This window comes from Netta rufina (genome assembly GCF_964035555.1).
Source record: "Netta rufina genome assembly, chromosome: 1".
Classification (NCBI taxonomy): Eukaryota; Metazoa; Chordata; class Aves; order Anseriformes; family Anatidae; genus Netta; species Netta rufina.
This window is the reverse complement of record NC_140123.1, coordinates 126893161-127102464: the sequence shown is the minus strand read 5'-3', so window position 1 is coordinate 127102464 and position 209304 is coordinate 126893161. Positions and strand designations below refer to the sequence as shown.

General features: G+C 45.2%; 8 protein-coding genes across 21 annotated transcripts; 2 read left to right on the top strand and 6 right to left on the bottom strand.

Annotated features, from left to right (window-relative positions):
- Window positions 1–2905: 2905 nt before the first annotated feature.
- Window positions 2906–30939, bottom strand: A2M (alpha-2-macroglobulin). The gene is made up of 36 exons (XM_084292337.1): window positions 30790–30939; window positions 28981–29164; window positions 28201–28360; window positions 27254–27306; window positions 26710–26730; window positions 26224–26392; window positions 24888–24972; window positions 23933–24053; window positions 22550–22664; window positions 22204–22313; window positions 21553–21711; window positions 19912–20139; window positions 19508–19571; window positions 18871–19013; window positions 16881–17030; window positions 16063–16233; window positions 15322–15454; window positions 14604–14718; window positions 14043–14271; window positions 13712–13838; window positions 12941–13062; window positions 11708–11759; window positions 11339–11422; window positions 10761–10937; window positions 10168–10252; window positions 8876–9032; window positions 8464–8538; window positions 8025–8190; window positions 6843–7066; window positions 6033–6251; window positions 5613–5740; window positions 5168–5258; window positions 4522–4590; window positions 3981–4083; window positions 3787–3828; window positions 2906–3079 (listed from the first exon to the last, which is right to left on the bottom strand). The coding sequence occupies exons 1-36, from the start codon at window positions 30885–30887 to the stop codon at window positions 3054–3056; spliced, it is 4455 nt and encodes a 1484-aa protein (XP_084148463.1). The 5' UTR covers window positions 30888–30939; the 3' UTR covers window positions 2906–3053.
- Window positions 30940–35659: 4720 nt separating this feature from the next.
- KLRG1 (killer cell lectin like receptor G1) lies at window positions 35660–45889 on the bottom strand (the record flags this gene model as incomplete). The annotated part of the gene is made up of 5 exons (XM_084303253.1): window positions 35660–35771; window positions 36763–36866; window positions 38773–38924; window positions 39677–39769; window positions 45775–45889. 5 exons carry the CDS (start codon window positions 45887–45889, stop codon window positions 35660–35662), a joined length of 576 nt encoding a protein of 191 aa, XP_084159379.1.
- Window positions 45890–49927: 4038 nt separating this feature from the next.
- M6PR (mannose-6-phosphate receptor, cation dependent) lies at window positions 49928–54750 on the top strand. Its single transcript, XM_084305526.1, has 7 exons — window positions 49928–50065; window positions 50680–50853; window positions 51071–51243; window positions 51328–51437; window positions 51640–51770; window positions 52313–52439; window positions 53009–54750. Exons 2-7 carry the CDS (start codon window positions 50681–50683, stop codon window positions 53129–53131), a joined length of 837 nt encoding a protein of 278 aa, XP_084161652.1. The 5' UTR covers window positions 49928–50065; window position 50680; the 3' UTR covers window positions 53132–54750.
- A 977-nt stretch (window positions 54751–55727) lies between these two features.
- PHC1 (polyhomeotic homolog 1) lies at window positions 55728–69801 on the bottom strand (the record flags this gene model as incomplete). Of its 14 annotated transcripts, none has more annotated exons than XM_084296052.1 (15): window positions 55728–57075; window positions 57360–57591; window positions 58203–58353; window positions 59025–59133; window positions 59699–59810; window positions 60418–60626; window positions 60740–60887; window positions 61879–62070; window positions 62365–62636; window positions 62962–63460; window positions 64593–64748; window positions 65690–65839; window positions 66619–66696; window positions 67867–67977; window positions 69688–69801. In XM_084296052.1, 15 exons carry the CDS (start codon window positions 69799–69801, stop codon window positions 56921–56923), a joined length of 2688 nt encoding a protein of 895 aa, XP_084152178.1. In that variant the 3' UTR covers window positions 55728–56920. The 14 variants fall into 14 exon arrangements, with proteins under 14 accessions (XP_084152178.1, XP_084152179.1, XP_084152167.1 ...); XM_084296053.1 differs by having other exon boundaries at window positions 61879–62013; XM_084296041.1 differs by having other exon boundaries at window positions 61879–62636.
- A 12664-nt stretch (window positions 69802–82465) lies between these two features.
- Window positions 82466–111415, bottom strand: LOC311217314 (alpha-2-macroglobulin-like protein 1; the record flags this gene model as incomplete). Its single annotated transcript, XM_084299286.1, has 37 exons — window positions 82466–82473; window positions 82886–82927; window positions 84084–84186; window positions 84497–84565; window positions 85263–85353; window positions 86455–86576; window positions 87008–87223; window positions 87625–87809; window positions 90494–90647; window positions 91026–91100; window positions 92765–92921; window positions 93019–93100; window positions 93970–94146; window positions 94599–94682; window positions 95914–95965; window positions 96123–96244; window positions 96382–96508; window positions 96716–96941; window positions 97036–97144; window positions 97707–97812; window positions 98197–98370; window positions 99188–99330; window positions 99939–100088; window positions 100634–100697; window positions 101503–101724; window positions 102618–102782; window positions 103700–103809; window positions 104662–104770; window positions 106057–106171; window positions 106573–106657; window positions 107272–107431; window positions 107924–107944; window positions 108246–108298; window positions 108999–109143; window positions 109472–109516; window positions 110530–110713; window positions 111348–111415. The coding sequence occupies 37 exons, from the start codon at window positions 111413–111415 to the stop codon at window positions 82466–82468; spliced, it is 4320 nt and encodes a 1439-aa protein (XP_084155412.1).
- Window positions 111416–113935: 2520 nt separating this feature from the next.
- Window positions 113936–139452, top strand: LOC311217254 (alpha-2-macroglobulin-like protein 1; the record flags this gene model as incomplete). The annotated part of the gene is made up of 35 exons (XM_084299163.1): window positions 113936–114003; window positions 115849–116035; window positions 116354–116516; window positions 117313–117365; window positions 117649–117669; window positions 118807–118960; window positions 119403–119487; window positions 120032–120152; window positions 120992–121109; window positions 122109–122218; window positions 122557–122724; window positions 123726–123950; window positions 124061–124124; window positions 124652–124797; window positions 124941–125090; window positions 125895–126089; window positions 126560–126644; window positions 127248–127401; window positions 129246–129474; window positions 129775–129898; window positions 130062–130183; window positions 130612–130663; window positions 131068–131151; window positions 131585–131761; window positions 132087–132168; window positions 132817–132973; window positions 133830–133904; window positions 134112–134283; window positions 134712–134926; window positions 135199–135414; window positions 136140–136255; window positions 136919–137009; window positions 137311–137379; window positions 138593–138695; window positions 139412–139452. 35 exons carry the CDS (start codon window positions 113936–113938, stop codon window positions 139450–139452), a joined length of 4392 nt encoding a protein of 1463 aa, XP_084155289.1.
- Window positions 139453–142163: 2711 nt separating this feature from the next.
- On the bottom strand, window positions 142164–165800 carry LOC311210576 (alpha-2-macroglobulin-like protein 1; the record flags this gene model as incomplete). Its single annotated transcript, XM_084288573.1, has 35 exons — window positions 142164–142204; window positions 142344–142446; window positions 142759–142827; window positions 143448–143538; window positions 143845–143969; window positions 144081–144296; window positions 144435–144649; window positions 145109–145271; window positions 145643–145717; window positions 146117–146273; window positions 147077–147158; window positions 147299–147475; window positions 148344–148427; window positions 149462–149516; window positions 150034–150155; window positions 150741–150867; window positions 150995–151220; window positions 151904–152018; window positions 152836–152920; window positions 153144–153296; window positions 153593–153742; window positions 154084–154229; window positions 154618–154681; window positions 154920–155150; window positions 155399–155566; window positions 156042–156151; window positions 156578–156692; window positions 157662–157773; window positions 159914–159998; window positions 160459–160618; window positions 161126–161146; window positions 163112–163164; window positions 163725–163887; window positions 164621–164804; window positions 165742–165800. The coding sequence occupies 35 exons, from the start codon at window positions 165798–165800 to the stop codon at window positions 142164–142166; spliced, it is 4302 nt and encodes a 1433-aa protein (XP_084144699.1).
- Window positions 165801–170457: 4657 nt separating this feature from the next.
- LOC311217199 (alpha-2-macroglobulin-like protein 1) lies at window positions 170458–198231 on the bottom strand (the record flags this gene model as incomplete). The annotated part of the gene is made up of 36 exons (XM_084299016.1): window positions 170458–170553; window positions 171213–171254; window positions 171347–171449; window positions 171661–171729; window positions 172158–172248; window positions 172640–172764; window positions 173261–173476; window positions 173670–173878; window positions 174328–174490; window positions 177823–177897; window positions 178095–178251; window positions 179238–179319; window positions 179509–179685; window positions 180085–180168; window positions 180849–180903; window positions 181415–181536; window positions 181832–181958; window positions 182093–182318; window positions 184275–184392; window positions 184800–184947; window positions 185540–185656; window positions 186096–186245; window positions 188358–188503; window positions 189285–189348; window positions 189754–189984; window positions 190375–190542; window positions 191033–191142; window positions 191548–191662; window positions 192332–192446; window positions 193287–193371; window positions 194015–194174; window positions 194703–194720; window positions 195830–195882; window positions 196233–196395; window positions 197425–197608; window positions 198173–198231. The coding sequence occupies 35 exons, from the start codon at window positions 198229–198231 to the stop codon at window positions 171214–171216; spliced, it is 4326 nt and encodes a 1441-aa protein (XP_084155142.1). The 3' UTR covers window positions 170458–170553; window position 171213.
- Between the last annotated feature and the right edge of the window lie 11073 nt (window positions 198232–209304).

Sequence of the window (209304 nt, the reverse complement as noted above, 5' to 3'; positions counted from 1 at the left end):
CAGTGGAGGGCCAGAGGGATATATGCATGTATTATGCTTTAAGCTGATAATTTATAATAATAGTGTGTTCTCCAGATGAAGCTTGGGCCTTCTTGTGGAAACTTCCATATGTTGCACTTGCTTCTTCTTGGAGGTTCCCAGGGAGTATGAGTAAAAACCCTCTTGGCAAGCAGCATGGCCTAGAAGCTTCCTAAAAGCATTTGCCAGTACCCTAACTATCTGAGTCTAGTATAAATAGCATGTTTATTTAAATCATGGAGTTGCTTTGGTGAAACTGTCCCTAAACCTCTTATATTAAGGTGTCTCCAGGTTGTGACTGTTTATTCTCATTAAATGCTTATTGCTAGATATCATGGCTTGTTGTATATCCAAAGTATGCACAGCTAGCTGTTGCATCCAATTTTCTCTTAGTGCGCCTATCCAAACATTGGTACTGAAAACAAATAAAGTTCTTCAGCTATTTTGTTAAATATTAATATTATTTCACATTATCTCTTGGTGATTGGTGTTCACTCACCCAAGACCTTTTTGACACCTCATATTCAGAGAAGCCTATGAAATCAACAGGCTTCAGAGAATACTGAGAAAAATTTCTAATTGAGCACGAATACTAATTCCATTTTTATTTGATTTAGAAATAGTAAAACCATTTCATTTCCTAGCATAACATAATTTATTTTCCAGGTGCTAAAAGTGACATAGTTTTTGGGTTCTGAATGAAACTGTTTTGATTTTAGACCATTGCAGTTTGCCTTTGAAGCATGTAAAGCGTGCTCTATGGGGGTAGAAATGGAATATTTGGATATTCTTGTGCTTTCCTACAGTAGCCTTGATAAAGTTTCCTGTGTCATATGCCATGGAGGGCCTGCAAGCATGTGACAGACAATTCACATCCTAGTCAAGCAGAGGGATGTTAAACTACTTTACAGATGTGGGCTAGGTAGGGAACTCCAGCCAGATGATAAGTGATGTGGCTACTCATGGGCAGCAATTAGGTGTTGTTTAATTTAACCTGGCAGCCACAAAATATTGTGTTAACTCTTTGGTAGAAAACCATTATCCAAATTCTGTGAATGGAACATATTCCAGACATTTTACACATTTTTAAACTAAATTGTCATGATGATCACTTTGTTTCATTTGAGGCAGAAAAGATGCAGCAACATAACCATGGTAAACTACTTGCCAAAAAGCAAATGAAACTAAAGGAGCTGTTGACATCCATCTACAGGTTGCTGTAGATGGGTCTGTATTTGCAAACCTATGTCTGCATGCACAAGTTTGCACACCTGGCACTTTTGAACCTGCTTGGCCTTAACTAACAGTCTCAGCGGGGACTTTGTATCTCCAATACTGTATCTCCAATACTCTAATAATCCCAAAGCAGGGGGACAACTATAAAAAAAGAAAAATGCCAGAGCAAATTGCTTTCCTCACAAAATGATGAGTTTTAGCTCATAAAAGGGAAAGAGGGTCTTCAGACACCCACATGGATAATGACAACTCAAAGAGCTTAAGCAACATTAAAATAAATATGTTATTTGCTTAATCTGTGACATATTATTGACAACCTGGGTCTGTGCATATGAAACAAGCTGCATGAGGGATTCCTACAGATATGTTTGCTTAAGCTATCATTGGAAAGTTCAAAGGCACTTCTGCACACAGAGCAATTCAAATAAAATACACCACATGCCATATGACCTAGTGAGCTAGGGCTGACCTCTACTGCATCTTTGGAAGAGATCTTTGGGAGACTAGAATGTATGTGATAATTTGTGTAACTAACATGCAAAAAGTTTAACCCAAACTACCAGATAGGGATCCAGGGCCTCTCATCTGAATTTTGCTGAAATACTCTAAGCCTAATTGTGAGCCTAGCTGTAAGCCTAGTTAGAAAAAACTTAGAAACACACTAGCACTCTGGTTGATTTGTTTTGTTTCTAAAGGACATACCAAGATGATGGGAACTCAGGAATCAGACAAGCAATTTGGTAATTGTCCCATATAATTTGGCCAATTACAAGAAAAAGTTCCACTCAGACTTTTGTTGCTATACCCATTCAGAGTTTATAGGCACAGTAAGGTTGACACATAAGCATTAGACAAAACAGCATGGTTATTTGGTCAAATAAAAGCTTCTACAAAAACACTCTGTCATGCTTCCTTTGGCCATCACACCTTCTAACCTACTGTTCACTCCATGTAACACATCAGACTAGGTCAGCTAGGGTCAAGCAAGATCAGCAACTTGTCAAAGGGGAGAAAATGAAAACTGTACGAAAATTACTCAAAAGAATAAAATAGTCCTACAGGCCTCCTCTGAGGGGAATAAGATAAAGTTTTCATAAAAAATGCAACAATTTTAGCTCAGAAGGTAGATCTTGTTTGAAATTCTGGATGATGTTAAGTTGCCAGTCCCCCTCTGATTTCACTTCAGCTGTTTGGAAACAGACAATGTCTTCTGTGCCAGAATGGGAAATGTTTCCTTTCACAGGTCCTCCCTTCACTTCTATCTGTTCTGAAAAATCAGTTTGGACAGGTTATACAGCCCATCTACTGCACAGCAGTGGTTTCACCATGGAATCGCAGGAGTTACATGAAGAGAGATTTATGTCCAAGAACTGTCTTGCAGAAAACACCCACATTTACAAGCAGGGATCCAAGTTTCCAGGGCATAGTGGACCAGGCAGAATTCCCTTTCCTCCTAGAAAACTGGCAAGTATGATGACAAACCTCCCCACTGCCAAAAAATGTCTGTCTCCTGGTATTCCAGAGGAATTGCCAAACACTTTCTTGCAATGGATGGCTCTTTATCTAAATCTCAAACCATAGTCTGAGCTGCAGATGGGAAGAGAAAAAAGGCACACTAACAAAAAATAAGGCCAGAGGCATCTTTGGAGAATCAAGACTTAATTTATTTACACTGTCACTTCTTTTCTTGGTGTTGAGGTGTCCTTATGTAATGTTTCAGTAGGCCACCTTAACAAGAAGATCCTCTAGAGGCACAGACATGTGAGCTGATCCAGCAGGGCTCACATAAGATGTGTTCTTCAAGCATTTCCCTCTTCGGCTTCGTCTGGAGGTGAGGAAAGGACAGAATGAGAGATGGTTCCTGAGGAAGCAGTATCCAGAGTCCCAGATATCTTCCCTGCATTCTGGTGGCCCCTTCTTTCATGCCATGTGAGTTCAAGCCCAGTTAAAACCTAGGAACCTACATCACCTAAAATTCTGAGTCACAGATGGATTGGGAATGGTTGGACAGGTTCAAGAAATCCTTGCTACAGAGAGGGAAGGGGAGGCAGAGATATCCACCTTAGAAAGCATGTGCTACCTCTGTACATGTTCTCTCTCAGCACCTGGACTTCCCAAAGGATGGGGAAAAAAAAAAAAAAAAAAAAAAAAAAGAAGAAAAAAAAGGGCAATTTGACAGGTCCCCACTGAAGGCATGTCAATAGCATCATAATTTCCCCAAGACTGCTGGGAGGCAATTCCTCAACGTGACATACAGAGAGGAAAATACAAGTGTCTCTGTGTAAATTAAGGCCATAACATTGGGATTGAGCCTCAGTGAACAAAAATGAAGGGCTTACACAGGACATGGTGTAGCCAGTATTGCATTCCTTCTCTGTACTAAGGTATGTCACAAGACTGCTAGAGCCATAGTGAAGACATGCCCAGAGACTATATCTAGGCTGAGGATACCCCAGGTTTGCAAAGATGTTCATTCAAAAGAACCTGCAATTGGCCATACTAGAACATGTCATCTGTTCCTCTGTACTCTACCTGTGGTGCAGGGAGCGCTGTACTCCTGTGTGGCAAACTCATCTGGAAAACAGAAGGGGAAGGAGAGAGCAGGGCTGTTGGCTGGCATAGGGATGGGTGCCAGGGGCAGCTGTGGGTCCCCAGAGCTCCCATGCACCTCCACGTATCCAACTCCCCATGCTCGTTCTCAAGGGCACCCCCAGACCCTCACTTACCTGTCTCGTAGTAGTCATAGACCTTCACCTGGGCTGGCTTCAGGCCCTGCACAGGGATGTCCCGCTCCACCGTGAAGGAAAAGCTCAAGGTCTCATAGTTCAGCTGGGGAAGGGAAGCAGTGGAGGCTTAGGGGTGCCTCTGCATCTGCCTTGGTCCCTCCTGGTGTCTTCTCACTGGCCTCATTCCACTAGTGCTCTCCTTGCCACCAGTGGGCCCTGGTGGTAGGCACCACCACCCTGGGCCCTGGGGGTGTGTGTGGCCTGGCTGAGGGGCAAGGGGAAACCATGGGGCCTTTCCCCACACTGGGGAGCCGGTGGCTGGTGGGCAGGTGTGGGCTGATCTGTGTGCAGGCATGGAGAGAAAACCTGCTGAGGGCTGGGAGGAAGGTACCAGTAAATCTTGAAAGCTCGGCAAAAGTCAGTATGAAGTTCATTCCTACTTTTGTCAGACCCATGGTAGTTTTGAGGTCCATGTCTTTTGCCCTGCGTGTCCCCATGCTTGTGTTTCTCTGACCCATCCCAGCCCCAGATGGACACTCACCTTTTCCAGATACACTAAAACATGGTTGGTACTCAAATCCGTACGCTCAATACCTGAGCGTTGTTGCAGCTAAAGAAAGAAAAGCAAAATTTTACTGAGCTGAGAGTAATCTCCCTGTGCCACTTCCGCAGGCCTATGGATGGGACACTAAGGGAATAAATACTAGGGGGAATGAGGGAAACAACTAAGTCTGCAGCATGGAACTTAGTGCCTCCTTGGTAGGCCCAAGGTCTTCCCTTCACCAGTCTGGCAAAATGACGTACTGCCTAGCTTCAGCAGAGACATATAACTGGCCCAAACACAGCAATGGAAAAACGCAATAATAACACATTATATGAGGCTTGCTAATTCCGCAGTGTCATCTCATAATCTCTATTATTTTATAGGCCATGCACTTGATGAACCTCTCAAAAGGTAATCTAGAAACAAACTGTTACAGGACAAACTATAAGACAAAAGGTAAGATTGTGTGCACAAGGTAAGCACCACGGGAGACCTGTGGAGAGGAGACGGGTACAAGAACTAGGGGAAAAAGTGAGGCAGGGCTAACAGTGGAAAAGATAACAGAACAACTAGGGCCACCTTCAAAAAAGGGCGTGGATTAGGGGCAGATATCCTTGGAGAAATAATTCACGTGGGCGCCTACCTTTCTTACTGAAGACTTGACAGGGATGAATCCCGACAGCATTTTCACATCAACAATCACCATGTTGGAGACGTTGCGCTCACCTGTGTAACTGAGGAACCAAGCAGCAAAGATTCAGAGCACCTCGAGTCAAAGCTGGGGGCACTTCCACTTCTTCCCTAACGCCTGACATCCCACCGCTTTCTGGCAGCCCAACACCTTCTTCTCCAGCCCACTGCACTTCCCTAGTCACCTGTGCCACCCCTCACTACTGCAGCCCTGGGCTCCTCACACAGCTTCACCCCGCAGGACGCCCCCTTCCTCCACAGCCTCCTCCCAGCACGGCTGCTTCTGGCGCACCTTGTGGGGGCTGCCCTGCCCCTCCCAGACTGCCTCACCCTGGACCACCAGAGCTCCTCCAGCTCCCATGGCTTCCCAGGAAGGCTCAGACCAGGCACGGACTTACCTGACATTTATGCCTATGTTAAAGACCTTGGGGACCTGGGAGTCCTCGCAGGTCTCTGGGGTGGTGTACACATGGAGAGTGAAGGGCGCGTCCTCCTGCGTGGGCTGCACGTTGTACCTCAGGCTCGTCTGGGGGAGAGCCAGCAGCTCTGTGTGAGCGTGGGTGTGCGTGCACAGCCCAGGAGAGAGACCGTCGCCTACCTGCCCAGCCCTCCCTCTTCTCCCTTCTCACAGCTCCCTCACACTTCCAGCACTGTCCCTCCTGCTCTTTTTCCCCTGCACAACAACACTTCTCTCCTCCGCCACAGCCTTCCCTCACATGCCTCCCCTCTCCCTTGTCCTTGCTGTCCTCTCCCTGGCTCCTGCTGTCCCGGGGAAGGGGCTCCCCTCCCGGGACAGCACCAGCCTCCACCACCCTCACCTGCAGGTAGACGCATCCTTCACCAGACACCTCTGCGCTGTACTCCCCAGGCACCTGGGGCAGGGGGACGCGCTGCAGCAGCAGCCGGTTTGAGGGGTCCACTTGGAAGTCTTGCTGGAAGTCCCCTCCAGATCTCAGGGTCACTTGGGAAGCTGTTCCGCTCTTGGCGTAGGTGACAGCTCCGTACAGAGACAGGGCCTGAAGAGCCACCACTGTGTCCTGCAAGAGACGGGTCCCGGCACCCAGGGATGGCCGCGTTAGCCCAGTCAGCCCTTCCACAACCCGTCCTCCCAGAGCCTGCCCTTTGCTGGCGGTGGGCACCCTCTCCTCCACTCTCCATTTTCCCCGCTCTTAAGGAAGGAGAGATGGAAAAGGTGAGTTTTTATACGATTCCATGCTCTCGCTGTGTCCTATGCACAGCACTCGCTTGACCCTCAACTCCCTGTTGTGGAGCTCTGTGGAGCCTTCAAAAGCATTCTCCACAGGGGGAAGCAGCACCTGCATGTGCATACACAAACTGTGGTGAGGACCCCAAATTGCACTGTCACTCATGCCACTGCCATTCTGTCCCTCTGCGTCAAGAAAGCCAGGACATGAATCCGAATATCAGTCACTCCCATTGGTTCTACTTGGCATATATATTGGCCTGCAGCCTTTTGGGAACTCAGTAGCTGCGGCAGACGCTACAGGGCTAACTGCAGGGGTACAGTTCCTGCCGGGGCAAACCTTACCGTGCTCCTACCTTGCTCTCTGACACACTGACACTCTCCTGACATTGACGTGTGAGCTCACGGGAGGGGAGTTGCTCACCTGGGTGGAGGAGAAGCCTCCATTGGGATTCTGCTGACTGATGATCCACTTTGCAATAAGAGATGCGAACGACAGCTCATCCTGGGAAGGTGCCGGCTGTGTGGTGAGGTGAGCGAGGAGCACATAGGCCGTCATCTCCACTTCAGCAGAGGGAGCTCGGTAGCGATAGTAGGGGAGATCAGCCGCCATCTCTTTCCCAGGCCGCTGCCAGTGAACAGATCCATCTTCACAGGGTCAGGGAGCGGGCAAAGAAGACAACAGGGAACACTTACTTGCAAAGGAGTTACTGGCCCTGTTGGTGCTGCGGTGAGGACAGAGTCCCCAGCATGCAACCACGGGGTGAAACAGGAGCGGAGAAATAACGCCTCACTCGTTGCACGGTTACAACTAGTCTAGGAGTGCTGAGGTCCTGTCTTTGCACCAGGATACCGCTTCCACTTAAACTCCATGCTCATGGAGGCATTTAAAGGCTTGAACACCTCATGGAGCCAGAGATCTACACGGAGCACTGGGCTGGGACACTGTCCCAGTTTGAGCAGAGATGCCCGGGTGGGGCAAGTAACAAGCTCCGTGAGGAGCAGGGCTTGAGAGCCACCCGCAGGTGCAGAAGGCAGAAGGTGCTGGTGGCGCTTCCTTCAGCACCGTGACAGACAACGCTTGGGCAAACTGACTGCCCAGGCTGACTTTACCAGAACACTTCTGAGTCTTTATGCGGTTTCCTGCAAGACACGGAGCTTACGCTAGGGCCTCTGAAATGACCCATATGTTCGTCTTCTGTCTCAGCATATCTCTCTCTTCCCTAGTTTATCATCCTCTGTACTTTTTTCTGTGTCAAGCACATCCGCTGGGAGGAAGGTGCACCCATAAACATTGCTAAGCCTTTACTAAGTTGTTTTTGGCATTACAAAAGGAACAGAGTAAGGTGAGATGCTAGCAGAGCCATGCTTTTGCTCAGCACTGATGGTGTGCTGTGCAGTGCCTCCTGAGGAATCCCCTCATAGCAGAGAAGTGGGACTGGACACTGAGAGGGAGCTGTCACAGGTGTTTCCTCTCTCTACACTTTTCCCCACCCACACAAGCCATTTCCTGCACCCACTGCCCCACCAACAAGAGCCATGTTATTAAGAGAAGAGGTAAGGTCTGTGGGCTGGAAGAAAGCAATGTCCCACCAGGAACACTCACCTTTTTTCACTGCTTCCTTTTCAAGCAAGCCAAGCATTGCCTTCCGCTTCTCCTCCTTTCCTGCCAGAGCAAAGGCGTACGCCAGCAGTGCCTTGGTGTACACGTGGTTTTCTTCTGCATTTGCTGCCGTTTCCAGGCAGAAGAGAGCATTACGCACCACTGAGTGCTGTGGAGAGAGAACCAATTTTTGGAAGGCTGGGAATAGATGAGGTTTGTGCCTTACTAACTATACATCATTCCCCTGGATGCTGAAGTGGGGTCTGCCAGAATAAGGTGTAGGGACATAAAGAGTAGAGTATTTTTCAGAAATGTCTAACATGACAGCACATAACTCCTATATCACAGGAACCAACAGCTGTGTACTTTTTCCAGTCTGGGTCAAATTCTGGACAGTACTGTGTCATCCTAGACTGACTCAAGTTAGGGTGCAGTCACATACAGTTACAGGCAGAGGAATCTCCAGCAGTGCAATAGTGATGTAGGCCGTCAGTGAAACCTCGTTGTCCACTCCACCCTGCCAGGAAAGACAAAGGTAGATGTTTAGTGACATATTTTTTCATCTTCATTTTTTTCTACTGTTGCTGTGGTAATACTTTATTCTGTACTGTAGACCCTTTAGCTTTCCTCCCCCCACTGCTGCTCATATGGTGCTATCACTGTTACTTTTATACAGCAGGTTTGCCTTGACTCTTCTTCCTGTCATGGCAATCATACAGAATGGCCTCTGCCTCATTACTTCTTGCCATTGACATGGGATTTCTCTGTCTGGGTGCTCAAGAAGCTCAACTGCACCCATTTGACTTATGGTCAAGCACAAGCCTAACTAAAAGCCAACCAGGCAGGCATGCTACCTTCATGGCATTGTTCAGGAGTGTCCCAGAACTGTGGAAGCAACCATTCTCCTTCTGCTTTTGAGTGAGCCAGATCAAAGCATCCTGGATGTGCTCCTCATATATGAAGATGTATGGCCGGGCCTGGGCAAAGGACTTGAGGACAAAGGCCGTGAGCCTATAATGAAGAAAGAGTAGTGAGAGGGGTTGTGCAGGCCCACTGTCCATCTCATGTGCACTTCACCTGTCTGGAGGAAGGCAGGAAGGCCTGGGGAATGAAAGGCCAATTAGTTGGACCACAAGTACATCTTAACCTCAAAGTATCTGTCAAAAAATTGTTTCTCACCTTGAGTTCTCCTCTGCCTCTGGGCCTATAAAACCCAATGATTCTTTTGCATTGAAGCTATAGTTTGGAGGACAAAGACAATCTGCATCTAAACAAATCTCTTTGGAAAAAGCAGATAATTGTATGCCAATTAGCTTAACATCTGTGTGACAGCAATAATCAAAATGACAGGGAAGAATGAATCCCTCGTAGCTCATGGTCTGCTGGCAAGACTCTCACTAGAAATTCATGTCTCATGGATTTCCCAGAATTCCCCAGATGTGTCAGTAAAACTATGAATATAGTAGCACATATTAAAAGAGTGAGCTGAGAGGCTAGAGCTGTTACAAAGCAGTTATGGGAAGAAACAAGCATGTAGTGAGAGGCCAATGTTCTGTTGAGACACGAGGACTAAAAGCAAACAGAAGGTGATGAAATCATCCACTTTTACCGTTACCTAAAGTTGAAAGTGAACGGCAATGATATTCTGAATCAACTCAAATTTTCACAGTAAGTCACTCTGGCAACACACACTTTTGTCTAAGATGTCTTTGCTTAGTAACAGACAAACACTTTTGAAAAATAACCATACAGCACTGCTCTCAGATTATCATCCTTTCCACTTATATGCAAATACCTTTCCCAGCAGCCTTCTCAGCAGATGCTGCTCTAGAAGAGCTGTCACTGCAACTCTTCAGCTTTGTCCAGTTGGAATGTAAAATCCCTGCTCCCTTCTTTCCCAACTTATTTCCTTCCTTCTTATCCGTCATGGTCCTCAGAGCTGCAGGTGGGAGGAGGTGCTTCAGCTACGTAACTGGCTGATGCATCCTCTTTCATGAAGTGAGAGGCAGCACAGGGACCAGAATATCTCTGAAAAGTCTGCTTATCTACAACAGCGTTTCCTATTTACCATCATACAGCATGTATTATAGCTGTGTAGCTGAGAAAGAGAGGATACAGGGGAGGCACGGGTGACACTCAATCTCACCAGGTGTTCCCTGGTTGGCCATAGCGTTGTCCAAAGGTACTGTAAGAGCCATCTGCATGCTTGTAGTTCAGCTGCCTCTGATAACCTGCAACAAAGAGTTAAAGCAAGATTCAGAGATGCTGGAGAACATCTGCTGAGGGATGAGGGAACATAAAAACAGCTATTACAGCAAAAGCAAAAGAGAGAGGAGCAGGTCAGTCCTATACTAGCAAATAAGAAGTACTGATACATCCCTACCTCCATACACTTTTTATACTGCATGAGGAGAAGTAGCACCTGTCTTTCTTCAGAAGGCAGGCAGGACACATTAATGACAACAAGCTACTATAGTGGGTCACATCGCAACTGTGCACTGGATTGTGACACTGTTAGGGAGCAGAGAAAAGTGGGTACAATGACTGGGTATCCTAATGCTTTAAGAAACAGATAATAATAAAGGAACAAACATGGAAGGGGCTTCACTGGCATGCAGAAGAGATGATCTGAACAAGAAAGAAGCTCTCTTTGCACATCTGGCCAGCATTTGACAGAAGAAAGCCACAGTGGATCTGGAAAAAATCCAAAGCAGAAGCAAAAGTTGTGTCCCAGCTCACCGCTCACTAAGTATCCAATGGCCTTGGATTTGATCTCCTCACTCAACTGCCCTGTCTTGTTCAGATAGTCCAGGACATAGATGTTGGGTGCAAACAGGACCATGTTCTGTTCTCCACAGCCAAATGGCATCTGGAGGAGCTGGTGCAGGTTCTGCATGGAAGTGCCCATGATGTCACCTAGGGAACAGGAGATATGAGAGGGATATTAACAAAATTCGGGGCTGGCAACCAGAATGAGAGGAAGCTACAGAACAAGAGAAGCAGGAGATGATAGAGAAGAACAAAAGAAAATCTGTATTGATAATGGTCCTGGAATGAAACACAGAAAAAGACGGTAGTGAGTCAATGTTTAGGGCACTGCAGAGAACCCTGAGTGGAATGAGATTCAGAAAAGGGAACAAGAAGATCAGAACTAGAAGGGAAAGTACTTGAGACAGAAGGGATGAAATTCAGGAGTGAGGTGTACTAGGAACCAGGAGAAAAAGCTGTGAGGTTGGAGGCCAACACAGGTAGGCAGGCAGGCAGAAACAGTACATGGTTCTTTCTCCCATCAGATCCTTCCTGGGCAGCTCACTCACCCAGCACTGAGAAATACGCTCTGCCTGAGTCTTGCACCACATTTGAGGGGAGAGACAGGGAAAACTTCTCCTGCAAACTCTTTCCTGAGAGAGAAACAAGACCAAACAGTTTCAGTGCAGTCCCAAAAACTGTCTAATATAAGAGCAAGGGGCTTCAGTAGAACATCAGGAAAGCCTCCTCTTCCCTTCATCCCTTGCTATAAAGAAACAGGTCTCAGGGTCCCATGTGATGGGGTATGTTCTGATTCTATATCTAGAAATATCAGCCTATCCAGAAAATGGTAGAGGCAGCACTATTTTCCTCCTCCAGGCATGTCCCCCATCACCCACACAAGAACAAATGGAGAAAATGGGGAGGGAAGGCCTTACCTTTTGCACAGAGCACAAAGTTCTGGGCTGTTTCCTTCTCAACTCCTTCAGGCTTGAGTGGGATGAAGAAAAACAAGAGAAACGAGAAGTTATTGAGACAGGGAATACAGCCAGAGGGATCCTTAACAACATCCCTAAGAACAGAGTGAAAATAAAAGTGAGTGAACTGGAGAAGGGAAGGCAGTCACAAACACTTCCTGGAATTTTAAAAAAAAAGAGCTCTGAAATAATAATCTAAGTAAAAATAAAATATAAAATAAATTAAAAAAATCCAGAATCCAAAATGACAGACCCAACACAGTTGTACATGGATGAAGGACAGCAGAAGGAGAGGGAAAATGCTGCAGGGCAATCACATGGGTGACTATTTTAACTGCTGTATGAAGTGAAACTCCTGTATCATTTTAACAAGTACTACAGCTTACAGTAAGCGCTTTTGCTAGCAAAAGCTCAAAGTAGCTCTGGAGGGCTGCCTGGAAGGTGTCTGCAGTTCTGTTTATCATAAACCTGCAGATGCCTTGTGAAAAAAAAATAAAAATGTTGACAATAGGAAGTAAAGATGTGCACTGTAATATGCAATGACACTACTGGTAAAATACAACATAGTATGCAAACATTAAGTTGTTTTATGATACAGAGAAAGGCTAAGAACACAGAATATTTCTGTCAGATTTACAACACCCAGCATAATAAACTAGCATTTTCTTATAAAAGCAGCAGTACTGCCACATAACATTTCCTTCTATACCATGCAGTATCTGCAACTCTTCTTGCCATAGGAAATGGATAAGCTGTACAATTTTAACACGTTTTCTGGACTTTTATAATATCTGGAGTTTGTGGGGACTTTTCTGCAGGCATCTAACTCCCTTAGGTGCTTGTGATTCCCCTGCCTTCACCCTGGAGCCAGGCTATGGTAGCAAACAGAACTGTGTAACACTCAGCTTAAGAAGCAGTTTGCTTGGCTACTCGGCTAACAGAGAGACAGCTTGTGCTGACTGGCAAACTGTTTACATTAGGAGATGGGGAAAGTTTAAAATACTGGCAGGAGACACGTTGCACAGTTATTAACCTGCAACCTTTATGTAGCCCTGCCAAAGTACAGAGATAATGTAAGACCATCATATCACCACACTGTGTGGTGACTGCCTAGAGCTCTGTTTCATGTGTCTATGCAGTGAACACTCTAGCCTGTTAGACAGCTCAGTTCTCCCCTGCCCACAGCCCCCATACCTCCACCAGCAGCTGTCTGATGACTGTGTCCTTCCGTCCTTTCTCAGGGGTCTCCACTATGGCGTTCCCGCAGGGCTGCTGGTTTTGCAGGGCCTCAGCGCTCACCGAGAACTCCACCTGCCCTGGAGGAAACAGGGGTCAGCCAGTCCTGCTGGGCAGCACCAGGGAATAGGATTCATTGACATTTCTGGGAGTTTCAGCCTGCAGGCCCAAAAGTAGGGATTTCCCATCACAGCTGAGCCCAGCTTCTTTCCCACAGGAATTTAGCTATCTACATCGGAATGCATGCTGGAGCAGATGGGCTGCAATGCCATTGAAAGGTGACTGTTTTGGTGGCTCTTTTCCAGAACTTAGGACACCACTGTGGTGGGACTCATCAGTATCATGGCTGTTCAGCACTCCGCTACTTGGCATGCAAACCATGGCTGCTACCACAACATGTAACAGCAACAGCAAAAGCAGAGTGTGAAGGCCTCATGGAGCAATCATCAAATCTCTGACATGGATGGAACTGACAGAATGTCCCTGCCAGCCAGCAAAGTTTCAGAAGTTGATGTCCAAGGCCTGTAAGACTTGATGAAATTGCACATAGTGCCAGACATGGCCTTGGACACTATGAGTCCACCAGCCTTTACATCCTGCATAACTGGAGATGAGACACTCAGCCACGGTATTTCCCAGGAAACTATGTAGCTCTAACACCAGATATTGAACTGGGAGAATAGCATAGAGAAACCCTCCCTACAGTTTTCAGTATTCTGAGACTTTTACCTAGAGATCTGGGAGTCACCAGCCAAGCCACCGTTTTCCTCCCGTTCTCACAGAGACAATAAGATTCTTCCTCCTTTCCCACTGGAGTTGCCAGAAATTGAGTAGACTGAGCCAGAGCCACACTGACCTGCCATTTGTAGAGAGAGATGTAATTGAGGAGGGGTGATTTTGAGAGACAGGGAGAAAATATCAGAGACACAGGAAAAAATAGCAATAGTTATTTCTTCTCTAGCAAAGAAGGGTCTAAGGCTACTCAGAGATAAGGTTAGGTGAAGGCAAGAAGTGTACAAGAAGGTACGTGGGTACAGAGAAGGATTTCAATCTTCCATACCCTTATGCAGGCTGTCAGATAGCTGAAAACGGTGGCTTTCAGTGTGAAGGCCTCACCACGCACTACAGAGTAAGGCAGGGTGAGCTCTACAAAGAAGGGCTGGAAGGCTCTGAGAGACACTGTTGGGGATAGGCCAAAGCCTGTGTCTGATGAAGTGCAGAACGCATTGGCTTTCCACTCGGTGATGGTGTCAGGGATGGTCACATCTAGTTCAGCATTTCCTTCAGAGCTGGCAAGAGACAGCAAGAAAGGACAGGGTGATTTTTACGGGATTTTGGTGACTATCAGTATCCCTTTCAGCCTGATGAATCATATTTGCTGTATGAATGATTGGGCACACTATATTGGGCACTGAACATCTTCTAAAATCACTACTACTATGTGGACAAACCTAACCACAGACAAAGGCAATTCCATCACAGGGAAATGCCAACTGATCTCTGCAAACAGTGAAGGACTTCTTGGCATTGAAAAGGCTTGGTAGACATGAGATTCATGTTTTCATCTTGTAAAACCAACTATATTATAAAAGGAAGGGAGGAAATATTCCAAGGCATTCACCTTACAGATACTAAACTCCAGATCCATGTTTCTGGGAAATACTTTCGGACTGTCTCTGTCAGCTCTTCAGGAGTGCTGACACGGTGCATTGGTGAGGCATACATTCTAGCAGAGTCTAAGGATGATAATTCCAAACAAACAAGATCTACATCAGCATCATGCTTTGGTCTGAGAAAGTGCCAATATACACTACAATTAGAAGCTGTGCTGGCAGCAGATGCTTGCTGTTGCTGTAGTGAGCACTGGTACTATAAGCAGTGAAGTTTCTGGGTCAGTGTTTATTAGCAAGGGCTAGCTCTTCCATATTACCCACCGGTCCCCAGCAAAACTCATACTATGAGAGGCAAGTAAAAATGAAGTAAAAATGAGCAGCTTAGAGGAAAGAGCTGTTTATGACCTTGTATGCTTGGCTTTGACAAAAGGAAAGAGAAATCTACCGAAACAAAGACAAAAAGTCCTTATCTACCTCCTAGTTTTGTTCAACTATACTTTGGCTAATCTAATTTCTATATTTATTTCTATATTGATTTAAGCCTATCCATAGGCCTTTACAACCCAGCAAAAGAGACATGCCCCACACTCATGATGAAGATGACATATGTGAACACCCCACTTCATTACTGCTTCCATAACCCCAGCTCTTGTTTATTTACCCCCCCAAAAAACAGATGGGATCTCTGTTCAGAATAGAGATGACAGCAAGACTCAATTCCTTTACCGCTTGTCCTCACGTCATAGTTAGGTAACATGAGTGCACTTGGAACCGGAATTCCTGCAGGTATGTAATTGCCAAAGTTGCAATACCTAGGTTTCTTCACCTTGGAATTTGTGAAAACCTTTAAACCCATTTCCTATGGAAGAGAAACACAAGATTTATTTTTTTGTTGTTGCTGTTACTGATTCCAGCTGAGGTTTACACAGCAGATTTGATGTTAGTATTTTATTGCTTCTAAAGCAGAAGCTGTTATGGTCTGTGGTTTGGACCTTGAGATGATCCCCCCCAGCCCTGGGTCTGGGTGCCCAGGTGGCTCAGAGAAGTCAAGGGATAGATCCCCTTTGCCTGTAGGGCACGGATTCCAGTCTGATTCCAGATTAGGGGTCAGGATGAGCCAGAGATTAGATAGGGAGTCTCCCCTTTGGAAGGAAATATCCATGGCTACAGTGTAGCTCAGGGACGTACTGATTTATATGCGGTAAGGGTAATGGCACAGAACTTGAGTTAGAACCTCAATTCAAGCCAATCCCAAAGCTTTTCGTGTAAAAAGATAACTTTAAGACTGATCAATTCAAGTCAGGAGTACAGCTGTCATGACAGGTGAAGCTTATGACTCTCACTGAACTTGGTGTCAGACTACTGAGATTCACAAGTCATTTCCTTATATTGCATCATGCCACAAAAGGTTTAAGCACTCTCATTCCTTCTCCCATTTCACTCCTCAAACATGCAAGAAGGTTTTACTTTTAGGATGCTGTAAGTGTCATCTTCGTTACTATCCATTAGTGGAGAATAGGTGATCCCATTCACAACTATATTCTTCAAGGTGATACAGTCTTCCAGGGGGTCATCCACATGCACGTTTGGACCATAGAGATAGCTCCGCAATTCCTTCACGGGCAGCAAGCTATACACCTGGGCAGAAGAAGCCAGGACATTTAGCATTTTTCAGTGTCCACCATCACAAGTAAAGGATTTGGACACAAGCATCATAACAGTCAAATCCACACAGCCATGGTCCTCCCTGAAGTGGTTGCAATAGGAAACTGGAAGTCCAAGCAGACATCCAAATTTGGAGATAGTGCCTCTTTTGCTATGGACAGTATGTTACTCTGGTTACTATGGCTCAAATATATGAAAAATTACAGTGGCCAGCCTGGCTGCAGCCCTTTGTCCCTGTTCTGGCAATGTCATTTGCTGCTTAGCATGAGGAGAATGAACTTTCTGACACTTCTAGATGCTACTTTAGTAAAATAAATCCATGTCTAGAGAGAAAAACTGAAAAATCATCATTAAACACAGGACAGCTTTTGGCTCTGGACATGAGAAGCAGTTTCCTTAACAGGGTTTCCCAATTACCATTCCTACAGTCGTGCAAAATCCCAAACAAACAAACAGCTGCTGCCTAGTTCTCAGATTTCGCCCACTGAAGATTAGCAAGAGCACAGGAGAGCATTCCTGTGTCAGCACTTTCAGGAAGGATTCTTCATTGCTTCTACCCCATTACTGGGTTGCTCTTGCTCTGACCAGACTTTGAGGTACTACGCAAATTAAGTACTTACAGAGCCAGGTGACAGGTCAGCTTCTGGCTTCATGAGGAGAACACTCTTGTCCACAGCACGGACAGCACAGAGGGAGTTTGGGGAGGCTCTGAATAGCAAGTGCGTTTCAGAAGAAGGTAGGCCTTCAGAAGGAGAGAAGCTCAAGTCCACCTGTATCCACAGGAATAGCTATGTCACAGATGCCCTAGCCTTGCAAGACTCCAGCTGAGCATCAGTCCCAACCCTATGAATCCCACACAGACATGTATACTCACACCCTTCCCTCTGTGAAACATTGTTGAGTTTCCTTCCTGCAATGCCAGAGGAATCAGCACTAACAGTTCTTGTCAACTTAAGCATCGCGACTTTTCACAACTTTTAAGGCATTTGGGGGTTTTAAGGCCACTGTGAATGTGATGAGATAATCCCACACAGTGACTAGATCTGTTCAGACAGCTGAGTATGGTTTTGAACAAGCTTCAATCTCTGTGCTGCAACCAGAGGTGTTGTGGAGATACAACAAACCTGCAGCGATCTCACTTGGCAGATTCACTGGTAACATGAGAAGCAGTGATACCTTGGAGCAATACTGTAATATGTACTGCCTGGTGATGGCTCTGAAGAACTGGCTTGTTGGCTGAGACCTGCCAGACTAATGTGCCTTCCTCAAAAGCTAATTCACAACTCTAATGACCTCCTACTAACCTCTGCCCTGCAAGTTCTTTCTAGCAAAGCTGATTTCAACACTATCTCACATGGTTTTATAATAGCATGGCTGACCTGCATAGATCTTCCCTCTCATCAGCAATACAAATGCGCCCCTAACATACAGCAATCACAGCATCCTTACACTAAACATGTTCCCTGACAAAGCTGCACTAGCTGCCAGTGTCCTTCATGTCCCAGTGAGACCACACAATGCCTTTTGCTGACAACCCTCATCTCTCCCAGGGTGGTCTCCCAACCTTGTGAATGCAAAAAAATATTCTTGAGGAAACAGCAGAACAATGAATGTAGCAAGCTTGCTACTAAAAACAATGTCTAGCATACTGATGGCCCAAAGTCTGTCCCAGCCAGGCTGCTTTGAATCCAGGATGCTTTTGGAGAGGAAAGCAGTACCTAATCACATAAATTAATTGGCACTTGGCATGTGCCTAGACTTTAATACTTTGCATAGAATGACCTTTAAGATAAAAAGAAAATTCAGGTGTCCAATGTCTTACAGTGACACCAATATCAAGAATTCATTTAGTTTGGCTTTTAGTGGGACAAGGGACTGCCTTTAACAGTGTACTATTATTTTGAAGCTCTAATGGCAGCTTGAGGATCCTCTCTTCTTAGGGCTGCTCATACATTATTCTGATCTTCTGCATAACGAATAGATGGGTCCACAAGAGAATCATGGTCTGTATGTTCACAGAACTTTCTTTGACCTCTTTCAGCTGAAAAGCAGTCTCATCTGTGCTATCGGAGCACCACCATTCATTGCTCGGTACAGATGGCAGGTTTAAACAAAGTTTAGCTTCATTTATGTATAACAGAAATTACAATGACAGGATGAGATGTATGAGAGTTGAAAGATCTGACAAAGATTAGATGTGCCTACTGGACTGGGGCTGTGTGTGTGTTTTATTTTTGCTCTGCGACCACGCAAGATGCCACATCATTCTTACAAAGAATTTGTGTGAAAAGGAGTGAAATACATGTGTTGCAGTATGACATAAGATACATGGCCTCCCCTTTTCTTACCCCAAATTGTCTGTGAGATCAGTGACTATGACTTGTTGATGAGAGATTTTAGCAGTGTAATCCCTGCTAGCATCCTTTTTCCAAGAGTTGATCTCCTCCAAGCTAGCACAAACCAAAAAGCAGTGAAGCTCCGTAGAACAATTTATTAGTGGCTTGTCCAGTGTTAGCAAATCTAAGTAAATGAGCTTGGACAGGCTAAATCTAACAAAAGTTTTACCAGGTTTCAGTCTAATGGCTGTTCCCTCAAGAAGTGATCACTTACCTTATTGCTGAAACATTTTTCTATGTTGAACTTGGCTGAATCAGCAATCACCTCCCTGGTAGGAGTAGTGGTGTAGACAAGCACTTGGGCCACTGGAGCAATATCAGCTTCCACAGGCAACTGTAGCAAGAAGACCCCGTTGGCTAACAAAACAAGAGCAAAAAGCTGAAGTACAGGAAACCTGCTCATGGAGCAGCCAAATTTCCAGCTTTTCCTTGATGATGAACTTCATTCTAGCTATAATGAAACTCTAGGCCTCCAATTGGGATGAATTTGTTTTCAAAGAGATGCATACGACTCACTGTCTGACTGGAAAGGCCTGTTTCAAGTCCTGTTCTACACTGCATAAGCAAGCTGAATTTTGGTTGAGTTTCTAAAAACAAACCACCAGACAGTGTCTCTGAGGAGCACTGAAGCCCCAGAAACACAGTGTTAGAATAAAGACAGCTGGTACAGGGGTTAGTGCAAATCTGTGCTAAAAACGAGTAAAGACAGAAAAGAAAGCTCAAACTCTTCCCACATCCTAGGGAACATGGATATGGGGATCCCTGCACTGCACATGGAAGCAGCCTGTGTGTCTGCCACAGTTGCATAGCCTCACAGGACAGAGACAATATGGCAGGGGAGGGAAACTTACCACTTTCCTGGTCCAAATCCAGAATGCTGGTGCCAGATTGCTTGATGATTCCTTTGGCCATCACCTGAATGGAAGGAGAAACCCTGCTGTGACTGAGGTTATGCATGAGCTAAACCTTAAAGAGGGAGAACCTGAGAGGAGAGTAACTGAGTGTTTATAAGTGAGCAACAGGGAGATGGTTGCATCCTGCTCAGCTGTTCTCTGCCTCCCTGTAGCAGAATCCCAGTGCTCACCCAAGGGACACTGGGACATCCTCACTCCTTGACCCTCCTTTTCATGGGAAAAGAACATGTGGAGGATGATGGGGAAGTGTTTAAAGCCTGCTGCCTCAAACCACAATTTCCATCTCCACCTCCTCTACAATTACCAGTGACAAGCTGACTGTATGGGAAGTGCAAACTTACCAGGTAGTAAAAGACAATTTTCCTCTCCTCTCCTACGGCCTCTGGTGTAAGGATATAGTGCACCCGCACCTCTGTGGGGGAGCCGCAGCTTAGCATCTCAGACTTGGGCTCAATTTTGAGGAAGCTCTTACTAGGGGAGTAAAAGCGCTTTATGTAGAGATGGCCTTCTTCATAATGTGGAAAAACCAAGGAATGGTCGAAGCAGTGGGAGTATGATTTATGAGTTGCCTGGAAATGGAGAAAATACACACATAGAGATCCTCAAACACAGGCAGAAGAACTGGGACCAACATTCATGGTCTAGTGTTACAAGTTTGGTATTTTTTGTACTTAAAACAAAAAGGCATTCTACCCAAAACAGAAACATGAGCCTCGAAGATGAAAGACAGACAGGGTGGCAGTATCCTGAGCAAATAACTGGAAATGACTCAATCCCAGAGAAGCTGGGCTTTGTCTCAAATAGACTGAATTTTATCGGTTGTTTACTTACTGTCAGTATCATCATATGGACTCTTTACCCTAATATCTTGCCCTCTCTAATTCTCAGTTAGTTTAAAGAGAAAATAAACCAATTTTAATTTTTATTATCATCACTGGCACTGGAGAACAGATGTTGCTGTCCAGTTCAGGAATTACTAGCACCAGGATCAAGCTGAGGATGCTACGGAAAAGGAGAAAAATTCTCCAATTGAGAATTCAAAACCTAAATCAAACAGAAGTTTAGCAGGTGAGAGGCCATGTCTTCCTAAAAATAAGAGTGAAGGAAAAATATTTCACATTTCTAAGGGTGCTGTTTCAATATTTCATGTGCTTTCCATGCCCTTATTTCTTTATCTTTCTCACTACACTTAGAAATTCTTGCCTTTTCTTTATCTTGCAAAATTCTGCAACTTTCAAGCACATTGTGGTAACTTCTAGATATTTTTTAATGGTTTTAATCTGTGACAAAAGAATTGTATGGAGAAAAAACAAATATAAGTCTGGACAAAGTGCCTTATTCCAAGGTGAAATATTAGGAAATGTGTATGTTACATATATATTGCATTTTCCACTAACAAAAGGATGCTCAGCAGCACTTAACTTCTTCCAGATAAATGAACTCTACACCACAGAGAGAATTTCTGTTAATGGTTCATACTGTTTTTCTATTTGTGGCAGGGGAAGAAAGGTAGGAGGGAGGGAAGGAGGGAAGGAGAGAGGAGTTTAGAATCTCAGAATGCTAAATTAAACCTGGAGAGATGCTTAGATGAGACACCTGAGAAATCATTTAGTTGAAAAGACAGTGAAGCACTAGCAGCACTCCACCATGAGAGATTTTTAAGAATAAGTTAGATGCATCCTTGATACAGATTTGTCTAGGTAGGGTTGGTGATCCCTTGGAGCAGAACAGACTATATGACCTCTTGATGTTTCTTCTAACCCTCTATTACTATTGCCAAGCCGAAATCAAATACAAGCTAAGTGCAATTGTCACATGGCAACCTGGTCTGTTGCATGGCTATTTCCACCATAGTGATGCTGAGGTTGGCAACGACAACCAGGATCAAGAAGCTAAGTGCTTCTGTATATGTAGTAGAAACTTCAGAAGTACTCCCCCTCCATCCCTGCTGGTCACTTTATCACTTTGCCCCCATGACTCACTCTAATTCCAACAGATTCCAATTCCAGCATGGAAGTGTTCAGGGCAAACTGTGCCCTGCCCTCTTCATTTGTTGTGTAGTTGGTTTCCTGGCCTCCTTGTAAAGAAATCCTCACAGTTTCATTGGCAATTGGAGCACCAGACCCATCCACAAGTTTCACCTGCAGGAACAAAACCAGGATGATACAGGAGAACACCTGTACAGTCACTAAGCTGGGGATGTTGGGTCCATCTGAGACAGGGAAATTTCCATGGCACTTTGCATCACTTCACATCACTTCGCTCTTCCAGAGAGGGCTGTGAACTTTCTGAATCTTACTTCTTTGTCTCTTTCTCATCTCCATCTCTGCACCAGAAGACTGGAGACAAAGACTGACATGCACTCACACCAGTTAAGGCCTCCTATTAAGCAGGAGACCAGAGAAGCAAAATGTGACTTGACTGAAGAAGAGGGGTCACAAGGACAGAGGGGGAAAGCAGAATGAAAGCTATGCTCTCAGCTGCTGTTCCCAGGTTAGAGAGCCTGAAGAACTGAGGAGGTCATCAGGGATTAGCAGCAACACTGAGGTTCAGCATATTTGCAGATGTGGGCATGTGCCCATCCAGGAGGTTCAGTAGCACTCATGACACTCCACTTCTCAAGGTTTCCCTACCTGTCCAAAGAAGGGGATTCCAGGTTTGTAGTGGGAGTCTGAATCCTCAAAGGTGATTTTGCTGATGGTGTTTGTGATCTTGGAGAAGCTTGTTCCAGTCAACACCACTCCTGCAGGAAGAAGATTGAAAAATTAATTTGCCTTTCCCTGACATTAATTATTTTTGCTCCAGGTCAATCCTCCTTTGTTGGACAATAAATTTAGTTGATACTCCTGATATCCAGGCAGGAAACTTTAGGATTCCAGAACTGGGAGTCTGCTTTTCTCCCCCACTCTTACTCGGCAGGCCTCTTTGCTAGTCTCTCCAGGGCTTATTATGTGTCTCTTTGATCTAGATCATTCATACCTGTTTCCTCCTCTTTAATCTTAGCCTCTACATGGAGCTTATCCTCATATCCAGTTCTCTTGAGCTGGAATAACTTGGTTTTTACCACTTCAGAAATGCAACCATGGTTGTCTGTCTGTTGGAGGAAAACAAAAAGGCTGTTATAGTCTCATGTGCATGACATTTTTCCAACTTAATGATCCCATCATTGTGTGATGTGGTTAGGTGGAAGAAAAGCTCACAGCCTCACAGGCCATGCTCTTCACAGTTTTTATCAAAACTGGAAAAACACCTAAATAACTTGGCAAGGAGCATTCTGAAGTATCTGCAGGAACATCAGAGCAAAGAATGTGCAACCTAGAAGATTTTTGTTTATGTGTGTGTTTATGATGTTTATTATTCTAAACACTTGATACAGAAGCATAGAGAATTATTCTTGTGTATGCCACACAGGAAGCATTTGCCAGGTGTCAGGCACATTGGAATATAGCTGCTGACTTAAAATGCACAGGCAGTACTAGTGATACATAAACCATAGATAAAGTTTGTGTATGTGTAGAAAGAATAAAACAGCTGGAAAAGTATTTCAAAAGCTTGCCACCTCTCATTATCTTCATGTACAAGACAGGTCTCCACAGTCAAGGGAAGAGCTACCTAGAACAGAGTTTAGCACTGCAGTGTTCATGTTTCCATTTAGCATGGATTACAGCACAGTGGCAGAGGCAATTGTGGGGATGATGCTGTTGCACATTCCAAGAATCATGCTCTCTTCTGCTTGCTCTCTTGTCCTAGCCTATGTCCACAACTGCCTCAGCTGGATACCTTCAGTTTCTGTCAATTAAGTTAGCACGAGTCAACTTGTCCATGCTCCAAATGCCATTCAGTTTTGCTCTGTAGACTTGCCAGTGTGATAGTAGTGTGTGTGTCAGGGGAGTATCTATCTGTCTTAATCACTGATGCTAAATTCATATTCTTTTCCTCCTTGCTCAAACTCGTCCCCTTCTTTCTGTTCCTTTCCTGTATCAAGCAACAACTTCTGATCCCACACACTGACTCTAGTGCAAGCCAACCCCAACTCTGCATTCACCGTGCATACCTACCCTATCTCATTATTCCCTTATACTTGCTAGTCTCCTGATTTTTTATTTTTTTCTTGTCACCTCTTCCTTCTCTATCAAGCTTCTTGCCTTTACACACATCTTTCTTACAGCACAGGCCTTTCAGATTTCACCTTGCATCCAATCTTCATTTCTTCTTAAGGCTTTCTTAAAATACATGAAATCTCTCCCCTCTTCACACTCATGATTGTACCTACTCCATCAGAGCAAACTTGTACCTAAAAGGCATGCTCAATAAACCACATTTTCTCCTACCACTTTGCCCCCAGGAATTATCATGACTCACCTGTCCAGAGAACTCCTCACACACTGCCTTAGACTCTTCACCATAGCAACTGGATGAGTATTGAAACTTCCTGCACACACGGAAACTCACGAGGCCAGGAACAGGCTTCCCAAATGTGTATCTACAAGCAAGGAGGATAGGAAGAAAAACAGAGCCATGAGGAATGTAAAAGGAATGGAGAAACTGATTAGCTCACCCCCAGTGGAGCCAAAACTCTTTCCTAGAACCACCTCCATGATACAGCAGGGTCATCATAGGAAGTAAAAGGCAGCAAGAAATTTGGTAATGTTTTAGGATCAAGGTTGGCAATAAGGGCAGAAGCACTGAGTCTTATAATCCTGATTCCTAGGAATAAGACATAAGTGTGCAGAAATAATTTATTATAATGCTTATTCAGTTGAGAGTACACCTAGTCTTGGAGAACATGTTGCAAGTATCTACATCACCACCCAAATCAGACGCAACTGGTTTATCTATGTATGTGCATTGGGTCTCTCAGCTCATTTTTCATCCCATACTGTGTCTCTTCCTGCAGGACGTGTGGAACATGCCACACAGAACTGAATGACATAACTCAAAGGAAACATCACTTATGGTTTTCTCACAGCATTGAGAGTAGAAGCCAAATTTAAAATGCAATTCCAAGTTGAGATAAACAAAGACCTCTTCTCTAGAACAGCAGCTAATCTTATGTCCTCTATGACCCTCATATGTTAAAAATATGCAAAAATACTCTCAAAAACAAAACAAACAAACAAAAAAGAAAAACAATGTTTCTATGTTACAAAGTGTCCTAAGCAATAATTGTAAAGCCTTTTGTCTAATGGTATATGTAGTCTATTTGGTCCTAGAACCCAGAAATGGTTGAGAAATATAATGAAGTCTCCCAACAGGACCTTCATCAGTAGCTGAGGTGAAACCAGAAACCAAGGACTGAAAGAAGAATGACACTCACAAGCCACAAACTGTCACCTTCAGCTTCTCATCAAGAATGGTGATCACCTCGGGCATTTTCACCGTTACTTCAAATTTGGGCAGCACTGCAGCAAAAACAAAGGAAAATAGTCTATATGGTGGAGAATAACATAAGAATGAGACCCGAAGGCTGCTCAAAGGTTATTCTTACAAATGTTCTGAAAGCTTTTAGCATCTAACTGGTCAGATTTTAGTGGCCAGTGTCATCTGCACATCCCACCAAAGTCAATGAAAGCCACCGGCATTCAGCCAGCCACTGTGTTGGGTAAGAAGACAGGATAATTACACCAACTCTTAAAACACAGCAGCTCTTTAGGTAACACAAGGGCTATCAGTCCCACACCAGTATGATACATTAAAACAGATCGTTAGGTCAACAGAGATCTCTCAGAAACATACAGAGTTGGGACTACAGCTTGGTCTTTGCATTTCCAAAGCATGTAGACTTTAGCAGTTTGGAAAACAGGAAAGGCCCTGGAGCTTCCCTGCTGACTCACCACAGAGTAACATCACATCCAAACCCAGCTGCAAGAGGGTTAGTGGACAGTGACTATCTTGGGAGAAGGAGGAGGAATTCAGGGCAGCCATGCAAATTAAAGAGGACAGTGGGCTTCCAGAAGACTCATCCTGGCTACATGATTGTAGCAGACTATTAAACAAAGGCTGCTGCTGGCTTGCTGGGGTGTTGAGGGAGGCAGTGACTACTGGAAGGGAAGGCAGGAGAAGGAGGAGGCATGTGCAGATTTGTATTAGGATCACATTTCCTACTCAAGAATCTGGGACTGGCACAGGGATGAAATCACCAGAGATATGTTAAGGCATTAAGGCATCACAACACCTACAGGCTTAGCCTGTGGGGGAGGACAAGCAAGATCTGAATCTACAGCCTCAGCATACACCAAAAAGTCAGGACTTTCCAACTCAGGCAGGTGAGACCTAGACTCATAGCATCACACTTGATGTGTGTAGCCAGCTGAAGATGAGGCTGTGGCTTTAAATCACCTCTGAGAGGAGGTATAGCCACTGGTCAATAACATAGACTGCTACAAGCACACTTGCTCATGTTGGGAACTTTGCTGATATAGGCAGTTGGGAGCACTGCACTGCATGGCCTGGGCCTTAGGGAGGAGTGAAGACAGATTGCCCAGGTCCTTCAGTCTTCTCTTCTCCAAAAGGAATGATGCTTGGGAGGGAGAGAACTGAGAGACATTTTCTAGCCATACAGGATGTCCTGATCATATCTACCGCTCTGTTCAATTATCTTTCATGCCCTGTTGGGCTAGCTGCAAGGAATCTGAAACTGCAGCAACAGTTACCATACTCCTCCACGGAAAAGGAATGTTGGATTCTCTTCCCAGAGGCTTTCTGTACCACCACGGAGTAGGTTCCTTCGATGGGTTCAGAGGTAAGGTTGAAGAACAGCTGGATTAGCCCCCCCTTTAACTCTGCCTCTGTCCACTGGTACAGACGGTTTTTCTTTGGGTCCTATAGATAATGAGACCACAAGGAAATTGTGAGAACAGTGTGAGGCTGCAATAACTAAAAAGCACTAACAAAAACAGTGAGGAGAGGCCCACCCCCGGGAGGCTGCAGGGCAGGAATAGCAGGATTGTTTGGGGAGCCCAGGGCTGGACAACAAAACGAGCTCTGGGCCCAGAGTACATGGTTGCCACCATACAAGTTAAAGCTTTATGTGTTTGAATATATATTACAGACCTGCTATATAAATAAAATAAACAAGAAACATCTTGAGGAACTGGCAAGTTTACAGATCTGAACGTGAATTTCATGTCTGTACATACCTCAATGTAGACCAGCGGAAACTAGAAAGGGAAGAAATGAAATAGCATATTTAGAATGTGCATTTAGACAGCGCAAACAGTACAGTCAAATGACCATGGCTACGACCATGTTTCAGGGAACTTGCTGATAATGCAGTAGGGTAAGGAAGAAAGTCCCTGATATGGAGCAATCATGCGTTTTGAAATACATCAAGAGAGTGGCATCATTGGTATCAGGCATTCACCCAGGACAGAAAAGTCACCTGAAATTACTAACATTGGATTATCTGGAATACCAGCTAGAGCAGATGTCCACTGTGATAGTGGCAGATTTGCTCACTGCTGAGGTGTTTACACCATTATTCATTTGCAGTTACATTCTCAAACCTTTCCAAGAATGCAGAGGCAGTCTCATGCAGAAATCTGAAGAACAGATCCTGTTAACAAAACCTGAGATAACCTGGGAACTGCACAACTATCTCTCCAAAAGACATTTCTTTCCTTACTTTTCACACATGGAAGATATAAGGCCAAACGACTATTGAAAAGGAAGTGTTATACTTGCCACTTCATTCACAGGGAGAAAGCTTTCATCCAGAGAAACAATTCTGAACAGAACTGATGGAGAAAAACATATAGTGAGGTTTGACAGTGCAGTCACCAAGCAGAAAACATTGTTTGCAAACACAGTACAACAGAGAACAGTTGTTCTCTTATATGGAAATCTCATTCACTACAAAGCTATGTCATGCTATGCTGCCCAAATAAGAAATTATATTAATTACAGGATATTAAGAGCAAATCCATAGCAGTGGGAACATCTTACTGACTATGGGCATCAGAAACTGATTAATTGGAACCAAAAATTTGTCTTTGCCTACTTTGCAAAGATACATCTTTACACTGGAATTAGCATGGGTCTTCTAATTTTTTCCTCTAACTAGATTGACTTCTTAGGAAGAGTGAATGCAAGAAAATCATTTTGGCACCTGGCTGCAAATTTGTGTTGGCTCTGCATGAACAGAGAATTCAGTGTCTCTTTTAGGACATTCATCCCTGTCCAGGCCAAGTTTAGAAGACAAATGGCCTGGAAGTAATAGCTTATGTAGTTCTCTCTATCTTCACATCTTCGTTGAGCAAAATCAGCTGCCACTTTGAAAACTATTTCACAACCTAGCCTGAATTTTGGCCCTGTTTTCTATAGGACAAATAGCCAGTCATTGCTCCAGTTTTTGTGGTTTTAACAAAGGGGATCAAAACTCTATGGAAGGGAATCCAAACTACATGGACCACAACAACAGAACTCCCAGTGGCACAGGGAGTGTGTGCACAGGTGCCCCACTTACATGCATGTACTTTAAAGTTCCCCAAATTGTTCCCACATGGAGGATTAAAAACATACAATTCAGCTACGAGAGACTGCTCTTCTAACCCCCACTGAAAGCACTAAGAATGGACAGTTTTTGTAGTAATTTCTGCTTCAAATGCAAATCTCCACCCCTTCCCTGGTACCTGTCTGTCCAGGTTTGTAGATAGGTTTGTCTGTCTGGACGAAGACCAAGCTCTCAGAATTCTTGACCGACACCGCCTTGCGGCTGATGAACTGCAGGGTCTCCCCCTTCACTCTCACAGTGAGAAATATGACTGGTGACAGGATACTTAATTTTGGAATCTGGGGAATGACAAGAAGGCAACTATGTTATGGACAACCCGCAAAAGCCTATTGAACTGAACTGGCCTTCCTAAAATAACAAATCTAATATAATCCTGACAGACCCAACAAAGAGGTGAAGAAGACTAAAATCAGGAACAAGAGACTGATCTTTACTTGTCCCGTATTCCTATACTTTCCTACTTTTGTGTAGTGATTGTGCAAGTATTGTGCAGTAAAGGAACTCACAACTCTGCCAGTATGTTCCAAGAAATTCTTAATGTCCTGATCAAAATCTTTCTGTCTTTCTGACATTCAGAGGGGTATGGAGTAATCCCTTTCCTCCTTCAGATAATGTCTCTAGTCTTTGCATAACATTTATTTTTCCAAACCAGACATGTCAGATCCTTATACATCTCCTCCTGTCTTAGAGAGAAGCTGGCTTTCCAGGACTGAGCATTTCCCATTCAGATATGCTAAGGAGAGCTCAGCTCTGACAGAGTTTTGAGGATGGTCATGAACATACATGTGGTCAAGAGGAAAGTGAATATCTATACAGTGTTACTCTGTTCATTACTATTCAGTGCCCTTACGGTTCATCCTTGGTGCAATGAATCAGCCTAAAGGGATTAGATACTCACAGAGAAAGGGATGCAGGTGAATATATCCTTCTCCGACACCACATCATCAATCAGGCTCCTGTTTTCCCCTTGATATTCAAGCGTGGCACTCAGTGTCACAGACTCATTCAGGTGGGTCAGCTGAACGCAGACTTTCTCAGGAGCATCAGTGTTTATCAGAAAGGGCAGCAGCACCATGTATTGCCTAGAAAGAGGGGGAAGGCTAAGTCAGAGGAGCAGGAACAGGTGGAAGGAGCTGTACAGAAAGGGCAAATAAACCAATCTGATAACTACAGCCCTCACTGTTCAGGGAGAGAGCTACATTTTCTAGGAGTGCAGTAAGATTTCTGGCATGTCTGTAATAGCACAGGAAAGCAGATAGCCGGTTCTCAAAAGTAAAATACCACAGGAAATTCTCAATGTAAATGTCTGGAAAGGATATGTTTTTCCAGGTTCCAGCACAATAGCAGTGTTCTTTCCTGGGACCCTGAATACTGCCTGTGGCATGAAGAGCAAAAAGTCTACTAATAGACTATGTTAGTAGCATTCAGGAGTCATTCAAGTGCCAATACCTACTGAATAAATGGCATTGACTCCACTCTGCCAACCATCTGTAGCGTTACTCTCAATCCTCACAGGGATCCAAAACTGCCACAGTGTGGTGCCAGATCTTAAGCAAAACCCTGTAGCAAATTCAGTTCTTTGCAGGGAAGTGATGCACTTCTGGGACATGGTGAGCAGTGGGTCCCTGCTCTGTCCTAGGCAGCCTACCACTTTGCAGAGCATGAGCAGTTTGGCGTTGCCATGCTGCCCAGAACTGCATCTGGGAATCAAACCTGATCCACCTAACAACAACCAGTGCATCCTTTTGGGTGGGCAAGCTCTGGCCTCCTCAGCCCCAGAACAGCAAGTGACTGGTAGAAGGGACCTCAACACCTGCCTAGTAAGGTAGGGCACTCCTCTTGGTGCATGGGAGGCTCTGACACCTTTATGTCCATCAGCCAGTTTGCAGGGAGAAAGCTCTGGCCCCTTGGATCCTGACCCTGCTGTCCACTTACCCTGTATTTCTCAGAGCACTGTAAGCACAGCCTTCCATGCATGCACACAATACATACTCTATCACATACAAATGGGTCAAAAGGAGGTGAAGGAATGAAGTATAAGGTACCCCTGCAGTCTGCTAGCACCTCACAGACCTTAACTGTCACAGCCTTACAGTTCTACATAATTCTGTACGAGGCTGAAATTTTCATTCCATTGGCTGGGCTGAAAAATGTGAATTAAAAAATAAAACAATTTCTGGTCATGCCAAATCCGTTATTTGTTCTTGTTTTGAGTGTGTTATCAATCAGAAAAGCACTCACATCTCCTAGGTGTTTTGACCTGGGAGTAACATAATGAATGAAACGTTTTATTGTCTTTTCAAAAAATAAAAAATAAAAAAGTGTTTCACTTTAGAAAACTGAATGTATAAATGACTATAAAACAGCAATAAAAAGTTATCTTTTGAGCAAAGAAGCAAATTGTTGCAGAGTTTCGCTGAAATCATGTCAATTCTCTTTAAAAGCAAAAGCTCTTTCCCTCTTTTCTCTCTCTCTCTCTTTTTTTTTTTTTTTTTTTTTTCTCTTTTTCTCTTTTCTTTTACTTTTCTCTTTTCCTCTATTTCTTTCTTTTTCTCTTCTGCTGCTGCTGGCAGAAGATGTTTTACCCAGTTCTGATGTCTTTATCCTCGGGTAAAACAAAATAGGCAGAAGATGAGACACAAAGCAACAGATAGAGGAATAAAGCCCAGTTCTCCTGCCTGCCCTGGGACCCCCCTGTGTAGCTTACGGCTCTGTGACGGGCGAGACGGGCGAGGCGTCTCCAGGAAGGAAGAAGAAGAGAAGGAGAAAGATGTTAAAGCTGCTGGGCAGTCCATCTTTCCCCATGGTGCAGAGCGGGATGTGGCGAGTAGAGCAGAAAAACAGATAACCCAGCCTGGTTCGGTGCTGCTTGTACTGCACCTCTGCTCTCTAACTTAACCCCTTTATACTTTCCTCCGCAAACAGCCTGGGGGCTGGAAGAGATAAGGGCAGTGGGCCAGGGCCTGTCCGGAAATGGGAGAGGCTTGCAAGGAGGAGCTGAAACTGGCTGCTCCGAGCCCAGGCAGAAGGCCAGGTGCTGGGGGAAGAGGGAGGGGAGAGTGCCCAGCAGGCTGGAGCTGTATCTTCAGGGCAGAGCAGCAGGCGATGGAGGAGGAAAGGTGATAGCTAACGAAAAGAAGGGTTAACACCAGAGGGTAAGAGGAAGGCCTCCACTTCTGGCAGGGCTCCCAGCTGGCCATGGCTCTGATGCTGGAGGCTCCTGGAGGAGAGATGATTTGCTTGGAACTGGGAGCAGGAGGTTGAGCAAGTGCTGAGGAAGCAAGAGTGGGTGTGCCAAACCCCCATCTACAAGCAGGACAAGCAGGCCAGTCCCACAGGATCTGAAAGCTGGGAGTGCAAACTGTGAAAACATTTCCCTTCCACCCACCCTGGTATCTTGTGCTCTCCATTCCTGGTCCCACCACAGCTAATGCCAGGAAAAGGGGCCAGAGATCAACTGGACAATCAAATCTTCAGAGATAGTCTGACCTTCACCGTACCATTGTCAGTAACATGATAGAAAGCTGCCAAAAGTTCAACCCAGTAACAGCATGTAACACATTAACCAGGCCCCCAGAGCAGCAGCTGCCCTCACACAGCAGAACATAACATGGCCTGGGTCTTGCTTTGTCTATGCTGGTTCTTGTTCCAGGTCAACTTATTGGGACAAATAAATCAAGTTATTGCTGTTTGGTGGAGTCCTTCCTGGTTTCATTATGTAACGCAGCGTGATGGGTAGTGTTGTATCCTAAGAGGAAATTTCTTCTTAACCATTATTTCTACCATGGTTACTTTGGTCTGCAGCAGGAGGATCAATAGCTCTGGTAATTATTACCTTTGCAAGCAGCAGTGGGATATCTGTCTTATTCATAGTCCTCAGCCAAGCTCCAAAGAGTAGACATCTATGTTAGAGGATGAGAACATAATTTGGAGAATAAAAAGGGTAAAAGGATAGATCAGTTATCTGTCCGTCCTTTCCCTCTCCTACTATCATTGTAAATTTGCTATGCTGAGGAAGTTTGGAGTTAAGAAATCCAAGTTTAGCAAGAGAACAAACATTTATTAGGAATCTCATTCTGCCCTGTGGCAACCCGTATGGGAAGAAAAGAGGGCAGTAGTTCATGTCTAAGTTCCCTGGGGACTTCAGAAAAGAACCACAGCCCAAGCTTGTGCTCTGCCTTCTCTATCTGGTGCCTTAGGGTTGCTCTGCCTGCCCAAAAGAAACGTAACCCAGGAATACTTGCCTCACCTGCAGAGAGTAGGTACTTGGGTAGTAAAAGAAGATGATACTTTGCAATGATTTAAACTGATTAAATACAAAATAAAAGAAAACTCATGAAAAGTGTTAGCCTATTTATTAGGGGAATGTGTTTTAATGATATCTTCCCTGCATTTCTTGCAGTGAATCTGAGGTTCTATTGTTTGGTGTAGCTGAAAGTGACAGGGAAGCTTCAATTATGCAAAACCAGCAGTTAGTATCCTGTATCTGAAGCAGGAATCAAGCTGCATTCACTGATAACATCACTGAAGTGCTGATTGGAAGGGAGCTCTGGAAGTTGTCTAGACCGTCCTTGCACTTAAAGCTGGGTTTTTGCCAATGCTAGATCGGGTCTCCCATGACTTTGTTAAGCAAAATCTTATAAACCTCTAAGGATGGAGAATTTACCATTTATCAGTCATTCATTACTGCTTACAGTGTTCATACAAGAAGAACGTGCTTCCAACAAAATTAGTATGTATTGGTCAGTTATATAAACATGCTCTAGGCAGAAGATAAAAAGCTGTTGCAAAGACATTTGTTCAACTGGTTTTCACAGAAATAAATATACTTGCTTCAAATCCTTTCAGTACTGGGAAAATTTGAACCCAGAGAGGAGACAATTGCATCATTAAAACAGTAAAATCCCTAACTGAAAATTCCTTCCTTCCAAAGTATGGTCCACTTCTAAGGCAACCTGATCCATTAATTTATTTTACATTTCTTGAGCATCTCTTTGGGATGAGAATGAGAGGCCATGTTTGAAGAGCTGATTAGTAAAATAGTCTAGCATGCACTGCAATGTAAAATCCTAGGAGAAGCAAAGCTGTTGCAGTATCCGTCTGATAAACTAGGCAAGCTCAGAGTCATGCTCACCTCACGAATAGGCACTGTGATAATGCGAGTAGCTGTTTCTTCACTGGGTAAAGTAACTCTTAGGGTTCTTCCTGTAAATGCTACCAGCATTTTGACAATGCAGGCAAAGTCTCTAGCATTATTTCACAGGTCCTGACAACTTTCTGGGAGCCAGGGAGGACAGTATCTTCTTTTGATAGCTGAATGGACATTGGCACTGACAAAATCACTCACCCACAATAACCCAGAGAATCTGAGGTGAAAACTTAAGATTTTTAGCTCCCACTCTGCTGCTTAAAACACTGATGTTTTCCTCCAGCTTCCCCAGGTCTGACCATTACATATATGGTTACTGAAAAGCAGGCCTACCCTTGCTGGGAACATTCCCAACTTAATCCCCCCAGCTCTGTGAACTCTACATGAGTCTCAGCAGACATCCCCTTATCTGTCTATACTAAGGTCTGCATTTTCATTTTAATTTGCCTTGAATTCTCCATGTGTTACACCCTCTATAAATGTCAAACTTCACATACCCAGGGATACACAATTGAAAGCATTCTGTATATGGCATTGTCAGGAATTTCCTGCTGTGTTGCAACTGGATTGCTCAAAACTGTATTAAACTGCTCCTTTCAACCAGGTGATGCAAGGACAATTCAAAATATATTAAAAAAAAAAATACAATTGCTGAAGGGAAACAGCAATTTTCTTTTTGGAAACTACATCTTGTTTCTGTTTTCTCTGTGATTACACTGCTGTTTGTAATGCTTATTTACATGTGGCGTAGCAGTAACAATCCCATTAACAATCACTGCCAAATTATTTGCAATCCCCCTACTGAACATTTAATCTCACAGTTTCAGATGAAATCTCCAGTGCTTGAGTCAATTACTTTCTCTCTAGTCCTTCCCTGCCCTACACCATGCTGCCTGGTTCTTTGCTTTCATTATCTCTTTATTTCTACCACTCCTCCATACTTGTCTCCTCAGCCTCATCTCCCCATACATGTCCTTTTCACCCCTCCGCCTCCTGCTACCCAGAGTGCCCTCCTTGTCCTTACATTTAGCATGCAGTATGTAGCACGTTTAGATCTCTCCCTGACCAACTGTGCACCTCAAGACATCTACCACTAACCTGCTGCTTGCCGAGGTTTGCTACTTGGTATTTGGGAAATCCCCATGGAGATGCTCACATGCACACTGTGTCACATATGCATAGTGAGGCAGATGTTCAGAACAGGCCACAGCTGCTAGATGTGCTCCAGAGACCACTCACAGAGGCCGAGCAGTGTGTGCCTACCCATATGCACCAGACCTGTTGGACATGTACAGTCAAACTCACAGGCTGTCAACAGCAGACATTTTGCTCACAACCCTGCCATCAGGCAGTCCAATCTGAGTAACTGCTCTGACTGCAGTTAGACTATAAACTGCAATCCCAGGCCAAGGGATAAACTGGTAATAGTAAACTGAAATATGATATAAATATTTGAGGAGAAATAGGATGAAGTGGAAATTAATAACATTTATCTTCCTTTGTTGAAACAAAATCTCTGGGTGAAAAAAAGAATTTTTCAGGTGTGTGGTAATACAACCTACTGTCCCAGTGTTAATGTTTGGCGTGGTTTTATGCTGTCCCATTCTTAGCCTGTCTGTTCTATGTCACCTGAACACTTGTAGTAGGGATTTGTCCACTGCTTCCTCTCTCTGCAGTATGAATCTCCAGAGGTGGAAAAAGAAATATGTTCTTGGTTGATTCAATAACAACACACTATTAACTGCATTCCTTTGACTCCAAAAGTCTAGGCTCTTGACTAATTTGGTTGAAGTTGGCCTATAAAACATGGTGTGTAGGTGCTTTCTTCCAACTGAGAGAAGCAAAGACATGAATATACATCTGTATATTTGGTCCAGTATGGTACTGGATGTTTATTTTCACTGCTGGATTCACAGAAGTTGTAGTTTCCTTTCACCCTCTTCTCTCCTGTTCGTAACACTGGGATGCAAAATGAGAGGCTGCCACTGGAAGGAGTCTGTTTTATGCTACTGACCATGAATAGCAGGTTCTGTTTTCCTCATCCTGCTGGCACCATACAATCTCCATTGCAGGGAATGGAAATGAAATCTGATGCTCGAGAGTGAAGAAAAATGGCCAGCTTGCCTCCAGAGATCTGAAGACCCAGCCTCTACTGTTACAAAAAATGGTATTGAAAATAATAAGAGAAAACAGGGGATAAGTGCCAGGTCTCATCTGGTCCCAAACAGCACTAAACCAACAGATGTGGACTAGAAATGGATCTAGCACTGAGGATAACTCACCCTTAAGGGCAACAAACCTGTCCTTGCAAAGCACATTTGTTAGAGCAAGGAACAGACCTCAGTCTTGTATGGAGCTTTGGCTCGCAGGACAGTGATCCACTTGTACCAGTGATGAGGCAGTTGTGAGATAAAAATGTACAAGGGATTTATCTAAGAGATTTCTCACAAATCCATGCAGCAGAAAATTCACAGCTGGAGGCCTGAAAGAGATCCCGTATGAGGACAGCACACTGTTGCACGGGGCTGTTAGACAGGACTCTGCAAAGAGACATGGAACAAAAATGAGTCTGAGAGAAAATGCTGAGATTATCCCCAAGAGACATGGAAGAAAAAGCTCTGATTTTGAAGGGTGGAGCACAGAGAAGGAAGTGACAAAACCCAACCTCCAGTGGACAGCTGTTACAGAACAAAGTGTACACCAAAAAAAGAAAACATTCTTCCTTGGAGTTTACACATCTAAGTAATTTTACCATTGTGGAACCTAACTCAGAACTGAACATAAACATGATGGTCTGCAATGACAGTGATGTCCATCAGCATAAGAACAGCAGTGCTGAGAGTTTCATGGAAATTTGTTTACCTTCAAGAAGTTTGCAAGAACAGTAAATTAGATTTAAGGAAAGAACTAATCCAAGTGCTTAGTGTACTGACAGCATGATCTTGGACAAACTTCCTTGCAGGAGAAGTGTTAGAGAATAACTCATTGTGTTGTTTGCTATAAAAAGGAAAGGGCAAGGCAAAGGCACTGGACCAAATCACAGTGTTTTGCCACATGCACAATGCTGAGTTTTGTATAAGTGAAGAGTGTGCCAAAAATAAGTTTCTGAATTGAGTTGGCGCAGCAAAGCAGTGAAGGACTGGATCCTTGCACCCATTTAATGACACCAGCAATTGGCAAAATGGGTGTAAATTAGCTCAAAGCAGTAAGACAAGATGGACTGTATGCTTTTTTTGACTGAGCAACTGTGTAGGCAGTGCAAGTAGGGTGAATCGCCCTTGGTCTGAGCAGCTTGCAGGAAGCAGAAAAGGAGATACTAATATTAGCCTTCCTTTTCACAAGTACATTACTTTACAAGGTGCAGGGCAGTAAAAGGTAGGCTTTTTTTTTTTTTGAGTTCAGTGACATGCAGGTAATGGTAAAAAGAAAATGTGCTCAGGAAGACAGTATCTGGCACAGGAACTGTAGATATTCTGAAACACTGGGGAATCTGATTTAGCACTGTTCTTTTGAAAACAGAATTAAACTCACTGGGTGCCATTGAGTATAGAGCCATCTTCCCAAATCCAGTCAGGGCCTGTGGTCTTGCTCAGTCCAATCCAGAAACATGCTGTTTGAATACTCTTGAACAGGTTCTAGAAACGGTGATGAATTATAAAGAGACTAATAAGAGTCAGCCTGAAAATGGAGGTAAGGGTAAGTCAAGAGAACAGACAGCAAAATACATCCTCTCACTCGACTGTTCCTTATGTGGTCCACAATACTGCTTCTTCACATCTGCTAAGATAGTCAGGCTGATCAGGGAGATCAGCCCCAAAAATCATGCCTGGAATACCAACTAAGTGTATACTCACAAGGAAGTAAGTGTGCTTTCACATTTCAGGGCAATATATGTGAATGAAATGCACCACAGTCTTCTGGCGTATCCTACAGAGAGCTTTAGGTAGGAATGTATGCTACTAGTATTAACACTAACGCTCTCCCATATAGCTAGCTAGATAATGCAACGTATTAACAATTAAAGGTAAAATCTGGTCAGGGCAGGAAGTGCAGGCACCAACAGATCTGTGAGAAGAGCTCAGAACTAAAGCTCATTACAATTTGATATGAACCTTCCTCCTACATGTTTTCAATGTTCATTTCCTTCTGCCTAACCTTTAACTCCTGTCTACTGTTAAAAGTTGAAGCCTGCAAGAGAAACTCACCCCGAAGTAAACACCATCCTCCAAAAAAAAGGGGGGGGGGAGGGGGAGGGAGAGAGAGAGAGAAAGAGAGGGAGGGGGGATTTTGTCTTCTCCACATTTGCAATAAAACCCAGCAAAAGCAACCTTTCAGTAGCATGGCTGGGCCCCATCCTTATCTCCTGCTGCCATAAAAAAGCTTCAGAGCAGACATTTTCATAGCCATTTTCAGACATTTCAGTAACAAAGGTGGCTTGCTAAAGTGCTAAAAAAGTGTTTCCCTGGTAAAGGGCGGGGCGGGAACAGTGCAAAATAGGGTATTTATAACCAGACAGCTAGGAAAGTCTTACTTATGTGGGGAAGTCTTCAGAGGGATAATGGTGGTAGGGACAGTACTGAGAAAGCAACAGAGAGATTTTCTTCATGCACAGAAATAGGTAATTTGGGAAAGATGAGTGTTTCCCAAGGAGCCAAGATTTGCCTGAGAGCCTGATACATATTCCCAGACCTGAAGACACCTAGCCTCATAAGCCACTACAGAACACATCACACAATGCAACTTTCATCCATGGACTGGAGGCTGTCCACGTTCATTGGACATGAGCTAATAAGTCCTGGTTTGCACAGAACAAAATCAAGTACTTCTGCTCTACTTGTACAGGTATGCCTCACTTCCCTAGTGGTCAGCTCTGCCCATTTCTTTAGTAGATGCACCTGTCACCAGTGAGCACTTGATGGAAAATCACACCAGCACAACTGAGGTGTGTTTTTTTTGTTGTTATTGTTTTTTGTGAGAGAGAGGAAGTCAGCATTGAAAACAGACCGAGAAGGAAGTATCTGTGCATGAACACAGGGAGTGGCAGGGGTGACTGAGCAGAAGGAGCTGGAGTGGTTGCAGGAATGAAAGGTACAGGTTTTGCAAAAGACACTTGGAAAAAGAAGTGCTTCTGAAGTGTAGTGATGTACTGGTTTGTAAGTAATGAGTGGAGATTGCACAGTGCCACAGTCTTTTCCTGTAATTATTCATATTGGCCTTTTGGGGCTAGGAAGAAGGTGGTGTGGGGCAGTGGAAAAGGCAGTCTCCCACCTTCCCTCCTAGGATGATTCTGAGTAGCTTACAGTGACCCTCACTTCTCCTTTCCCTCCCTCCCCCCCCTCTGCTTCTTGGCTTGCTGGGAGCTTATTAGGTATATACTGAAACCACAAGTGCACTGCAGCATTATAGTGCAAATATTATAGTTTAAAGGCTTGCTGGCCTTTAAACCAAAATATTGCCAGAGTGACAGCACTGCCTGGATGTTAATCACTGAGATACCTGCAAGGAAATGGAAGGTCCTCAAAGAATACAAAAAACCATTACCATTTCACTGGTATCGCTGATCACCAGGAGATGAGCTCCTTGTGCCCGGCAGGATTCCTGGCTGGAATGCCAATCCTTCTTCTCCTTGGAGAAGGAGTAGCAGCTCCCTCTGTAGGCTATCCACTGCTCAGGGCAGTGTGGGTAGGAATCATCTGCAAAAGAAATAAAATACCAGTCTTTCTCTACCATTAATCAACAAACAGAAAGGCACTTGCTTGCAAAGTACTGCAAGTGCCTACTGAAAAACAACTCTCCTGGATAAAAGCAATGCAGAAATCACAAATCAGAATAAATGTCTAAAAACGTGAACACAGAAGTTCAGACCCTCTGTGCATTTTCCATGTGCATGTGTCCTGTGCACTCTAATGCTGGTGTAACTCTTCCACCCCTTGGTTTTCCCCTGAGCTACTCAGGTACCTCAGAACCAAAACTGGTTATCTGAAAGGAAAATACACTCTGGGTGTGCAAAACATAAGGGAAGAAAATGACGTCATTCTGTGGGCACAATGTTGTTGTGTCACACATCGGGTAAATGGATTTTATGAGGCAGTCAACTCTCCTACATGGTTTAGCACCTTTTGTGTACATGCAAATGTGTTACACATCTTATGTTTTACAGTTCACCATCCTAAGTATAGCAGACAGGTCTACAAAAAACATTCAGTATGTTTCCTTGTTCTTTGCCACAGTGTCTGAGATGGATAGCCTAGGGTCTGCGTAAGACATGTACTCTTCAGAATATTCTCAATAAGCAGTAGGTACATCAAGGTGGTAGAAACACAGAACAGCTTCTGGTTTAACCCTGTATAATATAATGGGTTCAGGATCTGATCTCCTGTGCTTAGACGAGTCTCCAGTCCTTTGCTCTTGGTTGCTCACCACCAGCATGCCTTTGTGCACTTACTCATCTTCCAAATCAAAGCAATCGCTAGGGAGATGCTCAGTATCCCAAAGCTTATAGCCAAGCCTGGCACAACCACTGACCTCAGACAGGGAGCTGTAAAAGAGAAAAGAAGAACCACGATGAACAGGACCAACACAAAAATTGATGGTGTTTTGGGATAGTTTGCTTGTGTCCTGGGCATTTCCGTAAGAAACTGCGCTATTTACATGTAAAGCATCCCTGTCTCAACACATAGGTACAACAGAGGGGTTTAATATGTTTGATATGTTTTGATGTGTTGCATATCGTCACCACAAAAGAAAGAGAAGGGATGTACTGCAAGACTTTTCCACCCGTCATTTAGTAATACACCAATGCTCTGGGTCTTCAGGAGTGAGTGCCTACACTCTGTACATTGCTGCTAGGGCCATAAGAGCACTAAAAGGCCTTTGGGACCTCCTCCCACCAATGCCCATCAGCCCAGGAGTCCCATAAAGCCCAGAAGCTCAGGAGGTCTCCAGAGGCTCTGTTCCCTGTCCACAGGAACTGTGGTGTGGTGGGTGATGCCAGGAGTGGAAGCTCCTGGCCCAAGCCAGCAGGTGAGTGGCGTGTCATGCTGGCAGAAGACTTTGAGTCACCAAGGGTCACCTCCAGCAAACATGCTCCTGCCTCAGTGTTGAAGTTCGAGGCGGAAACACAGAGCTGTAAGCCACGTCTGCCATGTTCCCGCTTATGTGCAAACAACAAGGCCTTTCCCACAGCTGTCTCAGCAAAAGTGACAGGTTTAACCTCAGCATCCTGTTCACAAGCTTAGACACACAGTTGTGTTACGCCATCCCAGGACACTCCCAAGTCAATCCTACACGCTCGTCCACATCTCTCTCTGTGGGGCAGCAGGATGGGAGGACCAGCCCCGAAGACCTCTGTACCTCTCCACATTTTCATTGCCACCATGCATTGCTCACCCGCCATCACTGGCAGAGGGAGACTACTTAGTGAAGCCTCCACCCTAGTCTACAACAACTTCCCTTCAAAGGGTGGGGAGGGATTTCAATCTAGAGGACTGAGAGAGATTTGTCTGTGTATAGAAAGAACAGGCAACTTCCAGTCTACACCTTGATTTCCTACTGTCGTGTTCTAGAGTTGTGCTTGCCCCAAGAGATATTCTCTTTCTATAAGGCATTTGACTAAATGCCTTATAGAAAGACAACACTAAAAAAGAAATATAGAAAATATATAAGAAATATATAATAAAAAAATATATATATAAGAAATATAGAAAGACAACACTAAAATCTAATCTCCCAGGTTGAGGATAGGCCTGTATCTAATACCATGGCAGAGCTGCAGGTGGGAATTGATTTGCTTTTCTATATTAAATTCAATTTGATAGCTGTATAAACAACAAGACGTTCTAAGAAGCACTCAATAGGCAAATAACAGTTACTGATATTGAGGAATACAAGATTTTCCTGTGCTTCTCTCTTAAGATTATATACCACAACCTTTTCTAGTAGAATTAGAGTCTTCTATGCAAATCCGGTTGCAAACTCCCCAGCGAGCTCATGAAATCTCAGGTGTTTGGTTGTGTCACACAATCCAAAGAAACATATTTTTGCTCCTAGAAGATACCAGTAGTCTAAGGAATAAGAGGCTGTTCTCCATTCAAGTAAAATTAAAGTGAAAGCAGGTTAATAAAACAACTGCATTAATGGGGTAACAGTAACAGGAACCCCACAGATCAGGCAAATACTACTAAATAAATAGGGTGAAAATTGTACTACACATTGCCAGACAAGGATGGTGATAGCAGTCATGAATTAGGAGGGAAAAAAAATCAGAGCAACAGTGAAGGAAGCACAGTGACAATGACAGGCATCAATTTCATATTGAATCAAATTAAATTAAACAAATGTCAGAGCCTGGCACAGAGACTAAATGTTTTGTCACCATCAATAACTGCCTAACAGAGTGGCAAGCTGGGAGACGCTCAAAAATAGAAGCAGCTTGTGTCTGCCCTGAGCAGTGTACAGGCCCTGGCTTACCATGGATCCATCCAGCAGCTTCTCTGTCACAGTGACCATAAATGTACCAAGACTCAACAGGAGAGGAGGGAGAACGCTCTGGTATAACAATTTCAAAATAGGATACTACAGGCAAATGAGGTATTTTGTCAAAGAGAAATTAAAAGGCACAGCTAAAAGAACAAAATACTGGTTCTTTAGGGGAGACTTCAGTAGGAGAGACTTCTTATAGGATCCCTTGGTGGAGGCTGAAAACAAACACGTATCATATCACATATCCAAAATACTACAGAAAACACAAAGAACTCCAGTGCTAAAACAGAAGCTGAAAAACAAGAATACCTGGTTTCAGCATTGAAAGTCCAAATAAAGAAAACAGACAAGATCATAAACTCTGGCAGATTAACGCGAAACTTCAGGAAGGCAAACAAGTTGTTGTAGGGACCTCTCACTACATATTTAGCTTGCTGCTAAACCCGTGTTGTCTATTAGCCATTCTCAGGAAAATATTACCTATCATGATAGATCATTACTGTGTTCTGTCCTCAAATCTGTTGGTGTCCTGCTTCTATTAATTTATTTTAGTCTTAGAGCGGTTTTCAGACTCGCTGTTTTTAAAACCTGTTTCTGTTTTATCGCAGTATGTTTAGACCTGTGGTTTTAGCTAAAAGAAGTTTCCAGGGTAACCAAGGAGGATATGAGGGAGTTTGTTCTAAGCATCATCCTTCTGGTAAAGAGATCTTTCCTGCGACAAAAATTCTGTAGCATTTCTTGAAGCTAGTCAGTCTGGAACAGTTGGACTAGATGATCTTTGAAGGTCCCTTCCAATTGAACTATTCTATTCTATTCTATTTTTGATTACATGGATTTGCAGGATATTCTAGCTGCTTCACTTGTAGTTAAAAAATATGTATTTATTTTAAAATAATCTAAATTAAAGAAAATATGTCTTTTTCACTTACAAAATACAGAATGTCTATTAACTTTGCATATGGGAGGACAATGAGAGAACTGAAAAACTTGAATTCAGTCCTGTTCTCTGCCTGCTCTCTATTCCTCTTCTAAGGTCACCTCTGTACTTCTGGTGACATAGTTTTTATCGGTCAATCAAATAATCAAATTAATTCTCAAGAGAATGGATTCAGTCTAAGGTTAAGGTGTAAGGTGGGGCTTCTCTGCAGATCGCAGAAGCATAGAACAGTTGAGGTTGGAAGAGATCTCTGGAGTTCATAGGGTCCAACCTTCCCACTCAAGCAGGGACACCTACAGCAGGTTGCCCAGGACCATGTCCAAACAGCTTTTGTAGATCTCCAACCTCTCTGGGCAAGTTTACAGCTAAAAACTAAGCAAAATAGAATAAATATCTGTCGAAACATAATTCAGAGACCACATGCTTGGAGAAACTGAGCATTTGCACTTCTGTTTTCCTTCCTCTGTTGCCTCTCAAGGAAGACATCTCCTGCATCCTCCAAATCACTGTTTCTGATTTTAGGGAAAACTGCTCTCAGGACAAAGCTATTGGGATGACAGTCAGTGAAACAGTTAATTCTTAAATGTCAGCAGTGGGCATATGAGCTGGTGCCTACTGGCAATGAATAGAGCAGTTCATCCTCTATTGTTTCAAACCAACTGCAGCAAAAACAAACCAACTTGATTCAGCAAATCAGCATAAAAACAAAATCCCAGAGCACTTCCATGACCAGAACCAGATAGTTCACTTGAGATTGTAAAAACAAAAAGTTATGCCATTAAATAATTTTCAAAGAAAAAAAAAAAAATAAAGTGAAGGGGGCAAGTCATACTGGAGCATTCAAGCTGAATTTGAGCCTCCCTTGAATTGTAATGATCAACCCAGGGAAATGGAATAACATTTTTCATAAATCAGGACATTTACTGCTTGCAGAAAGGTGTTCCTGCAGTCCCGCCTTTTTAAAACAGGTTCAAGAGTTTGTGCTTGATCCTCAACCACTGGAAATACCACATGAAGCTTTTGTAGAAGAGGAAGAGAGAAGTAGCTGAGATGAGTTTGAAAAGTGGAACATCAGACATATTTACACGTAGCTGTCTGGTGAACTGTGGAAGAGATTCCCTGAGGGAAGGGAGAGGTTACCTGGTGGAAATTTAGTGTAAATATACAATGCTATAGCTTTCTAGAATAAAAAACACCCAGCTAGGTCTATGAGAGCTCTGAAGAGACGAGTGTGATAAACTGCATTCATCTGCGCGCAATGCGACCTACTATTTTTAGGTTTGGGAGTCCAGATTCAGTTCAAAAACTGATAGTTGTTAGCATTTTATAATTCATGTCTTCTAGGCCAATCTGAGGAATGTCATTGTGTTGTCCCAGATAGATCCCCTCAGCTCCTGCCTATGTCAGTATGGGAGTAATGTGACTATGTGGTGCTGGAGAGGAGGATGTAAGAAACCAGGGTACAGAGCTGGTTACTTGCTGTTACTACAAGCAAGTCACATAGGGTAACCACGGTTTTAAGTGAGTGCTGGACTGGTATTTTGCTAGTGTGAAATATTTCAGACCCTCTGGCAGACAGAGAGGACAAATCTAGAGTAACTGTCATTTTGGGGGAGTCTATGTGAGCCAATACCCTTTGGTTGGCCAGAAGACTGATCTGTGCACATGTGATACACCTCAGACACTGGGTGACAGAGGTTACAGATATGCATTTAAAAATAGAGATAAAAACCTGAGAGCACATCTCTCAAAAGTGATGGGGGCAGGCAGAGAGAGATGTAGAGAGAGCTGAAAATAAAGGTCTTCTAGAGAAAAGTTACTTAAACTTCTCTCATTAGGAACTCCTTGCATACAGAAGACAGATGGAAAATAATGAAATATTACACATAGAATTTCTGTTCAAAGATCAGCTTTTTCAGGCCTTCTGGTTTTAGCTTAAAAAGATAAGGATACATAAAGCAATTTGGACAGGAGGAATATTAAAAGGAAAACTGCAAACATCTCACCACACCACCCTAGAATCCCCACCTCCAACAGGTTAGGAGTGAACACAAAAGGTGGGGAATGAAAGGATGTCCCTGTATTTTCCAGTGCATCAGACAATGTGTTTTCTAACAAAAGAACATGCAAAATCGAGATTGCCTTCCAAGCAGATGGAGTGAGGCTACCAGATGTGAACCTGGGAGGCGGTTCTGTGCTGACTTTGTTTCTAGAAGGAAGCAAATGATGAGGCAGTAGTAACAACTGCAGATATACATGGTTATTCTGAGCATGGCACAGAAATCCTATCCCAAAGAGCCTCCTTTGCTGTTTTTAACGGCTCTGAAAAAATCTAAGGTCAACCAGTAGTGTTGCAGCCAATACAACACAACTCACCCATACACATAGGCATTTAGTTTAAAAGCAATCAGCTTATGGGAAGGAGGCATTTATAATAAAATTACTACCAATGCAAAATTTCACTTTTATAAGGTGAGATATCTCAACTAAATGGCCAGAGAAATTGCTCAGTATGACATTTGCCAGGGCTAAACGGAGAGAATAGAGCAGAAGTGAGGAAAGAGAAACTTAAGGAAAGTACTAAGAAAATCTTCCTGATAGTAAACTGCCCTGCAGGACTGTCTCTGGGGGAAAGCTGGAAATTTTCTCAGTGGGCAGTATGTAAAACTAGAACAGAGAAAACATAGGAAAAAATTATGACAAGAATCCTGCAGAGACCCATTGGAGAGAGTCTGGATGATCTCATCTGCCTCTTCTGTCTCTGATCTCTGATTAGCATACACCCATAATTTATCTGTACTCACATCTCGTTTGCTATTCAAAGAACTGTTGCTGACAACCTCTTATTGCTGACAAGCAGACAACTTGAAAAGTAGAAACTTCTTTCAGAGAAAGGGATGCCTGGGTTGAACATCCAGTAATAGACACACTAAGGCGTCTGATGGAGGGAGGACGGGGAACAACACATTGGCTTTTATCACTGTAAAATATTCAGGTAATTTTAAAATCAAAACAACAGTACCATGAGCTGGTACTCAAAACCAGTGAGTAGCTCACTGATTTATTAGATCCTGCTTCTGCTAGAAGTAAATCCTTTGCTGACCTACCTCATCGAGCTTCCTTACCTCTCCTTTCCTGTCCAGCTTCGTCTCTTGGAGGAGTTGCAGAGAATTTGACGGAAGTATAGATTATTTCCTCGCTTGTTTCTGTTGTAGAAGTATCTGATCTGCTTCCCTCCATGCCAAAGCAAAGAGTGCGTAGGACAAGATGTGTTTCGAACAGGCTGCTGACTGCTAGGGTTCAACGCCCGTGAAACAGGAAACTTGAGGCTACATTCAGAAGACAAAAAATGTGAAGTTGCAAAGCTGTGCAAAATAACCAAATTTACACCAGAATGGTGAGCGATGTAAATGCAACACGTTTCATTTCCTACCCTCTTGAGAGTTGCCTTAAGAGCCGCATTGAGTGGAAGAGGTGATTAATCACAAAGTTCATGACTTTTGAAGTGTTACCAATGAAAGAGGCTTTGATTGCACTGTGGTAGTAATTGTGAGAAAGTGTGCAGGTCTGAAGAGTTCCCTCTCAGGACAGAAGCAGGTGGATAGGGACAATTCAAGGTTAAAAATACCAGTGGGCAGATAAGCAATGGCTACCATGAACTGGCAGCCCAACAGCTGTCAAAAGGGAAGTAGAAGTGCACAGCACATGATTTTTTGAGAATGAAGCCTTATGAGTTTTGGACATTTTGACAAGGAACTCGTTTCTATAGCCAACACCCAGGGCAAATGCGCTTGAGAAACAGGCTGGCATTGAGAGCTGACATCCTTCAAGACCCTCAACAGTTAACATCTCAACAGTATTAGTACAAGAGAGAAATGAAGCTAGTGAAGACTTGATGACTAACAAGCATCTCACACTTGAGGAAAGGCTGAGAGAGCTGGGACTGAGCACCCTGTTAAAGAGAAGGCTCAGAGGGATCTCATCAACCTATAAAATGTAAAATACCTGAAGGGAGGGTGCAGAGAGGACAGAGCCAGGCTCTTTTCTGTGGTGCCCTGTGACAGGACAAGGGGCAATGGACACAAACAGAAACATGGGAGGTTCCTCTGAACATCAGGAAACACGTCCTTACTGTGAGGGTGATGGAGCACTGGCACAGCTTGCCCAGAGAGGTTATGGAGTCTTCCCCTTTGGAGATGGTCAAACACTGCTCAGACATGGTCCTGAGCAACCTGCTGTGGGTGGTCCTGCTTGAGCAAAATGGGGTCAGACCAAACGATCTCCAGAGGTCACTTTCAACCTGATCCATTCCGTGACTCTGTGATCAGAGATAAAAGGAAAGGAAGGTTCTCTTATGAAATACTGAAGACTGACCATTGGTGAGAATGGTGGGGAGTACTGATGCTTCTAGCAAGCTGAGAAACCTCTTAGTTGCATGGCTGTCTGACTTTTGTCTTGATCCAGATGAACCCCTCCACTTCACACTGAGACTGGGGATGTTTGCCAGGCTTGGGATGTACACCTTGTACCATGTCACTGGTACAGTTCATTTACAAGAACGGCCCAGGCAGTGGCAACAAAGGGCTTTCCCTTGCTTTTCAGTTCTAGGGCAGGAATGTTTGTTCCCTGTCCTAGTGACGTGCTGTAAATTTGAGAAGCAGTTGTCTGGGAAGATGCTTAATTTGGTACAAAGTGCTGTGAACTATTTGTGAGAAAGCACATGCTTGGGAAGGTATGAACTGGCTATTTCTGCAAATCTCTCCATCACACACTTCCCTCTAAGGATGGCAGATTGCACCCATGAGATTCCTTCCAATAATGGGTTTCTGCATTGAGCCTTTAGATTGCAAGACAGGCAGTCTGTACTTGAGAGGAGGGGGAAGGCAGAACACAGCAGAGGAGCACAAGAGGGAAGCTCTCCTGGGTGTTTTCAATGGATATTAGAGAAGTGTAAAGAGAACTGACGAGCCCAGAGAGGGAGGATTTGCTACAGTCATTCTGAGAGTTTAGCTGGGAATATAAAGTGTGAGTGGAAAGAAACCACCAAGATTCAGACACTGCTGAAATGCCCAGACCAAGAAGAGGAAGTTGTGGTCAAAGGCACTGGCTTGCTGCTCGTTGGGCCAGTATGAGATGGAAGATGGAGTTATTTGTTGTTACATGAAGGCTAGTGGGGAAGAATTAGGAGCTCTGTTTTGATGTGTTTTAGCATTTTCCTTCAGATATCAGTAAACTGAGTTCTTAGCTTGGAGAAGAAATAGAGGGAAACTGACCAAACTGCAGCATATGCAGATAACACTGTTAATATCCAATTGTGCATATAAATCAATAGGACTGATGCAGCTGAGATGTCTGCCGTGCTCCCAGCACAATCAGCCGTAGGGTACAAATCACAGCCAGACTACATCGATCAGTTTTCCAGGAGCCCACAATGCTTCTACCTAATTCTGCGCTGCTGAAGCATCATGCCATAGGGGAATCCTCACAATCCTCTCAAACAAGTGACTTCTCTAGCATGTTTACAAATTCACCAAATCCAGCATTTCTTACTAAAAGACAAAAGCCTCAGTTGTTCCTTCTAAAAACAGCCGTGGAACCTGGACTCTTACCATCGCAGTGGGGGCAAGTGCCCCTTAAATAGTCCAATATCAGACCATTTATAGCTTTATTAATCCTACTCAAGATGTTCAAGCCCACCAACCTAATGCTGGGCCTGGAATTCTGCTGCAGCGCCAAAATTTGCAACAGCTGAGCCGGCAGTGTGCCCAGGTGGCCAAGAAGGCCAACAGCACCCTGGCCTGTATGAGAAATAGTGCAGCCAGCAGGAGCAGGAGGTGATCGTCCCCCTGTGCTCTGCTCTGGTGAGGCCGCACCTCGAGTGCTGTGTGCAGTTTTGGGCCCCTCGCTACAAGAAGGATATCGAGGTGCTTCTGCGTGTCCAGAAAAGGGCGACGAAGCTGGTGAGGGGCCTGGAGAACAAGTCCTGTGAGGAGCGGTTGAGGGAGCTGGGCTTGTTCAGCCTGGAGAAAAGGAGGCTCAGGGGAGACCTCATTGCTCTCTACAGGTACCTGAAAGGAAGGTGTGGGGAGCTGGGGGTCGGCCTCTTCTCACAGGTAACCAGTGATAGGACTAGAGGGAATGGCCTCAAGTTGTGCCAGGGGAGGTTCAGGTTGGAAACGAGGAGACATTTCTTCTCAGAAGGAGCAGTCAGACACTGGGACGGGTTGCCCGGTGTGAAGTTTGTTCATTTGATTCGTGTCAATATGGAACATCGCTAGGGCCTCGTAACAAAATGTGACTTTCTGTCTTACATACCCTTGTATAACCACAAGTCCCAAGAGAAATAGAGTGGTTAGTGTATATAGCTCTTGCATCTTGCAAAAGAATGGTCGAGCAGTTCGTGTCGATAGAGGGTTCGAAGGGTAAACCTTGAGACTCGGGTTTGGGAGATAAGAGCATAGGGGGGAGTGTTTTGAGATAACTGCTGCCTATTGCACGAGACACAACTTTCTGACATCCGGCCCAGAGACTACTACACAAGGGGAAGCTGAGGAACGACCAGAGGATGAAGCCTGGGAGGAAGACTGCGAGCCTTCAGTGCGAGCGACCCCCTGAGGGACCTCCGGAGACCAACACACATGCACCAGTGGGACGGCTCGGGTCCAGGGGAGCTGGTTATAACGACCCTGCCTTTTCCAGCAGTGGTGGTGGGTCTGTGTTAGCCTAGGGGCATAAACACCGGCCGCCTGCGGTAACCGGGGGCTCCCGGCGCACCCAGCGCTGTCTGCTCGCCTCTACTCCTTTAATCAACGGTAAGCTTTAACCGCAGTCCTCCTTGGGACCCGGCCATTTACTACACCCGCTGGAGGCGGTGGAGGCACCGTCCCCGGGGGCGCTCAGGGGCTGGGGACGGGGTTTGGCCTTGGCGACGCCGCTGCCAGGGGGCGCGCGCAGCAGGGGCCGCCCTCACCCCGCCCCCCCCCATCCCCGTGCGCGGCCCCGCACAGCCCGGGGGCGGCTCCCGGGCCGCGCTCCGCCGCCATTGGCCGAGCCGCGCCCGCCTCCCGCCGCGCTCCCCCGCGGCCATTGGCGGGACGGGAGCAGCGGGCGGGCGCTCCGGAGGCGGTGCTCACCGCCCATTGGCAGGGCCGGAGCCGCTCCGCTGGTGGGCGGGGCTTCCGTCCGCGCTCCCCATTCGCTGAGAAATCGTCCTCGGGCTCCCATTGGTCGGCGGAGCGCCGGGCGCTCGGGGCGCTTCCTGCTTCCGGCCGCCGGGGCGGCAGAGAGGAGCCGGGCGGCGGAGGGGGAAGGCGCTCCGCGGGCGGGGCCGGGGCCGCGGCCGGGGCCTGCTCCGCGCCCGTCCCGCGCCGTCGCCCCGCGGCTGCTGGGGGCTCGCCGGGCTCGGGGCAGCGGCAGGTGGGTGCGGCGGGGCGGGGCGGCTCGGGGCGGCGCGGCGCGGGCCCGAGGGAGGCAGCGGCAGCGGCGAGGCGCTGCTGGGCCCTGGGGCGCGGGTCACGAGTTGTCATCTCGAGGAGAGTAACGTGATTGCTGGGGTTAAGGGGCGTGAGCAGGCAGCCTGGCAGGCCGCGGCGGCTCTTAACCCGCAAGCTGTTTGCACAGGGGATGCAGAGGGGGTTGATTAGAGGGCTGGTAAATCGTTGTTTGCTGACTTATCTTAGGGGGGTGAGATAAAGAGCAGCGGCTCGTGGCTGAAACCCGCGCCAGCGTTCAGCCTGCTGGGCTCTGCTGCGGCTGAATCGATGCTAATCAACACACTCAGCAGCAAACGTTCACGCGGTCCCGAGGCAAAATTCAGAAAAGGATCTCAGAGAGTCCTCGTGACTTTTGCTTGGGTAAAAAAGGTTAGGATTTGGTGTCTCTTGGGAGCTGTGAAGTGTTTCTAGACTTCTACTTCTCCTTTTTGCAGTCAGGATTGAGGAAGTGGCCAGTGATTGACTCTGTGACTCTGCAGTTAGTTTGCAGGGGGGTGAAATGGTTAATCCCCTGTGTTCTTTGCGGTGTGTACCCAGGATGTCCTCGCCCTGCCATACCTCTGCTGTGCTGGTGGTCTTCATGGCACTTGCTGTTGGTGTGGGGACTGAGCCATCGAAAGAGCAGAGCTGCGATGTGGTCGGTGATGAGAGCAGCGAGTCACAAATGGAAAAAGCCCTGCTGAAGAAACTGGAACCCCTGAGCCAAATGAGGTACAGTACGGGCACGTGTCAGCTTGCTGTGGGCCTTGGGGTTGCACCGTGCCCAAGTTAAGGTCAGGCGGAGAGAAGCATTTGGGGCCAGACTTCAGGACGGGCTCTGCCAGTAGTATGGACTGTGACTGGCTTCCCAGGTCTTGAGTGTTACCTGCTTTGAGCCCTACTCGTTGTCATTCAGCGGGCTGTCTGTTCTGTCTTCTCTCTGCTGCAGGTTTAATGCGACCGTGGAGATAAGCGAAACAGAAAACTACACCTACCAGTTCAGGGTGTGCAGGCAGGTCAACGACAGCTCACATGATTTTGCTGGCCTAATACAAAGGGATAGAAAGACTGGAAAGACTACGGTGGTAGGAAGAATCAATGAAACCCAGGTCTTCAATGGAAGTAAGGCCACATGCAGTATCTCTTACTTGGTATCTTTTGCCTATGGGTCTGGATTTGCAGCCTGTATTCTTTCTCTCTTGGCAGGTGACTGGATCATGCTGATTTATAAGGGGGGTGATTCATATGGTACGCACTGCAGTGGTGAGAAGAGAAGAGCTGTGATAATGATTTCTTGCAAGCGGGGAGTTATGGCGGTGAGTGACAGTGCGAGGTGGGAGAGGAGCAGGAGGCTCTCAGACATTGCTTATAACAGAAGGGCCTTGAGGAGGCAGTGAGGTTTTCTTCTGTTCTCCAAGGCTGTTGCGTAGTTGTACGAACAGTGATAAAACTGCTTTCTGGTAAAGTTCAGCTTGCCTGGGTGTATTTTCAAGTGACTTGACTCTTCCTAAATTGCAGAGCTCATTCAGCATTGTGTCGGAGGAGCGTGAGAAGGAGCAGGACTGTTTCTACCTCTTTGAGATGGACAGCAGTGTGGCTTGTCCAGCTGAGGATTCCCACCTCAGCGTTGGCTCCATTCTACTAATCACGTAAGTCACTGGAAGAGCCGTTCGTGTTTGGGCCGTAATCTCCAAGGCCATTTAGAAAAGCAGCAAGTGTTACACTAGTCCAGGCCGTTGTAATATACCTGCCCACAGCTACTGTTGAATGTGAGCGTGCCTCTGAGCTTTGTAGACGAGCTGTAGCATAAGGCATGATGCTGCGGAGCTGCTCTGTTCCCTGCAGACGTCCCCCTTCATAGTTTACAGATCTGTTCACTGCAACATGGAAGGTGTGATGTCCTGGAACTGTACAGCAGCTCTTTGCCAGAACTGGAAATTCAGACTAGGAGTCCTGACTCTTCATTTTCTGTGTTTGTGCTTTGGGGCGCTACTTTATGTAATGCTCCTGGAAGATATTTACTACCAGATCAATACTTTGGAGACCTTTTCTAGTGTGGTCTTGCTAAATAGAGCACTTCTTTAAGTGGTGCTCAGCTACTTCCCCCAGTGCCAACCTGAGACAGGTAACTGGCTTGGAAGAAATTGTTTCTAGGATTTTCTGAGCTCTGACTTTTAATTCTGCCCTCCAGATTTGCCTCGGTAATTGCAGTCTACATTGTCGGTGGGTTCCTCTTCCAGCGCCTTGTAGTGGGAGCCAAGGGCATGGAGCAGTTTCCTCACTTTGCCTTCTGGCAAGATCTGGGCAATTTGGTGGCGGTGAGTGAAAATCTGTCTGTGTATTTGCAGTCTAGGCCCGTGTGTTAGGATAAGAGAGAGCAGTAAAATGGTAGCTTCCTTGTCTTCGTGGACTGTATTACTTGGGTGGTAGACCTGCCACAGTGCACCCTGTGGCAGAAGGAGAGGTTATTTTTTTTGGAGTGTGGAGAGGAGGGGGCAGAGGGAGGGCATTACTGACTGACTCCTTGCCGAGGCTGGATCCCTGCTGCTCATTGTGGTTAGCGGTTTTCAGGTAGGAATGTTAAGCTGGGAGCTGTGAAATGTTTGTGTCGGATTATGTGAAACCATTCCTTGGTCACCTTAGGCAGTGCTGCTTACCCTCCACGTGTGTCTCAGTGTTGCTGCATCCTGTTAATTGGTTCCATGTCCTACTCCAGAGCTAACGAACTGTCAGGATTGACTAGGGTGTCTGCATGTGTGTGCCTCTTGCCCAGGCAGTGTTCTGTGGGCCTGCCCCAGGTAGCAGTGGGGTGGGAGTAGTCCCATAGCAAACCAGGAGCTGCTGAGCCTGCGCAGTCTGATTCCAGTGCAATAACCTGTGCTTGCAGGACGGCTGCGACTTCGTCTGTCGATCTAAGCCCCGAAACGCGCCAGCTGCGTACCGTGGTGTGGGCGATGACCAGCTGGGTGAGGAGTCCGAGGAACGGGATGACCACTTGCTGCCCATGTGATGGGCTCTCAACACCGAACTCTCCTCCCCAGCGCTTGGTTAATCGGATGCTTCCCAGCCAGTTCTTCTCTCACTTCTGGTTTTCTTTCTACGATTTGCTTTTGCTGCCTCTGGTATGTCAAATCTCATGGATGCCTCTGGGTGTGAACAGCACCGGTCCCTGATCATGTGGCTTATGAATGTAATGCTGCTTTTCTTCAAAAATGCAGCAGAGCTGGGGGGGGCGCAAGTGCTGAGAGCTGAGAAGACTCAGGAATAAAAGATTAGTCAGAGGAATAAAAAAGAGCCATGGATAGGTGTAGAAAGGGAAAGGAGGCAGTGGGTTAAAACAGCTGAGGCTGTAGGGGAGGGGGTCTCTTTCTTTTTTCCTCCTAGGGTTTACAGGATCTGTAAGACACTGGATTATTATTTTTTTTCTTTGAATGCGTTTTCAGCTTTTGTAGCTTCTGCACTGTTACACACAGTTTCTGCCAGCATAACCTGCACAGAGTGCTCTATGCCGGACTTGTTGAGGATGGAAGAGGCATTGGCACCCCTGCAGTCCTTTTTCCTAATGGAAATGCATGGAAAAGTACATGCCCATTTCTTACAACAGATATCAAGGGATGCATATGCCATCCTCTCAAACCTGAGAGGGACAATGCTAAAAAAAAAAAAAAATTATATAGGAATCCAATACAGTCTCATGACTTTCCAGTTCAGCTGAAATATGGTCAGTCTTCTCTATCAGTGAGAATCGAAAGGCAGTGATGCCCTGCTAAGTAAAAAGGGCATTTGCTGAAAGTGAAATGGTCATCAAGGGAAAATGGGAAGGTCAGAGGTAGCTGCCGCTTGAGTTCTGTTACAAGTCTGTCTGAGGCTAACTGCCCCCGTAGCTCAGTTACTGTCCGAATTCCCTTACACACTACAGTTCCTTGTTTGGCAAAGGGCTTTCCTGTGAAGCTACCAAAACTGATAAAGGAACCATGGAAGCCAAGGGTAAAAATGCCAACACATTCAAAACTGTGTTCAGGGACGCCTGTGCTTACAGCATCAGCTTTGATAAACCATTGTCCCTGTAAGCATGGTCCAAACCAGGCTAAAGATACTTGCCCTGTGCAAATGGTACTTGCATGCTGCTGCTGGCTGGGAGTGAGAGAGAACCTTCCCCTTGGGCACTAGTGAAAAGTAGGTACAGCTAATTTTTAAGGCTTAATTGGAGCCTTTAGGAACTTGGCACCTGGTTCCTAATTGCCTTCGATGTGAGGAGCTAGACTCTACACAAACCTATTCTGCCATATTGTGGGTTGGCAGAGAACCATCTTCAGTCTTGAGGGTGGAGACTGTGAATGAGCAAGCCACTTCTGCTTTTAGCACAGGCAAGGTTTGTATATTTGTGTACTGCCAAAGCAGACTGAACAGTGGCAGGAGGGACAAAAGAGGCGCCCTGCTCTCTTGCTGGGTTGAGTGGACAAACAATTCCTGCTGTCTTTGATTCTTGTTATGGTCTCAGTCTTTCTCATAACATTGAAAAAATAGGAAGTCACTAAGCCTGTTGTTACTGTTTTTCATGGTGGTGTGTAAGGTATTTTTTTTGTACAAAACACAACTTTCAAAAATAAAATGACCAAAAAAACCTGCTGGAGTGTTACGCTGCTAATAGGTTTCTTTAGTACCAGGCCACCTTTGTTAGCTAAGGGCGAAGGGTCTTCAGTATGTGCTGTCTCGTGCCCTGACTGTCTCCTCGTTATACACACCTTTTGGACTGAAACTCTAGAAGCTCATGGAGTTACAGAGGAGAAAAAATCCCTGTATTTTTCTGAAACAATAAGAATCAAAGTTTTTTGTTGTTTTTCTTCTCAGTTATCTGATATAAAAGTTATAAAGCAGCCAGACTTGTAAAGCCTGAACAAGCATTTTTTTTTTATTAAGAACACTGAACATGAAATAATGTGAAATGTTTCCATTTCACTGAAATAAATCCAGTCCTCAAAGGCAGCTAGTAATATACATGACTGCCTACCCTGCTGAGGGTTAAACTAAACATGAGTTTTGTCACAGTCAGCCTGCTAAATAAGATGGTTTGTGGCAGCTTTCCTTTACTGTTAGAAGTTCTAAACTCCCCCCCATCTGTGCGTGCGCACCATCCCCCCCTCTATTTAGGCTGAAAAGCATTATCAGGCAGCTTCCTTTGGGCCTGTGTTAATTAAAGATCAGAAGTTGCCTCCACATTGTAGCATCTTCTGAGCACTTCCCCCTCTTTTTCTGATGAGTCAATAAAGAGCCCATTCCAAAGATCTCTCACGTTTTCTTACTTACGCCCTTAGGCCTTCCCCCATGCAATTACAGCTCTCCTATAATAGTAGGTGTTTTTCAGACAGAACATTCTTGCATTTCACTCAAGTAGGCATATGAAACTTCTGAAAATAGAAAAGCTTTTTTTTTTTTTTAAATCTTGCTTTCAGGTATGTGGCTGTAGGGGACACTTACATCTTCATGCTTTGTAGAGTGTTTTTTTTTTTTCCTTTTTTAAAGCAGATGTGCTGGAAGAAAACAACTGCCCACAGTTTTGCCTTTGCTGAAGTGTCACAAAACTTCTGGATTTGGTCCTTAAAAACTGTGGGAGCTGAGTAGCAGGGGCTTAGCCTAGAACGTAGTTGTACCCCTTAGAAAGAAGTACTAAAGGATCATAATTCAGTTATTGGAGTGTTTTTGTTTTTTTTTTTATACTGAGGAAGAGAAGTATTTGTCTTACATCATCACCAAAAAAAGTCGGAGGCAGGTGATACAATCCTGCCAGCTTAAACTTTGTCCCATAAGCTCTCCTGAGGATAATAAAGACAGACACAAAAAATAATACAAACAGGTAAGAGAACAATCCCCACCCCCACCCCACAAAACAAATCAAAAAAGCAAAAAAAAAAAAAACCAACAAAACAGCTGATTTATGAAGAGCCTTGGTGCTTCTTGAGACTGCTTTGGATCTGTAAGTTATACCCTCGCACTCGCATACTGGGGAGACAGACCAAGTGGTATAGGGTTTCCTAATGTAAGACAACCCCCCACTCTGATTTCCCCATCACCTTGTCATAAGTACTCAGGATAAATGCTCCTCTGACTGTTTCAATGAGGAGCATCTGGAGTGAATAGCTGCCGAAACACTCAGTCTTTGATCTGAATCTCTACAGGAGACAGTAAAGCTAAGGCAGCTCCTATTGCCATGTGCCTTCAAGTTTGGTATGCATGCTGGAATGGCTATTAAACCCAGTTCGTAAACAGCCTAGGTTAGCTTTTTAGAAGTGTAACAGAAGCAGCCTCTTGCTCTAGTTCTTTTTTGTCCACATCTGTCACTTGAAATTTACTAATTTGCTTCCTAAATGCCTCAAGCACAGCTGCCCCCAATATCCATACAGGACAGGGTCTTCCTATGCTTCAAGTTCTGACACAAGACTCAAATAAGATCCAACAAACCTGCTGTAGCAAAAAGGGACAAGGGCCCCTTTCAGAAGTCTGCTAAAACAGAAAGAAGTCTCCTTTCCCTTCTTGATGTGGTAAACGGGAGAGGCATATTCAAAACCAGGAAGAAGGCAAGTTTCAAAGGCCCCAGGTAGGAGTTTTCTTCCCCCTTGTAGCACCATTAAAAGACCAAAACGTGGGCTTGTACATGGCAGTTTCAGTCAAATTCCTTCTCATTCTTCTTGAATACAAGACCACAAGGGATCATCCCATTCTTCCCTGCCCCAGCAGGATCCTGCAAAGCTGGCAGCTGCTCTGGGTGGCAGAGCTGAAGTGAATCTACTGCCACGAGCTGTTAGGTCTCCTTGAGGACATTGATCTTGGCACAAATCTTGAGAGCTGGTCCCAGCTTGATGTTCATGGCACTCATGAGGTGTTCCTCCTTCAAAAGCAACAGGGCCTGGCCATCTATTTCCTGTGATCGAAACTCCTCTGCAATCTCCTGGCACCCTGTGAAAGCAAGGACACGGCACTGAGAAACAGATGGGCACTCCTGCCATTCCCACTCTTTACAGACCCCTGGCAGGCACAGAAAGTACGCTAGGAATCTAACCGATCCCCCCTCCCCACGCAGGCTGCCTGAGGAGTACAACTCATCCATTCGCATGACCCGCTCCAGTTCAGAACCACGCACAGAGCACAGTAAAAGCACCAGGTACCACTCCCAAAGATTTCCAAAAAGATTTCCCCATGCTACTGGATCAGAGGGCTGCAGGAACGCAGCGTAACCTCACCTTGCAATGATGCAATGAACTCGTACACCTCCTCCACACTCCAGCGACTGGGATTGCTGGACAGGAAGACTGGGTTGATGCCGTGTAGATCTGGGGTAGGTGGGGCCATGCTAGAGTTTGCCAGGTCCCTCTCTCCGTGGCTGGCCCGTACTGACAGGGGTCCTGGAGACGTAGGGGACAGAGCCTCATCATAGCTGGAGTTATCAGAACCTCGACTCGAGTCCTCTTGACCCTGTAAGCCCACAGAAAAGAAAGAAAAAGTGTGATATTTTTTTTTAAACCACAGTTACTAGGTGCGAAACCAGACAATGGCAACAGTACAAGTCCTAACAGTCTGGGGCAATTTTCTCAGGCTGTTAGTCCAGGGGCAGCTGTCACAAGAGCTCACTGAAGGGACACGAAAGTAAAATCTCGTCTCCCTTCCTCTTCCTTTCCCCCATCCTCCCCTAGTCCATTCCTCTTCCTCATGTCAGCTCTGGAGCTCTTTCAATCCTTCTATAATCTGATTCAAGTAATTAATCTGAAAAAAAGTGAACCGTACAGGAAAAGTGGATTGTTTTCTACCAAGCCTGGCAGCTGATCACACTCACTGGGATGTCTGTGACATGCTGGAGTGAATACCGAGTAAACAAATACAAATGTTAATCCACTTTTTGCAGTTGATGAGCAATTAGAGCAGCTTACTGTGCCTTGCGTAACGACCGTGTCAGTGCGCACTGGTCATGTACTGTACAGCTACATACACTAAGAACCTGGTACCTCCAACAGTGACGATTTTTATGCTGAAATCTGCCTTGAAATCTGAATTTCTGCTGAAATCTGCAGGCAGGACTATGGCCTTACCCTGTGACGCTTGCCCTGGATCTTTGTTCGAGCAATTTCAGAGCTGCTGCGCCGCGATCCCCGTCGGCGCACACGAGCATAGTTGGCTTCCTGGAATTCTTTCATCTTCTTTCTCTGCAACCGAAACTGATGGCTGCAGCTGACATTGTACCTCAAATAAGTAGAAGCAGAGCAGCAATTAGGAAACAGCAATTAACTGAACGTACCGTTTCTCCTTTCTCTAGATGTGGATGAAACTTCTCTTTACCATCAAATTCTCTTCTTCCTCCTTCTAAGAATTCCCCCTGGAAGGAACCAGTCCAGACTTCTCACAAGCAATATTTGGACACCAGGGTCTTGATCTAACATCTGAAGGGTCAATTAAGTCATTCCCCTAAGGGAAAAAAGACCCATAACAAGCACTCTGCTATCAGTAGGAGGCAGCGATGACTAGTGTAATTTCTCCACGGGATTTCCCCCCCCCAGCTTTCCCTTCTGTCTTTACTACCAACGGAGCAGACAGCTACCAGTAAGCATTCATTTAGTCAGTCAAGTGTACTTGAGAGGTTCTTTGGAGCCCAAGAACTTCCCTCTTCCCATCTCATTTCCTGAACAAGTAGGAAATCCTGCTTACACTCAACACCACATCCACCTCCTCCAGACCTAGAAGAAGCATTCACAAATCATAAAGAGCTCCAGTACTAAAGGGCCTCTGTGGTCCATGCATCCCACGCAGGGAGAATCAGATGTACTGAAGTACTGTACACTACCTGGAGAAGGGACACATGCCTAGTTCCCGAGAATGTAGAGTCAGAGAAGAGGATGATGATGTCTTGCTATTACCTTTTAGCACAGGTCATGGAACAAAACCTCTTGGAGCCACGGAACTGGGTGGCTGGGGCATACTTCCCACAGTATTCACACTTCAGCAAGTTTGCCTTCTTATCAAGCTCTGGTGAGATACAGAGATATACACCATTTGATGATTTGAGCTGAAACAAATCACACGTAATGATTCCTCATTGCACTACTCTTCCTTTGAGCAGACAGATTCCAAACACTATTGTCTTTTGAAACTACTAAATTAGCGTGGGCAAGAAGCTGGTAGAGGAGAGGCAGAAGCTCCACTAATTAGGACCCCAGGATATTCAACAGAGTAGTGTATTTCTCCTTGTCCTTTTTGCTGAACAAGCAAGAAATACCATATCCCTCATATCCTACAAGGCTGTGGGGGAGTCTCTATCTGCACTCTCTGCTGCGTTCATACATCCTTCACAGTCATTACAGGTACAGTTCAGATTCTGCTTACTAACATAGGGTGTGTTAGATTGTATTAACAACAGCAAAAAAAGCAGTATCTTCTGGCGCTTAAGAAGATCCTAGGTCTGTAGCTTGAGACACTCCAAGGTGTTAGCAGGACAGAAAGGGATATGAGTCCATAACGTATAAAGTAGATAATGAAGTAACAGCAGAAACTTTCAGTACCACTATTGAGGTATCCCAGTGCTGAAACTCACCCATAGAAGCACTGTCCCCTCCTGGAGAATTGCTGGACAGGTTTTCACTCTGGCCAGAAGGTGCCCCTCCCTGCAGTGGTTTCTCAGATTCTTTCAGCAGCTGAGAACCCACCTAGCCAGGAAGAGAAAGAATTTGGCCCATCAGTAAAGGAGCTCTGTGCCCACCACTCTCTTCTGAAGCATATGCCACTCACTCCTTATTGTAACTCAAAATAATCCCTCTGCATACTAAGGAAGGACAGATGCTGAACCAAGTTACTCTTCCCTTATTCACAGATGTGGCAGATTCTTTCCAAGATCACCAAGTATTGTCTGCTTTGAATATCCTGCAATTCCATGCGACTTTATTTCCCCTTATTTGCTTTAACTTCACCTGCTGCTTATTTAAAATGCAGCACATCTTTCCCTCAGTAGAAGTCAGACAGAAGAACCTTCTTATAATTCCTGCATAAATCATTGCTTTGGGGACTATTGGAGAAAATGGTTCCCACCACATTTGCCAGTTCACATTTCCCATCTCACTCCAACCTGTCGTCTTTAATACCAACTCGATGCTTTGCTTCATGCATGAAACCAGTTTCCTTTGCCTTCCTCTCACTTTTGTGAGCTAAAAAAGCTTACATGGAACACAGGGAAATAAAGTCCCGTCCAAAGATGGATGCCCACCACCCTTCCAAGAGACAGCTACACCTCCTTTCCCCACAGCAGTGAATCCTTACTGGAAAGGGTTCCGCTCCTTCCTGGATGACAAAGCCCTCAATGATGTGTGTGAGGATCTGGGGCTTAACAATGGCTTGTGGCGGTTTGGAGTCTCCCATCTGACGTGACACCATTGCTAGGTTTGGGGTGGGTGCAGAGGTGGGGGTGACTGATGCTCCTTCACTGGAGGTGGTATTTGGGGTCGCAGCGGCAGCAGGATCGGATTTATCTGGAATGTTAACAGCACCAAAGTCAGTGTTACTATTGCTCCACTTACTTCAAGTGGAACTTGAGATCAGATCGTTAGTACAAAAAAAACAGAGCTCTCCTTTTGTACCTCACCTCCAAAGCCATTCTTCTCCTCCATGTTTTTGGGGCTGTCTGTCACAGGAGAAGACCTGGCAGGCAGCAGTGCAGTGACACTGGCTGATTCCTCCTTCTCCTCCTCTGACTCTGCCTTGCGTTTTACTGCTAAGGTCTGAGACTTGCCCTGCATGAATGAAGAGGCACGTGTAAGCAGAGAGAAGAGCCCCAAAGCAGAGAGCAACACAGATGGAAGGCAACAAGATACATCCTGCTCCATCAGACTTCATCTCCAGCCTGGTTCCCATTCCTGGAAATGCATCCAGCTCCCATCTTTGTTTAGGAGCATTTACCTAGCAGGGAGCTAAAACTTCAGAAGACATACATACTACAGAACTACTGACTAGGATGTAGCATCCTGGTTGATATATCGATACACTGATATAACACCAGGACACCCTGCAAACCTCGAGGGATTATTCCCAGAAGAAATGGAATGGCATTCACCCAGCAGTTTCCAAACAGGCTTTGGGCTAAATCAGATCAGTTCCAATGAAGAAACAGAGTCAAAACAATAGGGGAAGTATGCTGGATGAGAGCAGAATTGTCCCTCAGCTGTAAAAATCAGACAAATCCTGTTGACAGCTCCCTGAAGAAGCAGCCAGTTTAGAAACAAACTGGCACATTTTGCCCTTGACTACACAAGCAAAAACCCAGTCAAATTAACAGTCTCAGCAACTGACTATGGCTATCTGAGCTGAAAGTGTCAGTGTCCCATGGAGTCAGGCAGGCCATGGTTGGCCAATTTAGAGCAGCACACGAGGCCTACGGAACATGAGCTCTTTGTCTCTCATCTGAGAGACAAAGAGGCCAACTGCTGTTAAATGGGATATTTAGGACGTGATGTGGACACCTACTCCATTTGAATCGGGGTCCAAGTCTCACCAGTTTGTGTCATGCAAGCCTCTAAATGATCACATGAAAGAAAACTGTTTGTAGTCAGTAACCCCAAGGGCTGGACTGGAATCAGCATTTTTGAGAGCAAAAGCCTCTATATCCCTTAATCCAAACCTCTTATTCCTCCCATCCCACTGACCCAGGGCTGGAATGCAGTTAGTGTCCTAGGACTGAACAAAGAGAATCCATGTGGTATTCCCCTTCTTGATGGTCTCACTTACTGGCAGCTGGACAGACTGCATGTAGAATGCTGCTGGCATCTGAGCCACAACTGGAGAGGAGGCTGGGCTCTTCACCATGTGGGTTGTGCCTTGAACTTGTGCCAAATTCACCCCTGTGGTGAGAGGGGGAGCTTCCTGTGAGGATGGTGGAGCTGAAGAGGATGGGGAAGCAGCATGGCCTTGGGAAACGGGCTGGACCACAGCTGGCATTCCCCGGGAAGTCGTCACTGCTGCAGCAATCTGAGCTAAACCCAGCGCCTGGGCTTGGCCTGAGCCCTGCTGCCGAGTACCCACCACCTGCACAGGAATGTGTGGCGGAGGCTGCTGCGCTGCTGACATTTTGGCAGGCCCAAGCTGAGGTGGTTTGATGGGAGTGACCATAGATTTTGACTGGATTGGAACAGGTGATTTGGTGGCTGGCTGGCAAGAACTGTCCTGCTGGAGCTGAACAGGCTGTGCCTGGGACTGCAACATCGGTTGCACCACAAGGGTCTGAGCCTGCTGCTGGTTTTGAGGTGGCGCCTGCTGCTGTGGAGGTTGAGCTTGTTGCTGCTGTTGGGTCAGAGATGGTGACTGCTGCTGTTGCTGCTGCTGGGACAGCTGGAGATGGGTGGCTGTGTGGAGGAGCTGGGACTGGCGGTGCTGGAACTGCTGCTGGTGATGAATGGCAATCTGCTGCTGAATCACCACCTGCTTCTGCAGGTGAATCTGCTGCTGCTGCTGGATCAATGAGTGTGGCTGAATCTGTGTATACGTGGCTATACAAACACAGAACCAGAGAAAAGGAGAGCACAAAGGTTAGCAACAGCACAACTGGGAACAAAAAAAAAAGGCAAGCAGCCACCACACTGGTTTGAATTGTTATGTTCCAAAATGACTGACAGCCAACTGGCAGAGGATGGTGGGAACTGAACGAGCTGGGATCAACTTCTGTCATTAGTAGAGCAGGATAATCCCTAGAGAACAGCCTCCAGGAGCACGGCAACTGGGAGGCTTGTTGGGAAACCTCTCACCACTAAGCTTTAAATGGCACTCTTCTGAAAGCTCAACTGGTTCAAAGAGAAGGAAGAGAGCACCACTCACCTGAGCTGATCAGCGTTTGGCTGGGTGCTGGTGTAGCTGTCCGCGTCAGGTTCATGCCCACTGTCTGCTGTCCGCCACTGTCCGTTTCACCCTTCTTTGTGGCTGCATTCTCTGTCTCCGTTTGGCTTCCCTGGCTGATAGTCACTGCCTGGGCAGCTGCTACTGGTAATGGTTGCACCACCCCTGTGCCTTTCCTTTGGCAACTGCCAGCGGCACCTGCCGAGGCTGTCTGGCTCAGTCCCGTTGAGGTCTGGCTCCCACTGCTTGCCACCACACCCCCAGAGACACCATTGCTGCCTGCTGCCCCCTGACTCAAGTTGAGGGACTGGCCTGTGCTGCTAGAAGACACCTGAGCGGCTGCCAAGGTCTGGCCTGTACTTGTGGCCTGTGGCAGGCACGAAGCCTGGGAGTTTCCTGGTAGAGCTGCCTTCTGAGCAGAGCTTTGGAGCTGGGCATTAGTGGATGAGGTCTGCTGGCTCCTCACAGCCAAGTTCTGCACCTAGAGACACACATACAGAACACAGTCCATTTGCATCATGCATGTTTCCTCCTGGAAGTTGGAGAGAGGTACAGAACAAGAGAATGCATCAGCAATATTCTCTGCTGGGATGCAGGCCAAGCCAATGCTGTAAGTCTAACGTGGGGAGCTGGCTCATACCATAGGGCGAGGCTCAGGTGCAACCCTCAGCAGAAAACATATTAACCTGAACTGCCTTCTGCCCCATCTCTGATGGAAGTTAAAGATCTCGTGGCACTTTCTGAACAGCACTTGAGGAAAACACCATTCTTTCTGAGGCACGGGACAGCCTCCAGACCTGTCTGCCTTGTCCTCGCATTGCTAGGATCCACGTTAGCATGGCTGTAAAAGTACTGAGATACCCCTTTAAAGACCAGTAATTCCTTCACAGTTTTTGTGCCACTTGCCTCCTCTATCCGTACAGTGCTTTCCATTCAGGAGGCCTGCAGCCTTGCTGATTTCACCAGTTCCTCTGCATTTCAGTGCTACCATCCTCAGTATTTAATCCCCCTCCAAATGCAGCATTATCTTCAAGTTCAATTGTGGCTAACTTTGCCACAAAGAAAGGGCTCCAGAAAAGACAAATATGAAGTAACTGGAAATCCCAAGAATGACTAGGTTAGGACCACGAAAATGGGAAGCCACTGCAGCTCTCTGACCCAGAGAAAGATTTACAGCTGAGTGCAGGAGCTAAGACCTTGCGGCATGTTCAGTCACTGGCATTTTTACAACAAACTGCCCGGGTTAAGGAACACTATTGCTGACAAAGACTCTTCATTGTAGAGTGAATGTCTCACTGAAAAATGGACACAGAACTCAACAGTTCCCTTCACACAAGGACAACTAAAAAGCTGTGAAAACATGATTGATCCAGCCCATGTCTCATCCCAGAAATTTTAATCAGAAATGAATCCAGTCTCTGGAGGCAGAAAGCAAACACCGGGAAATGATGGCAAGAGAGAGCAGTATCTCTTGCCTGCAATAGTTACAGGGACACGGAATGGAGACAAAACAGAGCAAATCTTCTGTGCAGGCAGAGGAGGCTGGAGACAAGGACCAGGGTGCAGGTTGTGTACAGGGGACGGGAAGGGCTCTGGGAGGGGGTGTCACTGACCTGGTCTGTGTCTGCATGGACCCCAGGAGACTGGGTGGGTGGTACCTCCTGCTGGACAGCAGCCACGGCCCCATTAGGCATCAGGATGAGTTGGGAGGCAAGAGGCACATTGCGGCCCAAGGTCCGGTTTACCTGCAACAGGTTCCCCAGCTGTGGCTGTTGGGGATGGGTCAGGTGATGTGGAATGAAAGGAACAGAGGGGAAGAGAGAAAGACAGACAGCGAACCACAAGCAGATTACAAAGCAACACGAGGCTGCAGTGTTGTACACGGCATCCCCCCCAGCCACCCTTCCCCACGCTGCACTGTAACATAACCCTCAAGAGCAGGAAACAGTTTCCTTCTGGAAACAAGCAGTCTTCTGTTAAATATGGGCCTGGGGCAACTCCCACAAGCTGCCCAGGACCAGCTAAAATACTTGTGTATAATTTAATTTTGAAATGTATATTCAGGACCGGTTGAGAAACAGTGATAAAAGACATACACCCAAGACCAGGGCTGTTTGAACAGAGGATTACAAACTGTAAAGCCAACTGAGACACAGAACATATTTTTCAAGTAGGTAACCAAACTCCAGATAGATTATAGTCGTCTGTTTTCCATACAGCAGCACTTCATACTAATCAAAAGGATGAGAAATTTGTTCCAGTTGATTTACGTTCCTAGACCTACTTGAATCCTGACTTACATCCCTGTGTGCAGTGACTGAAGGGAGTAATTTACCATATATCTGTTCCAGCAATCAACAAGAAGAGCAGCTTTATTTCTGCCAGTTCTACTCCAGTCTAGGATATATGTTTCACATTTATGCTCTACTGAGAAGTGCCATGGGATCTTTAACATCTATGCAGAGCAGAGACAAACATAGTTCTTAAGAATTTCAATACACAGTACAAAGCTAATTTACCCTCAAAAGCTGAGCCCAAAGTCAAATGTGGTTTCAGGGATAAGAGTTCCTCATCTGAATTTAAAACATATCATATCACTCTTAGAGTTGGAGTTAGCCCTGAGTAGTCGGTAGTCCCAAACAGTGAAACACTGGAGTGTCTAGAAAGTGGGGTTTATGGTCAGGACACATTTTGTGTACTTATCCCTTACCCGGAGGTACATCTGGGCCTGTGACTGGTTGAGAGGTGGTGAGGTGGTATTCCCAAGGAGCACAGACTGCGTCAGAGTTGTGGCACTGGGGGAACTCACACTCTGTGAGCGACTAATCAGCTGAGCAGCTGATGTGGTGGCTAGGTTGATCTTAAAACAGAAAAAAAAAAAAAAAAAAAAAGACAAAAATCATGTAAGAGATGGGGGCAAAGAAAGAAGTAAAGTTTCACTTACTGGGGTACAGCCAGAACAAATATTTCACAGTTTTTCCCTGTATCCCGCAGGGGTCCAAGAATAAAGAAGGAAATTCTAGCCTTAAGAGGCTATGTGATCTGAACTAGCCAAAATCTTGGATGCTAACCTCATTTGTATGATGAGCCTGAGTATCACTGCTACTTTGCAACTTCAATAAGAGATCCAAAAGAGAACTAAAAATAGATTTTCTCCAGCTTCTCAAGTAAAGGGGGAAAAAAAATCATAATGTAATCTGCCTTAACAACTCACCTATACTCTTTGAACAAATCCCAGTTCCCCAATACCCGCTATAAAATCGTACTTCCTCTCATTCAACGAGCTACCTCGAAACAAAAGAGCATCCCCTTCCAAGCTGCTCACAACTCCTCCTTCTTATAAATCCTGATCTTCTCCTAAACCAAGAAAACATATCCCCAAAGCCTCAGGAAAAAGATATTTTCTATCTTTCCAGCTAAGAAGCCTATCCCACTCAGAAACCTTTTTGGGGCTCCTCAACCCCAACCAATAATGACAGCACCCCAAATCCTCAAGTTGTCTGTATCTTGTGGATTCCCAGCATTCCTAGAAGCTGTGTTTCCCTGGCTGCCTGCCTTCCTAAAAGACAAAGAAGAGTAAGAACAAGGGCAGAGGGGAGCAGGGTGTGGGCAAAGGCTTTGATCTGTGTAATCACTTACAGAGGCCTGGGTGGTGGTAGTCTGTTGTGGGGTGCTGGTGTTGGGGGAGCTGGCTTGTCTGCTGGCTGCAATTGTAGCCTGCAAGAGAGATTGACAGAGGAATGAGTACCTGAAAAAAACTTTTTTTTTATCCAGCCCAAATATTTGGTTTTGTAAGAACACTAAATACCATCATCATCATCTTCTCCCATTCCCAAGAATGTTGCCCCAGTTTGTCATGCTACACACTGCAACTCCTCATCCTGATGCTCCAGTCCACTCTGTTAATGCCCAGACATCCCCTGAAATATCACCAATTTGCTGAGCTAGTCATACAGATTAGTAACAATGCAATGATAGTACTGCAAGTTACAAATTTCAGATTACAGCACATTCAGCTGGCAGAGAAAGGTAAACAGATTTTTTTTTTTTCCTTTTCTACAATGATCCCATGGCAAGCACACTGTACACGTTTAGTTGGTTTTACAACTAAGATTCACATAATACTGGTGAGAGGATTCTATGTGCTCTGTGCTATAAAACTGCAAGTAGGGATTTGAAAACAACTAAAACCTGGACTAAAAGCCAAGAAGCACAGCTACTGATGGAGATATTGTTACATAGACAAAAGTGTACTGTCACATCACCTATAATTCATCTCATCAGAATTTGTCATCAGTTCAAGTGAGCAAAGTCGTTAAATTAAAAAAAAAAGTTCATTTATGCAGGATATATCATCTCAACAAGCTCAATTAAAGAAACCCTTCTTCATGGAGGAGATTTACCCCAGATCCTTCTTGCTAGTAACTGGAAAAGAAACCACGTGATAGTAAGTTTCAAGAGAGAAAAACTCAGAGGATACCACATGAAATTTCACACACACAGAACTACATTTATTCTCAGAGAAATAACAATCTATCGCTTTATTTAAGACTGTTTTAAAACACTACTGCATTCACTGGTGATGTAAACACCCACCTTTCATTTAATGGAGGTACAGTAGCTAGTCACATGCCTCCAATGTGCAAATTCCCTTATGGGATGCTATATTTTATCTTTCCCTTTTTGTACCTGAAAACTAAACAAATCTCTCCATCAAGCTTCCAGTTTACTAGCTGTTTATATTACATTCAAACAATGTGTTTAACACGTTGCAAGTAGTACAATTAGGTACCACTTGTCTAATCGCAGATCAGGACCTTGGTATGTAAGTCAGAGTGCAAGTAAAGAATCATCCAGTTCCTCACCTTCTGCCCCCTTTTAACTCACCTGCTGGACAGCAGCCAAGCTGTGAAGCTGGGCACTGTTAAGCTGCTGCTGGAGCATAAACTGATGAAAGTACTGAGCGGCATTGGGCTGTCTCTGGAGTGCTTGAAGAGCCTAGAGAAAGAGGAAAACCCAATTGTTAAAAAACAGTATGCCCTTGAAATGTGATCAGAGAGAAATGAAGAAATAAGAGCCTTGGGACCATATCTCATCCCCACAAAAAAAAAAAAAAAAAGCAAAAAAAAAAAAAAAAAGCAAAGCCATCAGATTAGTATAACAGAACAGGTAAAGAAGCTACAAACTGGTAACAGACTGAATCACAGACATATTCCAGGACAGCAGGAAACATACTTTAAAAAACTTTTAAAAACTCCAGGAATTTGGCAATTTGTGCTTTAGTAGACAGACAAGTGTTCCAGCATAGTATGTATATACACCATACAGACTATATAGAGGAAATGGCACGATAAACAGAATGACTTGCATTAGGACAGCAGAGCTAAAATCCGAGTACTGACTAAATCTAAAAGGCTGGACACTGGAGGAGCAGCTTACCAAAGACAATGCAGAGCACCAGACTACGGGAAGTAAAGATCAGGCCTAATACAATAATTCCTAAATCCCAAAACAGGACAGCTCTTCAAGCGTATCACAGAATCATAGAACAGCTCAGGTTGGAAGGGACCTTAAAGATCATCTAACTCCACCCACCCCGCCATAGGCAGGGACACCTTCCACTAGATCAGGCTGCACAAGGCCTCATCCAGCCTGGCCTTGAACACCTCCAGGGATGGGGCATCCACAGCCTCTCTGCGCAACCTGTTCCAGTGCCTCACCACCCCCTGAAAGAAGAATTTCCTCCTAACCTCTACTGTCACTCTCCCCTCTTTTAGTTTAAAACCATTCCCCCTTGTCCTGTCATTATCTGCCCATGCAGAAAGTTGCTCTCCATCTTCTTTATAAGCCCCCTTTGAGTACTGGAAAGCTGAAATGAGGTCACCCCAGAGCCTTCTCTTCTCCAGGCTGAACAGCCCCAGTTCTCTCAGCCTTTCTTCATAGGAGAGGTGCTCCATTCCTCAGATCATCTTTGTGACCCTCTTCCAGACTCATTCTAACAGCTCCACACCCTTCTTGTGCTGGGGGCCCCAGACCTGGACACAGCACTCTAGGCAGGGCCTCACAAAGGCAGAGCAGAGGATGACGATCACCTCCCTCCACCCGCTGGCCACTCCTCTGTTGATGCAGCTCAGGATGCAGTTGGCCTTCTGGGCTGCAAGCGCACACTGCTGGATCACGTTGAGCTTTTCATCTACCAGAATCCCCAAGTCCTTCTCTGCAGGGCTGCTCTCGTTGTATTTTTCTCCCAGTCCGTGCTCACAACCAGGACTGCCCTGGCCCAGGTGCTCTTCGCTTGTGGGAGGGAATTTTCTCCCCAGCCCTTATCTACAGGTTCAGGGAAATGGGAGACATGTGAAGCCTGACTGGCAGTGAAGACTGAGACAAAGAAGTTGCTGAGTACCTCAGCCTTCTCCATGTCTGTTATTACCAGTTCACCCTTCTCATTTATCAGAGGGGAACACTCTCCTTGGTCTTTCTTTTCTGAGCAAAGTACCTACAGAATCCCTTCCTGTTATTCCCTGCATCCCTTGCCAAGCTCAGTTCCATCTGTGCCTTGGCTTTCCTACTCCCATCCCTGCACATCTGGATCCCTGTACTCCTCCCAGCATGCTCCCACCTTGACACATGACAACCCAGACAGACATGAAAGGGCTCAACACCCTTCGGCTATTGCACACTCAATCCCAGAACGCAGCAGTGTCCTACCTGCACAGCCTGTCGCTCATACAGAGACATCTGTGATATCTGAGGACGGGTGCTTCCTCCAGAACTGGAGCTGCCGCTGCTGGAGCCGGAGTTCTGCTCACTTTCAGTCTCCATGGTGACAGGATCCTGGGAGCTCAGGCTGGGATCAACTCCAGATCTAAATCGAAAGATTTGGAAACTAAGTCAGGCTAGAGAAAGAGCCAAACTGTATTTCACTGCATTACACAGCTTTTTTTTTACTCGAATATCCCAGTACCAGGCTTCTTCCACAGCTTTGCTACATCAAAGGGGGCTGGGGGTGCTCAGAGCCAAAATAACCCAAAAATACTCACAGTTTAAGTCTTCTGTTACCACAGTCTGAAATGTGACACACACATCCTCGTATTTTTATTGCCATGCTACAATCGGACACTACAGCATCCTGAGCTCTTAAACAGGCAGCAGAGCGAAGCAGCAGCTGCAGCTCGTTCAGACAACCACTTGGTTACAGACCTGATCACCTCTGCTTCGAGGCTAGTGAACTCAGGTGAATTAACTGTACTTCCAGTCTCCCACTGTACTTCCACAGCTTCTCAGCACCTCTTCCTGCAGCCTCCTGAGAGGTGTAATTATTCCACAACTCCGCTGCCCTGCAGATACACCAACTCAGTCCTTTCTCCCAGTTTGGCCCCCGATCCGTAATTGTCTCTTTCTTTCTCTGATCACATGCACTTCCCGCTACTCCTTGTTCCTGACAGACCGTAACTCAAATATCAGACTGGAAGCTGGTATCTGGGGTGGCAAGTTGGTTTAAGGAAGAGTGGAGCCAGAAGCAGGGTGGACGAAGGCATCACAAGCAATACTTATGAGGGGAAGCACACCACAGAGGTCATACAGAGCCAGAGAGATATTCCAGGGACAGAAAGATGAGTTGCGGTGAACTGCAGAACTAAAGAAGGCCTGGAGAAGGCATCCATCAGCCAAGAGGAGGAGAAGAAAGACTGAAAAAAGTGCTTAGCAGAAAAGTAATGTATTGGGATGATCAGGGAGCCTTCGTGTAGCAAGAAAGATGGGCTATACCGGGAGTAATGGTAGGAGGTAGAGTGAGAACAGGAAATGTACAAAAGTGGTTAGACACAAACAGAATTCTACTGAAAAAAGTGTCTTTTCAGAAGGATATAATTTGCATAAGGCTTAAAAAAAAAAAAAAAAAAAAAAAGCTTCTGATAGTCTGTGTATCACTGATGGAAGATCCCATAGCATCAGCACAGCCCCTGTATTTAGACCTTTTCAAACCCAGAGTTTTCAAGCTTCACAGCCCACACCAAAGGCAACTTCTTCCAGGTCAGTAAACAAACAGAGCAGCACAGCATACAAGGAAGTGCACCAATAGTCTCTACCAGACAAGTTTCTAAACTCCTGAATGGCGCTAAGAGCAGACAACTTTGAAGCGGGACAAGAGCATCAACATTAATAGCTGTGGACGGCTGATTGTATCAGGCATCCACTGTTCCAAACCTTCTCCTCGAAATCTGAAAAATTCTGTCACCGACCAGCACGCAGATGTTGCTCCAGTCCTGGCTTCCCCACGAATCTTTACACCTCTGCCCTTGAGTCCTGCCTAGGCATCTCCTGCCTAGGCATCTATTGCTAATGCAATACTACAGTCCTGTATCTGCTCCAGCACTGACCATGGGCAGGTAACACCCAGTCATCTTTTCCTCAGCTAAAACACACTCTCTCAACTGGCCACTACTGTCTTCACCCACAACTCTGTTATAGTTAGAGGCAGTCGATCAATACCCAGAACACAAGATGCTCCCCAGGGGGCAGCACCAAAAAAAGTAGATGAAGCCTAAAGCATCTGAAAAGGGAGAGAACACAGAGATTTTCAGAGAAAGGAACTGATGTAAATATATGAAATACTTCAAATGGGATTAAAATGCAACTTGGAGCAAAGCTGTACACATTACATCAAGTTATCCAGTAGTTCAGCTACAAGCAGGAGAAAATTACCTTACTTCCAGCACTCACTAGACCCTTCCACCAGTTGATTTAACTTGTTAACTTTACAGAAAAACTACCCTAATCATCATTTTCAGTCAGATCAGTGAGCTGTGGGCTCACAGGTGAGCTAATTCAGCTGCCAGTCAGGTGGAAGAGAAGGCAACTCAGCACGCTGTTTGTCCAGCTTCACGTATGACCTTACTCTCAGCGTACCAGGAGGAGAAACCTGGCTTCCAAGTTGGTGCTCTGCTCCACCAGCCTGTATTTCCTCCATATACAACAGCATCTGTCCTAAGATTACCAATGTTTTGGAGTTTGACATTGGTCTAGAGCTTCCTAAAAACAGGAGCTGGCACAAACCTGGAACCCTACTGGAACAACGGTGCCTCTGGGATGAAAAGCATCAACAAGCATTTAGGTGCCTCTTCTGGGGACATGGATGGAGAGGCACGCTCTCCCTTTGCAGAAGGCCAGTAAGGATTTACACCACTTGTAACAAGCAGGATTATCCACAAAACCCTTCCCAAACTCAAAAATGGGGAGCCAGGCTCCGCTGCCACCAGGAAAGTACACCCAGGGATGCAATTCCACATTGGTGTCAGCCTGCATCTGGGTCGGGTTATTTCCACGCCAAGTATCCCAGGCTTGGCCCCCTCCACGCACACCTTCCAGCACCTTTCCGGGTGCCAGCCCGGTGACCGCTGTGCTGTCAGATCCCTGGACGCTGCCCCGTGCCATGAGCGACCCACCAAAGGCACTTAAGCGATGCATTTTCCAGCAGCCTGAGCTCAGCAGCTCACCTTCCCAACACCACTGCCGGACCCCCTGCAAAAGAGGGCAGACCCGGGGCAGCACAAAGCGCCCCGCACAGCAGCGGAGCCGGCTCGGGGCTCGTTTCCCCGGCCCTACCAGCGGCGGCACCAAACTTTTCCTCGCTCCCCCCCCGCCCTCCTGCAGAGCGCCCGCTCCCCTCCCACCCGGCTCCGCAGCCAGCCCCACGCCTACACCCCCACCAGCGGGGCCCCCTCCTCCACGGCCCCCTCAGGGCGCTGCGGCACGGCGGGGGCACGGCCACCTGCTGCTGCTGCTGCTGCTGCCGCTGCTGCTGCACGGCCCTGCACAAAGCGCCGGGCAGCGGCGGGGCGAGGCGAGGCGAGGCGAGGCGAGGCTGCCCCTCGCCCGGCGGAGCGGGGCAGGGCGCACAATGGCCGCCCCGCGGGCGCTGTCAGCTCGGGGCCCGGCCTCCCCCACACCTCCCTTCCCTGCCTTCCCTCCTCTCCCTGCCGCCGCCGCCGCCGCCGCCTCCTTACCGCAGCGCCCGGCCGGGCTCGGCTGCTCTGGGCACGCCCCCCCCGAGCGCGGGCAGCCGGGCCGAGCCCCGCCGGGCCGGGCAGGGCGGGGCGGGGCGGGGCGGGGCGGGGCGGGGCGCGGGGCCCCCGTGTGCCGGGGGAGGGAGGGCTCCGGGGGGGGGCGGGGCGTTACCTCGCCGCCGCGGCCCCGGCCCCGGCCCCGGGGGCCCCGCTTGGCCGCTGGGGGCTGGAGGGGGCGTGGCTCCGTTAGGCTCCGCCCCCTCTCCTTTTTTTCTTCTTTTTTTTTTTTTTTTTCCTTTTTTTTAAAAAATTTTTCTCTTCGGGGTTCCCCCCCGCTCCGTCACTTCCGCCCTTCGGGGCGCTTCCGGGCACGTGATGGCGCCCTCTCCCCCCCCCCCCCCCCCCCCCCGCCGCTTTGCGGTTGCCATGGCGACCTGGCGGGGCCTGGGGTCCAGGCCTGAGGCCTCGGCGCCGCTGGAGGCCGGGGGCGGAATGGCTGCGTTGCCCCCTGGGGAACGTGCCGGTGGGCACAGGGCACGGCCACGATCCCTGTGCCCGCCATGGTTACAAGCACGCTGCCATCAAGGCTGGAAAAGCCCTCCCAGATCACCCACTCCAACCATTCCCCTGCCACCAATGTCCCCCACCAAACCCTGTCCCCAAGCACCACGTCCAGCCTCTCCTTGAACACCCCCAGGGACAGTGGTGCCGCCGCTTTGCTGCCTGGATAACGTGCACACAGTGGAAACACACGTGAAAAGAGTGTAAAAAAAAACAAGTGCCAGGGTTTAATGACCACACTTAGCCATGAAGAGCGAAGCTAGGCGGTACAGGCACTTTGTAGCCTTGCTTCACTTCAGTACTGATGAAGAACATCAGTTCTGCTGTCGATTACCTGTCTTAGGGAGGTGGTCGATTAGGGTAAACTCCTACTCATTTGTAGCAATAGCACTGTTTTTCAAGAGGGATTCTTTCTAACATCAGGAGAAACTCCCTATTATGTCAGGCTAGTGTCTCATCTCTACCAGAGCTGCTGAGTCTCCTCTAAGGACGACTGGCTGTGGACCAGCGCAGAGGGGGAAGAAACAAAAGAAAAGCAGAAAGGAACCTCACTTCACCTGCATGTACAAGGAGCATAATAAATCCCATAAGCAACAAGTTTGATCCTCGTGTTGCAAGAACACTGCATCTGATTCAGTAGTCCAAGTCCTGGACTATCATTTCACAGGAGATCAGTGATTTAGGACCAAAGTCGATCCCATTGATTTAGAATCAAAATGGCATTTACTGCTGCCTGAAAAACTGAAAAACACACCATACAGGAAGGTGCTTAGGCTTCTTCCTCCAAATGCTTGGGGTTCTTTTTTCTTTCAGATGGAAAAGTATCTGACTGATTTATTTATTTTTTTTATTTATTTAAATAAAGGTCAGATAGTGATCAAAGGAACAATGACAAGGCGGGGAACTCAGCCAACTTAATCCCTGTGAATCAACCACTCCTAAAAGCCTCAAGGGCTAAGCCATTTGTCCCTGTTGCAAAACCCACTAAAGGTGATTCAAGGGAAGAAACTCTTTCTGGAATCTGTGCAAACAAAGGGGAACTCCTGCAATAAAGAGGCATTACGACTTACCATGGGATGCTCTGAGGAGAGGGATTTTGCAACTGAACAAGAGAATTTGATGATTTGCAGGACTATAGCCGTATGTTTGGGATAATTACAGGCAGGGAAATGGGGGGAACAGGATGGGTCAGAGATGAACACACATGAGAAAATGCATAGAGCAGTAAACTAAGCTGCTAATTATGTAAGAAGCTTCTGGTCAGTGCACTGGTCTGAACAAGTTTTGCACCTGATCATCAGCCTGTACTATATTTTTAATAAACCATTTCAGTTATTTCCTGTGTGACTGTGCTCTTTTGTGTGCATGTGTGTAACACACTAATAAACTTACAAGTCTTTTAGCCCGCAAGTAGGGTGAATGGTTTGAGAGACAAAAACCCAAGAGAGGTCTATGAAGGAAAGCTTCTCTGACCACTGATCCTTAGAAACAAGACCAGGCTATTCATGCTGTGTTTATGTAGAGTGTCTTTAAAGTACTGTCTCCTGTCTGTATTAAACTTGTGTCATGCTTGTTGTGAATTTGCACACCACTCTGCTACTGGTGGGAATTCAAACACGCATGATGTTCCCATTCATTGGTCCAGGAAGGAAGGAAGCCTCCGGATCTTTCAATCCACCAGATTCAGCTGCACTTAATACTTTTTAGGGATAGCAGGTGTACCTGGCCAGTATCTACAGTCCATTCTCCTTGTTCTATTCTCACAACTAAGCAGGATAGTAGGGATCTTCGAGAATATATCACTACCTGTTCCCTTTGGTGTCTTTATAGATTGGTTTTCCATTAGTTTGTCTACATGCCCTGTGAACCTGCCAATATTGCCTGCTCCTACAACTCCCATAGCTGCATGTTCTTATATTGTAAAGTACTTTGTTTTAAACTGAGCACCTAAAAACTAAAAACTGAGCAGTTTTAGCGTATGCCCCCAGTTCTATCATGGACAGAACTGAAGAAAGCAGATCTTTTTTTTTTTTTTTTTTTTTTTTTTTTTGCTTAAGAACAGTTTTCTATTCTTTTTATACACTGCCTTCTTTATTTTTGTAGATCTCGATCCCCCATCTGCTCACCAAATTCTGCTCATCAGATGATAGAATCACAGCCTTTCTAGTATCTCCTCATAAAGCACTTGTTCCATCTTTAAATTATTCTCATTGAGGCTCACACTACACTTCATGAAACTGGCTGGTAAGAACTGGCTGGAAACCTGTCTAGCACTATGCCTAAATATAATCCAGGATTCATGTCATCGGCAGCATCGCTTTCTCACATTTTAGGTGCCGACCTTCCCCACCCCGAGCTTCTCAGCAAGTTACAACATCCCAACCTATTTCAGCAAAGGAATTTTGCTGGAGAAACGTCATCTTGCAGAGCAAGCTATGGAGTGATGGTGACACTTAGTGGTCCTACAGGAGAAGTGCACCTTCTGGTTCACTTTAAAAAAAAAAAAAATATCAGGGAGACAGTGGTTGCAAAGGAACTTTATATAAAGGCAAGTAAACAGCATTTACGCGTTGCATAAAGATACGTCTGCATACTGTACTGTACAGAATCATACAGTACAAACATACAAATGGGCATCTAGCCTATGTATCCGTATTTGCCTTCTTTCCCTTACCCATACTTATTTACTCACTTCAGTCTGCCAGTATTCACTGCAGTCTGCAATCAACTTCAGACACCTCAAATCGAAAACCCTTTCTCTTGTGATGGGGAAGTCTGGAGTTTTCATATGCACTTTCAGGGAACGTGACAGCTTGTAATGGTGTTCAGCTTCAGTTGTCAAGAGTCGGATCAATAGCATGGAGAATGCAAGGGGAGAGAGAAGTCTGATTCAGACTGACCTCCAAGGCTGGGATGCCTTCCTGTTCAGAAAACAGGTTGACGTGACACATCCCAGTAAACCTGGAATAAGTGGGCTAAGTCTACACTGCATTTACTGCTATGATTGTAGTTCACATGCACCAAAGCTAGTCCGGTAATAGCTAGATCCTGTTATATACATGTACTACAGTAATGGCAGTGAGCTTGATGCAGACTATGTGTGATTTATCCACCTCCTCAAAGAACTGTTGTACTCCACACTCTGCTGTAGTGGCAAAAATAACAGCATTATTCCACCTACCTAGTTTGGCTCTGGTTCCAATTTGTGGGAGCTTGCAGTGTCTCCAAGACTACTCTCAAGAGGATATTTGAGTAGATTGGTGAGTGCTCTAGCCAGATGGCAGTACTTCCACATCATACAGGATATGAGAGGAAAGCTAGGTTTACTAGGCATTCCAGTGCTGTAATTATCATGAAAACTTGCTGACCATCATTACTGGATATGAGAATCAAAGTGTACACAACTGTACCTAATAATGGCTTCTTATAAAACATGGCTTACATGTGGGAGTCACAGTGTGTCTGGACAGTCAGTTTACTGCAAGCACTTTTCACCTACCTCACCTCTTTTAGGATGGGTTTCTAAGATGATAAAGGACTCATTGATCCTTTCTCCTATATAGGGCTGTTGGTGTGAGTCAGGAAGAGTTTGAGAGTTCCAGATATAACTGCCTTCCTGCAAGATGCGGCCTGAATGTCGGTTTCCACAACATTCACATTTGGAAAAATGCAAGTAGGTTTCTGAGAAGGAAGAGGTAGTTATTTTGTCTACTCATTACAAACAGGCTTCCTGCAGCTTGTGTGAGAGACCCAACTAGGTGAGGTAGCACTGCTTCTTTTCTCTACTTAGCCAAACTCACAACCCTTTCATCCCCATTTCTTCCAGCTGGCAGTCTTGTCTGATAAGCCTCAAAGACAAATATATTCCCACCTTGTACCTCTTGCAAGCTGCCCAGATCTCTGTTGGTATCCATGCCTTCCCGCACATAGACCAGCCCATCCACACCCTCATAATGTCACTGGAACTCTTCATCAGCTTCCTGCTAGCCCTGGCAAATCTGTCCCAACACCATCTCCAGAAGGAAGAAGGTGGTCAGATGATCCTACCCATGCCAGGGTGTAGCTGCCATTTTGTCCTCTCTCTGAGCAGAGACTCAGTGGGCTGTTCTGGCTTCTGTCCTCCTACTTCTCCAGCTTTGCATTTCTTATAAGTCTTTATATAGTATCATCTCTCCCTTCCTTACCCTATATACCCTATAGTTTGTTTCCTGTTTAACCAATCCTAGTGTGAATCTGCACTTCCTACCATGACAAGGGTTCTCCATGTTTGTGAGCTGAGATAGTACAGAGGCCAAAACCTCAAATCCCCTCATCTTTGTTTCCCATCCCTCAAGACAAAAACATCAACAACAAAACAGGCCAATGCATGCCAAATCACCTTTCTGCTCCCTGCAGTGATTGGGATGTTGGAAAACATAAGGGGAAGATCGGAATGCTTTGTCTGTGTCTAAGGAGCCAACACCAAGGGGCAGTTACCTGCCGTACCCTGAAGGCAGGCTTCACCTCTCCCCTGCCTTTAAATTGTGAACTACAGATGAAAGGAAAAGCAGATCAACAAGCAAAAGCTGATACATACCAGTATACTTCCAGATGTTACTGGGCCTGGCCATCAAGACTGTATGAATTTAATTGTTTGTCAGCATATCATACCACTTAAATTGCATGACCCTCTAGTTAGAGTGGGAATAGGCCCACTATGAGACATCATCTGTGAAAAGGTACAACACATGAAGTCACAAATTGTGACTTTTCTCAGGAAAGAAGCCTCCGAATGTCAAAGGTAAGCCACATTCCAAGGCCTTTACCCTTAAAGTAAATCAAAACAGGTTAACAAAGGAAATCCAGGCATACTTAAAAAAAAAAATTATATCTATTGATGAAAGCTTAAGAAATATTAATCTATTGGATATCTTGGTTTTATCTGTGGGCTGATATCTTGACAGATGTTTTGGCCTTACCTGTGGGTTGATACACCTTGATGCCATTATTTGAGTTTAGTAAGAAGTAACTAATGGAATAAGATTAAATAACAGCAAGTCATTGCATGCAAGTCTAAAAGTATGCTTCCCTTGCACAGAGACACTACAAATCATGAGATGGATCCATGTAGTCTCACACAGTTCTCAGTGGTAGCTACTTAAAAAGCTTGTCATTGCCCTGCAGTTGCAAGAGAAAAATCTAAGCCATTGTGCACCTCACAAGGAAGCAGGAAATCTTGGAATAAACTTTAGAATCTGTATACTGTACAACATTTCCTAATAACAAGCCTTACGACTCCAAACTACAGCTCTGCAGTTTTGTATTTCTTTGCTGTTGTGCTAAACTTTGCTAAAATCAGAAAAACAAGGCAGGCAGATTCAAAGCACATTGCTCTGTCTCCAAACTGGCACGTGTCTGTTGAGTATATGGTAACATGCATGTATCCAGGGAATAAGGCATGTGTCCAAGCTTCCAAGAAGATTTTGCCAAGAGAGTGATCAACAGGGAGACGTAGTGACCAGAAAGTCCCAAATGCTAAATAGACATTGAATATTCTCCTTTATGAAGAGTGAAGGGTTGTTTTCTGACACAGCTCAGTGTTTTTGGTTTTATGGGTGTGCAAGAAGCCCAACTTCTAGTAGGTATCCAGATACCTACTGAATATTGTATCAAGATTAGAGACAAAGTGTTTTCTAAGCATAAGTAGGTGTTCAAAGTATCAGGATACAGAAAACCATAGAACCCTCCTGTCCTATGTCCTAACTCCTCTTTATTAGGGTGTATTTCAGAGAAAATAAACTCTGTGAAAACATTCTGTGAAAGCCTAGTGATTTATTCTGACTCACTAGAAGCAGTACAGTCTTTCAACCCTATTTGAATGAAACTGGCAGATAACCACAAAGGTCCAAGTAAGCCACACTCACCAAACCTTTATGAATGCTTCAGCAAATCCCTATCTCTTCAGCATGCCAACTGTCTTCTACATGTATAGATTTTAAATAGATTTTATTTTTGATACGAGCTTCCTAACAAGGTCAGAATCTATTCAGGGCCCTCTCACATGCTTACAGTTCTCCTTTTTAAGGGGGCTGTTTCTCACTCCTTTTAAGAGCTTTGCTTTTCAGAAAAACCCCTTGGTAGCTGAGATGCTACTTACCAGATTTCCTGTTAGCTGTATTGTGTTTTTCAGGCTTTTTTTTTTTTTTTTTTTTTCTCGGTCTGAAGCAGCAGAACTTTATAGGAGGTATAGGAAGTTTCTCAACTGCCTCCAGGCCATCTGGGCAACCAAACTGTGAAAGCTGCTGTGGTGAGGTGATGAGAGGAAGTCTCCTGGCCATCTGCCAGTTATTCATACCCCACCTTCATTTATACATACTGAAAGTTTCTTTCTGGCACAGGAAGGTGTTTCTAATGGATATCACCTAGAATAGGGAGCACCTATTCTACACTCAGCAGAACTGAGCAAGCTTCAGGTCACTCAACTACTGCACAGACTAGCCACTTATCACAGTCCCCAGTGTTTGCTCCAAGAGGCAAAGACTTCACTGACATCTACTGTAGACTCCTATCTTAAGGAAGCTTGCAGCAGGCCTTTTCAAACCCTCTGTTTTACCAACTTCCTCAGCCTCTCATGTGCAGCTGAACAACACCAATCTGATATGAAACCACAGCCCGGAAACATCTTTTTGTACTCACATTTCATGTACTTCATTTCCTTACTTAACTACCCCACCCAGATGCAAGGTAGCAAGACTTTTTATTAGGAGAGGAGTCTTGGTAGGCTTGTTTCTACTCAGATGTAACTTCATGGCTGTTACTTGACAGAAGGTGAAAAATAGACCCTTGACATGTGTCTATTAAGGGGCAGGAGATCCTGGCACATGTGCACACCAAGTGCATTGTGTTACAATCTTCTATTTTTATTTACAAACTTCCTATCTGAAGTTCAACCAGGTAAAAGCACCATGCTACCTAATCTTCCTCTGTCCAGCCCAAATATCCAGAGTAGGAAACCTGCCAGGAAGGCAACTGGGAGTCTGTGCTGCCCACGTTGCTCCCTTGTCCTTTCCCATCCAGTGGCAAAGGAGCACCATCGGACCGTACCTATTGACTCCCAGGATGGGCCAATATTAGAGGAATGCTGCTTGGAGGTCCCATGCAGTTTGTTCATTTTTTTGACCTTTTGAGCTCAGCCGTGTCCTCTTTTTGTATCAGTTGCCAAAAAAATTACTTTCTCAAGTTTTCTGCCTCACACCAAATGTTTGTGGAATTTATATTTTTATTTTTTTCTTCTCCCTACTGGACAATAAAACTCAGAACAATAACAAGTAGGGGAAGAATGACTGGCTCTGCCTGCTTTATGGGCAGATACTCTGAGTGGTTGGAGAAAAAACAGATTTACTATCCAAGTAGTGATGTGGTAAATTTACCTCACAGGGCAGCTAAACCACCATAACTGCTCTCTCACTCCTTTTCCTCAGAAGAAGAGGAGGAGAAGAAAATACTATGGAAAGAAGCCAGACCCAGCCAGACCCAGCACAGTAGTTCACGGAAAGAGTGAACTTCCCCAAACAACCCTGGTCACATGACTTGCTTCACTTTATATTTCCCTGAAATGTGAAAACTGAAACTAATTCTGTGGGAAGTGGGAGTAAGTCATGTAAATTAGAGTTCCAACATGGGGAGTGACTGGCCCTGCATTAAAAAAAAAAAAAAAAAAAAAAAAAAAAAAAAAAAAAAAGAGAGAGAGAGAGAGAGAGAGAAAGAGAGAGGGAAAAGGAAAACAGTTCCATAAATCACTCCTAGATAGACAGTCAATTCAGATTGTTTATCAAAAAAGATCGACATTGAGTAGTGGTGCACAATACAAGAGATGATAGTAAAGAAGGTGTAGTTAACACTGAATATATTGTTCAATGCATGGGTATGCAAAAAGGCAAGCAAAAAAAGGGAACCACTACAATTCAGAGGGAGATATGACAATGAAAAGGACACCAACTACACTATGCATGGAATTGTTCTGTGCTCATCCCTCTTCACCTTCCTTATTCAGGACCTATTCAGGAGTCTGAGGACAGGTGCAGTTCTGCTTATTCACCAGTATTTGCCACGGGGTCTTAATTGTGATCTTGATCCCATCCTGCAGTACTACCGTTGTCCTGGTACTACAAGCTGGTTGTAGCATTGAAAGTGGTTGGCATTGAGAGAAAATCCTGGAGCCCAAGAAATGGAATTTGGATCTGAAAGAGAGATCTGCAGGATCACACCCTTATGGAATTTCTAAAATACTCCAGCTTGACATAAGAACTAGAGACAAACAAGTGTCTGCACAACACATAGAGAATTTGGAGAGAATTATTTTGGCCTAATGGCCTCCCTTTATAGGACACTGTCTGGAGATCTGGCAAAGTAGTTCTCCTTTGGCTTTCCTTTGCCTGTTCTTACTCTTCAGCTGTGAAAGAAAGATGCCATGTAGCAACCCCAGAACATGGTTAAAAATTACATTTTTTGCTTGGAGTTTGACTGCAAACACAATGTTGTGTTAAAACATTTGAAAAGGTATCCCAGAGATGGGACTCAGGGAGGAAAGGAATTCTTAAGCCAATATGACAACAAAAAGAAAATTTTGTAATCATGACCTAAGAAATGTTTCTCTCTCTTCTTTTTCAGACATTGAACTCTGTGCAGATTTCATCAACTATCAAGTCACTGCATTCTTTTCAAGTTCTGTGTACTTTATTTCACTTGAACCTAAAGTACTGCACGTCAAGTCATGTTTCACATAAAAACTAGGGCATCAGAAGAAACAGGGTGCATCCAACAGAACACAAGTGTGTACAGCAGAGTACACAGAGTAGAGCCAAAGCAATGAAGTTTTCCTTTTGGAAGTGGGAAACTCAGATTGCTGGTTCCAGAGCCATGGAGTTCTGGTAGGAATCCATCTAGACATCTGCAGAAAGAAAGAACAAGAAAAGACACAGTGCGTAATGAATTTTTAGGAACAAGTCAAAGGGCCAAGAGGTCATAGGGAATGAATTGCAACATATTTTTGTCATTGACATAGGCATTTCCAGTTGCATTCAGATTTGGGATACTGTGAGGACTGCACACGTGAGGGATATATGGAAATGGAATAAAAATGGATCCTTTAAACTCTCTATGGTATGTTCAGACCCTGGTCTACACTGAGATCAGTGTCCACAACTAATACAGTAGATTTCAATTCAACGTGCAGTCCATCTAGCACTTGATGGAATTAAATATAGAACAGAGGTGGTTTCAGGCTGCTTTGCTTGCTTACAGCCAGTTTTCTGATCCTACTATTTCATCTGTTCCCATCTTGAAAGCCTACTAACACTAACCTGAACTGCAAGGGGAATTGTATTCTCTTGCTGTGCGGTCATCTGTAGGAACAAAAAAAAAAAAGAATGTATGGTGAGCTGCAGAACTACATGGTAAGATAATGCCAAGCTTTTTTCTTTAACACAACCATCCCACTACCTTAATTTTTCAGGTTGTGAATACAGGAACAAAAAATTTCTAGAATTTTCCTTCACACATGTCCACTCCAGCTATAAAAGGTACTATTACACAGTGTGATGCCTTCTAATAGAAGAACGTTTTTTTAAACAGAGAACCTTTCAGTAGGCTTTCCTGGAAGCCTCATTTTTTACTGATAGTTGGTAATCTCTTGTCATATAACAGTTTTTAAAGTGTACATATTAAGCACAAAACTTCTGGTAGAGGATGGGATAGCAAAGAGAGCATATCAGGTGACAGTATTTAGGTCTGTAAAGGCAGGATTAAGAATTCTCCTCCTCTTGACATAGCGTGGGAGGGGGAAAAATAAATAAATAAATAAATAAATAAATCAGTATACAACATGTAGACCTACAGTGCAGCTTTCTAAATCTCCAGTGTTACCTTTCACATTTTGCTCTCATATTCTTTTTTAATAATTCTTATTGTTATGTCTGCTGTTTCGCCTCATACTGGTCATGGAATAATCAGAGAGTGGCTCACAATAACACCAAGATTTGTGTGTGCTAATAGTTCATTTAGAGCTTTAAAGGATAAGAAATTATTTTCCTAATATCTTCTCAGATGTGACAGCACCCAGTGGGTAGCAGGATTATTACACTGTATCTGAAAAGCATAGAACTAAATTCTGCCTTACGATGGGTCAGGGTGGCAGCACGTTACACTGATTTTAAACAAATTCCTAAATATTTTCAAGAGAGCTATGAAGAAGGAGAAGACCTGTTAAATTGACAAAGAAGTTTTCTTTCTTCAGAGACCTAGCCTGAAGTTAGAGCAAGTCAAAAAACACTGTAATTTTGAATACATGTACACCAAAAGATAACGGCAGTGTCCATCAGTCTCATCCCAAGAAATGTACAGGGAGAGAAAAGCAAATGATTCTGCAACATGAATGTAGAAATTCTGTACAGAGGAAACCCAAGCTCAGAGTTGCTGGAAGAAGTGCACTGAGTAAGGGTTATAAAGGATATGAGCGGGGGGTAAGATAGTGACCCTCTGCCTATGCCACTGAAATCTCACCTGGCTTATAGTAGTCATAGACATGCACTGTTGCTGGTTTCAGGTTCTGTACTTCAATATCTTGTTCCACTGAGATGTTAAGCTTCAGAGAAGTCTTATCCAGCTGGAGGGAAGAACAGAAAGGATCAGAAATGCACTGACCGTCTCAAAGTCATCTGCATCCCAACTTTATTCCCCCTGCATCAGAGATTTCTTTATTCACCTTTAAATGTTCTCCCCCCCCGGCCCCTTCCTCTTTTGTCAAAATTTTGACTTACTTGACCAGCCTAGAGATTTGTATTTCTGATCTCTAAAAGTCCCAACACAAAACACTGCTGCTGCTACTATGAGACACCCAAGACAAAGTTCTGCTGTTGCAGTAGTAGCGCTTGAATACTACTTGAATGAGCAGATCCCTGTGGTCTTCCCCTTACCTCTTCCAAGTAGATTGTGACTCTGTCTGTTTTTATCTCTGTCTTTTTCACAAAGAGTACCTTCTCCAGCTATGTTGGAAGACAAGAGATGTTTGGTTAGCATCAGCTCGTTGGACTTGCCTGTTATTTCACACATACTTTGATATTTGTCAGTGTACCACTGCTAATTATGGCACTTAGCCTAGATAAGGGAAGGTCTGCATTTCCTAACTATAAGGGCATTGATATTTGCTGGGAGCACACAGAGCCTTAGAAAAGACTTTCTCAGGTTTGGAACTAACGTCCTTGAGCTGTGATCCTACTTTCAGCACTTGTAGAAAAGGTAAAGCCCTTTAATAGGAAAATATGATGGATCTTTTAACTATTTCCTGGAACACTGAAGCAAGTCATTAAGCAACTCAATGAGATTTAACAATTATTTATGGAGTATCCCTCCAAATAAAATAGCACTGGTAACCGAGAGGAGTTTCAGTGCATCCCAAATGGTTCTAAGTAGGTGTTTTTTGGCTCGTTTCTAACTTCTTTCCTCATACGTGACCTTCACTACTGGACATGACAAAACTGCACAATCAGTTCAGTAAGCAGAAAGTTACCTTGTGAAATAGTACACTATATCTGCACTTGGTTCATCTAGTTATCTTATATTAAGATAACCTCACAGTAGCTACCGTATTTCAGCAGTTCTTAGAGGTTTGGATATTTCTGGCTGAGTTACATCTGGAAAGTAGATCTTATCTTCAGAGGAGGACAGAGGAAAAAGTCTTACCGCATTCACAGACCTCTTCATAGCAATGAACCCTGACAGCATCTCCACCTCCACCAGGGCCATGTTACTGGTCCCACGGTCCCCGATGTAACTGAAGAAAGGCAGGAGAGAAGCACATTAGATGCAGAGGGCATCACAGCATTTCCAGTGATGGACTATGGTCCAAATTCTGGTATGCTCTACAGTGATGTGAAAGCACAGCAGCTTGCCTAGCTAATAGGAGAAATGAAAAAGTCCTATGCCCCATCTGCTTGCTCAATATGGAAACAGATTGTGCAGCAAATGTATGATGCTTAATATTCACACTGCCCTCTACAAAAATTGAAGTTATCTGTGATATTACAGATAGGGAGCAGACTGGTCTCATTTTCTTGCTTTCCCAGTGCTCTGGGAGCTGCTGAGCTGACTGAGATGGTTGCTGTGATTATGCAAGCCACTGCCAATGTGTTTCCCTTGCTTCCCCCGGCCTTAGCTCTCACTTCATGATCTTCTTGTGATACCAGTGTATAGTTAACTTTTGTTTTGTGTGAAAGAGATAAAATATGTACTTTGAGGAAAGGGCGAGATTACCTAGGCCTTGGAGATGTCTAAAGGATGTTTAACTGAGGAAATGCTAATCAGCAAGAATGTTATGTTGACATTCTTGAGGGAAGCATCCTGATGTATTCCCTTGAATATGTCACGAATCAACGTAATGTGAATAGTTGGCTGAAAAACAAAAATTAGGAGTATTCTAATGTGAACTATCCATGAACTATCCTCATTGTAATAGTAAAAACCATGTCCCTAGGCTGGGAGACCTCACCTCAACAAGGGACCCTTCCTTTCTGAGGATATATAGAATGAATCTGTCATATTGGCAGTTTGCTAATTATCTAACCAATCAGAGGCTGGGGGATTGTAGATGTATTGATAAGAGATTGTATAAAGAGTGGCTTGAAAAATCCTTAGGGGTGCCAGCTTTGTGGGAAACCACCTGGTATCCAGTCTTGCCCAATTCCGAAATAAACAGTATCTTGAGGTAGTGTGTGGATTGGCTCATTGCACACCAGGTAACGAATACAAACATTTTATCAGACAACACTTGGAATCTATAGAGGAGAAGGGTCTGCCCTGGTGTTTGTTGCCACAGACAGGAGGTATTTAGGTGTTTTTTTTTCTGCTGAAGGAAGAGCTTTAAGGAACCCCATACCTGACAGAAATGTGGATGTCAAGCTGTTTTCTAACACCATCACATTCTCTTGGTATTGTTTGCACATCCAGGACAAAGGCCTCTTCTGTTTTTGGTGGTGGGGTGTTATAGTAGAGAGTACTCTGGTGGAGGAGAAAACATGCCTGTGAAGTGCCCCAGAGCTTCCCTGCAGGAGACAAAGGCCTATCTGCGCTTCCAGCTTTTAACAAATCAATAACCAGCAATGAACACAGCTGGCTACAGCTGTGCTTTCTGTTTAGATATGCTGTGTTCAGCACATAGGGTCTGATACATCTGTCAAGTGTAACCCCCAGCTTGGAGGCTCAGCTATCTGCAACCCAAGGCCTCACTCAATACAACACTGTCTCATTTTTACTGAAAAAAAAATTAAGTTGTGAGAAAGCACATTAGCTAAAATCCTGCCCATAAAGAGAAAGAAGCCAAGCTTCCTCAAGTTCTCAGAACTTGAGGCAATAGTACCTACTTAGAATCAAACCTCACTTAAAGGGTCAGTGGAAAAAAATTAACAGCTCTGTTCATTCTGTATGCTCACCTGTACATACACACAGCCACTGCCAGTCGCCTGTACTGTGTACGTCCCTGGGACTGCAAGAAGAGATGCCTGTTGCAGGACCAACTTGTTGTTCCTGTGCACGTGGAACTCTAACGGAGAAGCTTCCTTTCCTTTCACTGTCACATTTACATTTCTCATTTCTTGAGGAAACAGGGCTGCATACTGAGACAGTGCCTGCAGGCTCACAACTGTGTCCTGAAGATAGAAAGATAGTCACTTTGGTATGTAGCAATGCAGTACAAGATCCATCACACTAATCCAAGCACTACATGGAGAACCACACACCTCATGGCCCTGCATCATGCTGTGATGCAACTGTGCCACTAAGGGCATAGGTAGCAGGATGACTTCTGTTAGTTGGCAAGGGTGGCTTCAGAGCCCTAGGACTGGCAGTCACAGAGTTGGGTGATCCCAATTACACCACAGAAAAGAAGGGCTTCCCCACAGCACTCCCCTTCCCAAACAGGGCTCATGTATGCCTCTCTTCAAAGGGTGGATCTGGAGTGACATGCAAGACATATGCACATGCAAGACACATGCATATCTCTCCAGGTACAGTCTCTCTCCTTCCCCCGTAACTTTCTCCAGCTTGTTACCTGTGTGGAAGCAAATCCCCCACGGGCATTTCTTTGTTCACTGAGCCAGTGCACAAGCTTGCTCGCTGTATTTTCATTGACTGCCAAGTCTGGGTTGGAGATGTGAGCCAGAAGGATGTAGGCTACCGTCTCAATCATAGAAGAAGAAGATTCTTTACTACTGGAATCTGATGTCAGATGTTCTGCTGTTGCAGGGAGAAGCATGTGGAAGAGGAAAACATTAGATACCTATGAGCATTAGCTCATCCTGTGCCAGTAGCCCCGGAGGACTGGTAGCTTTCTTTACAACATCAGAAATGCCTGAAGCTTTCTGGACCACCTCAGAGTGCAGAAGCCAATCCTTCCTTCCTGTTTTTGTTGTTGTTGTTGTTGTTGTTGTTGTTTTTTGTTTGTTTGTTTTTGTGTGTGTGTGTGTGTGTGGTTTTGTTGTTGTTGTTGTTTGTTTGTTTGTTTGTTTGTTTTTGTGCTCTGAAAGGCCATCTAGCTACGTTAGACTGCATTTCTTCCTTTGAAAGCACTGGAGATCCAGGCTGCATATATGGCCCCAAATCCTCATCAGTTCTTCTAAGAAACTGTTCCTCTGGAACTGATTGATTCTCAACACAGGCTTTTTGCTTAAAGTGCCGTCCTGGTCTTATTGAGCTCTGTGTATATTGAAAGCTATGTCCAGTTAGTGGTGACAGTGACGAACCAGGTCCAATTCCCCTCATCCCAACCTAGGATGAGGGAGCCATATTGGTTTTTGCTCTGCACCCATGAACTTCTTTCTCAGTGATGTGCTGTGAGGAGGGTGGATTCTGGACAGTGACTAGTTCATTAAGATCATTAAGTGGTGTAGAATGCATGACTTGACTCTGAGAGCCTGAGGGCATTTTCGGTCTGGCGTGAAGACACAACTATTTCTTGCCTTAGAACCTAGTTTTACACTCTTGTAGAAGTCCCCAATGCAAATTATTCCCATCCTACAGTATTTTTGCTGTTTCTGCACTTACCTGGGATAATCTAACAGGGTTCTTCAAGCTGAGAAGCTCTAGGACTTATCTGCAGTCAGTTGCATCTATTTTGCAATAATCGGTCACTCCTTGAGGGTGAATTGCTGGCAGGCAACTGGAGGAGCAAGACTACCCAGCTGATTTTGTTGCAGCCTACCTATACAGTGGATATGCTGGGACAATTTGAGATACTAGTGGGTTTCCACCTGTGGTCCAAGCCTACAGGTGCTGAATGCGTTTGAGTCAGGTTGAAAGCTTTGCTGTGGTATTGGTACAGGGTAGCTAAAATTCAGCTAAGAGTTTAGATTAATTGTGCTGCTGTAGAAATCTTCTGCAGATATGTGGAAACCTGAAGTACTAAGTCTATTTTCAAAACAAATCTTCACTTTTGAAAAAAAGAATCACAAAAACAGTTGTTTGCATAAAACCAGCATAAAGACTTTATAATTTAGCTTAGGGACTTTAAAGATTTGTATTACTTCATCATGCTTATCACAGTGGAAAGTTTTCACATGAGGCATTTTTGATTTGTTACTTCCAAGGTGACATAAGCAGAACAATTTTTCGTTAAATGGTAGAAAGCCTCTGTGAGATACAGCCATAGACAACCTATAGATTAACCTTGATTCTTTAAAAAGCACCAAATTTCTCATCAAGATCCAACTGTAATCCTGCTAGTGAAGATAACAGAATCCCAGTCACCTAGCCACGGAAGTTATGTCTCCAGCCAACAGAAGGTAGCCCTCTCAGGCAGGGATTCTCCATTAGACAAACTGGCTGCTGCTGGTAGCTGCTCTCACATCCTCAGACTCAGCAGGCAGGACACAGACATATTTAGACAAGTTTAACAAACACTTTCCCTCACTTACAACTCCAATGTTCTTGGCATGTCATTGCCAGCTATTATCAGTGGAAGCAAGAACCAAAGAAAACTATTGTTTGACCCGTAGGCAATTTGTAGTGTTCCATGCCCTAAGTTCTCAAGGGGATATTTTCCAAAGTGCTCAGTAAGTTAGAAATATCAGGCTGACTGAATATCAGTGAGGGTGTGCTCCAGTCACTCATTCCATATGTACCTTTTCAGTAGTAGCTCCAGTGTGTGCAATTCTACTCCTTTCAGTTCTCACACCTGCCACCCTGTTAAACCACCTCAGCAGCTTGAATGGATATGCAGTGAACTACACTGATAGCTGGTGTGGCTGAAAAATACTCTCTTCCTTTTTCTTCTGTTATTTTTCAGTTCTTGGGGTAGTTCACCATACTGCCATATGAAGAGATATGGGGAAGAACTTAAGCCAAGTCAGGTACTGCTGTTACCAACTATATCAGCATATGCTTAAGTGATTTCAAACCCTACCTGGAATCTTTATTTGGGATCTAAGTCCAGTTCTTTGCAAGTTAAAGAGACAAAAGGAAGAACTGAACTAAAGATTCATAAAACCAAGATCCCTGAGCTGAGTAGAGCAGCAATGTGGAAACTGTCAAAAGGCTTGAATGTCTTAACCAGCAGCTGAATAGACATAGTAAGGCAAGTTGCCTCTGCGAGGTTTCTTGTACTGTGTATGAATTGCTGAGCAATGATAGGGGCAAGATTTGAAGCCAACTCTTCCTAAAGTGAAGTGAGACTTTGACCCCACAAATTAAATGTAGATTGCATCTGTTCCTTTTGAACAGAAATTTTCTCTTTGGTCCAATTGTCTCCAGAATTCTCTCCTGAATACTAGAAACCTTTCACAGCTTCAATAAATTATCATTTTCTGACACAAAAAACGATGTAAGAAAAGTTAAATTTCCCAATCCACTATAATTAAATCCTACCAATATCAGGTCTTAAACGCACTCTCTTGAACCCATTCTTCTAAAAGGCAACAGCTTACCAGTTTCCTTCTCTAGCTTATCCAGGAGCTGTTGTCTCATCTCCATGTCCTTAGTCAATGTGAAGACATAAGCCATCAAGGCCTTGACATAAAGATTGGTCTCATCAATTGTTACATTCTTGAGGCAATGCAAAGCATTATCCAGCATTGTATCCTGATAAAAGAATCAGAAGAAACAGAAGGAATCAGAAAGAAACACTGTAAATTTCATTTGGGACATTTTTGTTTTGAAATAGTATCAATAACACTACAGTATCCCGGATACATCTTTTCTGCAAGCCCTGCATCATTTTCAAAGACTATTGTTCCCCCTAAGATTATCTGGGAATGGCAAATGCTCTGCTTGTTGCAAGTCAGACCACACACCTTAACCATGGCAAAAATTTCTTTTTGAGATTATTCATGTGCAAAGGTGTGTCATGACAGAGCCTTTCACCAACTCAATCTGAGTATTCCCTGAACCCACAGACCTTGTGAGGAACGATGGGTGGATCATGCTCCCAAACCCTACAAGAGTTCAAATGTGACTTACGTTCTTCTCCAGGTGGAGCTCCACGAGTGCAGCAGTGATATAGGCTGTTAATGAGAGTGTATCATCCACACCACCCTGCAAGTCACAGACAGACATCAGAAAGGGGAAAAAACAAAAACAAAAAAAAAAAAAACAAAAAAAAAAAAAAAAAAAAAAAAAAAAAACATTGCTTGCCTGCAAGCATTGCGTGGACTGTTATTGTTTAACGACTGAAACTGCCTATGGATAGCATATTTACCAGAGGGTAGTAGCATGCTTCTGGACATTCTTGACATAGGAACTGAAAAAAATCACTCCTAGCTCATTTCCTGAACATTGCAAAAGTCTCGTGCTGAGACAGCCTCAGAGCCATGCAGCATAGGCAAGCAGCCTAGGCATAACTTTTCATAGAAGGGAATGAACCAAACTGTTCATAGCATCATAGAATGGTTTGGGTTAGAAGAGATCTTAAAGATCTCCTAATTCCAATACCCTTGCCACAAGCAGGGACACCTTCCACTAGATCAGGTTGCCCATCCAACCTGGTCTTGAACACTTCCAGGAGTGGGGCATCCACAGCTTCTCCGGGCAACCTGTGCCAGTGCCTCACCACCCTTGAAGTGGTGAGCTATTTATTTTATAAAATATGTTACAAATGGACACTAGAACAAAGTTTTTATGGTGTAGGATTTGTATACAAGAAGCAATGCAAGGTTACATACAAATCGGTTGACAGCGAGAAGCTACAGATTAACATAGGTAAACAGGCATTCAAGTATTTCTTTCCCCATCAGAGGATATGCATTCTCAGGGAAGTTTTGCCTACATCCTTACACATGAGACAAGACTGCATCATAAATGAGGGGAGAAATTTGGGCTGAGATGCCATGAAGCATTGTTCACATTGATAGCCAAATCTTCAAAGTGCAATAGGAGGGCACTTTGTTGTGCCCCAAAAGATGTGTACAGACAGAAAGCCCATGTTAAGAAATGAATGAAAGTCAGAGAAGGATGAACAGTCTACATGTACATTCTGGTTTTATTTTGTACTGCATAAAAGTTTTAAGAAAAAAAAGTGTAACCCCTTGCTTTGCTAAAATATCAGCTTGCTTTCTTCCATAAATTTGCCTTATATTTAGTAAGGGTGACTTTGCAGTATTATCAGTCTGACTTATTCTTACTGTTACAAACAACAAGAACCCAGGTACTGCCAGAATGCATGCAGATGCTTGGTACCTGAGCACCAGGGCATGTTCATCGTGCATTTCCAGCTACAGGGCAGGGATCAATTTTTGGGGTGCCAGGCTCCAGGAGAATTTATAGTCGGTGTACAGTGCAGGGACAACTGTGTCTTCAGATAATCTCATATTAGAGCACAAAATCAGGCCTATCTGGACAATTTCTACTGTGGGCCATAAAGAATGAAAAGAGGGATAACCTGGCCAAAGTATTATAGACAAGCACTAGAGGATACAAATATTTCTCTCTGTGCCCCTAATGGGCCTTGGTACAATCAGACATGGTGCCATTTGGCTAGAGTAAAAATGAAGAAAACCCAGCAGAGATTAAAACCTCATGTTGAAGAAATGCATGGTGTTTTAGGCCAAGCTTCTTCATTCTGCTCTGGGAAGCTGTCTTGGCTGTGCTAAGCCATGAGGAGATTGCTTTGTGCTACTGTGCACAGCAGAAGAGCCTAGGGAAGTGGCCCTGTCCCTGCGTTATGTTCCCCCCAATCCTACTTCCATGGCTATTGGTCATACCTTCAAGTCATTATTGAAGAGCTTCCCCACACTCTGGAAGCATCCACTGGGCAGCTGGTGCTTCCGCAGCCAAAGCACAGCATCCTGCACATGATCCTTATCGATGTAAATGTGAGAGCTGGCCTGTCCAAAGGACCTGGCCACAAAGGCTGTCAGCCTGTGGACAGAGCACAGAGTAATACTGTGTCACAGCCAGGAGCAGGAAGAGTAAGGACAATAGGTTTGGGATGACAGCACCAACTCTGGTCACTCACCACGTGTTGCCCTGGGTGTCTGCCTTCCCAAAGGCACTGTAGGAACCATCATCATGTTTGTAGAGCAGCTGACGCTGGTAACCTGTGAAGACAGGTGCAAGGGCACAACTCTCAGTGTGAAAGCATGTAGCATCTCACACTTTACCCTTGCTGAAGGAAGCATGTTTTACAGCAAGAGACTTCACCAGTTCCTACAGAGACAGTTGAACCAAACCTACTATACCACAATGCCCTGTGCATCCCATGGCACCAGTTACCAGTTACCATTGCCACCCTGCTCATACAATTCTCTTGTGTAAGTTCCCATCTCCCAAACATCTGTCCCAACTTATGGTACAGGAAAGAAAGGGAGATGAAGGGAGTAAACTTCCTATCCGTGGGAGGCTGCTGAGCATTCTGTGTAGCAGGTTAAGAGGACTGCCAAGCTGGAATGTGATGTGCATTGCAAAATGAGACACAGATAGTAGCACTGCATTAAATTTGGATTGTACTGGACAGAGCTGACACACCAGCATAATAAATGTCCTAAACCAAAAGGAAACACTAAGTTATCAAACTCCTATCTGTCCCCTATGGCCACTCTCTATTCCAATTAAGCAGCTGATGTCCTCTTTCTACAAGGAAAAGGCCTCTGTCTGCCTCAGACTGATAAAAGAACAAAACATGGGCATCACTTTATAATGCAAATCATGTTATAATGCAAATCATTAATTACCCACACCATTCTCAGAAAAGCAGGCTTAATACCTCAATAATAGCCAGAGATAGAAGTCTTGTTTCTTCAGAAAGATGCTTTACCTTTCTTGAAACAATTTCTTGTACTCTGTAGTATCTTTCTTTAGTGTAGCTCTGGCAGTGCTTCCTCTCCTGCCGTGCACCCAATAAACCAATGCCCTACACTCCTGATTTATGGTACCTTCTTTTTGCAGGAGAAGGAAGGACAATGCTTACCAGTTATCAGGAAATACAATGCTATATTTTCAATTTCTGGGTCCAATTGTTTAGTCTTCTGCAAGTACTCGAGTATGAAGATGTTTGGTGCAAACTGAACCATGTTTTGTTCACCACAGCCAAAGGGCATCTCAAGCAGCTGACCTAAATTCTGAAGTGCTGGGCCCATGATATCCCCTAAAATTTGAGTTGGAGGAGATAGAGAAAGAAAAGCACAGGCATTCAGCAATATGAATTGAGGGGACTCCTGCTTTCTTCAAACTCTGCTGGAATCCTGGAAAAGAGCCAGCTCCTCATTAAACTGAAGCAATTCATATCACATTCAAATTTCTTCAAATCCTTCCTGGATTACTCCAGCACAGCAAGGGAAGACTGGATCATTCTGGAAGAAGGCTGCAAGAGACATCAGAGGAGATACCCTGTGTCTTCCTCTCCAGCCACCTAGGGATCACCCATTCCATATTGAGAGGAATTACTGCTGAAAAAGGTTACTTGATACACATTTCTGAGGATAACATTACACCTCCTTCAGTTTATTTTAGGAGGAACTGGGTTGATGCAACATTAAGACCAAAGTATTATGCAAGCTTTTCCCACTGGAACCCAAGAGCAGGTAAAGCCTTTCTCACCAATGACAGAGAAAGTGGCTCGGCCAGATCCCTCCAGTGTTTCTGCAGGCAGGGTCAGGGAGAATTCTTCAGAGACTGTGTTATCTGAGGAAGGCAAAACCCAGGAATGTATTCAAGGGAAGACTTATCACACACAGTGACGGCAGCCTCCTCCATACGCAGCCCGTAGTGAGCACGAGCGATGAGGGCACAGTGTGCCAGCTGGGTGCAGCACCCCCTCCACTGGCTGAACAGGAGGCCCAAGTATACTTTAACCCACTACATGGCACCATTCTGTGACTATCTGTGCAGGTCAAGGCATAATGGAACCAGATAGCTGGTTCCAAGGGCAGTTTGCAGGGAAACCATGGCCAAACAACCAAAAACTCTCCCCAAAACCAGCACATGTGAAAGGGAGAGAGGCCAATAGCACAGAAGAATGGGAGCTTGCAATGGCAAGGGCCAGCAGGAGGAAGTGTTCACACAAAGCCTGAGGTGCCCTTGCAGAACTGCTTCACCCCTCTGCTGATTGACAAGGAAAGACCCCTTGCAGGGGGGATTGAGCTGAGTAAGGCAGCCTGATCTGCTCCCCACATAATAACTAGTGAAACTAAAAAAAGGTGACGGGTGATCGTAGTAGGAGACTCTCTTCTTAGAGGTATAGAATAACCCATCTGCTGACCTGATCTGCTGACCTAATCTGCTCCTGATAGAAGTCTGCTGCTTACCTGGGGCTCATATCAGAGATGTCACCAAAAGATTGACCAGACAAGTGGCATTCCACAGGGGTCAGTACTGGAACTGGTGCTGTTTAACATCTTTGTTGGTGACACAGACAGTGGGATTGAACATACCCTCATCAACTTTGCCGACAACACCAAGCTGTGTGGTGTAGTCGACACACTGGAAGCAAGAGATGCCATCCAGAGGGACATGGACAAGCTTGAAAGGTGGGCCTGTGCAAACCTCATGAAGTTCAACAAGGTCAAGTGCAAGATGATAGGACAAGGAGTTATGGCTTTAAATCAAAAGAGAGTAGGTGTAGAACAGATATAAGGAAGAATTTCTTTACTGTGAGGGTATTGAGGCACTGGAACAGGTTGCCCAGGAAAGTTCACTTCAACTTCACGATCACAGAACTTCACAACAGTCCCTGGAAGTGTTCAAGGCCAGGCTGAATGGGGCTTTGAGCAACCTGGTCTAGTGGGAGGTGTCCCTGCCCATGGCAGGAGGGTTCGAACTAGATGATCATTAAGGATCCCTTCCAAACCAAAATCATTCTATGATTCCATCCTGCTCTCATGATGGACAGCAGCCAGGGACTTATGTTCCATACCTGTAGCACAGAGATAGGCATTTTGCGTCTTCTTTTGCAGTACACCTTCTGGCTGCAGGTGAAGAAAGAGTAATTCAGAATGGGAAGGCAGGAAAGGAAGTCTCCGTGCCTCAGTAGGCCTGTTTCCAAGAAAGGTCTAAGCTTCTTGTTAATCGCCTCATGGGGTAACTCACTGTCCCCAGGTGTTCTCCAGACTGGGTCTGACTAACCTTCACAAGCAGAGGTTTTATCACTGTGTCTGTCTTTCCTCGCAATGGTGTCACAGCAACCTGGTTATCACACAGATCATGTGAATCTTCTGCCACACTGCTTACAGTGATATTCACTTTGCCTGCAGGAAGCAAAAGGGTATGTCATTGAGCACTTGCAGCAGAGATATCTACGTACAGATGACAGGACCAGACACAGAGGCAGGCAAATTTCACACCTCCTCCCACTGTTGCCACACATCCCTCTGCTCAACCTCACCCAGTCTGGTGGCTGTCACATTCCACACAAAGGTTTGTGTTTCATCGGCACAGAGGCAGCTGGTGAACTGGCAGCCTGGACAGGCATCCACCTTTAGTTCTGGGGTGTCTTTGAGGGTGGTGTGCACCTTGAGTGTGGTGGGGTATACAAACACGCATTAGCATAGAGTTAGTGCCAGGCCCTGCTCAAATGAGGAAATACCATGGGTCACAAAATATAAGACAGTGCTTTGTGGCCCAAATGCCTATATCTACATCTCCTGAGAAGCTCAGAGCTTGCCTTTGGGCTCAAGCTTTTGCTCCAACAGAGGCTATGGGACTGGGGGAATACTCACTTGGATACAGTCCTTGAGGTAGTTGAAGACAGTGGCTTTTAGGCTGAAAGTCTCTCCTCGGGTCACAGAGTAGGGCAGTGACAGATCTACAAAGAAAGGCTGGAAGACCCTAAGCGTGGCCAAAGGAGAGAGCCCAAAGCCAGTATCAGCAACACAGAAGGTATTGGTATGCCATTCTGTAATAGTGTCGGGTACAGTAAGTTGGAGAGATGCTTGCCCCTCATCACTACAGCAAGAAGAAAGAGAGGAGAACTTGCTCAGGAGCAGTCAGAAGTTTCCAGGGGTCTCCCTGGGGAAGGCAGGCAGAGGCTGTTACCAACCCAACAGGGACCAAATCCCAAATCCAGGTTTCTGGGAAATGTGTCCGTGGTTTGGGCTTCTCTGTGTCATCTGACTGCGGTACAGAATCAGCATGGCCAACATAATTGTCTGCAGAAAAGCAAGTGGTACATCAGAAAACAGCATGTGTCAGTACGGGTGAAATTGCTTCTTCATTTGCAGGCAATCTAACACAAACCATAAATGACCTGAGACACAGAACAGCGTACACAGGATTGGCTTTTCAGTGACAATATGACACAGTGTCAGTGTCATTGGGGAACACAACTTTAGGGAGAGAGGGTTGGATGGACTTTAGCCTGAGGCTCGGTCTGACAAATCCAGAAAGTTTGGTCTGGATCCAGAAAGGGACAGAACACTTAAATGGAGTCACACTGTTTTAATAAGTCTGTGAAAATACTGGTGGAGAGCACAGTACATTTTCTGTGAAGAGTGCAGAACCCAGGGACAGCCAATAAGGCAAAGAGATTTGAGCTTTTATCTGTGATTTATAAATCAGGTCCTTTAAACTGAACACAGACATCATTCCTTTCATACACACACAAAAGAGAAACACAGCAGGGTGGAAATCAGCCATCTCAGCTGCAGCCTGGTCAGGACTGGGAGAGGAGAGCCCCTTCAGTCAAGGAGATGGGCAATTTCAATTACTTACCAACTATACTGTCTTTGCTGGACAACATCTTTTTCTTAAAGTCTCGTTTTATACAGGAAACTGGTTTCTTGATTTTAGTATTGGTTAATATTTTCATGCGCAACTTCTGGAAAAACAGCAAAGAGAATAAATCAGTGATAAATAAAAGGGAAGAGGAACACTGAAAATACTTGAGATAGCAAGAGTAAGTGAGTTGTTCATAGATGAAACCATAAAAAATGCTACTTGTTTGTATGCATATGCATAGACTTACAGATTCACACTCGGGGCAGTGCATGAGGAATGCACTATGCCTACTGATAAGTTTCATCTTTCCCCATAGTCCCCAGGTGAGTGTGGACATGATGGAGAAGAGCAGGGTACAGATGACTTTTATCAATGAAAGTCAGGGCAGCTGAAGTTTGCTAAGAGCAAATTCTTGTAGGCATTCAGGATGGCATACTGGCAATCACTGTCTCAGGAAAAGTTTGGTACAAATGCAGAGAATCACCTTAAACAGATTAAAGACATCAGCTTCACTTTGGTACCACGGCGCTTCCTTATGAGTCTTTTTATGGAGACCAGATTTCTGAGGCAGACAAGGGTATGCATCAAAGTCTTCCAGGTGATAAGGGAACCCTCGTCCTCCAATTATAAAGCTGTCTTCAAAGACTGTCTTATACAGCTGCAATGGAAAAATAGAGGTCTTTATAAGGAACTGGGCAACATGCATGTATTTGTATGGGTCTAATATTTGTACCGTAGCCCTCTAATATACTTCATAAAGTTTCATACTTGAAGATGTTGGCACTGGCCCAGCTTGCACTACAGGACACGAAACCTAAGTTAATAGTGGATATAGGGTTGAAACCCTTAGTTTGCAGACTGTCACCTCTGACAGTTCAAGCTTTTTAACTCTAAAACGAAAGATTTGGATAGGACACATGACTCAGTTTGAGCACAGGGCATTGGCATATCTGAATTACAAATTCAGCCTTATAGGGTTCTGTCCCCTGGCTTCTGTTTTCTAAAGAACTGCTCAGGTGCTCAGTATGAGCTGTCATATGGTTATAATTCAGCAAGGCTGGAGGAAGAAGAACAGGAGGACCCTAGCAGGGGAAAAAATCACTTTTAAATGCTTAGCCTCACTGCCTGATAGCAGACAGAAGGGCGGAGAGGAAGGTAGATGTGAGGAAAGCACTTTCCCTCTAAGCAGTGAGCACTAGCATCTCTTTGAAGCTGCTCTCTCCACCTACTTCTGCAGTGGTGTGCAGCTCCACCACTCTCCAGACAGGCCCACAGTGCAGGGAAGATGCACTAGGAACACAAACAACACATAACTGCTCAGAAGACGCCCAGGAGGAGGAATACCAAAGCAGCCACCCAAGGACACTATGTCCTATTAGGACTATGGGCTTCCTCCTTTCAGGATCCTCCTGCCAATGCATGGAGATAGAAGGCAGGCAGACATTATGGGGATGGCCATGGGAGGCTACACTCACTGTGTATGCTGTTAGGGTATTGTTCCACGTCAGGAGGACACTCTTGTCAACAGACTGGACAGAGCATAGGGATCCAGGAGCAGCCTTGAGATCCAGACTGACTTTTGACCCTGGGACTTCCTCCTTGCTTGAGAAGTCCAGTGCTACCTGCAAAAGGAGATGGGGTCAGGGGTTTACTGTTGGAGGGTGGGACTCTGCAAGTCTTAGGTGTCCGGACAGCAGGGTGAAAAACAGAGAATAAGGTAGGGAAGGGAGCTGATATGCTGACAGAAACCATCCTGGTTCATCAAGGTTCATCCTGGTTCATCCTGGTTCATTCTGATTCATCCTTCATCATGGTTACTGGGGCTGCAGTGCATACAGCCCAGTAAAAATTCCCCTACTACCACACCGCTACCTCCTGCTGATCCAGAGCTCACACACGTAGCTAGGCAGGCAGGCTTTCTTTTGCATTAGGGAGAGGACAGGGGATAGTGTACTCCCAAGTCACTCATGGGGAATGTGGGGAGTTCAAGGTGGGCTGTTTTACTCCTTCAGAACAGCTTGCCACTCAGCGTAGGGGAGGGCAGAACTAGGAATTTAGGTAAGAAGGAGGTTATCTGTTTGTTTCCCAGGCAAAAATACTGGACATCTGGTTTAGCATGTGTCCAGCTTACACATTTTGGCTGAGGATAAAACAAAACCAAGAACCACAGCAGGCCAGAGCATATCAATGCTACAATTGTTCTCTCATTCCATTTTGTGCTTCTACCTACCTTGTTTTTAAAGCATGTTGCTACTTGAAACTGTTCCACATCAGCTACCACCTCTCCATCCAAGAAAAGAGCATACACTAGAAGTCTGATGTCAGGAAGGAAGTCATTGCCAACAGTCAGGGTGAATGAGAAGGAACCCTGTAGATCTGCACAAGACAACAGCAAAGAAGAGGGAGAAAGCTCTCACTTGAGTTCACACCATGCAGAATCAGCTGATTGGGGTAGGATACACAATAAGAATCAGAAGAGGGAATTCAATGCTTTCTACCTGTAGACATGAACACCCCACACATACACTGCCACAGATTACAGATTAACAATAATCCCATTATACTAGTCACTACTTTGGCTCAAGGTTGGCAAAAATATCTTTTTCTTCCTGTACCTTAGATAAGCAGGCAAGCTACACAATTTTTTATCTTCTCCAAAGATACAAGGTAGCAGCAAAATCAAAAGGTTGGGTATTAGGTTAATTAGACAAGACAGGAGAACAACACTTGTCTAGAATGCCACTGAACTGTTGAGAGTGGAGGTTGTGTTGGTCTAATGAGGTGGACCACACAATAAGAACTCATTTCAACAGCTTCTTCCTGTGGATAATAGTAACACCTGCAGAGATTGTCATTGGTTGGCAGTCACAAATTTCTGGTCTTTGTTATGGTGCACTTAATTTTCATGAGGTTCTACTCACTCTCATGCTGGAGAATTGATACCTGCTTCTCTCCACTGAAAAGGATCCTGCCTTTGGAAATCACCTGAAGAGCAAAGAGAAGAGTCATTGAAGGGCCGGAATTCTGCAGGTATGAGGAGAGTGAGAAAAGAACAAAAGAAGAGAGAAGGAAACATCTGACATACTGCCACAGAAGCTCCTCTGGTAGGCTATGCCCTAAAGAGGTGGTGATAGCTGGGAAGGGACTTCAGAGGTATTGGTTAGGACATGAGAAGTTGCCACTTATGAAGCCAGAGGTACATCTGAGGCTAGCACTAGCAGCTGTTTTTAAGCACCACTGAAGTCTGATTTCACAATGTTAGGATACAACATTTTTCAAACTTATGAATGAGCTCAGTTCAGTAACCCATATACTAATAACCTCTCAGCTAGACTGAAAGTAGTCGGACCCTTGCTTTGGACTCACTTTCCTGTAACTGAACTTCATCAAGACATGGTAACATACCTCTGGAGTGCATCAAGGCCCTGGCAATTTCAAGTTTTTGTTTTGTTTTGTTTGTTTGCTTTTCTGTATGGAACCAGGCCAGGGGAAGTCAGCTGCACCAGAGATTGCCTCTGAGTTCACATAACAGAAATTAAGGTGAATGGCAGGTATCTATCACCCAAGGTTAGGCCAGGACAAACAAAGCAAAGCAGCTGGAGGATAGGAGAAGGCCCAGGATCTTGAGGATAGGAGGACAGGAGGTTGGGGCAGAACAGAACACACAAACTGACCTTTACTGTCCTGGGAACAATATACTCTTTACCAAGAGTATCTGTGTGCTATTGTGAAAAAGATAAATACCAGTAAGTGTGACCTTGCCCGAGATTCAGATGTCTTCTCTGCTCACCAAGTAGTAGAAATCAATGTGGTCTGCTTTAGAGCTGAGTTTATTCTGGTCAAGGATGTAATCTACTTGCACTTCCTGCTCTTGATCACAGGGCATCACATCATTCCTGGCCTTGATCTCAAGGAAGCTGTTGCTCTCAGAGTAGAAAGGTTTCAGCCAGTGTAAGCTATCCTCAATACCTTCAGATTTCTTCTCAGTGTCATTTCCAAGGTAGTAGGTGCCCTTCAGAGCACAAAAACACAAGTAAGCAGTCAGTATGACCTGACAAAGGAGCTTGTATACTTTGAGTCTGCAGAAAATACTAAGTTATTACCTGGCAGATGACACATCTGTATGTCATCTTGTTTAAGGTCATCATTTTGTTTAAGGTCAATTTTGAAGCCAATAACACTTTATCTTACAAAGTTTTAGCAAAAATCTAAGTTTAGTAGCTTTGCTCACAATCTTACTCTTCCTCTTTTATCTTTCCATGGGAACACACTTACCATCAGTCTGTAACTGTCCAGCATGAATGCAACACCCATGTTTTGTGTTTGTACTTTTGCTTAGATGCCCTTAAGTACAACAGGTGCCAAAACAGCTCTTGCATGATGAAGGTCTACTTCCCTGTGGAGAATTTAAGGCTCTGCAGACAATATCTGTGGGCCTATGAACAGGAATTAAAGCCTGCCCCTGGGCTCCCTGAGGACAGAAATCTACCTCCCAGATTACAGAGCCTCTAATCACCAAACCACATCAACCAAAATTAGGGGACCTCACCCTGGATAGGCTAGGGTCTCAGGGGAAAACATCCAGAGCAATAGCTCCTTCCAGTCTGAGAAACAAGTAGCAATGGGAGGTCATACTGCTTGGGCATGAATCCCTCATCAGCTGCAAGGAATGCAGAGAGTTGGAAAGATGCATGTACTGCCAGGCTGGCAGCAGTGAGCTTCAGGTGTAGGATCAGAAGGTGTGAAGAGAAGACAAGTGCTTCAAAGTCTGGTATTGAAAGGGAGGTCAAATGAGATTAGAAGCCAGAAGATTGTGCCCCAAAAACCTCAGGTGTCTTCCACTTTCTGCCCCATTCCTCCATCTGCCCTTACTTTATTTATCTTTTCACTGTGGGTGATGCTCACCTTCAAAGAAACCAGTGTGCTGTTCCAGCTGGTGGTATCCAGTGAGAAGTGGACTTCCCCTTTCTCATCTGTGAGGAATGACAGGTGTGTCTCCTCATCGTCTATGTCAATTGTTAGGTAGACTGTTTCATTTTGGAGGGGAGAGTCATCACTGTGGCATAACATCTACAGACAAGGGAAGGAAGATAATAACCCTCATGCCACACTCCCAGGCCCCGACAGTGCTTAATACTAATTATTGCTATCATTAGGCTTTCTACATGTAAGTCTTTTGAGTTTTCAGACAGGTTGGAAGGGTCCAAATAAAAACTGAATAAATACACAAAAACACCAGTGTGCAGCAGTTCAGGACCAGAAACAAAGTATAGTGCAGCTATACTACACTACACTACACTACACTACACTACACTACACTACACTACACTACACTACACTACACTACACTACACTACACTACACTATACCTATAGTTGGCCATAGGTAAAATTTACCTATATTGGGTAAAAAAGAGGTAATTTCCTTGGATCTTGAACTTTTTCTTGGACAATGCTCCGAGATCCTAGAAGATCAGAAACTGTCCTGTCTCCAGCAACTTAACTCTTACTGTTTTTTGCCCTCCTTCATGATGTGATTAGTACTGGCCCAGATGAAAGTGTTTCTAGCTCCAATGGGACAGCAGTCCTAGCATCACGCTGTGGACTTGGGTCAGAAATGACTGCCAGTGAATGGATACACAAGGCTCTAGTGGTTTCTCCCAAGCTGTCATAACCATTTGAACAGCTGTCCACAGGTAATAATATTTCCCTGCTGCCGACACCCCCATCCCATATGCCTTATATCACTCAGACTAGTTTCAGGAGCTGCTCCTGAGGAGGCTCTCAGAGACTGCAGCCGGCTCCAAAATTCCTTTTCAGGGAAATTACTGAGTTAGGGTGTAGAGAAGAAATTGCTTCCATAGAAGGCTTCACTCATAGTTGCTGGATATTGACAGAGCAGCACTTTCCCAGAGACTGCTTCTTTCTATATACAGAAAATTAGACCTATGATGTATTCTCAGCAGAGAAGGGACCTATGGGTGTTACCTTCCCTGTGTATGGTAATCCACGTTTGTAGAATGGATGGACATTGACAAATTCTATAGACTTAATTCTTGTCACAATAGAAATTATAGATATATTTTCAGTCTTTGCTCCTGTGTGGAGAGAGAAGAAATCTGTTAAATCCCAGCAGTGCTTTTAGGAAGCAGAAGATGAGAATATCCTTTTACACTACCTACATCTAAATTTAAAAAAGAGAATACATTCTTCTAGTGTACGATTCCCTCAATCTCTCTGGGATATTTGCTTAATGACAGGATACATCAAACCTTATAAGCACATATTTCTAATGTTTTTGCAGATTAAGAGAAATCAGATGACTGTTCTGGTATAGACAACTATATTGAAGATGCCTAAAAGTGGCCTGAGAAACCCCACCCACAGTGTGGCAGTTCAAAAAATTGACACCTCCAGTTGCCAGAACAATGGGATATTAACACCGATGCTGACAACCTACCTCTTCATAGTCAATAATGTAGCAGAATAAAAGGGAGCAGAATGGGATTCCTGACAGCAGAAGAGTCCATAAGCAACCCTGCCTCAGGCTTAGGAAGTGAGAGGACAAGAGACTCTGTGAGTAGGGACTACCTGCTGGGATGGTGCGCTACAATTAGCAAGAACTGTGAGGATTTGTTGCAGACTTTTCCATGACTAGCCAGGGCTTTGCAAATGGTTGAGGAACTCCTCAGTGTCGAGGCAGTCACTGAAATGACATCTACATGCTTGTGGAGATGAAGGGTAGAGAGGATTAGGAAATCTGGTCCTAACAGGTGGAAGAGGTGCTAGAATAGAGAACATCATGCATGATAGAAGACTAGGGAACTCTCTTCATGAATTCCTTTCAAAAGGAATTCAACTGCTGCACAAAAGCCAAAACCAAAAAAAATCAAACAAGGAAATGAAAAGCTGTCTGCAAGGATTGGAACTTTTCACATGTCCTCCAGTACCTGTTCCAGTTTCCTCTATTTCCCCTCTCACATATAGGTAGCTGTCAGATTCATTTAATTCCAGAGTCTTTGTCTTCACCGTAAAAGTAGTACAGCCATTCTTGTCTGTCTGGAGAAACATGAACAGAAAGAAAGAGCATAATGTGGAGGTAGAGGAGCTGTTTCAAAGATGCTGGGTAATCCTAAAGAAGTATTTCCAAATACTTGTGGAGCAGTGGAAAGTTCAAAAACCTGTAATTGCAGAAATCTGCCACGGATACCTTAGCTAGAGAACAAACCCATCACACTTGGATCAAAGTCATCAAAAATTGGCATCAAAATGTGCTTCAGACAAATGATACAATGGTTAGCTATGTCACAGGCTAATATGGAGACTGGATTAAGCCTGCTCCCTGCCTTTAAAAGAGCATTGGTGTCTACCTGAGTTGGAGGTAGCCTTCTCCCTAAAACTGTGGTCCTGATGAATTAATGCTGATCTGATGGCATTCTAGTCACAGCTGTCTCTGTGATGTGGCTATGCTAAACAAGGACACCCAGCCAGTTACAGATTTCAAGAGCTGTGCCAGTCATTAGGTAGAGACTGGGTACAGACATCCTGCCATGAGAGTGAGGGTGGACAAAGTGTTTCTAGCTGTGTCTGTTAAGTTCTCTGGAGAACCTTGCATGGCTTTTTGCATGCTATGTGAGAGGAAGCTGGCATGCATCGTTCCAGATGGAGATATTTTACTACTGGATGGATTTTAAAAAATGCAGAGATCCAGTTGGATTTTCATATTCTGGCTTGTTGCTGGCTCACCTGACATTTAAAAATATTTTCTTGTGACTTGAAAGAGCTGCATCTGAAAGCTGAGGAAAAAAAAAAAAAAAAAAAAAAAAAAAAAAAAAACAAAAAACCTTGGGGCTTAACCAAAAACATATAATGAGCACAAATGTGCAGAAAGTGTAACCAGCACCAGACCTAATATTTTACAAGACACTGGTAAATTTAAGATTATCTTTTAACTGTGTGAACAGAGCAAGAAATGGTACATTAAGCCACTGACTATCTGATTGTCTGATTTACTGTTTACTGGTGGGAATGGTCACAAGGCTGAATATACCAGTTGTCTGATTCTGCACAGTATGATACAGATTCTTGGGAAAGGCCACAGGTACCATCACTTACACAGAACTCACACCTTCTCCTGAATTACTGAGTCAGATATGGGCAGCCAGAACAGTAATTCAAGTAATACAGGAGTTACAGGAAGAGAAATCAATCAGGTCTAAGAAGTGGAAAGACACCAGATTAAACCGATTTGTGTACATCAGAGGTGCAGTCAGGCAGATTAAGAGGACAGATGGACAGACATTTCCATCAGGTGATACTTTCCACTCTCTCATATTTCCACCTACCCAGCTCTGTTTTTTCCTCATCTCAGTAGAATTTGAGAAATCTCTCTTGAAAAGTTGTAACGATGTCAAAAAAGTAATGTCTATTTTGCCTTGAACGGGCTTCCCATAGGTATACCTGTGTCACAGGGTGGAAACACACACCTGAAGATGAGCTGCTTCAGCAGAAAAATTGAACCAGGCCCCCCCCCCCCCCTATCAGGGATGAAGTGGAGCCTGGGAGAGTGTTGTATCTTGTTTGTTCGGGAACTTCAGCTCACCCCTGCAAAACAGTTTACATTTCTCTCCACCCACTATACATCAGGAATGCGTTTCAAGCCACTGTCTCAAGTGTGCCCCTGATCAGCATCCTTAGTGTCCTTCAGTCTCACAGTAAATGAGAAAGAGTCGGTTCCACAGAGCGATCTGGCTCCCTCAACAAGGTAATGCAAGAACGTCGTACTGGAAGGCCACTTCTCTACTACCAGCAGTTTAAAGGTGATTGTGGAGCCAAAGGACAGATACCACAATGGTACTCACTTGCCACATAACTTCAGCTGAAATTCCTCATCTGCTGTACTGATAAAGGGAGGGTGCTCAATCTCTAATTCAATTTTTGTCAGCTCTGCAGACAGAGGCATGGAAGAGGGGAAGAGGCATGGAAAAGAGGCATGAAGAAAAAAGAAAAAAAAAAAAAAAAGCAGTACTGAGTATGGTGGGCACTGACTGGAAATTCTGCTGTAGCTGCAGTCAAGATAGTAATGACCCCAGTTATTCATCCCCATGTTGTGATAGTGCTTACTCCCTTTGCCTCCCTCTGATGCTACAATTCCGAAAAGGATTGCTTTCTACTCTAGCTCCATCAGGCATAAACATTGTAAACAGGTTAGGATCGCTGCAACTGATCTGGGTTAGGGCATGATGCAGCTCCCTGTTATGGCAGCTGATGGGAGCGAACAGTACATTTAGCTTAGAGGAGGGTGACAATGAGCAGCAGAAAGTGCTCACCACAGGGTCCAGCTGCAGCTAGAACAAGATCTGAAGTCTTGTCAGACTACAACATCTGCCTTGTACCCTACTCAGCTGCAGAACATTCAGACCAGCATGAGATGAGTGCCCAGACCTATCTATGTCCCTGATCTGTTCTTCTCCCAGGGCAAAAGGTCTGATGAACACAGCCACGTCTCTTCTCTACCTACCCACACTGCTCTTCCCTCACCTCTGTTGTCCAAGTCTCACCATATTCTTTAACGACGAAGGTATTTTTAGCCATGTCTTGTTGCACTGAGATGGTATACTTCCCAAGAGCTGCTTCAGAGGCCAAGGGGAAGGACAGATCCACAATGCCATGTCTTGATTTTACATTCTGCCACTCAGCAATACGGTTACGTCTAGGATCCTATTTGGGAAGGAACATTCAGAGACACAAAGTCACACTGGGAGCATAGGTACCTGGAAGGTCCAACCATACTCAGGCACAAGAAGGCACTATCAGGGCTTAACCTTGCCCCAGCAGAGAGGATCCCTGGTCACAGCAGAAACCACCAGGTGAGATTCCTTCTCCTCCCTCCAGTACCCTTTTACTGAACTGTTGACTTGCAAAGGCTGTCAGTAAAGCTACTGGGAAGTGGTAATACCACAGAACCATAGGAAGGAAAAGCAGCTGTACTGTATCTATTGAGCATTTTGCCTTGTGCTTCTGCTCTGATTCATTATTGCCATGCCTCTAGCTCAGCTATGTGCTGGTTTGAAAGAAGAGCCCAGGCTGACCAGGTAGAAAAGAGTTCAGATGACTTATTTATAGGGTTACATTTTTGGCACAGCTCAGTCAAGGAGAGAAAGGGCACAGTGGAAGAGACAGACTCCCTCTGGTCAGTTCTTTGTCACTTACCAGCAGCCATATCTGGGGATACTGTAAAAAAAAAAAAAAAAAAAGACACAAGCTCAGTTTTGTATAGAGCAAAACAGCATCCATGTGAACCAGAAAAGTTCTGCTCCATCCAGACCCTACGTTATGTCTCCTTCTTCTTGTGTGCTAGCACACACTGCAGTCTTTCTCCAGGGGACCAACGGATGCGTGGTTTCCCTTCAAAGATCGCTTGCCTTTAGGACTTAACAGGCATGCAGGGAGAGGGAAATGTCTCTTTCAAAAGCCTCTCAATGTGTATCATGCTGAGGCTCCTCCATCTATAAATGCATGGAGTGAAACTCACCTCATTTTTAATGACTTTAAGGTCATTGTCAAGGTTCACAATTCGAAATTTCACTGGAAATACAAAGGAAAGGATAGTAAAGCATTCTGCATTCAACATGTCCTTGCACAAATCTTGTTCTCCCTTTCTGTTCTCCTATATCTATGTATCTCTCTGTTTACCTTAGAGGTATTCAGGTCTTCCCCCAAACAGCCCCTCCCAGCACCTGCCTTCCAGTCCCAACCCCAGCCCCCACCCCACCCAGGACTCTGTCTGGGAGGTTTATATGCAGCTGCAGGCTGTAGAAACTCACTGCTTTTACCTGGAAGGATTATAATGATGTGTAAAACAGTGGGGTTGGTCTTTCTGCAGTCTGTTCATATTGTGAAAACTGTGGAACAATCCTACAGCCTGGAGGTGCTCTAAGCACAAAGCATCTATGCTGTGACTTTAAGCTTTACTCAAGTGTAAACAAGTATTCAAAAAATAACAAGGGATTGCCTAGTGTCCTAGAGAGTTCTGGCTTTCCTTTTGGCTTTATGAGAGATACTTCAAAAGAACAACACCTAGGAGCAGCAGGCTGAGCATTTGGTACAGCACGGCTTATGGGGGAACATCCTGACTCACATCATTCCTGGAAACACTGAAAAAAGAGACCTGCTTTCTTCTAGCTCCAAAAGGCCTAGCTTGGTGCACTTGATGAAGTCTTCCCTCAAAATGTGGCTGCTACCTTAATCCGTCCCTCCCCATTTCCACGTCACCTTCTTGCCTTACCTGTTTCTCCAGGTTTGTATAAGGCCTTGTCTGTCTCTACCAGAATTATGTTCTTCTGGGGCTTGACCAGCACCTTCTTGCGACCCTCAAAGAGCACACTGTCATCGCTGTGTATCAGGACATGCAGAAAAACCACCTCCTCTGACTGTCAGAGTAAAATAAAAACTGCCTAAGACTAGAAGTAATTTGAAGGGGAAACCGAGGCTACCAAAATCTCCAATTCAGTCTTCTCTGTCCCCTTTCTTTGATTTAGCTCTTTCCTTTCTTTAGTCATAGACTTCCACACACCCCCCAGTTTCCTTATTCTCTTTTCTCTGCCTTTCCCCTTGTCACACTTGTGCATTTCTACATTTCTTTCTCCCCATTGCTATCTTTCCCACCATGCAACTCCTCCCTTTAATATGGCTCAGACACAGGAGAGGCTGAAGCTCTCTAGTTTGTAAGAGGAGAGGCAGCCAAGAAAGGTGTCTTACTTGTGAAGCTGAAGCATCTGTTTCCCAGGGGGTTAACTCTGGTACCTAGGTTGATTGATGTAAGGAAAGAAATAGAAAAAAAACCATCAGAGATCTTGCATCTTATCCCAGATGTGAGACATCACCTCAGTGTTAATCAATCCTCAAACTTCAGAGTCCAAACTCCACTGCACGAATCAGCCTCTAGACCACTTAATATTGCTTGAAGAAGAAGCAGTCACCATCTGTCTTTTATTCATGAATGTAAGAGCGAACCATATGACATATCATTCTCCCTGTCACAGAAATTGAAGATTGTTTTACAAATAAACAAAACAAAACAAACGAACAAAAAAACACATAGGGAAGATAGATATGGAGCTGACTAAGGCAGTAATGGGAAAAAGATACTGGTCAGGCAAAAACTTTGGACATCTCACTATCAGAAAGACTAAGCTCACGAGGAGAAAGTGTTTTTGTTTGTTTGTTTTTGTTTTTATTTTGTTTTGCTTTGCTTTGTTTTGTTTTGTTTTAACTACAGATGTCCCTGGCTTTCCAGAACCAGGATTCACTCTCTCCTAAGTCCTGGAACCAAACACTTTGTTAAATACTGTCTTGCTGATAAAAGAACCAGAACTGACTACAGACCCTTCTTGAGTTCTGCTGAATCTGTAGGGCAATAAGAGCATAGGCACAGCAACTTAGTATGGTGCTGAAGGAGACAGGGAGAGTTTGTAGAGTCTCAGCACCAGACACATCTCCACGTCTCTCCAGAAATGTAACTGGAATTCCTGTAGTCATGTCAGAGCCTCAGTGTAGCTAGTTCAGCTAACTACAACAATAGGATGAAATCAGCTGATAGATTTTTTAAAAAAATATTTTCTACGCTGTGAAAGATTGCCTAGTTTGTTAGGTTCTAGGACACTCTTGTATTTTGCCTGGAACTGTTAGGAAAAGATACTTCACCTGCTTGGAACCTCATGGCAAGACAGAGAAGGACAGTGTGTCAAGAGAGCACTTCTGTCTGAAGTGGGAGTAAGATCATCTACTGACAAGTCAGCAACCACAGCTACACTCACCTGGAAGGTGATGCACTCAAAAGTACCTGGCTTCTCCACGTCCTGTTCCACCAGTGTGTGATTCTTGGTTTCCATCTCCAGGGTGACAGCCAGGTGAACAGCCTCAGTCAGGGAGCTGAGGTGAATGCAGAGCTTCTCCTCTTGGGAATGGTGAATGACAGCAGGGAACACCACCATGTAGTGACTAGAAGAGAGCAGATGTTCAGAAACAATTCAGAGTATGAGGTGGACAGGCCAGAATAAATTTCTGCTGCACTCATGGAGAGGCACATCAAAGGTCTGAAATGCCTAAGAGGCCTACAGTGAAGGAATTATGGTGCAGCTCCTTTTCCATGCCAGAAAGAAGCAACACGCCCAGCATGGAACCAGACGGCTCCTGGTATGTGTCTGTCACCACCTTGCCACCAGCCAGGACACAGCTGCCCCAGCAGCAAGTACACAAGAACAGAAAGTTTAGGTGAGGAATGAAGCTGAAAACTCAGTGACCAAGGCATAAGGCTTCAGGCCTCACACCAAATTTCATCCTCACAAGCACAGGATGAATGAAGGCAAACTTGTGGCTTCTGTAGCTTTTCAGTGTGTACAGTGCACTGCTAGTGCGGTGCCTGCACTAGCATATACCAGGGGCTTCACCTGCAGTGGTGCTTGACACCCAGAGCTCCAAAGTAACTCAGAAGGAACTGCTTCTGCTCAGCCTCCCTAATAACAAGATTCCCTACATGCAGCTCTGTGATGCTAAACCATGCAGCACCTCAGCACTAAACCCTTCAACGACAGTCCTTTCCACCAAGCCCCCCAAAATCAAAAGATAATCTCACGGTTCCAGGCTTGCTTCAGCTGCAACTGGGAATAGGGTCAGGGCTAAAAGGAGCACTGGTGCTCCCATTGCTTGGGCTGGGAAAGACAGCTGTCAAGATCCGCACAGGAGGAGAGAGTAGCCTGTACTGATGGGCTGTAACAATCCTAAATACACCCCTCAGATGTTCCTAAGGCCAAAGTGTGGGGGAAGTTTATATACGGAGATTATATCTCTTCCAGGCTAATGACACTAGCTAATATTTACTTATTTCCACCAATGGCAGAGTAAAGGCCACACAGCACTGTTCTCCACCCACATCTAAGCTCAGATGGCATTCCAGGTGGTGGGATGTCAGAGCGCTGTGGGGAACATGTGGAGTGGGTGACCTCTAACCCAAACTGAAGGGGACTTAGGAGAAAAGCTCACCTCAGTTTTGGCTGGTCTGGATTCTGGCTGTAGCATCCCAAGGGAGACAAAGCAGCTATTATCCTTAGCTTGTGAAAAAGGATCCTCAGCACTCTGACTGTGCTTTATCAGTGATCTTCCCCTCATCCAGTTTTCATCAGTGCTTGAATTCAAAATCTTTCAATTAATTTCAATTTCAATTTCCTTCCCTCCCCCTCCCCCAAGAAACAAACAAACAAACAAACAAACAAACAAAAAAGCAGAGAGCACATGGAAGCAAAGTGAGAAAGAAAACAATTATTTTCTGCTTCCCATCAACAAGCAATGTTTGGCCACGTCCTGGGAAGCAGGGCCTTGATATGTGTAGCAGTTGTTCAAGAGGACAGATGTCTTCATAACGAGAGCCCCCCATCCTCCTTCCCCTTTCCCACCATTTACTGCTGAGTGCTGAGTATGACACCCCATGGTATGGAATATCCCTTTGGTTGGTTTAGGTCAGCTGCCCTGGTAATGTCGCCTCCCCACCTCTTGCCAACCCACACCCTACTGGCTCTGGGGAGCTTTGAAGACAGTTTTGATGCTGTGCCAGCACTGCTCAACAATAGACACAACGCTGGTGTGCTATCAATGCTGTTCTAGCTACAAGCTGTGATTCCGTGAAGTGCAGAGTGCAGCACTGTATGGGCTGCCACAGGGAAAGTTAAGTCCATCCCAGCCAGGTCCAGTTCACAGCTTCATCCAACCATAAGGTATTTCTACACTGACACCACCACCAATCTGCTTCAGACTCCTACCAGGTACTGCAAACTTCTATTTAATTTTTCTGAATGGCAGCAGTGGCAGATGAAGTGAGCAGGGCTTGGACCTATTTGCCTTCTAGGTACAACCTTATTTGAAGGTTGTTGTCCTCATCTTGCTTTGGCCACAGCTGTGTTTTTGCAGATCATAACCAAAGGTACACAATATAGAATGAATCTGCCGTCTGCCCACTCTTTGATCCCAGCTGAAGCAATCCCATGGATTTACTTTGGCATGGAGTCTGTGTATGTGTATCCACTCTCTGAGCTCACAGAGCAATGTAACTGCAACGTGCACCTTTAACCTAGCACAGATATTCAGATAATCTGCAGGTTTGAAGCACTGTATGTCACTGATCTGGGAATACATTTGATTCTCTGAAATAAACAGGGTTTTGACTTCAAGCCTAAATTAGCCAGACAAAAAACAGAATTCGATCTGATTTCAGAAACATTCCCCACAGCTCTGCAACTCTGAATGGTCATCAAGTTAGCCGCTTCAGAATTTAAATGGGAACAGAAAGACAACTAAAACATAATAAAGTGTTAAAGTTCTTCCCTTCTTCCAGGGAGAAGCTAGGGGCATTATGAGAGCTGTATGTGGAGCCCTGGATTGGCCTGGCCAGAGGCTGCAGGTCAGGAATGAAGTTTCAACACAAAATGAATAGTACGTAAAGAAGTTCTACAGAAGAAATTCAAACCTAAAGCAAAATTAAACTTACATCACAAACAACAAATTTGCCCAAACATGTTTCTAGTGTTTCCAGGTCACTTCTTTACTTTGAGGGTGACAGAGCATTGAAACAGGCTGACCAGAGAGGCTGTGGAGCCTCCTTCTCTGGAGATATTCAAACCCCACCTGGATGCCACCCTGAGCAACATGCTCTAGGTGATCCTGCTCGGCAGGGGATGGACTAGATGATCTTCAGAGGTCCCTTCCATCCTCTGCCACTCTGTGATTATGTGATTCTGTAACAAAATCCCACTAAAGACACCTTTGTAAAAATTAAGCCCCCATACCAAATCAAGTATCTGAGCATTCCTGCTGTCATCAGCTATGCTGCATAAGATAAGGCAGAGAAACACATCTCCCAGAGCAATATCAACAAGGCTTACAAAGCCTTGGGGAAAGTGCCTTCAGTGCCTTGGCAATAAACATTGTCTCCACCCCTTCCACCCGCCCACATCCCAGCCCCAGCCATGCACAGCATGATTTCCACCTTCTTGGTTTTGAAGCCAAGACAGGCTTTCGAAAGAGACAGGCACCCTGTCAGAGCAAGAGCTGCATAGTCCTTCATCTCTGGATGAGGGGGAGAGGGAAGAAAGCAAGCAGCAAAAACAGGGGCAAAGGGGGGACAGAGGAGAGGCTCACCTTCCTGTGGAGGGATTCAACCTGCATTCAGCTATGTGGAGCATCACTCTCCTGTGGGGCAGCATCCTTCTGCCGTGTGCGGCTGGAACATCTGCAGTGATGTAAGAACCTCAGCTGCTTCGCATACGCGCACTGGTCTGGGGGGTGTTCTTGGGGGTTGGCAGTGTTTCCAAAGAAGACGGAAGGAGTTTCTTCATTTCTCATCTGCCCAAGTTTTCACTTGGTCTTCATGCACCCTCCCCACCATGCTACCCCCATTACTTGGCTCTCCCTCTAGTGCCTTTGGTATAGACCAGGTACTTCTGCAAGGACTCAGGTCATACCAAACTTGACAGCTTTCTGCATGTGTTTAATTCTGACCTGCCAACATCTCGTATGTGCTCCTGTGTTCCAGAATATATTTCCTTTCGGGCTTTGCTTTTCTCCCCGGAGCCAGAAGTTGCCATTTAAACCTTTAGCAGATAAATCTGTGTGCCTTTACAAACTGGGCAAATGTGAGTCCAAGGTATCTAATACAGATGATCTTTGTAAAGCACTGTGCTGATTCTGCCTTAGCTGGCCGTGTGCTCCCTACGGTAGATGTAACAGTATGAAGTATGTCACTGGGTCTTAGCTGTGTTTCCTCAAGCCATGTGTGGTGTCAAATGCACAAGCGTAGTTTTAAAAGCCTGTTCTAGTGGGAGAACAGCCTTGGACATACTCTATAGGCTGATACAGCTTCCAATCAAATAAGGCTTTGCTGCTGCTTGTTTCCTACTGTTGCCTTCAGCATGAAGGCAAGTATAACCTTGATGGTTATACTGCTGGTTATAACCATCAAGTATAACCTTGATGGTTATACTGCTGGCTTCAGCAGGAAGTCTGCTGTCACACCTGCATGTCAATGCTTTTTGTAGCTTTATCAGAAGGTAATCCAGCCTGGCTCTAGGGATCCTTGAAAAACAGCCTCAGAGAGGCTGTGTGATACTTTCATAGCTCAGCAGGCAAGGACATGGGAAGAATCAGCAGAGGGGTGTGAGACAATGTTCTGAAGTAGAGAGTGCACCAAGGGACCATCAGGAGCAAGTGAGGTTTAGGAAGTTCAAGGAGTAAGCCTTTAGTACACATCACATCCTTTGACATTGTGGTAAGCAGGAGGTGCTGTGAGTCGTCCTAAGAAGGAAAATCAAAATGTTGGCACCTGTTACCATCTCCCCTAATATTAGCAGCAGACAGGCTGCTCAAGGCAGCTTGACAGCACTCAATTGTGAAAGCATTCAAGGCTCCTGGCCAACAGGACTTTGACTCTCTCTTGCTGTGGTTATGAGCTCCAGCTGAGAACTGCCAGCAGTTCACATATGTGAACTTCACCATATCTGTGCTGTTCTGATCTTTCAAGGCCTTGCACTCCTGTTGCTGCAAAAGGTGCTGATGCTTGACACAGCCTAGGGACAGTAAGCAGGAGTAAGTTTTCAGACCTCCTTGAATGTTGGCATTTCTTTGGTTCTAACTGCTGCAATACCATTTAAGGTGAAACAAAACAAAAAGAACAGCTTGTTGGTATTACCCATGGGCACAGCTATGACAGCAGCCACAGATGTGTGAGATTTGGAATGAGAGCGAGGGCGGGTATGTGAGGGGCTGAAGAAAACGTGTTTATGAGATGCTGTGTCTGGGACATGAGGTCAGTACACTGGGTCTCGTACAACAAATGGCATTGGTTTTGGAAGCAGAGACTGTCTCTTTCTGTAAGTGTATGCAGCATGTACTGTAGCCTCAGTGGTAATGCCTACATTACCAGTAGATGAGAACAGTGTGATCTGCTCTCACCAGGATCTTGACAGTGGAATACAGCAACCAGAAGTCTTACTAAGAAGTACCCAAATCCCAAAGTCAAAACTCATCCCATCAGAAAATCAATTTCATCTGGGTTATCTATCTATCTATCTATCTATTTATTTTTAAAGAAATTATGCCGTGGCAATACCATCTCAGCTCTACCACCCCTTCTCAGAGACAGTGTGCCTCCAGCTCAGCAGAAAACAAGCAGTCCCAATCCATGTGACAGTAACACTGCAAAGCAAAGCTGGGAATGCAAGTCTAATCACGCAGACCATCTCTCAGCTCATCTTCTTCCATTGCACAAGCTTCCAGGTGAGGAGGATATTTTCAAGGATTGTGAGTAGGGTGGCTATTTCATTTTCTGCTTTTGCTGGACTGGAAAGACAGTTAACTGTGTCATCCCATGGGACTCTCTTAATCAGGCTCCGGATCTTCTGCTTCAGCCTATACAGGTTCTTCCTGCTGTGTACCTTTTTACTCTTCTAGAAAACATTCTGAAAAGTACTGTGATATCTTTCAGGGCAAGAAGGACTGGAGCAATAAGAAATCAGTATAAAAATCATTATAACAAAAGACTGGGGATCCACAAACGAGATTCAGCTTCAGTTATGGTTACAATTATGCCTGCAGGTCCCTCCCCCTGTTGGACAGCCAGAGGAAGTAGCTTTTATTGAGATCACAGCCTTGGGAGCCGATTCAGAGGTTCAGAAGAAACAGAAAGTCCTAATCAAGCATGCAGAGAAGAAGACTTTAATCCAGACAGACAAACCTGTGTACAAACCTGGACAGATTGGTATGGTTATAATGCCTTGTGTTGTGAGAGGAGGGACAGTCCTCAGGCCACAAATACAGGGTAGCCTCCAGCTCCTGCAGTGGGGCCTGCACCACCTCCAGCTCTGTTGGAGGCTGTTCCTGCTTTGAGGGATTTGGGGATACCTCTGCCACGTGTTGGCATGGCATGTTTTCTGCACTATTACCCATACTCGGACAGTGTGCCAATGTGAACAGGGCTTGTGTGTTTTGGCAGAGGCATGAGAAAAGGCCCACATGGCACGGTGTTGTAGTCATGATTGCTCCGGTCAGACATGGTCTGTGACTGCCCTGAAGCCTTATCTCCCTCACAGACTTCCTCAGAGGAGGATCATGGTGCTGCAAGCCCCACCACTAACACAATTCAGATCACCTCAGTGCAAAGCTGTTTTCCCCATTATCTCTCCACCTGCTGCTGGCACTGACCTTCACTGAAGGCAATACTGAGGGCTTCAGTGTAGGTCCAATGTCCATAAAAAATGCTGTTTCTCACCAGTGCAATCAGCCTTCCCAGAAACCCCATACTGTCCCTCCTACCATTTTTTTTTTCTTATTTTTTTTTTTTTAGCAGGCTACCAGCTCAGAGCAGGTCTTTGAACTTAGGCACTAAGCTTCTGCCCATACCCTTTCAATGAAGCACACTGGCACATCCATACATACTAACAGACTTTCATTTAGAATCACAGAATCATTAAGGTTGGAAAAGACCTTCAAAATATCTGGTCCAACCATCTCCTTACCACCGATGTCACCAGTCCTGTTTTTCTTTTGCTCTATAGTCAAGTTGCGAATCGTAACCTTGGATCAGAACTTCATTGCCAGCAATGAAACAGTAAGTCAAGAGGGGAGAAAACTTAGTGTGTCTGAAAGTGCTATGGGTTGCCTCCACGTTTTTTGGATCAGCGTTTAGCACTGCTAGGTGGACAGCTAGTCTCAGTCTTGGTTTCGGTGCTTAAAAACACCATTGGGTAATGCAGATACTGTTCATGAGATCCTGGGGCGTTGCTTAGGGAAGGCTCATGGATGACTGAGAGACAAAAATGCTGGGGAGGGGAGAGGGGCATGAGAGGTGGCTTTCCTGAAAGTGTCCTACCACTGTTATTTTCTTCCCACAGCACCGCCTAGTGGAACTGAAGGTAAAAAAACTTTGTTGAAAGTGGCGATCTCCACCCCTTGGGGAAGACAAAGGTTTGGAGATGACTGGGGGGAGGATATGGATGCAGAAAACCAAATACCTCAGAATGAAGGAGAACAGCACTTGAATTATTGCCCTTCCTTTAGTGTCCACACAAGTGTGGCAGTGCAATGTTATGACACCAGTCTCATAAGGGTTCCTGCACTGCCAGTGAGAATCAGTTAGCTGTCCAGCCAACTTTTCTAGAGTGATCAGAATACTTTTAGTCCCTCTATCATGTGAATTGAAAGTTTGTGAAAATATAACATCTTTTTCAGGAGATTTTTATATTTAACATACAAAAAATAGAAGTTAGATCAGTTAGTGTTGTGGCTACACAGCTTCCTAAAAGATCCAAGCTTCCTAAAGCAGCTCTCAGGATATTGACCTTACAATCTGCTAGTCTTAATACAAAATGTAAAATATGAACTACAATCACCCAAGCTGAGGAAAGATGCCCAAAAGCAGTGTGTTTGTAATAACCCATACAGAGAGGTCCCAGTTCCAAACAGCAACAGACAGTTGTGGGCCAACCATGACTATCAATAAAGCCTCAAAAGGAGCTTACAGCTCCACAGCCTCTGCTCAGCATCACAGGTCTTTAAATCCCGCTTTCTGTTAGGGACCTCATGTTGCCTTGCATGTTGTCCGGAACTTATTTCCCCAGACTTTCCCAGGGATTCAAGCTATCACACTCCCCAGTGGTCACTCTAGTAGATCATGCCTTAGGCAGCATGTGCTGTCAGAATTGACCACTCTCGCAGTGATCTTGGGGATATGCCAGCTCAGATCACCAAAGGGGCATTTGAGAGGAACCACCTCTATCTCTTAGTGAGACCTGCTGGCAGCAAACTACAGTTTTGCAGCAGTCAGTGAGATGGTAGAGAGCAATAACACAATAGAATGGCTTTCTCAATGAGACAGGGAGAAAGGCCCTATAGTCTTTAAGCTGGGACTCACCTGAGCACCATAGCTGTGTCATAGGTCTGGGCTCTCAGGATGACTATGTGCACTCAAGCCATGCTGTGGTAGCACAGGTATTCTGGAAGTGTCTCTTTTTGCACTTGTAAATAACCATTCTCTATGACTGCCTACACAGGACCCTAAAAGGAACCGAATTGCACAGTGGCTGAATGTTACCCCTGTGGGAGGCATTGTGGATCTGTCCTTCCCTCTGGCTGCAGAAGCACCAGTTGGAGAGTATACCATCAAAACGCCTGACCGCACACATACCTTCAGTGTAGAGGAGTATGGTAAGGGTCTAGGGAGCTCACAGCAACAGAGGAAAATTCATTCCCTCCAGATTCCCAACTTCTTGCAGGGCTGAATTGGCCTTGCAGCTGTGAACAGCTGTGCTAGTTGCGCAATTTGTGCTAGCACCTCAAATGTCCCACCATATGCTAATAGGTGTTATCACTGACTTTCACTCAGACCCACTGGCTTTCTCCTTCCACATGTCTTGAGGAGGGACTGAGGCACTGTCCTGCAACTGTGCTCTGTGAAGTGGACTAAAGCTGTCTACTCACACCACACTCTCTTAGCCATGCTGCTGTTGCATTCCTACAAGGCCTTGTGCCAGTCCTGTCAGGGACAGGGACTGCCTTTCTGTGAACAACCGTCTGGGGAGGTTCTGGACATCTGGGACAAACAAGCTCTCTCTCCTTACTGCATTATATTTCTCTTGCTTTCTCACAGTTCTGCCCAAGTTCAGTGTCTCCATCCAGATGCCTCAGGTGGTCACCATCTTGGAGGAGACCTTCCATCTCCATATCTGTGGCATGTGAGCTGACTTACCTTGGCAGAAGCTGCATTCTTACTCTTTTAGAAACTGAGCAGCTATCAGTAACCAAGCGCAAAAGATCTCTGCCAACTGTCCCCCTTGCTGATGTCTGGTACCCTGACATCCTCTGCTAAGGAATTCTGCTGGACTCACCTTTCTCTGTATTCTCTCTCCCTACTTATTTATCTATGAGACTGAAAGTAAGACAGTGGATCTCCTTGGTGAGGCATGTGCCATACATTACAGTACCTCTGCTGCATTGATTACTGCCACTGGGGAGGGAATAATGACTCAGACTTGTGGCCAGCACAATGTCTGCTAGCACTGTCTAGTGGGATTAACGTAAATTTAGAGAGGAGAATTCACCCACCACTGCCTTCTGCCTTAATCTGATTAAGTCTTTGTAAATTCTTGGCTCATGATCCATGAAGATATTTCCAGCTGCTGGGCTGTATAGCTGCAAACCACAGGCTAAAGCAAATATCATTTGTCTTGAGTCATTGTTTCTATGCATGTATGTAAGCCCTCTCTGCTATTTCACCAGGTACACATACGGAAAACCAGTTCAAGGTAGTGTGAAGGCTGTGGTGTGCCGTAAACATATCCAGTATAAAAGGAAGTCTCCCAAAGCCAAGCGTAGTATTTGTAAGGACTACATTGGCAAGGTGAGCACATGGGCTACCCAATACTCCTGAAAAAGAGAAGAACAGGGGCAAAGAGAAGGAATAATGCTAACGTAAGATGTGGGGTGGGGATCAGCTGTTGAAGCAGCATGTTCTTCAGTCCAGTCAAGGATGATGGACTAATACGTTCTTAATTTCACTGTGAAATAATTGTAACCCATCTCAGTAATTTATCTAAATGCACCTTGGTGCACTCAAAGGAAGGAGCATTTGTAGATAAGCTATCTGCTGCAGATTTACCTACAAGCCAGGTATTGTGACAGGACAATAAAAATAGAGATACTGTCCACATCAGTTGATTTCTGATGGATGCCTCTTAGCAACAGATTTTCAACTGATGTAAAGAAAGATGTATATACTGTTTCCCAGAAAGAGCTGTTTTGGAAAGACAGATTACCTCTTATGTCTAAGCAAACAATTGCAGTTCAGCATAAGCTTTACTCATTTATCTTTGGGGTTGAATAAATGTATCTACATTTGTTTACGTGTTTTTAAATAACCCAGCATATATATATCAAAGATAAATCCTGCCAGAGCAGAAAACATCATGTTTCAAGGAGAAATGGCAATTAATGTTTCCTAGTGGTGGGTGAATGTGTAAAGGATGTAAAGCATGTTTCATACACACATGCTTGTGAACCAGGATCTCCTATTCCTCAGTGCTCCAGAAAGAAGATGGTTCATGCCAGTATGGGCAGTGCTCCTTTATCTCAAGTGTCTTAGTCATGTAATTTAGACTTCTAGGCCTTGGGTTTAATCTGCACAACAGAAATGATTAGTGCATTCATAATCAGTTAACAGATTCAATTTCACTCCCTCAGACAAATGAGGACGGCTGTTTTACCACTGAGGTGCACATTAAGACCTACCACCAGAAGCGTACTGACAATTACGATTTCAACCTAGAAGTTGTGGCTGCTTTGAAAGAAAGTGGAACAGGTAGCAAAAAAAAAAAATCTACATTTTGTGGAAGGTCTTTTTATTTACACTCTTACAATATGTTTTCATTTGGGTTTTCACCTGCAAGACTCCCTGTGTCTTGCACACAGGGAAAACGTGGAACTTTATACACTGGCTTCCAGGGGGCAGGTGTTCAGAGGGTTGTGTCTTTCCTGGAAGCACTACAGCAGCATGGGGCGTACCACTGAGATCTAACTCAAACAGGCAATGTAAGTTCTTCCAGTTGTAAGATAGGCTTTACCAGTATGCTTGCTACTCTAGAAGTTGGTCTGGCCATTCCAGCTCTGACAGTCACCTTGGTTTATCAGAGGTGGACTAGAGCTGCTGTTTCTCCTCATCTGGTTACAGGAGAAATGTGGAGCAGGCCACATTCTTTTTTTTTTTTTTTTTTAAAAATCACATTTTAGGAAAGTCCTTTGGAATGAGGAGGGGCTTAGAGTAACCAGTGATAACCTGAGCCCTGACTGAGCCCAGAGCTAAATCTCCCATCCTGGAAGGTGTCCTCTCTTCCAAAATGTTACAAACCATTCCTTACAAGAAAATGTTTCCCAGCCCCTTGCTGAAAGCAGTAATATGTATTCACTTACCAAGCAATGACAGTGATTTCAGTTGGGCACCACATGACAAGACAGCAGACCGTAAAATAAGTTGTGTAGTCAACGGGAAATGCTGCCTTATAGCGACTCTGCTGTGAGAATGGAAGGAGAATGAAAGGGGATAATTGGGAGTGGAACAATTTTAAACAAAGTCAGAAAGAGCATTTGTGTCTGGCAGAAACTCCCTGGTAGACCTCTGTCCTTCCAGCAGCTCACAATGTAGGAGACACTATTAACAATTACTGTGTGTTAAATGACTTCTGAAGCTAAATGGAGAAACTACAGTTCCCTGTGAGTGATACATTTACCTCCATCCGTTCAATCCTTCTGCCTTTGCTCATACACGTGATACTCACTTGCATGCATCTCCTGTCTTTCTTAGGAGTGGAGTTCAACACCACTGAAAACTGCAAAGTCACTTTTGGTATCACAACTCTTCAGTTCTGGGGGACAAGCTACTACTATCAGCAAGGAGCTCCCTACTATGGAAATGTAAGCAAACAGAGCAAAAATGTGGAATGTTCAGCCTGAGGGGATGGCAGACACAGAAATAATGAGTCCCCTTGCTCTGAGCTGTCCAAAGCTGCCACAACTCTTCTATCCCAGTCTTTTCTTTGATGTCTCCACCAAGAGATAATCCAAAGGTGTGGCCACAGAATAGGTACATAGCTTTGCCAGGTGGGATGGCTTCTGCATAAATGGCGAGGCATTGGAGGAATTTGGGAGGCCACACTGAGAATCCCTTTGCAGAGAGGGGAACTGAGTCTTCTGCTGTGAAGCAGATTTTCACTCCCAAGGCCTCCAATTTTCTGTTTTCTGCATTGTTGCAGCTGGAACTCAAAAGTGGCAATGGGACCCACCTGAAGAACAAAAAGGTGATCCTTACAGTGTCCTATGGTAGCAGGAAGCAGACCAAGACCTACTTCACAGATGACACTGGGATGGCCTCTTTCATCTTAGAGACTTCAGCATGGAACAACAGTGAAGTTCGACTGCAGGTTAAGGCCAATGATTACACTGGATTTGGCTAGCACTAAGCGATGCATCCCTCAGATCTATAGTCGATGTCATTGTCTCTGTATAGCCAGGGAGGTGGAAGTGCGGAGCAGTGAAATGACAGACCTAGGGCAAGAGAAATGAGCCAGCATTCTGATGCCACACACAGTCCTTGAACAGTCAGGAGACATGATGACAGACAGGTGTAAAAGGAAGGAAACTTAGGAGAGAAAGAAGGAAAACTAGTAAGGAACCAGTTGCTGCAAGACAATCTGGATCAAAACACGTAACCAGGATAGAAGGAGCAGAGTGGGAGCTAAAGATGGCTGCCAGGTATAGGGAAATGACAGAGAAAAGTTCTGTCTGCTTTCCCAGGAACAAGGAAGGCTTGTCTGCTCCTCGGGGTAGGTTTCTAATACCTGCCATATCTACACTTCCTAGTCAAGTCACTTCAAGGCAAGTCTTTCCTTTTCATCATATTGTATTTAGTATCTTACATGAAGGATCTTGACATGGCTGGAAATCTGTAAAATGTTAATTAACATCACAGTCTCAGTACAGATAGATCATAGCTTAGAGATGAGCAAGGCTATTGATCGTCAATTGTCCCCTGCCATCCCTACTGAATGGATCAGGGAAATTGCTAGAAGAAATATGGTGCGTGACTGGAATAACACTGAACAGTGAAATACATTATCAGGGCAGATCCATGTTGATACTTGCCCCACATGTACCATACAAATGTGAAGGGTTCAGTGGTTTGATCCAGGGACTATTACGCCACTCTGCACAACTGAATGATTTGGCCTGCTCTAAGGATAGCAGAAGCCTCCTCCTTGCCTCCTTCTGTACTTTTATTTCTCCTTCCTTCAGGTCAGTATAGTGGTGCTTTCAACACCTTACTGTGGGAGGGTTCAGAGGCTGCTGTCCCATCAGTCACAGTTTTGGCCTAGGGAGATTGTAAGAAATCTTTGACGACTGAGTCACCTTCTCTATGCCACAGGCAAAGACCCAGCCAGAGGAATTCAGCAGTCAGAACGCGAGGGTGTCTTATGGTACTGCATCCCTCACAGTGAGGGCCTTCTACTCCTCCAGCCATAGCTCTGTGAGGATCCAACCAGTGCAGGCAGCGCTGCCCTGTGGGGATGTGCAGCAGGTCACCGTGAATTATCATCTCCTGGCCACTGAGCTGGGGGACGGGGCTGCCGGAGCAGAGTTCTACCACCTGGTGAGTGCAGGGCAGCACAGACAACGAGGTCAGCTTTGCAATGGGTTTGTGTTGGCACAGGGCCCTCTGCTGGCCCAGATCAGCCCACTGCTCTGTTCATTCCCTTTTAGGTTTTGGCCAGAGGATCCCTTGTGCATCATGGCCAAACAAGAGTACTTCTTGATCCACCAGTAGGTAAGAGTGTCTAAATACCAAGAACAGATTAAGGACCCAACAGAAAAACCTACATGGGGAAGGACAGAGAGATCTGAGACCAACAGGAAACAACAAAGCTAGAAAAAATAATTCAAGTGGAATGGCAAATATGCTATCTCTCTTCTGCCTTCTAGTTTCCTTTTTTTTTTTTTTTTTTTTTTTTTTTTTTTCGGATCAAATGAAGAAACTGTGAGAAGTTAGCTGCCAACCAGGAATTATCAGAGGCCTCCAAGAGAAAACTCGGAGAAATATATTTGCCACACTCCAGTGGAAAGTAATTTCTCTTGCAAGCATGCAGTGTTGCAAGATCCCTCATGATACAAGATCAGTGCTAAAAAATGGCACTAACCTACAGCCTGGTCTAGCCTCCCCAGAAGCAAGACAGAATAGCTTTTTATCCAAGTAACTGTACAGAAGTATTGCAGAGGAACCATTTTGCTGCCATAATCCTTACAGTCAGACCTCCTTGCCTCTTCCTTTACTGCTGTTTCTCCTTCTTTGCTTAGGTCAGTATAGTGGTACTTTCAAGATCAGTCTTCCCATTGACATCATGTCACCCATGGCTATGCTCTTTGTTTACACTACCTTCCCTGAGGGTCAGGTGGCAGCTGACAGCTTCAGCCTGAAAGTCTCCAAGTGCTTCAGGAACCATGTAAGTAACACGCAAAACATAAGGGGGTCATAGGCTGGAGTGTAGCCAATTAACTAAAAACTGACAACAAATGTCCAGCAGAACCCAGTAGTCACAGATTCCTCGTTCAATGTCTTCTGCCCCTTTTTCTTCTTCCATTTCAGGTGAAGCTTGGCTTTTCAGACGCAGTGGCTCTTCCAGGATCAGCTGTCCATCTCCATTTGCAGGCTGCACCACGCTCCCTATGTAGCATTCGTGCTGTAGACCAGAGTGTACTTTTGCTAAGGCCAGAGGCTGAGCTATCCAGGGCTAATGTGAGTTTAAGGCTGAGCCCTGCTGATATTGGAAAGATGCCTTTTGAATATCTAATTACAGTCACTGGGTAATCAGGCACAGTGGATATATCAACAGGTATTTAAATGGGGACAGGACATGGCTTCATGAGGAAAAAAAATGAAGGCAAACATCAATCATCAGCCAAAATTACTGGTTTCTGTGGATGGATCTAATAGAATAACCCACTGACATGCCCAAGTACAAACTAATGACACATTCTTGCCAAACTTAGTGTACTTTGCAGCAATGGCATCCAGATGTCTAGGGACTTCCATCTCCTGAACCACCTTATGACAGCGCTCCAAAAGAAGAGTTACATTAGAAGATATGCCCAGTGTATGATAGGCTCCATAACTTCGTCCCAGCTCACATGAACTGGACAATCCTTCCATTCACAGACTAGACTGGAAATGGTGCTTTGGCAGTGGAAATGTCTAATTTCTCACCTAGGCCTGGGATGCATTATGTCTGAGGACACTTGAGCTGCATCTTGACACTGTCTTGGCAAATCCAGGATGTGCCCTCAAAGAATCCTTCTAAGGATTCTTACTGGCCTCCTTACTGTTTGCATTAAGCTCTCAGGTGAAAACTATGAGCCACAGCTAGGCACATATTGTTACTGTTCATTCTACATATCTGAAACTTGTGAAGGTTTTCTGTGAAGATAGAAAACCTTTGGAGATGGATTTTTGTGGCAGGCAGGATCCAAGCTCTGCGTCCATCACAGAGAATCTTGCCAACCTCTCAAACTAACCCGTACTGTTTTCATTCTCTGCCTGCAGGTGTACAATATGTTCAGTTATCCTCAAGAGCACCCCAGTATCCTCACAGACTCTTACAGTGACTACTGTACTGTCCACAAGAGTTCAGGAACCACCAGTTCTCAGACCACACTTCCACCAACAACTACATCACCCTTTCTGTACAACAGCTATTCTTATGCAGTGTCCCAGCCAGATGTCTATGGACTTCTGAGGGTAAATTTAATTTCCATAAACCCTGAAATACTAGAGCTGTGCCCTTTTGTATGCTGGGTCAGCCCAGAGCAGCTTCACAGACTGTTCTTCCTGTAAACACAGCAACTTCACGTTCTGAATTTGCCAACCTTTTGAAGTAATAGATTTCTGACATCCCATGCTCCAAGCTTTATAAATTCCCATTGATAAGGCACATCCCTAGAAGCTGGCTTACCACTTATCCAAGACTCTAGGCCCTCAGACTTTGTAGTGGTTGGAAGGAAAGGGAAGAGTCAGAGGAAATAGGAGGTTGGACCTAGGCTTTGTGAGTAGGATGGCTCCACATTCTCCCTGTTTAAATTTTCAAGTCAGTCAGAGGTGTTACAACACAGGGTGGTTGATATGTTGGGAGGTGGGGACAGAGACAAACCCCAGACATACCACTCCCTCCACTGAAATCTGCCTTCCTTTCTTCCCCTTCTCTCCCCCAGAATTCAGGTCTAACGTTTTTAACCAGCCTTAAAATCAAGTCTCCAATCGAGTGCCGCACCCAGACCACTTTCTACGACTACATGTGTACATTTTAATTTATCCTGTTTCTTTGGAAATCACGGGTAACATACAGGTTGCACAAGGGCAGCTAAACGTGCAGTGTGTTGAGGAACTGGGAATGGCTTCCAGAAATAAGTGGGACGTTGCACATGAGATGAAAACCACAGGAAGGGGAAGGGTCCTGACATGTCTAGTGCACTGGAGTGGCAGAGGGTTGACTGCAGTGGTTCATCTGCTTCTGGCAGACAGGAGGATAATATGGCCAAGGGGAAAAAGCTAACTCTCCCATAAAGGAAGATATGTTTTTAAGACTGAGAAAGGTCTCACTGTAAACCAGATAATGAGCCAAGATTGGCTCTGGGCAGTATAGTATCCAAGTCTTTCAGCAGAGGCTGAGAGATCAGAAGTGTGAGCAGGTGGAGTTCTTCATGGGGGAGCACACATATGCTGAAATCCACGTGCTGAGTAGTCCACTGGAAGTAGTGAAGTAGGTCAAGGGCATCTTGGAGAGGACAAGGGGGATCAGAGTGGGAGAGGGAGGGATGGAGAACTGGGTTTTTCCCAGCTGAACTGTATCCTGATCTCAGCAAAGTACTGTCTTTGAACGAATGCTTATATTCCCAATAGCTTATGACCATCTGGAAGACTTGGAAGACTTGGATCTAGAACTAGATGATGCTGTTGAATATGCTGAATCAGAGCACATTGAGCTGGGCAGCAAGGCAGGGCCAGTACGTGCCTGGTTTCCTGAGACGTTCATCTGGAGTCTGGTCCCCATCAAGTGAGTAACTGTGGGCTGTGGCCCCACACGGACTTCCTGTCAGCCACAGCAGACAGAGAATGGGCAGGAGCAGAGCGAAGGCATTACCATCTTCCATGCCCATAAAGAAAAGGGGAGTGTGAGGAACTGGATAAGGAGTTCAGCACAGTTCCTGGATCTTGAGGTTTTCCACATGACCCTGGGGAACTTAAAATCACAGGCTCCTGTAGGATGGAAGGGGCCTCCTGAGGTCTGGAGCTCATCATCCTGTGCAAGGCAGATGAAGTTTTAGATCAGGTTGCCGTAGTCAAGTTTTGAGTGTCTCCAGGGATGGAGACACAAACTCCTTGGGTTCTGGTGTTTGACTGTTCTCATGGCATATTTTTTCTTGTCTCAAGTCAGAATTTTCCATGTTCCTGTTTGTGTTTGTTACCTCTCATTGTATCAATATGCACCTCAGAAGAGATTGGCTCCATTGTCTCTACACCTTTGCATTAGGTAGCTGTAGAAAGCAGTGTGATTTTACCATAGCCTTTACCTTTAAATACTGAACCCCCTGGTTCTTTCAACCTCCTATTTTACATCAAATGTCCCAGCTCCCTCATCATTTTGATAGCCCTTCACTGTACTCATGCAAGTATATCAGTCTTTATTATACCATAGGACAAAAACGGGACACAGTACTCCAGATGTGGCCCCACAAGTGAGAAATATAGGGTAAAAATAACTTCCCCCCAATAACTGCAGTCTTCTTAATATAGTCCAGAGGTAGATGACCTTCATTGCTGTAAGGGCAAATGAGATGACTCACACTCAATTTTTCATGCACCAGGATGCCCAGCTGAGGATGTCCTTTATCCTATTATCCAGATCATTAATAAAGCCATTAAGCAGTGTTGGTCCCAGTATAAATCCTTGAGGGATGCCACAGGCAAACAGTCACCGGTTGAATTTTGTGTCACTGTTCACCATCCTTTGACCATGATGGTCAAGTGAGTTTTCTGCCCAGCTTATGAGCCACTTATGCACATATCACTACTGTTGCTACAAGGGTACTATGGGAGACTGTGTCAAAGGCCTTTCTGGAGTCAAGTTCACTATTTTGCCCTTATTCACACTGTCTGTCATCTCAGCTTTCTTGATTTTGCCATGTGTCAACGTTCTCCATCTGTAAAATAGGATCTTTACCACTCCATCTCATCTGGCTGGACTAATCACAGTTCAGAGCAGGGACCATCTTCTGTTTTGTGTATGTGGGTCTGTAAGTGGCTCTTTTAATGATGACTGCTGACCTGTGGTTGGGAGTTTGGGAGTTAGTCTAGTCACAGCTCATTCTTGGCAGTACAAGGGAAATAGGTAAGGGAGTCTGCAACCCCATTCTTCCTCTGTCACTTCTCTATATCCCTGCTCAGATGAGTCCCTAATTCAAGAATATATCTGAAAAATATTTGTAGTATTGCCTTTTCCCCCAGCTGCCTTCCTCATGAACAACTTGGTTGTATTTCATAGGTGTTACATTTCTGTGATTTCCTCTATAACCTTCTCCATTGACCACAACAGCCCAAACAATACTAAAATGTACCACCTCTTCATATGGCAACCAAATGTGACAGTTGTAGGCATGGTTATTTTTTAATAGAGTGAACACTATTACTACTATTACTATTGCTATTACTATTCCTATTATTCAGGTTAAAGCTGTGATTTAAATTCAACAACAGGAATCTTTTTTCTGTGAGTACTGTCACATCAAAATGTGTTCTTCCAATCCTTCTCCTCCCACAGATGCCTAGAAATCTTCCCAAACACCATAAGAAGTTTTTACAGGGATAGGGCTCACCTCTTCTGCTCTGTTTCCTCCTCAGTGATTCAGGATCTGCTGAGTTATCTGTCACAGTACCTGATAGTATCACAGACTGGAGTGCCATGACTTTCTGCACATCAGAGACCCATGGGTTGGGAATCTCAGAGACCACCAGCCTGCGGAGCTTCAAGCCCTTCTTTGTGGAACCCATCTTGCCCTACTCCATCTTCCGGGGAGAGTCATTTCCCCTGACTGTCAAAGTTTTCAATTACCTGAAGCAGTGCATGGTGGTGAGTGGCTCCCTCCAGAATTGGTGTTGGGCAAGGGAATGTGTGGTAACCATACTTTACTGACTGAGGCCCTCTTCAGAAATCAGCTCTTCAGAAATCTCCACACACCTCCATCTCTGTCCAGGTTTTCCTTCCTGATAATCTCAACACTGTAGGGTTGTGATGCCCATGGGCTGTTGGTGGCCCACAGGTATTGCAACAGGGCCATTATCAAACTCACCCTGGGTCTAAATGACATTTGGATCAAAGAGCTTAAAATAGCAGCTCTGTAACCTGAACTCCCTTTTGTTTCACCTCTAGCTCCAGCTTAGCCTAATGAACTCCAGCGATTTTGAATTTGTGCATGCAAATGTCAGGTTCACCGTTTGTCTGTGTCCCGATTCAGCAAAGACATTTTTCTGGGATGTGAAAGCTACTAAGCTAGGTAAGAGGTGGAAAAGGGAGGGGCAGGATCTCAAGCAGGAATGGGACTGGTCTGGAAGGGAGAGTGACCTGTTATGGGAACCATAAATGAGTGGCCTTAGGCTGAACAAACTGAAATGTAGACACTGATGTGCCACCTGGCACCTTAAACTTTTGTTCTCTAGGGAAGGTGAATTTCACTGTCACTGCAGAGGTGATTGATCAGAAAGATGTGTGCACTGAGAGTACAGCTGTTGTGCCAGAGTCTGGAGGGAAGGACACAGTGGTTAAACACCTGCTGGTGAAGGTCAGTGTGCTTCAGGTTCCTGGTGGGATCAGAACTGGGTCAGACTCAATACAGCCTGGTGGGGTGGGTCTAGGAAGGGAAATCCCGCTTGTCTGTTGGTACATTTCCCAATGAGGCTAGTCAAGGAGAGGTTCTTACAGTAAGTTGTGTAGGGTTGAGAGCTGAATACCACCAGTCTGGATATGCTTGGTAAGACAGAGACATCAGAACTGATTGCTAGCAAGGCAATGTAGTCAGAGGCCATGCAGCAGCTAAGAATCTTGCTTCCCAGCAAAACTTCACCAGCAACATGCATATCCCTGCTGTCTTTTTAAAGCCCTTTGCAAAGCCCATGAGGATGGAAATCTTGCAGGAAGGTGGGGTGCTGTGCAGCTGATATCTCAGATTATTGCTCCCTCTTCTGCACTGACAAGCCTTTTCCCCACCAGGCAGAGGGGCTGCTGGAGGAAAAGACCCACACCTCGCTCCTGTGCCCTAAAGGTAGGTGCAGATACCAGAGAGATAGGGACCATCTCTCCCTAGAAATGGGGCAGTACATGTGTGAGAACCATGGAGACCAAACAGAAGCAGGGTGGTCTGTGAACAAATCCAGGAGTGTCTAGAAGGGCATGGAGAGGGGCAGGTCAGGGATTTTGGAACTTTTATGGAGAGGCAAAGCCATCCAGCATTACTCAGTAGCACAAGCTCTTGGCAGCACAAAGCTGCCACATGACAGAGTCACACATCAGTGGGTGGCCTGATCTTTGTGTCACCCTCTCTTTTCAAGGCTGACTTCAGTACAGATGAGGTGATTCCAGCCTTTTTTACACCATCTCCTGTGGATGCCTGTGGCTCTGCACTCTCCCTCCTGCCTGTTGCTATGCTGATGCTTTTGCCGTTTGCAGGAACTTCAGCTTCAGAGACAATCACTTTCACTTTGCCAGAGAACATGGTCCTCGGGACAGAGAGAGCCCACATCTCTTTCTTAGGTGAGATCCAGAGGGGACTTAGAAAGTAAGATTTTTTTCCTGCAGGATTCTTTTCTTCTAGTGCCACTTCTGTAACTTCTGTAGCGGCATAACAGGAGGAAATGTGTACAGGGAGGTGTAATATTGGGTCCCCATTCTTCCAGAGAGTTATCCAGTCCTGGTCTCTCTTATACAAGTGACACTGGGCTAGATGGGCTTGTAATTTCGCCAAGCCAAGAGACATAGATGAGTACCATATTGCTATTATTACAGGGCTGCACCTTTGATCATATAGCTCTGCATGGCCAGAGCCCTGTAGACATTAAAGTCACCTTAGTGTGAACAGAGGTGAACTGAGCCCACTTTTAGCAGGTTATCTGGAGAATCAGTGAGCACAGATTTTTTTATATGCAAGAATATGTAAAGCTGCCAAAGCTGTGATTCTGTTGTACAGGTGACATTTTGGGGACAGCACTGGACAACATAGATGAGCTCCTCCAGATGTCCAGTGGTTGTGGTGAGCAGAACATGGTTCATTTTGCCCCCAATGTCTTTATCACACGATACCTTAAGGAGACAGGACAACTGACTCCGGAAATCAAAGAGAAGGCAATTGGCTATCTGGAAAGTGGTGAGTGTATTTCTGCTCATGCTGGGTTATCAAGCTGGTGATATTCACTACGCTAGGTTGTACAGCGGGGACCTCAGGAGAGGTGATGCTGAAAAGGATTGGTACAGCGTCATTTGTGCGATGCCATGGGAATTACAGTGTTGTGAATCAGGCTGCCGTGTCTCAGCTAAACAAAGGGTTCAAGACACCTTTAAAAGCCCTTTGCTGAGTTCCTCCGAGACAATGCTTTCTATAGTGATGTGCAGACTTATTGTCAGGGCAGGTTGTCACCTTGAGAACATGCCAGACACAGAAAATTTTCACTACCTCCACTCTCTTCCTGCAGGATACCAACGGCAGCTTCTATATAAACACGCAGATGGCTCATATAGTGCCTTTGGGGAAGGAAGCGAGCCAGGGAACACATGGTAAGCAGGGATGTCCAGACAGAGTTGAGGAACAACAGCCTGACCTGGTCAGGCTCAAGCTGTCCTGGATTTTGGCCTGGGGAACGTAAGGGTGTCTGGAGATTTGCAGGTATTTCGTACAGACACCACTTCTGAGGCTTTTTGGAAGAGCACCACGAGACAGTGAACTGACCTGAGGTACTGCTGTTTGACTGTTTGTGTTTGGACACCCTAACCAAGCCTGCTTTTGAAAACTTGGCTGCAAAGCCTTCTTCTTTCCAGCTTTTCCAGTGTGCTTTGTTCCCAGAGGGGATTTGGGAAAGGGGCTGAGTGAGCAGCCTTTATACTTACCAAATATCAGCCCTCGTGGGTTTAAATCACAGATGTGGACTGTGTTGGAATTGGAAGAGGTCCAGGGGAGCACTGAACTGTCAGTGAATTTTCTATCTCAGACATCCTCTTTCTGCAAATGGGTGAATCTGAGCTTGAGTTTCAATAGCATCTATCTCATGTGCATTGCTTCCAGTTCCCAGTCTGCTCAGAGGCTCTGACATGCTGGCATTTCTCCAGGGATGAGATAACAGAAAACACAGAGACTTTTGTCTCCTTCTGGAGATGGATGTCAGTAACTAATTCAGTCTGATTTTCTTCACCCTTCCTTGGCTCTAGGCTGACTGCCCTTGTCCTCAAGACATTCAGCCAAGCCCAGGACTTCATCCATATAGATGAGCAGAACATAAAGGATGCTGCCAGTGCCCTGATTAAAAGTCAGACTCCATCTGGCTGTTTCAAGAGTGTGGGGAAACTCTTCAACAATGGCCTGATGGTATGACATACTCTGGTTGTTTATTGGATACCTCAGGGCTGCTTCACTTTCTGGCCCAATGTGGGTGCCAAAAACAAATGAACCCTGCTGCAGGAGGGAGGCTCTGATGTGCTCAAGGTCACCCTTGAGTGACAGTCAGGGCTGTGCTTAGTCATGGTTGCATTTTTGTTATTCCCTTGGTAAACAGCTTCCTTTCCCATTGCTGAACTGCTGTTTCATCCTTCAGTCTGAGTTTCTCCCTGTACAGAGAGAGTCTGAAACGGAGTAAATGGCGATTAATCGCAGCCACCCATGTGAGACTCACCTTACCAGGGATGTGCCTTACTCAGTCAGAAACACAGCACTTGTACATGCACAGACACACACACACAGCACCATCAAAGCAGAGCCTGCAGCAGTTCAATGCACCAGACCTCAGATAATTACTCCTCCAAGTGAAGAGAATGGTACCTTTCATTTCCCCTTGCAAAAGCTATGTTTTATTTTGGTCCTTCACACCCTGGACCCTCGTCCAGGCCCTCAGCTGAGGCGCCACTGTGCAGCTGGGTTGTGGGAATATCACTTTCCCCTGGCGCTGAAATCTGCTGCTGCAAATCCTTTGCAGGGAAGGGAAAAGGGAAAAGGGAATGTGTTCTGTGTTCAGCAGAGGGTGATAAGCTACACAGAGGAGCTTGAGGTGCTTTTTTTGGGAAATGGGACCTGCTAGAATAGGTACCACCCGTGGCACTTCTTTAGCAGAGGAATGGGACCAGCATTGCTGTCTCTGCTGGCTTGGAGTTCACTTGAGGCAGAATGCAGTGGAAGACTTCTCCTGCTCTTTTCTCATGGCATCTCTCCTGTTTTGTGGTGGCTGCAGGGTGCAGTGGAGGAAGGACTGGGGCTGAGCTCTGCCATCATCACAGCTCTCATACATGCTGGGACACCACGTTCTGTGAGTAACAACAGCAGGGACACTCTGTATGTGCAGCCGTGCTGCAGACAGTACAATGGCACCCTGCTTTTGTTCACACAGGAGTGCATGATGTGTTTTCTCCCTGTGTGTCCCGTCCCTATTTCCACCCTCCCCTGCACACATCAAGGCTGCATTCCCTCCCCATACACCCTGCTATCAATTGGTGTGCTTTTATTTGCATCCTAGGACCCAGCTGTGCAGAAAGCTCTGAAATGCATAACGGACCTGGTCAATGCTGACAGCGGCAGTTCCAACCTCTACAGCCTGGCACTAGCTGCAAATGCCTTTGCAGTAGCAGGTGATAAGGCACTGAAGCAGAAAATCCTCAAAAGACTGGATAAGGCAGCCATAAGATCAGGTACCAGAGACTGCAGGACAGGAGAGAGGGGTGTTGGCAGGACTGCATGGAGAACCCAGGGCTGAATCACCAAGAGAATGTGGGGCAGGAGGGGGGGAACACTGGCAGAGTTCTGGGGAGAGCCCAAAGCTTGGATAGGCTCTGTTTGCCACAGGCTATATCCACGCTGTGAGACAAACTTGCTCTGTGGATGATATCACAGTCCTGATCTTCCAGGCATCCAAACAAGGGGAGTGTCATGGATATTGTAGAGCTCCTCCACAGCCTGCAGGTCTGTTTTTTATTGGCAAAAGCAGGATGTGGAGGACAAATAGGAAAAGATGTACCCATATCTTGTCCCAGTTCATGTCTTTACTCAGTGCCTAGGAACTCCAAGGTCATTAGATACAGCTACAGGCTCAATAAGTCTTCCTACACTCCACCTCTAGATGCCCAAATATTCTGGAGTCAACAGTCCAAACAGGAAGAAGATTCCCTACATTGGTATCGGGCTCCATCTGTTGATGTGGAATTGACATCTAGTATCCTCATGGCTCACATTTCAAAGTCAAGCTTGTCTTCAGATGACATCAGAAAGGCATCCCAGATCGTGTCATGGCTCATCAAGCAGCAAAACCCTTATGGAGGCTTTGCTTCAACCCAGGTAATCCCCTGGGGCCATTGGCAGTAAAGAACCTGCTGTCAGCTGTGGTTTTGTATTTAAAAAAAAAAAAAAGAAAAAGTTAAAAAAAAAAAAATTAAAGTATGGATTTACAAGCCCCTGGGTGTTGATGAGCGGTAAATATTTGTATTGCTCTGAGTTAATCCTGTGCTAAAAGTCCAAGGGGAAATCTCAACCAGGGAGGGAAAAGCTAAGGACTGGGATGCACAGGAAACAAGGATTCTCTTTTGCCAACTATGCATCTCTTCCATCAGGACACAGTGGTTGCCTTGGAAGCCCTAGCTTTGTATGCAACCAAGACCTTCAGCAAGGATGGCCCTGATCTTCAGGTTTCTCTCTCCTCTGAGGGCTTCAGTAAAAACGTCCGAGTAGACAATACCAATCGCCTCCTGCTGCAGACAGTGGAGCTGCCTGCCATTCCCAGAGATTATACAGTGCATGTACAGGGCCATGGGTGCCTTTTCCTGCAGGTAATACCAGTCCAGGGACAAAAGGTCTGTCTGGGGAAAAAACATGGAAGCTGGGGGCCTCTACCTTGCTGTTAAGTCAAGACTGAAAACAGCCTGCTGCAGTGATTTGCAAGAGTGTGGGGCTTCAGAAAAAGATGGAGCATGACTCTTTGCTCAGTCAGATAATGATAGGACAAGGGGTAATGGTTTTAAGCTAAAAGAGGGGAGATTTAAATTAGAGGTTAGGAGGAAATTCTTCTCTCAGAGGGTGGTGAGGCACTGGAACAGGTTTCCCAGAGAGGTTGTGGATGTCCCATCTCTGGAGTTGTTCAACACAAGGTTAGATAGGTCCCAGAGCAACCTGATCTAGTGAGTGGTGTCTCTGCCTATGGCAGTAGGGGTGGAACTAGATGATTTCTGAGGTCCCTTCCAACCCGAGCCATTCTATGATTCTGTGATGATTCTATGATTTGGGGCTGGTAGGAGTAGCTGGGATCCAGCAGGGAGGAAACTGCAGTTCCCAAAATGAAGTCAAGATCATTGCCACCCAGTCAGAGCTGTATTTCTGCTCCAAGGAGTGCAGTGACCACCACCAGGAGCAGCACAGTAGCATCACCTCTGCTTCTGCCACATTATTTTCTCTTACACCAGTGCAAGACAGAAAATGGCAGCAAAAGACTAGACAAGGCTACTCACCATCAAAAAATTGCTGTTTTATGCCAACTAGCCTCTTTATGTCCTGACAGGCAATTCTGCAGTACCACATCCCTCCACCAAGGAAGGACCTCACCTTTGCTGTGTCTGTGCAGACAGAGTGCACAGCACCCGACGCCACCCAGTTTCCTGTCACCGTTCACGCTCGGTAGGAGACACTCAGTTTCCCCTCTCCTCCCCTGTGCTAAGAGGCTCCTGGCACTACACCAGTCTCTTGATAGCCAGGATTCCCCTTTATTCATGAGGTCCAAAAGCTAAGATGTCCCTATTCTTTTAACTATGCCACTCCTCAGCTGTGTGGAAGGTACAGGGCCATGGAGGGATGAGTTGGGCTGTAGTCCTATCTCATCATCATGCCAGTCATCACAAATTCTCCCAAGCTCTGTGAGTCTCACCTCCTTCTAAGACTAGGTTCCAAAACACTAGTGTTGTGAAGGTCCTGTGGGACTTCCTAAGTCTCCCTCCCTCCTGGTTAGCTGTCACATCACTCTCCTCTGCTTTACCATTGCCTGATTTGGGACAGAAACTACCAACAGGACAAGAGGAGGATGTGATATTCCCTGCCCTGACTAAAGAAGGAAACTCCAGAAGCCCCCAAAGGAATAAAATTCTCCTAGGCTGAGCATAATTCAAAGATAAATCAGGGGAAACACAAAAATTTATCATAGTGCAGAAGCAGGTATGTTTACAGGAGGAACACTGGAAGGAAAGGCAGATTCCTCCACCTGTGTCCCAAAGCTGGGCTGGAGTATCTGTGGAGATCATGGCTCAGAAAGTAACATTAGTGCTGTCCCCTGGGTTCCTGCTGCAGCTACACAGGGAACCGTGTGTCCACCAACATGGTCCTGATCCAAGTGGAGCTGCTGTCTGGATACAGCCCCGTGGCAGATTCACTGGATGAGGTGAGACCACAAGTTTGCGTCCAGCTGGGATGGGAGTGGTGGCAGATGTGTGTTGTGCAGGTTTCTATGCAGAACCATCATAATTTCTGTGGACAGAGAAACGTTGTTCTTTTCCTTCTAGTAGATCCTTACACACAGAGTCTCTTCCAAGCCACACAGTGATCTTCACCTTTTCTTCCTACTGCCTTTTCCTACCCCAAGCACTTTCTTGGCCATATGAACATTTTAGCCATGCAAAGGTCAAATACCCCTGAATATTTCTGCTTCCTGCTAGAGTTTTTCTGACTTTTTTTTTTTTCAGCTAAAGAAAATGCCCTTAGTGAAGAAAGTTGAAAGTGAAGCTGACCGAGTCGTTCTTTATCTGGAGGAAGTGAGTGAATTTAGATTAATGTCATCACTAAGAGGACTGTGGGCTGGCAGATAGCTTTTAGCTTACTCATGCATTTTGGCTCTATTAGTATATTAAGTATTGAGAACTGCTGTTCTGCGTACCAGCCACATTTGCTAACCTGGAGAAGTATGTGTGTCAGCCTGCAGTATTTCAGCTTTAGAGACTGTATACGGGGCCACTTAAGTGAAATGCAGCTAACTGATGATAAGACTACATCTGCTGGCACTGTTCAGAGACTGCTGAAAGTCCATATACAGTGTCTGATCAGGTCTGGAGAGGTAGGAGTATCCACCCAGTAAATTCAAGCCAGTCTGAATTCTTAGAAAGCCCTTAAGTGGCTTGAATTTAGTAGGGCACATCCTGTATTGCACATGGAATTTGCCAAGATCACTCAAAATTAAACCAAGTGGTTGTGTGAGCTGCAGTGCTCACTCCACAGCCTCGTTAATCAACAGATTATCGACCACTCCAGGTTTTCTCTGGCTGTATGTAGACATATACAGCAAAAGAAACACGAGCTGTCGTGAATTTAAAATTCTGAATTTCCAAGGAGCACTTCTACTGTTCTGTGATTCTTTATCTCCAGCTGTCATTCAGCCGAACCAAGTTATCCTCATAGAAAGCTGGTTATTGTAATGCATCAGACTTGCAGGAGGACTGCTTTTGTTACATGTACAGCACAGGGCAGAGAAAGATTTCAGCTCCAGCTGCCTGGTAGCACAAGATGGGACTGACCATCAGCATCTTGTGTAACTACCATCATCCAACAGATGTTAATCCACAGCTTGGATGTGGCTGCTTCATGGTGAGAGTTATGTGAGGCTACAGAATAAGAGCTGATGCAATAGGACTTCATATAAGCAAGTAGCCACTGTGGCAAAACACATGAAGGAGAAGAGCTGGATGGGAATGTGGGATTCGTTGGGAAAGCCAGCTCTGTATTTATATACCGAATGCACATTGACTCTGTGGACTTGATGCCTTTCATGAATTGAGTAAATTTTGGAGACACAAAATGGGAGATGGCCACAGAATGTGAAGTAAATTTTTTTTTTTTTTGAGATGGACTAGAAGGCAGAGCAGATCTGCTGCAGTGGTGATGTCTCCACAGCAGCCTGGGTGAGAGCAGGTGGAAGGGATTGTCTTACACGACTTTGGTTCTGGCTCTAATCTGTGCATCTCTTGGTCTTAGCTGACTCGACAGCCTCATGCCTACACTTTGCTGATGCAGCAGGACATGCCAGTGAAAGATCATAAGCCGGCTAATATCAAGGTTTATGATTACTACATGCCAGGTGAGCTTAGATGCTGTACTGCAGAAATCACAGAAATGTCCCACTGGGAGGAACTTCCTGAAGCTGTCTTTCTGAAATTAGGCTTTCTGGTCTATGACAATACCATCCCTAGCATGTTTATTTAACTGCCCCTTAGAAACTCTCTAGTGGTGGACTTACCCTCTTGGGCTTCAAAACAGTGGATTTTTCTTTCTCTGGACTCAGAGCTTGCAAGCCTGAAGTTGGCATGTGGCTCCACTTAACATCTAACTCTTCCAACAAGGGATAGGCAAGAAGCTCGGAGCCATGCTTTTGTACACTCATTTTGTGGGAGGCAACAAAGGAAAGGGACTGTAGTCACTGTGGTGAGGGGATGGCTTGGAAGAATGACAGTAATAATTTGTTCCCCGTTCCCTGAGGTCTTTAGCAGGAGGAAAAGCTGGAAATGTGTCTAGGATTGTTATTACTTCAGAAAGTGGGGAGTCCATAACCATAACTGACCTGTTTGGAACTTAAGGCTTCAACAGCTCACCAGCCCCATAACCTGAGTGAATCCAAGCTAGCTGCAGCACCGAATCTTTGCTACATGCAAGTGGTTCCATGTGTCAAAGTAGAGGGGAGACATGGGCTGTAAGCTAAGGGGACACCTCTTCTAGAAACAGAGGCATAATGCTGGGTTGCTTTAGGGAGTTTTTGGAAAATGTATCTCACTGGTATATTTTCCTCTCCTCTTTCAGAAGAAACAACGGTGATCAGCTACAATGCTCCCTGCACATGAGGTGAGGGCTGGACACCTGTTTTGTCATCACAGGCATGGTCCTGAAGAGTTTAGAGAGGGAGGGGGATGCAGGCAAGGGCTCTTGGTCAAGAAACTTTCGACACCACACACTGAGAGTAGGGAACAATTAGCAAGGTTAAGGGTGAATTCCTGTGTCCCAGTGATTAAACTGAGGAAAGGGAGAATTGAATTTGAAGTGGAAAGTTTGAGGTGACCAGCTCTTAATAGAGCTGAAGGCACGTTTCATAAAACAAGGGCTGACTGTCCTGAGTCTTACCACCAGTCCTGGCATTTTGTATTGAGTATACTTAACACAGTTCCTATTTATGTTATTTGTCTTGCAATTCTGCAACCCTCCAGCCCTGTCCATGCAACATGCTGTGTCAGCTTTACTGCAAGGCCTGACTTCTTTTCAATGCCAAGCCTTCTGCAGCCTTCTGAGCCATGCCAGGGAATGGATACCTGTCCCATCCCGCTTCCAGGCTGGGTGAAGGCAATGCTTGAACTCTGAGTGTCTGGTCATGTTCTAAACTTTGCTGCATCCCCGTGCTTCCTTGTCTTCAGTCCACAACATGGAGAAAAACACCTGCTTCATGGGTCACCTGTGGGAGACACACAGCCCTGCCCTGGGATGCCTGCCACAAGCCCCACATTCTTGGTGAAGATGCTGCTGCAGGCTTCGTACAGGCAGCTAAGATGTACTTGTAGGACAGCCAGAGAGAGCTCTGTCCTTGACAGCTTGGCAGTCTTGTTTGGTCATGAGGCACAAAATAAAACCCTTGAGTTCCCAATGTTTAGTTTTAATACTTCCGGAACACAGACTTTTTTGTCCTTTTTTTTGTCTCCACAGGAACAGGAACAGACATTCTCTGCAGTCTCTGTCCATCAGTCCTTTGTCATCCCTGCTAACAGCCACCACATGGAGATGAGAAGCAAAGAGAAAATACTTGAAATTACCTTCTGAGCAATTAGTTTCCTAAAGGCTAGGACTATCCCAGCTTTCTTATTAAAAGTCAGTAGACTAGAAGTGTCTGGTTGAGTGATCATTCAGGTTTACCGTTTTTCTTCCAAACTAGGAAAATCATCTTTAGGAGAACATGGGCAAAACAACTCTGTTCTGTGTTTGCATATACAAGTTCTAAATTCTGCCCTGACAGTAGCAGACTTGCTCGGGAGAAGGTAGAGCACATGCCAAGGCAGAGTTTGTACTTGGTGGCTGTGACCAACAGATAAGCTTTAGTCAAAGGCAAGGGAGGACTGGGATATGTTCAACAGTTCTCTGGCCAACAGCTACACTTAAAGAACTTTACCAAGAGCAATTGGCAAGGATTTACTGCTGAGAGGGGTTGAGAGGCTACAGTGTCAATCACACTGCATTCCTCTCTGGAGCCTGCTTCAAGAGCAGGAATACAGGAGCTTGCAGGAAGGACATATGAGATATGGCTGTCACAGCATGTACAGTTGCACCTTATACCCCAAAGCTGCCTGGGTCTTACTCAGCAGAAAGTGCTGGAGACCATGAGGAGAGAGCAGGGGAGGAGATAGAAAGATTGTACACCGTTGATGGCAGAATTAGTATCCTTATGGGCTAAGCCTGCAGTTCATCAACAACTAGCACAATGACAGCAAGGTCAGGGGTGATGCTTACTTTAATTCTTCTTCCCAGGAATATACCAGATATATAACAGCCCCCCCTCACAGCCCAGCCCCCTCCCAGTGCAGGCACAACTGCTGGACCGTTGTGATCCCTAAGTCCATCCACTCAGGCACAAGACCACACGGGTTCAACTTTAATGGGGGCAGTGTCCTTCTACTGGGGGTATCTGGGGCATCTCCTTCCATTCGGTCCCCAACCTGAAACATTGGGCAAAGGCAGAAGTCATGGTGTGGCAGTTTCTCACTTCTCCTTTACCACAAAACTGTGACTGCCTCCTCTCCTTTCTGAGGAACCATGTGCATGTGGGAAACAGAAGGTAAGGCAAACAAGGAGGGAGTGATCCAGCACCTCCATGGCTATCACCAGACTTGTGTTGGATAGGAGTGCCGGTGGCTCTCTAGGAAGATCCCTAGGATCTGTATAGGCAGGTCCCACAGTGGTCTGTGTGTGGGATTATGTCAGGATGAAGCATATGCCATACCAAAATTTTGCTTTATTCTTCCAGAAACAACAGATCCAAACCTGTCCTCACCTCAGGCTGCTACTAACAAGCCATCCTCTCTCTAACAGCTGTTTTTGTCACCCCACAAGACAAAGTGTTACATCTTCCCAGCTTCATCTTGCTCCTTTGGCTCCCGGAATTCCCCCTTTCTACCCAGTAATGAAGGTAGCAGGGGCTGGGGACAGACTGGAGCAGTTGTCTGGGTCTGAAGACCCTCATTAGTGCAAGCCACTATAGCTCTGCATTCTCACTCCACATGATGCAGTCACCATGCTCTCAGTCTTTCCTTCCTCACTCCCATTTTAAGACTATATCTGCTGTCAGTCAGAGCCTTTCAGCTGCTTTCCTGTCTGAAAAAAGCCTAGGTCTACACACCCAGCCACAGGCACCTGGCTGTTCCTCATTCTTGCTGGACATATACTCCCCAATGACTACCGTTCTCCTTCCCACCTCAGATTGCTCACAAGCTCCCCAGATATTCCCTCTCTCCCACCCAAGACCCATCATTTCCTGATGCCACCATTTGTATCACACAGGGACTTGTTGCCTACCTCAGCTACAGACAGCACTGTAGTCAGCCAAGGCTCGCTCCTCTGCAAAAGGAAATGAGAAAGACAATTACACATACATGAATGTGCACAAGAAATAGCGCACAATGACTTTACAAGTTACATCCAGAGAACTAGTAATCCAGCTCTCCATCTCAGAGTAGGAGGGGAATCACCAACCAACCTGGCTGGTAGTAATCATAGACTTTGACGGTGGCCGGTTTCAGGTTCTTCATCTCAAATATTTGTTCCAGTTGCAGACTGAAAGTCTGAGATTCATCATTGAGCTTATGAAGATTGAAAGAAATTAGCAAGGAAGGGAAGTAAGAAGACATTTCAGTTTTGTCTTCTCTACCTTGAATGCTTTCCTGTAAAAAATCTCTTTAATCCATCAGAGATCCTGGATTTTAGAAATGGAGTATGTAAGAAATAGCAAATGCTAACTGTACAACAATTAAATTAGGTAAGCTTCTTCTGCCCACAGTTCTACTAGTGTTATTTCCCCATGGCTAGCCCAGCCCTGGCCTTCTCACACAGTTCCTTGTCCTCTAGTCTCTTGCTCTCGTTATGCCTAACCTAATGCTGTCATTCCCATTTACCTTGTCCAGATAAATGTAGACCACATCAGCTTTCACTTCTATTTTCTTAACGATGGTTTTGCGCTCCAGCTGGGACAGGAAAGAACAGCACAGGTAAATTTGTGTTGATGTTGTATTGATGGCACAAAGTAGAACTGGACCCTTTGTGGATCTTTGTCTTTCACATGTGTAAGGGCTTTATTGTCTCTATCTTGAGTAGTCCCTCCTGGAGCACTCCTTGTGAGCCTCATCTTAAGGACAGACTAAGCTGTCCCTGCTCAGTTAGAGGAATCTCCCACTCTGGGGACAAAAGGCAGTAGATAGTATATAGGACTTAATGTGCTGGTCAGCAAAGAGGCACAAGTAAAGACTGTTGTTATCTTATCTCACTAACTGCTAGAATGCTCTTAAATACACCTCTGGGTGTTGTGCAAATAATTAATCTTTCATCTTCATGTGACAAACAAATACTGTTATTTAGCACACCCAACAGAATAGTGTCAATGGGAGAAGCTGAACCATCCTTGAAATTCCATGGGTGGTCCTTGCAGGACCTTGTATGGAAATGGAGAGATTTTGGTTCAATTTCAACAGTGAAGGGTCATTCCTAATGTAGTTGCCTCATGGCCTGAATGAATAGCTCCCAATAGCAGCAAGCAGGTGGGACCCATTTACCAGAGCCACCCTTTTTCTGATTCCAGACTCCTTACCGACAGCCTGGAGCCTGGAGCCAGGACAAATCCGGACAACAAGGAGACCTCCATGATCACCATGTTGGATGTGACTCTGCTGCCAATGTAGCTGAAGAAGATCACACAGTCAGATGGTCTGTCTAAGAGAATAGAGTCCCCCCCTTCCCTTTACCACCATATCTTGTGTGTAGGACCCTGAGCCATCTGGGCCTGGGGTCAAGGTAGACAGTTTATCATCTCACAGGAGGTGAGATGCAGGTAGCCAGCACCTTCCCCTTCCACCCATTAACTACTGCCAAATTTACCCTCTGTCCTGCCTGTGTTCAGTCCCTCCAGTGCAGCCCTGAGGCTTTTCCAGCTGTGCTCCCCAAGCACAGCATGTCTTGCTGGAGGAGGAAACAACCCTCAGGATTACCTGACGAGGATGCGGACAACGAGGGCACGTGTGTTGGCCTGGCTACAGTTGGCCAGCTCTGTGCTGACACGCAGAGTGAAGGTTACAGTGGTCCGCGGGGGAGACTTGTGGTACCTCAGCACTGTCTGCAGTTTGAGGGTCAGGATGGAAAAGACAGCCCAGGCATGAGTTCATCCAGGGCGAAGAGGCAGAATCCTCCATCTATCATCTCTCCCACACTCACCCCACCACCTTACCTGAGCAAAAACACAGCTGCTGCCCTGGGCCTGCACCATGAACTGCCCTGGGATATCTGTCAGCTCTGCCTGCTGCACCAGGAGCCGTTTCTGGCGGGTGACTTGGAATGTCTTCCCAAAGCCCCTGTGGGACTTCACCCTCACAAGCGCTTGGCCTGATGTGCTGAAGGTCCTTGCTGCATATTTTGCTAAAGCTTGCAGGGCAACAACTGTGTCCTAGGGAGAAAGAGACAGTCACCTCCCTGAAAACAACACCTCTAGCGAGGCCAGCTTGAGACAGGAAGACCTCGAGAAGACTTGCCCTGCCAACCTCAGGACGAAAAGTATATGGACCCACATGTAGCTACTTGTTACCTGGGTGGAGGCAAAGCCCCCATAGGCATTCTGCTGCTGGGTCAGCCATGCCACAATACCAGCTGCAGTTGTCATGTCACCTGCGTGAACCCGTGGCTTGGAAAGGTACGCCAGGAGCACGTAGGCTGTCAGTTCTACATCCACTGACTGAGTGCCAGGCCAGAAGGCTGTGGAAGCTGGGGAACTTGGTTTGGGGCTCCAGTGTATTTGTCCTCCTGCAGAAAGAAAAGGAGTATGCAGGCTATCTGGAGAGAAGGGAACGAAGGGTTCTGGACACAGAAAGCAAGCAGTAGAGGGCTTTCAGAGCTCCTTCTGCTCCTTCACTGTCAGGCCAGTATCGCTTTGTTAAGTTGGTTCTCCAGGACTTCATCCAGTCCTAGCACACAGGTTTCTACCCCCTCCCTCAATAAGATCTTTAAATCCTCCAGGCTGGGGAAAATATTTCTTATAAGTCACCCTCACAGCTTGCTAAATAACGTATTGCAGTTAACATGGTGCAGTTCCTGGACAAATACAAAAATAGCAGGTGCATTTATTTTTTCCTCAGCACGCCTCTTGCATAGGTTAGCATATTCCACGTTTATCAGCTCTGGCTAGGCAACATGCATGGGTACATTGCTCCAATCCCAGCAGGTGAACAAGAGCTATTACTGCAACAAGCAGCCAGCACCTACCTGATTTGATGGCCTGTTCCTCCAACTTGTATAGCAGCTCCTGGGTTGTCTCATAGTCTCCAGCCAAGGCAAAAGCATAGGCCAGAACAGCTTCTGTGTAGATACTGGTGACATTGTGAACTGCCTGCTGCAGGCAGTGGAGGGTACTCTGCATCATCTTGCCCTGCATTGGTAGAAGACATGTGCCAAACACTGACAGGGGCAAAGCAGAGGTCAGGCTCTCTCTGGGACTATGTCTTGCTGGTGTAGCTCCAGAGAAACCCGCAAAATTATCACCCTCTCTTGCATAAAAAAGGCAGTGCAGCCCCATTGTGCACTGGAAACTATGGCCACCAAACACTATTGCTCCATGCTAGTGCTACAACACCGTCTCTTATGAGGAATTACTTCAGTTTCACTAAACGTTGTCTCCCTCTCAGCAGCCCTTGATGTGTTCCTGGCCTGGAGAACGTCAACATTATGAGCTTTTTCCCCATAGCAGGGTGCAGGCATGGGAGAATAAGGGAGAGCAGGGGACAGCTGGTGTGTGCTCACCTTCAGTGGCTGACCCAGCTCCAGCAGTGCTGCAGCGACATATGCTCCCAAGGAGATTTCATCATCCACACTGCCCTGTGAAGGGAATCCATTGCCAGAGACAAACTGTGAGGAATCACCAGTCACCAGAGACCCTCTGCTGGTGAGGGATTCCATCTCTGCAGAGGCACAGCCCTGCACCTGGAGCCTCTCGTAAGCATGGTCTCCACGGCTCTCAGGTGTGTCATTCTGACACCCCAGGACCTGAAGCACTTTTCACTCTCTAAGGGGTGTTTCAAAGGCTCAGGGCATGACTTCCCAGAAGGATAGGCATTCTTTATGCTGTCTCTACCCCATTCCTTGCTCTCTTTAAGTCTAGTTGCATGACTTGCACGAGTGACTTTCCAGGATCGGTTGTGATCCTATGACCCTTTGCTGCCACAATGCCTGCCCAGCCATTCCCCAGCTGTGCTGCCTGAATTGTCTCTCATTTACCTTTATAGAGGAATGAAAGAAACTCCCTTTGGTGGCAAAGCAGCCGCTGGGGAGTTGATTTTGCTCTAGCCAGCGTAAGGCATCCTGGATGTTCTTATCATCTACATAGATGTATTTCTTGGCTTGGCCAAAACTCTTGACTACAAAAGCTGTCAGCCTAGGAAGAGAATGAGTTGCGAGAGAAATAGAAACACAAAAAGACAAAAAGAAAGCCAAATGCCTCCTGGTGCTTGTCTCTGAAGTTAACACTGACATATCAGGGTGTTTAAAAAGACTCTCTTATACGCAGAAAAAAAAAAAAAAAAGATCTCTCATACGCAAAAGCAAACTAAAAGTGGAAATGGTCTCTGGGACCAAAGCTTCTCTTCTTCAGCCTGGGTCCACACAGTCATGTACTGCTTTACCCAGTCATTTCACAAGTGAAAAACCTCTACCCCTTCTACTTTGCCTCTTGCATCTCATCTTCCTTGAATACCTAGACACAATCTTGAATACCCCATTTCCTTCATTCCTTCATTTCTCCCAGCCCAGCCATCATAGTGCCAATACAGTTCATGCAAACTCTCCCAAGCAAAACCCTCCATGGGAAAAATGACTTTTCATTGCCCTTCCCTGATCTTCCTCCAGTCAGTATGTGCCCCTATTGGCTTGCTGGGGCTCCACAAGTAGAACCCCTTGCTCTGTTTGGGGCAGCAGCAGGACCACAGAAAGAAAAAAAAAAAAAAGGATCTCCTTGACCCTGAGACCATATCTTTGTGTTCCACTTTCCCAGAAACTCTGCTGCCCTGCCTCATACCTTTTTCAAGTGTCTCAATCCCTCAATCTGTATCCATGTCAAACAGCTCCTCGGGGGCTCCATCCAAAAGAAGGAACATGCATCCTATCAGCTCTTCTCAGACACATTAGCTGCTCTGGCCCAGACAGTACAAATTAGGAGCAAGGGATGTTCCCAGTGCTTACCAAGTGTTCCCTTCCCCATCCTGCTGCCCAAAGACACTGTAGGAGCCATCTCTATGCTTATAAAGGAGTTGTGCCTGGTACCCTGGGGAAATACAAACAGTGATTAATATAGCACAGTAATAGAGAAAGGCCAGTACTGTCAGAATAACTGCAAGGAAGAGAGCTATTGGTAGATTAGACACGGGGGAAAGCAGAGGAGCAAGGTGGATCTCTTGAACTTACCATTGTGCAGGAGTCCCGTTGCCCTCTCCTTGATTTCAGGGGTCATCTGCCTCGTCTTCTCCAGGTACTGCAGCACATAGACAATGGGGGCAAACAGCACCATGTTCTGCTCCCCACAGCCATGGGGCAACTGCACCAGGCGGTCCAGGTTCTGTAACACAAGCCCCATGAGGTCACCTATGCAACAATATAAGAAACAAAGAAAGTCTGAGTATGATTTCAGATGCTTCTCAGCCAGGCCCTGGATAATAGTGTGTTATCTCAGCAAAGGAGAAAGAAGAAAATGGAAAGAAACAACTGAGTATAGGATGAAGGTGACTATTCTTCATCTTCCCAGTCTGGGGGGCATGCAATACAGGATAACCACACTGTGGAGTCTCTGAGGAACTTTTTCAGTGTGAAGGGCTCCAACCTTGTAAAGGGCTTTGAGCAGGGCTATAGTTGCTCAGGTTGTGTCATACAGACAGATAAATATAGAAGTACTTAGGAGAAGATTGAGATGTCTCAGGTCTTCTTTGAGGAATTATGGCAGGCCTGGTTTCATACCAGTACGAACATGGGGACAAAGGAGCACAGTGCAAAGAAACATATTGAAAACATTTGTCTGGTCCCAGTGGCCTCTCCAAATAATCCTTTTGTAACTTTGTAATGCTGAGAAGGATTTCTTCTCTCCAGCAGCTTTTATTGTAGCATTGAAACTTAGCAGGGGATGAGATGGTTATGAATTTTGCTGATTGTATCTACATTGAACTAGACAAGATCCCAAAGTCCCAGATAAAATTTGGCCCCAAGGCTCTGCTACCAAGTCCTAGCCAGAAAAATGAAGATTATTCTCCTCTGCAACCTACTTTTCTCATGAAAATCTAAGTGCAAATCCAAAAAAAAATTTTGAAACCATGTTATTGGCAAACCTTGCAGGGCATTGAAACTTATTGTTTTCTCTTTCGAGCAGTGTCATTTCAAATGGATCCCCTGACATCATTACCAAGTTAAGCCCTGCTCATCTGTAACATCGGTCAGTGAGTTCACAATAGAAATGGCTTACCTGAGATGGAAATTGAAGCTCTGGCAGATCCTTTTACTACATTATCCGGGAGGTGAAGGGGCACAGGATCTTCAACCATGTTTCCTGATAACAACAGGGTTAAGGTGCAGCATGAAAAATCAAACCAAAAGTATCTAACCAGAGTGACAAAATCAGAACAAGTAAGTGGGACACTGCCTACATCCTGCTCATGCAGAGTGTTCTCTATAATCTGTCTCAGTCGTCACACCAAGCTCCACTGCGTGGAAACTTTTCAGATTAGAAGTGACTTGAGAGCTTATGGCAAGGGCAAGGGCATACTAAGCTTCACAACTCAATTCACCGTGCTTCACAAGTTCCATGAGGATCCTAGTTGATCATCACTTGGCAGGAGGACATCCTGCAGAGGCTTGTAGTGCTGCAGGGTTAGGGTGGTATGGCAGGAGCTTCTCTCTCTTGAGTGACTATCATGCTCCAGGAACACCCAGAGGCTACATTGTGGGAAGGAGGCTACAGAGCACGATTTTGCCACCTAACTCAGTGACAAATTCAACAGGGAAGGACGTGTGGAAATAATATTCCCTGTCCTTTTCTGTCCTAATAAGAAATTAAATTTCCTCTGTGAAAAAAAAATAAATTTTGAAAAAAAAATCTTTCATAAGCCCTCCCGCAGTTCAGTCCTACTTTCAGGTCTAGTTTTATCTTGTTCAGCCTGGAGAAGGCTCCTGGAAGACCTTACAACAGCCTTTCAGTAACTAGAGGGTGCCAACAAGAAAGCTCAATAGAGACTCTTTATCAGGGAGTTTGGTGATAGGACTAGAGTAATGTTTTTTAACTAAAAATGGGTAGATTTAGATTAGATACTTGGAAGAGATTCTTTAAGATAAGAGTCATGAGGTACTGGAATAGGTTGCCTAGAGAAACTGTGGATGCCCTATCCCTGGAAGTGTTCAAGGCAAGATTGGATGGGGCTTTGAGCAACCTGTTCTAGTGGAAGGTGTCCCAGCCCATGGCAGGGAAGTTAGAATTAAGTGATCTTTAAGGTCCCTTCCAACCCAAAACATTCTATGATTTTAGTTATTTCAGGCTGCAGGACCTGAATAATAACCAGGTCTAGTTATTTCAAACTGTCCACGTACCTCCTCTTGGGCACAGAATGGAGCTGTAAGACTTCTCCACTAGCACACCTTCTGGCTGCCATGGCAGGAACATAAATATGAGACAGAAGACACAAGATTACACACAAAATTCCCAAACAGCAGTAAAATTGCAGAGCAGGTCTGAATTCAGCTTTTAGTTCCCACGTTCTCAGGGACTCCTCCTCACCTTTGGCAGGGCTGCACTGAGACTGTCTGCTTCACTGATCACGAAAGCAAAAGCAAGTCTGAGGGACAGGACTCTAGTCAGTGAGCAGATACAAAAGCTCATGTATGGTTGGTCATTGAGCAGGAGAATGTATAGGGAGAACCATAGGTATGGCATACAAATACAGCTCAAAAAAGAGTAGTGCAAGAAAGGAATAGACCTGGCTAGGTCCTGGGAGGAACAGAGTAAACCAAGCCCAGGCCTTGGTATGCTAATACTGGACAGAAGAAAAAAAAAAGAAAAAAAAAAAAAAAAAGAGGAGAGAAAACTGTTTAGCCCAGCTCGGTCTCCTTTCACCCGGGGCAAGGACACTCAGGGAGAGAAGTGAGCCTGCTCTTATACTGACCCGAACCAGCAAGTGTTTGACCAGAACATGCCTCCGCCTCGTGGTAGCTGGCAGGGGCTTCCTGTCCCCACAGCGTGGTGTGGTGTCCAGTACCTCAGTCCTGATTGTGATATTCAGAGTCCCTAGCAAATAAATTGAACAGTCTGTTTCTTACGTCCGTAGCCAGAGTCAACTTGCTTTAACTGACAGTGGTCTGAGGTGCTTCAGGAGGCTGAGCCTCCCAGCTTCAGTGGCTTGACAGGTAAAGATGGGCCAGTCAGTGCCAATGGTTTGTCCAGACACCCTAAGTATGAGGGGGCTAAGTAATGCCTCACCAACAATGACCTTAGTACTCTATATGTGACTATAGTGTGAGAAGGTTCAGCAGCCCCTTGGACCCCAGTGACCCCTTCCCATTGCACGTGAAGCACAGCACCAGCCATACTAGGTTCTCCCAGTCACATACATGCAGCCCGTTCCTCCCAAGCTGGTTCTACACCTCTATCCCCAAGAGTTCTCCACGTCACCCATTCAGTTCCCACCCTCCCTGATGAGCCTATCTAAGAAGGGAGAAAGAAAGCAACCATGATGGTTTGCATTCTTGTACCACTAAAAATAAGCTTTGGGATCCAGGGAAGGCAAGGCTCTGCCAGCTTTTCTGGACCTCCCACTCCCTTGCAGTTCTTTCTGAGGGCTCCCCACCACTGCTCCCGTTCTGATTGCCACACCCAGCTGGATTGCTGTCATGTTCCACGCGAAGGTCTTGGACTCTTCTGCGCAGAGGCACTCTCTGTCCCTGCAGGTCCGGCACTGCTCCACCTGGAAGTCTGGAGATTTAGCCAGGGATACCTGTATCTAAAAGAGTGCCAACAAAGGAGAATGACTGGGCAACTGGGGAGAGATGGTGTGGTACATTTGCTGTAAAACTGGAAGGCATGATAGGTCTGTCCCACACAGTGTTTGCTGTGGCACAAGCACATACCTGTATGCACTGCTGCAGGTAGTTGAAAACAGTAGCCTTCAGCGTGAAGGTCTCTCCTTGTATCACAGAATATGGCAAAGTCACATCCACAAACACAGGTTGTACTGTTCTGAGACTTGTGGTCGGGGCAAGTCCAAACCCCCTCCCAGCCAAGCAGAATGTCTTGACTTTCCACTCAGCGACAGCGGCAGGCGCTGTGACTGGGATGCTCCTGCTCCCGTTGGAGCTGAGAGGAAAAGAGCACTTGCATAAGGAAGTCTGTCCCACCCCACTGCAATGGGAAGAGCTCAGGACACCAGGTGAGGGATGCTGTGCAGATCCTCAGACTGAGATCAACGTCTGCCCTCTCATCAATTACTCCCACTCGAGTGGCTCAGAGTAAGACAGATATAAGAAATCTGTTCCTTAAAGCCATAATTGCTGCTTAAATGCTTCCAGTGATTAAGTTATACCCTCTTCCTGAGCAAGACACTCTCCTGGCATTCCAGCTGTATACACTCAGTCAACAGCATAATGTCCAGGAAAGCAGCAGCACCACATTCGCCTGAGTGCTGATTCATCAGTCCCAATCCAAGCATTGTGGCAACAAAGGTTATACATTTAGACAGTGCACCCACTAAACTGGGAAATCAGTAGAGTGTACACCACTGTGTGAGAAGAGGATACTTGGTGGTTTGATCATGAACATTGCTGTTTTCTAAACATGACTAAGCAGACTGAAGTTTTGCTCCTTGAAGTCTGCTAGTCATTCATTCGGATGCACTTTAAGTGCAGGGAAGAGCCATAAGATTTACATGCAGACCTCTCTTTACACCTATGGATGGCTTTTTTGAACAGATACAAGTCAGCCAAAACTTAATAACAAAGGGTTCATCCCTCTGTCCACTTGTAAAGTCTAGCATCACTTACCCAACAGAGAACAGATTCCAGATCCAAGTTTCAGGCAAATAGTGATGAAATCTTCTTTGGGTTGTTAATTGGGTTTGTTCCTTGGTCATTCTCCTGTATTCCATAGAGGGACCCCCTGAAAGAAAGAATAAAATTCCCACAAGAGTGGAAGAAGTGAGCCCTGACAATGATCAACAGCCAAGAACTGGGACAAGAGGCAAAGCAAGCAGTAACAGATGTGAGTCAGGCAGAGCAATACACAAGGGAGTGAGCTGAGTTGGTAGGAGGGGGAAAATAGGAAGGAGAAGAAAATGGTAACGGGAAAATCAGTTTGCAGTGAGCGGGCTGTGGCTATAAATTTTGAGTCTTGGCTAGGCAAAGACTCAATCTGACCCAAAATTGGTGTTGAAGAGACTATGGACCTCTAGAGGGCCCTTTTAAACCAACATTTCTGTAATTCTGGGAATAACAATATTCCCGTTTGCTTGTCTGCAGAAAACGCAGAGACCTCTGCAAACAATAGTAGTTTCAATATCAACAGGCAGATAAGGCAGTTTGGTATAATCACCTAGTGCAAAGCGAGACATTAAGGAAGCAGGTGACAGTTCCTGCAGCCAGAGGTGGGAACACAAGCCAAAACACAGCACGGTTTGTGGTGTAATGAATGGGAGATGCTCCCCTTCAGAAACCACTAGGTTTGTCTGTGCCCAGAAAGGGAATGACATTCTCTAATGTCAGGGAACATGCAGGTAGGGGAATTTTTCAAAACTTTTAAAAAAGTGACCTATTTGTTCCTGCTGAGGTCTGACAGACCTGGCAGTGGCTGTGGCAGCAGCATCTGTTACACCTCAGCATGTTAACATCCACCACCAGCAAACCCCAGCGATCAGAAGGCTCTTCCATCTATGTGATATCAGGTCCCAGCACAAGGATAGTCTGAAAGTTCAGCTCACCCATCGTTGGCTTCCTACCTGCCCGATTAGAGCATTGAGTTGGCTTCCTGATTGCAAGGTTTGAGAAGATTTTTAGACCCATGTTCTGTTGGAGAAAGAAGGAGGGGAGGGGAAAAAGAAAAGCAGCTGTGAGTGGGGAAGGGCAGCCACTCTTCCTCAAAATGACTCTGAAAACCATCACTTTTAGGACAGCCAGCTGCCCAGACAGTCCAGGTCAACACTGGCCCGAATGGACAACATGCCTGGTTCTTTCTTTCTCAGAAGGACTCTAAACAAGTGTCTCACTGGGGAAAGACAGAGATGATTACCCAGAAGAGGTTGAAGATGTCAGGCTGAAAGGAATGCTGCAGTTTCCCTTGCAGCAGAGGTGACGTGGAGTGGGGCTGAACACAGTGATCTGGATACTCTTCAATTTGGGCAGGGTACCCATGTCGGTAGATAGCAGGGAACAAGCCATAGACCTAGGAAAACTCACAGGCAGAGGAGAATCAGGCCAGGAGCAGATACCTCCAAATGCTTCACTAAAGCCTCCCCAACATAGAGCCTGCCATCTTTCTAGGCAGACCCCACGTACTACTTTCACTCCTCCTCCACACAAAGACCCCCTCACCCATTAGCCTCCAGCTCCCTTTGCCACAGCCCTGCCTGTATTTGCCCAGCTCATATATCATGTCCGTTTTTTGTTGGTGGTTGTTTTTATGTTTTTGTGGTTTTTGTTTGTTTGTTTCTTTGTTTATCTGGCTGCACAGACACTCACCATTTGGCTTGTCAGCTCACTCTCTGGTCTCACAAGGAACATGTTTTCATCCACGGCCTGTACTGCACACACGGAGCCGGGGGCTGCCTGCAGCCGGAGCTGTGCTGTTGACTCTGGGTGGGCTTCTTTAGCCAGAAAACCTACTTTGACCTTGAACAGCACACCATATAATATAAATATATAAATATAAAATATAAATATAAATATAAATATAAATATAAGAAATATAAAAAAGAGAAAAAGAGGGGTAAGGAGGCTGACAGACACAAGGCGCAGACAGAAAGAGGGAGCTCAATTAACATCCTCCCGGCTCAACCTCTGCTACGAATAGAAGTCACTGCTAAATGGAAGATCCCAGTCCCTGGGCATTGTGCTCCAGACATCCCCTTCCTCTCTTCCCCCCAGTTCTCTGAAGGATTTGAGTGTTTTCTTTCCATAGCCTGCTGACTCCAGCTTGTCAGCTGTCCCTCAGCTCTCGGTGTGAGTCTCACCTCATTTTCAAAGCACAAGGCAACATCAAAGCGGATGCTATCTGCTGTTATCCCTCCACTGGGGAAGATAGCGTACACCACTAAAGAAGGTGACGGGGTGAAGTCAGCAGTGAAGGTCAGAGGGATGGAGAAGGAGCCCTTCAACACTGAGGAAGGAAAAGAAAAGTGTTTCCATCACAGCCCCACTGAGACCTTCTTTTGGTCTCCTTTTTTCTGCTTTATAATCCCACAGTATCAAACTAATTCCTTCTGTTTTTCTCTCTGTTCTCTCCTTCTGTTCCTTAACCCTGTGTATTCCATCTCCACACAGTTCCTCCCAGTCTCTCCTCCCTTCATTGTTTCACTCACTCTGTCTCTTTGTCCTCTCCCAGCTGATATAATTGCTTCCTTGTCTCCATCCACCCTGTTTGTTGACTGCCCAGGAGGTGTAGCTTCAGGGAGTTCAGGAGAAACTCCAGTAACTTTCACCATCCAACCTAGGAACCCACCAAGCCCAACTGTTCCCCATGTTCAGGCAGGCCACTTCAGACTTACTGTTCAGCTTCCCAACCTGGACGCTCCTCTGTCCCCTGACAACAATGCCAGCCTTCCCAGTGACCTGAGGGAAGAGGACACTGGGTGAGCAGACTGCTGTCTGTCACCAGGGCACACTCATGCTTGCCCTGTGTGCATCTTGCACTCTTAAGCAACCACAGAAATAAACTGTGGGTCCAATCCAAGGTGACCCAGGTGAGAAGGGTGAGCTCTATGCAGGGGTAGAGTTCCCTGAGTTCTCCAAGAACAAGTCCATATCGTCATCCCTCCCCCCACCTCAGTTCTCTACTACCCTCACTCACATAATATGCAAAACCTATCCGGCTGGTGTCTTCTCCCAGGTCATCCCGACTGAGTGTGAAGGTCACCTGGACACTCTGCTTTAGTCCACAGGGCAGTGTTCCTGTGAGTGGGTGTATGTCCAGGAAGCTCTTCGTTGTGACATGGAAAGGTTGCAGGTGATGGTAAGCATTTGTGTAACTGACACCAGTTTGCCAGGGTGCGTGTGTGAGATCTTCCAGCGTAAACCTTCCCTGAGATGAGATCAGAAACATACGGAAATCAGGACATGGGAGTTGCACGCTTCAGTGCTTTGTTAGGTTAGGATGTCATTAGCTTGGTTTGGGAAAAGCCATTGCTTGACACCTTCCCCATGGCTCTACACCAACAGAACTGTGTGGGGAACCCAGGAACAAGCTGTCAGGGGGCTGCAGGGCAGGAGCGGGGAGCACTGGCAGAGTTTGAGGCTTTTCACTCTCCTGTGTGCAGAGGTGAGATTTACCTCCAAAAAGACTGAGGAGCTGTTCCAGGCAGTTGTGTCCAGGTTGAAGGATGCTCTTCCATTGCCATCCGTGATATACATTTTGATAAGCCGACGTCTCATGAACTTTATTACGAGATAAACTTTTCTGTTTTTCATACCATTTCCATGGTGATCCTGAAGCTTAATCTGGGGACAGTAGGGAAGGACAGAAAGGTCAAAGTCAGATGTCAGTCACAGTGTCATACCCAAACCTTCCTTCCTCTGACAAGCATACTCCTTCTTGTTTAGGTGGCCTTGGCTTCAATCTGGCCCCAGGAAGATAGCAGACCTGTAAAACTCCCTCATCTGTAAAGTTAAGCTGAGGGTGGTTTTATCCTCCCCAAAAGCAGCAAGTAACTAGACCATAAGGAGCTCAGCTCCTAGCCAACAGCTGAGAAATTCCAGCAAAAATCACTCAGTGCTCTCAACAGAAGCCAGAAGTGTAATCACACCAGGGAATCTGAAATGCAGAAACTGGAGCCATGCTGCACCTATCAAGTAATGTCACACAATGAAAGGAAAACTGCTCTGAGGAACAGAAAATGGTTTGGGTCAGAAAAATTTGCTAGATACTAAATTCATTGGCAAATGATGGGGAGGGAAGAAGTATGGGAAAAGTCACCTTCCCCCTGTAGGGTACTCCGGGAATGTAGTAAGCATTTGGTGTTTCAAACACTGCCCGTGCAGCTGTCCTGGAAATGAGGATTTGGCTGGAGGAGTTGATTTGGACCCCTGTTGAAATGCAGAGTACAAGGGATGCAAGATCATTATCAGAGGTGACTACTGTACCCTAGTTTAATCTCACTTTGTTACGCCCAGGCCTTCTGACTGAAGCATCTCAAAATTCCCAGTACAAGTATATTTAATGTACAGAGGCTGTTCCTGTGGCAGCTCATTCCTTAGCTAAGGTGTTTCTAAGCCCCTTTTTGGCCTCATGGACCAAGCTCCCAGACACTACTCACTTGCCTGCTGCTGGCAGAGCAGCTCTCTGCAGATGCAGTGAGCTCCTCAAGCAGGAGCACCAAGTCCTGTGATGGCCCCAGCAGTGTGGAGGAGAGGAGGAGGTGTGCCTGCTCTGACCTTCACACACCAGGTACGGACACTCTCATCCTTGTACCTTCTCTACACCAAATAACTGTAAGCAGACCTTACGGGTACCTGTGCCTGCCTCCAGAAGAGAAGCTTCTGCATAGATTTTGCTGTCCTCCTCACTAGGAGCCAGATTAAACACCGATGTGCTTACAGAAGGTGTGAAGCACCCCTTGCTCACTGTCTGCAATGGGAAATGGTAGATAATTGAGGCTGGGGAGAAGTGAAGGAGTTAGAAGTACACAATATTAATCATTCTGTCATAACTTGATCACAACAAGTAATAATGCAGACTCAGTCAGATAGAAAGTGTTCACATTTTAAAATTGGTATTTCCTATTTTATACGTATGCATGCATGTAATTCATATTGTAGAAATATAAAACAAATCACCATAGTTGCATGAAGTTTGCGATGTTGGTAACTTTCCAGCTTTAGCAGAAAACTGAAGGTTGCACTAACTGGATCACAAAGGAGTTATATTAGTATTTCAAGAGATCTGACTAGGAAAACTGCAGAATCAAATGAATCTAAAGAATCAAAGTAACTTATCGTTTTCAGAGCTGGAAGATTACAACTACCATATGTCCTGATGACAAATTATAAAACATGAAAAGTTTTAATCATACATGCAGATACGAAGAGTCCAGTTATGACATGTTTTGTTAAGGATGAAAAGAGTGAAATAAGGTGGAAAAAAAAAAAGTCAGTACATGATTTGGCTGTGGAAATAACTGTCTACACTGTACGTTGGTAACCTTATGCATCTCCAGGGTAGGTTCACCTTAACATGGTATTTTTGCACCTGAGAATTTTTGCACCTGTTGCTTCTTCCACTATATCACTTCCTGGGTATTTATACTTCTTTACAGAAAAGAACAGGACTTTAAGGTCTGCATATGATTTCCTCTTTTCTATTCCCTATCCTTAATAAACAAATTTACAAATAAGAACTTCTAGGGGTAAAGGTATCTCAGTTGGTCAGAGTAACCATAACTGCATTAACTGAATAAAAATGTTTACAGATTAGACTACAGGTAGAGGTTGGCAAACCTTCCTAAGTAGCAGTTCATTCCATTCTCTCAGGCATTGTCACACGTTGTCATATGTGGTGCTCTTCCACCAACCACGTATCCCCCAGGATTTTACTCACCTGACCACTGTATTCTCTACAGATATCCTTGCTGACATTTTGAAGACGCCTCCTTGCCTTCTGGCACAAAGTCACCCTCATGGTCCCTTGCACTGCTTTCCCATAGTGGTACCTGCAGGGAAAGCACCAGATGAGCTGCCAAGCAGAGACACTGAGAAGAATTTTGTGGTTTGCTGAGCACATTGCTACACACAGGTGGGCTTCCTGATGCCGGTCTTCATTCAGTTTGTAAGCAAGCAGGCACAAACAAAAACACAGTACAGAGTATATTTAGGGAGTGCACAGTCTTGCATCCAACACAGTCAGACACAGAGCCTAGGCAAAAAAAAATGGGACCACGCTTTCCAAAGCTCTCTCATTTCTGGGTGCTTTCTGTTCTGGAACTGCAGGCAGAAGAAAAGAGCTGGCCTGAGTTGTGTGCACACAGCATGGAGCAGCACCAACTGGAGATACTGGCTCAGGTGTGAAAGGAGCAAAAGCCTATGTCCTTGTACACATGAACAAAATGTGCACGATATGACATTAATAGAGCTACGGTATTTCAGCTTCTGGTGATGGCCTTAGCAGCCCCAGCTCATTTGTCTCAGCCCCCACAGCAGACACACCCAAATCAAAAACATTTTCCATTGTCACACTGACTCCTTGGTCACTGTAATTCAGGAGGTGGTGGGATGGTTGGTAGAGCAAGGGCAAAACTCATTTTCTGTGGTTTGAAAAATCTATTGTTTATCCAGCAGGCTTTCTGTGTGGCTTTTAACAGGTCTATTTAGTTGCAGAGGTGGAAGAACCTCTGCAGCAGTACCTGCCAGAGCCTTGGATGAACCAGCAGGCTTTGCAACCTCTTTCCCCTATTCACACGGTGTTGTTAGAAGCTTCACTGAGGACTCCCCACTTAATTTGGGAGCTATAGTTAAGCTCTAGACCTTAAGCTACATTATAGCTATACCTATGCCAGTGCACTACTTCTCAGCCTGACGCACTGGCTTGACTTCCAGGATTCACCTCAGTCCTTCCTCCTCACCATGGGTTTATCTTATGATCTGGCCTCTTCTTTCCATCATCAGACTCAGACTGACTCTGATTCTTTCTTTTTTCTCTTTCTTTCTTTCTTTCTTTCTTTCTTTCTTTCTTTCTTTCTTTCTTTCTTTCTTTCTTTCTTTCTTTCTTTCTTTCTTTCTTTCTTTCTTTTTCTTTTTCTTTCTTTTTTCTCTTTTTCTTTCTTTCTTTCTTTCTTTCTTTCTTTCTTTCTTTCTTTCTTTCTTTCTTTTTCTTTCTTTTCTTTCTTTCTTTCTTTCTTTCTTTCTTTCTTTCTTTCTTTCTTTCTTTCTTTCTTTCTTTCTCTCTCTCTCTCTCTCTCTCTCTCTTTCTCTCTCTCTTCCTTCCTTCCTTCCTTCCTTCCTTCCTTCCTTCCTTCCTTCCTTCCTTCCTTCCTTCCTTCCTTCCTTCCTTCCTTCCTTCCTTCCTTCCTTTCTTTTCCTCAACTATAGCAGAGTCATGCCCTTGTCAATGTGGACTTTTCCACTGACTGCCTTGCTGACTTTCTGTGCTTCAGCTCCTCTGTTGTCTTCTCTTGGGGAGCAATGTTCCCTAACAGCACCAGTAACAGGAAGACATCCATGAATTACCCTGTTGATGAAGAGTGCTGTGCTGTTTTCTATTAGCAACTTAAATGCTCTGATTTGAAATGTTTTTTAATAAGAAATGATGCCTGTTCAACAGCAAAGAGGCAGCAAAAGTTTTCAGAAAAAACAGCTCCAAATGTGGCTCTGTTCACCTCCTTTATCTGTCCACAAAGTGCTTTCCAGAGCATTCTCCTTCCTCCTTTGTGCTTACACCTTCTGAGGTCATGCCTGCCTTCACACCCTCATCTGCTCAGTGTTTGCTAATGATTACAAAACTAGAGAAACACTGCTACTAAGAAGGAAATAAGTTCAGCAGCATAAAATAAAATGAGAACCTTGTACTGATCCTTGTACTTCAACAGATCAGTCCCATATCAGATATGCATATTTCCCCATACAAGGTCCACCAAGGCCAGATGGACACAGCTTCCAGAGAAGGGTGTAGCTCAGGTACCTCCATCCCAAGCAAGAACCAAACAGTTAGACTCTTGTACTATCTATTATTCTTTGAAAGCAATGCTTGTGTTTCACGCCTCTTTAGCCAATTCTCATTGATGGACTCAAGAGAGTACATGTGTGGAAGAACAGACAAGATTTTGATGAGCCGTTTCTCCAGAATTTTCTCCTCACCTGCCACATACACGCAGTGGGAAGGTTTTATCTGAAGCATAAATCTGAACTGGTCCTTCGAAGAAAACATCAAACTTCTGCAACACTGGAACAAAAAACACAAAGTTACTCTGTCAAAGGCAGCAGGCTACCTAGACATGGATCATGAAAGGGAAGAGTTTGTTACCATAAAGCTGGAGTCCTGTAAAGGAGCATGTTCATGAAATAAAAGCTAATTCAAATTTTTAAATTAAAATTACTTTAAAACAGGGAAACTAAAGGAAGAATCTTCTTTTTTTCCCCAACCTATGAAATGCTACAGAGGTCTTAGGATTATTCTCTCTCTGTGACACTCTAGTAACTCTTGTTACTAGATGCCCTCTCCAGGAATCTCCAGTACAATCTCCCTTGTTGATATTTGTGATATTGCCCACTCTATACATTTTTGTTGAAATCTAGCTCTCAGACAGTAAAACTTAGTTTACAGTGTTTGGCTGCATATTGTTATAAGGACAGAAACAAGCAATTCTTCCATCCCATTCTTTGTTCTCCATACTCCATCTTACCATGTTCCTCCACCTTAAATGTACTGGACACTTTTGGGTTCACCACATTGATGGTGTAAGTCCCCAGAGAGAGTTCAGTAGCTAACTGGAAAGAGAGATCTGCAATGCCCTGTTTTGGTCTCACATCCAGCCATTGGCCAATGCGGTTTTGGTTTGGGTCCTGCAGTTGGAGGAAAGGAGACAAGAGACAGTCATCAAAAACATCTGCTGTTCTGTTCCCAAAGCCCACTGGATTCAAAGTTTGAGAGATTTCAGAGGCTTTCACAGGCTCCTGTTTTTTGTTTTGTTTGTTTGTTTGTTTGCTTTCTTAATGGGAGGTGCTGCAGCAACCTGAACACTGAAACAACGACAGAGACGAGCCCAACACACTAAAGGTTGCTCTACATTGTACTGCCCTTGAAAAAGAAAGTGTGAAAGATCCCAACATTTAAACTCTCCAGTCTTAATGTAAGTATAAACTTTAAGAGTTAGCTAAAGTCTGGATGGAGCTCCTGAACATTGAAAGGAATGAACAATTTGTCTCATCAATGCTTTTTACAAGCATGTGGATGCATATACATGTATACAGTGATGCTGAGAAAAGTAAGTTGACTCAGTAAGACAACGGCCTAAATATCCCTCCTGAAGTACCTTTCCTCATAACACTTGGGGAGTCTGACACACCCACCTGGATTTCCACCATGGAGTACTGCAAAGCAAACAGATAGCAATATCAGAAGCTGGCATGATATACCAACCTACATATAGACTTATCTTACCCACCTAGCCCACATGACAGTCCCAAACATTACAATACAAGAAGCTTGATCCTACAGAAACCAGGAAAATGGTTTTGAAATAATATGGATATATTTTTAAGATGCATTTAGACATATTCAAGCTTTATTCTGTGACCATGAAAGCTATAGTTTGCTATTTTAAAAAAAAAAAAAGAAAAAATAGAAAAAAAATATAGAGAGAAAATTAGAGATACTCACAAATACAATCATTCCAAACTCATAAATATCAAAAGACATCAGTTTTGTAATACAAATCCCAGCAAGTAGCAAAACCGCATCATCTATAGGATGAATAAATCCCATATTTTCCTGTAAAGTCCCTGGCCTTGGAGGTAAGGCTTGGGGATAGGTAATGCTGCTGACTGCAGCGGCACATCCAGGCAGGCACAAAGAAGGGCCTCCTATGTCTATTAACTCTGTTCTTATAACACAGGAACTGTCAGCCAGGAGGCAGTAGTGGTGTAAGGACAATGAGGCATAAGGAGGCAGGAGCAGGGGACTGGAGAAAGTAACTGGTCTGTAAACAAAAGGCCACATTTGATTCGCATTATTCATCATTCTGAACTTTCATGCAGGTTATCATAGACATGTTTGTTTTCATTTAAATAAACAAAGTGCATTTATATATTTATATAACCAAATCCACTGTCAATGCTAAACAAAACATGCCAGTGAACGGCACTTGTGTTATCACCAACCCACCTAATTCATAAACAAGATATTACAGCTTTAATGCTGCAGTGCACTCAAGCCTCATAATAGCTTTGGTTAAATAATTTTGAATTTTCATCACAGCATTATCAACAGTTATAGTGCTAATTTACTCATACTTACAGATAGCCACCAAACATTTATGGCCAATTATCTTCATGAACCAAATGCAGGCATGGAAGCAAAGGTATTGCTTACTCTATTACCTAACTAATATAAGACAGATGCCTTCTATTTCTGGGGCAGGAAGTGAGTGCGTGATCCTAGGCCCTCATCAATAACCAAAAAAAAAGGGGAAATTAAGTCCACACTAAAGAAGCCAGAAGGATCTCTCCCTTCATCTCAGTCTGGAGGGATTTGATTTAACGCTCTGCACACTTATGCCCCTCAGCATTTATCTATCGTGGCATGAATTCCAGTTGGCTCTCCTTAAATTGCTTCAGGACAGAGGAATGTGAGATATTTACAGCCGCTGGCAGCAGGTAAAATTGCTCACTGTAGAGAGATGCTAGTCTTGCAGTTTCCTGGCTAGCACCTATGCAAGTCTCTGGCAACTTCTCACTTCCTTGACTCAGGCAGAACAAGCTGCTGCCAGCAGCAAGTCAGTATAATTTGCTTATACTGCCTTCTCTCTCGTCTCTTTTTATAATCAGTTTGTGTGCATCCTTTCCCATATCAATTAATTTTTCTTAAAATTTTGCAGACATGCTGTGGCTTGCTGCAGACCCTTCCCACCACCTATAAGAACAACACACTGCAAAAAGCTGCAGAACTCAGTTCTGGCTGAGCCTGGGCACAGCCCGTCTGGTAACCGTGCCCACAGCCAGCAGCCTGCAGATTCCCTCAGAAGCCAGCTTTTTTCTGGCAAGGGGAAAGTGCAAGCAGCTTCTGAGCTCCTAACTCAGCTAGCAGGCAGCGCTGGCATGCTCCCCAAACCTCAGCAGCCATACCAGAGATACCACCAGCCAACAACCGTCCTGTCAGAGCGACAATGCAGCTGGGAGACTGAACTCAGCAAGGTTTGGTAACAGGTCAGCGTCTGCTGCCTTGGGTACTGCAGACACACAGACCATGTCTGCAGGCACAGTGTGGGGCTGGCAGAGGAGGCAGACTTGGCAGAGGAAGTCTGGAGACTTCCTTGCATCCACTTAGACAGGCTTTACCTTGCTGTTAACAGGGACAAAGTCTTCAGTCAATGTCACTATCCAAAATTTCACTGAAGGGAGAAAAGGAAAAGATCATGTTGTAGAGACAGTACATTCAAGACGGGGCTAAACCTGTGCTTACCTCAACCCCCAATCAAGGCTCTTACTGCCCCCACGCCTGCCTGCAGCCCCCTCTTGGTGCTTGTTCAGCCCTGCTCACCACTTCTCCCCTCCCCACACACAGCAGGCTGTGGCATTCCTGCTTTGCTTTTTGACAGATTGTCCCACCCGCTGGCACCACTCACCCGTGGGACAGGCTTGTAGGCACAGGCTGAGGAAGGGGGACACAAAAATCTCGCTTTGTCCCCAGCCTGTGGCTAGAAAGCCTGCTCCTACAGCCTGTGAGACCACAGCTTCCAGCCCCCTCCCTTCCCTGAAACACAAGCATAAATGGCCTCTGGTGCTCCAGATGGTGGCAGAAGCCTCTTTGGTCACACACAGCTTCTCCCTTTGTCCCAGCTAGGACTACAAGGCCCAAAGCACCAAGCACAGCCCTCGAGGGAAAAGGGGAACAAAATACAGACAGGTCAAGGCAGGGGAGCTTCCAGGGTGCTCCATGCAGAGCGCTCACCTGTCTGTCCTGGCCTATAGACAGGTTTATCCATTTGGATGAAGGTGCCAGTGCCAGTCCTACGAATCAGGACTTGCTTCTCCTCCTTTGCACTGAAATAGTGGCCATTGGAGATCTGCAGCTGGACAGTGCCCACCTCTTGGCTGCCTGCAGGTTTGGGGACCTGGGACAAGGAAGAGAAGTCACCAGGTTAGCAGGGAGCAGGTGAAGACATGATGGCATTAGAACATACACTCTTCTCGTCGCATATCCTGAACTGTGAAGCCTTCTTCTTCCCCACCTTATTCTGAAGGCCAGTACAGTGTGTCCCTTCAGGGGCTTATTAACTCTTACTTGCCAGCACAAACAAAGAAAATAAGGTTGAAAGAAAATATGGCAGATCAGAAAGCTTCGTATGGAGCCTGTGTAAACACCCTGCTGTGCCCTTCCTAGTCCCAAAGCACACTTTACAAGAAAAGCTTAGGGAGATGCAGGTGTGAGGGGAGACTGCCTGAGCTAAAAGGTCTGGTTCTGTATGCATCACTGCACAGATGACATCCTGTCACACTGCATCCTTCTTAGTGGAGAGAATGAGGTAACAGCTGCCATTTGGGCGCTTCTGAGCTCCTCTACCTTCCTCGCTCCTTTGGTGACTAGCCAGGCACCCGTGGTGAACTGGGCCACCAGGGTGGATAGTAAGCTACCCAACAGGAACAATATCATGCAGACAGACAGAGGCAGGGAGGAAAGACACTAAGCTCCCACTAAACACTCTGCCTGACTTTACATTAACTCCTTTCCATGCCCTCTCTCCTCCCATCCTCCTCCTAATCCATTTCTCTGGCAAGAAGAGTCATGAGCCAAAGGAGCACTTTGGGAGCTGTTAGCTACAGGCTGCTCCCAGGAATGGTCCTTACCTGAAACCTGGAGCACTCAAAGATCCAGTTGTTCCGGACAACCTTGCGGTAGATGCTGATGTTGCCAGAGGCATGCACAAGAGTTAAGGCCACGCGAATAGGCTTCTCCACACCACGCAGGTCCAAGCACACCCTCTGGGAGGAGGGGAAGGGCAGTTCAGCTGGAAGGATAATCAAATACTTCCTGCAGTGGGGAAACAAGACGATCAGCTAGTCTCTTTGCCTTGAGACTAATACTCCATGGTCTGAGGAAGCAGCAGGGTTTACCTCTTTTCCAGGAGCAACTGCTCTGCTTGGGGAGAGAGAAAGGTGATTAACAGTGAGAATGTGCACCTCCCAGTGTTGATGGAAAAGTTATAATAAATTTCAGGAGACTACATGAAAAATGCTTTGAGGTGACCTCACATTATGCTGGTGTGTATGGAATTCTGGAGCATGCTACAGTAGCACAAGGAAGCATTTACAACAGAGACCATCTCTGCCTCTGCAAAGAAAATTCTTTTTTAAGGGCTTCCCAGTACACAGGGAAAAGGGAACAGTACTATCGGACTGGGATATAGAAAAAGTTTCAAAGTTAAGACTTGGATCCAAAACCAAACTGCTGTATTCACTCAGGAAGTCGCAGCTGTGTAATTCTGATTCCAAAGCTCTCTATGATTATGGATCTGTTTGACTATGACATCAGAAGTGCAGGATTCTCTACAGCTTTTACTGCAGCCTCAAGAGAAAAGGATCCACCTTTCTTGCTTCGAGAAGGTTCATCAATTACTTTGGCAGCAGTCTGGTTCCTGCTTAATTATTCTCAGCCCTGCAACCCTAAACCTCTTGCCCTTCGCTTTATCTTACACCTTTCCCTTAAGACTGCCTCAGGTTGCAGACCCATGTTCCTCTTACTCCCACTGACAGTCCTCACTTGGATCTTGCACTGCAGCAACATTCAAAGAAAAAATTCCCACATTTAGAAGGATCCTGTGCTCATATCAGGACTTGTGGCATGCATACCACCCCATATCTATCCCTTATAGGAGATGACTCGCAGGGTCCCATACTCTCTCCCTACCATCCTGGCCCCTCCCTCAGCATTGGACCTGTCAATCACCAGACCTCAAAATGGCACTTACGGTTGTGCCACTATCGCCAGGGTGTAGAGCAGGCAGCTCAGGAGGAAAGGAGTCCACATTTTCTTGGGAGAGCCCCAGAGAGATGGAGAGCAGGTCAGGAGAGAAGATGGAGTGCAGCTTCTCTCCTTCCAAGGTCTCCAAGCCACCTGCTGTTTTTGTCGTTTCTCCCAGGAAGCAGACAAGAAGCCCCAAAGTTTCCTTTCTTCTGCCTCATTCCTATGTTTATAGTGCTCCAGGTACAGGGTTGTACCGTTCAGGATGTTCTCCAGCCAATCCAAGTCCTTTTGGCCTCCAGCCTCTGCTTTCCTACTCCCCTGTGGATGCACTAGCATCATTCAGACAAGTTTACTTTTTATTTTGCTAAGCAACAGCTTGTTTCCTTTTCACTGCACTGCCCCTGGTCCTTGTTCCAGCTGCAGCCTCTATTCCATTGTTTTGCCCTGAGATGGATTGTTGCTCGACCCCTTGGTGTGTGCATTCGGCTGGAGCTCAACTCAAACTCTTGTGGTCATACTGTCCCCAAACCTTTTTCGTCTGCATCTCCCCAGGCAGGTCTCAGTCTTGAAAGGGAGACTGGATTCTGAACACAAAAATTGCATATACATAGCACTAGGCTCCTTGACACGGTGCTCCCACACCCAGCAGGAGAGCAGAGAGAGAAGGAAAAACTAGAATTCTTATCTCTGCCCTGCAGGCGTTTGAGTTTCAACAGGAAATCTTAACTGCAGTGCACTCCAGCAGTATCACACACCTCTGCTTAGTTCAGTCCAGGGCCAACTTCAGCATGCATTCACCAGTAGCAATAGGGTTTGGGCAATAGGCAGGCAGGTCAAAAACCGCATGTCTTGAGTCCTGTGGCTTTCCCCACACCCCAACAGGCTGTGGGTTTCTCTCTACAAAATGGCAACGCATGCTATCTGGTTTGGGAGCTCCTTTCTACAGGCCAATTTTAAACCTGTTATCTGCTGTTTATACTGAACTTTTACCCGAGCATGTTACCACAATTCAAAGGAAAATCTGGTTCTTGAACTACTTCCTAAATTAAGGAAGCTCTTCTATTTTAGTGTAATAGCCATTTCACATCTATATTATTTATATAATTTTTATATCAAAAAACGGTTTATCTTCAGGTGCTAAACTGAGATCTTAAACATTTAGGAATATTTTCTTTTCATTTTGGAAAGACTGACGCATTAGAAAGAAAAAAAAAATGATTTTTCTGTTCTTGGCAGAGTGGGCAGATGCAAATTCTTTTTTTTTTTTTTTTTTTTAATTTTCTTTCGTTCCAGGGCTTTGTTCAGCTGAGTGATTCTGGTGTCAATGGCCGAGAAGAAGGTGAAAGTGCACCTGGATAAACAAATGAACAGGAACCAGAGAAAGAAAGGGAATCACTCTGACACCAGGCTGCCCTTCGTTTCTTTCAATGGGTCTCAAAAAGTACGGGCAGTGCCTGCTGAACAATCCCAGCTGACATTTGTTTGTTCACAGTAGACCCACAGCAGTTCCAGGGGACAGCCAAATTCCTCATAAAAGCATATGGGCTCACAATGGTATTTAGAGTCCTGGCTCCTGCTGATTTCTGTAGCTGTTTTGTGAGAGCAGAGTCCAAACATCTTTGAGTTCTCTACTTACTACTGATTGGAAACTCATATCCTGAGGGGAAAACAAACAAACAAACAAACAAAAACCCACAACCCAACTCACAGACAATGAAGCAGAATGAAAAAAAATGTTGGAACAGCAAAAACAGTGTCCCAGGCTTGGTGTGCACAATTCATCCAACTCAGTCCCATTTCCAGCCCCTGTGACCAGCATGGTGACCAGCTACTCATGGCCAGGGGGTGCCTTGGCAGTGAGTACCTCTCAGCAGGGTTCTGCTCCTGCTGCAACTTGTGGCAGGGCACAAGTTATGTGGCTGCTGTCTTTTGCTGTGGTCCTTTCTCTCATGGAGCCATTGACTGTGAGGACAACAGACAGGCAAGAGGCCTGCAAGCAGTTAGAATATAACAGAAGAGTTCAGTAGGAAGGGACCTGCAAAGATCAAGTCCAGCTGCCTGACCTCTTCAGGGCTAACCAAAAGCTTAAGCATGTCACTGAGGGCATTATCCAAATGCCTCTTGAACACTGACTGGCATGGGCCATCGAACACCCATCTGAAAGCCTGTTCCAGTGTTTGGCCATCCTCACTGTAAGGAATTTTTCCCCGATGTTCAGCCTGAATCTCCACTGGCACAGCTTTGTGCTCTTCCTGTGCGCCCTGTCACTGGGCACCAGGGAGAAGGGACTTGCATCTCCCTCTCCACTTCGCTTGCACAGTGAGCTGCAGAGAGCAATGAGGTTGCCTCCTTTTCTCCAAACTAGACAACCTAAGTGTTCTCAGCCTCTCCTCATCGGACATGCCCTCCAGGCTTTTTACCACCTTTGTTGCAGTCCTCTAGATGGGGCTGGGTTTGTGTCTCTGAAGGCAGTCAGTACTCAAACAGTGGAGTTGATCAAAGAGTTGATCAAAAACCGGGTAGAAGAATGCGCACCACTAAGTCCCCAGGATAAATCACCTCACTCTCTCAATTTTCTAAAGGATAAACAAATGGATACTGTTAGCTCTAAGCAGAGAAGGCAAAAATTAAGCTGCAGAGAAGTTGATGCATTTTGTACAAAAGTTTTTGGTTTTGTTTTTGTTTTCCTCTGTCTTTACTTTTTCCGTACGGGAACACCGCCACCTCCCTCCAAATGCTCTCTAGAAGCCAGACCCAACAGATACTGCAGTTTAAGCCTGAGAAAGAATATTTTGAAGGAACTGGAATAGTTCTTAATAATGTGGGCAGAGAAACTGCAGTGGATAGCAAGTAAAAAATGTTGCTACGTGCAATTTTTACATTGCGTGTGTACACATATGCATGTGAGCGTTTCTGTTTTTCGGGGGTGTGAGCTCCTCTGGCAATTATGTGTTCAGGTATGAACTACCCCTTCTGGACTCAATAAGGATGCAGAATATATGTGTGCGTGTGACCAATATAGCAGTTGCTTTGCCAATACATCCCTATTCCAGAATACAGGGACTTTTATCACATCTGTTGCCTGTGCTTTGCTAAGCAGTGCAAAACAGATAATTAGAACATTGTGCCAATGGCAGTGCTAAGGTGGGTCTTGCCTTCTCTGCAAAAGCCAAAGCTGTAACCAGTGGTTGCTCTCTAGGTACTGATACCAATACAAAGTACAAACCTCATGGGCTACAGTTCTGGGTTTGGATTAAGAGCAAGGATACAAGCATTGCCAGAGATAAAGGAAATGGGGAGATGAGATACCTGCAAAGGAAACTGCAGTACCTCTAAAGTTATTTTTAAAATGTTTTAGAGAAAGTAGTATTCTGGTGAAAATCCTGCTCTGCTGAGTTGGGTTCTGTGTTGCTCATGACCTGCTGAGGAAATTGAATAATGAGGTGGAAAAAAGCACCTGTTTAAACAAAGGTGCACAAACAGGGAGCAAGTGACTCCTGGAGTAGAAGCCAATTTCAGTGCAGACACTTCTGGCACTGCACAGAGCACTGGTAACACCTAACCACTATGCTGAATTTAGGCATTCATTCTGGTCTTATTATCCTGTACATGAAACATGGAGCAGGCTTTCAGTAGCCTGCTTTACAGGCAGGATTCTTCAGTGCTTTAAGGAGAGCATTCACTCTGAAACAGAACTTCCAGTGCTTCTGTCTTTGCCTCAAAGTGGGGACTTGCTGAGACTTTATGATTGCTCCAGAACTTTGAAGTTGGAATTTAAGTGCACTCTCCAAATCCCCCCCTCCAAACCACCACAAATCCCAGCCTTGCTGCAGAGTCTGGTCTGAAGAAGTTCCAGGGCTGTTGCCAAATCCAGACCCTCAGCTCCCTGCCTCTCTTCCAGATCTTCCACTCCTAAGCCTGACTTTGCAATTAGCCATTACACTGTCACAGCCAACTCTAGCAAGGTTCTAGGGAAACCTGTCTATACAGGGACACAGCACTGACAAGCTTAAAAATCCTAGATCACAAGATGTAGTTCCTTAAACTGGGAGGTTTGGTTTTAAAAAGCAGTAATAGATGTTGAATTTTCACCTGCCCTTTGGCTGCTGAATTGCCCTGCCTCTCATCGTCTCATGCTGAGGAGACCTGTTCACTCTGTCCACTCTCCAGAAGCTCATTAGGAGGGATGGAGTCAAGCCTCATGCACCGACCCTGCCCAACAGCACGTGTTTCAATTGTCATGTGGAAGATACAGCTTCAGAGAATGAGAAAATAGAATCACTCCTCTCCATCTTTCTGGGCAAGGAGGACAGAAGTTTAGTGAGATCAGTCTCCAAAGAGGGCTGGAGTCCTCACCCTGTGCTGATGGCTGCACGATGTTGCTGGAGTGAAAACCAGTGCTGGAAGAAATGAATGCCAGGTGTATGGTTCAGGTACCTGTCTCTCTAAGAGTTTGCTTCTGCACTCTCCTCCAAGGTATAGAGTAAATATGATCTGTTATAGAGTACAAACACACCACAGGACCCAGATCTGTGATTTATATTTTATTTTCCTTCTTTTTACAAGCAAGAAAATCCCTGGATTAAAACAATCAGAATTAATCAGACACCCAAAAGAATTCACCAGGAAATGGCTGTCAGGATGAGCAGCATGGCATGGGCGGGGTTTGGTGCTGAAATCCAACTTGAGATCTGCCCCAGCACCAGTATCCCAAGCCCACTGAGATGTGACTTTGCAGGTGGTGTATGCCCCATCGTACCAAAAGCAATAATGCAGCAGCCATGCTCTTCTAGGGCATCTCCCACTAATGGGACCCCTGGGGGTTGAAACAGTGGATAGTAAGAGAGCATACTGGGTCCTTGGAGAAAAAAAGACAGTACGAAGAGGGAGGAAGCCAGAGAGAAGATAAGATGACTGAAATGATTAATTCTGGGATGCTAACAGCTAGGGAGACCAGACCCTCAATAAGAACTCTCAGGGAAAGTGTTTCTCTGGTTTGATCAGGTATTCTTGTCCTAATTCAGCCTCTCCCCAGGAAGAGGTGGGATATCCACCCATATCCAAATAGTGTAAGCTGGAACTAGTACTATGAATTCTGCTTGGAATTTCTGCTGGAACAGTGAAAACTGTCTGCAAGCACTGTCACTCAGCTGGCAGGCAGACCCATCAACTATACCAAGCCCAGATATCCCCCAGACTTTACAGCAAGATCATGTGTTAACCATTTCATGTGCCACCTACAGAGCAATTTAGCAAAGACAACACAAAAAAATCCAGAAAACAGAGGACAGATGGAGGACCAGGGAAGTCCAGATGTAGTTCTAGATGATGCGAACATGCTGAATCAGAAGTACACAGGGCTCCTCCTCTCAGGCAAAGATAGTGGGGCTGCAGAGAAAAATTCATGAGGCTGCTAGGTCTGTACAGGGGCTAAGGAAGGGAACAGCAAAACATCTTTGTGGGGCTCACACCTACCTCAGACACAGAAAACATTATAATCAGCCATGGCCTGCTCCTCTGCAACAGGACAGGAGAGACCAAAGTTATCCTTGCACAGAGTCAAGCACAAATACCCAGATAGCCCTGGTACCCCATGGTACCATACTCACCTGGATGGTAGTAGTCATAGACCCTGACATGGCCTGGCTTCAGGTTGGTCACCCCAATCTCCCGCTCCAGGTGCAGGACATATGTCTCAGACTTATGGCTCAGCTGAGGGAGAAAGGCAAATGGCAGTTCACTTATGAGCTGTTGTTTTTATTCCTCACCTAAATTTGATCCTAAAGACAGGCAATAACAACTCTGTGGGAGCCAAAGACAGGACTTCAAGATGAATCCTGCTCTGCTACCCCAGTCCTGGATTCTCCACACAGCTTTTCCAGTGTCCTCCACTCCTACAGCTTCTCTAGTAGCACACACTTACCTTGTCCAAGTAGATGGCAACACCTGCTTGGGTTTTTTCAGTTCTTTTCACAGGGTGCCAATGCTCCATCTAAGACAGGAGAGTAGAGGAGGCAATTTAGTTGAGTAATGTGGAAAAGAAGGTGTGAGACATCCTCAAAGGGTTTATCTAAGCTTGACTGAGCACATTCTTGTTCACTCACTTCCAAAATTATTTGGGGCTCTTAGACCTTCAGTCTGATCTCCTTACTGGGTCACCCACCTCCTGCAGAACCCAAGGACAGGAACCTAGGCTATGTGGCTGCTGTATACTGAGTCAATTGGGCTGGAGGAATCACCACGCTCAAGGTACAAGGTAAGAGACTACAGCAAACGTTCATGTTTCTTTACATGGCAGAGTGGTAGGGATGATGAGATTGCTCGAGAGAGAAGCAACAAATTCCTATGCAATCTCCCCTCCCCTTGGGCATGGATGGTCCAGCTGACACTACACCATCATCCTGATTCCAGGCTTCTTACAGGCATCCCAGATCCTGGAGCCAGGACAAATCCAGACAGTAGGGACACCTCCACAATCACCATGCTGGAAATGGCTCTCTTCCCGATGTACCTGAGGGAGAAGATCAAACAGAGCTCACCCAGCTCCTCTTTTCCTCCATCACCATACCCTGTGTGCAGATCCTAAGCCAGGAAGCCCAGCCAGGACTGTGGCCAAGGAAGTTGCTGCTCCCTGTCATGAGGCAGACGACTGCTGCACTGCTGTGAGCACCCCAAATCTGAGGTGACTACTTCCACTCTTACTAGCAAGAACCAAAGACCTTGGAAACATTTCCCCTTCCCCAGACACCTATATCTTTCCTTCCCACCCATTCCATCTGGCATCTGGCCCTTCTGCTGAAACTGCTGGATGCCTCTATTGCAGCCAAGCACCCCTAACCTTTCCAGCAATTTGTGGCTTTTCTTCCTAAGTGTGGCTGTGTCTTCTGTGTCTTTACAATCACCTGACATTGACGTAGAGAGTTACAGAGTGGGTATCATTCCTGGTGCAATTGACTGGCTTGGTTTTCACTTGCAAGAAAAAGGATTTGGAGACTTGTGGGAAGGGTGTGTTGTACCTCAGCACCATCTGCATAAAGAGACAAAAAGACAGAATAAGACATGGATAATAAATTCAGTATCATCTCCATACCTTTTCAGTAACTATTCCAATCCTCAAGGTACGGACCACAGACAGTGACTGGATAAACTATATGCAGTGAGCACATTCATCCCTGTACCAGAAATAAAGGTGACTCGGAATGGAAAACTTCCATGATCGTTCCAACTGGGGCTATTTCTGCTCTCCTGTCTGCTTGAGACCATGCAAAGTCAGGCACACAACAGAGGGACCACTATGCAAGGTTTACATCCTCCAATACCCCAAGAACCACAGAAGCAAAAAAAATTTGGACACGCTGTATCTGTCTCTTATGACACACAGGTTTGTTGCATTGGCAACAAGGTGGAAGTAAGACCCAGCTAATGCACATTTCCTTGCACAGAGCTGCAGCAGACTGTTGTTTTTGACAAGATGGTGAGCAGAAGGTTGACACAGAAGGGGCTGTGGGAAGCGAGCAACCTACCCGGGTAAAGACACAACAGCTGCCATGGGCCTGCACTGAGAACTTTCCTGGGATTTCTGTCAGTGCCACCTCCTGCACCAAAAGTCGGTTCTGGTAGGAGACTTGGAACTTCCTCCCAAAGCCTTTCTGAGACCTCACCCTCACTTCTGCAACCCCCTTTGTGCTGTAGGTCAGTGCTGCATACTTAGCCAAGGCCTGCAGGGCAACCACTGTGTCCTGAAAAAGAAGAAACAATTACATTTACATGCTTGCTCCACAGCTCTGAGGCCCAAAGTCACTAGAACTTGCTGACCTGAGGACCTCTGTATACAAGGACTCCTCTCATCAGTGTTCACAGTGCTTGCAAGTTTGCATAGATTCTGCAAAGCATCTTTCGCAGGCAATATCACCTTCCCCAGCCCCGAGTTACCTGTGTTGAGGCAAATCCTCCATAGGCATTCTGCTGTCTGGTGAGCCAGGCCACAATGCCAGAGGCTGTGGTGAGATCAGCCCTTGTGACGTTTGGCTTGGAGAGCAGGGCCAGGAGGACATAGGCTGTCAGCTCCACATCCACAGACAGTGGTGGTGACCAAGCACTGGGTGTCTCGGATGGGCTTTGACTCCAGTGGATCTGCCCACCTGGGAAAGAAAGGAAGTAGATAATACTGAGAGATGTCAGGGAAGAAATCTTGAGGTCTAGGAGGCACAGTGGCTTGTGTGTGCAAAGACCACTGAGTAAATACCACTTGGTTTGGTCATCACATCACTGGGTGAGCTGCAATATCACGTATGCAAACTTGTGTTTTGCAATACCTGATACTCCGTATTACACAGTGAAGACCCATTTATCAATGTGATAGAAAAAAAAAAATAATAATGAAACAAAACACAAACTAATATGCCAAAAACCTGCATACTGAGTAGCTTCCAAACATCTGATTTCTCCATTGTCCTGTTTGCCAGGTCCACTAGATACCTGATATTAGCTAGCTACTCATGAGCTGGTCCTGAGGGTCAGGGACTAAGAAGAAGTAAGGCAGCTTGTCAGGTTACATGTCCCTTCTCTGGTGATCACCAGGCTCCCATACCTGCTCTGATTGCCTTTTGATCAAGCATGTCGAGAAGCTCTTGTGTGCGTTGCTGGTCCTTAGCCAGGGCAAAGGTGTAGGCTAGCAGGGCCTGTGTGTAAGTGCTGGCAGCTTTGGGGAGGGAAGGAGCGATGCAGCCCAGAGCCTTGCGCACCACCGTACTCTACAGAGAAAAGTTACATTGATATTAGTCTCACACAAACACGAGGTAGGCAAACACAGAGGTACACAAGCAGAAGGATGCACTAGCATACGCTGACATAGAGAGCACCTCGTACACACAACCATGTATCACTGTGCTTGAGCCTGCACTCTTCCCTGTGTATCCCTGCAGTGTCTCTGCCATGTCTTAGTGTCCTGAGACACTAACTTGTGTCTCCAGCCCTTGGTGCAAGGTGCTTGACAGAGACTGCCCCCAAAACTGGTCCTGCAGTTCAGCAGGGCTCTCTCAGGGAAATAAATTCCCTTACTGTTGCAATAACACCAGCACATCTTACTTAGAACACAACAAGAGTAACAACACAATTGCAAATGCTTGTACCCAGCATAGTGACCAATATTACTGTGTTAAATTCAGCTCTTCAGTGCCTTAAGGTCACTCAGACTTCCAGTTTCCCTCACAATATCAGTACTGTCGGCAGGACACAGCAAACCAACCAGTTTCAGCAGCACTGTATTCCAACATTCAGTTACAGTGTTCCAAGCATGAGCCAAAGGCTTGCAGTGGTTGCCTGTTGGCTATTTGTGTATCTACAGCAGTTTGTGGTTTTCCCTCTCCAAGTGGCTTCTTGATGAAGTATGGTAAGGACCACACAAGGGCTACATTTAAGATTAATTCTGACACATGACATGTTCCTCACCTCTTTCCCTTCTATTGTCTGTGTCATTTTGGAGCTCTCTAGGTGGTAGTATTGCTGGATGCAGCCAGTGATTTTCAGAAATTCTCATTGCATCTACTCATAGAGTTATCAAATGTTTCCGGGATACAACTGTTTCTTTTTGGTTGTTCTGGTAAAGCCCAACAGAAGAGCTAAGCTAAGCTCTCACCATATTTCTCATCAATAACTGCAAGTGGCACAGTAATCTTTGTATTCTGTAACTGAATAAAGCTACGTAAGAATTAGAGCAAATCCCTGAATTGTTCAGAGTTCAGAGGTTCCTTTATTATTAACTTTCCTTCTTGTATCTCTCACTTACCCAGATGGTTAAAATGGAGTTAACAGAGCTAGTGTCTGTCCAACTACCAGAATTCAAGTGTCACCTGTGAAGTGGTGATCATTGTCATGCATCTTAATACCTTCTCTATGAACAGTCTAACATATTTTAACCCATCTGTCTCTCATGTCTTCTGGTGAAACTAACACAAGAACTGAGTGTCACTCTACTGCAATCTGTGCTCATCCTGGTGTTGGCAATAGCTGTCCTAAGTGCATACTGTACAGAAGCATTGAACTTCCCCGAGAGCAGTCACATGCCAGCTAAGGAATTTCTTCTCTACAATATGCCATTTGTTTCTCCAGTCAACATAAACAATCTGTTTTGTTCAAAGGGATCTACTTCCAGAACACAGTGGAAGTAGAGGGCTGTTTGACTGGATTTTTTTTGTCATACAGACCATGCTTTAATGTTAATTCATTCATGACAGCATAAACTATCTTCAACATATTCTTCACATTTTAACCCCTAACAATTTGCATGAGCCTTGTAGGTATGCTGGTAAGGGAAAGTAGGATCTGTTCTGAACATCTCAAGTGCATCAGCCCTTGCAGTACGCCCTCAATCTCTTTCTCAGGATTTTCATCTCTAGTGACTGCATTCTTTGTAAAACCATTTATAACCCACTCAAGAACGCTCTTTTCCTGGGCACTATGACAAACTTTCTGTTTCCCACTTCGTCTACTCACAGACCTCCTCAGAATTGCCTTCACTAGGGCTAGGATAACTATTGTGAGACTTGTGTTTTTATCTGTTTGTCATTACTTTTGACTTCTTTCACTATCATGGACATTTTATCTTAAAACAATGGTTTATGCATGGCTGTCCAATAGCTCTCTGTTTACATTCAGATCAGCAAATCTGCTCCAGTGAAGCATTCCTCACTCCACAGACAATCCTTTCTTAGCTAACAGTGCTGTTGTCATCTTCTCTAGAGCCAGAAGAATCACATCACCAGTATCAAAGTGCTAGTCACTCTCTGTGGATTCACTCCAGACAGAGTGGCTTCCACTGTTGATCACACAAATTGATTTGAGGTCCTGTTTGTCTCCATTTATGGATTTTATTCATGGATTTAGAGCACAGTCTGGTTGCTTCTCAGTAACTTTGCTTTCCTTTACAAATAACAGAACTTGCTCTTAAGATATACAATAAACTCTTTTTTTTTTTTTTTTCCTACCAATATGAAAGTGCTTGTCCTTGTGTTTCATTCTGCTACATTTGGCAGAACATGTCAAATAGTTTCATAAAAAGACTTCTCCACAAAAGTCAGCCAAACTCAGACACTCAATGGAATTACCAAAAAACAGAATAATTCAGATTAGGAGGGACTTCAGAAGGTCTCTAACCCACCCTCTTCAAAGCAGAGTTAGCTATGAGATCAGACCAGGTTGCTTAGGGTTTTATCCAGTCAGGACTTCAAAATCTCCAATGATGGAGATGACTAAACCTCTCTAATCAACTTGTTCTAACACTTGAGTGTTCTTACAGTGAAAAAGGTGATCTGAGTACACCTGTTGTCAGAATGAAGCTTAATTTCCATCAGTCTTTTTTTTTTTCTTTTTTCTTTTTTTTTTTTTCCCTAAACCCACAGCTTTCAGATGCAATGAAAAACACCACTCGTTCACTTAATTTACTTATTTCTGGGGAACTCTGTTTTTCCAAGTCTGTAGCAATAGCATTTCTTCATCAAGTTGACAATATTTTTTAACTGCCAGTACCACAAAGTCCAGTATTTAGTTATGAGCCTTAGCACTCGTAAGAGTTCCCCCTTATTATTATTACTTAGCTGCACAATTCCAACTGCCCAACATGTATCTCCCTACAGTACTCCTTTCCAAGACTTCCAATTTCTGGGAAGATAAAGCACATTAAAAATGTCACTATGTGTATTAACGTGGCTGCAGGAGTAGCCATGCCCACATCTCCTCCCTAACAATTCACTGCTAACTATCACACAGTGCAAGGTGCAAGGAGCAACAGTACAGTGTGAGGCTGGTGGAGGGAGCAGGAATCAGCAACCCAAGACTGGAAAATGAGCATAGTATCTAGCCATGAACTCCAATGGTTCCCCTTAGTTTAACCTCACATTTTCCCCTGCCAACAGTGTCCTCCACAAGGGACAGTATAAGCTTTTTCCTGAGAAGTGACGATTTTTTACTTTCTGACCCATTACTTTGTCCACAAGCCTTTCCAAGATGTTCTGTTGCCTGCTTAAAATCACCCCACTAAGTTCTTCAGGATTCAGACATGAGCATAGTAAAGAATCCAGGTATTTACCTCTGGTGTCTCCCCTGCCTCCAAGTATGCAGCTGTGATGTAGGCAGCCAAGGGGACTTCCCCATCCACACCTCCCTGCAAAAAGCATAAATATCCAAAAGCTGGGAAAGGTAATACAAAAAGACCTGAAACTTTACAGAAAATGTCCCACCTATCCCTGTTTTTCTTCCATGCAAGAAAGCAGAACAACACAGAAAAGTGAGCTCAAACAGTTATCAGTACACTTGGCAAGAACTGCTCTGAGTTACCCTTCAAGGTACTCTGGCTCCTACCTTCATGGCTGTGTGAAAAAGCTGGCCCACGTTTCTGAAGCACCCATTAGGAAGCTGGTGGAACTCCAGCCAGTTGAGAGCAGCTTGGATGCTCCTATTGTCCAGGAAAATGTATGGCTTGGCTTGGACAAAGCATTTGACCACAAATGAAGTCAGCCTGGTTGGAGAGAGAACAGAAAAGATGCATGAGAGAAGGAAAAGAGAAACAATAAGAGACTGAGCAAATGAGAACGAAGGAAGAATAAGTCAAAAGAAAGAATCTAACCAGAAACCAACAAAAAGGAATAAAAGTGGGAATTTAAACCTCTGGGTCCCTCCTCACCTATTGTTGTGCTATCCTAATTTGTCAGTCCAGTGTCATCCTGCGTGACCAGCAGGGCGAGGGAGGTGATCATCCCCCTGTACTCAGCTCTGGTGAGGCCGCACCTCGAGTACTGTGTTCAGTTTTGGGCCCCTCGCTACAAGAAGGACATCGAGGTGCTTGAGCGGGTGCAGAGAAGGGCGACGAAGCTGGTGAGGGGCCTGGAGAACAAGTCCTACGAGGAGCGGCTGAGGGAGCTGGGCTTGTTCAGCCTGGAGAAGAGGAGGCTCAGGGGTGACCTTATCGCTCTTTTTAGGTACCTCAAGGGAGGCTGTAGCGAGGTGGGGGTTGGCCTGTTCTCCCATGTGCCTGGTGACAGGACGAGGGGGAATGGGCTTAAGTTGAGCCAGGGGAGTTTTAGGTTAGATGTTAGGAAGAACTTCTTCACTGAAAGGGTTGTGAGGCACTGGAACAGGCTGCCCAGGGAAGTGGTGGAGTCACCATCCCTGGAAGTCTTCAAAAGACGTTTAGATGTAGAGCTTAGGGATATGGTTTAGTGGAGGGCTGTTAGCGTTAGGTTGGAGGTTGGACTCGATGACCTTGAGGTCTCTTCCAACCTAGAAATTCTGTGATTCTGTGATTCATCTCAAGGATAGTTGCATACCAGTGGGATGCCGTAACCCAAAAAAACATTTATTTGGAAAGCTTTGTATCCTTTTTAACACTTTTTAACACTTTGCATCCAACAGGACAAAAAAGGATTCAGTGCTAGAAGCAGAAAGCTGCCCACCTCCAGGCTGTCTGACAGCAGGAGGACACCAGGGAGAGAGCCGAGGGCTTACCAAGTATTACCGTACTCATCCTTGGTACCAAATTCACTGAAAGAACCATCAGGGTGTTGATACTGCAGCTGTATCTGGTACCCTGAGAAGTAGGATAGGATGTTAGGGTTCAAACTAGTATTTTCAATGAGATCACTGAGCAGGTAATGGGAGTGGTATTAATGTTCTGAGTGGTGGAGTACCCTGCAGGTAAGGGGAGTAGGCACCAGGGACTATGACTAGGTTGGACAAAGGAGAAGGCATAGGAGCAAGGTGGGTCTGTTGTACTTGCCCTTGCGCAGGAATCCCGTTGCCCTCTCCTTGATTTCAGGGGTCAGCTGTCCTGTCTTCTCCAGGTACTGCAGCACATAGACAATGGGGGCAAACAGCACCATGTTCTGCTCCCCACAGCCATGGGGCATATGCACCAGGTGGTCCAAGTTCTGCAGTACAGTCCCCATGAGGTCACCTGGAACAGAGTATAAGCACCCTGACCCCCTCCTGGACAGGGGTTTTGGGTATTCGCCTCCTCAAACAGGTGACCAGTTCCTGGTAGTGTACTAGGTAAGATACCCCCAGCACAGCAGTGTGCAGGTAGCTCTGTCCAGTCAGCTTATCAGTTCCACTGTGCTCTGCATACACATTCCCATCCTGCCAGGGGAAACCCATAAAGAGAACAACCTCTCCCTTGCTGAGTGTTTTAGGGCATCTGGAACCAGGAAACTCAGCCATAAACATGGAAGGACCAAGGGAGTTGGAGCCTCAGAAACCTCAGAAAGAGTATAGGGAATTCTCGGTTTGGGCTTTCCTAGGACTGTTCTCAGAGATAAGGAAGTTGGAAAGGTATTATCACAGCTGAATTCCTTACCAGTGACCGAGACTGTAGCTCTGGCTGAACCTTCAACCACATTTAGAGGCAACATCAAGGACACAGACTCCTGTGCTGGACTCCCTGACACCAGAGAGTGTAAGGTACAGGGGGAAGGAGAAAAAAGAAAGAGATTCTGACAAAAATAGCCTTAAAAATCCCCAGAAACTGTTCAAGACAATGCTAACATCCCATTTTATTGTCACAAAAGTTGCGGATCACCTCACAAAACCACGTTCCATTCCACCCTCAACTCTTATCCACAGCGCTTTGTGATTGTGCTATCCCAATAGCCTTCCTTCTCAAGAGAGTGAGAGGATCTTCTTCTACAAACCGTCTGTGGCCAAAGCCACCTACCTGCTTTTCTCTATGTAAGTTACCCCAACTTGTTTCAGATTTCAGTAGCAGGCATGTCTTCTCAATGCACTTAGCACTCTCAAAAGCTGCAAATAGCCCCATAATACACCATAATAGTCAAGACAGGAGCAGAAATCCAAAGTCAAGCCTCATCATGTTCAATAGTGTGGCTATTACTGTAGGTGAAAAAGTCCTCCATATCAATTTCAGGGATGTGGATGCTACTAGCATGAATCCCCCCCTCCCCACCTTTACCCAGGGGAAGCTCCTGAAGGCATCACAATTATAGTGTGCTTCCGTAGCTTGGTCATGTTGACATAGGAAAACATTTCAATAATTGGAAAGACCCAGGAGGTAGCCAGGAAGCAGAGGATGAGCAGGGTGAAAGAAGAAAACAATCTCTCTACCTTTTTTGGGACACAGGATGGAGCTGTGAGCCTTTTCCACTAGCACTCCCTCTGGCTGTTGGAGCATTTGAAAGTAGCAGTAATGAGTACATAGGAGAGAAACAGGATTACAAGTTGATTAGAAATAGATATGAACAGAATTCTGGTTCAGGCTGGAGATCCAGATGTAGTAACATCATTATGACATAAAAATTTTAATTATTGCCAATCATTTTAATTTCAGATAAGAAATCAATAAAGATTTTCAGAATATTTTAACTTCTGAATGTCTGTGAAATGTATACAGTAAGATTCAGCAGACATGTCAGGAGAGAGAACTTGAAAAGGTATAAATATTTAAAGTTTTTTCATGTAGAGGCCTGACCACAAACAGAAAAATGGGGGCTGAGAGGAGACCCACATACCTCCCACATTCATCAGCCCTCAAAACTGGCCCCAGCTCACGCCTTGAGATTCTAATTACAGACCTTGAATAACAAAGGGCAACTCTCAGAATTAATCTGCACCAAATTGGGAATTGCACAAAACCCATTGTAAGATCTAGGTAACAGAAGAGGTTGTCTAACCCGGACAAGAAGGAGTTTGGTGATTGTGTCTTTCTGTCCTTGATTTGGGACAAATGGTATCTCTTTGCCACAGAGCTCTTTGGTGGCCACGGCCTCTGTGTTGATGGTGATGTTCATGGGCCCTGAAAACAAGGTACATTTAGTACAGAAAACATCTTTGAGGAAGCACTTCCTGTTAATATAATAGAATTCACCTGTCGGCAACAACAAAACTGGATTAGAGCCCTATGTGCAAGAGGTTCTGTACCTCCTAGCACAAAACTGTGAGCAATCATGACCTTAGGATGAATGCAAATGAGTACCCTCAGATTTAACAGGGCATATAACCCAACTCCCTCATTTAGCCCTTATAAATCATCCTTAACTTGGTCCCACTCCCTCCCACCTCCACCACCCCAGCTCCCCTGTTCTTCTTACCCAGTTGCTCGGCTGTGACACTCCACTGAAATGTTTTAGCTTCTCCAGCACATAAGCAGCTGCTGTAGACACAGCCTTCACATGGCTTCAGCTGGAAGTGTGTGAACTCCTCCACAGTCACTTGGATCTGAAGGGACAGCAGGGATGATAGATGGTACCAAGACAAATGTCACCTAATTCTTAAAATAAGCTATGGACTTTAGCCATCTCCTACCTACCCATTCCTCACTTTTCTTTCAAAGCTTCTCAGGGCTCACCTACCTTCATGCATTGCTGCAGGTAGTTGAAGACTGTGGCCTTCAAGGTGAAGGTCTCACCTTGGATCACAGAAGATGGCAGTGTGAGCTCCACAAAAAAGGGCTTGAAAACAAGCAGACTGGAGGTTGGAGCAAGTCCAAAGCCATTACGTCCTGTGCAGAACATCCCTGCTTTCCATTCTGTGATGGTGCCAGGCGCAGTGACAGTGACACTCTTGTTCCCACTGGGACTGAAGAGAAGTAGACAGCAATGAGAGCACTTAACCGAATCTTGTTGTATGCAGCACCAGATGTCCTCATCTGTGCCCTTCTCCCCACTGCACCCCATCTTCTAACCCCCTCCACCTAACTCCTAACCTCTACTGAATTTACGTCTGTTGGAGCATAGGCAAAGCACCCAAGGACATATCATTAAGCTGAGCTACACATGCCAATACACACCATCTATGAGCAGCTGAGGGAAGAGGTATTCACAGAATCTATTTCAGGTGTCTGATTTTGGCAGCTTAGTCCCCCATACAGGTCCCTGTGAGAGGTAAGCTCCCCTCAGCATTACACCCTTTGACCCTCATTGATCTAGCTTCACAATGTCTTCTCCTCTGGCCTCTGTGTGTTTCACTGCCTTGCTATTCCTTTCCGTCCATCAGCACACTCTCCCTGCAGGCCAATATAAAGTCTGCAAATTTTCAGACTAGCCTGGAAGAGCTTACTTACTACAGGCACTTGCTATTTCTGACTGGAATAGTGCCTTTCTTTCACTCTTTCTGTATTTCACATTGACAGTCAGATGGTCTTACCTAGATAAATTAGGGACCCCTGCCTCAGATATTTGTATCAACAGAAAACTTTTGAAAATAATTTATATAGCTGAAGGATGCTATCATCATATTTGTCACTTTTCTCACATAGCACTTGCCCTTTGCACATGTGAAAATGCTTTACAGCTGTCAGCAGTTTTATTCCTCTAGGCCTAGGAACAGAGAACCAGGCACCAAAAGAGCAGCAGGACTGGCCAAGACCATCGGAATTTAGCCAAAGAGACAGGTCCAGCCATTCACCTTTCTGTGAAACACATTGACAGCTTGAACTCTAACATGAAGACAGGGCAGAGACTTGGCCTATGCCCATGCCACAATTTCTGAGAACATCAGACTATTCTACAGCTGCTACCACAGCAGACAAAAACAACCCTCATTAAAACTAATCAACATTATTTGACTCCAACAATTGGAAACATTTGCTTTCCCCTAAAGAATACACTTTTGCCAGGCACATACAATATGAAACACCTTTGGTTGTTCACATCAGGCTGGCAGGCAAATCACATAGGAGATACCCACTGATAGCGGGTGAAGAGATGGATGTAACTGGAAACAGAGGGCAGGTGGGAGAGGGCAGATCTGGGAGGATCTGGCCTAAGCAGGTGCCAGTCTCCAGACACCAGACAAGAAATTCTTAAAGCCAGGGATGGAAAATCTCCAAAAGCTCATCCTGCCCCTCTCCTGAAGCTCAGTGTAAAATGGCTTCCCACACCACCAGCACTCTGCTCCCTCTCCTGGGGCATACACTGCACACCCTTCCTGGTTGGAAAATACCAATTTGCTTCATGGTCCATGGGGAGTCCTGGAGGAATAGGGAGCGTCAGGGAGGGAGAGCAACATTGATGCTGAGTAGGAACTCCTTCTCCAGAGTACCTGGAGAAGTACCTGGGAGTTCATGCAGTGTTTGCCCTTTCATCCCCCCATCTTACACTCACTCCAGACCCAAGTAACTTGTCTTCCTCACTTGTGCTGACGAGGCTCCCTGAACACTCACTGAACCGTCAGCCTTTCTCACAGGACATAATTCCCAGCCTTGTGAAGGTCTTCTGTGAAGCTCAGCTTCTCCTGCACCCCAAGATACAACCCGTGAGCCCACTTTGGGAACTGCTGACTCACAAGACTACCACAAGAGTGCAGGCTGCTTAGCCAAACCACACCTGCTTTCTTATATACTCATGCCAGCCATCTCCTATGGATGGATGGTCATCTACGACAGGAAAACACACTTGATGCAGACATCAGCTTCAATGTGACACAGCCTAGTGTCTTCCTTGGTAGCTCATGATCTAAAGTGGGTTGCATCTGCTGCCATTCCAGGTCAGACTAGACCACCCAGACTAGGCCCCCACTGCTCAGTTTACTCACCCCACAGAATACAAATCCCATATCCAGGTTTTTGTGAAATGTTTGTGCACTTTCTCTTCAGCTGGAGAAACAGGTGAAAACATGGTGGGCTGATGGGTAGATGTCAACAGATGCCCTGCTGGAAATAACAAATGCAGTGTTACTACAGGTCCTCAGCACCTTAGAACAAAGGGGCTCCATCCCAGCTCGGGCTGCAGGTCAGACAGTCAGCTCATGGGAAGCACTGCATTAATCTTGCATATTTGAAATGATTGAGCTGCTTTGGGCCTTACTGGTGTTAGAAGGAAGGGCGACTACTCCCTCATGTCAGAGGTAAGACCTGGGATCCAGACAGCTCACTAACATTTCCGAGCCAGAAGTTCTGAGTCCCACACAGTATCACGCTAGCACAACAGGTTTAGAGCCAGGGAATGGTCTTTTCTCCATTTGCAACTACAGCAAGTACTGCCTCTTAGCTCAAACCCGGGAATGCTTTCACCAGAAAGACTGAGCATCTCATGTAAGAAGAAGCTGGCAAGTGCTTACTGTTAGGTGCTTTATGAGGCTGAGCAAACATCAACATGGGCCTGGAAGTGATCACGTCTGTTTCCTGCAGCATAGTTGTTGACTGAGTAGTTAGACACAGTCTTGGTTTCCTGATATTGGTGTTGGACATAATTTTCAACCCCACTTCCTGTAGGAAAAAAGGAAAAAAGAATGAGGCACCATATACTTTTCTTACCCTCTCTGTCCTTCATCCTGTGCTTTATTGTCCCTTTATGTAGTGGGGACTCAGCTGTCCTTTGGCTTGGTAAACTGTTCTCTTGCTTCAGTTTAGGAGAGAATTATTCAGATCCTCAGCAAGGGGCAAACCTATGTTAATCCATCTGGTCTGAGTCAAACAAGTTTCTTCCTTTTCAAACATGTGGTCATATAAGCATTATGTCTTCTCAGCCTGCAGAGGGCAATTCCTACTAGATTAATTTTGGGCAGCCCAAATTGCTTGTGATATAGAGATTAAATATAACATGCAGAATCCAATTAAAGTAATCAATGATACTTGGCATCCTGAAAAACACAACTGAAATGCAGTAACCACACAATAATTTCTCCTTGGTCAACAATTTCAAGTCACTTATTCAAAGAACAAGTGAATTATCAGGACCTATACCAAATCTGTTCCCTATACTATCTTTGATGACATTCCTAGGGTCTTGGTAAAGTCAGGGGGCCACAATTCCCTCAATTCATGAATTATACCAAGCCACAAAATCAACCATTTTTACCTTGAATGCTGTAAACACATCAGGCTCATCAGAATTCAGGAACCCGCATGAATGATCATCTTCAGACACTTGGCGAGGATACCCGGAGTTATAAACAGATGGGAAGAGCCCATAGATCTGGGGGAAAAAAAATTAAAAAAATCAGTGCAAATAATACCTGGCATTCACTTTGTGTAGCATATCCAAGGCCTGTTTGAATTGCTCCTGGCTATCACGCACGAATGCATGCCAGAAAGCACAGGCTCACTGTTACTCTTCACTGGCTTTTTTTTGACAGAGCCAGCACAACCTGCTGAACTGAACATGAGACAGAACAACAGAACCTGGGTCTGGATTTACTACAGGTGCACTGAGTGGCATTCAACCTCTTTAAGAGATGCCTCCTAATGCTTGCCTGTGCCACACTGAGAGTGCTCTTGATCCTTCTAGTCAGTGCTTTTAGTTCCTTGAGAGAGAAGCTCTTAACAGATGCAACAGCTTGTATTCCTCTCTCTCTCTCCCTCCCTCTTCATATCAGTACAAAGGAAGGGGAAGAAGTCAGAGCAGACTTACTCACCATGGAGCTGCTGAGTTCTTTTTCTGGCTTCAGCAAAAAGGCACTCTGATCCACAGCCCAGACAGCACATGTGGACCCAGGAGCTGCCAGCAGGTTCAAACCAACCTCTGAATCAGGAAGAGTCTGGGACGTTGAGAAGCCCAGCTCCACCTGGATGAGAAGAACAAATAAATGCAGGCAAAATATATATGGCATTGCTGGTGTTGGCCACCCTACCACTTCCTGTGCAGGAAAGGGCCCTACATGAAGAGAATTTCCAAGGACACAACTTGAACTGGAAACCAAGGGATCTCATAGGGACTCTCAGAACTCCTGGTGTTTAAGAAAACACCACATTGTGATTCTAAGAGGAAAGATGACAGGTCACATGAACGACAGAGGGGAAACCATCTTATCCACCATCACTGTGTGCAGGTAACAGTATTGGAGATATTACAGTGTTAGAACACAGCACACTCTTTATCCAGCAAGCCAGCCAGTCATGATCACACACCTCACACAGCTTGCTTTCTGCTCCTTTTGAAGCTCTCTATAAAGAACAAGCCTGGTCTTTATCTCCAGGCTCTTTGTGAGGTTGGTCTCAGTTTCCTGAAGCATTTCCCTTTCTTGCTTGAATCTGACTGTTCATGGCAGATGTGCAGCTGTGGAGCAGGAGCAATACTAGGTCTCAGACATTAGTCTTTGGAGTGCTCAGAAAGCAGATGTCCATGAATGTCACAATGATTACAGAAGTTCAGCCCTTTCTAAATGGCTAGTAAAATCCACTTCTTCCATCATCTGTCTTACTAATATAATGTACCAACAAGATTAAGTGCCTGCTGCAATAGCAGACCAGCCCTGAGCCCTTCTGGGAGTCACACAAATAACCATGCTGGACTTTGATCCTACCGGATGCACTTGCTATACAAGCTTATGGAGATAAACACAGATATTCTCTGCCTTTCCCAAATACAGCAGCACAGAATCACAAAATGGTTAAGGTTGAAAGGAATCTGTGGTTGTCATTGGGTCCAACCTCCCTGCTCAAACAGGGGCACTTAGAGCAGGTTGCCCAGGACCATGTCCAGGTCACTTCTAAAGATCTCCAAGGAGGGAGACTCCACCACCTCTTTGGGAAACCTGTGCCAGTGCCTTATCACCCACACAGTATGGAAGTGCTTCCTGATGTTTAGATGGAAGTTGTCTTCCAGTTTGTGCCCACTGCCTCTTTTCCTAGCACTAGGCACCACTGTGAAAGCATGGCTGCATCTTCTTTTCACCCTCCCTTCAGTTATTTATACACATGGATAAGATCCCCCTCTCAGCTCCTCTTCTCTAGACTGAACAGTCCCAGCTCCTTCTGCCTCTCCTTGTCAGTGTTTCCACTGACAAGAGATTCTTGTCGGCCCACATCTCCAACCAGTCCAGGTCCTACTGGATGGCTGTGCTATTGAATCAGCCACTCCCTCCAGTTTCTTTTTTTCATGAATTTACTCTATCCCATTGTCCAGATCACTAATGTAGATGTTAAACAATGCTGGACCCAGTACTGATCTCTGGGGTACTCCGCTTGTTACTGGCCTCCAGCTAGACTTTGCACCACTGACCACTACCCTCTGTTTTTGTCCATTCAGCCTTTTTTCAATCCATCTCACTGTCTACTCATCTAGCCCATACTTGGCACAGCTTCCCTATGAGGATCTTACATTGGACAACATCAAAGGCCTTAACGAAGTCCAGGAAGACAACAAGCACTGCTCCCCTCTCATCCATCAGACTAGTGATTTCATTACAGAAGCTGATCAGGTTGGTCAGACATGATTTCCTTGTGAATCCACACCACCTATTCCTGATGATTTTCTTCTCTTTCATGTGCCTAGAAATGGTTTCCAGGATTAGCTGTTCTATCCCCTTCCAAAGGATCAAGATTTGGTCCTTTGGTTGACGAGTGTGTAGTTCCTCCTTCTTGACCTTCCTGAAGATGGGAGTGACATTTGCTTTCCTTCAGTCTTTGGGCATTTCTCCCAGTTGCCACAATTGAGCAAAGATTATATACAGAGGCATCACAATTACCCTCAGCTCCCTCAGCACTCATGGGTGCACCCCACAGCAGCACATACCTGATGAATTCATTACAACACCCTTCACTATTCACATGACATGGCACCCCACACAGTGCCAGCCACACACAGCACACGTATTATGTACTACACAGTCTCTTCTTTGGTTGCAGCAGACACACACTCTCGCACACTTAGTCATGGCCTCTGACATGAATCCTACCTTATTTCTGAAACACATGGAGACACTGAAGGTGGCAGAATCAGCAATGATTTTTCCATTAGGGAAGATAACATAAACAATAAGTGTTGGAGCTGGAGCATAGACTGAGCTGAAGGTAACAGGGATGGAGAAGAAGCCTTTCAGCACTAGATGGGGGAGAGAGGAAACGAGAAAAAAGTAAATTTGGTAATGGAAATGGACTCAACTTTTGCCCTTCTGCATGTGTCTAATTCCTTTCCTCAGCTCTTTCAGGACTGTGGAGATTTTGAAGACCACTGAAACAATCAGCACATCTCTGGACCTGGTATTCAAGACCTGAAGAAGACTCTTCCTGGTTCTGTTCATTGCCTCAAGGAGATGAAACATTTCCTTTAAGTTCAAATTTATCTCCACAAGGACTAAGTCTCAGACATATTTCAAAGCCTCCCATCACCAAGCATCTCCCATCCTATCACCAAAAAAAGAGGTCACATTTGTCTCAAAGCACCTATAATTTAAGTTATATTAGGTTAAAGAAAAAAAAAGACAACAGTGAGTCAACAGTCAACACCCATCAAAATTATAAGTTCTGTCATTCTAACTACTCAAAGGTTATTTGTAGACACAATTACAAATCAAAGCAGAATAGTTTTGATAGAGGGCAAAGTTATACTTTCATGTCCTTGGCATGGGCAGCAAAAGGAGAATTTTTTAGAAAATGAAGGCAACAAATGAGCCCGTGGGCTAGGAAATACTGACCACTGTTCTCTTGGTACCAAGCAAGAGGGAAAAAAGACGTGAAAGATAGAAATGCAAGTTGTTCTGACATGACAGAAGAAGGGTGAGCCAGCTCTAAACTGCAAAGAGGTTTATACCACACATCCAATAAAGGGATGCCACACAGAACACTGAATGCTTGCTTAACATGAAACCAGGCAGTGTACTTACTTCTTGGCAGCCCAACCCAAACAGTCTTCTGGCCTGCATGGACTATCCCTCTTTTCCCCGTGAACTAGGAAAGAATTCAGAAAGGGAAGGGAATGCCAGTCACATAGTCTTTGAGACCACTATGCAAACCAGTGTATGCCTGAAACTGGAGATTAAATGGGGAGTGTGAGGAGGATAGGAGCTTTACACATGCTCAGGTAACAGGGAAAGTTCAGAGAACTTGGTGGGGGGACAGATAAGGTCAATACTTGACCTCAACCTGTGCAGAGCCCAAAAGAAAGGTGCTGCTTTTCATGCCACTACTGCAGTCCTGGAATCAAAACCAGGATGCTAGCCCCATGATGGCTAGATGAGCTACCTGTCCTGGGCCGAGTCCAAGCTATCAAGTATCAGGCTTGGGTGCTTCCTGTGGAGGATGCTGATTTTGTGTTTTGAGCCACCACCTATTAGCACTTCCCCAGAAACTCACGAAGTAGGAGAAAATGACACGCTTGGGCCCATGTTCCAGGTCTTCCTGATAGATTCTGAAGTCCACCTGGATAGCCTGCTTTTTACCACAGGGCATCGTTTCTGGCACACGGACAATAGTGAGAAAACTCTTGCTGGTGCTGTAGAATGGACGTATGAAATGAAAGGCTTTCTGGTAACTCAAATCAACTGTCCCAGGCTCTCTATCCAAATCTTGATGCAGTACACTTGCCTGGTAAGAAAAAACAAACAAACAAACAACAGGTTATTTCTTTAGTTAAGCAAGCCAACTGCAATTTACTCCAGCTGTGGCTTAATAGGAACCTCAGGACAGGTCTGAACAACACCATCACACAAGTCTCTGTGTGAACAGCCCATGAGGAAAGCAGCTGGTATCCAGAGAATAAGCTCTAAAGGGACACCAAGAGCCAGAACATGCGGAGGTGTTTCAGGTTGGAATTCCAGTCCCTCAAGAGGGAACAAGGAAGATGTCTGTGGGGCAGTAAATAGCACTGAGAAGCATGCTTACCCCTCACCTTCACAACCGATATGAACACAGAGAGATGTGAACACAGACAGTTGTAAGAACAAAGGTCTGTGAGACAGACGTTTGTTTACTTACCTCCAGGGAGGCTGAGGTGCTGTTCCAAGCAGTTGTATTCAGGCTAAATGAAACTTCCCCAGCATCCCCAGTGAGGTACTTATGCTGAAACTTCTGCTCACCACTGCTTACTACGAGGAGAACTTTTTTGTGCTTCAGTGTCTTGCCTTTGTAGTTGATGACTCTAATCTGAGAATACCATGGCAAGTGACAGAAACGTAGAAGACTGTCAGTGGACAGAGTCTCCTCTTCTCCAAGTCACTAGCAGCATTTCCAAAGCCAGCAAGGTCACCCTTCCAGTCCCTAACAATTTTACCAACACTGCTACTGATAGCCTCCTATTATCCCATGCACTAACCTGTTGATTCATATTTAAGCATGATGAAATCCCCATACTCTCCAACCCTTCACAGCAGAAGGCCTTCTGGCTGCTGAAGTTCCAAATGCTTGGGTGCCCCCACCCCCATTCCCACTCCTAGATCCCCATAGCTGCTACTACTCAGGGTTTATTGACAATGACCATTGTCATTATCAATGACAAATGATAGTCTTGGGTGTTTTTTTCACTTTTGACAATTCAGAAGTTTTGTCTCTGGGAGTCCTTCATGCCCTCCCAAGCCCTTGCTAGAGGTGGGGCAGAAAAAGATGTTACTCTCCAAAGGACCATAATGGGAATTACCTTCCCCCTGTACATCTCTCCAGCGTGGTAGTAAGAATTCACATCATCAAACAAGGCCATTCCGCCAATCTTGGAAATGAGTAATTTGTGGGATGCATTGACCTGTATCTCTGAATAAGAGCAGTAAGACAGAAACATAAGGGAGGGAGCAAGGAAACCAAGCACTTCTCAGCAATTTGCCTGTAGAGTGACCCACTGGTAATACTGATGTACATGCACACATACATTTCGTATCAGAGAGATGACTCGCCCAAGGGCTCCAAGTATCTAGTCTCCCTCCCACTTGCTTCGAGCCCTTAGAAAGGTCCCTAAGCTTCACTCCATGAGATTAGACCATGGACAGTCTGAGTGTGTCATGCCTTCAGGAATCTGTGGCTTTGCCTGCATTTGTGAGGTTAGATGGCAAGCCCCAGTGGGCTCAAAAAGCTCAGAGCCCTTCTTAGACTGAAAGCCTCTTGTGTTCTTGGTAAGACTTCAAATGCCTCTTCGTAGATAGCAGAGATATTTCCAGTTACCTGTGCCATCTTCCACCAGTGAGGCCTCTGCAACTATGCTGTCCTGATAGTATCGGAAGTCTCGGCTGAAGGAGGATAGGGTCACGTTTGTGAAGAAGCAACCTGTCTTGTCTGTCTGAAATCATGAAGAGAGGAAACAACATCTGATTATGACAATTATGTCAGAAATTATCCAAATGGGGCAGTAGCAGCAGTGCAAAATCCCTGCTCACAGATGACTATCTAAGAAGCAATCTCACTCAGAGAGTGCTGCCATGTTCACAGCCTCTGCCATCCATCCCCACTAGGTCACAATGTGACACAGCCAGATGCCAGCACCAGAGAGACATGAGGAGGTGGAGGGAAGCTGTCTTCATCCTCTGTGAGTTCTTCCTGTAGTACCCTTTTAGCCTGTTTTTTTGTTTTGTTTTGGTTTGGTTTGTTTTTTTGTTTTGGGTTTTGTTTTTTTTTGGTGCGGTTTCACAATCGCTTTTATTTATCTCCCTGAGTGAAAAGAACCTTTAGATGTTATTACATGTTAAATTAAATAAGGCCCCATTCAATAAGAAAACAAGGCAGTGTACGGATAGCAGTCAAGAATGTATAGCAGGCACATGTTACACACAGAGTCATAGTCAGCAGACACAGTTACTAGGAGGCAGCACTAGCAGACCCTTGGCCAAGTAGCCAAAACCAAGGGGCGCCATCACTACTGTTTCAGCTAAGGGCTCCAGCAGCCTTGCCTTATCCTAGGGTTGGCCATAATTTTCACTGCATGGGTTTCAGTTCCTGCTAAGCATCTCACCTGGCCGTGGAATTCCTGACACAGATCAGGTTTCGAAGCACTGGGTAAGAACACTGCTATCTTCTGGCAAAGCTGCACGTGAACCATTCCCTGGACACCCTTCCCATAGGTGTATCTGTTTGGGGGAGCAGGGAAAGGAAGAGAGATTCACACACAGTGGGAGAACACAGGAATTTCCAGAGAAACTTATTCATGGCTATTCACAATATAGCACAAAGGTGGCAGCTGTACAACAGGCCCAGGAGCCCTGATCCACTCAACAAGACCAAGCTAGGACACTGCAATGATGGGAGATCAAGAGCTCTGTGACAAAATTAGTGTCATACTACGCTATTCTTGGAAACTGAAATGTTTTAGGTGCTGACCCAACACAGAGTTCTGCGCTTTCCTTTATAACCTTACCTGTGATAACCCTGGGAAATGCTGAAGGCATGCATCCTCCGATGAGCACAAGCATGAGTGACTCAAATAAAATGCCTTTACATTATGCTGTTAACCCTACTGTTGTCCTTGGACTGTACCTAAGGCAATTTCTTTTTGAATCTCTGGGGATTCTGCCAGCCTGTTACCTGGAAAAGCTTCCCTTCTTTTTCCATGAGTTTGTTCTGTAGGGAGGTGAACACTAAACACCTTCCATGCTCTGCACCTCAAATGGCTAGTTATCAAGTGTAAGCCATTTCCCCATATTTTGTGTGTAGACATTTGTGGACTGTTTTCAGAAAAGGGCACTAGATTACAAGGGTAATTTTAGGATTTTTTTTTTTTTTGTATGGAATGTTTATGAAATGTAGGAATATTTTGTTTTGTTTGTGCAAACAACTGCCATAGAAGGTTCTGGCCTCCTGTAACAGACATAGTAAATTTCCTTTGAACTTCTCATGAGTACCTAACCATCCTGTACTTATCTCATGCCGGAAGTTAACATAGAGTCCACCTTTTCAAGCAAAATCCTTACCTGCCACATACCCGGAGTGGGAAGGTTTCATCTAGTGCATAAATCTTAATTGGTGCCTCAAAGATCACTTCAAATCTTGGCAGCACTGGAAGGAAAAAAAAAAAAAAGAAAAACAAACAAACAAACAAAACAAAAAAAAAAAAAACAGAGAACTGTAGGAAACACTGGCCAAGGACAGCCTTTCCAGAGAATCAACATAAAAATGGACTGCATTGGAATAAGAGCCAAGAAATTGAGAAGGAAACTGGTGGGAAAGAGAAATGGAAGATTTCCATTACTTCTTTAACAAATTTGCATGTAGCCCCTCATTGACTGATCTTTTCTAAACTAAAATCCAAACATGTCCATATCCCTCCACATCAGATCCACATCAGATAGCTATTTATCTCAGCACAGTTAATTAAGGAATAAAATAGAAATGGGATGGCACTGAATTTCACACACTCCTGAAAGCCCATCCCAATGACCTTGTTTTGTCTCACACAGAGATCTACAGTGATCAGCAGTGTCACAGGTCTAGGGCCATGCACAACATCGCTCCCACACACCAGCCCAAGGTCCCAAAGTGTTCTTTCTGCTGAGCCTCGGCTCAGACTCTTTTCTATAACAGATGCTATTACTTTTCCCATTTTCTCCCAGAATGGTTATCATGGAACAAACACCCATCTTTCTGGACCAAAGAGAAAAGTTATCTCTGCAGCTCAAACATATTCCCCACAGGCTCATACCATAATCCTCAACAGAGAAGCTGTCGTATGCTTCCCCACTGGTTACATTGATGACATAAGTCCCAAGCAGTGGCTCATCACTTAGCTGGAAAGACAGATCTGCAATGCCATCTTGGGGCACCACATTCAGCCACTGCTCTATCCGGTTGTTGTTAGGGTCCTAAATCCACAAAAGAGAAAGAAGCAATTGTTCCAGCATCTCAGTGATCCACACCCCACAGAAACCCAGTTTCAGGATTTTTGTGCTAGCTGGAAGACAGCTAAGAAAGAAGGTTTGGAATAGTTCAAAATAATTCAAACGGAAATTTCAAAAAACGTTCAAAAAAATTCAAAAGAAAAAAAAATCAAAAAATTCAAAAGAAATTTTGAAAACAATGTAATGCTACATTTTTCTCTTGGCATTCTGATCTTAAAGAAAGATCCTTTACAGGATGGTCCAAATGGTCTGAATTGTTCTGTCCATACTCCTGTATGTCAGGATCAACTCAGATACTGAAGTAATTGAGAGCATAATATCAAGTACATAAAAGAGGCACAGAGGCTGTATGTAGTAAGTTCAATTAAGTAATCTTGAAGTCCTACCATTCTACTCACAGATCCATAAAATCTACCAGGAACTGAATATGAATAGCCCAATGAATCGGCTGCCATCAACATTACTGTAATACTAGATTTCAGCATCACTCACCTGAAGAAACAGGGAAATCTGGGAGGGAAAGAAAGGTAAAAACATTAAAAGAGAGAAACACATGCTGGTAACACACACAAGGTACTTGAGATGCAAAGCCTTCTGTGAAGGGTGTGGGACTAGTGACTTGGAAATTTAGAGCACTGATAAGCAATATAAATTGTACAAATGTCACCAAAAAGGAGAAATACATTGTGGGTCCATTATGGGAAGGTCTGGAAAAAGGAAAAAGAAAAGCCATTTTGAAGGTCACCCAGCACTTGCTAATGACTTCCTGACAGAGTCCTCCATCAGGAAAACTCGCTACTAAAACTGATGTAGCTCTGGCTCAGCTGCAGAGTCTCAGAGGATTTACAGAGTTACACAGTCCTGTAGTTTGGAAGGAAGCTCTGGAGGTCATCTGAAAGCACATCTTATTAGAGCAGATTGCTCAGAGCCTTCTCCAGTTGAGTTCTGAACATCTGCAAGGAAGAAAATTCCTTCTCTGGGCACCTATTCAATATCTGTTAATCTTCACAATGAAAAAGCTTTTTCCTAATGTCTTATCAGAATTTCTTATATTCCAAGTTGTAAGAGCCAGCCTAAGAGCACCCCTCCACTCCACAGCCCCAGGAAAACCTTAATAGCAAACTACTCACATGGCACTAGCACCTCACACATCAATATCACAGAATCACAGAATCACAGAATTTTCTAGGTTGGAAGAGACCTCAAGATCATCGAGTCCAACCTCTGACCTAACGCTAACAGTCCCCACTAAACCATTTCCCTAAGCTCTACATCTAAACGTCTTTTGAAGACTTCCAGGGATGGTGACTCCACCACTTCCCTGGGCAGCCTGTTCCAGTGCCTCACAACCCTTTCAGTGAAGAAGATGAGCCATTCTTGTGCTTGTAGAGCTATTTTACCAAGATGAGCAAGAAACACATACATCTTTGTCATCTTCCTGAGTTACCTGAGTTTACTTGAGTTACCGTTCTCCTCTAGACCTTCACTAGGCCTGGCCCAGGGATGAATGCAGGGGACAAGGAGAAATCGGAGCTTTGGCAGATAAGCAGGGGAAAAAAGAAGTGGGATTCACACATGGAAAAGGGCAGCCTCTTCCATGGCCCTCAGGACTGGCTTACCGAATCATTAAGTGCAATGAAGTCCTCATCCAGAGTCACGATACGAAATTTCACTGAAGGCAAGGAAACCAGGAAATATATTTATTACATTTCAGTCCTTCCCTGAAGACCCCTGCTTCTTTTGTATCCCCAGGTCCTGTTTCCATTCTACATATGTGTGTGGTAACATCTGACATGGGTATTCCCCTATGTAGGATATCATGGATAAAGAGCTACTGCCTCCTGCAACTTTACAGTCACCACAGTCTGCACATCACAGCCACTCCAAACATAATTTCAACATGAGTTATATCAAAGCCTTCTGCTAGGGTTTTCCATGAATCTCAGGCAATTGTAGTCTTCTCATATGATGTTACAAGCAGAGAGCCCAGGCTCCACGCTTGCTCCCATCTGCAGCTCTTACCTGTTTGACCTGGTTTATAGGTGGGCTTGTCTGTTTGGATGAAGGCGCCACTGCTGGCCTTTCTGATCAGGACCTTTTTCTTATCCTCAATACTGACTCCTTGGCCTGTGATAAGCAGCTTGACAGTGGCAATCTCCTCTGTGCCATCAGCTGGAGGTGCAACCTGTACAGAAAAGAGAGAAGAGCATGCAGCTCCCAAGTGATATTACCTCTGGGGGCCCTGAGCAGGAATTGAGAGTAAGGTGGAAATGGAAAAAATAACCAGTTCTTCTTCACCTGTCACACGTAATGCCTTTCAACATCTGGACTCAGATCACATCCAGAATGCACTCGGTGCACTCACTACACTACAGCAAGAGGCCCTGCATACCATGGAATCCATCCTTTTTCCTGCTGTCTAAGGAACTTTTGGGACAAGAAAGTGACAGTTAGGTAGATGAGAAAATGCCAGAAAGGTGGGATATAGAAGCACAGAATTGAAGCAGAGAAATTGAGCTGTTTGACATAGCCTCAGATGCTAGGCCTTCAAAACTATGCAGCATATGTAAGTAAGAAAGCCATATTACAAGGACAGAGCAAACCACAGGGTCTTCCTGATTCCTGCAGCCAAAGATCCCAGCAGCCTCAGCAAAGAATATACTGCATAATAAAAGGGTTACTGCTGAGGCATGCCTACCTTATCGTAAATCTTAGTTAAATTCTCACTAACAACGAATCAGCTCTAAGATGCTGTTTACAAATAACAAGTGCATCCATTTCCAGTTCAGTACATCCCAAGAGTTGAGCTGCTGCCTGGCTGCAGGTCCTACAGAAACTGTAGTCTATCACATGCAAACCACCATTTCCCTAGGCTTTAGCTATGGAACTGCACAAGTCCTTCAGAGACAAGAAAAGCTGCTCTATCTGATCTGGAATGGAGGACAAGGAAACAGGTAGGTCCTTACTATATACTCAGATGGGTAGTAGTTTTTAACAAATGTAACTTCAAATTAAAAGTCAGATTCAGAAGAGTAATTCAGTGCCGAGCAAGGGATACTGTGCTGAGCTACACAACCACAAGGACCATCCACTCTCCTTCCTAGCAGACTCACCCCAAGGCAAAGTAGAGCCTGTCCATGTCAGCCCTGGCTAGGGAGCAGCTACAAGGGTTTTACAGCTCCTGAAGAGATGCAGTTTGCCTAGAGTGGCTCACCCAGAACTTAGCGCACATGAAAGTCTTCTCCTTCTGGATGGTTTCTTGCACTAAGAGATTGTGTCCTTCAGAGCGCTCCAGGACCAGTTTCACTTGAAGCTTTGCTTCGTAACAGGTGATATGGAGGCAAGCCATTTGGGTGGATGGGTAGCGGAGAGCTGCAGGGATCGCCACCAGGTAATGTCTGGGACAGGAGAAAGAAGACATCAAAGGTTGCACCAAGTTGAGGGCTCATAGACACAAAAGAGCTTTCCTGCAGCAGCCCACTACTGCAGAATTCCTCAGCAAGGTGACATTACTGTAGTCAACAGTCCAAAGCAACAATGCAGTGATTGCTTTACAGCCTACTTACGAAGTAGTTTCTGCTTGATTTAGCTTAAGTACAGACTTATAACTTATTTCAACCCCTTTACTGCATACATCTCCTCAACTTCCCAAAACTGTCCTTCACAGTCTTCAGGAAGAGGTGGCCTCATAGCAGTACAGTCTAGGCACAAGTGATTTGATCCAGTTAGACAACAACAGAAGTAAACATACCTAGGCATAAGGTCTGCCCTGGAAGACTCCCAAAGAGAAGATTTGTATTTTAACTTACAGGACATAAGAGGTAACATAAACAATTCAGCTGCTCTTTGGGGTGATCTGATAAGAGCAGGAAGAAGGACAGCTGATGGCCTGGAATATGGTCAATCTACCTAGACTGATGCTTTTGTGAAAGAGACTGAAACAGAAATTCAGCATCACTCACAGATGGTGAAGAGCAGCAGCAGCATGGAACAGAAGGCTCAGGAGGATGGCTATCCTCATCTTGGGGGCTCTTGCTGCCCAATCTCCAATGACCCTCTTCCTCTGAAATCACCAAGGCTGATTTTAGGGGGGTAATTTCTTTCTAGGACAGCCTAAATGGAGATTTGGATGGGGGGAGGAGCTAGCTTCTCCCCACCTCCTTCTCTCTCCTGAGATTATACTCATTCAGCAGCAGAGATGGGCATACTGTGCCAAGTGTCCCTCAGCCAATAGCAGATGCTTTGGCTGCCATCCACCAGTTCATAACATCCCCTCCTGCAAGGCCACCTTGGAGACTTTTGACCAAATGGGCTTTTCATGGAAAGAAAAAGAAAAAAAAAAAGCACAAAAAACAGAGAGAACTTTGCTGATCATTGACCCAGGCCAGGTCCTGATCACCTGTCACTCGTGTCCCTTTGTTTCATCTGGAGATGGATTGCTGCTGTGCAGCCAACAGGAAGAGCTCACCCCTGCACACAGTACACAGAAGGCAGTGCTGTCATTCGGGGCAGAGGTTTAGTAGCTCTGGAACAGTTTATGGCAATGAGGATATCTGTAGGCTGTTTGGTGTGAAGGCACAGAGCAATTCCTTGTGCACAAAGGAGCACTGTATCGACACTACCACCAGCCACTAACCACTGATTTGACAGTGACTTTGCCTTTTCCCTCCCTGTACACAATGAGGAAAATGGAAACATCCACTGACCAACAGAGGTCTCCATGAGCTCTCTGCAACATCCATTAGAAAAGGCACTGTCTGCAAAGATGATGTCTCAAGAACGAGTTCCAGTTCCTCATTGTTCATGTCTGGGTCTGAAAGGTCGAGAGTGCAGGGATACCATCTTTTAGCACCCGAGGGTCAGCCTAGAACTCACAAATTAAACATGGGGTCCATTTTCTAGCACTGACAACCTGTATAGAAAGGTAGGCAATTGTGCTGCTTAACCATCCTGGCTGTCAGAAGAGCATTGTCGTCATATAAATTGCCAGTCATGAGTAGTACGTGGATTGTGTAAACTCATGAACTACATCTGCAACTCATGTGAGACAGCATTAGTTAGTTTAGGAGGAAATGTAACAGGGACTGTCCTAATAATACAGACAGCTCAGGTTCTGCTCATGGAAATATTTCCCAGCACTGTCTAATCGTGCTGATGCAGCCTAAACTTTACATATCTAGGTCCTAATGTGGCATTACTCAAGCAGGCAGCTGGGACCTCCATGTCTGGCAAAACCAGGCTCCAGGATGCCTAGAAATCTCCAGCTAACCTGGGATTGCTGTTCCCCAGGCTCTCTATATTCTTTTTCCAGCTGGGGTTTGGAAGACTGATCTCCATTTCACCTTTATCACCAGGCCACTCTAGAGCAAGCGTGGGTCATGTGGGCTATCCGCTATGCACAGGAGCACTTGGTGCTAGTACTGCCTTTTCCTCAAGTGAGTATTTCACTGCTCATCTGGCCTCTGGCCAATTAGATTAATCAGTTCTCACAACTCATTTCAGAGATCACTTTGAGTCAGCCTAAATCAGTGCTAGGCTCCCAGGCAAGGAAGACTGGCCACTTTTTATTTTGATAGACAAATTCTCCCCGTTCTTGTGAAGGAAGGTCACGTTACTGAAAATGGCAGACAAATTTTTAAATTGCTCCTTTGCCTAAAATCTGACATTTTCCCAGAGAAAGCACCAGCCAGGTGCAATAAAATAAAAGCAACAAAAACAATAAACCGTAGCCAGAGAGGCCCAGTTGCTGGCAGACTTCTGACAGGACCTGTGCCCACCAAGGCCCCACGTGCTGGGGAGAGCTCTCTGATCCTGTCCCACTGTGCTCCTTCTACAGTGTTTGCCCAGGTGCATTCTCTGTTTCTTGTTTGACTTAGGCAAACCTGGCTCTTGGTCACAGCAACATGCATATGAAGGATATGCATTGAAGGCACTGACTGACAGCTGCAGAGGTGTCATAGACCTGAAGAAGTCTCTGAAATACCGAGAGTACAGCAAAGCTGTGCGCAGCTTCTGCAGTTTGCTTCTGTACATGAACTCAGAGAATGCCTTTGTGATAGAAGTGCTCAGTCAAGGGATCCATGGGAGGTGAAGGATCTATATCCCTCATGAAAATACACTGTTCAGCTGGAGCAAAGGACACGCATAGTGGTAACACAAAACCAAACAGAAACCTGTTTCTCACTAGATGGTTTGCATCAAAAGTGGAAAGGAAGGAGTAGAGACTTAGTAAAGGTCACACCCATGATCAGGGAAGACACCTTCCATAGTTCAGAATCAGGATCAAGTGTGATAGCACCTTGGCACTCACTCCAATGTTTTAGTCTAATTGAAGAAATTTTAAAGGCACTAATATTGTCATTTTCTATCAGAAGAGCACTGGGAAAGCTGACAGGAGACTGAGCAGAGAAGAACTCATCATTGCCCCTCCCTGGAAGTATTCAAAGTCAGGTTGGATGGGGCTTTGAGCAACCCCATCTAATGAAAGATGCTCCTGCCCATGGCAGGGGTAGAGCTGGACTAGATGTTCTTTAAAGGCCCCTTCCAACTCAGACATTCTGTGATTTTGACTTTATCATTTTCTTTAAAGAACCACATCTGTTACAGAGCCTATGCTGCAGAATCAGCCATTAAAGCCACTGAATCACTCTTCATTTTCCTGCAAACACTCATTACCATCTTCAAACAGGCCTGGGGTCTCCTCCATTGTTGCCTTCTTTCCTTTGCAACCACAAACTTCATGCTCCTGATCACTGACATTCCCAGCTCACCTCTTATACACCCATAACATCTATACATACTGTGTAGCATCTTTTTTGAGGACAATGGGATTTGATAGTATACTGACGTATACTGTAGCATACTTTTGCATTAAGAATTTTTCACAGACCATTCAAGGTTCATAAAATCTGTGAGGCCATAGTATTTCTGCTACCTGACTAGCATACATAACATAATGGAGTCCTCAAAAGAATCCCTCTGTAATACCAGGGTGGAGAACTTTCTGCTACTTTGACAGCAAAATTTGTCCACTGCACCAAAGTCAAAGGACTTGAGAGCACACCTGGACAAACAGCAGAAGGAGCAGGAACTGACTGGGTCAGAAAGCTTGAAGGAGACATAGAGTAAATTGTTCTGTGCCTCTCACAATGATTGGCCTCTACACTGAGACCATCTGCAATTTGAAGGAAAATCCAGAAGCCTGTATCAGGATTAATCCCGTCTTCTGAAATCTTTGCCTGGGAATCTAGTGCAAGGTTTTATATTATAAGCTTTGAATTTGTTAACTGGAACTGAGCTTTGGAGAATTATGGAAATATGGACTTCGGAAATCTTCACAAGAAGGTTATCAGAGGGCAAGCCATGTCTCTCTTTTTCCAAAACACAGGTGTAAACCGTGAAACCTGCAGCTTTTGCATAGTTTACATCAAAGGGCACAAATAACTAGCAAAGCTTATTTCTAGCTAACATTCCAAAAATCAATGCAACCCATTGAAAGCATCTATTATCTTCTGAACCTTCTTGACACAAAAACAAAGCTCTGGTTCTTGCTTGATCTCTCCCACTTACCCCACTGAACTGAGAAAATCTCATCAGCTTTCCAGGCATAATGACTGCTCTGGTTCTTGTCTTTGCAGGCAGCTGCTTGGACCCTACTAGTTCTGGATCACTTTTCTTCACCTTCTGAAAGAGTCAGAAGAAGAAAAGAGAGGGAGAGGTGAGAGGTATACTAGTGTCCTAAAGAGTTCATCATAAGCTTTATGCTTATATCAGGCCAGTGACAGTTATGAGGAGGACCAACAGCATTTCTGCATGTTTCTGGCACGGCCACTCCTTTACCATCAAGGTGCTCTAGCCAGCCTATTGAAAGAGTGAGAACAATCCACTAACAGACTTGGGGCCACATAAGAAGAGACACAAGGTTTAAGAAGACTTGTTCTTTACTGAGAAGGGAAGGGCAGTTGTTCACCAGATACTGCCTTTCCCAAGTACCTCTCCAAATACAGTGGGGGATCCATTGCTATGTTTGAACTGAAGCTCCCTCTGGTAGCCTGGGTGGGAGATAGTAAGAGTGAAGATCTTCCAGAAGCAACAACTACTTTCCATCTGACATGATGGTATTGTATTCATGAAAAAGAAACCACTTGTTAAGAGAACTGGATCACTCAGTACTGACAGTAAAGAAATGGTGCAACAGATCAGATGAAGCTGTCTGCAAGAACTCCATAGCTTTAATCTTCAGCTTTTCTGTCAGCTGCCTTGTCTTCTCCAGGTACTGTAGCACACAAATTATGGGGACAAATTGTGCCATGTTCTCCCCACAGCCATGGGCATCTGGCTGGGATACAGAACCAGGTGGTCCAGGTTCTTCAGAGTCATCCCCATGATGTTACCTGGGCATCTAAGATAAAAGACAACAAGGAAAGGGCAAAGCTCAGGTATTCAGGCATACTGGGGCAAATGGAGCTTCCTTTTGCAACACCACTACTTACCCCATAACTCCCTGTTTACCAAAAAAAAAAATTAATAAAAATGGTGAAGCAACACATTTAAAAAGGAGGACTAGAGTGGATACCTCTCACAAAAACACCTGAAAAATATGCAGGTCACTATCTTCAACCAATAGTTAACCTAGTCCTGAAACACCACCGAAGTGTTCATTTAACCCTAACCTGCAAGGTGTTCCAGACTGAACAAACCTATTTGTTTGGAAAGTAAACAAAATTCATTTTTCAAATAATAAACAAAAATCACAAGGACACAATAGATACACCTGTTCCTCTTACCTGCCACCCTTTCTGTACCCACTCTTCCCTACAGATACCTGAAAAATAAACAAAATTCCAGTGAATCCAAATGCACTTCTGCAAAGTCCTCAGCCCCTTCACTGACATTCAATTCTTCCACATACCCGTGCAGGTTCCAAGTCACATGCCATTTGCTAACACACCCTTTTCCCAGCTTCTGACCACATCAGGTACCTGACAAATTCCTTACCCAGCACCAACACTTGGGACCTTGTTGAATTTTACACCATGTTCTCATGGAGCAGCATGACACCATGTTCCAGGTGAAATTTCCCACCAATGGACAGCAAAGAAAATAGTGACTCAACACATGAGGGACACATACCACCCAGCCAGAAACACACAAAAAAAAAAAACCTCTGACAGTGATAGCTCTCCTGAGGTCCAATGACGAAGGGAGATGAACTAAACATTTCAGCTATCAAGTAATGAAAGAAGAAAGATCAGTTTGAACCGGTCACATACTGATCAGTGACCTTCAAGTACGTACGCATCTTGGCACATTTATATAAATTATGTTCCCATTATGGAAAAACAAGTATTCCTTGTGTACTAATTGCTTTTCACCACCAGCAGCTGCTCAGCACATTTTTACTCCCTAAATCAAAATTCTTTTGTTTCTGAAGCCTTTCCTGACTTTTCAATTCGCATCTACCTTTTTGGCAGAGGGGAAAGCTGTGAGAAATCTCCCCAGTACATCTTCCAGCTTGTGGAAGACATAAAGGAAAATATAGTAAGTACATAACAGTGGGGAAAACAACAACAACAACAACAACAACAAAACAACAACAAAAAACAACAACAACAACAAAAACCACTGCTGTCACTGTGTACATTTGCAAAAGTTTGGGGCTTTGTTTCTTCACTTACCTTAGAGAAACCAGAGGGAGTCTTGCATTGGGAATGTCTTGGCATTTCACAGAATGACAGAATCACAGAACTGTAGGGGTTGGAAGGGACCTCAAGAGATCATCGGGTCCACCCCCCCCACCAAAGCAGATTCCCTAGAGCAGGTTGCCCAGGTAGGCATCCAGACGGGCCTTGAATATCTCCATAGAAGGAGACTCCACAACCTCCCTGGGCAGCCTGTTCCAGTGCTCTGTCACACTCATCATGAAGAATTTCTTTCGCATGTTGGTGCAGAGCTTCCTGTGCTCCATTTTGTGGCCATTGCCCCTTGTCCTGTCCCCACAAACCACTGAAAAGAGGTTGGCCACATACCTCTGTCTCCCACACTTAAGGTATTTGTAAACATTAATAAGATCCCCTCTCAGTCTTCTTTTTCCAATGCTGAACAGGCCAGGTCTCTCAGCCTTTCCTCATAGGGAAGATGCTCCAGGCCCTTTATCATCTTTGTGGCCCTCCACTGGACTCTTTCCAAGAGATCCCTGTCTTTCTTGTACCGGGGAGCCCAGAACTGGACACAGTACTCCAGGTGAGGCCTGACCAGGGCAGAGTAGAGGGGAGAATCACCTCCCTTGACCTGCTGGCCAAGCTCCTTTTAATGCACGCCAGGATCCCATTGGCCCTCTTGGCCAGCAGGGCACAGTGCTGGCTCATGGTCAACCTGTCGTCCACCAGGACCCCCAGGTCCTTCTCCTCAGAGCTCCTCTCCAGCAGGTCATCCCCCAGCCTGTACTGACACATGCAGTTGTTCCTTCCCAGGTGCAGGACTCTACACTTCCTGAAGTATTCAGGAAGATATTCAGTATTTCAGTATTGCTGTTCCACGAGGTGGACAGAGTATTGTGTCTTTCTCTCGTGTGGCCACACACATACCCTCCTCCACCTCCACCTCCACCCCCCCCCCTCCCCCCCCCAAAAAAAAAATAGTTATTCATAATTAAATACAAAACCCACTGGCTTCTTTACCTTGTCATTTGCAAGAATTTTCACTCCTGTGTCTTTTCTTTTCATTACAGGTTTTAAAAACAAAACAAATAAAACATTAGAAATGGAAGTCTATGTTTCCTTACAGTATTGCTTCTTGGTATGTCACTAAACTAATTCCCTCCATTTTCTTTAGCACCCTCCATCTCTTCTTCCCTTCTTCCTCCAGTCTTTCCTGAGGTCTTTTCATAGAAGTTGAGGAAACTAAAACTTAATGATTCCACAAGGTGGGTGGTTGTCCCATTTGTCGTCATCACTGCCAGCAGCAGAATGCCCAAGGATCAGTCTGACTGTTTCAGTAGTACATTGTATTAGCTGCAGAAAGCAAGCCATAAGGCACAAGGCTATGGTCCGTATCAGATATTTACAATGAGAGCTGTACTTCTAAAGAGAAAATTGAGTTTTTGTTAGTGTTGATTGTTTGTTTTAACTTGGAGGAAAAAAATAATAATAGTAAACCCAGATCCTTTTGTAGCTGCAGGACTCAGAATTCAGCATGGAAACTTACAGGCTTAAATTCAGACTTAAGGACCACTCTGCTACATTCACTGGCTTTACTCTGGAAATTAATTTGTTTCAGACATCTAAGACAAAATGTATCTGACAGTTTGTATTGTCGGCACCTGAACACAGCCCAGATGGACTCCATTTTGATTTGCCTATAGTGAGTATGAAATGATCGAGAGCAACGTTAACAGACATCATTTGAAAACCAGCCTCTTAGCACTGTCATGGTTGAGATAGAGTTCGTTTTCTTCACAGAGGCTCATACGATGCTCTGTTTTGGTTGTTTGATGAAAACTGTGGCGTTAACATACTAGTGTTTTTAGTTATTGCTGAGCAGTGCTTAGACAGAGCCAAGGATTTCTCAGCTTCTCATACTGCCCTGCCAGCAAGGAGGCTGGGGGTGCACAAGCAACCAGGAGGGGACACAGTCAAGACAATTGGCCTAAACGGGCCAAAGAGATATCCCATACCATATGTCATATATTGGGGTGTGGGTGGGACAAGGGGGTCACCAACACGTGGCTGATTCTCCCCTCCATCCCGACATCATGCACAGCAGTAAAAGTTGGGGTAAAGAAGAAGGGAGAGGATGTTTGGAATGATGGCATTTGTCTTCTCAAGAAACCATTACGTGTGATGAGCCCTGCTTTCCTGGAGGTGGCCGAACACCTGCCTGCTGATGGCAAATAGTGAACAAATTCCTTGTTTTGTTTTGCTTGCATACACAGCTTTTGCTTTACCTTGTAAACTGTCTCTATCTCAACCCACGAGTTCTCTCACTTTTACCTTTCCGATTCTCTCCCCCGTCCCATCTGGGGAGCGTGGTGGTTAGCTGCCTACCAGGGTTAAAACACAGCAAGCATTAACAGCTTGTCTCTCTCCTGCAGGTTTCTCTCCCTCACTGTAGGTGTTGCACAGCTTCTCAGCTCAGGAAGAGCTTGTAGGAATCTACCTTTAGAAAGCTGAGGAAGTCAAGCTGGTTGATTAAGTCACAAGAAAAGGTATCTTCTACATTTTAGGGACATAGGATCAATGACAGGTATTGGAAAGGTATTGGAAAGTCCCTGGTACAGAGCAGTCAATGTCCTCATCAATTTCAATCTCAAAATGGAGGTTATCCCACGTACTATCACACAGGAATGCCAAGAGAAAGGAACAAAAGGCTCACACTGCAGACAAGACACATGATAGAATGAACCATAGAATCATCAGGGTTGGAAAAGACCTCCAAGACCATTTGGTCCAACCATCACCCTACCACCAGTGTCACCCACTAAACCATGTCCCTAAGCACCACGTCCAACCTCTCCTTGAACACCCCCAGGGATGGTGACTCCATGATAGATTATCACCCCACAGATTTCCTTCTTCCTTACATTTCAAATACCAGCAAGCCACCATGCACTGTAGCACCAAAAAAAAAATATTTAAACAAGATCATCAGGTTTTAAAAGGTAGAATTATAAAGAAAAGAGAGACCAGGTATATTTTTCACTGAGGAGGAGTATGCTGTTGAAGATCAGCAGTGATCTATCTTGTACAGAAGCTACATGGCCAGCTGGTCAGTGGATGACTATAGGTTAGTCAGAGAGCAAACAAATAGTTCTCAGTCAGACAGAATATGAACTGCCTCTTGCCCTAGCCAGAAGAACAGAAATACAGGAAAATTGGGTTATAAGAATTAGGACACTAAGAATTCATAAAAAGCAGTTTAAAATGAAGGAGAAAGAAGTAGACAAATAACATATAAGTCAAGAAGTCAAACTGATTTAGTTTTTGGTGTTTATTTAACAGGCTGGTTTAAAAATAAGTATTTTTACAATTCATTTTAAAATCATAACAGACATATGCTGAGTTCTGATTAACCTTTTAGAATACAGCCAATTAACTAAACTAAAAAATTAATGAAGCCCTACAAGTTTTCTACAACATTTTGAAGATCAAACTACTGAGCAAGTATGTCATTAGTAACAGTCCAGAAAACAGTTTACAAAGGTGTTCAGCCAGTTTTTGACAAGAGCAGTCTGTTCATGTCCTCACAGAATATTTCCTTCCTTCTGTTTATTCACCTGTTTCAAAGTAATGACTAGCTTATTCAAACTAAAAGAGGCTTAGGGGACTGCAAAAGCATGGAAATTGCTTTTTCCCTCCATATCTACAAATAGGAACTAGTTTTGAGGAGATAAGCTCCCTGATTTCTGAAACACAGAAAATAAGTAACCAGAAAAAGAAAAAAGATCGATCAACTAATTATTTTTTGAGAGATAAATCTTGCTTTATTTAAATTGAATCCATGTCTGTGTCAAGTATGTTTAGACAAGTTTACTTTTTGTGAAAACAACATGTTTAAGGTAGCTGTAATGACAAATTTTAAGTGCTGAGGGATTGTGCATTAACTCAATTCCAGCTTCCACGAAGCTATACTGAAATGAGTTGAGAAACAAAACCTAATGCTAATCTAGTTATTTATCTATCATGGAAAAATGATAAAAGTGCAGAATCTAAACCATTAACTTAACAGGGTTGATTAAAAGGCACAGCCTTAGTATGCACACTTCTGGATAGCAAAAATAGTTTAAAATGTAACATAAACTATGTTTATTCAGTGTGTACTGGTTACTACCCCAAGGGAAGATGAAACAGCTTTAAGACTTCATATCTGTCCATTTCAATGTATTTACATAAATGATTTACAGCACTTCAGTTTGCATCAGTTTATCTCAGAAACACTGCAGTTCTGACCCCAGTTCTTTTCTCAGCACAAACACCTGCTGTCCATTCACCAGCTCAACTCCTACTCCAACTCAGTACAATTTTAATGTCTTTCTCCCTGTTCTGCTGCCTGTCACAGCCAGCCATTCACGCTGCTGTTGCAAAGCTCATCCCCCGGTCTCAGGAGCAGCACACTCCAGTACCAAAGAGCACCCTGTGCCCTGATCCCATTACAACACGCACCGAGGCAAGAGTGCTCAGGGGACCTGAGCGAGGGGACCCCAGGGTGTGCAGGAAGGGCTCGCAGGAGGCAGCGCCCGCCAGATCGGCTGGCGGGGTTTGGGTGCACCTGGGGTGGTGGCGGCCACCACGAGACCTATGAAGGCTGCAGTGGGGCAGGGACTGTGCACGGACAGTGCTGCCATGGCTGCTTGCGGCGGCCATTTTAGCCCACTCACAAGGAGCTCCAGTCATTGTATCTGCCCTGCAGAAAGCCATGTCCTCTGTGTCCCCTCGCGGCCTCTCCAGCCACGGGGAGCAATGCGCCTACCCAGATAGACATGCGGCCATCCAGGCCCCGGGCTGCAGGGTGTACCTGAGTCATCTGCCAGTGCCTGAGGGGAACAGCGAGCACAGCTGTGGGAGCTGTGCACAGGCCAAATGTGAACTGAGAATATCAGACAGCTGATACAAACAGATCCAGAAGATTCCTCAAGCACCTTGATGGTAATTTCTAGGTACCATTAATATAATTAAGGGAGCTGCCTAGGAATGGTGCCGTACTACATCTGTTTCTTGTGAACAGAGAGGATTTCATGGGTGAAGTAGCAATCGGTGGACATCTTGGCCATAGTAATCATGAAGTAGTCGAGTTTAAAATCTTTGGTGATAGGAAGAAAAATGCCACCAGAACTTCAATCTTGGATCTAGAGATAGCAGACTTCAGGATGCTCAGGGAACTAGTTAGTAAAGTCCCCCAGGAAGCTGCTTTTGAAGATACTGCAGCCCATCAGTGATGCTGGAGAGCAGCCCTGCAGAAAGGGATCTCAGGGTTTTCGTTGACTGCAAGCTGACCATGAGTCAACATTGTCCCTTGGTGGCCAGGAGGGCCAGCTGTATCCTGGGGTGCATCAAGAAGAGCAATGCGAGCTGGTCAAGGGAAAGGATTGTCCCACTCT

What these genes read in the sequence shown, in the direction of transcription:
- A2M (XM_084292337.1), bottom strand. Translation starts at nt 30,887, where the DNA reads ATGGGGAAAGATGGACTGCCCAGCAGCTTTAACATCTTTCTCCTTCTC. An exon ending in TGGAATCTGTTGGAATTAGA is followed by an intron (nt 20,140 to 21,552) that starts GTGAGTCATGGG and finishes CTCCATTTCCAG; the next exon opens with GCAACTCATAAATCATACTC. An exon ending in TCCTGAACAATGCCATGAAG is followed by an intron (nt 8,539 to 8,875) that starts GTAGCATGCCTG and finishes CTTTCCTGGCAG; the next exon opens with GGTGGAGTGGACAACGAGGT.
- M6PR (XM_084305526.1), top strand. Translation starts at nt 50,681, where the DNA reads ATGTCCTCGCCCTGCCATACCTCTGCTGTGCTGGTGGTCTTCATGGCA. An exon ending in GCAAGCGGGGAGTTATGGCG is followed by an intron (nt 51,438 to 51,639) that starts GTGAGTGACAGT and finishes CCTAAATTGCAG; the next exon opens with AGCTCATTCAGCATTGTGTC. An exon ending in ATCTGGGCAATTTGGTGGCG is followed by an intron (nt 52,440 to 53,008) that starts GTGAGTGAAAAT and finishes CTGTGCTTGCAG; the next exon opens with GACGGCTGCGACTTCGTCTG.